The sequence below is a fragment of the Loxodonta africana genome, chromosome 14 (assembly GCF_030014295.1).
Source record: "Loxodonta africana isolate mLoxAfr1 chromosome 14, mLoxAfr1.hap2, whole genome shotgun sequence".
Classification (NCBI taxonomy): Eukaryota; Metazoa; Chordata; class Mammalia; order Proboscidea; family Elephantidae; genus Loxodonta; species Loxodonta africana.
Genome location: NC_087355.1, coordinates 72630781 through 72871708, shown reverse-complemented (window position 1 = coordinate 72871708; position 240928 = coordinate 72630781). Strand labels below are relative to the sequence as shown.

The following is a 240928-nucleotide window of genomic DNA, read 5'->3' as shown; positions in this document are numbered from 1 at the left end:
AGTGTTGGAGAATATCTGTCAGATTAATTCCTGGGTTTTACTTTTAAGGAAAAAGGATGATTCAGAATTGTGGATTAGCAGGGAAGCATATCTGACTGTACTCTACTTTATGGCGTTGCCAAAGCCTCCACTCGTGGGTCTCAGTCCTGGGGCGCTTTTTATAGAATTAGTTTAACCCCCTTTCCAGGTGTGAATCCACAGAGACTTGAAAGCAAATGCCATGACTTCCTGAGCCGTGTTCTCTGGAGGGAGGGTGAGCAGTACAAGGCTGTATCTTGGCTTTGGACAGGCCCTCCTCTGAGTCATTGTAGGCTGGAAGACAGAAGGAGCAGGGCTGTGCATCTGTCTGTTCCTGGGGAAATACGGAAACAATAGGAATACTGCTGCTTGTTTTGAGGACAGCCCACTGCCAACATCATTGCGTTCTAAGCTACCTTTTGAGTAACACTGATCTAATAATAGGAGAGGTTACAGTTGCCAACTGCTTCTTTGCCAGCTCTGTCTGTGAGGTCCCTTTCCCTTTAACTTGTTGAATATTAATACTCAGAATAGTGCAAACAGCCGCTTCTCCCTGACTGGACTTTCTGCTGTTAGGATTGAAGGCTGGGCTGAGAAACAAGCGTTTATTGGCAGTTCACTTGTTTGCTTTCTGGAGCAGCTCTAGTGGTTTGAATTGGAATTGGGGGAAATATCATGTCATGTGATTCCTTATATGTGTGATTAAGCCCAGGATACTTTTCCACATGCTCCCCTTTACAACAATGCCTGGGTTGGGCAAAAATCCCATTTTCAGGGCTGTGACAGCTACTTTATGAATAATTAAGCCTCCAGCCTATGGCTTCCCAATCTGGCTATCCAGGAGAATCACTTGGGACTTAAAAAGTACAAATACCCTGCATCATTCTCATTCTGCCTATTTTTAAAGCTCCCAGTGATTATACTATTCACCTAGGTTTAGGAACCAATGTTTAGTTTGTGAAGTGGGTAGGAATACCCCGCTGGCACAGTGGTTAAGTGCTCGGCTGCTAACCTAAAGGTCGGTGGTATGAACCCACCAGCTACTCCACGGGAGGGAGCTATGGCAGCCTGCCCCCATAAAGATTACAGCCTTCGTTGGTCCTTCAAGATCAGAACCCTCCGTGCCAGACAACTAATTTTTCAACTTTTTCCTATTCTGGCAGTTTATCAAATTGTGTTGTAATTACTTGTGTTCACTTAATAACTATGGCAGTACCTACCCTGGGCCAGGCTGTCTGCCTCAGAAGAAAGAACACACCCTGAAGACAGAGACCGTGTCCTTTTTGCATCTGCCCAGGCCCCATTCACTAGGCAATTGGAGCATGGGGTGAAGGACCAATGGGAAAGTCCAGGCTGAAAGCCATTTGTTTTCAGTAGTGAAGGAGCAAGAGCAGCTGGGGCAGGGGATTCGGGGGAAGGGGAGAACTGTGGCTGGCTGTACAGGATATGTGTAGGGAAAGAAGCTGGAAAGGTAGATTGAGACTTCATCTCAAAAAAGCTTTCATGTCATGGTTTGAACCTCACCTTTGGGCCATAGGGAACCACTGAAAGGTTTTCATATTCTGTAAAAGGTCATTGGCTATATCATGGGGAGAGAGGAGAGGCTGAAGGCAGGAGGACCGAATTTTTGGTTGGTTTCTGCAGTGCAGGTAGAAGGTAAGGGCAGATCTGAATCAAGGCAGTGAGATTGGAGAGGCGTCACAGGGAGAATTGCTGATACTTGATGAGGAAGAGGACGGCTTGTGCGCAGGAGCATCCGCTGGACATCAGGGAGCAATGTACGTGTCCCATAGAAATGGCTAGTTAAAATGCTATTCAAGGGTGGTGTTGGTGTAGCACATTGTAGATAATTGGGTGCTAGTGGACCAGCCTGGAGACCTAGCCACAATTTGTAACTGTTTCTGTGGAAAAATAAATCATGAGCTACAAACCCATCAACTTGGACTTTTAGAAGGTGATCTCTTCCTGAACTGGGGGCACTTTGCAGAAGGCACCAGTGAAGGAGAAGCAATTCTCTTGATTCCTGCTGCCCACCCTCACCACCCCTCAGGCCCCAGCTTAAACGTTTCATCAAGAAGGCCTATCCAGAGCGATACGCTAGGTGAAATGTCTTCCCATATGGCCCAAGGGCGCCTGGTCTCTGCTGTGTGATACTCATCATGTCTGCAATCATTTCCTTGATGTCTCTCCGATGCCTGTAAGCATCACGAGGGCAGGACTGCATCACACTAGCGCTTTGGTTCCCGTAGGTAGCATGGTGCCTGACACATATGGTACTTACGTGTTTGTTGCACTAAACTGAAATTTCGACTGGGTAATAGGTTGGGTAGAAATTTGGTCTGCTTAGGGAGAGGGTGGAAGGAGTCCTAATGTTTCAATGACTTGTTAAGTGCTCTGCCACTAACCGAAAGGTCAGCAGTGTGAACCCCCCAGCGGCTCTGGGAGAAAAGACCGGCAGTCTTCTCCTGTAAAGACACTTGTTGTGTGCTGTCAAGTTGATTCCAACTCCTGGTGACCCCATAGGGCTTCCTAGGCTGTGATCTTTACAGGAGGAGTAGATCATCAGGTCTTTTCTCCCGTAGGGCCGCTGGTGGATTCAAACTGCTGAGCTTTTGGTTAGCAGCTGAGCTCTTAACCATTATACCACCAGGGTTCCTTCCTGTAAAAATTACAGCTCTACTCTGTCATGTAGGGTGCTATGAGTTGGAACTGACTCCACGGCACACCACCACAACAAATGAAAGGGCTGAATCCCTGGGTGGTACAATACATACTCCACTACTAGCTGAAAGGTTGGCTGTTTGAATCCACCCAGAGGTGCCTCAGAAGAGAGGCTGGATGATCTATCTACTTCCAGAAAAATCAGCCATTGAAAACCATCTGGAGCACAGTTCTTTAACAGACACGGGGCCGCCTTGAGTTGGAACTGACTTGATGGCACCCTTGATGGCAACTTGTTTGGTTCATATAATGGAATCATAGTTCCCTGAAACAGGATATTAGGAGAGATTAGGGGATATTGAGAAGAATGGACTCGAGATTAAAATATTTTTAAAAAGCAGCTAAGCAGCTTATGTCTACAAGGTGTAATTATCTGCTCATAGGTGTGAGTGCCTTGGGTGAGAAGGGCAAAACGAGACTATACGGCTGAAGGCAGGCAAGAACATTTGGAGAGATGAAGGGGTAAATTTAGTTTTCGCTCTCTGGGGGAATTCCTCTGTGGCCTATACAAATGCACACATAATGTAGAAAGAAAAAGCCCTTGCCATGCCACGTAGGGAGAGAGACCCTGGGGGGTGTGGAATTGGATGTAGGTGCAAGGCTGAGGGCACACTTAGGAAACGTTCACTAAGCTCATGGCGTTCCTTGTCATTTGAAGTCTTAACCTGACTCGGATGTGATCCCCTCCCTCTTCTCTGTCAGTGTGTTGGCCTTTTCCTGATGGCTGGTACTGATAACAGTGAGTGCACCTTGTTATTGAAGGGCAGTCACTATCAGAGACTGGATTTTGATTGCAACTGTCTTGATACAGAAGTAGTAAAACTGGCTCTTTGGATGTAAGATGCATCTATCCTGTGGCCAGGCCCTCATCACCTCGAGACCAGAGAGTCCCCGGGGATGCCCAGACCCCTTATTGGAGAGGAGGGATTGGGACTTTTCATAATCACATTCATCAGTTAGGGTTCTTTGATAGCAGGTACCCAAAAAAGACTGGCTAACAACCAAAAAGGGAATTATTGGAAGGATCTAGAATAGCTCAGAGGACCTGCTGAGAGACGTGACATGGGAAGGGTAGGAGCCTGACTAGCCTCAGAGATCTAGGTAGCAGGAACTGATCTCCTCAGATCTCTGACTGGGTTAAACGAGCTCATCTTTTTTTATTCTGGAGCCCTGGTGGCACAGTGGTTAAGAGCTACAGTGAGCTATGGCTGCGAACCAAAAGGCCAGCAGTACCAGTCCACCACTTGCTCTTTGGAAACCCTATGGGGCAGTTCTGCTGTCCTGTAGGGTCACTATGAGTCAGAATCGACTCGACGGCAATGGGTTTGGTTTTTTTTTTTTTTTTTTTAATCCTACTCTTGTATCTGTCCCTTTTGGATTCCACTTCTGAGTTACATTGGTTTAGCTTGGATCTTGTGTCTTTCCTGTGGCTAGAGAGTTAGGAAAAAAAAGCCAAAACTTTTAACTGACAGTTCCATTAAGACTACCCACAATAGGGGAGAGAGAATTTTCCAAAAGCAAATCAGGGTGCTCTTGCCAAAAGAAGGGGGAAGTGAACGTTGGAAGCCTAAAACATCTCAACTGCCATATTAGAACGAGTAACCCACCCCTGCCTGGCCTGTGAGAAGCCTCTGGCTTGGCCTTATTCCAGCCTAGGAAGAAAACCATATTTTCTCCCATCTCTGTCCTCAGGTTCACCTACAGAGTATTAGCAATCAATGTAGATTTTGCGGAAGATTTTGGGGGGAAATGGAGAGGGTTGACATTGTACATCCAGGAAAGATGAGTCCCCCGCACTTCTTGAAAGCAGGGGCCATGTTTGTTTTCCTCGCCATCACATCTCCAATGCCTAGCCCAAAGCTGGGCATGAGTAGGCCTTTTGAGACAAATATTTGTTGAAGGAACAAGTACATTTCACAACCTAAATTCTCTTTAGCTTTCAAATGGCTCCTCCCCTTTCTCCCCACTCTTCTCCCACGTGGCCTTTCTAATAATATCTTGGTCAATTTAACTCTGGCCTCAAATGTGTATGCTCAGCAGAACAAAAGCCTTGAAGTTAATGAGACCTACCCAACTTGTTAGATGCCATCAACCCCATGTGATAGAGTAGAACTGCCCCATAGGGTTTTCTTCTCTGTAATCTTCACGGGAGCAAATTGCCAGGTCTTTCTCCTGCAGAGCGGCTTAGTGGGTTTGAATTTTCAACCTTTCTATTGGCAGCTGAGTGCTTAACTATTTGCAGCACCAGGGCTCCTTAGAAAGGCTCATCAAAGTTATTCACCAGATACAAAACAAGACTGTAGGTCAGGGGAATTCTGCTGGTAAAAAAAATGTAAGGCTGTTTTATTATGCATACTCCCTAAGATTCTCATATGCCCTCTGTAGTGGGTTGATGGTGGCTCCCCAAAAGATATGTCCATGTCCTAATTCCTGGAACCTGTGAATGTGACCTTATTTGGAAAAGGGCTCTTTGCAGATAGAATTAAGTGTAGGATCTTGAGATGAAGAGAGGATCTTGGATTATCAGGGTGTGCCCTACATCCAATACAATTTCCTTTTAAGAGACACCCAGGGGAGGCTTGACAGACAGAAGAGAGGAGGGGATTTGAAAATGGAGGCAGAGAGTGGGATGATGAGGTCACAAACCAAGCAAGCCAAGGAAGGCCTGGAGCCACCAGAAGCTGGAAGAGGCAAGAACAGAACCTTTCCGGGAGCTTTCAGAGGAAGTGCGGCCCTGCTGGCAGCTTGATTTCAGTTGGTTTTCTTTTATTTAATGTTATGTCTGCAAGAGTCATCTATGTTGTTGTGTATAATTGCAGTGCTTTCGTTCTTGTTACTGTGTAGTGTTCACTGTGTGAATACATCATCATTTATCCATTCGGCTGTTGATGGGCATCTGAGTAGTTTTAGGAAATAATGGATAGTGCTGCTATGAACATTCTAGTACATATCTTCTGGTGAAAATATGCATGTATATCTGTTGGGTAGACAAACGGTTATACCAGTTTACCCTTTCCCTAGTAGCGTATGAAGGAGCCCTGGTGGTGCAGTGGTTAAGCCAGTCGAGTCCAACTCGTAGTAACCCTAGAGGACAGGGTAGAACTGCTCCACAGGGTTTCCAAGGCTGTAATCTTTACAGAAGCAGACCACCACATCTTCCTTCTGAGGAGTGGCTGGTGGGTTCGAATCTCCAGCCTTTCCTTTAGCAGTCGGGCAGTGGGTTTAGTGGTATATGAAAGTGTTAACACTTGGTTGTCTCCCCGTCTCTCCCCTCCAGACCCCCATGGTGCGTCTTAAAATCTTCATCCTGCTTTGATCCAGTTGCCATTGAGTCAGTTCCGACCCACGGCAACCCCATGCGTGTCAGGGTTTTCAGTGGCAGATTTTTTGGGAATGGATCACCAAGCATTTCTTCTAAGGTGCCTCTGGGTGGATTCCAACTGTACAGCACCCACGGTCCTGTCTCCCCAGCGACTCTTAAAACTCTCATTCTGCCTTGATCCATTTTTCTCCCTCCCACCTGAGGCTTAGAACCTGTGACTTCCCACTTCCAAGAAAACTCCTCCCCAAACCCACATTTTTGAGTGTCTCAACATTTCTCCCCCTTCTTTTCCTTTCTCACCTCTGGCTTGGTCACTTTCAGCCCATCGTCCAGATTCTGTATCCCCCAAACTTATGAACTAGCCTGGCCAGAAGAGAACTCCCCTCAGAGGGAAGTGGAGGCCAGTGGTAGAGGGAGGTGGGGGAACTAAATATGCAAAGATAACATTTCCTTTAGCGATTGATAGCGGGAAAGCAAGCTGGGAACATTCTCTCATTGATAATTTTTGTATCTGTCACACAGAGAAAAGAGAATAGAGGAAAACCCTTAAAAATCATGAAGATGAAACGCCTGGAGGAGTGGGGGTCTTATTAACATTCCACTCCCCCTGGCACGTGATCAGAGGGGAGAGTGGAGCTGAAGTGAGGAACCAAGCTCCTGGGGCTCCCCACTCCCAGCCCCTCATGAAAGGGGAGGGTGGGGTAGGAGCAGGCCTGCTGAAGAGGGTGCTGAGTAAGGCAGCTTGGAACCTAGGAGCCCTGGAGTGCTCTGGTCCAAAGGTTACAACTTCAGCCACGGCGGCCCTGATTAATGTGCACCTCGGGAGGGTACTGAGGCATGGGGCGAAGTTGAGCCTTTCCAGCTCTCTTGAGAAATGCATAATCATTAATCAACATTACTGTGCCCCTCTCAGACTAAGTGGCCTCTCGTGATTAGGGAATGGGCTCTCGAAAAAGGAAAACGCAATCTTTTAGCATTTTGAGTGTGTGCATTTGACAATGGCTTTCTTGGAAGCAGTGGGGGGTTGGGAGGGGAGCTCGCTGTGCTGGGCCCCTGATGTGTGTGGGGGGTGTGGGCCTGAGGAACAAAGACAACGCCAGAAGTTACGGGGTCCGGCCTTGCGGGCAGGCTGACTGGACTTCTGTCCACTCTCCGGGTGAATTTGGACAGGGCGCCTTTCTCTGGGCGGGAACTGGAACCTCCAGGAGTGAGAGGGCAGCTGGGGGCTGGATTGCCTTTAAAGCTTCTGAGTTACACATTCGAGACACACTCCGAGTGCCAGCGCTAGAAGGAAATCACCTGATCCTCCTTTAAAATGGGAAGGCGGGCTCCCACCTCACCAGGTTATTGTGAGTGTTAAATCAGCTTACCGCTTACCGTTGAGTTGATCCGACTCATAGCGCTCTCTTATGTTGCAAAGTAGAACTGCTCTCCACAGGGTTTTCAATGGCTGTGACCTTTCTGAAGGAGATCACCAAGCTCTTTCTTCCTAGGTACCTCTGAACCTTTTGGTTAGTAGTCAAGCACTCGTTTTCAACACCCAGGATCTCCTCTTGTGAGAGTTAAATCAGCTAATATGTGTAAATCGTTTGACTCCTCAGTAAATGTTTGTTCCCTGCCTTCCTCCCCTCCCCCCCACAATCTTGAACTCATTTATTCCTTACAACTACCCTGTGAGGTTGGGTTGATAGCCCCCCTATTACAAATGAGGACACGGGCTCAGAGGCAGCCTAATGAGTTGGTTTGCAGAACCCGAATCCATTCCTCTGTTTATGTTCATCACGGACTGGGGAGTTTGGCAGACCTAGGAGTAAATGGACTCTGCCCTGTACCAGCTGCATGACTTCAATGAGTTATTAAACCTCAGTGAGCCTCAGTTTCCTCATCTTTCTAAAGGGAAGGATGAGACCCGCTATGCGAGATGGTTGTGAAAACTCAGTGGGCTAATGTTTGTGAAGAGTTTGGTGCAGAGACTGTCCACAGCAAATGTTAGCTCCCCTGTCTCCCAACCCTTTGTAACTAATTCTTTGTAATCACCACCCTCTTCCACCTGCTTTCCTGAAGGACACAGCCTGATACATAGGACAGCCTAAGAGCCATGGGTGGCAGATATTTGTGTGTGTTTGGGGTGGTGGGAGGGTGATGGTGGGGAGGGTGGGGGTGGGGCTGGGGGGGTGGGAGTGGTGGGGGTGCGGGTGGGGGTGGTGGGGGTGGTGGTGGGGTGGTGGTGGTGGTGGTAGAGGAGGTACAGGATTGAGCCTCTCAACCCCCACTAAGGAGGTGAGCCAAGACACCTCCAAAGGGTCTCTTGTGGAGTGGTCCGAATAGCGACTGCTCACCTGGCTGTCAGGCTGGCTGGCTCAGCTGGCGATGCCAGAGGCCGGAGACATTGATGGAAGAGCGAAGGCCCTGGGGAAGCAGTGCTGGCCCCAGAGTCAGGGAGACCTGGGCTCCGGTCCTCTCTCTTTATCTCTTCATGTCCTCTTGGGGAACTCACCCAGCCACTCTGGGCCTCAGGTTCCCCACCTGTAAGAAGGACAGAATAATACCTACCTCAGAGGGCTGATGGGAAAACGAAATAGAAAGGTGCACATGAAAGCCCTTTGCAAATATAGTCCAATTGCTGTTGAGCTGAGTCCTACTCTGTTACCCCATGTGTGTCAGAGTAGAACAGTGCTCCAAAGGGTTTTCTTTTCTTCCTTCCTCCCTCTCTCTCTCAGTCGCAGTAAATACGTACACAACAAAACATTCTCCAATTCAAAAGTTTCTACATATATAATTCAATGACAACAGCTATGCTCTTTATGTTATACAATCCTATCCTTATCTTTTTCCTAATTATCCCACCACCATTAAACTCAATGCTCCTCAAGCAAAAACTCCCCGTCTCTCCCCTGCTCCCACCCCTTGTAACCACTAATAAGCTTTGGTTTCTATATTCGTTTATTTCATATAAATGAGATCATACAGTATTTGTTCTTTTGTGGCTGACTTCAGCATAATGTATTCAAGGTTCATCGACATTATAGCGTGTATCAGGACTTCATTTCTCTTTATAGCTGAGTAATGTTTCATTGTATGTATGTTCCACATTTTGTTAATCCATTCATCTGTTGATGGACATGATAGGGTTTTCAATGGCTGATTTTTTGGAAGTAGATCACCAAGCCTTCTGAGATGCCTCTCAGTGGACTCGAACTTCCAACCTTTTGGTTAGCGGCCGAGTGTGTTAACTGTTTGCACTACTCATTGCAGATATAAGGAAGTGATTTTTTTTTTTTTGCAAAGGGAACACTCTTGGCTCCCAAAGAAGGGCCCTTCTCTTGCGGAGCAACCTTGGCTTTCTCATCCTCCTGATCAGAATCAGCTCCTCATTGACTCCCACGAGAGGGCCAACGTTCTTTAATTCATTCGAGTGCCTTCCACAGGTCAGGCGCTGGCTGTGTGCTGGGGATGTTGTTGTTAGGTGCTGTCGAGTTGGCTCGGACTTATAGTGACCCTATGCATAACAGAATAAAACATTGCCTGGTCCAGCTCCATCTTCACAATAGTAGATATGTTTGAGCCCATTGCTGAAGCCACTGGGTCAGTCCATCTCTTCGAGGGTCTTCCTCTTTTTTGTTCACCCTTTACCTTACTAAGCATGATGTCCTTCTCCAGGGACTGGTCCCTCCTGATAATGTCCAAAGCAAGCGAGACTTCATCCTTGCTTCTAAGGAGCATTCTGACTGTACTTCTTCCAAGACAGATTTGTTTGCTCCTCTGGCAATTCATGGTATATTCTATATTCTATGCCAACACCACAATTCAAATGCATCAATTCTTCTTCGGTCTTCCAGCTTTTGCATGCATATGAGGTGATTGAAAATACCATGGCTTGGGTCAGGTGCACTTTAGTCCTCAAAGTGACATCTTTGCTTTCTAAGGTGTTGAGAATAGAGAGATGAAAAGACATGGTCTCTGCCCTCCAGGAGCTCTAGTGGGAGACGGGCAGAGAACCAGCAATTACAACCCAGCATGGTCTGTGCACTGACGGAGGAAGCATAGGATGCAATGGAAACTCAAAGGACAGTCAGCTCAGCTGGACATGGAGGTGGAATCGTGGAAACTTCTAGAAGCCCCTGCTTCTAAGCTGAGTCCTGAAAGAGGAGCAGGAGTTACCCAGGTAAAGGAGCAGGACTTGGAAGAATGTCTCAGGTAGTTGGAGAACATGTGCAACATCTGGAGGCAAGAGGAAAGGAGTGCTTGAGAACTGGAGGTGAGTGCAGAGAAAGGGGGAGGAGCTGGGAGAGGTGGGGTGGAGGGTAAGCAGAGGTTGGGCAAGTGGAGCGAAGGCTTTGTATTTATGCTGAACAGTAGGAAGGCACATTCCCTGCCCCAGGAGAGACTAGCTGGCCCCAGGCCCAGCTCCAGGATGATATACAAGCGCCAAGTGCCAAGAGTGGCCACGTCACCTATTCTGAAATTGGAGGCACGTTATGGTTCTGGGCAAACGCTCTCCATGCCTTTGTTAACCTGAGCCAGGTGGAGAGGCAGCCTGTGAGGCCCTGGGCTCCAACACTGAGCTGCAGAAAATGCTCAGGAATGGAAGTTGCCCCTACCAGGACATTGTCTCCCCACTCTCTGGCCTCCTGGTCCCTGTTGCTGTCTGCATCTGATGTCTTCTCTCCTCGGCTTGTCAAGCCAGAGGGAATGCCCACTGTGATTTCCACATGCCCTCCAGACAGGTGATTGTCACAAGGAGACCAGAACAGGCCTCACATTGAGGTGTCTGTGGGTTTGCTGAAGGTTGTTTTCCGTTGGAGAATAAAAACTCCATCAACCGTGCAGGGAGAAGCAGATGAAGTTAAGTAGAAGAGAAACTGAGGGGAGCGAAGAAGCTAAGCTTGTATCAGCTGGCTTCTGCTAAACCCTAGCTCCCTTCTTGTAGTTTCTTCTTCTTTGTCTCAGAACCCAGTTTAGATGCCACTTCCTCCAGGAAGCTGACCATGACCCCCCATTTTACACCAGGTGTCCCTCCTCTGTCTCCCTCCATGTTCCCAGTATATGCCCAGATGCAGTTGATTGACTTGTGCGCCTCTCTCATTAGATTGAGCTCCTTCAGTGCAACAGAAGTGCACTGAGCACCTCCTGTGTGTGGTTCTGGGTGTGCAAGGATGAATTGGCCAAGGTTCTCGAGTGGCCTACAGACTACGAAGGGCTCAGACTAGTGGGGCCTATTGATGGCTTGCTGTCGTTAGTTGTGGTCAAGTCGATTCCAACTCACTGCGACCCCATGTGTACACAGTACAACTCCTCCATGGGTTTTCAAGGCTGTGATCTTTCAGAAGCAGATCACCAGCCCTTTCTTCCAAGGTGCCTCTGGGTAGGTTTGAACCACCAACCTTCTGGCTAGTAGTCGAGTTCTTAACCACTTGTGCTACCCAGGGACTGCTTCTATTGAGGGCAGGGTGAGCATTTACTCAGTTTTGTTTCCCCAGCAATTACAGTGTTTGACATAAAGGCGCTCAATAAGTGAATATTGAATGAATGACTTTGGCACTGTGGATGCATATCAATTTTCTAAGAAAGGAAATACAAGAGCAGTTGGGAAAGTAACTCAACAGTGAAGGCTTCACCAACCGCCTTTCTTCTATTCTCCTGTGTGCCTTTCCCAATAACCTCTCTGCCTTCCTTCACAACCATGAGCTGAGATCCCAGGCATATTGGCCATAGGCATGGGTGATCCTGAACTGAATCCTGGAATGAAGAAAGATGAGCAAGTACCTTGCCATAGTCTAGGGAACTGGGAATGTTGAGACCAGAGGGTCGGGGTCTAGGGTTGCAAAGCTTGATGGGATAAACTTTATGTTCCCACCTTATGGATACTGACCAGATGAGAGCTACCCATATCATACATCATCACCACCATCCTCATAATCATTGTTGCTTTTTGTGACAAAGCACTATCACGTAGATTAGTACATTATAGTGTTTGATCACCACAGTAACCACCAGATCTGTAGGGCAGTTTGGAACTGAACAGAGTGTGGGACACAGAGGTTAAGGATTTGTCCAAATGACATACAGGCACTAAGTGATAAAGTTGGAAGTACAACACAGGCCTTTTTATCCCAATTTTTTTTCACTGTACTGTATAGTTATTATTATAGTCTCTTATTTAGTATGGCACTATTTTCAGATGTAGGCAAGGTAGATATTATCCTAAGGTCATAAGTAAGATATTTTTAAAGTCATCTATCCATCTGCCAACCAGTCATCCATCTACCCATCCAGCCGTCCGTCCGTCCGTCCGTCCGTCCATCCATCCATCCATCCATCCATCCATCCATCCATCCATCCATCCATCCATCCATCCATCCATCCATCCATCCATCCATCCATCCATCCATCCATTTTATCGTTCCATTTTAACGATCCATCCATTCACCATTCAATTAATCAATAAACATATGTTAAGCACCTGCAATGTGGCAGGCATTGACTGAGCTATGACTCTTGCCCTTGAGAGCTATGCTGATGGAGACAGGGTGATACATGTTATAGCAGAGGTCTGTATCAAGGGCCATGGGAAGTCAGAGGAAGCAGTGATCGTTTCACTGCCATCGCAGGATTAAGAGGCACAGGCTCCTCTCTGCAGGTAACAACTCTAAAAATGCCTGAGTGTGATGTGAACACACACCAGTGATCATACTCTGAGACTGAGGAATGCTTGTCATCAAAAGAAAGATGTAAGCCCTTATTGGTGTGTATGTGTTGGGAGGGGGAGAATAGTGAAATAGGCAAATGCTTTGATTACAAGAATCTTATTTATCTTGGTGTCCTCAGCATATAGTACAGTGATGGATATATAGTAGGTGCTTGATAAATGCTTATCCAGAAATCTTGCTGTGATCTCAAGTGAGAGAGAAATAAAATAGGTTATGAGTGACATCAACAAACAACCACCACCACCTTAAAGGATAATGTGCTTCATTTCTCCCCCACCAAGCTTAGGTTTGAACTTGGCTGTTAATTGGAATTTGGAGGATGTTTTGTCCTTCGTAATTCCTTGTGATGTGAAGATTGGTCATACCTCTTGCTTGATTGAGCCTATAAAGAGGAGGCTGCTCGTTTCTCATAGCGTATACTGGGCAAGGAAACCCTGGTGGTGTAGTGGTTAAGTGCTACGGCTGCTAACCAAGAGGTCAGCAGTTCAAATCCGCCAGGCGCTCCTTGGGAACTCTACGGGGCAGTTCTACTCTGTCGTATAGGGTCGCTATGAGTCGGGATCGACTCGACGGCAGTGGGGTTTGGTATACTGGGCAAAATTTACAAGGGACAGTCAACCTTTTATGGTTCAGCAACTTTAGGAATAAATGCGTTGATGGCTCTACCAAAGATACCTTGGATGCATGACTGCCATCATTATGTTTACAGCAAAACGAAACAAAAACGTGTTCTGCAGTCATGATATTTCAGTTCTGGTCCTGGATTTGCAACTAACTGGAAGATGATCTGGCCGTGAGTTGGAATCTACTTGAAGGCAATTGGTAACTGGTGGAAGATGCCTTCAGGCAAATGGGTTACTTGTGCTGGCCTCTCTTTTCTCATCTCTCAAGCAAGGAAGGCTTGGCTAGATGAATTCCAACACCTGTGCATTTTGGTGTCCTTGAATCGATGGCTTGTTTACCTGGCGTCCAGGCTAAAATCTTCTTGAGTTGGTCTGAGCTTTTGTCTTCCTCAGTGTCATGGATTGAATTGTGTCCCCCAAAATGTCTGTCAGCTGGGCCATGATTCCCAGTATTGTGTGATTGTCCACCATTTTGTCATCTGATGTGATTTTCCTGTGTGTTGTAAATCCTATCTCTATGATGTTGATGAGGTGGGATTAGCGGCAGTTATGTTAATGAGGCAGGACTCAATCTACAAGATTAGGTTGTGTCTTAGACCAATCTCTTTTGAGATATAAAAGAGAGAAGCAAGCAGACAGACAGGGGGACCTCATACCACCAAGAAAGCAGGGCCAGGAGCAGAGCGCTTCCTTTGGACCCAGGGTCTCTATGCTGAGACGCTCCTAGTACACAGGAAGACTGATGATAAGGACCTTCCTCCAGAGCCAACAGAGAGAGAAAGCCTTCCTCTGAAGATGGTGCCCTGAGTTTGGACTTCGAGCCTACTAGACTTTGAGAAAATAAACTTCTGTTTATTGAAGCCATCCACTTGTGGTATTTCTCTTATAGCAGAACTAGGTAATAAAGAAACTCAACCTGGACCTCCTCTGGTAACCTTGATACACCATGACCCTGCAGGACCATGCTCTCTGCTGGTTGTGCTGCTAAAAGGTGTGTACTTGTTGCTGTGACAGTAGAGATAGGAACGTGAATGAGAGTGGGTGTGCATCACTCAGAGCCCCTTGTCAGTTGGCGGAGCCAGTTGGAGGCAGTGCCAAGAGACTGGAGGGCAGGAGGAGAGACAGAACTGGGCACTCCCTCTTCATTCCTCTCCACTTTGGTTATGTTTCATTGGCAGTAGGTACAACCACAGGTCCAGCTAGAACCCCTTCTCCCGGGTTCTAGCTCTCACTAAGTCTTCTGGGAACAGTATTTCCTCCACTTGTTCCTTCAGCCTTGTGGATGGGAATGGCTTCCCACTGATGCTAGTCTCTGGGTGCCTCGACACTCCTTGTTTGTTCCCTTAGCCCTGCCGATACCTAAGAAGTCCCTGCCGATTGAAGTCTCTTTGATGGAACCATCTGTGGCGAGAAATGTATCCTGTCGAGATGCTGAGTGTCCAGCACTACACCAGTGCTTCGCGTTTGTTATCTAATTCACCCCTTACAAAGCTCCACCATGTAGGCTTTGTCTTCCCGTTTCACCCATGGGGAAGTCAAGGCTCAGGTTACGCGACTTACCCAAGGTGGCAAGATTTGACTCGTGTGGTTCATAGTCTGTGTTCTCCCTACCCACATGCTAATTGTCTGTGAGGTCTCTCTCTAGTTCTTCCTCCTTCCGCATCTCGAGGCAGAGCAGCTTCTAAGCTCTTGTCACGTTTTTCCTTTCAGGGACGGATTACCCACTAAATGAGGGCTTACTTGTGCTTACTTGCTAATCTGTAGTGCACAGTTTCACCTGTTTTTCACCACATCTTTGTGAAATCGTGCACTACAGATTAGTAAGTAAACACAATTAAGCCTGTGCATACCTTGCTTACTGGTTAATCCACCTCCATTCCTGGCATCTTGGGACAGGATATTAGTCAATCTAGGCTCTTTTACGCCTAGAAAATGTCATTGTGTCTACCTGGAGTCTTAAATCATCTGTGTTGGCAATAATGGGTGTGCGTCATTGGTTTAAACCTGGCTTGCACTCTCCATACACAGTCAGCTCAGGCCAGCGGGGAGGCAGCCTTTTTCCTGCTGCAGATTGAGGCTCGGGTAAGGAAAAGCAGCAGACATCCAGCCAGCCCTCTGCAGATGCTGTCTGTGACTCAGACAGGCCTTGAATCCCTCTGGTTTGGCTTTGAGCTTGGATCTTTCCCCCATGTATCCTAAGGAACTAATCAGATAAATGAGAGGAGACGTATAAACAAAGATTGTAGCAGCAAAAAAATTAGAAACAACTTGCCTGCCCATCAGTAAGGGATTGGTTAAATAAATCACGGCCTGTTCATGGGCATGACTCATTAAAAAACCCACTAAAATTCAGCTGCATTTGTTGAAATGGAAAAATGTCCAAAAAAACCAAACCAGTTGGTATCGAGTTGATTCTGACTCATGGTGACCCCATGTGGGTCAGAGTAGAACTGTGCTTAACAGGGTTTTCAGTGGTTGATTTTTTTTGCAAGTAGATTGGCAGGCCTTTCTTCTGAGGCACCTCTGGGTAGACTTAAACCTCCAACCTTTCAATTAGCAGCATGTCAACCATTTGAACCATGAATATATACAACAATTAATAAGAATTCCTTAATGTCATCTAATATCCTTCCATACTCAGATTTTCTCATTTGTCTCCAAGTGTCTCTTATAGTTGGTCTGATCAAAATGGGAGCGAATCACGACTATGCATTGCACTTGGTTGTTATGTAAGAAAAACTTTAAATTTATGTTCTACTCTCAGTGGCCTAATTTGTCCCGAGTTATACAGATTATTGTTTATTTCCTCCTAGTCAATTCATTCATTCATGCATTCAACAGTGTTTTCCCAGAGCCTATGCGTGTTAGGCATGGGGCAGGGGTTATAAAGATCAATAAGATAAGATGCTTGTTTCAGGCTCTTCCAGCTAAAAGAGGGAGGAACAACTACTTGAATAGATTATAAAGTCTGTGAGAGAGAGCCCGGCAGAAACGGATGGTATTCCACCATCTTTGCAACTTTCCACAGATGATGAGAAGATGAAAAAGAAAGAAAAATTGGCTTAGGGAAGCAGTAGGGATAGACAACCAAATAGAGCACAGTTTGATAGGTCATGATGTGGATTTCACATTCCTTTAGTCTCCTGGCCCTTCCTTCTTCTGAGTAAACGGGAGTGGGTAGTCAAAGTCACTTGACACCCAAGTTGTTTAAAATCTGCATTTTTATTTCTCTTCACAGCTCCTTGAAAGGCTCTCCCCAAGCCCCACCCCCATCCCCAGTCAGCCTTCCGTGACCAGAAACATGAAAACCAGGCACCTATTGAGGAGGACTGTCCACCCCGCTGTGGCCTGGGAGTGGATGGAAAAACCCTCGGGGTTCTCAAAATTTCAGTCCATCTTGAATATGGTATGTGTCCATGTGCTGTGGCCAGTACTGCAATCAGTCCTGAGCCATGACAACCCCTTGATGGAGAGGCTGGAGCATTGTGGTTAAAGCGTGGGCTTTGACCTCAGGGAAACGTGGGTTCAAATCCTGGCCATGACAATTACTAGTTGTGTGGCCTTGGGCAGGTTCCTGAGCCCAGCCCTGAAAAAATACTGCTGAAGTCCAAACCTTACTCCTCTGATGTGGAAAATTATGCAGTTTCTCGATGCAGAAGATCAAAATTCTAATTTTCTATGAAAGCCCTTCCTTCTTGGAGCTCTGGCCGTTCTTTCATAACATGCTATATCATTGGCCACACTGGGGAGTCAGAAGCCCCATGTGAAATTTCTCTGGAACGTTTTTTTGTTGATGTTTGTTAGCTGCCATCGATCTGGCCTCCAACTCTTAGCAACCCCATGCACAAGAGAACAAATGGTGCCGGTCCTGCGCCATCCCCATGATCACTTGGGGGTCAGACTGTTGTGACCCATAGGGTTTTCATTGGCTGATTTTTGGAAGTAGATTGCCAGGCCTTTCTTCCTAGTCTGTCTCAGTCTGGAAGCTCCACTGAGACATAACCAGCATCATAGCAATACGCAAGCCTGCACTCACAGATGGGTGATAGCCGCACACGAGATGCGTAGGCTGGGACTTGAACCCGGGTTCCCTGCATGGGAGGTGAGAATTCTACCACTGAACCACCAATGCACCCCTCCTCTGGAAGGTACATGGATTTAAAATTCCATATAGAGAAATTCAGGGAGCTCTGGTGGCTCAGTGATTAAGTGCTCGGCTGCTCACCGAAAGGCTGGTAACTTGAACTCACTCAGCAGCTCTGCAGGAGAAAAGGCTGGAGATCCACCTCTGTAAAGATTACAGCCTAGAAAACCGTATGGGGAAGTTCTACTCTGTCACATGGGATCACTGTGAGTCTAAATCAACTCGATGGCACCTAACAACAAAAACAACATAGAGAAATTCATCGTGCTAAGCCAGAAGAGTCCTCAGTCCTGTCCCAGGCTGGCTCCTGAAAGGTTTATGCACCTCTGCAGGGTGGATGGAGATGGGGGCTAGGAGACTGCGTCCAAGCTCAGGGTAAGGGCAGCTGTCTTTGCAGAGCAGATGGTTAGATGACCTCGCACAAAGGTTCCCTGTTTCTTTAACAAACACTGTTGTGAATGTAGCTTGGCTGGGGCAAGATGTGAAGTGATATGTTCTGGGCTGGGAGTATTCCGGAACAGGCTCCTTTTCTGCTCTCCATCCTGCCGTTAGCTGCTCTTTAATTAGACACTGTTGATGGGCACGTAGGCTTCTTCAAGGTTCCTCAGGGGAGCTTGCTCATGATCTTTGCTAAAAAGCTTTAGAGCTATTGCTCAGAAGCTTGCTTTGCTCACCGCTGTTCTGAAAAATTCTCCCAAAGCCTGAGGTTGAGGGTGGGGACTGGGAGCTGGAGCCTGGAGCCTCCTAAAGAGGCATTGGTTCAGACTCCTATAATCACAGAATCTCAGAGTAGGAATGACAGTTAATGGTCACGTGGCCTAAACCCTCTCATTTTCAAATGAGAGAACTGAGGCTCAAAGGGGGAAGTGCCTTCCTCGTGGTCATACAACCGGTTAGTGGTAAAGCAGGGGCCAGAATCCAGGACTCCTGAACCCTGCTCACTCCATGAGGTCAGAGAAAGTCATTGTCCTCTCCTGTCTTAACTGTGTTTCTGTCCATTCCAGTGTTCAGCATGATTCCTTCTAGATAGGGAATAGTGTGAGCAAATGTGGACATGAGTGTGGTCCACGAAAACGGGTAATAAGGCTTGTCGTGTTAATAGCAGGAGTCCCTGGGTGGTGCAAATGGTTAACAGGTTCAACTGCTAACCAAAAGGTTGGAGGTTTGAGTCCACCGAGAGGCACCTCAGAACAAAGTCCTGGAGCTCTCTATCCGAAAAGTCAGCTGTTGAAAACCCTGTGGAGCGCAGTTCTACTCCGACACACATGGGGTCGCCATGAATCGGAATCGAACCCACAGCCACTGTTTTTTTTTTTTAAATCAATGGCAGGACATGTTTTCAGTTTCATCTCGCATTTGCTGAAACAACTTCCTCATGTAACCTTTTTTTTTTAATAATTTTTTTGTTGTTGAGAATATACACAGCATAACATACACCAATTTAACAATTTCTACATGTACAGTTCAGTGACAGCTCATGTAACCTTACCGAAGCTGTAACCCACATGGTCCATTCCTAGAACCAGTTACAGAACGAAGCATAGTCCAGATAAACCAAAAAATGATTAAAAAGTATTTAAAAGAGATTCGATTGTTCCCTGATATTTCTGAAAGGACATTAAACATATATAACCCATGGTAGCATGTCTTATATGCTCTTAGGTCTCTTATCCAGTTTTCTCATATTCTACACTCTGTTGAAGCTGCTCACTGGCCAAAGCTTGGAAGAATTGGCTCCTCTTCCACCAGGTCTGGTGAGTTTTACTTCCTGAACATCCTCTTTTCTTGCTCCCTCCTTGGTCATGTAGATGGATTTGGCCTCTTTCCCCAGGTCATTCTACCTTTCCTTCCATCTCTGTACTATCCTTCTGTGCTCACCCTCAGATTCAGCATCAAAAGAGTCTAGGGATTGGCCTCTTGGGGACGTGGGAGAGAGCGGACGATTTGGCTGTCAATTAGAGGTTCTCTTGGGCTGGAGACTGATGTCAGGATCTGTGTTCCCTCCACTCCTTCCCTGCTGGGGCCACTGAAGTCCACGTAGTCTCCTGGCAGGGAGCACACTCTGCATTTGCCCTCTGCAGGTTCTAGGAACTGCCCATCCTGTGCTTCTTCAGACCAAGGGGTGGCTCACAGTGACCCTGTAGGACAGAGTAGAACTACCCCACAGGGTTTCCAAGGCTGTAATCTTTACGGAAGCAGACTGCCATGTCTTTTTCCTGCGGAGCAGCTGGTGGGTTTGAACCACGGACCTTTCGGTTAGCAGTTGAGCACTTAACCACTGTGCCACCAGGGCTCCTTCTAGAGCTGGCGAGCACATCCTATATCCTCCCTTGTTGGTTTCCCCAAGTCCTGCCCATAAAGACCAGTTGCCATCAAGGTGATTCTAACTCATAGAAACCTCATATGTGTCATAGTAGAACTGTGCTTCATAGGGTTTTCTATGGCTGATTTTTGGGAAGTAGATTGCCAGGTCTTTCTTCCAAGGCATCTCTGGGTGGACTCGCACCTCTAACCTTTAGGTTATATAGCTGAGCATGTTAATTGTTTGCATCACCCTGAACCAAAAAAACCAGTCACTATCGAGTTGCTTCTGACTCATGGAGACTCCACGTGTGTCATAGTAGAACTGTCCTCCATAGAGTTTTCGATGGCTGATTTTTTTGATTGCCAGGCCTTTCTTCCAAGGCACCTCTGGGTGGACTTGAACCCCCAAACTTTTGGTTAGCAGTTGAGCACGTTAACTATTAGTACCACCCAGGTACTCCAAAACCTTGTCCACACCTTTGTAAATGTCTTTATTAAACTTTGCCCAATGACTCAGTTTGAGCATTCCATCTCTTTCCTGTAAGGATCCAGACCGAGACAGCCCGGGACTCTTTGGGAACTTGTTCCAGATGAAAGCTTTAGAGTCGCTGATGGACAAATCTTGTCTGCCCTTTAGATCTGAAGTTCTCAGAGTCAAGGGTAGCGTGCCTCCCACACTCTACAAGCTATCCCACTTGCAACATGTCATGGTATGTACTCAAAAAATATTTTAAATTCGTTTTTATTGATCATCCCCCCAGAGGCAATGATGGGGGCCCTGCTGCAGCTTATATGTAAGTCCAGCTGTGAGGCATTGCAGAGCCAGTGCTTTCAGGAGCCAGTAGGAGGGAGCTGACGCATCTCCAGCTTGTGTTGTGGCAGGAAATGAGAGCTGTCATTTCCGAGAGCTGGTGGTTGGAAGCGGCTGTGCACCTGCTGGCGGAGGTGCCTAGAAGGATGTCTCAGCTCCTACTGAATCACCTTCCTCCATCCTGTTCTCTCCTCAGCCTCCCTGCTCTGCAAGGCCTTGGGGGTCTCTACTCTGGAAGCAGGGTGGAGACCCCCGTGATTTATTATTAGATTTTGCCACTCACTCCCCTGGTGTTCTGGAGGAGGCAGGGGAGGAGTTGTTCAATGCGTTTAGAGCAGAGTTTAAGCTTTGGAGTCCCAGGCTGGTGCAGTTAATGCACTTGGCTGCTAACCTTAAAGGTTGGGGGTTTGAGTCCACCCGGAGGCACCTCTGAAGAAAGGCCTGGTGACCTACTTCTGAAATACCAGTCATTGAAAACCCTGTGAAGCACAGTTCTACTGGGGGTCACCATGAATTGGAGTTGACTCAACGGCTACTGTTTATTTCTTAAACTTTGAATGTGCAAATCACCTGGGGGATCTTGTCAAATTGCTGATTCTGATTCAGCGGGTCTGGGGTGGGGTGGAGAGTCTGCATTTCTGATGAGCTCCAGACGGTGCTGTGCTGCCTTTCCCAGGAAACACATTTGAGTAGCAAGGTCTTAGAGCTGTGCTATTCAGCACGGCAGCCATTAGCCACATGTGGCTATTTAAATTTGCCTTGATTTTTACCTCATAACCTCACCTACCCATCAGAAGTCTGAGTTCCTGGTGGCAGAAATCCAGCCTTAAAGTATTTTAGTTTAAGCCAAAACGAGAAATATGTTGGTTTTTATGGAACTGGGGAAGACAGCTGGCTTTAGGAATGGCCAGGTCCAGGGACTCAAATCATGGCACCATCATTGTTGGTACCACAACCACCATCACCATCATCATCTCTTCCTCCTCTTGCTCCCCACCCCTTTTCTTGATCTTTTTTTCTTGCCTCGTTCTCTCTGCCCACAGACTCCTTCCTTTCCCTGGTGGGGGGTCTGACCACTGGATTCTTCAGGTTAATATCACACTCACCTGCCAAGTGGAGAAGGAAGCTCCTCTCCCAGCATCTGGTTGGTCCTGCCTGGGTGGTGCGCATCACCCTGCACCCGTTCTCTGTGGAGGGGGGCTGGTGTGCCTCGTCTCACCCAGTGGGAAGGTGTGGGTCTCCATGCTGGGCAGCCCCCCATAATCACATGTGCGGAGGGAGAGAGGAAGGTACCTCAAGAAAGAGTAAACGGGCAGATGTCCACTCCACTGTGCTCTTCCACCTCACCGAGAAGCCTGTCCACTGAGTCCCCTGGTCCTCCTGGTGTGTTTTCTTTAATCAGCCCCAGCGGAGGAGAGAGAGCTCCACCAACACAAGCCTGTTTTGCTGAGTGGTTGAAGGAGCCCAGCCATCCTCCCTTTGTGTTTCCATCCCAACAAACTATCAGGGCTTTCTCTTTAATGCAGAAATTCAAATTAAACAACAAATGTCCTGGCTAGCTTTTCCCTTTGGTTTCATCAGATACCTGGTCTCACACTGCCTTCCGTGAGGAATTTATTTAAACTGCCTCAGAGTGGCCAGTGTGACTGTAAGGGGGGTGTCTTAGGTAGTGCTGCTACAACAGAAATAACACCAGTGGCTGGTGTCTTGGTTATCTAGTGGTGCTAGAGCAGAAGTGCCTCAAGAGGGTGGCTTTAACAAACAGAAATGTGTTTTCTCACAGTTGAGGAGGTTAAGTCTGAATTCTGAGTGCTGGGTCTAGGGGAACTCTTTCTGAGAGAGTAAGAGAGAGAGAAATCCTGGTGGTGCAGTGGTTAAGAGCATGGCTGCGAACCAAAAGGTTGACAGTTTGAATCAGCCAGCTGCTCCTTGGAAACCCTATGGGACAGTTCTACTCTGTACTGTAGGGCCGCTGAGTCAGAATGAACTCGACGGCAACGGGTTTGGGTTTTTTTGGTTTTATAGAGACAGAGGCTTTCAAGGGAAAATAGCTGCAGTCAGTCCCAGGCCTACCTCTTCTTCTCTTTTCTTTATATTTTATTATGTTTTTGGTGAAAGTTTACACAACCAATTAGGTTCCCTTTTAACAATTTCTATTTTTTTGTACATATTTCAGTGATATGAATTACGTTTTTATTACCTCTGTTCTGGTTGTCCCACTTCCATTAATCTAGTTTCTCTGGCCCCCCCTTTACTGTTTTGTCTTTGCTTTAGGGTAACTGTTGATTGTTGGTCTCACACTGATTTTTTTTTTTTTAAAGGAGCACAGTATTTACAGGTGATATTAATTATTTCATGAGCTAATCTGTGATGTAGCTGAAAGGGGACTTCCGGGAATGGTTTCAGTTAAAGTTTAATGAGTATCTCAGAGCTATAGCCATAGGGGTTCCTCCAGTCTTAGCTGGTCCAGTAAGTCTCCAAGCCTACATCTTAATTTAGCCACCCAAGCAGAAAGAGTGAGCTTGTTTCTCCCAGCATCCACCTCTCAAGAGGGGACTCAGTAGGCCCAGGTGGGCTCATGAGTCCATTCCCCAGGCCCATCACTGGGGCCAGGGGCTGGGAAATGTGATTGGTCAGGCTTGGGTTGCGTGCGGAGCAGGACCACTCAGTGGCATCCTCAGAACCTAATGGTATGTGGAGGGCAGTTCCCACAATAAAGTGGCTGCTTTTACCAGAAGTGGGGAAAGGATGCAAAATAGGCAAAATCAATAGACTACCATCATGTAGTGTCTGCATGACCTTGGGCACCTTATAAAACCTCACTAAGCCTCAGTTTCCACATCAGCAAAATGGGGACACCTGTCTCACGGGGTTGTGAAGGCAAAATAAGGAAATACATGGAAGGCACTCAGCTCAAAACCTGACTCGTGTAGTAAGCCCACAATTAAAAATGATAGCCATTATTTTTATTTTTGAAAAGGTAACTGTATCCAACTTTGCTTAATAGTAGAGAATTAGGGCAATCTTAGAGGTGACTGCACGGTAGAGGATTGATGGCCCCTGGCCTCAGTTTGAAGAAACTGACAAAGCTGACCAAATACATTCTTGAGCTGTGTGGTGACATGGTGCCATGGGAACCCAGAGAGGGAGTGAGGGCTTCTGAGAGGCAGACTCGGAATCTTCTAGAGAAAGCCAGCCTGGCCTGAATCCCTGATATTTCGAAGTGTTTCCTGTATTTTGGGAAGTGAGGGATGAGAGGAAGAGTCTCTTCTCTCACCTGAAGAATAAATACGTGTTGAGTTCAGTAAACTGGCAAAAAGTTTATAAAAAACAAAAAACCAAATCTGTTGCCATTGAGTTGATTCTGACTCATGGCAACCCCATGTGTTATAGAGCAGAACTGGGCTCCACAGGGTTTTTTTGGCTTTAATTTTTACAGAAGCAAATCACCAGGCCTTCTGCTGGGTAGGTTCAAACTTCCAACCTTTTGGTTAGTAGTCGAGCACAAACTGTTGCTTCTCAGAGCTTTACCTAGGAACTTGTGAGCAATGCACACGCCCAGGCTTTGCTCCAGCTCTCCAACTCCAAACCTTAACCAGCCCTCAGGTGACCCTAGAACCGTTGGTTTAGATGTATGTTGCTCATCAGCAAGGGAGTCTTCAAGCTCGCCTGGATGGGGACGTTTGAATGTCGGCCTTTTTGGAGAAATTGCAGTGTTCTAGTCACCGGGAGGCCAGGGAGGGGAAGTGACTCAACTGCAGGTCTTCTAATTCCCACCGTGACAATGCTCTTCTCTGCGGCAGTCTGTGAATCTATCTGTGAAGACCCTGGAGAAGGGGGCGCCTATGACCTACTTCTGTGTCAGAGAGAGAGGTACTCATACCTTGCTTCTGATCTTTTTTTTCATTGTTTTTATCTGTGGAATTAAAAAAAAAAATTGTGGCACTCATTGGTTTTAAAGTCCTGCTTGCAAGACCTGACGTTACCAAGAAGGAAAACGAGACACGTGGCAGTAACAAATGGATTGGGAGGTGGCTAAATTGGAACCCCAGGGCTGTGCCCTGGGAGCAGACAGCAATGAAGACGGAGGAGCAGAGGGAAAAGTTATAAAAATGTTTAGTCTTTGCTTTATTGAGTTACAACAAATGAGTAACAAGTTAGAAAAACTGGTTTTATTCAAACTCCCTAGATTTTATTTTGTGCAGTGTACTCAAACAGGGTGGGGGGCAGGAAGGGACTGCAAACACAATTCATATTGCAACATTTACACCAGATATGTCTCTTGGCTTTTCTTTTTTAAAAGTTAGGACTAACTGGAAAAAAAAAAGTGCACTCAGGAATCTTAAATTGGCCCAAAAACAAACACACAAACAAAAAAATCAATTCATGGTGAGGCTTCAAGCTGAAATCTTGTCAACTACCACGCCAAGAAAAGGCAGTTAAGAATAGAAATAAAAGCCAATGCTGTTCATTGTTGTACCATCTAGATATGAAGATCTTTTTTTGTTTTAATTTCATAAAAGTAGTAATAATAACACTAACATAGAAGCCCTTTCTGCTGGTATTTAAGAAAGTGCTAAAAGAGGACAGCCGTTTGCTGCTACTCAGTTCTCTCAATGCTGGCTGGGCCCAAGGCCTAAGAGGCCAAAAAAATCCAAACCAGTTGCTGTTGACTCATGGTGACCCCATGTGTGCAGAGTAGAACTGTGCTCCATAAGGTTTTCAAGGCTGTGACTTCCTGGAAGCAGATCACCAGGCCTGTCTTCCGAGGCACATCTGGGTGGGTTAGAGCCGCCAACCTTGAGGTTATTAGTTGAGTGCTTAACCGTTTGCACCACCCAGGGCCTCCTCCTAAGAGGCCAAGTAGTTGAGAAATCAGACCTACCTCTTGGCAGTTCAGAAAACCTAGCGAGGGCCCCCAAAGGCGGCTGGAGGGAGAACTGAAAACGGATTTGATATGGAAGGTCAGCCATCCGTCAGCCCGCTCTCCAGGTGGAAACCGAGGCCCGAATCCCAGCCCTCCCACTGAGAAATCTCCAAATTTCAAGCTACCTCCTTTAAAAATGAATTCTCCTACCTAAAATCCAGAAGATATAATGGCACTAATGCTAACCTCCAAAAAAAAAAAAAAAAATAAGAAAAACAAAAGGAGAAAAGAGAAAAGCACATGTGATCAGCCCTCCCTCCTGGAAGAAAACCTTACAATGGTAGTGCTGGAAAAGGAAGTTGCCCTCAGTTAAAAAGGTAACAAAATTCCCATTGTACAAATCGGTTCCAGTATAGCAAGAGGCAGGGGCCAGGACAGAGGAGCAAACTATTTACAGGGACCCATTGGAAACGCAGTAGTAGGACTTTGGCACTCTGAACAGTTCCCACCCACCCTCTGGGAGGCGCATGTGAAGCAGCCGGGCTCCTGCACCCTCCAGGCACACATGGGCTAAGTAGTTCCCCTGGGAGTCACTGGTAAGGGCTCCCCACAGCGGGCAGGAGAGGGAAGTTCTCTGCTTCCTTCCAAGACAGAGCGTCCTTCAACAGCACAGCAGTTCTGAGGGATGTCCCTGGAAGGAGAACACAGAAGCAGAGGTCAGGGCTCAGGGAGAGGACCTCATCATTCCTTAGGGGGAAAGGTGTCTGTGGTTGCTTCTTCCTGGCTCTCTTCTTTCCAAAGCCATCTGGCTTGGAGGAGAGACAAATGCCCTTTAAGTTTGGGGCTTGAGCACAGTCTGTCCTTAGGGGAAGTGCCTCCAGAACCTGGCCTTTAAAAACAGGATGACCTTCTGGGCAAGTTAAGGTGGTAGCCTGTGTTTTTCTTTCCCCATCATTACAAGACTTTTTCATTATTCCCAGAGAGGCAGCCAGCCACAGTGGGTCCAGACAGGCACTGGAGTCAGATAAACCTGGACTTGGGCCCTGGCTTTCTTACTTACTGGCTGTGGGGCCTTCTGTGCATGACTTACTCTCCGTAGGCCTCAGTTTTTGCTTCTGTAAAATGGGGAAGATAGCATGGCCTTGTTGTGAAAATTAAATGAATTGATCTATGTCAGCATTTGGGATGGTGCTGTAACACGCTTTGGTTATTTTTGTTAGATGGAGCCTTTTCCAAGCATACTAGGACATACAATAGTAATAATAACAAGACATTTTAAGGAATTTTTTAGTTTAGTATTTATATCAACCCTCAGAGGTACAGAGATACTATTATCACCCCCATTTTACAGGTGAGGAAACTGAGGCACAGAGAGGCTAAATTACTTTCTCAAGAACACACAGCTAGTAAGAGGCAGAGGTAGGATTTGAACTCAGGCAGTCTAACTCCAGAGTCTGTGCTCTTAATGAACAAACAGTATTTATGAACAGCTAATGTGGAGAAATGCTTAACTCTGATCTACTTTAAAGTAATGAAAATAGTCCAGGGGCCTCCATTATTACCCGTGTGGGCTCCCAGGATCCAGAGATCCATGAAGTGCTAGAGGTTTATCAAATCTGTAGATTCCTGAGGCCACGGGCTTTTTCTCTGCCTCCCTCTGGCTGAGAAAGCCTGGAGCAGTGTTTTTTTTGCACAGGGGACCGAGAGCCAGAAGACTAGACTTCTCAGGCAAATGCATCGGCAGATCATCTACACTCTCATTGATTCCTAATGTCTGGATGTCAAACGTGCCCATATTCCCCAGAAACCCCTGGGAGTAACACCGAATACTGGAGTTAAGAAACCAACTTGTGAAAATATCTGGGGATGAAGCCAGACTTCAGGGGTTTCCTTGGGATCTGGTACCACCTGAAAACGAGCCGGCAAAAATCATAGAATCATAAGAGCTACAGGGATCCTAATAGGTGATGTTGCCAACATCACTCATTTCGTGAGGAAAAACATGGAAGCCCAGGGAGGAAAAGTGGTTTCCCCAGGTCAGCAGCACAGTCAAAAACAGCAATGGTCATGCTGGTAACAACGGTGATGATGGCTAATACTTGTTGTTGTTGGGTGCTGTCGATTTTTGAGTTGTAGTGACCCCATATGACAGAGTAGAACTGCCCCATAGGGTTTCCTAGGCTGTAATCTTTATGGGAGCAGATCACCATGCCTTTTCTCCCATGGAGCCGCTGGTTGGGTTCAAACCACCAACCTTTCGGTTTGCATCCAAGTGCCTAACACTTGTGCCATCAGGAATCCTAGCTAACACTTATTTCACACCTAACATGAGCCAGGCCTGACGCTAAGGGATAACATGGATCATCTCATTTACTCCTTATAATAACCCGGGAGGTAGGTGACTGTTATGCCCATTTTACAGTAAAAAAACTGAGGCCGAGAGCAATCAAATAACATCAAGCAACTACTAAGTGTCAGAGCCTGGATTCCACCTTGGCCAATCCAGCTCTTAGTTGGGCTCTTACTTAACTACTCACCACACAACCTGACTCTGGGCCAGGCTCCTTGCCCTACATGCTAAGTCACTTGGTGACAGTAGGGAGCATGTCAGTTTCCAATGCCCCTGAGTTGGGCCGGGGGCTGGCGGTCCTGGGCACCCAGGGCAGACCACATGCCCTATTGCTGATCCCATGTAGAGCCACATTCACCCCCTCAGTGGGCACAGCAGATCACAACCAGCCTCCTCCTGACTCCCCAAGAACCAGGGCTTGCCCCGGCAAACTGGTCTTCACCACCTTTGGAAAGGAGACCGCCTCTGGTTGAATTTCCACCTGAATAGTTCTCAAGACCCCAGGAAAGAAGGCCTGAGGAAGCTAGCCAGCAACTGTTCCTCCTCCTCCCAACCACTCTGAGGAATGCCAGGTCATGGGGCAGGATGGGTGTGGTGGGGAGAGCTGTGTCTGTGGAGCTGGAGAAATCTGCGATCCCAGGTCTACTGCTTTCTCACTGTGTGCCAGGGCCAGTGACTTAGCCTCCCTGAGCGTCACCACGATCATCCTAGTGGACAGGGCTGCGGCTGCGGGGACGGCAACAGAGGAAGTACGCAAGGACGCAGGTCTGGGCCCATGCAGGCGCTTAATAAACAGCACTTCATTTTTCCTGGAGGGGCAGAAGTGACCCGGTGTAAAGAGAGGGCCTTGGGTGTAAGTGAGTGCACCTGCTTGTGTGTGAGCTTCCTTCTGTCTCTCTCTCTCATATTGTAAACCAAGGTAAAACCATTCTCTTCAGTGACTGGCAAAAACTCACTTTTTGGATAAACCTCCAAATGGATAAATGAAGGCAGTTCTCACTCTAGCAATGTGTTTTTTATGATTCTCTCTGTAATTTCTTAGGGACACAAACATGCATAAATCCTCCAGCCCTATGAGTTAATAAAGAAAAAATGTTGCATAGGGCCTTAAAAGGAAAAAAAAGACAAAAGCCAATTATTATCATTATTTTCTGCCTTTGCAGAGATCAAAGCCCTGGTGGTACAACAGTTAAGCGCTCGGCTGTTAACTGAAAAGTTGGTGGGTCGAACCCCCCCAGTGGCTGTGCAGGAGAAAAGGCCTGGTCATCTGCTCTTGTAAAGACTACAGCCTAGGAAACCCAGTGGAGCAGTTCTACTCTGTCGCATGGGGTTGCTATGGGTCAAAATCGACTTGAGGGCACCCAACAACAACAAACAGAGGTCTGTGGTGGCTCTGGGTCCTGGAAGCGCCCTTAGCACATGTGGACTTTAACTCACTGCCTTTTCCCAGGGTATGTAGGAGTGCGGGCAGGACTGGGTGGTGGGGGCAGAGTGAGGCCAGGAGGACGCTGGAAACAGGGCGCGCGCGCTGCCAAGGCCAGCTGGGGCCTCATGGGGAGAGAGCAGGGTAGATGGAAGAAAAGGGGATGCCTCTGGCAAGTCTGCTTCTTCCCCAATGAGAGTCACGTGGGGCACTGTGTGGGCCACAGCTGGGGTGATGAGCTGGGAGGGTGTCCCTAAGGACGCCACTCTGCTCACACTGAAGGAAGCAGCTGGCCCAGAGAAGACACGCCCCAAGCCCCAGGCTCTGATCGCCATCAGCGATGCATGTTCTTGCCTGAATGAGTAAGATGGCTCAGACCCAGGCAGGATATTAAACCCCAGCTGGGGCAGAGACCCTGGTACTCCTGGTCAGAGGCCCTCCTCAGTGTTGCCGAGCTCTATCTCATGTCACTCTGCTAAAAGCCTCTCACTGCCTTCTGCCTGCGGACATGGCCCCAGTCCTTCCTTTAGCCCTAGGCCCTGTGCGGTTCAGCTGTGGCCCTGTTTTGGCCACTCTCCCAGCAAGTCTACTTCATCATGGTGGACCCACTTGCTCACACATGAAGGACCCCTGGACATCCATCACGAGTGTGGTTTCCCTGTCACAGTGTGGCCAATCACCTTCCCCTTGGGCAGCAGGTCCCAGCTTCACACCACCTTCCCCAGAAGCCTTTGCTCCCAGACTCGGTCAGACCTCCTTGTACAAGTACCCACGCCTGCTTCCCCAACACAGATGTTATCCTGCTTTCTTGAAACTGCCTAGTTAATTGTCCTTTGAGTGTGATATGCGTGAGGACAGGAACAGTGTCCAAAGCCCCACATGGCGGCTGGCCCACACAGGAGACTCAGCAATGGTTTGTTAAAGAATGGTGGTGTCAGAGAGGTGACTGGTTACACGAGGTTGGTGGCAAAGTCCACATTTCAGTGAGGTTTTTTTTTTTAAAGATCAGAGTGACTCTGACGAATGGCCTCTCACAAATTTCCTAGGGCTTCTATCCAAAGTCCCATCACCTGGTCAGAAGCATTCACCATGGTAGAGAACCAACCACCTGAAGGGTTGTCTGATCATAGAGACCAAATCTCAGGTTCAGAAGGAAACTTCCAGATCATATGGCCCATTTCCTATGGCCAGTATTGGGACGCCTCTACCAAGTGGACGTCCAGCCTCTCCCTGAACACGTCCCAGGATGGGGACCCTTCTTTCCCACAGCAGTCTCTTTCCATCATGGGGACAACTCGGAATGTCACAAAGTACCATCTAATTCTGAATCAAAACCTGCTTCTCTATTACTCTACCCTTTGGGGATGCGTGAACAATTACAATTATTTTCCCACGTGAGAGCTTCTTAGCAGGCTTTCTCTTTCTCTTTAATCTTCCCCATAGAGCTTTCCCTAAGGCCCTAGGTACTTGGGAGAGAATAACACCGTGCTCCGTGAGAAAGAAAAAGAAACACCCTAATAGTGATTTATCATCTCAATAATATTTCTGAGTCAAATTTTCATTGTTTTCAGAGGAGACAGGGTCTGATTTTAATTAGAATTGAGAAAGGGAAAATGTGGCAGTATGGAGAAGGACAAAGCAATTTCCCAGTGGATGGGGAAACTCCCCTTTGAGTGAATCCAAGAATTTGCATCATCTAAAATCATCCCCACTCTGGACCTTGGTCAGCTCTGGTACATCTAGTCAAAGCTCTTGGTACTTGGGACTGGTCTAGGGAGCTTCTGGGTTGGGACATTTCTGAGACTTGTGTCGTCATTGTTGTTGTTAGCTGCCGTTGAGTTGCCCCTGACTCATGGTGACCCCATGCACAATGGAGCAAAATGCTGCCTGGTCTTGCTCCAGCCTCATGATCAGCTGTGGTCATGATCCATCTTCATGACTGTTGTGAAACACAGGGTGTTCACTGGCTGATTTTTGGAAGTAGAGTGAGACCGTTCATCCCAGTCCATTTTAGTCTAGAAACTCTGCAGAAATCTGTTCAGCATCATAGCAACACATTAGCGTCCACTCCCAGATGAGTGGTAGCTACACCGGAGGTGTGCTGGCTGGGAACGGAACCTGGGTCTCCCACAGGGAAGGTGAGAATTCTAGCACGGAACCACCACTGCCCTCACTCGAGATTCACAGGCCAGCTAAATATCTCCAAGGCTGCTCACAGGAAAGCTTGCAGCAGCCATCTCCCAAAGAAAAAAACCCAGTCTCAGGGGGACATGAAGTCTCCCTGCCCTTTCTTGTCAATGCGTATTATCCAGAGTAGCTCAAAAGAACTTGAGCAAATGGAATCGTATTTTAAACTCATAGTTACCCTCGTGAGTTCGACTTGGAACCCCAGCTCCACCACTTTCTAGCTGAATGACCTTGGACAAGTTACCTTTCTGTGTCTCATTCTCATCAGCTATAAAATGAGGGATGTTGTGAGGTTTAAGTGAGTTCTCACATGTGAAGTGCTGGAGCAGTGCCTGGTGCAGTAAAACCAACACTAAACCCAAACCAAACCCATTGCCGCCAAGTCAATTCCAACTCATAGTGACCCTATAGGACAGAACAGAACGGCCCCAGAGAGTTGCCAAGGAGCGCCTGGTGGATTTGAACTGCTGACCTTTTGGTTAGCAGCCACAGTACTTAATTACTACACCACCAGGGTCTCCGCTGGCACAGTAAGTGCTCAGCAAATGTTGCCCTTTGCTACCACGCAGGCCTACCTCCCACCCCTGAGATGCAATAAATACCCAAGGGCATAACACCCAATCAAAAAGGCCACCTTGGGAAGGCAGGAAGCACACCAAGTCCTTCCCCATAGCTGTTCAGAGAAGTGTGTGCAGCTTTAGATTCGGCACTTACTACACAGGGGCTGATGCGAATGGCAGGCCCCTGTTCTAGGGGCTTCCACGTATAGTATCTCATTTAATCCAGACAACAACAGACAACTCTATTAGCAAACATTAAGGTTATAGAAACTTAAGAAAAGAGAATAAAGTAAAATGTGTAGGCATGAGGGCTCTCTACAATTTTCCTCACTCACCCTCCATTTAAGGTTCCTGAGTGGTGCAAGGGGTTTGTGCTTGCAGTTTGAACCCACCTAGCAGCACTATGGGAGAAAGGCCCGGCGGTCTGCTTCTTTAAGATTGAAAAAAAGCCAAGAAAACCTTATGGAGCAGTTCTACTCTATAGCACGATTTACCATGAGTCGAAACTGACGACAGCGGGTTTGGTTTTGTGGCACAGTGGTTAAGAGCTTAGCTACTAAACACCAGGTCAGCAGTTCGAATTCACCAGCCACTTCTTGCAAAGTCTATGGGGCAATTCTATCCTGCCCTATAAGGTCGCTATCAGTCAGAATCGACTCGACGGCAAGAGTATTTTTTTTTTTTTTGGTTTATCCTCCATTTACTACTAGGGCAGAGAGGTCTGGACACCCAGAATCTGCAAAATGACTTTCTCATTGCTCTTTCTTTGAAAACCTCAGTGGGTCTCAAACTTTCTCTACAGGGTTCAATATTCATAAAAACCACATAGAGACTTTATTGCTGATTGGGAGAACTTTCAGGGAAGGTTTTCATTATATGTGAGTCCACCTAATACTGTGACTTTTAACCCCTGCACTTCTGTGGAGTGTGAGTCTTGGCAGGTAGGCTCCACCATGGCCACCTTTCAGTTCTCCTAATGTGCCTTGCTCCCTCTGGCCGCAGCGCTTTTGCATATGTTGTTTCTTCTTCCTGAAACGGTCTTCCCCTCCTCTCTGCCCAACCATAAAACCAAAACCATTGCCGTGGAGTCAATTCTGACTCATAGTGACCCTATAGGACAGAATAGAACTGCCCTCTAGGGTTTCCAAGGAGCAGCTGGTGGATTCTAACTGCCAACTTTTTGGTTAGCAGCCTGACCTCTTAACTACTCTGCCACCAGGCCCCTCGCTTTGCCCAGCCAACATCTACTCACCCTGGATCTTAATTCATGCATCACCTCCTCCAGGAAGCCTCCCCCCACCATAAATCAGGGCAAATCCCCTATTCTTTGCTTTCACAGCACCATGCAGCTTTCCTCCAAAGACTTGTCAGCATGGCCACTGATTAAAGACTGTTTGATGAAAGGTGCATTCCCCATTAGACAACGAGCTCCATGAGGGCAGGGACAAGCTCACCACCACTGCCTTCCCTGAGTCAGACACAATATCTAGCACACTGCAGGTGTTCCACAAATACTTGACGGGTGAACGAAATGAGCCACTTATTATGAATGTCTCTTGGCTACTGACTTCACCTCCTTAGGGCCTGCATCCTTACTCTGAAAATGAAGGCCTTAGATTTCAGGGTTACCAAGCAGCTACTGAGGAGCCTTGGTGGTGCACTGGTTAAGCGTGTGGCTGATGACCGAAAGGTCAACTGTTTGAACCCACCAGCTGCTCTGTGGGAGAAGGATGTGGCAGTCTGCTTCTGTAAAGATTACAGCCTTGGAAACCCTATGGGGGGCAGTTCTCCTCAGTCCTATAGGGTCGCTATGAGTTGGAACCGACTTGATGGCAATGGGTTTTAAGCTGCTGTTACCGCCCATTTGCCAGTTTGTCATGCTGTGATGGTTTGTGTGTTGCCATGATGCTGGAAGCTATGTCACTAGTATTTCAAATACCAGAGTCCCTCAGGGTGGACAGGTTTCAGCAGAGCTTCCCGACGAATACAGACTAAGAAGGAAGGCCCGGTGATCTACTTCCCAAAATCAGCCAGTGAAAACTCTATGGATCACAACAGAATACTGTCTGATAAAAGTGCTGAAAGATGCACCTCCTAGGTTGCCAGGTACTCGAAATACACAGCGGCCACAACAGTGGAGTCCACCGTACCAACAATTGTGAAGACGGCGCAGGGCTGAGCAACGTTTCATTTGTTGTACATGGGTCGCCATGAGTTGGAGCCGAATGGATGGCAACTAACAGCAACAAAAAGCTGTCCAAAGGACAGTGAGAATTCCTAGGGCGGGAACTTCCAGAATTAGGTCAATGGAAGTGATAACAGGTAACTCTGCATTAAGTACCAGGGAAGCGAGGCTAACGGGTGCTCCCAGAGGAGCATCATCTGTTAAGTGACTGCTGATAGATTCTCCAACAGACCTTTCCCTCAAGCTGCTCACACATGTGAAAAGCAAACTGTACCCAAATCCTCTTCTCTGCCTGCCATCATCTAATGGGGCTAAGGAATGATAGAAAAAAATGGACTGAAATCCAGATGCCAGGTAACTGAAAACCAACTATCCTTGTTAATTCTCAGGTTGGTTCAATAAACAGCTATCGAGCATCTGCTCTGAGTTTGGCCCTTTGGATTCAGAGATTAATGGCGAGATAAAGTCCCTGCCTTCAAGGGGAGCCAGGGAAACAGATAATTACAATATAGGCACTCGCTCACTCACTCACTCACTCTCACACACTTACTCACAGAACTCACCTACCCACCCACCCACCTACCCACCCACGCACCTACCCATCCATCCACCCAACCACCCACGCACCCACCCATCCACTCACCCACCCATTCGTATATCAGCATCTGGACAGCTCATCTGAGCAGACTGTTGGAACATACATATTCTGGATCCTAAATTGTCTCCAGGATGCACCACTTAGCAGCCTTGAATATTTTAAGCAAGCTGAGCTATGGAGAGTATTTCTGAAATTTCACAAATTCTCCCTCTTCCCTGAAGCCATCCCTAATCGTTAGGAGTTGGAAATTGTTGTCAGAAATGGGGAGGCAGCGAGAGTAGTGGCTGGAGCTCTGGAGCCTAATTTAGATGCTGGTCAAGGAGCTCTGGCAAGTCACTGAGGGTTCCTGAGCTTCAGTTTTCTTTGTTTAAAATAACTGGGGTGATTTCTTGCACATGTGGGCTGGTGGGTGGGTTTTCAACAAGACAATGTACTGGAAAAGCCATGCCTCTTCCTCCAGCTCTTCCAGCATTCTTCTGGCACAGCTTTTATGGGGCAGTCCAGCTGGGCTTTCATGTGCCTTTGTGTACACGCCTCATCTTTACTAGACAGAGGTCCAGGCAGAGGCTGTGTCAGTCATTTGACAAATCTGCACAGACTAGCACAGTGCCTGGCACAGAGAGGGCATGCGAAAGTTCTCACTGACTGAACATGTCGTGTGTCGGTTTCCACTCCCAAGTAGAATTAAGAAATGACCACGTCCTGTTCATAGCTGGGGCCATAGTGGTGGTGCCACCATTGGGGATGCTGTGGGCTACAGTGGTTGGGGGCTGGCCTGGTAGATGAGAGGGGGCATCCAGGTTCCACCACCTGGTAGCTAAGGAAGCAAGTCACGTATTCTCTCTGAGCCTCAGTTTTGCCCTCTGTAAAATGGCAAAAATGACACCTCACTGGGGTGTCATGATGTTTCAGTGACTTAATAGACATGTTTAGAGCAATGTTGGGCACATGGCATGTGCCAATAAATGGAAACTCTTATTGTGGCAGTAAGGGGGTCTTCCATCTGGCCAAACATCAAGGCATATATCTGATAATGTCTTGCTCACGTACTCTGAGACATTCTTAGGAAAGGAGGAATTTATTTATCAGCTTCTTACTAGGACAGGTCTCTCAATGCATTGACTCCATAATCATTTGGACCCAGAGCCTGAATCAAGGCAACACAACCCAAAGGCCTGGAAAGATTCCTGGTCTTTGTATCTAACCTCAGGGCTGAGGTGAGCCTGGCCTCAGTCAAGGGCTGTCATGAGCCTTGCAAAGCTTGAAGCAGGGGGCCGGGCTGGGGGATGCGTCACTTCCACAGAAGTCCAACCCTGGAGTCAGCTCTCAGCTGCCTACCCAAGTCTGTCTGTCTGTCTGTCTCTCTCATATATGCATCACATAGTACCTTTTATGAAGTCAAAACCATCAATTATTTTCAGGATTATTATATGTGCAACAATTGAACTCAACTGGCAGGTTTCTAAATAAATATATGTTTAAACAAGGACATCGTTGAATATCTATGAATTTCAAGGGATCCATGTGCTTGGCTCCTAAAAGCTGTGAAAGCATCTGGAGAGAGTTTTTCCTTCTAAGCTGAACGGTTCAGTTAAGGGGTGCCCCTGTACAGGACTTGGGAGGTTTTGGCAGAAGGCAGACTTGCCCTTTCTCAGTATAGCGTGGTTGTGGTTGTTGTGTGCCAGTGAGTCAGGTCCAACTTGTAGAGACCCAGTGAGACAGAGCAGAACTGTCCCATAGGTTTTTGCAGGCTGTAATCTTTATGGGAGCAGATTGCCAGGTCTTTTCTCCTGTAGAGTTACTGGTAAGTTCTACTGCTGACCTTTTGGTTAGCAGCTGAGTGCTTAACCATTGCACCACCAGGGCTCCTTCTCAGTATAATGGCACCTCCAAAATGCCAGGGGTATATTAGGGATGATTTGAGAAGAACATCTGCTGGTCGTCAGGCATGGAGCAGATCTTAGAATCTTATTTATGGACCTTTCCGGCTCACACTTGTCATTTACCATAAATAAGCACAAAACAGGATTCCGGGGTGTTCCTAGTTTTTTGGGGAAGAGCTAGCCGCTACATCTCTGCACTGCCTCATGGTAATTCAACACCCAACTCCAGAATTTCTGTCATCCCCACTGGGGAGGGGGTATCAACCAGAAACGGTAAATTTCTGTCAGAAGTAGAGGCAGAGGCAGCAGTAAGAACAATGAGACTCTGGAGACAAACCGAGGTGCTGGCCGGGGGAACGTGGCAAGCTCCTTGGTTTCTGAGTCTCAGTTATAGAAATATCAAGATGCTTACTTTTCAGGGTCGCTGGAAGAATTAGGTAAGACCATGTATGGCCAAAGCACCTGGCTCAGTGTCTGTTAGTCAGGAGGCCCCCGACCATCCTTCCATCCTTTCTCCCCAAAGGTTGTCTTTATGGTTTTAGCATTCACTTCCTTGTTTCTGTTTCTCTTGAGCCTTGGGAGGAGGCTGACTCAGATGGGCATTTCAACTCTTGATGGTAGTATAGTTTGGGAGAGGGGGTGGGGACAGGTGGCAACCAGGGCCTCTGGGGAATTGCCACCCCAGGCAATCCCTCGCTCAGTGATGGGATCCAAAAGTGTCATCTGAGTTCACCCTGGGATACAGGGACACATAACATCCTCACACTCAAATTCAGCAAACACAACTGGCTCAGAATAGCTTTTGCTGCTGCAGAAAACTGTTAGGTTTTGTTTGAGTTTGCCTCTTATCATTTACTGAACCGCGAACACTTCTTTCTGGCTACACCAAACCTCTTTTGACGTCCTTCTTGTGTTTCTGGACTCTTGCCCATGCTGTTCCTTCCAACTGAACCACTCTTATCCTTAGCTCCCCACTTGGCAAATCCTTCCCATCAGCTAGGCCTTGAGGCAAATGTTCCTTCCTCCAGGAAGCCTCCCTGGATTCCCTGCTCTTCCTATGTGCTCCCATACTCAGCTGTGACATCTCCATCAGGGTGGTTAGTAAAGGAAAGTGCAGTTTCCTCTCTTTGGCCTGTGAGTGCCATGTGGACAGGGACTGTGTTATCTGTCTGGCTCATCACATAATCTCGAGTGCCTACCACCTCAACTGGCACATACCAGTTGCTGTCAAGTTGAGTCTGACTCATGGCGACCCCATGTGTATCAGAGTAGACCCGTACTCCACAGGGTTTTCAACAGCTGATTTTTCAGAAGTGGATTGCCAGGCTTTTCTTCCGAGGTGCCTCTGAGTGGATTTGAACCACCAACCTTTAGGTTAGCTGCCAAGCACATTAAGTAGGTGCTCAATATATATTTATTGAACCAAACTCTATGTCTACACAGGCGCCCTGGTGGTGCAGTGGTTAAAGCACTTGGCTGCTAACTGAAAGGTTGGCAGTTCAAACCTACCAGCTGCTCGTGGAAGAAAGATGTGGCAGTCTGCTTTCTGTAAAGATTACAGCATTGGAAACCCTATGGGGAGTTCCACTCTGTCCTACGGGGTTGCTATGAGTTGGAATCGATGCCACGGCAGTAGCTTTTTATTTATTTATTTATTTTGGTTTCTATGGTCTACTCTGGGGTGGGAGAAAAAGCAATCCTGTAGTTTTAGGCCATCAATCAGAAAAGCTCAAGGGTAGAAGAAAGGACAGTCTAGGAGCATTCTGATAACAGATTGGTTAAGAAAAATCACTCCATTTCAAAGAGAGAGATGTGGCTAGACTGTAGGGTCTTCTAAGAAAGCAGTTGGGAAAATGGCCAGAAAGAGGAAGAAATCGAGGTAGCCTGATGGAGGTGGGTAGTTGGCCCTATGGGTGACCTCTGTACACTCCAGCCCCCTCTGGTCTCCAGCTCGCCTCCAGGGCTGTATCCTCACTGGAGCCCATTAGCACGTCTCCCTGAGAAGTGAAAGGAGAAAGAAGACACAATGGCACTAAAACTTAGGTGTTTAGCTGCTCATTAAATTGTTCCTTTAACAGCTGACAGAACTGGCTAAAGCAAGGTTCCTAGAGAATTTTACTTCTTTTCCATGTGCCTCATTTTGTTACTGAATGAATGAGCAGCATAGCTAGCCAAAGTTGCCTGCGTTCATCAACAAAGGGGTACGATAATTTCCAGGGCTCCCTTTGGGCCCTTACATGTCATTCTGGAGGTTCTTACCTTTATTCTGTTATTTTTAAAGGGGACAGGGGAGACCTTTTAAGTGATGGCTAGAGAAGCCAGCCTGGGCAAACTGCACATCCCCCTCCTTGTTGCAAGCTGCCCTGGTAATAGTTTGGCTTTGGCAAAGATAGATCTCTCCCTCCCTCCTGCTCCCCTTCACTGCACCCCCTTCTAACATCACCCCCAAACAAGCTGTTGTGCTTTGGGCCCTTATTTGCGATCTGCACAGACCTCTCCTGAAGCACAAATGCCAGGGGCTTCAGTGGCAAGTCCCATTATGGGGATGACATGGCCATTAGTAACCATGGCAACCTCCCTTTCCCTGGCTCTCGTGGCTCCACAGGCTTCATACACACCAGTCTCTTCCAGATCGAAGGGGTCATGGGTAACCACCCCAGCGGCTTCTAGCATGGCTACTTAATGAGACACACCATGCACCCTCCACTGTGCAGATACTGGGTACTTTAAAAGCCTTTTGAGTTAGAAAAAACAATTCCAAATTATCTCTTTCCGTAAACTTGGATCTTACTCTTAAAAAAAAAAAAGATTCCAAAAGAAAAGGAAAGGATGTACCTTTTCCACGTTTACGTCTTATGGCAGCCAACACAAAACACGTGGAGGATGTGTTGTTCTTGTAAGCAAACAGACTTTAGAATGAGCAGGCCCGAGAGGGTGGTGTCCAAACATGCCAGAGGCAGTAGCGGAATCATGCTTTATCGCAGCCTTGCAAATAGGGACAGAAAATCTACCAGCCTGTATGTTTCTTCCTTTTTACAATAACCTTTAAAAAGAAGCCATCATCAGTGTCAACATCCCTGTACCCTACAACCTATATTATTTACCCTGACAATAAAAAGAAACGAAACCAGGATTTCCTGGGTGGTGTACAAGGTTAAGCACTTGACTACTAGCTGAAAAGTTGGCAGTTGTAACCCACCCAGGGGTGTCTTAGAAGATGGACCTGGCAATCTGCTTCCAAAAGTTCACAGCCTTGAAAACCCTATGGAGCAGTTCTACTCTATGCACATTGGTTGCTATGAGTTGGAATCGACTTGATGGCAACACCAAAGACTGAGATCATGGCACAAAAAGAAATGAACCAGCATTCTCCCCTTCTTGCCTGGAGTGAACATGCATTACCTGTCTAGGCCTGTCCAGCCTCGGCAGGGACACTGTCGGAGTCTGAGTCGGCTAGCTCTGCCGGGCCTTCGGGTGCAGTCTGACTCCAGCTATCCGACCGGTCTGAAATGGCATCCTCCTCTCCAACTGTGACCTCTACCCAGTCCACAACACCTGACTCCTCGTTCTCGTCGCTGCCCTGGCCGTCCCGGCTGTTGCCCTCTGACTTGTCCAAGGTGGCCTCCGAGGGTTTTGCTGGAAGACAGTCCTTCGCTTGCTCGCTGCCCACTTTCACCTTGGACCCCAACTTCTCCAAGTCCTCTTCGCAGAGCTTTTTGGGGTCCTTGTAATATTGCTGCACCCCCTTGCTCCCGTTCTTTGGGCTCTCAGTGGTGGGTTTTGTGGCTTTTCTTGAGACAGCATCGTAGCCGTGATCATCCACTATGTGCTGCTGCTGGTACTGCTCCATCCACTTCAGAGTTCCCGTTTTTAGCAGGCACCTGTTCTCCTTGAACCAACGCACAATTTCAGTTCGGACCAGGCCGGTCTTTGCCGCTAACTGGTCATACTCCTGGGGAGTGGGCCACTGGGTTCTTGCAAACGTGCTCCTCAGGAGATGAACCTGCTCCTGACTTTTTGTAATTGCTGGTGAAGGGCTGGGCAGAGAACTGGCTAGCTGGGTGCTGGAGAGCTGGTCAAGTCGAGAGAGAGCACCATTGGGGGTGACCACATCTGAGCCTTTTTTGCCAGACCCCATAGAATCCAGGACAGCTTGCTCCATGCTGTCCCGAAGTTTCCGCCTCTCCGAAAACCAAGAATCAATCTCTCTCCTGCTCAGCTTGGTCTCCACCCTGAGCCGGTCCAGTTCTGCTTGGGTTGGAAAAGAGCTTTTCAAAAAGCTGTCTTCCAGGACTTTAACCTGGCCCTGTGTCTTTTCTTTGAACTTCTGTGGGGCAAAGTCTGGGTATGCGTGGTACGTGCGACTGTGTCGGGTGGCTGCTAGGGCCATCTGGTCTTTGGCAATGGACTCGCTGGTGATGTGGACAATGCCTCTCTGACACCTATACCGGTGGTCGCTGAACCACTTCTTGATCTCACTGCGGGAGAGGCCGGTCACCTCGATGAGCCGGTAGACCTCGGCATTGTCGGGGAACTGGCTCTGGAGGAAGCTGGCCTTGAGATGTGCTATCTGCTCCTTTGTCTTCTTTCGGTCACTGGCTGGGGTCAGTGGTGGGTTGGCCACCTTGGGTGGGGGCTCTGGCACTTGAGCAACGTGTTGACGCTTGGGCTCAGGGGCAGCTTGGGGAGTCACCAAAGGTCTCTTCTGGCCGTGGTTGGTCACTCCGGCCACGGCAAGAGTAATGGGGGAACAAGAGACAGTAGTTGACCCACTGGTCACCTGAGTCAGCACCAAACTGGTCTGGCCAAGGATCTGGCACGGCAGAGCTGTCTGGAGGATGGGCTGGGACATCTTAGTGGGGGCCAGCTGGGCTGGCAGCACAGTGATGGTCGGAGGCACTGACTGGATGGTGCCGTTAAACATCTTCTTCCGGGCCTCCTCCACCTCTTCCGGGGACCAGCTGATGCCATGCTTTAAGCGCTGGGTGGCGAACCAGATCCGGATGTGTTCTTCTGGGTGTTTAGAGGCAGCTGTCAGCCAGGACAACTCAGCCTGAGTCGGGTAAGGGAACTTGTTGAAGGAGTTGATCATGGTGGCGTTGGTGTCCAGGGCAGAGTTGTATTTGGTAGTATTGAGTGGGACGGGGACCTTGGGGACAAGGTTGATATTTGGTGGGAGCTGTACAGAAGGCATGACATGCCCTAGCGAGTCCTGGAGAAGCTCCACGCCACCAAGTCTCGAGAGGATCTCAGCTGCGTCGGCCACCAGGCGGGCAGTCCCATCTACATGGTTCTCAGCAGAGGCCTCCTCTGGCTTCTTGGGCACCTTCTTGGCATCAGCTTTTGGTTTCCCGGACTTCATGATGGGGGTTTTGCTCACCGAGATCCCAGGATCACTGTCACCACATGTGGGGCCACCATGGGTGATGGAGATGACATGGTTGGTGGCTTCGATGGACTGCTCTAAGACAGTTTGATTATTGCGTTTGATTAGCTTAAGCTTGAAGTTCGTCTCACCGGGATGGAACTTGGAGTTGTGGTTGGATAAGGAGTCGTACTTTTTGGTCGTGAAGTTGCACTCGGCACACACGTAAAGGGGGTTGAGGATCACGTTGGGGTGCTGCATGTCAACGTGTTCCGTGAACTCAGTCAGGTGCTGTGTGGAGTAGGGGCAGTATTTGCACTCGTACCCACCTTGGAGCTTTTTGGACGGGGGTTCCCCCGTAGATTTCACCTCGATCACGTCATTTTCTTTGGAAGAGTTTTCAGGTTCTGCTGCCCAGCTGTCCTTGGCCACATCAGGCTGTGGCGTGGCCACTCCCTTTTCTTTGGCCCTGTCTCCCTCCTCGGGCATGTCTTGCTCCACTACTTGTGATGTCCGAACCATGCAGGGAGTTGTAGATTTCCGTTTGCTCGCCATGCCGCCTGCTTGGGTGCAATGGCTTATTTTGGGGGGTGGGGGTGGGGGTGGGGCAGTGAAATTCCTAGAACAAATAAGATGAAAGGTTTTTGGCTTTATTCACCCGCAAATGGCTTTGGCTTCCCTTGAATGCTGAAGTCTAGTGCTTTCAGTTTTCAGAATGGTTTCAGCACAGGAAATTGTAACTGCTCCAATCACTAAGCATGTCAGACAGCATCGTATCTGTGGAACATAAACAAAGACAGGTCAGCGTCTCTTCTTAAGGTCAAAGAAACAGCCTTTCTTTGGAAGTTGCTCCCACGACCCACCCCAATGAACACCCAAAGGGGCCGTGAGAGTGGGTGCAGGTAAAAATGAAAGATTTCCTTCTATGGGAAGACGGTGGAAACAGACCCAAAGCAAGCAGACAAGCATGTGGCCACCATTTCACATCCAGAGACAAAGGAATATGGGGAAGGGAACAAGGGAACTGAGATCTTCTCCTGTGGTGGGTGGGGTGCTGGTGGAGAAGGCTGCAGACAAAATGTTGCTGGTTTGCAAGCTGCTTTTGTTTAGGGTACGTCAGAAACAAGGAGCTTACCTGAGGCCAGCCAGTGCGATGGGTGTTAGAAAATGGATATGAAGGTTTTGTTTTTTAATCATAAAACAAAATTACCATAGAAAATTCAGAAAGTGCAGAAAAGTCTAAAGGATAAAAAATTCCAAATATTTTATATATTCCTTTTCAGACTTTTCTACGCGAGTATAGCTGGGTACATACACACACGCACAGAGGGCCATATTGTACTTTTGTAGTTTGTTCATTTCACTCGACCAGTTCCCCAGTTTTATCATTAATTTGCAGGAATTCTTTAACATATTAAGAATATTAATACTTTGCCAAATTCTTCCAGTGTATCATTTATCTATTAGTTTTGCATATGGTGTTTTTAAGCATATGCTGTTGTTAGCTGCTGTCCAGTTGGCCCCTGACTCCATGTTACAGAGTAGAACTAACTGCTCCACAGGACTTTCTGGGCTGTAATCTTTACAAAGCCGTTCGCTAGGCCTTTCTTCCACAGAGCTGCTGGGTGAGTTTGAACTGCCAACCTTTTAGCAGCTGACTGCACACAGCTTGCACCACCCAGGCTCCTATTTTTTAACATAGAAGTTTTAATTTTTAGGCAGCAACTTTATCACTTTTTTCTCTTGTGGCTTTATTCACTGCTTTTATAAAGTGATTCCCTGTCTTGACAGTTGAGACATATTAACCTAGGTTTTATTAGGGTATTTTATTTTTTACATTTAACCCACCTGGAGTTGAATTTATCTTGCGTGAAGCTGTAAGATACAATTCTAACCATTTTTCTTGACAGTTATCAACCATCTCAGTAGCAAGTATTGTGCTATCTTTTTTTTCATGAAATGTGTGAAACTACCTTTGACATACATACACCCACTTCTTAAATACACTAGGGTTGTTTCTGGGTTATCTAATCTGTGCCTCTGATCTATCTACTGAGACTTGTACTTAAAAAAAAAAAAGTTGCCATTGAGTCGATTCCAACTCATGGCAACCCCATGTGTGTCAGAGTAGAACTGTGCTCCATACGGTTTTCAACAGCTGATATTTTGGAAGTAGATTGCCAGGCATTTCTTCCGAGGTGCCTCCAGAGATGGGATGGTGGCATTGGCAGGGTAGTGGCATTTCCCTACAAGTGACCTTTCCTGACCTTTCCCTACAAGTGGCTTGCAGCCCTTGGGGGAAGGAAAAATAGGTCAAACAGGCAGGTCAGCCTCTGGACATTCTCCTCATGGCACTGACGTGTGGACCAGCTGTCAGGATAAGGGAAATGTCTAGGCTCTTGACCTCCCTAGTGAGCCATAAGGGGCAGTGAGGAGTCAGATTTCAGGGGCCCTGTGCTCACAGAGACCGGAGGTCAGAGCTGCCCAGCCTGGTTCCCGCAGGTTCCGACCCTGGGAGCACATGTGTCTCTCTCCAGGAATCACACCTTTGGTCTTGGGCGGGGACGCCACTTCTCATTTTGCTGGGGCTGTCAAGAGGAAATAACAGGGCTGTCTCTAGCTTTCAAAGGAAGCATCCTGTTGAGGGAGACATCAAAGCCAAAAAGGATGCTTTTAGCTTTGAGGGGTCTTCTGACAGAGCTGTTAACAGATTGCTCCGTAGTTCAACAGAGGTAGATTTTTGGGGCAGGGGGGTGGCGGAGGGGAGGGATATTTCCTTTGAGTTTTAAACATACGACATGATACCACAGAGAATAAGGAATTCTGATGGGGTGGGGTGGGGGAGGAGGCAGGGTCTTGGGTTTTGTTCTAAGCCCCCAGCTACCCAGCTCTTGTCTCATCCTTGTGTCCGTTTCTTCCATCAGTTAACTGGGAAATGATTTAGAAATCCTCAGTGGTGACTAGGAATTAATCCCTGAGTTTTCTGATTTCTCCCCATCCCACCTTGAATCTGAACTTGAATTATGGAGGTGAGCATACAGTGTGGCTCCCAAGCCAGCAGACATCAGGAGAGGTGCTTTGTCAAATATTGATTCCTGAGCCCCAGTCGGAGCCCTGGTAATGCAGCGGTTAAGGGCTCAGCTGTTAACCAAAAGGCTGGCAGTTTGAATCCACCAGCAGTTCCTTGGAAACCCTGTGAAGAAGTTGTACTTTGTCCTATAGGGTCACTTTGAGTCAGAATCGACTCTACGGCTAATGACGCTGAGCACCTTTTCGTGTGTTTGGTGGCCACCTGAATGTCCTCTTTGGTGAAACATCTATTCAAGTCCTTTGCCCATTTTATGATTGGGTCATCTTTTTGTTGTTTAAACTTTTTTTTAAAATTGTGGCTAAATATACGTGTAACAAATCGTTTGCCTTTTCAACATTCTTCACGTGTACAACTCAGTGACATTTAATGATGTTTATCATGTTATTCAACAATTACTATTATCCATTTCCAAAATTTCCCATCACTCGTAACAGAAGCTCAGTGTCCCCTAAGCAGTGAGCCCCCTTTTCCCTTCCTTCCCCGCCCACTCCTGCTAACCACTAATAAATTCTGATCTCTATATACTTGCCTAGCCTAGATATTTCACGTTAGTGGGGTCATACAGTATTCGTCCTTTTGCATAATATTTTCACTCAACGTAATGTTTTCAAGGTTCATCCATGTTGTAGCATGAAACAGGGCTTCCTTTCTCTTTCTTTATGCCTGAGAATTACTCCATTGCATGTATATATCACATTTTATTTATCCATTCATCTGAGGAATCTGTATTTCTGGTGTGCAGCCAGGCTGGGGAGCCTTTGAAATAAGACAGCACGTGGCCTCTTGTCATTCACAACTGCCTGGGCCCAGGCCAGCTCTGTCCTATGCAGTCAGGGAGCTGTCCCTAGCTGCACACCCCCAGCGGGGTCACACAGTGAAATACTGCACTCTTAAGGACAATGACAGCTCAAAGGATGATGCAGAAATGGGAAGAACCACACAAAACAATGATCACGGAAAGGAATAGAACCCAGACGCTGGGTGCTCAACAAGCTCAGCATAAAACGTCTTCAGAAATGACAGGATCTACAGAAATTACAGCGGAATTCGTGGTTTGGGGGAGTTGAGCTTCAAGAAGCTATTTCCTGTTATCTGTATCTTTGTTTAACTTTTATTGCTTGCTTGCTCAAAAAGGCAATGTTTTAAAAAGAAAGGAAAGAGTTTGGTAATCTAGTTAAGCATAGGCAGGATAATGTAGTAGTAGGATGTCATTTACAATGCCTAATCTTTACTAGTCCTACAATATCAACAGAAAGCTGGGATCACCATTTTATGGATGAGGAAACTGAGGCTCAGGGAAGCCCAGCGGCTTGCTCAAGGTCAAACAGCTGAGGAGGGTGGAGCCTGGATGATCTTGTCTTCAGGACCCTGCTCAGTCCCTGAAACCACACAGTTGTTAATTGTTGACAATTCCACTTCCTGACAGAGAGGCCAAAGTTAGATTTCTCTCAAATTCTGAGTGGCCTTCTTCCTCTGGGTAGGTTCAAAGGACTATGATTTTAACTGAACTGTGATTTTTTTTTCAACTTGCTGCTCTGAAGTGCTCTCTAGTTATGGCGAGGGAACCCTGCATGGTCCCTTCCAGCTGAAAAAGCTTCCTGAGTCACCAGTGGGTAAAATGAAGAGTTTGTGGCAGCTCCCAAGAGGTCCACCACATTAGTGTTACTCTTGCATTTTGGTGACACATGCCTCTGAGAAGAGGATGAATATCCCGCTAGCGGTGGGGTCGGGGTGGTGACCTCAGACAGGGATGTCTGTACGCAGGGGCAGAGGAAGCCAGCTACCTCATAAGGTGGACCTGTGAACCTGGAACCCGAGTATTTACTCAGTAACAGTGAATTCCAAAGCTGGGACTCTTTCAGCCTTCGATAGGTGAGGACCTGGCCTCTGCCCCACTGGGCTCATCATTCGTGCTCACTGTCGGTGGAAGGGGCTGGAACTAGGCTGCCCTGGGTTGAATTCTGATTCCTGCAAAGGAATCCACCTGGCTCTGGCCACTGCCCACCCCACAGGTCCCGAACCCACATCTGCAGCACCACAATTCACTACTGTCAGCCTCAGTGCCTGCAGCTTTAAAAGGGGGGGGGTGGTGAGTCTCCACCTTCAAGATGGGACTTTAATGCGGGCATATTCTGGTTCCCTGAAGGGGTGACTTTAATTAGTAAGCTGTGGTAGTGTTCAGATGAATGGTTCTACCCCTCCTCCTCCTTAGTCCATCTGCGAGCGTCCGAGGGTCCGACCTTTTCCTGCACAGCCCCAACCAGAGGCCAACCATGTGCTGTGTGACTACGCTCGCTCATCTCACCTGAGTCATGTTGCTTCGAGATCTCTTTACTCATCTGTTGTTTATCCCCAAAGAATTTTCTATGGCAACAGTTCCAATATTTTTAATTCTCCCAACTCTGCCATTCTGTTTTAGTAGAAGATTTTGCCTCGTATCTTTTTTTTTTAATTTTGTTATTGTTGAGCATATACACAGTAAAACAGACTAATTCAACCCTTTCTACATGTACAATTCAGTGACATTAATTACATTGTTCAGGTTGTGTAACCATTCTCACCCTTGTTTTCTAGGTGTGCCTCCCCCATTAACGTAAACTCACTGCCCCCTAAGAATCCTATTTAATCTTTTGAGTTGCTGTTGTCACTTTGATTCCATATAGACAGTTCTTCAAAGAGCATAATGCTCAAGGCAGACTAGTTAAGCTGAACTACTATTCGGTTTTAAGACTTCAGGGGATATTTTTGGTTTAAGGCTTAAAAATTATCTCAGGGCAAGAGATTCAGGGGTTTATCTAATCTCCATGGCTCCAGAAAGTCTGGAGTCCATGAGCATTTGAACTTCTGTTCTACATTCCCCCCCTTTTGATCAGGAGTCTTCTATAGAATCTTTGATCAAAATATTCAGTAGTGAAGCTGGGCACCAACCAGTTCTTCTGGTCTCCTGGCAAAGGAGGCAGTTGTTCATGGAGGCAATTAGCCACACATTCCATATCCTCCTCCTGTTCCTGACTCTCCTTCTTCTTCTGTTGCTCCAGGCAAATGGAGACCAATTGTCACGCCTTGGGTAACTGCCTGCAAGCTTGTAAAATTTGCCTTCTATCTTGCTGAGAAGATCAAGGTCACCTCTTGCTCCTCTTATGCTCATTTCTCCTCTTTTACTTTGGAGGAGGAAGTGGCCCTCCTGTTAGACGACTCATCCTTGTACTTGCCTACCTGCTGCTCAGGGCTCTAGCCCTGTCCTCATATACTGTCTCAAATCACCCCCTTTTCCACCAGGGCCCCTTCCCTTTGGGTTACAAACATCTCAGGTTGCCTTTTTCCTAAAAAAGTAAACAAAGCAAAACAAAAATGAGAAGCAAAACCAAATCCCCCCAAACTACTTGACTTGGCCATCTTCTATTACTATTATGCCAGTATTTACATTATTGTACCAATTCTTGCTCTCTATGGCAGAGGTTACAAGCTCTGGAGGGAACAGATTTGCCTTCTAGGCCAACTCCACCACTTCTTAGCATGTGATCTTGGACAAGTTACATCAATCTTTCTCAGCCTCAGCCTTCCCATTTATAAAATGGGGATGACAGTGGTACCCGTGTTACAGGGTTGCTGAGAGTAACCAGTGAGCTAATTTGAATACAATGTTTGACCTCACACCTGATACACAGCGAGCTTCCAACTCAGGGTGGGGTTGTTAAGTGCCGTTGATTCCGACTCATAGCGACCCCACGTGACAGAGTAGAACTGCCCCATAGGATTTTCTAGGCTGTAATCTTTAGGGAGGAGCCCTGTGAGTCCAACACACGCATGGACTTTTCCATGATGTCAGTTTGTTTAAGCCAGTTCGATGGGGTTTTCTGTTACTTGTAACTGGAACACCCTGACTGACACATTGCTTCAGGCCATCCTCCTCGCCGCCACTATTCTTCTCTGAAACAGCAATTCTCAGCCTTTTCCCGACATGACAGACAAGCTAGGTGGCACGCCCAATGGCAACACTCAGGGTTACCAGCCTGTCTTGGTGTGTTGGCTATAATTCCACACCGATCCCTTTCCCCTGAGGAAAGCATCTCAGAAAGCGAGTGGGAGTGACGTTCTTTTAGGGATAACAGACTCCTCTCTACTCAAGAAAAACAAGTAATTCATAAACTTCAATCCTTTATTTTTAGCAACAGATTTTTGCCACATACCTCACAACTGACGCCATGATTGAGCAGCATGTCTCTAAACATGAATCTGACCAAGTCGTCCCCGTCTTCAAAACCTCTCCAGGAGCACCGGCGGCTCACTGTGAGAGGCCACCCAATTCTACCGTAATGCCCCATCACCCTGCTCAAACATCCTGGTGATTTAGAAAGGCATACGCAACAAAAGACCTATTTTTTTAGAAACTGAAACACAGACCTCAGAAAAGAGAACACAGCTGAGACTTCCATTCACTCGTTTGTTCATGACCGAGTGCCTGTGGCTGCTAAACGAGAAGGTGGCATTTTGAGTCCATCCAGACGTGCCCCAGAAGAAAGGTCTGGTGATCTACTTTGGAAAAATCAGCCACTGGAAACCCTACACGGCACGGTTGTATTCTGAGACGCGAGGAGTCGCGAGGAGTCGCGAGGAGTCGCGGCTGACTCAGTGCCAATTGGCAGTGGTGGTGGCGCTATGTGACAGACACTGCCTCAGGTATTCGGGGAATAAGACCTGATTCCGGCTCTCAGAGGAGCCTACTATCTAGTAAGGGGAGACAGAAAGCACATAAGAACAAAGAACTAGAAACAGTGGTAAGTGCTACGCAGAGAGTTTTTAAAAATGATGGGATGGAGGCTGGAGAGCTGCTTTCAGGGATGCAATCAGAGAAAGCCTCCTGGAGGAGGGGCTATCTAAGTTGAGATCTAGGCATGAAGAAAGAGGGTTCTCGACAAGATCACGAATATCAATGAAGGCCGAGGAGGAAACTCGCTCCATGGTCACTGCAAAATAATTCAGCTACTATTAAAAAACGCTATTGTCCCCAAGGACACTTTTTTGAAAGGTCTTAGAAAGCTTCATTGAAAAAAGTACAATCTTTCACTCATCAATATGAAAATAAAACTCTTCATTTATAATGGAAAACAGTTCTTTTCCCTACTTAGGACAATTCAGGGAGAGTTGAATTCAGTGATAGGATTGAGAGCTCTAAGCAGGTCCAAAATGGAGGGGGAAAAAGGCGTCTGTGAGTCCAGATGACACATTGGTAATTTTAATCCCAAAGTACAATATTTAATGTGGATAAACACCAAGACTACAGCATACAGTGGTTCGAAGAAGTCAAAATGAAGCACTGCCTTGACAAAGCTTATAAATACTGACTTTGCACACAAATGCCTCGCTCTATCTTTGATGGGAAAAACCAGTGGAGCAAAACCAGAACCAACAAGGTCCATGGACATGGGAGTGGAAGGCTCTCAGAGGCGACCCCTGTCTATCCAGGAGGCAAGGCCCGCCATGAGATTTGGGAAGGAACAGAACGCAACCATCATGGTAAGACTTCAGTGGCCCATCTGTGTGGGGCTAGTGGGTGGGATTACTCCCAGAGGCGATGTGTGTGGGTGATGAGTTCTGCTGGGTGGCTGTCTGAATTCAGTGTCACAGTGGAGTCGGGGTGTTTTAAGCTGAACCGGTCTTTTAGAAGCCAGTTAAGGAGAATGGGTAAGTCCACAAGCTTTGGACTTAAAGACCTAGGTTTGAAGTGGGGCTTCATCCAACACTTACCAGTTGTGTGATCTTGACAAGATACTTTACCTCTCCTAGATATGGTGTCTTTAGCTATAAAACTGGGGCTAATGCCCACCTCACAGGATTATCAGGATTAAATGATATGATGAATGTAAAAACCCCATAACACCAGGCACCTGTACTAGTTGACACTGAGGACCCTACTGACGTAATGGTTCAGAGTTTGGCTGATAATCAAAAGGTTAGCAGTTTAAATCCACCAGCCACTCCTTGAAAACCCTATGGGGCAGTTCTACACTGTCCTACAGGGTCACTATGAGTCAGAATCGACTCGATGGCAAAGGGTTTTGGTTTTAGTTGCCATTGAGAGTCCTGACTAGGGTGGTTCGAACCCACTTAGAGGCTTCTCAGAAGACAGGCCCAGTGATCTGCTTCTGAAAGGTCACAGGCTTGAAAACCCTATGGAACAGTTCTGCTCTGTGCACGTGGGGTCGCCATGAGTCAGAATCAACTTGATGGCAACTAACAACAACGACAACAAATTGCCATTGAGCTGATTCTGCCTCTTAGCAATCCTGTGTGTATCAGACAACTATGCTTCATAAACCATGGCTGATTTTTCAGAAGTAGATTACCAGGCTTTTCTTCCGAGGTGCCTCTGCGTAGACTTGAACCGCCAAGCTTTTGGTTAGTGGCTGAGTGCATTAACGGTTTGCACTACCCTGGGACTCAGATGCTAAATAAATGGTAGCAATGTTGAGGACGAGGTGTCAGCAGCGCCCTAAGATGTACTATAAAGCAGAAGTGAGCGTGTCAAAAGATTATGATAAAAGTTCAGTGAACTTGATCCCATGGAGAGGAGCGAGGTAGATCATGAATGCTAGCTTCAAGCCAGGAGGATCAGGAAATTGTGTTTGTCGGCCTGGCTTTCAAACCACAAATCTATCACATTGTGCCATCTTTATTTACTCTCTGTCTTTTTCTGAGCAATAATCTTGTGGGGGGAAAAAAAAAAAGGCAAGGAGATTAAGACATATTTTGAAGAAAAGTAGCTTCATGATTTTGCATAATTCCTGATGCTATCATTTTCTCCAGGATGGTACAGTCTTTCTCTGTGTAGAAAGAATCACAACGGCCACTACCACATACAAGCACACACACCCACACATTCACAAACACGAGAAACCAGGGCCGGGAGAAGACTGATGTGTCTGCAAGAGGCAGGGTTGGGGAGAAGATCTTGCTGAGACAGAAAGAAAAAGGAATCAATTCTGGTTTTATATGTCACATACATAAATAAATAAGGCACTATCAAATGTTTAAGATGGGCCTACTCTGATTTACAGCCCATCAAATTCTGCTATCAAAACATTTAGAGAGGCTGGGAGACTAAAGGAATTTATTGTATTGACAATTCCCCGTGTAACCTTTTCATTTCCCTCCTTGTGGGTGATTCTGTCACACTCCATCTTCCTGGAGCTGGGAGAGGCTCGAGATTTCTCTGTTCCCCAGGCACCGGCCAGGGCGAGATAGGGCTTTTCAGCAATCGCTTAGAATCTGTCTGTAAAGTCCGTTTCTCCAGCCCTGCCTCCACATCTCTCCAGCCTATCCTCTGTAACCCGAAACCCACAGCTTTCTCTTGAACCCCTTTCATTTCCACCTTGAAGGGACTGCCCTTCATCTCAAAACCTTGGATTAAGCCTGAAGGTTTATCCCTCCTCTGATAGAATGCCCTCCACAAAGCCATTCACCTAAGCCAGGTAAATCCCAGACAAAAATCACGTGGATTTAAACTGCATTCAGGGCTGTGTCCTGCATCTCCTCACACAGGACTCGGGGTGTGGTTGGCTAATCATGATCCCCAAAGATACCGGATCCTAACCCCTGAAACCTGTGAATCTTACCTATATGGCAAAAGGGACTTTGGAGATGTGATTAAATTAAGGATTTTCGGAGGGGAGATTATCCCAGATTATGAGGGTGGACCCAATATAATCACAGGAGTTCTTATAAGAGGGAGGCAGGAGAGTCAGAATGAGTAGTAGGAGATGTGATGATGGAAACAAGAGGCTAGAGTGATGTGAGGAAGTGGCCATGAGCCAAGGAATGTGGGCGGCCTCTAGTGCTGGAAAAGGCAAGGAAACAGACTCTCCTGTTGAGCCTCCAGAAGGAACCAGCCCTGCTGACACGTTGGTTTTGGCCCAGTTCCAGTTGCCGTCGAGTCAGCTCTGAGTCACGGCAATCCCATGTGTGTCAGGGTAGAACTGTGCTCCATATGGCTGTAGATCACCAGGCCTTTCTCCCCAGGTGCCTCTGGGTGGATGACTGAGTACTCTGTGCCACCCAGGGACTCCTGACCTCAGCCCGGTGAGACCCATTTCAGACTTCTCAACTCCAGGACTGTAAGATAATACCTTTGCATTGTTTTCAGCCACTGAATGTGTGGTAATTTGTTACAGCAGAAACTAACACAGTGGTTAAGCTGAACTTGAAGCCTGTGAGGTTCCACTCACCGCAGGCCACCCCTTGGGGCGAGCCCTCCCACCTCCAGGCAGCAGCTGAAGGCCTGGCTTCCACCCACCCAGAAGCAGCTGAGCTACTGATGTTTCTCAGGAACGGGCCAGGAGCTGGAGCCCCAGCTCTGCTGCGTTTTGATCCAAAAGGCAAGGATCTGCTGCTTTCAGTTTCCACAAATTGCCACAGTTAGGAGGCTGATTACCTCTGCTCCACATTTTAAAATTATAGTCTTTAGAGTGACTCACACCTGTGCGCACACAAAACACCAGCAGGTCCTCTTAACTCAACCTCCAAAACTGATTCGCAATTCCTCTCCCTCATTTCCCACTGCTTCCACCCCATCTGAGTTGAGTTGTCATCTGGGCCGCTGCAGTTGCTTCCTGCCTCCTGTAAGGTCGCCCTGTTTCCCCTTTGCCTCCTCCCCTCCTCCAGTAATCCCCCAGAGAGATCTTTTAAAACGATAAATCACATCTTGATGCTCAGGGTACCCCCCAGTTCAGATAAATCAGAATCGCGGGCGGGGACCCAGGCACGCATAAGTTTTAAAGTTCCCCATGTGATGCCAGCAGGCAGCTGGGGATGGGAACCCTGCGTGAAGGCCCCTATATAACAGCAAATAATGACAGGGTGCATATTGCCTTACGTCTGCAGCCATAGCCCTGTGCTCAGAGCACCTGCTCTGTGGGGGTGAAGGACTTACCTTGACCTTGCTAGAGTTAAACCTGTCTTTAAGCTGACCTCATAAATATTTTCCTTTTCATCTCCCAGGGTTGTGGTAAGGTGGTAGGTGCAAGGGCCCTTTCTTCTTTACATCCTCCCTTCCTCCCTCCCCTCCTCCTCCCCACCCCCCTACTTCTTTGGAAGGCTATGTAAGGGATAGATGTCCTGTGGCAGGTCACCATACCTCAGCAGGTTCCTCTCTGGACCCAAAGCTAATACAGAGAAACACTGGGTCAAATGCACAAAATTCCACCCTTCCCACGCAGCCAGCAGTGCATATTTCTTGCATAAATAACCTTGGCTCCCCAAGGGTGCAGGCACAGAGCCTCCTTCACAGCCGCATCCCAATACAATTAAACAGCTTCAGCCCGGCAGGGAAAGAAGTTTCTGGAGAATTATGGGCCACAGACTGCAAACCCTCATCTGGTCTTGTCCAGCTCCACCCATTTCACAAGCGAGGATACTGAGGCCTGGAGAGGTGGCAAGGCCCACGCGAAGGCACACAGGCCCAGCAGGTTTTGGGTCTCTGGGAACCATTGGCAAGGTTTGCCCTACTCAGACTGAGAGCTGCCCTCAGGCCAGTGAGGGCTCCCAGATAACACCCCAAACCAGCTCTGGATTCTTCAAGACCCCCTGTAAGAGTGAAGGCTCTAGCTGACCTTGCTGGCATGATGTCTTGGTTAATGGGCCAGGACTGGCTATGCTGGTGAGCCAGCCACCCACACCTAGCATATGGGCCTGGCAATATTCCCAGACCCCATCTCTTAATCTAGTACTTTTTAATTCCTACAGGACATGATTATTATCATTATTTTTTAATCTTCAACTGTCTTTGTTACTGCTGGGGGCCGTGAAGTCAGTTCTGACTCATGGCGACCCCATGTGATGGAGTAGAACTGCCCCATGGGGTTTTCTTGGCTGTAATCTTTACAGAAGAAGATCACTGGGTCTTTCTCCCATGGAGTTGCCTGGAGGGCTCCAACCGCCAACATTTCATTTAGTAGCCGGGCACTTAACCGTATGCCACCAGAGCTCTTTCCCAGCCCCCCATCTTTTAGGAGGGCTCTCGGCAATATATTTGGATGCTGATGGAAAGTGGGAAAGGAAGGTCCTTTTTGCGATCACTTGTATCAGGGGAAAGGAGCCTTGGTGGTGTAATAGTTAAGCACTTGACTGCTAACTGAAAGGTCAGTGGTTCGAACCCACCCAGTGCCTCTGTGGAAGAAAGACCTGGCAATCTGCTTTTGTAAAGATTTACAGCCTTGGAAACCCTGTGGAGCAGTTCTACTCTGTCCTGTAAGTTCACTACGATAGGTTTAATAGGCACCATGGGGTCAAATTTCTTATCAAGTCCATCTAATGTGGAAAGTTCTAGAAAAGTATGATTTTTTAATTTAAGCTTGGGAAAGAACCTGTAGGGGCTGCCCACTCTTCTAGTATTCCTCTTCCACATTTTCTAAGCAATTTTGTAAACTGCTGGTCTGTTGTAGAAAATTACCAGTCTGTTTGTGCCTTTCTGCCGACAGTCCTTCCTGCCTCCTCCACGTTAATAATAATAACTGTAATGATGGTGACAGTAATAAGCCTCTCTCAGTCCTGACTGTGCATTACAGTCTACAAGCCAATTTTATGTGCATCGTGTTGAAGGGGCTGCCTAACTCTGAGGAGGGAGGAAAGGAAGTACTATAACCTCTATTTTCCCATGAGGCCACTGAGGCTGAGAAGAGGTGTCTTCAGTGATCTGCCTCAGAGCCTTCCTCACACTGGCTGGCTGCTGCTATCTTCCTGTTGATACAAACAGGAGGTACAGAACTGAGCCACCTGCTGAAACGAAGCAGGAACTGAAGCCAGATCCTTCCGGCTTGGACCTGGTTTATAGATGGTTCTGCACGATATGTAGAAACCAAAACCAAACCAGTTGCCATCGAGCTGATTCCGATTCATGGGGTTGCCATGATGATATGTAGGGTTGGCCCTAAATGCACTTTGTCATTGTTGTTAGCTGCTGTTTGGTCACCCCGACTCCTGGCCGCCCCATGCACAACAAACAAAACGCTGCCTGGTCCTGCACCATCCCTGCGATTAGCTGTGAATCAGACTATTGTTTATCCACAGGGTTTTCAGTGGCTGATTTTTGGAAGCAGATGACCAGGACTTTCTTCCCAGTCCATCTCAGTCTGGAAGCCATCACTGAAACCTGTTCAGCACCATAGCAACTTGGAAGCCTCCACTGACAGACGGGTGGTGGCTGCGTATGAAGGACACTGGCAGGGAATTGAACCTGAGTCTCCTGCATAAAACCAAACCAAACCTGTTGCCGTCAAGTCGATTCCAACTCATAGCGTCCCTGTAGGACAGAGCAGAACTGCCCCATCGAGTTTCCAGGGAGCGCCTGGTGGATGTGAGTCTCCTGCACAGAAGGCAAGAATTCTACCACTGAACCACCACTACCCTACAAATGCACCTACAGTGCCCTCATAAGAAGGAGGCAGAGGGAGATTCGAGATAGAAGAGAAGAAGGCCCCGTGTGGAAGCAGAGTCACAGAGAGAAGATGCTACGCTGCTGGCTTTGAAGGTGAGGAAGGGGCCATGAGCCAAGGAAGGCAGCTCTAGATGTTGGAAAAGGCAAGGAAATGGATTCCCCCCTACAGTGTCCGGAGGGAACATGGCCTTGACCACACCCATGGCCTCATGTTCCCTCACCCACGTTCCCTATGACCAATTGACTGAGGATGAGACAACGTGGGCCTGGTTCACAGATGGTTCAGCACGACATGCAGGCGTCAAGTGAAAGTGCAGCGATGGGCCCATTTTTCTGGAATTCACTGTTCTTACCATGCTACCCATCATCCTGAAGCAGCTGGCCTGGTGGGGCGATGGAATAGCCTTTTGAAGAGTGTTACGGCAGCCATCAGAAATGAACACAACTCCAGTTCTTATGGAGTTTACTATCTAGTGCAGGCCCCACGCTGTTAATCAAGAAACCACACAAATTAGTATCTAATGTCATACTGGCAGCAGCTGGCCAGCCTGACACTGGGAGAACAGAGGCATGTGTGCCTGGCCTCCCCATAAAGGAAAACATTTCTCCAGGCAGGGGCTCTCACCCTTGGCTCCACACTACAATCAACTGGGGAGTTTTAAAATTTTCATTGTAGCAAAAAATATGTAACAAAACATATACTGACTCAACAATTTCTATGTGTACAGTTTAGCAACATTGATTACATTCTTCAAGTTGTGCATTCATTCTTGCTATCCTTTTTCAAATCATTCCACCACTATTAACGTAAATTCAATGGTCTCTAAGCAAATGCTGAGGAACTTTTAAATACCCCAGTGCTCAGGTATTTAAATACCCCAAGCCATGGTGTTTTCCATCGTCTCATATGCATGTGAAAGATGGACAATGAATAAGAAAGGCTGAAGAAAAATCCACCCCTTTGAATTGTGGTGTTGGTGAAGAACACTGAACACACCACAGACTGCCAGAAGAACAAACAAATCTGTCTTGGAAGAAGTACAGCCAGAACGCTCCTTAGGAGCAAGGATGGCGAGAATATGTGTCTCACATACTTTGGACAAGTAGAGGGTCAGTGAAAAAGAGGAAGACCCTCAATGAGATGGACTGACACAGTGGCTGCAACAATGGCTCAAACATAGCAACGATTGTGAGGATGGCGCAGGACCGGGTAGTGATTTGTTCTGTTGTACACAGGGTCACTATGAGTTGGAAATGACTCGACAGCACCTAACGACAACAACAGTGCTTAGGCTGCACCCCATACTAATCAAGTCAGACTCTCTAGGGTGGGGTCCAAGCATTCATATCTTTTTAAAGCCCCCAGATGGTTCCAGTGCGCCACCACGGTTGAGTGGCACTAGTCTCGGACCAGCTACCCCAAAATCTGAATGGGGGAGCAGGTGCTGTTGCTATGGAGGACGCACTCAAATAGGGGGCTATTCCATTCTTTCCCTCTGTTGGGTGGTTTCATGAATCTGGGCTGCCATTGCACTTGAGCAGTTGCTACAAAGTGCTGCCCATTCTGTTTGTCCTCCCCTCCACCCCACGCCCATTGCTCCAGGTCAGGCTGTCCTGTCACCTACACTGTCACAATGGCCTCCCAATGGACCTCCCCTCTCTGCCACTGGACATTTTCCAAATTGCTGCCCCATGATCTTCCTAAAATATGATAGCAGCGCACCACTCCCTCCTCTAAACCCTTTCCTGGCTCCCTAGTGTTCCCCAAATATTGTCCAAATTCCTCAGTATAATCTTCAAAGCCCAGTAGATGCTGACATAGCCTGGGCTTCTGACCCACCCTCAAACGTACTCGTTGTTTCTGAACTTGCCCTGCCTTCACCCACCTCCAGGCCTTGCTCGAGCTCCTCTCTTTGCCTGGTATGGCCCTCCTTCCAAAATCTTCCTATCAAAGGCCAACCTATCCTGTCTCTGAAAATGAGCTCAAATTCCTTCTCCCACAAGAATCTGCTCCAGATTCCCTCTGTCAGGTTGTTTATTTCCTCCTATCTGCTCAAAGAACACAGTTTGAACCTTCCACAGAGATCTGTTGTTATATGCCATCAAGTCAATTCTGACTCATAGCAACCCTATAGGACACAGTAGAACTGCCCCATAGGGTTTTCTAGGCTGTAATCTTTAGGGAAAGAGATTGTCAGGTCTTTCTCCCTTGGAGCTTCTGGGTTAGCAGCTCAATATCATCAGTCAGAACAAGGCCAGGGGCTGACTGCAGAACAGGCCATCTTGCTCATATGCAAGTTCAAGTTGAAACTGAAGAAAATTAGAACAAGTCCACAAGAGCCAAAGTATGACCTTGAGTATATCCCACCTAAATTTAGAGACCATCTCAAGAATAGATTTGACGAGTTAAACACTAATGACCAAAGACTAGATGAGTTGTGGAATGACATCAAAGACATCATACGTGCGGAAAGCAAGAGGTCACTAAAAAGACAGAAAAGAAAGAAAAGGCCGAAACGGATGTCAGACGAGACTCTGAAACTTGCTCTTGAATGTGGAGTAGCTAAAGCAAAAGGAAGAAATGATGAAGTAAAAGAGCTGAACAGAAGATTTCGAAGGGCAGCTCGAGATGACAAAGTATTATAATGACATGTGCAAAGACCTGGAGATAGAAAACCAAAAGGGAAAAACAGACTCAGCAGTTCTCTGAAAGAACTGAAGAAAAAATTCAAGCCTCGATTTGCAATATTGAAGGATTCTACGAGAAAAATATTAAATGATGCAGGAAGCAATAAAAGAAGATGGAAGGAATATACACAGTTGCTATAACTAAAAGAATTGGTCAACGTTCAGCCCTTTCAGGAGGTAGCATGATCAGGAGCTGATAGTGCTGAAGGAAGAGCTCCAAGCTGCACTGAACGCACCGGTGACAAACAAGGCTCCAGTAAATGATGGAACACCAACTGAGGTGTTTCAACAAATGGATGCAGTGCTGGAGGTGCTCACTTATCTATGCCGAGAAAGTTGGAAGACAGCTCCCTGGCCAAGTGACTGTAAGAAATCCATATTTATGCCTACTCCCAAGAAAGGTGATCCAACCAAATGCAGAAATTATCGAACATTATCATTAATATCACACACATGTAAAATATTGCTGAAGATGACTGAAAAGCTGCTGCAGCAGTATATCGACAGAGAACTGCCAGAAATTCAAGCCAGATTCAGAAGAGGACGTGGAACCGGGGATATCATAGCTGATGTCAGATGGATCCTGGATGAAAGCAGAGGATATCAGAAAGACGTTTACCTGTGTTTTATTGACTATGCAAAGGCATTTGACTGTGTGGATCATAACAAATTATGGATAACATTGCAAAGAATGGGAATTACAGAACACTTAATTGTGCTCATGAGGAACGTGTATCTAGATTGAACAGAACGAGGACATACTGCACGGTTTAAAATCAGGAAAGGTGTGCGTCAGGGTTGTATCTTTTCACCATGCCTATTCAATCTGTATGCTGAGCAAATAATCCAACAAGCTGGACTACATGAAGAAGAACATGGCATCAGGACTGGTGGAAGACTCATTAACAACCTGCGATATGCAGATGACAAAACCTTGCTTGCTGAAAGTGAAGAGGACCTCTAGCACTTACTGATGAAGATCAAAGACCACAGCCTTCAGTATGGATTACACCTCAACATAAAACAAAAATCCTCACAACTGGACCAATAAGTAACATCATGATAAACGGAGAAAAGATTGAAGTTGTCAAGGATTTCATTTTACTTGGATCCACAATCAATAGCCATGGAAGCAGCAGTCAAGAAATCAAGACGCATTGCATTGGGTAGACCTGCTGCAAAAGACCACTTTAAAGTGTTGAAGAGCAAAGATGTCACCTTGAAGACTAAGGTGTGCCTGACCCAAGCCGTGGTGTTTTCAATTGCCTCATATGCTTGGGAAAGCTGGAAAATGAATAAGAAAGACTGAAGAAGAATTGATGCCTTTGAATTGTGGTGTTGACGAAGAATATTGAATATACCATGGGCTGCCAAAAGAACAAACAAATCTGTCTTAGAAGAAGTACAATCAGAATGCTCCTTAGAAGTAAGGATGGCAAGACTACATCTCACATACTTTGAACATGTTATTAGGAAGAATCAGTTCTTAGAGAAGGGCAACACGCTTGTTAGAGGGTCTGTGAAAAAGGGGAAGACCCTCAATGAGATGGATTGACACAGTGGCTGCAACAATGGGCTCAAGCATGACAACGATTGTGAGGATGGCGCAGGACTAGGCAGTGTTTTGTTCTGTTGTACATAGGGTCACTATGAGCTGGAACTGACTCCATGGCACCTAATAACAACAAGAAGCCGCTCCTTGGAAACCCTATGGGGCAGTTCTACTCTGTCGTATAGGATTGTTATGAGTTGGAATTGACTTGATGGCAGTGGGTTTGGTTTTCTGGTTTAATCTCTTTGGCAACGGATCACCAGGTCCTTCCCCTGCAGAGCTGCTGAGTGGGTCTGAACCACCGACCTTCTGATTAGCAGCAGAGCATTTGTCTATTGCACCATGAGGACCCCCTAGTGGCAGAAGTAAGGACAGCAGTAACAACTTAGACAGCCTTAAGTACCCCAGCTGCTTAGGATCAGGGCCACTGGATACGGGGTATGCCCTCTCTGTCTGGCAATTGGCTGTTCATTGACTGGTTAACTGATTGGTTCATTCATTCATTCAACTAAATATGTATTGAGGGACAGCACAGTTCTGGGCACTGGGAACACTTATCTTCTGGAGCTTACATTTTAGAGGGCCCCCTTGTTTTCACCCAGGCCTAGGGTATGACACCCACAGACAGAGATAGAGACTGGAAGTGAGATGGCGCGAGGCCAGTCCATCTCTGCTCACCACCCAAAGCAGGGTGTATTTCTCTCCAGGCAAACATGGCTTGGAGAACAAGCTGGAGAAGGCCAGTCTGGCTGATTCTGCCAGTTTTGAAAGGGAACAGCACAACGAAGTGATGTATGAACATTTCCATTTATACTCAGAGAAATGGAGAGGTGGTTGTGTTATCGATACGAACCTGTCACAGACAGCGTACCCATGGAGCACTTATAATTAGGGGCATTCCAAAATTCTAGATCAGGTACAGCTCTCCATCAAGCTGGTGACCCTGAAAGGTACACTATCTGAACTCCATCGTCACCTGTGGTGAGTGTTTGAGAGACCTTGTCTAGACACCTTTGTTTCCTCAGGCACTTAGCATAATGCCTAGTACCGGGGAAGGGCTCAGAGAATGCTCACTGGCTGCATGTTGACTGACTAATCAAACAGATGGCTGACCTATGACTTAGGTCGGCTTGGAGCCGCAATACTTGCTAAGAAGGTCACAGAGTCCTGGACCAGAGGGAACCAGGAGAGAGGACAGCCAGTGAAGGAGGAGGGGAAAGGTAAAATGAACCAAAGGGCTGAGATGTAGGTCCTGCTTTTTGGTTGTGATCTCAGGTTCCACCATTAGCTTCTCAGACTTTCCTTTTGGGAAGAGTGGGCAGGGCAGTATGGTGAGTTTATGGCAGATACTGTGGTAGATTAAAGGAAGATGGCCAGAAAATTTTAAATACTTTTCCCATTGAATGGTAGGGTCCATGTTCTCACCCCTACCGTCTTGAATCTAAGCTGACCTGTACCTGCTCTGACCAGTAGGGTATGGTGGAAGTGATGCTATAACACTTCTGGACTCAGGCCTTTAAAAGGACACGAAGTTTCTGTTTCCTTCCAGATGGAGCCCTGGGCTGCCATGTAAGAAATCCAACTATCCTGAGGCCACCGTGCTGTAAGGAAGCCCAAGGTATCCACGTGGAGAGAAAGATGCCCAGCCAGCCCTCATCCTATGGAGTCATCTGAGCTGAGGCCCCATACAGCACAGGGTAGAGATGAGCCATAACTGCTATGCCCTGTCTGAATTTCTCACTCACAGAATTGTGAGGTATGATAATAATATATTGATGTTTTAAGCCCCTAGGGTTTGGTGTGGTTTGTTATGCAGCAATAATTAATCAGGGCAGAAGCAGACCCAAGATTATCAACCAAGACTATGAGATGTCGTACATGTGGACTTCAAGACCAACAGGTAATTTTAAGAAGGCATGAATGATGCTGAGGTTGAAGTGGGGTCTACACCTGAAGGGCCACCTGGCTAGCTGTGTCAGCAGGATGACAGACAGGCTGAACGGGCCCCTTGTGGCCCTTGACAACCCACAGGCTGCTAGCAAAAGTGACCAATATACAATACTAATAATAGCAGAGACAATTTAAGTACCTACTCTGTGTTGGCCACTATGCTAGGTGTACCACGTGTTAGTTACTGCTAAACTTCACGAACCCTTGAAGGTAGGTGTTGAAGTTCACAGATGTTGAGTAACAGGCCCAAGGTCTGGAACTAGTAGCAGGCAGAGCTGGTTTTCAAACCCAGACTCCAAGGCTGGGCTTTCTGAAGGAATCCTAAGGGGGTCAAAATTGGGGTGACCAGACACAGGAAGGGAAACCCTGGTGGTGTAGTGGTTAAGAGCTACAGCTGCTAACCAAAAGGTCGGCAGTTCAAGTCCACCATGCCCTCCTTGGAAACCCTATGGGGAAGTTCTACTCTGTCCTTTAGGGTCGCTATGAGTTGGAATCAACAGGTTAGATGCAGGAAATGAGGCAGAGAGAGTAGGAGGAAATCCTTTAAACAAAGTACACAAAATGCAGCCCAGTTATTCAAGGGTACCCCTCAAAACAGCCACCACTTGGCAAACATGGAAGGTTCTAGTCACCAATCCAGAGATCTCAAACAGCTTGTCTGAGGTCTGTGGTAGCAATGGTCACAAAAATGTCTGCAGAGTGTTCTGCAGGACTGAAAGACTGACGCTGTGCAAGCCCTAACATCTGCTGATTTTGTAAGTGGATATATTTAGTGGTAGAACGCAGTTTTTTTTTTTCTTCCCCCAGTTTCGTAACACTTAAAAAAAAAAATCCTGCTTGTCCTATTTTTTTTTTCCCCCTTTTTTTCATGAACTTATAAGTGATGTTGCCATTCTTCCCATAGCAACACACTAGGATACTGACTCTGCTTTGCCGGGAGGCCCCAAGCCTCAGAAGGACCTGAGGAAGGGAGAAGAAAATGTCTGGGGGTGGTGTGTGGAAGGCACTTCCAAAATCTCAGCGCTCAAAATGAATGCAGACAAGGCCTTGCGCCATTTTAATGCTCAGAGCTACCAGTGTTATCCCAGCTGCCGGCTCCCATCCTAAAGCGGGGGGATGCCTTCTGCATCAGCAGGGCAGGCTCTAGAAGCCTTGTGTATTTGTTCCCCAAGGATCATGATTCCGACAGCCGTACTCATTGTCTCCAAAACACCCCTTCTTCAATCCTCTTTCAAGTCTTCTAATGACAGCAGGGAGGCAGCCTCAACTAAGTTATAATCTTGGCTTCGGCACATTAAATCTCCCCACAGCCCTTGGTAATCACTAATCAACTTTTATCTCTGTGCATTTGCCTCTTCCAGATATTTCAGAGAAGTGGGGTCATCTAATATCTGTCCTTTCGCATCTGACTTATTTCACTCAGCACCAGACTTCCGAAGTTCACCTGTGTCACAGCACGTATCAGAACTTCATTTCTCTTTACGGCCAAGTAATATTCCATCGCACGGATACACCCCATTTTGTTTATCCATTCACCTGTGGGTGGATGCAATTTCAGCGATTTCTATAATGACCGGTATTATTACTGGTCCCACCTTTTGGCCACTGGGAATAGCGCTGCAATGCTGTAACATTTTCTTTAACATCAACTCTTCTTTCATTTCGTAAGGAGGGTGGATCCAGCCATTCGGGGGAAAATGGCAAAGAAGGAAAACCAGCCCAAGTCCCCGGCCTGTGTTTGGCACTTTCACATACAACGTCTCCTTTAACCCTCACAATGGCCCTATGGGGTAAGCATTCCTATATCCATTTCCTTGAGGAAATCTGAATCTGAAGCCAAGAATCCAGAGGTACTATGTATAAGCAAGGGCTTATAAATGTATAAGGTCCCTTGGGTGCTGCAGTTAACATGCTTAACTGTTAACTGAAAGGGTGGCGGGTCGAGTCCACCCCAGTGGTGTCTCAGAAGAAAGGCCTGATGATCTTCCCAAAAATCAGCCATTGAAAAACCCTATGGAGCACAGTTCTACTGTGACACACATGTGGTTGCCATGAGTTGGAGCTGACTCGACGGCAACTGGTTTGGAGTCCCTGGGTGGTGGAAATGGCTTGGCTGCTAACCAAAAGGTTGATGGTAGTTCAAGTCCACTCAGAGGCACCTTGGAAGAAAAGCCTGGTGACCTACTGGAACATCAGCCATTGAAAACCCAATGGAGCACACTTCTACTCTGACACACATGGAGTTGCCATGAGTTAGAAGCAACTCGATGGCAGTTGGTTTGGTTTTCTTGGTTTACACATGTATAAGCAGCCTGAAGCTGGATGTGAATGTCAGGTGTCCTTATATTGTGGCTTGGGCTTGTCCAGTTGTCTACATTAACCTCAGCCACCTTGGCCTGAAGGCAGAAAAGCTCGCACCTCCTATCAAGGATGACAAGCATTAATCATATCCATTCTGTTCTCGTTCTTTCCAACATGACCTTCTACCTCTCATTGCTATTATCTGAAAAGATGCTGCAGTGAACTGGAGAGCACATGGCATGGAGAGAGTCAGGTAGTCCGTAAAAAATAATACTTCTGAAAAATAAATAATAACATGGGGATATTCTCCTATAATCTTAAGTCACGAAAGAAGCTATGACATACTCTATGATTCCATTTATATGAAATTCTGGAAAAGGCAAATAAATCATAGAGACAAAAATCAGTGGTTGCCAGGGGCTGGGGCTGGGGGCTGACTACGAGGGAAAACAGGGAATATTCTGGGTGATAGAACTGTTCTATATCTTGATTTTGGTGGCAATTCCTCAACTACATGTGTTTGTCAAAACTCATAGGAATGTAAACTAAAAAGGGTGAATTTTATTGTATGTAAATTATGCCTTTTAAGTTAAACGAGACAAAAATAAATGCAGCTGCACACAGTGTATACCACATAATTCCAATTTTTGGAAAAACACATACAAACACTGGTGAATAACATGCAGATGATGTTAACATTGGCTATCAATGGGTGTACTCATGAATTAATTTTCTGCTTTATCTATTTTCAGCAATTTCTATAATGACCTGTAGTACTACCTTTAGAATCAGAAAAGCAGCTTTGTATTACTTTTAGAGAGAAAACATGGTTGCATGATTTATGAGTCAACCTCCATTTCTTAGAAGCTTTGTGATCTTGGTCAGGCCACCAACTTCTGGGCCCAGCTGACTCACTCATCTGTGAAATGAGATCTCATTCACCTCTTGGGCTGTCACCAGGAGTAAATGAGCGAATGGAGGCAAAAGTGTTTTAAAAATTTGAAGATGCAGCTCAACTAATAATTACTAACATCCTCCCATCTTTGGGAATTTCTTTCATTTCTCAATCCAGCAATTTATAAGCATGGTGCCATCACACATTTATGTTTGTAACAGTATGAAGCTAGCAAATGGTTTATTAAAAAAAGGGAGTACCTACAAGAATATTCACAGCCACTTTGTTCCTAATAGCCAAAAACTGGATAAGCAAAGTATGGTATATTCACAGAATAGAATACTACTCAGCAATAACAAGGAGCAAACTGCTGACACAATAACATAGATGAAGTTTACAAGCATTATGCTAAGTGAAAGATGCCTTACATAGGCTCACACAGTACAAAAAAATACACTGTATGGTTCCACTTATATAAAACTATTAATCTATGATGATCACAAAAGGACAAATACTGTATGAGACCACTATTATAAAAACTCAAAAAAAGCTTTATACACAGAAAGAAACAATCTTTGATGATGGCGAGGAAGGGAAAGTAGGGGAGGCTAAGGAGGGGAAATTGTGAACTAGATAGTAGGTAAGTGTTAACTTTGGTGAAAGGAAAGATAACCAACCCCCAAAGGAAAGACAGTACATAATATTGGGGAAGTCAGCACAACTTGACCAAGGCAAAGTCACAGAAGTTTCACAGACACATCCAAACACTCTGAGGGACTGAGTTAGTGGGGCTGAGAGCTGGGGACCATGGTCACCGGGGCCATCTAGGTCAACTGGCATAACATAGTTCATGAAAAAAAGTTTCACATCCCATTTTGGTTCATAGCATCTGGGGTCTTAAAAGCTTGTGAGTGACCATCCAAGATACATCTACTGGTCCCATCCTGTCCAGAGCAAAGAAGAATGAAGACAACCAAAGACACGAGGGAAATATTAGTCCAAAGGACTAATGGACCACAAGTACGACAACCTCCCCCCAGTCTGAGCACAAAACAACTAGATGGTACCCGGCTACTACCACTGGCCATTCTAACAGGGATCATAATAGAGGGTCCTGGACAGAGTGGGAGAAAAATGTAGAACAAAGTTCAAGTTCACACACACACACACACACACACAAAGATCAGACTTACTGGTCTGACAGAAGCTGGAGGAACCCCCGAGACTATAGCCCCCTGACACTCTTTTAACTCAGATCTGAAGGTACTCCTGAAGTTCACTTTTCAGTCAAAGATTAGACAAGTCTATAAAACAAACAATAACACACTTGAGGAATGTGCTTCTTAGTTCAGTCACGTATAGGAGCTTGGGCAACATCTGCCCAAAAGCAAACATGAGAAAGCAGGAAGGGAGAGAAAAAATAGATGGATGGAAGGGACAGGAAAAATAGATGGATGGAAATGGAGAACCTAGAGTGGGGAAGGGGAGAGTGTTGACACATCATGGGGATTGCAACCAATGTCACAAAACAACTTGTGTATGAATTATTGAATGAGAAACTAATTTGTTCTGTAAGCTTCACCTAAAGCACAATAAAAAAAATGACACTAATATTCAGAAAACCAGTCTTTTATCCCTAGAGTCTGATGGCTTCAGCAAAACGTAACATAAATGTTTAAATAACTTACACTTAGTCCATTAAATAATGCCCACCCCCCAAAAAAAAATCTGTGGTGGAAAAAATCAGAATGTTGGCTGCCTGGGTGTGATAAGGCGACAGGAATTGACTGAAAAGATACACGAAGGAACACTCTGGACTGATGGTAATGGTCCATGTCTGCTTAGGGTTTTGGGACACAGGTGTAGGTATTTTTCAACAATTGATGAAAATACGCTTAAGGTTTGTGCATTTCACTACGTGTTAATTTTTCCTCAAAAGAAAAAAAAACTTCAAACAAATATTGAACTCTAGCTTATGATATGCATGCTGAAGTATTTAGAGAGAAGAGTGCTGGTATCTTAAATTTAATTTGATTTGTAACCAAGAAATAAGAAAGGTTGATGGATGAACTGAGAAATGGATAGACGGGTAAGTACGTAATAAAGTAAGAACTGTTGTTAGGTGCCGTCGAGTTGATTTCGACCCCATGTGACAAAGTAGAACTGCCCCATAGAATTTTCTAGGCCATAATCTTTACAGGAGAAGATTGCCAGGAGCTGCTGGGTGGGTTTGAACCACCAACCTCTTGGTTAGCAGTTGAGTGCTTAAGTGTTGCACCACCAGACTAGTAATAGTAAAATATTAATAGTGGCATATAACTGAGGAGTGTATGGAAGTTCACTGTAAAATTCTTTCAACTCTTCTAAGTATTTGAAAAATTTTATAATACAATGTTGGGAAAAGAAATGAGTGCCCAGTATGCAGTGAGTACTCAATAAATGCATGTGTAATGAATAAATGGATGCTATCCTCAGGTGTTAAAGCAGAAAAAATCAACTGAGAGCCACTGCCTTATTCAGACATTGCAATCAAGTAAATCTTCAAAACTGCGATCAGATACTGTGCGCTGAGTATGAACTCAATCTGCTGCTACACCTAATATCATGTTTGAGGAATTTTAAGGTGCACACATCTAAGTGGGGAGAGATGAGTAACAGACTTGACATGATAAGTGACAATCTCCACCAGTCTGAACCCAGAACAACTAGATAGTGCCCAGCTACTGCCACTGGCCGCAATGACAGGGATCATAATAAAGGGTCCTGGACAGAGCGCGAGAAAAATGTAGAACAAAATCCAAATTCACACCCACACAAAAAAGACCAGACTGACTGGTCTGACAGAGGCTGGAGGAACCCCTGAGACTAAGTGGGGAGAGATAAGTAATAGGTGTGAAACGAGAAGCGGAAGGAGAACGCAGAGGAGAGATTAGCAGTGTTGGTGGTGACTGACGGTGGGAAGGCAGCAATTTCCTGACCAGGTGGGACTACAGCCAAGCCTCGAAGGATAGGGAGGAATAGATGTTACAAAATGAGGTGGCAGGATGTTCCAGGTGGCAGAACAGTTTAGGCTGGGGATTGGTGAACTCTGGCCTGCAGACTGTTTCTGTAAATAAAGTTTTATTGGAACACAACCATGCCCATGAATGCTTTTATGCTACAACAGCAGAGTTAAGTCATTGGGTCAAAGGCCTTCTGGTCCACACAGCCTAGAATATTTACTATCTGGCTCTTCACAGGAAAGGTATGCTGAGCCCTGGTCTGGGCCAACACGGAAAAGTCTAAACCAACTATGACTTCTGTGGAGAACCAGGTGAGAACTGGCTTAGGGGTATCAGAAGAAGCGGGAATGGGGGCAAGGAAAAGAAGAAGAGACAGGGAAGGTGCTGAGGGTGGTGGTGACAGTGATGAGGAGGTAGATGCTTAGGGCCCTGGAAGCCAGGATTGAAGCTCTTGCTTCCAGGCAGGTGAAGAAGCCCTTGCTGAATTTGCCCGAGAGGCAGAGGCTCTGGGGGTCTGGGCCAGTGACAGTCAATTCTGGCTGCTGGTGGCTGCAAGAGGGAGTCTCCTGTGGTGCTGTGACATCCGGCACAGGGCTGGGAGCAGTGAAGCCCAAGGGATGCGAAGGTATGGCCCTTCTTCCCCTAGCACCCACCCACGCCCCAGGTAGCTTTGTTCTCTCACCAATCCTGATGCTATCAGCTGACAGGGGAGTGCTGGGGAGGAGCGGTGAGACTCTACAAGAACAGTGAGGGCTGCCAGGGAATAAGGAACTTTAGTCAGACTCCAGCTTCAGTTTTCCTTCTCTCATTCATTTGAAACTTTGGAATGAGCTTCTTACCCCCTCAGCCTCCAATTCATCTTGGTACAAACAGCTAAAGTGCTAGCTGCAAACTGAAAGCTTGGAGGTTCGAGTCTACCCAGAGGCGCCTCAGAAGAAAGGTCTGGGGATCTACTTCTGAAAAATAAGCCACTGAAAACCCTGTGGAGCAGAGTTCTACTCTGACACACATGGGGGTGTCGTAAGTCAGAGCCGACTCGCAGCAACTTCAACCAAAGGGTCGGCAGTTTGAATCCGCCAGGTGCTCCTTGGAAACTCTATGGGGCAGTTCTACTCTGTACTATAGGGTCGCTGTGAGTCGGAATCGATTCGATGGCACTGGGCTTTTTTTTGGGTCTCCCATCTCTCCATGAAAACTGCCCTCAAAATAAATGATTTCTTAAGGGCTACACCCAAATTTACACCCAAATACTGAGCTAGGTTCTGCTTTTGTCCTCAAGGCTTACTGCAGCCCCTGGCACACATGGATGCCTAATAAAAATGTCTGCTGAATGACTAAAATGACAAAGGTGAGTAGGACACAGTCTCTGACTTGAGAGCTCAGTTTTTGCATCTGCAAAATGGGGATGATAATGGCATGCACTTCCTATGGTTGTGAGGACTCCATGCATTTAATAAGTGTGGGTCAAGTTTGCTGTTGTTAGTACCGTCGAGTTGGTTCCGATTCATAGCAACCCTGTGTACCACAGAAGGAAACACTGCCCGATCCTGTGCCATCCTTACAATCGTTGTTATGCTTGAGCTCATTGTTGCAGCCACTGTGTCCATCCACCTCGTTGAGGGTCTTCCTCTTTTCTGCTGACCCTGTACTCTGCCAAGCATGATGTCCTTCCCCAGGGACTGAGCCCTCCTGACAACATGTCCAAAGTATGTAAGATGCAGTCTTGCCATCCTTGCCTCTAAGCAGCATTCTGGTTGTACTTCTTCTAAGACAGATTTGTTCGTTCTTTTGGCAGTCCACTGTATATTCAATATTCTTCGCCAACACCACAATTCAAAGACGTCAATTCTTCTTCGGTCTTCTTTATTCATTGTCCAGCTTTCACATGCATATGACGCAGTTGAAAATACCATGGCTTGGGTCATGTGCACCTTAGTCTTCAAGGTGACATCTTTGCTTTTCAACACTTTAAAGAGGTCCTTTGCAGCACATTTGTCCAATGCAATGCGTCTTTTGATTTCTTGACTGCTGCTTCCATGGGTGTTGATTGTGAATCCATGTAAAACGAAATCCTTGACAACTTCAATTTTTTCTCCGTTTATCATGATGTGGCTTATTGGTCTAGTTGTGAGGAGATTTTTCTTTACGTTGAGGTGTAATCCATACTGAAGGCTGTGGTCTTTGATTTTCATCAGTAAGTGCTCCAAGTCCTCATCACTTTCAGGAAGCAAGACTGTGTCATCTGCATAATGCAGGTGGTTAATGAGTCTTCCTCCAATCCTGAACCCCCGTTTTTCTACATATAGTCCAGCTTCTTGGATTATTTGCTCAGTATACAGATTGAATAGGTATGGTGAAAGGATATAACCCTGACGTACACCTTTCCTGACTTTAAGCCACTCAGTATCCCCTTGTTCTGTCTGAACAGTTGGCATAGTGGTTAAGTGATTAAGTGCTATGGCTCTAACCAAAAGATCAGGAGTTCAAATCCACCAGCTGCTCCTTGGAAACCTTTTGAGGCAGTTCTACTCTGTCCTTTAGGGTCACTATGAGTCGGAATGAACTCCATGGCAATGGGTGAGTCAAGGTAAGAGCTGAATAAACTTTAACTTGTAGTTTTATTACTACAGTCTGGAAAAGCCCAGTCAAGAGCAGCAGAGCCTAAGGGCTATGAAAGGTAAAAGGAAGGTGAGATCATTTCCAACCAAGGGAATTCAGAAAGCCTTTAGAGAAGAGGTGTGGCCTAAGGTGCCTTAAGGCGTGGTGTGTTGAGAAGGATCCTAATGCCTTTGCTAAGCAGAAACTGCTGTGATTGATTATAGATGTCTGTTCTGGGAAAGGAACCTGAACTGGTGGTGTATGTGCTATCTTTGCCTATGTTATGTTCGTTTTAGGATTCGGACATGTCAGGGCACATTTGGAATTCAGGCAGGATAGGCCTGCCAGTATTTAACTCTAAGGCCCAAGGGGAACCCTGGTGGCACAGTGGTTAAAGTGCTTGGCTGCTAACCAAAAGGTTGGCGGTTTGAACCCACCAGCTGCTCTGCAGGAGAAATATGTGGTAGTCTGCTTCCGTAAAGATTTACAGCCTTGGAAACTCTATGGGGCGGTTCTACTCTATCATGTGGGGTCGCTGTGAGTCAGAGTTAACTCAATGGCAGTAGGTTTGGCTTTTTTTGGTTTAAGGCCCAAAGAGTTGTTTGGGAATAATGTATCCTAGGAAGGCATATACCCTGACTCCAGAACACTGCCTTAGTCATCAGAAGGAAATGCAGTTCTGACTGAAGTCTGGTGCTTGATCTTCATCAGATCACCCTTTGGATCAGGTCCCAAGGATCTATGTCTGGTTCCAAGGTGGGGGCGGGGGGGCAAGTGGAGACTGACCGAGTTCTCTAAAAAAGAATCTCTGTGTGAAGGCAGCACAGCTGAGGGTCCCTGTGGGAGAATGTGGCACATGGTGGGGGAAGAGGTTCTCCCTAGGGAGGAGGATTCTCCTCACTGTAGCAGAGTCTCCTGTGGGCTTGAGGGTAGTGGGGGACACAGTGGCGGCTTGGGTGTTCTGGCAGTGTGGCTTAGACACTGTGTGACCTCAGAGAGGCAGGGGTAGGAAGCCAGCTGCGGCAGGGGCAGGAGGTGACACACAGTGGCTCCTTAGAGTGAAGAACACACACTACATTCCCTGAGGGCTCCCAGAGATAGTTAGGGTGTTGAGATAATCAGTGCCTGGAGGCCCCACAACAGGGGGCTATGCATAATGACCCAAATGTGTAGGCACATTTCTCAGGCTGGGAGCTCTGAGAAAAATAGGTTATAATTAAAATACCATGTGTTATGGATCAAGGAGCACTGGTCGTGCAGCGGTTAAGAGCTACAGCTGCTAACGAAAAGGTGGGGAGTTCAAATCCACCGGCTGCTCCTTGCCAACCCTATGGGGCAGTTCTATTCTGTCCCATAGGGTCACTATGAGTTGGAATCGACGGCAATGGGTTTGGTTATTTTTTGGTTATGGACTGAATTGTGTCCCCTAAAATATGTGCTGGAATCCTAACCCCTTTACCTGTGGATGTAATCCCATTTGGGAATAGGGTTTTCTTTGTTATGTCAATACGGCTGTATCAATGTAGGGTGTGTCTTAAACCTAAAGAGTTTTGAGATATAACAAGAACTGATTAGGCACAGGGACAAGCAGGCACAAACGGAGGAAAGATAGATGCCAGGTGGAGATCTCCAAGAAACTGAGGAATGCTGGGCTAGAGAAGCTGCAACAAGGATTTTCCCCCAGAGTGGAAGGAAAGAGAGCCTTCCCCTAGAACCGGTGCCCTGAATTTGGACTTCTAGCCTCCTAAACTGTGAGAAAATAAATTTCTGTTCCTTAAAGCCACTGGCCTCTGGTGTTTCTGTTACAGCAGCACTAGGCTACTGAGGCACCGTGAGATGAATGTTCTAAGGGCACAGAGGAGGGAGCTTCTAGTCGCCTGGGGTTGAGCCAGGTGATACTGTGGACGTGCATCTGGAAAAGGAAGGTCATCCTGGACTTGGAGGACACATGAGCAGACGTACCCAGGCATCAGTGGGAATACTGGGTAGGGGAACGGCGCAGATTTGAGAGTAGACGGAGTTTAGGAGACAAATGGTGGGAGATACGCTGGCTGAGGAGGGGCTGGGGAGGGCAGACAGGGCAGGAGCACGGATGCTGGGGCAAGGACTTTGTTTTGTTGTTACCACCTCCCCCCTCTGCCCACTTCCCTCCTCAGTTCCTAAGATGGTACTTGGACAGAGAGAATGCTCTAGAGGAAATGGTTCCCAGATAGGATGGAGACATGGAAGGAAGGAGTTAGCACGTAGGCAAGGGTCGAAGCTCCCTTGTCTTTCACTGAACGTGATCAGGGAAGGAAACCCTGCTTGGGTTTTTAAAGGAAAGGAAACCTGAAAAGCAAGATTACGAGCAAATACAGCCGACAAAGAATGAAGGGTGTGCATGTCCATACACACAGAAAGCAAGAATGCAAGAGGCGCGTTATGTTCTCAGCCCCAGACTCAAAAAAGTACTTCTCTGTTAAAAATAAGAAAAAAGAAAGAAAAGAAAGGCCACTGAAGCGCCTCTCGGCCGGATTGAAGGCACAAAGCAAAGCCATGATCAGAGCGTTCCCAGGATGCACCGCGACTTCCTCGGCGGGCCCCTTCCAACCTAGGCCTCTGTGCTCGCTTCCACCTCTACGGCTCAAAGGCCCGCGGCGGGAAGGTGCGCTGCCGGGTCGCCCTGCTCAGTGGGGACCGGCCACCAGGGCGCCTCCTCTCCTTGTTCTCGCCTCCTCACCGTCTTTGGAGCCTTGCTCAGAAGGTGGAAAATGGGGCTAAAGCTGAGATGAAAAGACCTGTAATCTCATAAAAGAGCCAGGCGGATGCTCTGAAAGGCGCAGAGGAGCCAACACCTGCCATTTGCACTTCAAGGCAGGTGTTTGAAACTCACCGAGGCAAGAGGCCTGTCTGCCCTTCCCACTGCAGCGTGGACTGGGGCCAGCCATGGTCTGGGGCCAACTCTGTTGGGGTTATGTCCCACGCGCTGAAGGAGGACCCAAGACGAGTGGAAGACCGACCCTAAAACTTCCGTCTGAAACCCTCATTTAGGAAGAGCTGGCGACATGAAAATCCATCGTCCCCTTTTCCTGCCTGGCACAGTATTGATCCTTTTGTTGGTCTGCAGACCACTTTGCCATGGGGGAAAAATACCCACCACTACAAGCCAACCCTTTTCCATCTGCCATCACGAGCTAAGACTCCATCGGAATTAAGAACCAGTTGGGTGAGACACTAATGGAGGTTTTTCTGCTTTTATTTGCTCTCCTGAGAAATTTTGCAACCCTGCTAGAACCCAAGGCCTGGACTGGTCCTATTAATCCCCCATAACTGGGAGAGGAAACATTTGCTCAAAGCATGACGCCAAGGAGGGAGAAGAAGAAAGGGATGGATGGCTTTTCAGCTGACATCGCCAAACGATCAGTACACGACTGCTAACGATTTCATGTAATTTACTTACTCTTTTCTACAAATGATCTAGGAGGAGTACTCAGGGAAATTTCCAGGTTTGAAGAGAACACACTGTCCTTTTGGGTTGTGAAGCACCAAGATGGCCAAGAGACACTGGACAGCAGGGTTAGTGGGCTGTTGAAACAGGCTAAATTAAGTGGGGCTCCCCCTCCTGGCATTACTCAGCCATGTTTCTAGGGTTCTTTATCTGCTGTAACTCTGGAAAGGCATCCCCATGGAAAGAGCCCTTGGCGGGAAGTGGGGAGACCTGCTGCTCCTGGCTGTTACTAACAGTTGCGTGGCCCGCAGGCCCTGTCCTGCTCTGGTCCAATCTGTACCGCACACGGATGGGATGAGATGGTCTCTCAGGTCTTTCCATCCCACCACTCGAGGAGTCTTGAGATGCGCACAGCTCTGCTGAGAAAGGTGGAGAGTCAGTAGGAAGGGTGGAGGACCACAAGAAGGAGGGCCAGAAGATGCTGCGTTATGGCTGTGTGGAACCATCTGGGACAGACCCAGCCCAGAGTTAGATTCTGGGAAGAGAAGGAAGGCAAGCAAGATGCTCCCCTTTGGGAGTGATATTAAAATATTAACACAGCAGGACTGGTCTTAAAGAGAGACCTGCTACCCCAAAGCAGTCTCTCGGTGAATGACTGAATCACAGATACTGACTTCAGAAAAATCCAAGACAGAGATGAAAAAGCTCAGATAACAAAGCAGCAGACAGAAAACCACCTCTCCGGGAGCTGACTGAAGTCTCTGAATTAACTGTAAGATTTATCAGTGGGTAGAGGTCCACTATTCTAAGGAAGGAAATCGTCTGCGAGTTTTAATTAGCTAGGGTTTTGATAAGTGGTCCACCTTGGAAGTGGTCACGTCAAGTGATGGGCCTGAAAGGACAGGGCTCGGGAACTGGGAACGGGGTGCGCGTTCTACCCCAGCAGCAGTGTGTAACAGGGCTGAAAGTAGGCCAGGGCCGAACCGGGGACTGGAGGCGTGGTTGACAAATAACTGAGGAGGCCCTTGTGCCTGCCAGCCCAAGGTAAATGCTATCTGCTCCAGCTACTGTCCACTTTGCCCCGCCCCTGCCTGCTTCACCATTGGTGACCCTGGCTTGTGGGACTCAAGTGCCTTTTTCTTCTCTTCCTTCTGCCTTAGTGTTTTTGTTGTGCCATTGAGTCGCTTCTGACTCATAGCGCCCCATCTGATAGAGCAGAAGTGCCCCATAGGGTTTCCTAGGCTGTAATCTTTATGGGAGCAGATTGCCAGGTCTTTTTTCCTGCAGAGCAGCTGGTGGGTTGGAATTGCCCATCTCTCAGTTAGCAGCCAGCACTTAACCATTCTGCCACTAGGGCTCGTTTCTGGCTTAGTACACGCCACTGTCCCAGCCCAGGCAATCTGGCAGAGGACAGGCTGCCAGAACCGGGCAGCAGGATGACAGCAGCAGCTCCTAAGTGCTGCTTGCTGGTTTGCCGGCTTCCTTCCACAAGCCTTCTCTGAGCAACTCCAAGGTGCCATGGACTGTGCTAAGAGGACGCATTTTCAGAACCAGTCAGCTGCACGAGGGCCGAGGTTATGACCTCTGGGAGCCAGCCTCTATCCCTATGAGCCCATCGAGCAAGTATGTGAAAGAGAACTTTTTGGGCCACCAGAAACCTAGAGGCCCTGGCCTGCCTCTTTGTCCTGTTCATTCCGGGGTCCCTGAACCTTGGCCATGGGTCCCAGGGGGTGGTTCCTCAAGTGTATCCAATCCTTCCCATGTCTCAAGTCTTCAGTGGAGTTGTTCCATTCTAGAAGGCGGCTCACTGCCACCCTCCACACCCCTGCAAAGCTTCACCTGTAGCTCGTCCCGTCTTTCAGAAATCAGCTGAACTGTAACTTCTTTAGGGCAGCCCTCCTCCACCTCTTTCAATGAGGTTACGTCCCCACCATATGGGCTCAGAGCTCCCTTCTTTTTCCTCCAGTCTGGATTGGCTTATTTATGATGGTTTGTCAAAGGTCTGTCTCCCCCACCATCCTATGGGCTCCATGAGGGCAGGGCCTGTGTCCGTCTTGTTTATTGCTGTATGCCCAGGGCTTAGTATGGGGCCTGGCACACAGGCCAGTAACCAGTTGCTGTTGAATGGACTCAGACTTATGGCGACTGCATGGGTTTCAGAGTAGAACTGTAAGCCATTGAATTTTTAATGTCTGGTTTTTGGGGAGTAGATTGCCAGGCCTTTCTTCTGGGGCACCTCTGGGTGAACGCGAACCACCAACCTTTGGATTAGCAATAGAGTGTATTCACTCTTTGCACCACCCAGGGACTCCTGGCTCATGGTAGACCTCAATCAATATTTGTTCTGTGAAACAGTCCTGCCTATATTCTCTTTTCTCTCCCCCTCTCCACTGCTTCCCTCTCTGTCTCAGTAGTGTCCTTTTCCCTTCCTGGTCTCTGTATCCCATGAAACCAGAGGGAATGGGCTGGAGAAAACACATTGGTCTCTTATACTGCTGCCCCCTGGGCCTCATGTGGGAAGAGCAGGGGAAGAAAGAAGAGGGAGGGAGCAGGTATGCCACGCGTGCCAGAGGAGATGAAGGACCACCTGGGGCAGGGCGGGGTCTAGGAGGTGGCAAGTCTGGCCTGCTGGTCCACCCAGCTCCTTCCATTCACACCTTCATCCCCCTCCGCACACCCCACTTGGCAGAGCCCCCTTCCTCCTCTGGGAACCCCTGGGGAAGGTGAACACTCCCAAAGGTGGCAGAAATCCTACCAAGCAACCCAACAGTCAAATGGTAGGTGTTGATCCACTAGGTGAGTGGTGTTCAAACGTTTTTGACTGAGACCCTTAGTAAGAAATACATTTTATGTGGCAATCGTGTGTATGTGTGTTGTCGGGTGTCATCAAGACGATTCTGACTCAGTTATCCCATGTGACAGAGTAAAACTGCCCCATAGGGCTTCCTAGGCTGTAACCTTTATGGGAGTAGATAGTTAGGTCTGTCTCCTTCGGAGCCACTGGGTGGGTTCAAACCACAAACCTCTCAGTTAGCAGCCAAGTGCCTAACGGTTGCACGTATCTAATATCTTCCGTACTGACAACTTCTCGTCATGGCGTATTCACAGGTGAGGTTCCTGGGTCAGGGACGTATGTGGTTTACAAAGTCCTGATCTCACAACGGGCCCCAAGATTGAGGTTTAATGCTCTGTACTCATCATTGTGAAATTCTTAACTCAAAATTCTGTTGGTAGAGTCTCCGGGACAATACAGCATGCACAGGGGCCTGCAGCCTTGGCCCACTCGTGGTCCTGCCCCCCCACATGGGTCCTCGGGCACCCATTCCTCTGCCCACCCAGTGACCACTGCTGCCCACAGTCCTCAGGAGAAGTGGCTTGGGGGACCCGGGTGCCTGTGAGGGTGTGCATTCACCCTCCAGTATCCCTGTGCCCTAGGGAGCATAACCTTAAATGACCACTAAAAACCACCATGATGGGCTGACAGAGACTTTGGAAGAAAGGAAAAGCTTTTCATTTTTCTTTTTTTCCGGCTTTTTGACCAAGAGGCCTTGTATTTTCGTTTTGGAATGGGACCTGCAAATTATGTAGCTAGCGTTGCCTACTGAACTGATTTCACAGCTCACTCACGAATTGTGACTGATGTTAGAAGAACACTGCCTAGACAGCAGTGTTGTAGCTGACAAAGAGGCAAGCTTCCAGCCTGAAGCTGAAATCTCAATTCTACAATGAACTGGCTGCAAGTCACTTAACCCTCAAGGTCTGTGTCCTCATCTGCAAAACCAGGATAAGGACAGAACCTATCTCTAGGTGTCTGTCAATTTGTCGTACTGTGGTGTCTTGTGTGCTGCTGAACAGTTTTCGGCGGAGCTTCCAGACCAGGATGGAGTAGAAGGAAAGGCCTGCTGTTGTACTTCTGAAAACCAACCAGTGAAAGCCCTATGGATCACAATGGCCTGACCTACAGCTGATATGGGGATGGCGAAGGACCGGGCAGCATTTTGTTCTGTTGTGCATGGGGTTGCCTTGAGTCAGGGCCTACTCCATAACAACTGACGACAACGACCTCTAGGGTGCTATGGGGACTGAATAAGATAAGGCCGTGTGCTAAGGACAATGCTCTGAATTTTAATGAGAAAATAGTAGTAGTTATTATTATTTTTTTTTATTATTAGATCTTTTCCTTGGTCCTGATTTTTCTCACTTTGATTTACTTCTCTGAGGAGGGGATTCCTGAGCTGGGTTTTGAGGTGCGTACAGAAGGTAGATAGGTAGACAAGAGAGCAAAAGAGGACATGTGGGCAGACGGACCTAAGGCAGAGGCACTGAGGTGCGGTGAGTTTAGGAAGCCGGACCAGTTTGGGGAGTGAGCAGTTCCTGGGGTGGGAGGGGAGCCTGGGAGGGCCAATCACCAGGGAGGGAGGCCCAGGGCAACCTGGACTCACACTTAGCCAGTGAAGGCAGGGAAAGGGCTTGAAGCAGGTGAGACACAAGGATCAGACCTGCATTTTCAAAGATCACCTTGGCCTTAGGGTAGAAGATGTTTTGGAGGCAGGGGGAAACCAAAGGCTTTTGGAAGGGACCAGGTGTGGGGTGAGAGGCCCCAAATCAGAGAGAGACAGTGAGGCTGGGGAGCAGGGTGGCGTCTCACTCATATCCAGCACCCCCCAGGTTTCTGCCTTGGGAACCAGGAGGAAGAACAGGTTTGGGGCGCAGGAGGAGGAGGATAACCATCCTGCCTGGCCCCTGAGGTGAGGGAGTAAGAACGGTGAGCGCTTCATCTTATTTTCGAAATCTCCAGGGATGCAAAGTCTATAAATTAAAGAGAAATGTGTATTCACAAAGCTGTCCCAGTTTTACCAAATCTAACTCCCTTTGGCTATTAAGCCCAAATCAGATTAACTTGATTCAAGCCACAACACCGGTGAGTTCTAACCACCAGCTCCACAGATTTCTGGAACCACGCAGAAGTTTTAAATTATAGAACAAGTTAGAACTAAGTTGCCTTATGGGAGGGAGGAAATCACAAAGGAAACTTGAAAAGGGGATTAATCCACTAACCCCTGGGGCCAGGCAAGTTTCCAACTGCCGTGGAGTTCAGGTGGGCCCAGAAAACCTGCAGAGCAGGAGCCAGACAGCTGAAAACAACGCCAAAAACCACCTTCCTTTGTCCAAGGCACAACTTTTCCCTCTGCTTTCACACTTCTAGTTGTTACTCCATCCACAGTTGTTCACCAGCAAATGGTTTATAAATCCTCTGAAGAATTAATTTGGGAGCCAGAGTCTCTAATGCCTGAATGCTGGGAGGGTGTGGGGTGGGAAACAGAGACCTCCTACAGTTTTATGTTGGTGTTGCCTGCTACTGAAAAATGAGTCGCCCCCAATTCATGGTGACACCCTGCACAACCGAATGAAACCCTGCCCGGTCTTGTACTTAGTCATCTAGTGCTGCTACAACAGAAATATCACAAGTGGATGGGTTTAACAAACAAATTTATTCTCTCACAGTTTAGTAGGCTCCAAAGAACGCATTGCTGTCGAATCGATTCCGACTCATAGCGACCCTATAGGACAGAGTAGAACTGCCCCCACAGGGTTTCCAAGGAGCGCCTTGTGGATTTGAACGGCGGACCTTTTGGTTAGCAGCCATAGAGTCCGAACTGGTGTTGCCAGTTCCCTGATCCCCATGATCGGTTGAAGACTGCACTGCTGTGATCCGTAGGATTTTCATTGGCTGATTTTCGGAAGTAGATGCCCAGGCCTTTCTTCCTAGTCCATCTTAGTCTGGAAGCTCCACCGAAACCTGTTCAGTATCATAGCAACATACAAGCCTCCATTGACAGATGGGTGGTGGGATGGGGCAGGACTGGGCAGTGTTTCTTTCCCTTGTATATGGGGTCACCATGAGTCGGGTCGACTTGATGGTGGCTAACAACAACAAATAATCTAGATGTATTATACATGTTTAATCTCATTTAATCCTCACAGCTCTCCTAAAAGGGAGGTGTGATTAACTGTTTTATAGGCTGGAAAACATCCTCAGATGCTCACCTGACTCGGAGACTCTGTGTATCCAAGCAAAGGGACTGGGCAGACCGACTTCATGCTGACTGGGTACCTTCTATGTACCTTTACACGTTTCATTTTTCCAGCACTCCTGAGACAGCTCCCGTTTTGAGAAAACTAAGGTTCATGGGGGTGTAGGCAAATTGACGATCGACCACTGGGATGACACTGTTTTTCGTTGTCCTCTTTATTTTGAAACTACTTTTAATTTTTAATGACGGAATCAATTTAGGATTTTTATGAAAATCTAAATGATTCAGAAGAGTTTAAAGTAAAAGTATCTCCCCCCGCCTGGCTCTGCTGCTCTATTTTTACTCCCCAGCGGTAACTGCTTTTAACAGTTTGATGTACATCCTTCTCCCATGCGCAAACACACCCACCCACGGAGTTTAATTTTTACAAAAGGGATTGCACTAGATGTATCATTCAGCGACTTGCTTTCTTCACTCAACTATGTACCACAGTTACCATTTCCCATCAGCACACATAGAGTTCTTTATCTATCAGATTTCATTGTCTGAATACCCCATAAACCCTTTTGATGGACTTAGGTTATCTCCAATTTGTTCATTAATTCTTCACCAAACATCCTTGCAAATGTAACAGATCCTTCAGACGTAAGCTCTCAATAAACTCTGGTTTTGTTTTTAATTTTAGCTTTATCATAAAAAAATAAAACAAAACAAAAAACCAGTGCCGTCGAATCAATTCCGACTCATAGCGACCCTATATCATATAGCTTTTATTTAATTGCTGGCCTCAATTCAATTCCTATAGCAAGTACTCACAAGAGGAGTTGTTGCCGTTCACTGTATGCCACTCTCTTGACTATTCGGAAAATTGGTTAGTTTTTTCATGGCCCCAGGTGTTGTATTTCGCTAAATTGGTACTGAAATGGGACCTCGATAGATACGTTTTGAACTGATACTATTTTCCAAAATTTCTGACTCATTTTCTAACTGCATCTTAGTTCTTGCAGGAAGCTGCATGGTATAAAATAATTAAAAGTTGTGTTTTAGGTTCCTAAGAGAAGCTGTGGGGGAAGTAGAACGGCCTAAAAATTTCTGTTCTGCTTCAAATCATCCTGCTGTTGACATGACAAGGAGCTGAGTGTATGGACTGCAGACTGTGTTCCTTTATTAAGTCCCCAAGGAGCCCTGGTAGCGCAGTGGTTAAAGCACTTGACTGCCAACTGAAAGGTTCAGTTCGAACAGTCTGCTTTCATAAAGATTACAGCCTTGAAAACCCTGTGGGGCAGTTATACTCTGTCCTATAGGGTCGCTATGAGTCAGAATTGACTCAACGGCAATGGGATTAGGTCCCCAGACCACTCCCTGCCCTGATGTTCCAAGATTCCTTCTTTGATTCTTCCCTTTGTGTTTAGATAATTTCCTTTAGCCATTTTTTTAGTGTACATAGGTCTGTTGGCAACAAATTCTCTTCATTTTCCTTTTTCCATGGAGCAGTGGTTAAGCGTTTGTTAACCAAAAGGTCGGCACTTCGAATGCACCAGCGGCTCTTTGGGAACACCATGGGCAGTTCTACTCTGTCCTATAGGGTCACTATGAGTTGAAATTGATGGCAGTGGGTTTGGTTTGGTTTTAATTTCCTTCATCCAAGAATGTCTTGATTTCCCCTTCATTCCTGAAGGATATATTTTATTATGAGAAACCCTGGTGGGGTAGTGGTTAAGTGCTATGGCTGCTAACCAAAGGGTTGGCAGTTCAAATCCGCCCGGTGCTCCCTGGAAACTGTATGGGGCAGTTCTACTCCGTCCTATAGGGTTGCTATGAGTCAGAATTGACTTGACGGCACTGGGTTTGGTGTTTTTGGTATAGAATTATGGGTTGACAGTTCTTTAAAAAATTTTATACCACTTCCTTCTGGCCTCCAAGGTTTCTGATGAGAAATTCGCTGTCATTGGAATGTTTTTTCCTGTATAGCTAAGGTGTCATATTTTTCTTGGAGCTTTCAAGGTATTTTCTTTGTCTTTAGTTTACAGATATTTGAGAATGATGTGTCTCAGTGTGAATTTCTTTGAGTTTATCCTGCTTAGGGTTTATTCAGCTTCTTGAATCTGTAGGTTTATGTCTTTTGCCAAATTTGGGAAGTTTTCAGCCATTATTTCTTCAAGTACTTTTTCAGTCCTGCTGTCTTTCTCCTAGTGCTTCGAACCCATGATAACTGGAATGGGAAAAATAACAAGTGGAAGCCCTGATGGAAACTTAATCTCCCTCTTAGAACAGGGCCAGCATATGCATTGTATAGCAACAATTGTCTTGCTTTTTTTTTTTTGGATTTTGAGCAGAGTCAGAAACAACAGTGCCCCACTCAAAGATGGTGGCCGACCACGATACTTAGAATGTTTCTTACTCTCCCCAGTCCTGTGAGTACTCCAGTCTCACGCATCAGGCTCCTGAAAGGGCTCACTACACCTCTTCCGAGTCTCCCAATCCAGGGCTTCAACCTGTAATTTTTCCCATTCTGGATCACCCGGTTGTAACAATTCGGGTCTGTTCTGGTTTCACTTCATTGGCCATGAATGAACCAGTTTGAAGCCCTGCTTTCTCTTCTCCATTCAGGATTCTAATGACACAAATGCTAGATCTTTTCTTATAATCCCATAGGTCCCTGAGGCTCTGTTCATTTTTTCCCCAGTCCATTCTTTGTTGTTCAGATTGGGTAATTTCTTTCCTTTTTTTTTTTTTTTTTAATTGTCCTTTAGATGAACGTTTACAGAGCAAATTAGTTTCTCATTAAACAGTTAACAGACATATTGTTTTGCGACATTGGCTGCCAACCCCACAACATGTCAACACCCTCCCTTCTAGACCTTGGGTTCCCTGTTACTAGCTTCCTGTCCCCTCCTGCTTTCTCGTCCTTGCCCCTGGGCTCGTGTGCCCATTTAGTCTCGTTTTTGTTTTATGGGCCTGTCTAATCTTTGGCTGAAGGGTGACCCTCAGGAGTGACTTCAGTACTGAGTTAAAAGGGTGTCTGGAGCCATACTCTCGGGGTTTCTCCAGTCTCTGTCAGACCAGTAAGTCTGGTTTTTTTTTTTTTCTTGAATTGTGGTTTAAATGAAAGTTTACAAATCAAGTCAGTCTCTCATACAAAAATTTATATTCACTTGCTATGTACTCCTACTTGCTCTCTCCCTAATGAGACAGCACACTCCTCCTCTCTACCCTGTATTCCCCGTGTCCATTCAGCCAGCTCCTGTCCCCCTCTTCCTTCTGATCTCCCCTCCAGACAGGAGCTGCCCACATAGTCTCATGTGTCTCCTTCAGCCAAGAAGCTCGCTCCTCAAGTCTGGTCTTTTTTTGCAGGTTAGAATTTTGTTCTACATTTTTCTCCAGCTCTGTCCAGGACCCTCTATTGTGATCCCTGTCAGAGCAGTTGGTCGTGGTAGCTGGGCACCATCTAGTTGTGTTGGACTCAGTCTGGTGGAGGCTGTCGTACTTGTGGTCCCTTAGTCCTCTGGACCAATCTTTCCCTTGTGTCTTTGGTTTTCTTCATTGTTTTTTGCTCCAGACAGGGTGGGACCAGTGGAGTGTCTTAGATGGCCACTCGCAAGCTTTTAAGACCCAGACACTACTTGCCAAAGTAGGATGTAGAACATTTTCTTTATAAACTATGTTATGCCAATTGAGCTAGATGTTCCCTGAGACTATGGTCCCCAGCCGTCAGCCCAGTAATTTGGTCCCTCGGGAGTCTGGATGTGTCTATGAAGCTTCCAGGACCTTACCGTGGTCAAGTTGTGCTGACTTCCCCAGTATTGTGTACTGTCTTACCCTTCACCAAAGTTACCACTTACCTATTGTCTAGTGTTTATCCCTCCCCACCCCTCCCCTCCCTAGTAACCATCAAAGATTGTTTCTTTCTGTGTGTAAACCTTTACATGAATTTTTTTAATAGTGGTCTCATACAGTATTTGTCCTTTTGTGATTGATTTATTTCACTCAGCATAATGCCCTCCAGATTAATCCATGTTGTGAGACGTTTGGCAGATTCATCATTGTTCTTCATTGTTGCATAGTACTCCATTGTGTGTATGTACCGTAGTTTATCCATTCATCTCTTGATGGGCACTTAGGTTGTTTCAAATTGGGTAATTTCTATTCTGTTTTCAAGTTCACTGATTCTTTCCTCTGCCCTTTCTATTCTGCTGTTGAGCTCATCCAGTGAGTTTTAAAATTTTGGTTATTGTATTTTTCAGTTCTAAAATTTCCATGAGGTTCTTTATATCTTCTCTCTGCTGCAACTTTGTTTTCTCATTTGTTTCAAGCATGTTCGTAGTTGCCTGCTGAAGCAATTAAACTGTTAAAAAAAACTTTGTCAGATAATTCTAACATCTCTGTCATCTTCGTGTTGGCATCTATTGATTATCTTCCTTCATTCAGTTTGAGATCTTCCTGGTTCTTGGAATGACAAGTAATTTTAAAAATAGAAACCTGAACATTTGGGTATTATGTTAAAAGACTCTGGATCTTCTTTAAACCTTCTGTTTTGGCTAGCTTCTTCAGACACTGCTCTGATAAGGGGTAGTGCTATCTTTTGTTACTGCCAAGTGGGGGTCCATATTCCCTTCTTGGCCTCCACTGACACTCGTGGCGGGGGGGTCCTCATTACTGCAGGGGAGGGGTGGGAGTTCCAGCTTCGCACTAGGCATCAACTGATACCTTTCTGGCTGGGAATCCTCGTTACTGCTCCCATGTCACCTCCACCAACTCCACGGGAGTGGGGGTGGCCACATCACTGCAGGGCAGTGGTAAGGGTCCTGACTCCCTACTTGGCCATCTTTTTTTTTTCAGAAATGCCAATTTTAATCAAAACTTCTATTTCCAAAATAGAAAAACTTACATGAACTATACACAGCCTCTTCATTTTATTCACTTGACTGTTTTGAGAAAGCAATCTAAATAATTCAGAGAAATGATGAAGATGTCCCAGAAATGTTAATAAACTAGTGCAAACTCTTCCAAATTATGGTCATTTTTACTCTTAAGATGGGCACAATGGCTTCACTGGCATTGCTGTTTGTTGTTGTTGTTGTGTGCCATTGAGTCTGTTCCCACTTATAGCAACCCCAGTGCTGCAGTGGTTAAGCACCTGGCTGCTCACCAAAAGGTCAGCAATTGAAATACACCTGGTTGCTCCACAGAAGAAAGACCTGGGGAAACCTCGGGAGAAAGACCTCTTGATCTGCTCCCCTAAACATTAAAAAAAAAAAAAAGAAAGAAAAACCTTTTGCCAGTCAAGTCAAATTTCAACTCTTAGTAGAGTTGCCCTGTAGGTTTCCAAGGCTGTAATCTTCACAAAAGCAGACTGCCACATCTTTCTCCCACAGAGTGGCTGGTGGGTTTAAACCACCAGCCTTTCAGTTAGCAAGCAAATGTGCCCACTGTTCCTCCAGGGTTCCTGCCTGTAAAGGCCTAGAAAACTCTACAGGGCAGCTCTGCTGTGTTGCATGGGGTCACTCTGAGTCAGAAATTGACCCGATGCCTACTCGGCCATCTTTGACACCACCCTAACAGAGTAAGTAGGGGAGGCTGGGGCTCTTTGCTACAGCTCGGAGAAGGTGGAAATCTAGGCTCTTTATTCAGCCTTTGCTGGCAGGGATGGGGGTAGGGCTGCAGTTTTTCTGTGTATGTCTAAAAGTTTTCTTAGCTGCCTCTTTCCTGGTCTTTTGGATAGAGAGAATAGGTTTTTGTTGGGGTTTTTTTTGGTCTATGCCCGTTGGTATTAATGGGCTGCCAGCTTCTTTAGCTCCAAATCTGGGATGTATGAGGCAAAAAGAAAACCCAGGGAACTCACCACAATGTTGTTCCTTGGGGCACAAGTCAATGTTTGTTTTATATCTACTGTCTAGCACTTTTAGTTGTACTTAGTGGGAGGAATAGAGAAAAGTGCATCTACTCCATCTTCCTGGAACTAGAGGTCCACCAGTGTTAGCCATTTTTATTCCCTTTGCTTCCCAGGCCTATTGAAACCTGTACCCATTCCTGTTTGGCACTCTAGCTTTCCATACACCCATCCACCCAATGTGGCAACATCAGCTTCATCTTTCTAGTGCTCTGTCTTCATGAAGATGAGGAGGAGAAGAGAGGGAAGAAAAATAACACCAGGAGACACCAGAACAACATGCCATTCTCCATTCCAAAGTCTTATCGGTCTCTGTAGGGTCACTGGAAACCTTGGTGGCGTAGTGATTAACAGGTACGGCTGCTAATCAAAAGTTTGGCTGCTAATCAAATCCACCAGGTGCTCCTTGGAAACCCTATGGGGCAGTTCTACTCTGTCCTCACAGGGTAACTATGAGTTGGAGTTGACTCGATGGCAATGGGCTTGGTTTGGTTTTGGTTATTGTCTATGGAGGGGCACTGGCAGCTCAGCGGTAGGATTCTCACCTTCTGTGAGGGAGACCCGCGTTCAATCCCTAGCCAATGCACCTCATGCGCAGGCACCACCCATCTATCGGTGGAGGCTTGTGTGTTACTATGATGCTGAACAGGTTTCAGTGGAGCTTCCAGACTAAGGTGGACTAGCAAGAAAGGCCTGGCAATCGGCTAATGAAAACCCTATGGATCTAAGTCTGACTGGCATTCATGGGGATAGTGCAGGAACAGGCAGCATTTGTTCCATTATGCAGAGGCTGACTCGATGGCAGCTAACAACAACAACAATATTGTCTACACACCGAAGCCCAAACTCCTTAGCCTGGCAATGGACGCTTACTTTTCAAGTCTTGTAGGCCCCTCTGTGTACAGAAGGTCATCTTCTGCCCCTCTCACTCCGTCCCTGTACAGGACCCATTTCTCATTGCCATTTTCCCCCATAATACCTTCCAGCTGACACCAATGTCCTTCTTAGGATTACTGACAATTACTGAAGGTTGAGTGTTTTACTTCATCAACTGGATTTTAAATTCGTTAAAGAGCTGGTCACACTTTGTAGTTCTCCGTCTCATGTCACAAAATAAGCATATGGTAAATACTTTTTTGGAAAGGGTGATTCAAGGCCTTTGTCTGTCAATGTGAATCTGTTGCTGGAACTCAGAGTTGCCAGCAAGGCACTCTTCAAACTGAGAATTAAATAGAAATCCAGTGTCAAGTAGATCAGATTAGGTATAAAGTCACCTTAGAGGCAGATAAGAAAGAAGACAGTAAGGAGAGCCTGGAGAGAGTCTAACCAAAGTTAACACAGGCAATAATGAATAAGTTTAGAAGACGGCTAGGAAGGTAGCCAAAATAGCTCAGTTGGGAGAGCTTGGAGAGAAGAACAGAGCTAGGAGAAGCACCAGAGTGTGTTGGTGTGGGAGAGGCCTTGGGGCCTGGAGGCTGGGACAGGCCATGGGGTGATGGATGCCTATGTGAATCCCAGAACCATCTCCCCTTGGTGGGTTCTGTGGGTTCTTAGCAGGCCTTGGGAATCCAGCTTCCCGTTTTCACTTCTGTCAGAATATGGACTGAAACATGCAATTGTGTGGCCCTCAAACTGGCCTTTGGTCTCTTATGAGCTTGGCTGATAAAAATCCATTTATAATAGCAATTGTTGTTAGGTGCCACTGAGTCAGTTCCAACTTGTAGCGATCCTATGTACAACAAAACGAAATACTGCCTGATCCTGCGCCATCCTCACAATTGTTGTTAGGCTCGATAGCTTGATAGCATAACAGCAATAGTTATTATAATATTAAAAGTAAAAACTAATGCACAATATGAAGAATGTAATCAATGCCACTGAATTGGTGAATGTTTTCGTGTGTATATTTTCACCACATATATACACACAAAACTATTAAACAGAACAAAAAAAGAACAAAATGTATTCAGTGCTTACTATGTGCCAAACTGGGCTGGGCACTTCCATGGATCACCTCATTTCATCTTTACCACCGTCCTGTTGGGTAAGTTCTATGATCGTCCCCATCTTTTGGATGAGGGATTTGAGGCCGAAAGAGATTACATTGCTTGCCCAAGCTCGGAAGAGTCAGAGCTTGGATTCAAACCTAAGTCTTCCTGAGTTCAAGGCCTATTCTTAATCCCTGGGCTTTCTTATATCGGTCTTTCTATGTGTTGGGCACTGTTCTAAGCTCCTTAATATATGAATTTGTTTAATCCTCCACACAACTCTTTGAGGTAAGGTACTATTCCTATCCCCAGTTTATAGCTGAGGAAGTAGAGGCTCAGAGAGGTTAGGAAACTTCCCCAAAGTCACACAGCTGGCATGGATGGAGCAGGATTTGAACCCAGGCAATGTGCCTAAAGTTAATTATGTCATGGTGCCTCTTTTGGGGCACTTACTTGGTTCCTTCTAATAGACCCAAGTTCCTTGAGGGAAAGAACTTGTTCTTACTCATTTTGGGCTCCTCATCAGCCTCTACAGTGCCCAGCACAGAGTAAGCACGTAACACAGGGTGGTTGAGTTGAATTCCCTTTGAAGGGCAACCCACTAGCCACTGACCTTTCCCAACTACACTCTGGTTCCTTGAATTTGCAACTGGTCTCTTAAGTAGGTTTACCCCAAGCTGCGGGCCATTGCTTCTGCTTTACTGACTCCATAAAATACTTTTTCCACCTAGCATGGGCCTGGGGGGCTCCTGAAAAATGGCAGAATAAAAATCCAAGGGCTGTGGAGCTATGAATAATTTCTACCAGAGCATGTATATCACACGTGAGACCTGAGGCTTCAAGTAACTCAGTCCCAGCAGTGGGAGTAAATCCCTCTTCCCACCGTCTTCTGAGTCCAGGTGAGACTCGAAAAGGTTTATCAAAATGGAAGAAAGTTATAACTTAGTTCCAGTAGTTCTCCACTATGGGTGATTTTGCTCCCTCTGGGGGAAATTTGGCAATATTTGGAGACACTGGTTGTCACAACATGGGAGTGGGTTGTGCTACCGGCACAGGCCAGGGACACTGCTAAACATCCTACAATGCACAGGACAGCTCCTTACAACAATGAATTATCCAGCCCAAAATGCCGACAGGGCCAGGGTTGAGAAATTCTGATTAGCCAAGCAGCCCCCAAATCTGCATGGACAAAGTGGTTTTAAAGAGGAAGCACTGCTCAACAACTAGATTAGGTTTTATGAGATTTTATTCCCAGAGAGCAGACTTAGGTCACTGGGGGAAAATGAACATGTTTGGAAGGCAGGGTCTTAGGACCTCCTACCACCAACCTGGGGGTCCCTAGGTGGTGCAAATGGTCAGCGCATTCAGTAGCTAACTGAAAGGCTAGACGTTCAAGTCCACCCAGAGGTGCCTTGGAAGAAAGGCCTGGTGATCTAGTTCTGAAAAATCAGACACTGAAAGCCCTGTGGAGTACAGTTCTACTCTGATACACAAAGAACTGACTCCACAGCAACTTTCCTTTTTTTTTTTAACCACGCTCCCAACTGAAAAGCTTGTTAAAATGCAGATTCCCAGGTCTCAGCGCAGGCCTGCTGAAGCAGATTCTCTTGGGGAGGGCATCAGGCATCTACATTTGTCAGCTGCCCCAAGGTGTTCTGGGTGCATGCTAACTTCTTCTTCCATTCTTCCTGACATAGGAGAGGTAATTTGGGGGAGGGGTATTGGACAGAGAGGGACAGATTACCTGACAAGCAAGGTGAGCATGTGCTTAGGATCAACAAAACAGGGGCACCAAGTGTCCAAAGCAAAGATCCATAGATGCCAAGCAGACAGGACACAAGAAAAAGTGAGTACCACAGTGGAAGGGAACAGGCAGGGCACTAAATGAAACCGATAGCAGCTCCAGTGTGTGAGAATGTGCCAGTCGAAATAAAGTTCATGCAGAGTCACAAGGGGCCCCACACGCAAGGTTGTTTAAGCTATGAGGCCCCTACCACTTCAACACCTTCATTGACATCTGTCTCCTCTGGTCCCCTCCTGTGTAATTGAAACTCCTTATCTCGGTGGGTCTCTTGGGAGTATACTATTTCTTTCTAATAAACAAGAGGTAGGGGTGGGCTGTCAAGTCTAACTCTTGTTACATTCACCCACTATGCAACTGGATCCAACACGAGCTGTTACTGGGCAAGGATGGATTATATTAATAGATAACAGGTCTCTGCTCCATTTTGAGAGAGCAGTCTTGTACATCCAGCAACTCCTGCCAGAAGGGCCAGCAATGCTCTCTGCCGTGATACAAACACAAGGGTATGCTCCTGTGCACATCTTGGTAAACAACCAATGGGAATGCCAGTCCCAGGTGACAGGCAAGAGCGAGGGAACTCAAATACACTGACAATTGCAATGAATCCAATCAAGTTACCTTTTAACTGTATAGCATTTACTTACAGAGTTACATCCTACGTTTTATAAACGATAATATTTATAACTTTAAAATATGTTTGGCATGCTTGCAGATGCAATCTAGCATATATTTAATATAATACCAACATGGGTAATAATTTAATACTAACATAGCAAACATCCAAAAATACCGGAAATATTAATATTTATCTAACTCAGAAAGTTTTCATTGCCCTTTCTAATGTGTAAGGAAGCAGAGGAGGGGACACCACAGATGATCAATGCTTAGGGCCCTCACATGCCTTAATCCGGCCCTGTGGACAGACCATATGCATGGGGGTTTTAAAGCAGTTAACTAAAAATTCTCACATTCTAAAATGGTTTCTCCACCGTCAGTCATTTGTACCACGCTATCGTGAGCTGGGCCCTAGACAAACACCACTTGCACTACTCTTAATAATCTGTACAAAATCAAATTATTTTGTAATATCTAGTGTGGTACATGGTTAAGCACTCGGCTACTGAGAGGTTGGTGGTTCAAACCCACCCTGCAGCTCTGAGGGAGAAAAGACCTGGCGATTTCCTCCCATAAAGATGACAGCCTAGGAAACCCTATGGGACAGTTCTACTATCTCACATAGGGTCGCTATGAGTCGGAGTCAACTCGACGGTACACAACAACGGCGTTATTCTCAGCAATAACCTATGAAATCACAGGTTGGATCAGCTAGTTTTATTTTTTCCTAATACTCCTGAGAATAAATACATAACTATTAACATTAAGAGTATTTGCCCATGCCCCTTAAACTCCACATGCAGCACATATAGGAAGCAGTGTGTATGGCAAAGCAATCATTGTTGGCCAGGCGAATGCTGATAATAGTAACTGCATGCTTTATAGGGTGGAGATAGTATGGCTTTCCTTTCAGAATCTCAGCGCTTCGTTTTCAGGGATGTAATCCCTGCTGCTTCCTGGAGGAGGAAGACTAATCAGCAAATGCTCACAGATCTGCCCATGCTCAGTGGTACCTCCTGGCCTCATTGACAGCCGCCAAGTCTCATCATGAGCTTTTTTAAACAACCATGTAAACCGAGGAGTCCCTGGGTGGCACAAATAGTTAGCATGACACCTTGAAGAGAGGCCTGGCGATCTGCTTTTGAAAGATCGCAGCCACAAAAACCCTATGTACTCTGACATGCATAGGGCCACCATGAGTCAGAATCAATTCAATGGCAACTGGTAAACCCAGTACTGGGACAAAATGAAGGACCAAAGCATTTTGAATGTAACCGAGCTTCGGAAATCAGAACCCACATGTGTGAAGGACAGAAGCCATCCCGACTAAACTTGCTACCAGTATGAGCCTCCTATCTCCAAAACCAAAAAACCCATTGCCATCAAGTAGATTCTCACTCATAGTGACTCCACAGGACAGGTGTGAACTGCTGCATAGGGTTTCCAAGGCTGTAAAACTTTGTGGAAGCAGACTGCCAGATCTTTCTCCAGTGGAGTGGCTGCTGGGTTCGAACCGCAGACATTTTGGTTGGTGGCCTAGTACTTTAACCACTGCACCACCAGGACTCCTTCCCCTGCCTCCCAGAGCCCCCTTTTTACATGGCAGGGGGTGGGCAGAGGGAGAAGCATGATACACTCAAGGTACAAAATATTCAACGTCTCTAACGAAAATCAGAAAAGCGAGCAGTTTGTTCTTCATTTATCTCCCTTTCCAAAAGGCTAAAGTTGTTTGTTTTAACCAGCCCACCTTGCAGCAAACTTGTGAATAAAGAAACCGCATGCGATTATGAGTTTGCATGTATTAGCTCACACCATTTTATTTTTGTCTTTTCCTCCAATTTGCATGAAGCTGCCTGCATAATTTCCACCTCAGGTGAAACCTCTCTGTCTTAGCCGCTTCCTACTTGAAATACACTGATTTTCCATGTAAGTCAGGGGACTGGGAAGTGGGGTGGGAGGTGAGACTGTGGAATTAGGTTGAGAGGAGGTTCAGACACAACACTCTCAGACTTAGGTAGACAAACAGCAGTGGCGGCCTTTCTCTTTGGGGTAAAGACCTGGGACTCCCAAGCGGTATTTCTGAACGAGCCCGTAAATGGACAGACCTCTTTCTATAGCTTCGAAGCCTTCTTATTTAGAAGTTTTCCTCTTTGTGCAACTGTGAACCATCCCTACTGAGCCCTAATTGAAAAGACAATCCAGAGTATGAGCTTCAACCATGAATAAGCATTTATTGAGCACCTACTGTGAGCTGAGCAGGTTCTATGTATTGAGGACAAAGTCTCTGCTCTCCTCAGCCAGGGTGGCCAAGAAAGGCAGTTAATCTACGTCAGGGAGTGGTAATACTCCCAGTGCTATGAGGAAAAATTCGGCGGGGAGAGGGTGGTGAGGGAATGCTAGTTCTCGGGAGGGAGATAAAGAAAAATGCAAGATGTGCTCTTGCCCTCAGGAAACAGAATTCCATGAATACACAGCTGAATACATGGAATCACAGTGTCCGACTCAACAGTCTGGACCCAGCAGGGAGTTTATATGAGGCATTGGTGAGTCAGTGGTAGAATTCTCACCTTCCACGTGGGAGACCCAGGTTCAGCTCCTGGCCAAGGCACCTCACGCGTGACCACCACCCATCTGTCAGGGGAGGCCTGTCTGTGGCTGCGATGCTGAGCAGCTGTTAGCAGAGCGTCCCGACCAGACAGAGTAGGAAGAAAGGCCTGGTGCTCTTCTACTGAAAATCAGCCAATGAAAACCCTACGGATCACAACAGTCGGATACACACTGATCATGGGGATGGTGCAGGACGGAACAGTGTTCCATTCTGTTGTGCGTGGGGTCACCATGAGTCGGGGGGGTAGACTCGACAGCAGCTGACAACAACGACATGGATTTAATGCTTGTTTGCTGAAAGGTTATTCTGGGAATGTTGAACTGAGCCCCTAGCCCTGAGTACTCATGATTGTTGTAAAGCTGTGGGAAGATCCAGTGAGAGAGGATTGGACAAATTGGTGCAAAACGACTGCAGCAACTGGAAGAACAAGGCTGGGAGTGAGCTCTGCTGAGCTGGGGCAGGAGCCCAGGGGGTGAAGTCGGAAAGAGCGGGGCGGGGGGCCAGCTGCCTGGGCGCACGCCGTGCCACTGCTGCCACTTGCCAGCTGAGCGACCTAGCCTCTCTGGGCCTCAGTTTCCCTAGCTGTAAAACGACGATAATGGTATTTTTATCTCACAGGATAATTACGACGCTTTAAGGAGATAATACAGGTAAATGCTTAGGATAATGCCTGGCATGCAGAGAGCACTAAATAAGTACTAGCTCTGATTCTTTTTTGGTGGGCAGGGTCTATGCGGGCTAGAAGCAAATTCCACCTTGAGAAGCTTGTGACTGACTGGCGGGGAGAGGGAAAAAATCAGAAGCAGGAAGACTGGGCTTAGTTCTGCCTCTGACATGAGGCAGGAATTCATGCTCGCAAGCTTCTTTTGGCTTTTTCTTTTAAATACAGAATTGAATACGTATCTGTAGTTTTTCGACCCTTTCCTGAACGTGAATCCTACATAACATCATCACTATCGTGTTGAATGGCCGCAATTTGAACTGATGCTTCATATCACCACCACCGCCATCACAATCACCAACTTCTCCTGAGGCTTTTTCTACTGTGCCCCCCGCCCCGGCCCTGGGATTTATCAGAACAGTAAGAGCTTTGGAATAAAAAGTCCCTGCTTACTAGCTGTACTGTTGTTAATGGCTGTCAAGGTGACCCGGACTCATGGCGACCGCATGTGTGCAGAGTAGAAGTGCTTCCACAGGGTTTTCAAGGCTGTGATCTTTCCGAAGCAGGTTGCCAAGTCTGTCTTCCAAGGTGCCTCTGGATGGGGTCAAACTGCCAACTTTTTGGCTAGTAGCCGTCTGCTTACCCGTTTACACCAACCTGGGATTCTATCAACAGCTGTGTAACTTTGGGCAAGTCACTTCACCTCTATGAGTTTTTGTTTTCTCATCTGTAAGACGGGTTTCCTGGTAAAAACTAGCAATGACATTTATGAAGCAACTAAGAAAAGTCTGTCTCACACGTGGAAATGCTGAATCAATGCTAGTTTATTTTCACAGTGTGGACAATCAGCCAGTACCACCTTGCTGGCTTCCCTTTTCGGGTCTGGAAATGTTTCATTCGCTTGAGGAGGACGGACAGCCAGGATTTCGCCTCATGAATTTGGGTTTCCAGATTGGGCAATACTGCTTGAGGCCTCGACTAAGCCAAAATGTGACCTTCCAGTGATCCTGGCCACCACATCTGACAAGAAGAACAAAGCCGTCCTCGACACACTGGACAGGAATTTGTCCCTTCATTTCGACTGCTCACTATCTTGGCCTTCACCTCAGGCCGTTTAGTTCCACAGAGAGTCGACCCGGGTGTGAGGGCAGAGGCCTCACCACTGACCAGCTTAAAGGAAATACAAACCTTCAGTTTTTTGCTAGGGAAAAAAAAGAAAATGACTTCATGTGTGAGGCAATATCCTGGGACGCTAACCTAGAATTGAGTTTTCCTGTTCCTTTAACAATGTATTTCAGTAAATGGAAACTAAATTGGTCCGTTAAATTTCTAAACAACACATTAAAAAAAAAAAAAAAAAAAACCAGACAAAACAAGAAACTTCCCGTCCAAAGGGGATAAATCCAAAACCAAATAGTGGGACACGATGTTTTTTGGAAACAATTAGACTTGATTTTCAGGCCAAGAAATGTAATCAGCTGCGACGTCTGAGAATCTCAGGGTCTTGTTGAGCTCTTTAAGGAAAGCACAAAGCTATGGTGCTTGAAAGCGTTGGGTAATGGTGCTTACAGAACAAGAGTGTCTCAGATACCCGGGTAAGAGCTAACGACGCAAGAGAAGCAACCCAACAAAACAATACTTCCTACTAACATCCTTACTCCCAATCAAAGGAGGGGGTTTGCCTGCAAACTGTAGGCACAATGACATGAATGTCACATTTGTGATACTACCCAGATGCTGTGAGGATACCCATTAACCAGTGGGAATGCAGCCCTTCAGGAGTGAGGCTGGGACTTTTCAGAAAGGTCAGTTACCGCTGTCTTATCAGTGCCATTCAAGGACCATCTCCTATACGTTCCTAATCTATAAGATACTTAACAACAACGAGAACGATGGCGATATCTATAATGTATTGAGGATAACTATGGACCAGGCATTGTTGTAGACTCTTTACATGGATTCTTTCATGCTCAATCTATGAAATAGGTTTCATTATTCCCATTTTATAGATGTAGTCATTGAAGAACAGAGAGGTTAGATAAACTACTTAAGGTCACACAGCTAATATGCAGAGAAAAAAGTATTCAAATCTGGGCAGCCAGACTCCAAGGGCTGTACTCCTGACATGGTGATCCCATGCCTAATTCATCATTGAGTCCACCAGTGCCTGGCTCACCAAAGAGGCTAAACGAATGTGTGTTGAATGAAGAAAAGAAGAGACCATGCTCGTTAACTTTAAAATTCTCAGCAGAGTAGAAATTTCAGCTTCTGGCTTTCCAATCTCGGCTGAGACGAGGTCTACCTGATAGCATTCATTTTCAAAGAGTCTTTATTTTTCCTTCTTAGCTCTCAACTGCCTACAACCTGCTGCATAAAATTGGCAGGTAGTAGATGCTCACTGGACTACAACATGGAAGAATCTTGAAACGGCCTTTAAACAGCCTCTTTAAAGTATTAAGAAGCAAAGATGTCACTTTGAGGACTAAGGCATGCCTGACCCAAGCTGTGGTATTTTCAATTGCCTTCTATGCATGGGAGAGCTGGACAGTAAATAAGGAAGACTGAAGAAGAATTGATGCCTTTGAATTACGGTGTTGGTGAAGAATACTGAATATACTATGAACTGCCAGAAGTAACAAATCTGTTTTCGAAGAAGTACAGCCAGAGTGCTCCTTGGAGGTGAGGATGGCAAGACTTTGTCTCACGTACTTTGGACATGTTATCAGGAGGGACCAGTCCCTGGAGAAGGAGATCGTGCTTAGTAAGGTAGAGAGTCAGTGAAAAAGAGGACGACCACCCTTAACAAGATGAATTGACATAGTGGCTGCAACAGTGGGCTCAAACATAGCAACGACTGTGAGGATGGCACAGGACCAGACAGTGCTTCATTCTGTTGTACACAGGGTCGTTACGAGTTGGAACCAACTCGACAGCACCTAACAACAACAGATGCTGAATAAATATTTTTTTAGAATAAATAAGTGATTGATTTATTTATCCTATCGTGTTTCTATGGGATGAAATGAGATACCGTATGCCTAGTGCATAACAGAACTGGTGTTCAAAAAATGGCAATTGCCTCCATCATTGTGTCGGAAGGCTTTATATTCATGATCTTGTTGCATCTTCACAAGAATCTCATGAAGCAGGTTTTGCTATGCCCATTTCATGCAAGAGGAAACTGGAGAAGAGGGCAGGAAGTAAAGTAACTATTAGAGGAGAACGTATCCCTTTTAATAGAAAACTATGCTGATACGTGCTACAGCATGGATGAATCTACAAAACATTACGTTGAGTGAATAAGTCAGTTACACGGGGACAAATATTGTATGATCCCACTTAGATGAAATAAGCAAATACATAGAGACCAAAGTTTATTAGTGGTTACCAGGGGCGGGGGGTGGGGGGAGGAGGAAAGGGGAGCCACTGCTTAGTGGGCACTGAGTTTCGGTTAATTGTGGTGGCATAATTTAAAACAGGATAGTGGTAAGGCTGTACAACATATGGAACATACCAATGTCACTGAATTGTACACGTAAAAACTTAAATTAGCAAAAGTTTTCTCATATATATACATATGCGTATGCATAAACACCACAATTAAGAAACCACAACAACAACTCTTTATAAAAGTTAAGTCACAGCAAGGGGCTGTGGGAAGTTCTAGAATCAGTCCAGGGAGAAGAGTAGGGCTGTGGGGCTTTGCTGGGCACTTCTTCCTCCCTCCTAAGTCTTCTACCCCCCAAGCGGCATCATGGGACGTGGCAGGATTGACTCTGCTGTTGTTGTGTGCCATTGAGTTGATGCCGACTCATAGAGACCCCACGTGATAGGGTAGAACTGCCCCATAGGGTTTCCTAGGCTGTGATCTTTACAGGAGCAGATCTCCAGGTTTTTCTCCTGTGGAGCTGCTGGTGGGTTCAAACTGCCAACCTTTTGGTTAGTAGCCGAGTGCTTAGCTATTGCGCCACCAGGGCTCCCTGGATTGACCACGAGCCTCTGCATTTGCCACTGGCAACTCCTGACTGAGGAGAGCACCCGGCCGAGACACTGAGTGCCCAGCTGTGCTGTTACCAACACTCACGGTAATCCTAATGAACTGCAGGCCGATGAGCCACTGATTGTAGGACAGGAAAAAAATAAAAAATGAGCTGCTTGAAGCTCTTAATAAAGCTTATTCTTTGGGAAGGGTATGGCTTAGTTGGTGAGAGGATGGGGGATCTTCTCAGGATCCAAATTGAAGTCCCTGGGTAGTGCAAACAGTTAAAGCGCTCAGCTGCTAACCAAAAGGTTGGAAGTTCAAGTCTACACAGAGGCACCTCAAAACAAAGTCCTAGTGATCTACTTCTGAAAAACCAGCCACTGAAAACCTTACGGAGCCCAGCTGTACTCTGACAGACGGGGGTCGCTATGAGTCGGAACTATAACCATCCAATTGGTCGGATGATCAAATTCCAAATACTTCTCTTTTGGAGCCCTGGTGGCACAGTGGTTAAGAGCTCAGCTGCTAACCAAAAGGTCAGCAGTTCAAATCCACCAGCTCCTCCTTGGAAACCCTGTGGGGCAGCTCTACTCTGTCCTATAGGGTTGCTATGAGTCGGAATTGATTAGACGGCATTGGGCGTGGTTTTTTTTTTCCTTGGCCAGAGTGTTTTTTTCACCCAATATCAAAATTGCCTGGATCCTAGTCTATGGCTGCCTGAACGGCAGGTACAAGATCCGCCTCATTCCCTTGCTTTTAAAGACAACACCCAGAACATAGCAGGTGTGAAAATACCTGGTCCATGTCAATGACATTAAAAACGGAGAAAATATTGAAGTTGTCAAGAACATCATTTTACTTGGATCCACAATCAACACCCATGGAAGCAGCAGTCAAGAAACCAAACGACGTATTGCACTGGGCAAATCTGCCGCAAAGGACCTCTTTACAGTGTTAAAAAGCAAAGATATCACTTTGAAGATTAAAGTGCACCTGACTCAAGCCCTGGTATTTTCAATAGCCTCATATGCACGGGAGAGCTGAACAATGAATCAGGAAGACCAAAGAAGGACTGATGCCTTTGAATTACGGTGCTGGCAAAGAATACTGAATATACTACGGACTGCCAGAAGGACAAACAAATCTGTTTTGGAAGAAGTACAACCAGAATGCTCCTTAGAAGGGAGACTTTGTCTTAATTACTTTGGACGTTATCAGAACGGACCAGTCCCTGGCAAAGGACATCATGCTTGGTAAAGCACAGACGGTCAGAGAACAAGAGGAAAACCCTCAATGAGATGGATTGACACAGTGGCTGCAACAATGAACTGAAACATAGCAACGATTGTGAGGATGAGGCAGGACTGGGCAGTGTTTTCCTTCTGTTCTCTGTGAGGTTGCTATGAGGAGGAACCGACTTTACAGCACCTAACAACAATAACATCAACATCAATGACATAAGGATCCTAGATTCTAGCAAGAACAACAAAAAGAGCAGAATGAAAGCTGCAGGGTGAGAGTGCACTGGTTTGTTTGTGAATTTCAATTGTAAAAGGGCTTACAGACGTTGCTGCTAAAACTTGAGCTATGCAAATCCAATTATGCTGGAGAGAATGCCAGCGGTCACACCCTCTTCCTGTGTTCTGCAGCAGCTTCTCCGGAAGCTTGTTTGAAGTGAAGCCAGCTCTCCTCAAGCAGGCATCACCCCCTTGGTGTCCCCTTAGAAAGTGCAATTCTCCAGGCAAAAGTGTCACCTAATTTAATTGCAAAGGTTCTTGCCAACGCTCACAACGCCCTGTGATGTGATTACTATCTGCTCCTCAATTTGCTACCACCAGTGTGCCTCCTTCAAAGAAAGGCAGAGAGCAGGAGGGAAACAAACGTCAATATTAATTGCAACTTAATGTAGTTCACCCAAGCCTTACCCAAGCCATGGTATTTTCAATCGCATCATATGCATGGGAAAGCTGGACAATGAATAAGGACGACTGAAGAAGAATTCACCCCTTTGAATTGTGATGTTGGAGAAGAATATTGAATACACCATGGACTGCCAAAAGAACAAACAAATCTGTCTCAGAAGAAGTACAACCAGAATGCTCCTTAGAAGCAAGGATGGCGAGACTGCATCCTACATGCTTTGGACGTGTTGTCAGGAGGGATCAGTCCTGGACATCATGCTTAGCAAAGTACAGGGTCAGGGGAAAAGAGCAAGACCCTCAATGAGGTGGATTGACACAGTGGCTGCAACAATGGGCTCAAGCATAACAACGATTGTAAGGATGGCGCTGGACCGGACAGTGTTTCGTTCTGTTGTGCATAGGGTTGCTGTTAGTTGGAATCGACTTGAGGGCACCTAACAACAACAACAACAATACAGTTCACTGGGGCTGACCCTGGGAAAGGGGCAGGGGAAATCAATTCTGGTGATTGAAAAGTAATATGAGAAGGAAAAGGCCATTCCGAAGCCTGGAATGGGACAGAACAAGGCCTCTCTGATTTTTCTTTCTGTGGCTCAAGGCTGTCACCGATTCAACACAGTCCGGCTCAAACATTCCTTGAGAAGATATTCTGTGTCAGGCACTGTACTAGGCACAAAGGGGGAAAAAGGTGACCAAGACAAAATCCATGTCCTCACGTGGGTTTCTCTGTGAGTATGTGGAGGATGGGGGCTCAGACAGTAAGATGGATAAAAAATGACAAGATGGAATCAGGACAGTGACTAAAAAGAGATGAATAACTTCACCTGATACCCCAAAAATGGTTGCCTTCGAGTCGATTCTGACTCACGGTGATTCTATGGAAAAGAGTAGGACTGCCCCATAGGGTTTCCAAGGAGCAGCTGGTGATTTTGAAGGGCTGACCTTTTGGTTAGCAGCTGAGCTCTTAACCACTGTGCCACCAGGGCTCCCTTCACATGACAGAGGGTGTGAAAATGCCAGGCAAGGCAGCTGGATCTTCATTTCTTGGGCAGGCAAGAGGACCCATCAGAGGGTTTAGTTCAAATGATCTGATCAGAAGTTCTCAGGGAAACAAGTGGTGCAGGGCAATTTGTTCTAGAGCTTTCAGAGGGAGAAAAATGGCTGTTTGTGTGTCTCTGGACTCTGAATGAGGCAGGCTGTCTGTGAGACTAGAGGCAACCCTGGGATTATGGGTGGGTTGTCCTCATTTAAAGAGCCCTGGTAGCGCAGTGGTTAAGTTCTTGGCTGCTAGCCGAAAGGTCAGTGGTCTGAACCCACCAGCTGCTGCGCAGGAGAAAGATGTGGCAGTTTGCTTCCGTACAGATTACAGCCTTGGAAATCCTATGGGGCAGTCCTACTCTGTCCTATAGGGTGGCTATGAGTCAGACTCAACTTGACGGCAATAGATTTTGGTCCTCATTTAAGAGGATCCTGCGTAATGCAAACGGTTAAGCACTCAGCTGCTAACTGAAAAGGTTGGTGGTTCGAACCTACCCAGAGGTATATTGAAAGAAAGGCCTGGCAATCTGCTTCTGAAAGGTCATAGCCATGAAAACCCTATGGAGCACAGTTCTACTGGGACACACATAGGATTGCCATGAGTTGGAATGGACTCCACGGCCACTTGTTTGATTTTTTTGACCCCCATTTAAGGATGGGATGACTGCTGCCTGGTCCTCATGTTCCCTTTTTAAAAGAGAACGCTCCTGGAGAAGTGTTTGTGGGGGGTCCTGCTGTGCTGGCTTGGAACCCTCCATACAACCTTGACTTTGTCCAAGACCACCCAGGGTTGTGGGCCGGCTTCAAACGCAGCTCTCAGGCTGGCTAGGGTCCAAGGGAAACACTGGTCAGCCGGGGTCACCACCCCACACTCTCCCGAGATGATCCCTGGCAGACAAGCAGGGCAGAGGATGGCAACGTCCACAGGAAGAGGCCCAGCCAGACACAGGGCAGGGAAGCGGGGAGAGGGTGTGCCTGGAGAAACCCCCTCAGACCAAGGCCCAGGCCACCAGTTCCAGGCAGCTCTAGGGGACATGGCTCCTTGCCTTTGGTCCCCTCCCACCATGTCCTTTTTTTCCGCCCATTTTCTTCTTTTCTCTCTCTTTCCTCCTTTATTTGCATTTTTTCCTGGCTTTCTTTCTCCTTCTACCCACTTACCAGTCTCTCTCTCTCTCTCTCACACACACACACATGCTCGCGGCAGCAGAACAGTGTTCCAGCGCAGGGGCCCGATAGCTGAGTAGGTTCAGTTCAAACTCTGCCCCTGACGCTCACTGTATCTAGTAGCTCTGTGGCTTTGGACACATGTCTTGAACTCTCTTCGTCTCTCCATTTCTCTAACCTACAAAATGAAAATAATAATAGGACCTACTTTCTAGGGTGGGGGTGAGAATTAAATATATAAAGTGCAAAAACTTACTTGCTTAGACCTGAGTAACACTCTTTAAACGAGAGCTACTCCCTCCTCTCAGCTCCCCCGTTAGTTCCTCTTCCAGCAATGAAAGCAGTAATGACTTCTTTTGTGTGTGTTTGCCTCTTTGGAAACAATAAATGTTAACTATTATGATGACTATAATAATTTTGCTAATACTGTTGTATCATATTGCTTAACTTTTTATGGCATTTTCATGCATTTTTTCTTGAATTGGCAGCCTTTGGGAAACTCTGATCCAAATGTAAGTGTAACCAACTCTTTCTCGATGCCTCCCAAACAAACAGAGCAAGAAACTCCTGTATCAAGTGTAGACTTAACGCTTTTGCAATAGGCCTGAAGAGGATTAAGTGTTCCCCCAGTGTTGGATATTTTTGTTATTTTAAGCAGGACTTGAAACTGGTTTGAAATGGTTCAGTCATGGCCGTTGGAAACAAGGGCAGCGTATGCATTGCATAGCAACCTAATCTGTTGCCCATCGGATTTTGACCTGAGTAGGAAAAAAGCAGCAGTGCCCCGCTCAAAGATGGTGGCCGACTGCACCACTCTGAACACTTCAGGAGCCTAAGGTGGGAGGCTGGATTATTGGCAGGGCTGTGAAGAGTAACCATCTTCGAGCGAGGCAGTACTGTTTGTTTCCAGCACAGGTCCAAATCCAATGGGCAACAGATCTGGTTGCTATGCAACACATACACTGCCCTTGTTTACAACAGCCATGACTAAACCATTTTGAATCAGTCTGAAGCCCTGAATTTAAGTCAGGGGTTCTCAACCTCGATACAATTGACATTGGGGGATGAAAAGCTCTTTGTTGTAGGGGGCTGTCTCCTGTGCATTATAGGATGTTTAATACCATCCTTGGCCTCTACCCACCAGATGCCAGTAATGTTGTTGCTGTTGTTGGCTGAGTCAATTCCCCACGTGTGTGCTGAGTTGAACTGCTCCATAGGGTTTTCAAGGGCGTGGCCTTTTGGAAGCAGAACGCCAGAACTATCTTCTGAGGTGCCTTTGGGTGGATTTGAATCACCAACCTTTCGGCTAGTAGTTGAGCGTTTAACCGTTTTCCAGTAGTACCCTCTCCCCCAAGTTGTGACAACCAAAAATGTTCCAGGTATTGCCAAGTGTCCTGGCGGTGGGGGGGTGGGAATCATCCTTCTTCCCATTGAGAACCAGTATTTTAAATGCTTTGTTATTGTTGCTACTGTTACGATGAGAACTTTCAATGCCACCCTAAACCTCCAACAAAAAACACCCAGGCTAGGACTAGGAGAGGGCTTTTTTCCATATAGGCAGTAAGGGGGTGCCCGCAGTCTCCCTGCGTCTCCCGCGTTACAGTCTCATTGGGTGTGTGTGCTTAGATCACAGCCAAATGCTATTACTATGCAGACTGGCCTCTGGAGGGTTCCTCTAGAGGTGACAAATTCAACATTTCGATAATTTTAAGCTTTCACTGACTTGCTAACTCACGTCAGGCCTATCTTCAGATCGCCAATCCTTCAGTTTTTCCATGAGCCACACACGTCTCATGAGTGGAGTCATCAGAGGCAATAAATCTGCTTTCCCCTCACTGCTCCGCCCAGTTTATCCATTAGCAACTCCTGTTGGGTTTTCTTCCTAAATACAGGCCAAATCTGACTGCTTTCTACCAGCTTCATTTTTCTAACCCTGGTCCAAACCACCATCGTCTGGGCAATGGAAACCCAAAAAACCAAACTCATTGCTGTTGAGTCGATTCCAACTCATGGTGACTCCATGTGTTACAGAGTAGAAGTGCGTTCCATAGGGTTTTACTGGCTGTAATTCTCACAGAAGCAGCTTGCCAGGTCTTTCTTCTGTGGCACCAACCTTTTGGTTAGCAGCTGAGAGCAACCCTTTGCACCACCCAGGGAACCTGCTGGATGATGGAATGGAACAGCCTCCTTACTGGTCCCCTGCTTTGACATTTGTCCTTCAACAACTTCCATTTTCTACACAGCCTTGGGGCAATATTTTAAAAAATCAAAATCAAGCCATGTCACTCTCCTGTTCTAATAACTTCCCCTTTTTATTTAATTCCAGAGCCAGCAGCTAAGCTTTGTGATGTTGTTACTGCTTTGGCTACGGTCCTTGCCTCCATCCTTGGAAGATGTGGCTTTGAGCTGAAATCTGAAGAACTAGAGGCTGACCTTTAAGGGTCAGGGCAAGAGCAGGTGCTGGGCCCAGTATGTGCGCCTTCCTCTGTTAGCTGTATTCACCTGGTCCCACCTGCCCCCTGGGCTTCTGTCCCTTGCTCCGGATCTGTCAGTTTTCTCAGTCCTCCCCCCCACCCCAATCCCATGAAGACCATGGTTCAGCAAGGCCAGCCTCACACCTGCCATATGAGAGTTGCAACACATCCTGGGCTCAGGGCCCACCTGACCAGACTCAAGGGCTCCAGCTTCTCCAGTGGCTTCCCAGAAAGGCCAGGTCACCCAGTGTGTAAACAGAGGAGAGTTAATACCTGCAGTAGGCTAAATCATGACCCCCAAAGAGATGTCCAAGTCCTAACCCTTGACACCTGTGAAAGTGACTGGATGTGAAAATAGGGTCTTTGCAGATGTCATTAATTGAAGGATCTTGAGACGGCTCCTAAATCCAGTGAGACATAGAACCATCAATTCTGCTGTAACACTTGTTTTGGAAATGCAAATTAGTTGCAACGTGATTAATATAAAAGGAACAAGTTGGGTGGACTGTGAATTTTGCATTTGCTTATATCCGATTTCATCCCCAGGAAACGCTACCTAACAGAAACCTGTATCCAGATGAACGGAGTCCCAGAGGTACCCACGAAACACACACGCAGACACCTTCAGCATCCGCTGGGTATTCCAGTCTACCTTGTGTTAGGAGCCACACACATCCACATCTGGTGCGACAACTTTCTCTCTGACTTTACCCTCCTTCTACTACTTCGAATATTGTCTGGCTAAACTCACAACATGCCCAAAATCTTGAAGATGGTGCCAAGGCTGGCAACATCTCCTTGCATTATATACGCGGTTGTCATGAGTCTGAGCTGAATTGACGGCAAGTGACTCTAAGTACCACCCCCACAACCACTTTCCAATAATTCACAAGCTGCAACCCTCCTGACACCCGCTTCCACTAGCAAACTCAGGTCTTTTTGCAAGGTGAAAGTGCCACGTTTATTGTAGTATTTCTGTATTTCTAAACCATTTAAGGTGTGTAAAACTGTGCTACTGTTTTGATTAGGTTCTTATCTTTTTTTAACGTGTCACTGACAATGTTTTTGAGTGTTGTGTCTCAACCCCATTCTTCCATAAGCCCTGTGGCTTTTACTGGGCAATTTTGCACAGGGTGATGGTTTTTAGGAAAGCATACATTGTGTTATATTGCATACGTGTGGTCATATATTTCACTGTATTCCACATGGCCTCTCCAAAGAGATCCCATGTGTCTGAGCAACTAGTTAGAGTCTCGCGTGGGGTGACTGTCAGCTGAAAAATGCATTATGTAGCATTGGTTTTCCCTCCTCACTTCCCTTCCCTCTGCCTTGTTGCCGCCTGGGCTTGCACACCTCCCCCCACCCCACCCCATAAAGGCTTATCAGCTTTGCCTCAGCCTCTGTTTTTTAGGGAACCCAGACTAAGAGAGTAGATTCTACATGGAGGGAATGGCTAACGAAAAGCTGTAAGGTGGAACCAAGCTTGGTGTATTCGAGGAGGACAACTAGGGTGGCTGAAGCATGGTAACGAGACGGAGAGTGGTAAGAACTGAGGTCGACAGTGAGGCTGGAGAGGCGGGCAAGGGTGAGATCAGTCAGGGTTTGGACAGCCAGGGAGAGGCAAGGGAGGTCAGTCCAAGTGCAATGAGAAGCTATCAGATGGCTTTAATCCCTGGCAATGATGCAATCTGGCTTATATTCCACAAAGATAACTCTAGTGAACAGGCAAAGAATGGCCTGCAGGAAAGACTGTAACTGGGAGATGACTCACGTCTAGGTGGAAGCTGGTGGGATCTGTATCTGGTGGCAGAAGTGGTGATCAGGAAGTGGCGGACCTCACAGCTGACCTCGTGTGCTTGGGAGGAAAAGGAGAAGTCCCGGGGGACCCAAGGTCCAATTTTGTGTATTTCATTATTGTGCAATTTTGAGTTGAGTCTTTAGAGGAAGAAAGAACTTTAAAAAATTAATGAAGATTCTTTAGGGTGGAGGCAAAGGACCATAGTCACAGCGGCTACAAAAAGTGCAAACCTCATCAGCTGGCTTTAGAATTTTAAATAAAAAGGATGTGTGTGTGTGTGTGTGTGTGTGTAGAGAATTATGCAAGTAAAGGCTATTGTTTCCATTCACTCCTTCCAGGAAACAAGAACCACAACAAGATAACTGCAGTGCAATGCTTGTCCGTGTCTGAAAAGTGGCCAAAGAAAGGAGAGATTAATCACAGAGGGAAGGCGCATATCTCAGGGGCAGATTATGACAACGAGCTAGCAATTTTGAGGCTGATGAGGGCCTGCTCAAATCAGAACTTCCAGTTAGGAGCTACTCTTTAAACAGCCCTCTTGCTCTAGGGGGACAGGCATGGGATCAAGGAGGAAGACTGATTTATTAGACCCAGTGCTTAATTAAGTGTCCTCGGATAAAAACTGGATCTTTGCATCAGGTTCATACCAAAACCAAAAACCAAACCCACTGCCGTCGAGTGGATTCCGACTCATAGCGACTCTATAGGACAGAGTAGAACTGCCCCGTAGAGTTTCCAAGGAGTGCCTGGCAGATTCGAACTGCTGGCCTTTTGGTTAGCAGCCATAGCACCTAACCACTATGCCACCAGGGTTTCCATCAGGTTCATAGCTTTGTTAAATTTGCTGACGGCTGGCAGTTTTAAAGGGATGGGGGGCTTCTGTTAGGTATGGGGATGCAGGCCCTTTTCTAATAGTGAGAGATGTGGAGTGGTAGAAGGGGCCTTTGGCGTGTAACAGAGCCCCTTCGCAGGAGACCCAGGCAGCCTGCAAAGGCAGAAAGGGATCTTGGGGTCAGGGAATCTGGCTTCTAGTTCCATGTGGCCTCACCCCAGCAGCGTGACCTTGGGCAAGTCCCCATGCCAGTGACTCCTATGTTTTCATCACACAAGGTCTCTTTTGTGATTCCATGCCCGTGGCACAGTAACAGAATCCAGGTTTTAAAGGATTTTGTCCACAAACTACATTTGTCAAGCTTTCCTTTGTTTTGATTTATGATTAATCAAAATGCACCCAATAATACCAATGCTGTTGCTGGGAGCCGTCAAAGTGATTCCAACTCACAGCGTTCCCATGTGACAGAGCAGAACTGCCCCATACAGTTTCCTAGGTGCAGTCTTTATCGGAGCAGGTCACCAGCTCTTTCTCCCTTGGAGCCACTGGGTGGGTTCGAACCACCAACCTTTCAGTTAGCGGTGGAGGGCTTAACTGTTGCGCCACCAGGGTTTCTTTAATAATACCGGTAGGTAATATTTAGCAAGTGTTTCCTGTGTTTGTTCCAGGCATTGTTCTGAGTATATGCCATGAATCTGCTCATTTAATTCTCATAACAATTCTAAGAGTAAACACTATTATCCCCATTTTATAGAGGAGAAAAATGGAAACACAGAGAAGTAAAGTAATTTGTCCAAAGTCACACGGTGGAACAGAAATTTGGACTCAGGATTCCGATCAAATGCAAAGAAACAGAGTTTTAGGTAGTGCCCACCTTTTCCTCCTTTGCAGACCCTAGGGGCTGGCAGACGTAATTGAACTGCTTCAGGCGTCAGTTTTCTTATCTGTAAAATACAGACACTCGTTGCTGCCATAACCTTCCAGCAGTAGTGAGAAGGCTCTGCTGTCAAGGTGCTTTGGAAAAGCTTTGTAGTGACAGGATGCATCAAGGGGGGCGGGGGCCTGAGCACTCAGGCTTGGATCCTTCCAGCAACGCTCCTGTGCCCAGCAAATGAACCGCTGGCGATATCGCCGCCAAGTCTGAGAAATTTGGTCGCATAGGTCATTTGGTATTAATCAAGTGTTAGGACTTTGAGAGATGATGCAACCACCTTCTGAGTCATTTGGGTTTGGTGCACTCAGGCTTTGGATGTGGGAGATTACTCCTGTTTCTCAGGGAATGAAGTGCAGGGTTTTCAAACGTTATTGTCCTATTGTCTGAGGGGTCAGATAATTGGGCAACATCTGTTTTAGATGCTTTCCAAGGTGGCGGTAGGGTTTTATCTTTGCTTCTGCTATGGTATGTTCTCCCCTTGCAGCTTCTGAATCTCAGGGTTCCAAAGGGTCAACAGTAGCTCATATTTACAGGATCCTGGCTGACCCGTTCCGTGGGCGGCAGGAGTGGGGCTAAGTGCATAGACTCTGGAGTCAGACAGCCTGTGTCTGAGTCCCAGCCCACCACGGAGGGACCTTGGCTGAGTCAGTGTCACTAAGCCTCGGTTTCCTATCTGCAAAAAGGGAACTAATAATACCTCTCCCACAGTGGTGTTGTGAGGATGAAATGAGAGGGCTAGGTACGTATGCTTCTACCCACAGCACAGCACTCAAGAAATCTCAGTCAACCCTATGAGGGAGGTAAAATTCTCTTCACTGTATGGGTATGGAAACAGCGGCTCAGAGAGGGCAAGAGCCATGTCCAAGACCACATGTCTGGGAGAGGCTGAATCGGGATTTGAAGGCAGCTGAGGGCAAAAAGAAAAAAAAAAAAAATTTTTTTTTTTTTTTAACGGCTGCGGTGGGAATTGGTGATGGTGCAGAGAGAGAGATAAGGCTGCCTGACATACCTGGCTTTGTACTCTGAGGAAGTCATGTAAGCTGTCTGGGCCTCAGTTTCATCACCTATGAAATGGGAATATTATCAGTCCTTACTATTACTGTTACGGACCAGGAGCCCTGGTGGCACAATGGTTAAGCGCTCAGCTGCTAACCATAACATCAGTGGTTTGAACCCACCAGTTGCTCTGCAGGAGAAAGGACCTGGCAATCTGTTCCCATAAAGATCTCAGCCTAGGAAACCCTACTCTGTCCTATAGAGTTGCTATGAGTCAAAATGAACTAGACAGTACACCACGACAACACTGTTATGGTCACCCAGAGGTGCCTCAGAAGAAGGGCCTGGTGATCTGCTTCTGCAAATCAGGCCACTGAAAAGCCTACGAAGCACAGTTCTACTCTGACACACATCAGGCTACCAAGAGTCAGAACTGACTTGATGGCCACTGGGTTTTTTATTGTTTTAAAAAGTATCAGGTACAAAATAAACTCAAGGTATTGGGATACTACGGAAAAAAATTTTAAAAAATGCAGAATTAAAAAAAATTCTTAAACAGGCCTTTCTTTCATTTGACCTACATTTCCAGGCAGACTGCCCTGAAGGCAAGCCTTGAGTTCCCAGGGCCGCGCTGTCCCTGCTCTGCAGGAAGCTGCTTAGGACGAGCAGTGCACTCCTAGAGCTACTGAGGTCCTCGGCTGTCTAGCCATGGGTTTGACTTGTCACTGCACGCCTTGTGTGATGTGGAAGACGCAGATGCTGACTTCTAATGCCACACATATTGAGGATCCGCTCTGAGACTGACTCCACTGTATGGCTCCTGAAGCAGAAGACGTCATATGAATATGCCAAGTTGTCTTTGAGGACTCCTTCTCCCCCACGGCTGGATGCTTTCATCAGGTAGATGCTGGGAAGCACATTACTGACTACAATTACAGTCCCAGTTCTTTCTCACTCTCTGTACTCATGCTCTTTGACATGGCACCCGGTGGAGCCTTCCCACTGTGACTTGCACCGCGTGTTTGTCTTGACCAGTGGATGTTAGCAGATGTGATAAGTTGAGGCTTGAAAAAGCACGTGCACCTTTCTGTGTGCACCCTCACTCCTGTACCACGGCAGGCAGAACACGTCCAGGTTAGATGCTGGAGGATGGAAGACGTCTGCTACTTAGTTAAGTCACCCTTGTCATCCCAGGTTAGGGCATTCCGGATCAGCCAGCATCCAGCCAGTCCTATATGTGTGAGCCCAGCAGAGCTGCTTAACTGACCCTTAGCTGATCTCAGGTGCCTGAGCAATCCCAACCCAGAGCAGCTGAAGCCTGTAGATTTGTGAGCTAAATAAATGATTATCATTGTCCACCACTGGGTTTGTTTGTTAGAAGCTCTACTGTGGCAATAAATAATGGATACACACATATATATTAAAAAAATGTTGTACACTATGGCGCTGACTCTATTTTGTTACACGATTCAAACCTTCTTCTCTGCCTTTTTCTTTGCTTTTGGAGGCAGTGGCAAGAAATGTTTTTATTTTTCATACAAATACACAGTCAATACAGACATTCTTATATTGTTTGTTGTTGTTAGTTGTTCAGTCCATTCTGACTCACAGTGACTCTATCTGACAGAATAGAACTGCCCCCAAAGAGTTTTCCAGGCTGTAATCTTTATAGGGGAGCCCTGGTGGCACAGTGGTTAAGAGCCTGGCTGCTGACCAAAAAGGTCGGCAGTTCCTATCCACCAGCTGCTCCTTGGAAACCCTATTGGGGCAGTTCTACTGTGTCCTACAGGGTCACTGTAAATCAGAATCGACTCAATGGCAACGGGTTTGGCTTTTTTTTTTTTTTTTTAAATCTTCACAGGAGCAGATTGTCAGGTCTTTTCTCCGGCAGAGCCACTCGGTAGGTTCGAACTGCCAGTCTTTCAGTTAGCAGCCGAGCGCTTAACAGCTGTATCACCAGGGCTCCATTCTCTTATTACTCCACCCAATTAAATCCTGACATGAATAAATGTAAAACTAAACTTTGATCTCCCTTAGGTCTCACTCTTCCTCTTCTAATCCACTTATTTTAAATAAAAATCCAATGTATATTTTATATAGAAATGTCATATTTGCTTAAGGTAAGCTTCCACCACTGCCGATGGCCTGCCTTTTGAATACAGGTAGTCCCCGATTTAGGAAGTATTCGACTTCCAACAGATGGTCTTTTTTTTTTTTGTTGTTGTTGTTTGTACATCTTATCATAATTAGTATGTACTACATACAATGTTGCAGTGAGTAATTTGCTAATGTTATCATTCTCATACCAGCCCTCAAAGACAAGGATTGGATTTATAAAGATACTAATAGTAAAAGACAATAATAATTAAAACTAAAGAAAAAAAAATGAAGTGTTCGGCTTCCATCAGAAGCGATTTAAGACAAAGTTGTCAGAACGGAACCCCAACGTAAATCGGGGCTACTTGTAATCACACCAAACTGGGCTTCCTTCTCCAAAGGCAGCTGACGCTTTCCTCGCTCTAGGCTTAGCTTCTAGTGGAGTCCCGCTCCTTAGAATTGCTCCTCTCTTTTCAAATGCCGTTCTCTGTCCAGGAAAACCACGGCCTTCAAGGTATCTACAGCCACTTTCCCCAGGCAGCCCTCCCCAGAGCCGGCCAACACTGCAAGCCTGTGCTCCCATAGCAACGCATGCGTGCCCCCGGAGGGGCCGTACCACGTGTTCGCATAGCCTCAGGTGTGCGCCCAGAGGGGCCTTACCACGTGTTTGCATAGCATCACATGTGTGTGCCCGGAAGAGCCATACCACGTGTTCGCACAGCATCACATGTATGCGCGCAGACGGGCCACACCACGTGTTCGCATAGCATCACATCCGTGCGACCGGAGGGGCCGTACCACGTGTTCCCATAGCATCACGTGTGTGCGCCCGGAGGGGCCTTACCACGTGTTTGCACGGCCTCATGTGTGCGCCCAAAGGGGCCGTACCACGTGTTCCCATAGCATCATGTGTGCGCCCGGAGAGGCCTTACCACGTGGAACGCATAGCATCACGTGTGCGCCTCAAGGGGCAGTACCGCGCGCTCGCATAGCACCACACATACGTGCCCTGAAGGGCCATGCCACGTGCTCATACAGTACCACACGTGTGCCCCGAGGGGACGTACCAAGTGCTCACATAGTACCACACGTATGTGCCCCGAGGGGCCATGCCGCCTGCTTGCATAGCAGCACACGTGTGTGTCCTCAGGGGCCGGGCCGCGTGCTCGCATTGCACCGCACATGTGTGCCCCGAGGGCCTGTACCACGTGCTTGCAGAGCACCACATGTGTGTGCCGGGAAGGGCCTTGCAGAGTGCTTACATAGTGCACGTGTGCGCCCCGCGGAGCCCCACCAAATGCTCACATAGCACCCCAAGTGTCCACCCCGCGGGGCTGTACTGCGTGTTCCCATAGCACCACGTGTGCCCCCGAGGGGCCCTGCCACGTGCTCGTATAGGACACATGTGCATCCTGCCAGGCTTACCACCTGCTCCCATACTACCATACGTGTACCCCACTCAGGGCCATACTCCATTCTCACATAGCACACGTGTGTGCCCTGTGTACTGTGTCTTGTGATGACACAAAAGACTCAAAATGCTCCTCCTGGCCTCCTGACCTTGGGCAAGTTTTCCAACCTTTCTGAGCTTCCATTTCCTCCCCTGCAAGGTGAGAATAACATCTACTTCAAAAACAGCCCTAGTGGTGCAATGTTTAAGTGCTTAGCTGCTAACCAAAGGTTAACGGTTGGAACCCACCAGCGGTTCCTCGGAAGAAAGACCTGGCAATCTGCTTCTGTAAAGATTACTGTCAAGAAAATCCTATGGGGCAGTTCTGCTTTGTCACATGGGGTTGGCTAGGAGTTCAAATCGACTCGAGGGCACCCAAGAACATCATCTATCTCACAGGGTTGCTGTGAAGATAAATGAGATCATCTGATTCCAACACAGAGCACAGTGCCTGGAGTACAGTAAGCACTTACCAGATGTTAGCTATTATTTTAATTGTATGCACAGTACCTTGGGAATATGATAGCCTGGCTAGCATTTATTTATAATAAATAAATTATAAATTATTTATACTTACTATGGTGTCCCACAGTGCTTAAGAGCTCAGTTGCTAACCAAAAGGTCGGCAGTTTGAAGCCACTCGTCAAGCCTTGGAAACCCTATGGGGCAGTTCTACTCGTCCTAGGGTTGCTATGGGACAAAATCGACTCAATGGCAACAGATGTGTGTGGTGTGTGTAATGGGGTCCCTAGGTGATGCAAATGAGTTAATGTAATTGGGTGCTAACTCAAAGGTTGGAGGTTTGAGTTCACCCAGAGGCACGCTGGAAGAAAGGCCTGGCAATCCACTTCAAAAAAATCAGCCATTGAAAGCCCTATGCCCCTGAAGTCTTCTTAAAACCAAACTTAACTAGTAAAGAATGTCTGCCTTGAGCATTATGCTCTTTTAACATCTATCCATATGGAATCAAACTGACAATAGCAACTTCGGGGACACTGAGTTTATGTTAATGCAGGAGGAATAACTCAGAAAAGGACGGTGAGAATGGTCACACAACTTGAATGTAATCAATGTCACTGAATTGAAAATGGAGAAACTTGAGTTGGTGTGTATTTTTCTTGTGCATATTCTCCCTAACAACAAAATAAAATAATTAAAAAAAAGAAAATCCTATGGAACACAGTTCTACTCTGACACACTTGGGGTTGCCATGGGTCTGAACTGACTCAACAGCAACTTTCTTTCTTTTTTTTTTTTTAATATGCCCATTGTTTTAAGCATTTTAAGCACTGTTTTAGTATGGGTTTATCTCACTTTGAATGTCAGGATAACTGATAATGTAGTGCTATTATCCCCAGTTTATGGATGAGGAATCTGAGGCACACAGAGAGGTTAAGTAACTTAACCCATGTCACACAGTTAATTGGCTACCATTATAACACTCTCCCTGCTTTATTATATTTGCTCATCTTTCTCATTCAGGATCTAGAACGAATAACTGATCTTTGCACAGGCCTGGTACACATTTGATCATCACAGTGGTGGAGGCTGCCACAGAGTGGTCTGTGTGCCTGGGGTCTTTTCCCTCTTGGCATTCACCCCCTGGAAGGCAGAGGACTGGGTCCCCCAAACCCTGCACCTGCTTGTTAGTGAATAAGCTGGGCAGGACCAGATGGTGCCTTAAAGGATATGTGGCTCCTTCCCACGCTAGCACACACATGCTCTGGGCTCTCCACTCGCTGTCTTACAATCCTGCTTGATTCAAGACACAGGAAGCAAATAAGGCTTTCAGCAGTCTCAAGCAAGTAGGGGTGAAATTAGTGGATCACTGTACAAAGGAGTGTTTAATAATGCTATCACGCTACCCTGTCCTCACAGAGCCGTTGTGACATTCTGCATTAAAAAAGTGACAACCCTCAATTGCTGTGTGTAACTGAGGCCTCACGTAGGCTCCCAGCTTCAGAACACTGGCATTTTCTGGCCACTAATGGCACATGGGGCTAAGGGAAACTGCTGGCTCCATGCACACATGTCCTCATAGGCTCCTCCAAGCCCTTTGTAGGGCTGCTGCTCTTCTACTCGCTTGTCAGGAACATAATTTTCATTAAATATTAAGGAGCTGTTTGTTAAAGTAATGTCGTCATGGTAACCGGGTGTAGGGGGGCAATGAAATAGTCTGGTGCTGTTGAATGGCAGCATATTAATCAAGTGCTCGCTACTATTTAATGAGCTTCCCTGTGAACCTCCTGGTAACAATGCATTTGGAGGATCCAGGGGCGTGGGGGCTGCCCTAGGTGTCAGTGTCAAAGATGTGGGCTCGTCCACGCTCCCGGTGCTGTGCTGTGCTTGCCGGACAGATGGCTATGGATGAAGGCCGGAACCAAATTACAGATGTTTGCCTCAGAGCTGTTCCTGACAGCTCTTCTTTTTTTTTTTTTGCCAGAACTGAGAAAAAGAGAGGCCAGGGAAGTTAAAGAGGGAAGGCCTGGCCAAAGATCTCTTGCCTGGAGAGAGCTAATGGCAACTGTAGGGAGGAAGTGTAGAAGAGTTTAGTCAGATTGCCTGGGTTCCAATCCCGGCTCCATCCCATCTCACTGTACCACTGTGGACGAGTGACCCTCAAGCAGTCTCTATTTCTCCACATGTAAAAGGGGGTTCATAACTGGGCTCACCTCAGAGGGTTGTTGAGAGGATTGAAGGGGATGAAGCTCTTACCACCGTGCTTGCCCAGAGTAAATACTCAGTCGATGGTGACACCACTACTACCGGCCCTGCTGCTGCTACAACTGTCAGTAAAGCCACTGCTGAGGGAACGCCCCACGGTGCTTTCACAGTCTCACAGGCTAACTGGTCCCCACCACCCAACGCAGGACCCAAACCCACGTCTGGGTGACTCTACCTCTGTGTTCTTTCTGGGGTCCACAGACTTTTTTTTGTAAACGGCCAGATGGTAAATATTTTTGGCTTTGTGAGCCACATGTGGTCTCTGTCATATATTCTTCTTTGTTTTTCTCTTTACAATCCTTTAAAAATTTAAAACCATTCTGAGTCATGGGCTGCACAGAAACAGACAGAGTTGGCTGGCTCCTGCCTTGCTGCCTCAGAGGGAAAGGAGGGAAAACAAAGTAAAAGGAGAGACAGCTAATGGGTTTTTCTCTCACTAAAAGAAGGGCAGGGGTTGAACACATACATTAAAAAACCAGGGTCTTGGGATTTGTGTTACTTTAAATATCAAAAAAGCTAGCCATGGTGGCGTAGTGGTTAAGAGCTTGGCTGCTAACCAAAAGGTCCAACAGACACTCCTTGGAAACCCTATGGGGCAGCTCTACTCTGTCCTATACGGTTGCTATGAGTCGAAATTGACTCGACGGCAACAGGTTTTTTTTATGGTGATCAATTAGAGCCTTGTCGTGCCCTTTTTACACTTGAGGAAAGAGACACAGAGAGGTGGGGTGGCCTGCAAAGGTCACACAACTAGTAAGGGACAGAGCTGGGACATATACACAGGCAGTCTGGCACTTGAGAACTCTCCTCTTATGCCATTCAACTCTACCACTGCAGAAAAGACTTTCCATCATTCTGAAGCTCTAGACACCCTCCAGGAGCTGACTCTGAGCATGGACTTCGGATGGGGTCTTAGAGATCTGTGATGCAGCCCTAACTTCACCGCTTCCTGGGTCTGTGACCTTGGAAATGTTTAACTTTTTGGTGTTCCGGGTTCCTCAACGGTAAAATGGTGATATTCACTGTCCCCCCACCCCCTTGGGTGGTTCTGATGATTAAGTGAGTTAATGCATGTAGAGGACTTAGCAGACTGCTCTCCACATGGCAAGTGCTGGATACACGTTAGAATGGATGATTATTACAACAGTGATTGGCAAAAGAATGGTCTCCCAAAGATGCCCAGGTCCGAATCTCCAGAACCTGTGAATATTACCGTTCATGGCAAAGGGATTAAAGACTGCAGATGAACTAAGGTTGTTAATCAGTTGACCTTTAAATAAGGAGAGGACCATGGATTATCCAGGTGGACCCAATGTAATCACCAGGCAAGAATCAGGGTCAGAAAGACTCCACAGGCCATTGCTAGCTTTGAAGTGGAAGGGGGCCGTGAGCCAGGGAATTCGGATGGCCTCTAAAAGTTGGAAAAGGCAAGAAAACAGATTCTCCCCTAAAGACCCTAGAAAGGAACATAGCCCTGTTGACACTTTGCTTTTAGCCTGGTAAGACCCACGACTTCCAGAAGGTAAGATAATAAATTCATGTTAACCAGAGCTGGGAGTGCCGCCTGAATTAAAAGTAGCATCCTTTCTCTGCACATCCATGCTGCTGCTGCTCGGTCATCAACCGTTTATGGAGTACTGGGCAGGTGCCAGGTAGGGGCAAGGGTGGATTAGCCAACAGGCAAGGTAAGGACAGTGCTTACCCTGCTTACCGGATCATCTGTAGTGAACAGTTTCACGATTTTCCACCACATCAAAGATTTTGCCTCTAGGTATGGCTGGCATCTGTCTCTCTCCCAAACCCACAGCACCTTTCTACAGAATCAAAGCCTCTTTTTCAAATTTACCTCCTGACAGGGACAGATTACCCAGTGAGCAAGTAAGCACCGGCTTACTTGTGCTTACTTCCTAATCTGCAGTGACAAATTTCACACAGGCTTCACGTGGTAATCCAACCCTGGGTAGGGGCTGCACTGGCTATCTGCAGGGGTGGGAGGAAGAGAAAGCACTCAAGGGGACATCGTCCAGCTCCCCTGGCAGAGATGACACACCTGCAGGTAATTACAAAAGGTGTGCTAAGTAAGCTAGAGAAGGTGGGCCCACGTGTGGAATATCACTTCTGTGAAAATATTCACTACCTAGACGTCACTTTCACATTGTCCTTGAACGTAAGGGCCTGCCTCAGGTTCCATGCTCCTTGCTGGGTGTCTTCTGAGAATTACAGTCACTCCTTTATCTTAACTACTAAGTACTTAAGGGTGATTAGTGGTAGAATTCTTGCCTCCCATGCAGGAGACGCAGGTTCGATTTCTGGCCAATGCACTTCATGCACACCTACCACCCCTCGGGGGCCTACATATTGCTATGATGGTTGAGCAGGTTTCATTACGGCTTCCAGACTAATTGACTAGGAAGAAAGGCGTGGCGATCTACTTCCGGAAATCAGCCAGTGAAAACCCTATGGATCACAACAGTCTGATCTGCAACTGATCATGGGGATGGTGCAGGACTGGGGAGCATTTTGCTCTGTTGTGCGTGGGGTCGCCATGAGTCGGGCAACTCGACAGCAGCAAACAACAACTAAGCAGTTACTGCTCTGCAAGACTCACATGTGGCACTTTGGTCTTGGTCGCTTTCCTTTGATCAGTTTTCCTTCATCTATCCTCAGCCCGTGTGGCCCCCCTGTCCCAGGCTTGGCCAACAGCACGGTCCACCCACTGGGCACAGCAGTTGGCTTAGGGATGGACATGTGACCCTAGTCTCTCAATTCCAGGGCATTTACTGGAACTGACGTTCATGGAAGCAAAGCCTGATTTCTGCCGGGGTGCTGAGAGGAGAATGTACTGGCTATCGTGGCCACCCTGCCCCCACGCAGGGGCCGGGGGAGAGGATCTGTCTGGATGGAGCGCACACAGAAGAAAGCTGAGCTGAGAGATGGAGAGAGATGACGCCTGCTGACATTGTTGAGATCCCGCTGGGCTCAGAGCCAACCCTGCTCAGACTTTTCAATTACAAGAACTGCCTTTTTGTTTTACACTTCTGTCAATTTGAATTGGATATCAATCTTGTAACCAAGAGTCTGACTAGCATAATCACATATTGACTTAAGTGTTGCTATCTAATAGTTGCAGGTGTTATAATTTCCTTGGCCAATAAACTCTGGGCTTGCAAATAACATGGGATGGGCGTAGGGTCAAGTTCTAGATGGCCAGCAGGGAAATAGTGGGATACACTTCTTGCTTCTCTCTTCATTTCTGTTTTAACTTAGATACATGGAGTCCGTTCCTGCTACTGGAGGAAGGAGCAAAGAACCCCTCCCATACTACTGAATGGTGGGCCTGGCTTAAACTTGTACCCGAATCTGTGGAAGATCCAAATCCCTTATCATGGAATTATAACCATTAGGGTTGAGTGAATTTCATACTAGCAGCATTGGGTAGCATCTGGGGCGGCTGTAGCTGGTGTCCAGACTGAACTTCTTCTGCTCTTGCCTCTTCCATGTTGATGCTGTCCCAAGGTTCTGTCTTCAGCCTAGCTGGCTGGCTGGAAGCTGTCCCTGACAGAGCCCAGTCATCCCCCTGGCCTCACCTGCCTTCTCCAACAGCTGTCTATCTTCATTCTTTCCCAACAGGCCTGAGGGATGTGGCACGTGCCCTTTGGAAATGGTATTGCCCACCCACACTGATTTTCCATAGCACGAGGGTGTGTGGGGGGCTGTATCACAGGCAGGGAGGAAGATGCAATTAAAAAGAACCCAGGTGATGCTCATGTCTTCCGCCCCCAGGAGCATGCCCACCAGGCTGATAATCACTGGCCGATATAATGATGACTCCCAACTCATCTAGCCTGTCCTGAGCTTGCTTCTGTGTTCCAGGCTCATGTTGGACATCTCCACCGGGATGATGATGATGCAAATAATAATATTAAAATCAATACTAATACAATGTAATCAGTGTAATAAACTCATATCTTTGAGAACGCACTCTGTGCCAGACATCATTCTTAACACATTTCATGTATTGATGCTAACAGTCCTATCGGTGAGGAAATAATAACAACTGCACAATCCCCATCTTGCAGATGAAGAAACAGAGGCTCAGAGAGTTAAACGACACCTCCAAGGCCACACAGCTAGAAGGTGGCTGAGTCAGGATTTGAATTCAGGCCATTTGGACTCCCAAGCTACCTGCTTAATCCTGGTCTACACTGCCTCCCATGCCCCGGGTATTCTACAGGTGTGTCAAACTCAACATTTCTGGAGTGGAATGGACCATCTTCTGTATCATCCATGGCTTTTTCTGTATCTGTTCACTTCGGTGCTTAGCAGGATCCCTCTCTTTTCCGATTCCCAAGGCAGGAGCCTGGGACACACGCCTGACTTTTCTTTCCTCACTTCCCATGGTCAAGTATAGCCAATTCTTTCTTTATTGGTGATTCCTCCCACGCTGCTGTGACTGTCTCGGTTCAGATGGTCACTCCCTTTCTCCAGGCCATCCTAATGGCAGCCTCCTGATGGCTGTCCTGTCTTTAATCTCTCCTACCTGCAGCCCACCCTCTGCAGCATCGCCATCTTGCCTTTCTAAACCCAACATCGCCCCACATCACTCCCATAGTTTTGAACCTCTGAAAGCCGCTTACTGTGTCCTGCAAATAGTGCTTCCTGAGCAGGGTATTCGAGGACCTCTGCAGCTTCACTCGCTAAACCTGCCCATCTCCACCGTCTCACTGGAGTGTTAATGTACTGATTCACGTAACAAAAGCATCTGCCCATGGGCATGTCAGGACCCTCGGAGCATCTGCTGCTGCCCGCACACGACGGAGAACAGAGAAACTCAAGCTGAAGAGTTAAATGGGCATTGGAGAAAGTGTCACTGACACTGTCAGGTATAAAATGGAAGAACTCTGAAAAACTTAACAGGGGTCATTTGCAAGGTATCCTATTTTAAAAAATCTATCTGTAGCATCATTTTCTAGAACATATTGCAAGAAGAAAGCTAGGCTTTCAGTACTAATATGGATGGGAGGTGACACAAGGTGACAAGAAATAGCATTTATTGACCATCTTTTGTGAACAAGATGGCAGGCTGGGATGAAACTTCCGCATTTCATCCCTCAAATAACTCTGTGAGGTGTATTTTCTTCTCCATTTTACAGCTCGGGCAACTCAGGAGAAACCCAGTTCTGAACTATTTGTCTCATCTTCTGCACAGATCTCTGGGAAACAGCTCATTCCCAGCTAGTTCAGTGACGTCCCTCTAATTCAAATTCCCTGGAAATGTGAAATATAAAAAAACTACCCATTAAATCACTTTTTACTTTAAACAACACCCTGCTTTCATTACAGCATTGGCAGTGTCCATTTCTAAGTAAGTGCTCTAGAAGTACAGGCCAGGCGTGCTGCGTCATGCGATCAAGCCTTTTAAACCAGGGCTTCGAACCGGTTCAAACGGTTCAGTCATGCCCAGAAAGTGAAACCAGAAGAGACCCGAATTTTTAAAATTTGGGTGATCTGGAACCATAACCGGAAAAGGGAAAGTTACTGGCTAAAGCCCTGGAATGCGAGACTCAGAAGAGGCATAGTGAGCATTTCAGGAGCCTGGTGTGTGAGACCGGAGTATCGGCAGGACTGTGGAAAGCGACATGCATTCAAAGTGGCGCAGTCGGCCGCCATCTTTGAGCAGGGCACCGCTGTTTCCGACTCTGTGCAAAATCTGATAGGCGTGAGAGGATGCCCCTTGTTTTCTGACAGGGAGATTAAGTTTCCAGAAAGGATTCGACAGCAACTTTCCCTATTTCGGCTATGGTTCCTGTTCACCCAAATTTTAAAAATTTGGGTCTGTTCCGGTATCGCTTCCTTGGCCATGACTGCACCAGGAAGAGCTGGTTCGGAGAAAAAAAAAGAAGCCCTGTCTTAAACACACAACCCTGCGGCTCCTACATCAGCACCAGTCAACTAGTTGGGCTCGGCTCACTCTGGGTACTAAATGCTAAGAAAGCTTCCTGTGTGTACAGCAAACACCTAAAATTAAGATTTCTTTTACTCACTCAGGTTGGTCCTAAAGGAAGTCTAGATTAATGAGGCCTTCCTGTGCTTTGCTTCTCTGCTGTAAAACAAGGCTGCTGATAGAAAACCACGAAGTGTGAGAACAGGCAGGGGCCTCAGATAGTGCTTCGTCTAGGGAGGGCAGAAAAAATTGCCCCATTTACTATAGTCTTCCTTCTTGCTCCCTTGGCAGATGTCACTAATTGTATGTAGCGTACCTTTTCCTGGATATGCCTCAGAATCCTTCTCAACACAATGTCCCCGGCAGCTAGGACCAATTGATCGGAGTAGGCAGATGAAATCTATTTGATACTCCTGATTTAGCCCAATCATCTCATTTTAACAGAGGTGGAACAGAGCTGAGTAGGCCCACATGACTGGTCCATTTAGCAGCAGAGCCAGGAATTTGAACCTCTTTCCTCTGACTGCTTTGCCTTTCAAGCTGCCCCAGGACATACCCCTCATCCCAGCCTCCTTCCCACCAAAGGTGAAAGTGAGGTTGTAGGCACTTGGTGGGTATATGTATAACTTAGATATCATGGGGGTGTACAGGGAAAAGAGGGTGGGTATGAAGGGCACTTGTCAGACCCCCAGACCCAGGGGCCATGCTTGTGTCATACATGATTTACAACACGTTTAAATGGCTTACGCTATAACCCTGCTACCCAGCTAAGGTCAAGGTGGTGGGGCAGGGAGCCAAAAAGTGGGCCCCTGAGCAAGCTCATTCAATAGTCCCAGGTATAGTACTAATGTGAGGAATATGACCCTGACAAATATTTCAGCCAAATACAATTTTTATTTGACATATGCTACAAATCCTGGGATAGTGGGTGGTGGTGCCTTTTGCAAAGTGCAGTATCGTTCTAAGAATCCAGTGCCAAGTTTTTCATGTTTCAGCCGAGGAGACTGCTAGAACCCACTGGGGAAAGGATGGGGAACTGACATTGACTGTAAGGATGCCAGACTCAAGATCAGGCTACCCAAGCTCGAGTCTTAAATTATTTTCCATCTATATTAACAGAATCTTTTCCTTGGGCCAGAGATCCTGGGTGGTGTAAATGGTTAATGTGCTTGGGTACTAACTAAAAGGTTGGAGGTTTGAGTCTACCCAGAGGCACCTAGGAAGAAAGGCCTGGTGACCTACTTCTGAAAATCAGCCATTGTAAACCCTATGGAGCACAGTTTTACTCTGACACACATGGGGTCATCATGAGCTGGAATCAACTTGACAGCAACTGTTCTTTTTGTTGGGGCAGTGCTTCTCAGGTCACCAGACCACCTCCAGGAGGAAAGGTGGCAAACTTGGGTGTTCCCATTCACTGGGTGAAAAGGAGGTTATGAGAAATCAAACCATTCTCCATGACCCCCTACCCCAACTAGTAATGAATGGTGGAGCTGGCTTAGAGGTCCTGTCTTCAGACCATAAACCAGGATCAACAATCAGAGGGAGAAAACAAACCAAAAAAAAATGGTGCTACCCTTGACCGCTTTGTCAAGTATCTCAGTTGTAGAGAATGTGCTCAGGAGAGAGATTGCTTCCTTGGTTGCCTCCTTGTGGGTAGGCCTCAGCTTGTCTCCCAGCCCAGGGTTCTATGCTCTGACCCATGCTATTTCCTGTCCCAGCCCTGACCCTTAGCCCAGAGTCATGTCCCACAACTAAAATCAGAATAAGGGCTAATCTTTACTGAGCACTTACTGTGTACTGGCACAAGGGCGAAACTGCTTTAGCTGAATTAATTCCCTGAATCCACACAGCCATCCTATGAGGCAGTTACTACTGCTATGCCCATTTTACGGATGAGACTGAAGCAAAGAGAGGTTGACAATTTCCCCAAGACCCCACAGCTACTGAAAGAGCCAGGCTTTGAGGCCAGGCAATGGGATTCTGGAATCCCTGAGTGGTGCAAATGGTTAACACACTCAGCTGCTGACTGAAAGGATAGAGATTTGAGTGTGCCCAGAGGTGCCTTGGAAGAAAGGCCTGGCAATCTACATCCCCAAAATCAGCCATTGAAAGCCCTATGGAGCACAATTCTACTCTAACACACATGGGGCCGCTCTGCTCTTAGCCAGAGACATCTCCTTGTACGGCCTCCCCATTGCTTTCCCTTTCGGTCATTCAACAGTCATCTGCTCTGCACCTACTATGTGCCGGGATTTATGGGTGTAAAGTCACAGCCTCTGTCCTCAGAGCCCAACTCCTGCTTGAGGACTTGGAAAGAAAGCGCCAAGTAATGGCTCAAATTCCCTGTGCAGCTCCCCCCGTCCCCTCCCCCTCGCCGCTGCACACCCTCCCCCACTGTGCCCCGCCCCAGTGTTCAGGGCTCCTGAAGAGATGCCTATATGCGCTTTGGCTGTCAAACCTGATGCTCACCCAGCTGTCAGTTTCCCAGAGAGCACTGCCCTCAGGGGCCGTTAGTGAACATTTACTGACCTAGACCCAGGAAGAAGGCCCCTTATAAAGCACAAAGAAAACTGTGCTCATTAGCCAGACCCTCCCAAGTGAAATGAGTGTCCCTCCTGGGTAATTTTCCCATTTGTGTCGGGTCGGGTGGGGTCGGGGTGCAATTCTCATGGTCAGTGGGCCAGGTTTTGGTCACTCGTGTGTGGTACCACCAGCCCCGCTCCTGCCAAAGGGCCCCAGTTTCTTTGGGGAAGCCATGATTCTCCTGCAGACTGTCTGCCCAGGTCACACCCACTTCTGTCTTCTGCAGGTCCTGGGGGGTCTCCTGCCATAGCATCTGTGCCTCTTCTTCTGGATCTTGGGCCAAATCCTTTGATGGGCTGACTAGCTGATGGACTAGCTAGCTGGTGGCTCTTTAGGTGGTCCCGGTATGGAAGAGAGCTCCTAGACCCCCTGATCAAAACTCCGGGCATGCTTTGTGAACCTATCACATGCATTCAGGTATTTGGGGTCACACCTATGATGTGTGCTTCTGTCTGGGGTTAGCTCTGCTACAGCTGGCCAATGGGTGACATGTCATGGGAGAGACTGAGGGTCATCTCATCCACTGGCTTCCCAATGGCTTTATAGAGGAAGAAAAAGTATTAGAGTGTATAGCTGTGACAGTGTGTCAGTGCATGGGCCAGAAAGTTCCATTTACTCACGCTGTCCCTGGCCTTGTCCCTCCTCCTATGGCCCCTTGGGGGTTCTAGATCACCACTGCAGTCTTCAAAACACTGCTTTAGTCAAAACTGCTCCCTTTTCAACCTTATTCACAAATGCTTAAATTCTACCAGCGATGAGCAACTCACTACTCAGTGACACCTATCTCACCTTCGCATAGATCTTTGGCTAGAATTTTTCCTCAGGTTGTGTCATGGATTGAATTATGTCCCCCTCAAAATATGTGTATCAACTTGGTTAGGCCATACTTCCCAGTATTTGGCTGTCCTCCATTTTGTGATTGTAATTTTATGTTGAAAGGATTAGGGTGGGATAATAATACCACCCTTACTCAGGTCTCCTCCCTGATCCAAGGTAAAGGGAGTTTCCCTGGGGTGTGGCCTGCACTACCTTTATCTCTCAGGAGATAAAAGGAAAGGGAAGCAAGCTGAGAGTTGGGGACCTCACGCCACCAAGAAAGCAGCACCAGGAGCAGAGCGCGTCCTTTGGACACAAGGTCTCTGCGCCTGAGAAGCTCCTCGACCAGGGAAGATTGAGGACAAGGACCTTCCTCCAGAGCCGACAGAAAGAGAAAGCCTTCCCCTGGCGCCGATGCCCTGAATTTGGACTTGTAACCTACTAGATTGTGAGAAAATAAATTTCTCTTTGTTAAAGCCATCCATCCACTTGTGGTATTTCTGTTATGGCAGCACTAGATGACTAAGACAGGCTGAGACAATAGCTGCCTACCTTCCTCTTGCCAGTGACAGTTTATCACATGTCCACAGAAAGCTTTCTCACTTTCTTTCAGTCATCTCTCCTCCTCAGGGCTATGGCTGACAGATTGGTGTGAGCCCCGTCCCCCTCCCCAACTCTGTTCCAAGAGTGAGTCCTCAGTGCTAGCCAGAAAAAAAAAAAAAAAAAAAATAGAAGTTCCCTGAAAATCACTCCATGCATGCCCTGTGGTTGGTGAGGCTGAGCAAAGGAAGGACAGCCCAGCCGCCTGCAGGCTCGTTGGCTCCTAGGGAGGGACAGGCAGGAATCTAGCTCATCCTGTGGAATTCACACCTGGATTCTCTGCATCGTGCTGTTCCAGGTGGGTCTGGCTGGAGACAATCTCAGAGTCGCAAAGGCCCAGCGGCCCTCCTGGACAGGACTCGGGCCCAGCTGCCCCTGCCCCTCCCATTCACCTCCTTTCCCTCTTGAAATCCAACCCAGGCCCCCAACCGCCAAACAACATCACTCACCAGTCCCGTATTGCTTACATCCTGGGAATCTTTTTACTATCTGGCTCCGAGAGCAGTCACTGCATCAAGACCTACAAAGAAGAGAAACTCGATATTAAAAGCCGGGCCGAGCCACTGGGTGTCCAACTCCATTTTCTAGCAGGACCGAGCCACTGGGAGACTGGGATGCAGGTGGGAAGGAGAAAGGAAGCGGAAATAGTGGGACCTGAGCTGCTCATTACACCGACCTCGGAATCTGTGGGCCTTGTGGAGATTCTGAGGGACAGAAAAAGAAAAAAAAAAAAAAAAGACCCTAACCCTGGATGATTCAGCAGCGTGGTGAGAAGTAGGCTTTCAGAAGAGCGAAACTAAAGGCCACATCTGAGGAGGAGGTGGAGGGGCTTCTTTTTTTTTTTTTTAACCTCACTCTCATTCTCCTTGAGCCTTTGGCGTCTATCCGAGCAGTGTGCCCCTCATGATTCCATCTTGGTAAGGGCAAAGGGAGGAAGCTTGGTGTACAGGCTTCATGCAGGGAAGATACTGCAATCCTTAAAACAAAAGCCCCAAACTGTATTTATATCCTGGGAGACTCCTGCCAAGTGAACCCGGTGTCTTTGAAAATTCCTTGGGCGAGCTGTAGCCAGAACGACCCTGCGTGTGCCCGGCTCAGGGGATGCGTTTGCGGCGTGGCAAGTCGAGACCTGAGCCCCAAGGTTTGCAGCCCACCTGCGCACACGTGCATGCGTGGAGCTGCGAGCCCAGCAGCTGCTCAGAGGACACTTGGCCCCCTCCCCACACCCGGCCTGTCACTGCAAACTCGAAACCTGTTTTTTCTTGTTTCCCTAAGAATTCTGAAGTAAGCTGAGGTCTCCCTATTCATCCCTCCTGTTCTCAAAGGAGAACCCACTGGCTGGGGAAAAAAATAATCTTAATGGGAATAGCTTCCTTTTACCGAGTACTTACCTTGCGCCAAGTACTTTACACACCTGATCTATAATCTTGCTATTCAAAGGCGATACCGCATCACCTGGGAGCTTGCTGAAAAGGCAGATTCCCAGGCCCCAGCCAGCCCTACGGAATCAGAATCTGCATTTTAACAAGACCCTCAGGTGATTCCTGTGTTAAAGTTTGCAAAGCCCTGATTTATAATCCTCTTAATTACGGGAAGAATCCTGGGTGGTGCCAATGGTCAATGCACTCAGCTGCTATGCTAAGTGAAAGGCTGGAGGTGCGAATCCACCCAGAGACGCCTCAGAAGAAAGGCCTGGGAATCTTCTGAAAAATTCCGCCATTAAAAATGCTATGGAGCGCAGTCCTACTCTGATACACATGGCATCCCCATGAGTTGGGATGGGATGGACAGCAGCTGGCTTTTTTTTTTTTTTAATCATGGAAGGTAGGACATAGTAGCCCACCCTCCAGGTGAGGAAGTGGGCTTCCAAAGTGAGCAGTTACAGAGCTGGTAGTGGCAGAGCTGATTCTAACCCATGTTCTTGTGATTGATTCGAAAAGTCTGTGCTCCTTCCCACGACACTCTTTTGGGGAAGCAAAATGAAAGGGCAAGGGGGCGGAGAGGCGGCTGTATGGAAAGGGCAAGCACGGGGTGGCCTCAGGCTCTGTAGAGGGGGCTCGCCTTGTACTGGACAGCCTCAGAGAGGGAGGTGTTGAATACTGGAGGTAGGTTTCCCGCCTCCTTGGGTTTGTCAAGAGCCAGCAAAATTCCCCAGTCAAAAGTTCTTGGCCTCCTTCCTACAGGGGAATTCAAGCTTCTGCATTTAATCCCAGTGACTAATTTATTTTGATTCCAGAGAGTTTACCTCTCTTGCCCACTGCCCTTAGAACTAACCATGCAGTGGGCCAGGAGGCCAGCTACCCTGAGTATCAGGCACTGACTTGTAGGAAGAACAATGATCTATAATGATAAGCCCTTTATAATTTAGAGAGAGCTTTTCACTCATGAGCTAATCTGCTCCTTAAAAGAACTTGGACAGTGTTACTAGCCCTATTTTACAGCTGAGACTGAGGTACAGAGAGGTTAAGTGATTTTCCTAGAGTCACACAGCTCTTGGACAGGCTGGGATTGAGGTCCTCTGACTCCAAACCCAGGGGTATGACCAGGGGAGAGCAGCTGCCCCCATGGGGAGGGGATGACATCACAGGTTTACGATGCTCTCGCTTAGTGTCACCCAACTCCATAAGGTTTTGCTCCACACTCATTAAGTACCCTCTGCTCCTAAGATGAAGGAAACCTGGTGGCTCCAATAGTTAAACTCCTGGCTGCTAACAAAAGGTTGGCAGTTCAAACCCACCCAGCAACTCTGAGGGAGAAAAGACCTGCAGTTTTACACTGTCATGGGGTCACTATGAATCTAAATCAACTTGACGGCGTCCAACAACAATAACAGCTGGTAAGGTGGGTTTATTGAATAGACTCATGGACCAAGAGGAAAATAGTCTACAACCCACATAAAATGCACAACGGATGTCTTTCTCAATATAAACTAGCCAACTGGCTTTCTTGGTTTATTTATCAAGTAGTCTTATATTAAAGCTGGTTCTACTGAACTTGCTTCCATAGGCAGATTAGCTCACAGGAAGTATACAGGGGAATAATGTCAATAAACTGTGGACGTTGCACTGGTTCATAGGCACATGTTCCCAGCACATTGATGTTTTACACCATGAGGTAACGGCGGCTGAACACACAGTACCCTAGCATGGCTGAGTGTAGTAAGCCAGGGAGGACGCCACACTGTCCATGGTACCTTCTTCCTCTTAGCTCAGTGCGGCCATGGGTTCTGTCTTGAAGTGCTTGTTGCTCAGTTCTCCCTGATCTTTGTGCAAGGGCCATAAGCTAGACCATCCATCTCTGACAATGCTACATTTTGGCAAAGCCTGCAACTGCCTTTCCACCTGTAACTTCTGATAAAGATAACTATCTGCTCCTGCCTCTATAACTCAGCAGTCTCAACCCTTCTTTATGCCTCCTTCTAAGGAGTTCCCCTTTTGTGTTTTAACATACAGCTCTGTAGTGACTGAGATCCTAAAGGTGCCTTTTTTTGTTTTTAAATTTAGCATGCCATTGTAATGTGCCAGTGTTATCACTAGGGTTGTGCTTTGTCACAGAGTTGACTGGGTTCTAAGTGGTCTGCTGCAACCCTACTGGTCCCCCAAACCCTATTATTTTTTAATTTTGCAGAAAGTGGGGTTTTATAGAAATGCATATATCATTTTACGGGGAAATGCCTATATAACGGAAGTTATAGCTACTAATCCGTACATAACTTAAATATATGTTTGTGAAATATATAATAAAAACCCATTGCTGTCAAGTCAATTCTGCCTCATAGCGACCCTATAGGACAGAGTAGAACTGCCCCATAGGGTTTCCAAGGAGCAGCTTGTGGATTCGAACTGCTGACCTACTGAATGGCAGCTGAGTTCATAACCACTGCACCACCAGGCTTCTAATATATATATATATATATATATATATATATATATATATATATATATATATAAAATATCTATCATTAAACATTAGATATATTATTAAATATATATTCGACGGCACTTGGGTGGTATATTATTAAATATTGAATATACTGAACACTCAATTTAACGATCATTGAAATCATTTGGAAACCCTGGTGGCTTAGTGGTTGAGAGCTAAGGCTGCTAACCAAAAGGCTGGCAGTTCAAATCTACCAGGTGCTCCTTGGAAACCCTATGTGGCAGTTCTACTCTGTCCTATAGGGTCGTTATGAGTCAGGATCGACTCAATGGCAGTGGGTTTTCTTTTTTTGGTTTTAAATGATGTATTGAGCCCTTGCACATAACTGAAAGGAGTCCTGATGATGCAGTGGTTAAAGCGCTCAGCTGATAATTGAAAGATCAGCAGTTTGAACCCACCAGCCACTCCATGGGAGAAAGATATGGCAGTCAGCTTCCATGAAGACTACAGCCTTGGAAACCCTATGGGGCAGTTATACTCCGTCCCACAGGGCCGCTATGAGTCGGAACTCAACTCGATGGTAACGGGGTTTTTTTTTTGTATATACCTGGTTCTATGATAAGCATCAGAAATACATACGTATATAAATAAGACCTAGTCCCTACCTTCTAGGAGTTTGGAGACCTGAGTCTGGTCCTGGTTCTCTCAGAGACTCTCCTAGAGTCACTCCCTCTAAAGTAGCTACATATGAATAATCACTTCTGGGTCCGCTGGGTGTGTGTAGTGTGTGTGGGTCTAGTAAACCAGAGTTTATGTCCTGAGGTGAGAATACTATATTGAGGTGAAAGAGCGCCCCTGTGGTGTATGGGAGAGGGAGCAACAAGGTCTGGCTGGGGCCGGTCCAGACTGGAAACAAGAGAGGACGGTCGAGCTCAAACAAGTCGGAAGATTCCTTGCTATTTCTGTGGAGCCCAAGCTTGGCCATCATTCTGTAAGCTGGAAATGCAGCCTTAAGTTGCCTATCTTTACCCCAGAAAATATTTCACCTTGGTCACTAATAACAACCTTTCATTCAAAAGAGCAGGAAGAAGCATCACTAGCTAATAACTAACACAATAGCCACTTCCTGAGGGCTCACTCTGCTTCAGGCACTGGGCCGGACTCTCCCTCCACTGGCTTACCTCTCTTTCCCAAAGCAACTCTGAAGAGCAGGTATTCATATACCATTCTGCATTTGAAAACCCGAATCTGAGAGAGATTGAGTAAACTGCCTGCAGCCACAAAAGTACAAAGTCCAGAGCTGGGGTCTGAACTCAGGCCTGACTGAAAATAATCTTTTCCCTTTTTCCCCCATAGTGCCTCTTAAACTTTGATTCCATGACTAGAGTTGCCGGCAAACTGAGCCATCTCTTCACCTCTTCAAGGAAGATCCCCAAGAGCACAGAGGTCTGTGGGCATAGCTCAATGTTTTGAATGTTCACAAAAATATTGAATTCTACTTTAGAATTGCTCTGTATTTGTTTCAAAATACTTTCCCATCAAAACTATCAAGTACCATCCATACTCCAGGAAGATGCCGGAAGGTGGTGTCTGCAGGGCCTGTGGAGGGAGGCGCATGGTGGGCAGCAGAGACTGGAAGCTGCTCACAGTGGCTGGAGCCGAGAAGGCCAGAGAGAGAGAGCAAGGGCCAGATCTTACAGGGACTTGAAGGCCTTGCAAGAAGTTGGGTCTTCAACATCATTTGTCATTAAAACCAAAACCAAACCACTGCCACTGAGTCGATTCCCTAGAGAGCAGAGTAGAACTGCCCCATAGGGTTTCCAAAGAGCGGCTGGTGGGTTTGAACTGCTGACATTTTGGTTAGCAGCCTTAGCTCCCATTAGTCATTAGAGAAGTGCAAATCAAAACCACAATGAGATACCACTTTTCACTAGAATGACTATTATAAAAGAACAACAGCTAAAAAAGGGAAAATTAACCAGTGTTGGCGAGGGTGTGGAGAAATTAGAACCCTCGTGCATTGCTGGTGGGAATATAAAATGGTGCAGCTGCTGTGGAAAAGAGTTTTGCAGTTCCTCAAAAAGTTAAACAAAGAATTACCATATGATCCCCCAATTCTACTTCTAGATATATATGTACCCCAAACACTTGAAAATAGCAACTCCAACATACTTGTACACCAATGTTCACTGCAGTATTACTCACAGTAGCCAAAAGGTGGAAACAACCTCAGTGTCCACCAACTGATGGATGGATGAACAAAGTGTGGTATATCCATACAATGGAGTATTATCCACCCATAAAGAGAAATGAAATTCTGATAAATGCTACAACATGGATAAGCCTTCAAAGCAGTATGCTATGTGAACTAAATCAGACACAAAAGGATAAATATTGTATGATCCTACTTATAAGAAATATCTAGAATAGGCAAATGCATTGAGACAAAAGTAAATTCGTGGTTATCAGGGGCTGTAGGAGAGGGAAATGTAGAGTTAAAAAAAAAAAAAGGAAGTTGGGTCTTTACCTGTGAGTGATGGAAAATCACTAAAGAGTTGGATTCTCAGTGTTGGCAGTTGCAGGTACACAGTGGCTATTATGGGTTAAATTAAACGAAAATCAAACCTGTTGTCACAGAGTCAATCCTGACTCACAGCCACCCTGTAGGACAGAGCAGAACTGCCTCATAGAGTTTCCAAGGAATGCCTGGTAGATTCAGACTGCCGACCTTTTGGTTAGCAGCTGTAGTTCTTAACCACTACATCACCAGGGTTTCCCATGGGTTAAACTGCATACCCTAAAAAGATATGTTGAAGTCCTAACACCCTCAGAACCTCAGCATGTGATCTTCTTTGCAAATAGGATCTTTGCAAATGTAATTACTGTATTTTTATACAAATAACATGGCCTCTACTTTTTTTTGCCAACTGCACCCTTCCCTTCTAGGTATTTTGGTAACAGCATTATGACAATTTTTTTTTTTTTTTTTACAGCAACATGTTTAAAAAAAAAAACAGCACAGTGAGCTTACAAAAATACCTGGGGGGAAGAGGGCTCAGCTGGAAAAAATGGTGGGTGTGCACGTTATTTGCGTAAAAACACAGTGTTAAGATACTGCAGTAGAGTGGAGTAGGGTGGACCCTAATCCGATATGCCCTGGTGCCCTTATAAGAAGAGACACAGACACAGAGAGGCACAGAGGGAGAATGGCTATGTGAAAATGGAGGCAGAGACTGCAGTGGTGTATCTCAAGCCAAGGAACACCAAGGATTGTTGGGAATCACCAGAAGCTAGAAGAGGGAAGGAAAGATCTTCCGCTAGAGCCTTCAGAGAGAGCATGGCCCTGCCAACACACTGACTGTGGACTTCTAGCCTCCAGAACTGTGAAACGGTAAATTTTTGCTATTTCAAGCCACCCAGTATTGTGTGACTTTGTTATGGCAGTCACAGGGTATGAACACAGTGGCCTCGAAAGTGATTATTAGATGGACGGATATACCTGACCTACCCTTGTCCCTTCCAGGTCCTGAGAAAGTCTGAGAAGCACTTCCTGGGATGCTGCCATCTTTATAAAGGGCAATCGCAGGGCAATCTGATTTGTGTAGGGAAAAATTCTGCCCGGGCACCTGGCCTAGGCCTGAGCTTTATTCTGTCAGGCCTCAGGGAAGCCTGGCTCCAGTGTGGCTCCTGGCAGATGTGAGGGGATGAATGCACCTTTGATTATAGCTCATGTTTCTGAGGAAAAGACACAGCTCCCTGGAGACTGGGAACCTATGAAAATGAACCTTTGCAAAAGAGATGTAAGTGAGCTGGAAACACAAGCCTTCTGGGCAGGCGGTGGTTTCTTTCTTTAAAATAAATAACAACAGCAAAGAGAGGATCGACCTGGGCAAAAGCTGGGCTCTTCATAATCCCTAACGGGCAGGAATCAAAGGGAAGTGGCAAAAGGTGACTGAGGAGACTCATCTGTGAGAAAGTTATACCTGGTTATGACATGCAGATGGAGGCAGGAGGATGAGAGCTGACGTTTATCACCGAGAGCAGGTATGTCTGCTCCCCCACCAGTGTGGAAACGCAGCTCCTAAGGACAATAACTTAACCCCCACCATCTGTCAGTCTGTCATACTGCGGTGGCTTGTGTGTTGCTGTGATGCTGGAAGCTATGCCAAAGGTATTTCAAATACCAGCAGGGTCACCCATGGAGCACAGGTTTCAGTGGAGCTTCCAGACTAGGACAGATAAGGAAGAAAGGCCCGGTGAGCTATTTCCAAAAATTAGCCAATGAAAGCCTTATACATCACAACAGAATATCGTTCGATATAGACATGTCATCAGGAAAGACCAATCGCTAGAAAAGGATATCATTTTTGGTAAAATAGAGGGCCAGTGAAAATGAGGGAAACCCTCACCGAGATGGATTGACACAATAGCCACATACTAACAATCATGAAGACGGTGCGGAACCGGGCAACGTTTCCTTCTGTTACACATAAGGTCGCCAGGAGTTGGAGCCGGCTGGATGGCAGCTAACAACAACAGGTCTTTGGCACAGGGAGACAACATGTTGGTTGGAGACTGAAAGATCCAGTTTCGAATTCGATTTCTGCCATATAAGAGCTTTGTGATCACAGACAGACTGTTTCATCTTCTCTGAGCCTTAGCTCTATCATCTGTAAAACGGGATTAGATAATATTATGACAGTAAGGTGCTGGGGTTTGAACCCCCACCTGTCTGAGTAGTTCCATTTTCCCCGTACTGCCTCCTAAACTTGGGACATTTCCCCCTCATGACTACCGGGCACATAAACCAAAACCAAAGCCACTGCCGTCGAGTTGATTCCTACTCATAGTGACCCTACAGGACAGAGCAGAGCTGCCCCGTAGGGTTTCCAAGGAGTGGCTGGTGGAGTCGAACTGCAGACCTCTTGGTTAGCAGCCACAGTCTTAACCACTGCTCCACCCGGGGGCTTAATAAATGCTGGGTCTGACTCCCTTCCTTTACACATCTCTTATCTCCCCAGCGTGCTTTGCAAAATTCTGGGTGTGCAGGAGGGGCTAAGGAAACACCTGTGCATTGGATCCTCCTACGTACAGCGACCGAGAATACAGAAGGAGAATGCAACTAGCTGAGTTATCTCACAACTGCAACCTGTTTCAAGCACATGATTAAATGTCTTAAGTATTGCTTGCCTTCAGGTCAAAACAAAATTTCTAGAGGTTTCCACTTTGCTCTAATAAATGATTCTTGCTAAACTCTTTTTTTTTTTTTAATTTTTTTTTTCTGTGTGTGAGAGCATAAATGTACTGACTCATAGCTGGAAAAACTCTCTCCCTAACACATTCCAAATTTGTCGAGTCACATGAATTGAGCAAGAGCACACAATGTGGCTGCTAGCCCCAAGCTGGCAAGCAGTTAAGCCAGCAACTGGGGCTCCATCTCTCCCTTCTCCTGCCCCCTCTGAGCAAAAGTGTAGCTGGGGAGGGATCTGCACTCGGCAGGGTATATGCAATGCAGAGCCAGGGAAAGCAAAGATGGGAATGGATTTGGCAACGAGGTAAAGGCAATCTGGAATCATGCAAGGTGGTGTAATATATTTTTGAAAAATCAAATGAGAATCTGCATATGGGATCACTGAAATTTAATAACAACCTCACTTACTGAGTCAAGTTTATGCCAGGCACTCTATCAAGCACCTTACACGCACTGACTCATCTACTCCTCACAGTCACTCTGTTAGGTGGGCACTGTGATTATCCTCAACCACCCGTCTGTCAGTCTGCAGTACTGTGGTAGCTTTCATGTTGCTGTGATACTGGAAGCTACGCCACTTGTATTTCAAATACCAGTAGGGTCACCCATGGAGCACAGGTTTCAGCAGAGCTTCCAGACTAAGATAGACTAGTTAGAAAGGCCGGGTGATCTACTTCTGAAAATTAGCTAATGAAAATCCTATGGATCACAAGAGAACGTTATCCAAGTTGCTTGCTTTGGACACGTCATCAGGAGTGATCAATTGCTAGAGAAGGACATCATGTTTAGTGAAGTAGAGGGCTGGTGAGGGTGAGGGAGACCCTAGGTGAGAAGGATTGCTGCAATAGCTACGATGACAGACCGGAACACACTGGTGATCGTCAGGATGATGCAGGATCCGGCAATGTTTCATTCTATTGTACATAAAGTCACCTTGAGTTGGAGTCAACTTGACATCTATCTGTCTGTCCATCCACCTACCTACGTATGATTATCCTCATTGTACAGAAAAGGAAACTGAGGCATCAATGCGTTAAGTAACTTGTCCATGGTCCCACAGTATGCAGATAGTGAAGCTGAGATTCAGCTCAGTCTACAGCAGGTGCTCTTACACTCCTGGCTATAGTCATTCTGAAATGAAAGAATTCTTTTGCACAGAAGAAAAAAAGCTGCATCTACTTCACAAATATCTACTCAATATTTAGACTACAAACATTGTACCAGATGTTGCAAGGGAGGCAGATGGTGGGCATGAGAAAAGTGGGGGCAATTTGGTTATGGCTTTCCCTGAGTTAGAAATCGGGAGAGGAGCTATGGCATATACTCAAATATATATACACAAATAATTATACCAAATGTAAGTGAAAACGCCCAAGACAGGATTGTAAAGTGTCATAGACGGGTAATGGGGATGACTCTGGCTCGGGTGATCTGTAAGGGCTTCCTGGTGGAGGTTTCATTTAAGCTGGATTGAAGGACGTATAGGGTCAGGCAAGTGGCAGCTAGAGGAGGTCTTGCCTGCTGAAAACACGTGAGTACACTCAAGTGGTTGATGCCCCTGGGAGCTCCTCTCTTAGTTGATTTGGGACAGCCTACTCTCAGGGGTGAAGGTCATCCTTGGGGTGCCCGAGCCTCAATGTCTGGCAGGTGGAAGGAGAAAAGGAGGCATCTGGGGACTAGAAGAAGATGGGAGTAGGCAGGCAGGACCTAGGAGCAGGAGTGGTAGACCTGCCTGGGGCCTGTTTTTCCTATATATAAACAAACAAACCAAACTGCTGCTGTCCAGTTGATTCCAACTCATAGTGACCCTATAAAGAGTAGAACTGCCCCATTAGGTTTCCTAGGCTGAAATCTTTACTGGAGCAGATCATCAGGACTTCTCTCCCATGGACCAGCTGGTGGGTTTGAACTGCCGACCTTTCGGTTAGCAGCCGAGCACTTAACCACTGTGCCACCAGGGCTCCTTCTCCTATCTACAGAGAGGGAAATACAGGAAGTGGTCCAGCTAGAAGGAACCTTGGAGAGCTCCCAATTTACTCCATCACTTTATAGATGAGGATACCAAAGGCCAGAGAAGCTGTGTTAATGGAAGTCCTTGGATTTGAATCCAAGTTTCTGGGACCGGAAGTCAGATGTCCCATCTCCTGACTCAGCTGCTTTCCTGCATACCCACACATCAAGGAGCATGCGGATCTTGGCTGGACATCCAGTAAGTGCTAGGCGCGTCGATAAAGGAGGGGAGGCAGAGGCCCATCAACCAGGCCTCAGCTCCCACTCGCTGGGGGTCCCAGGAGGCTGGGCCTTGGACCCTGAAAGGTACGGGCCTTGGACCCTGAAAGGTACAGCCCGGAGACCCTGAGAGGCACAGCCCGGGGACCCTAACCTAGGCACACCCCTCCAGCCACTCTCCTCTCTCGCCCCGGCGGGCACCTGCCCTCCGACAGCCCCTCACCTTAATGCTCAGGATGTGTCTGGGAAACCGTGCCAGGTTTCCCGCGGCCGTAACTGTGAGTCAGGCAGTTGCATTTCCTCCCAGGGCCTTCCACCGTGAGTGGGGAGCACATACCCTGACCGACAACCAGTGCCCCCCCTCGGTGTGACAGTGAGGCTGCTGTTGTGCTTGCTAGCCAGTGCTGAGCTCATCCATATGGCGCCTCGGCCTCCCCTTCCCCACTGGCCCCGAAACCGGCTCTGGCCGGGGCAGTCATTGAGGGTCTCTTAGATACCAGGCTCTCCCGGAATGCTCAGTCCCTCCACACATGTCCTCCTCCTCCTCTCTCCACGACTCCTACCTGCTCCAGCAGGTGGTAAGACCACTCTAGCCTCACTGATTTCTCGGTTGAACTCCTGCTCCAATTATAGTTGGCATTCCAGTTCAGCTGAGCATTATACCTGGAGAGCAGCGGTTCTGTCCCCCCTGCCAGAGCGGCAGACTCATAGTACAAGGCCACGTGTCACAACAACCATAATGAATATTCTTAGCCAACAAGGGCCTTGGGAGCCCTGGTGGTGCAGTGGTTAAGAGTTTGGCTGCTAACCAAAAGGTCAGCAGTTCGAATCCAGCTGCTCCTTGGAAATCCTATAGGGCAGTTCTACTCTGTCCTACAGGGTCACTATGAGTCGGAATCAACTCAACGGCAACGGGTTTGGTTCAGTCTTGATTTAGGGGCTTTGTGTGTGCCTGCCTCTGGTTCTTTGCACTGGCTGTTCCTCCTGCCTGGAATACTCTGCCCCCAAGTTTTCATCTGGCTGTCCACTTCTTGTCAAAGGCATCTTCCCAGAGGGGCCTTTACCCACCTCTCAACCTAACTTCCTCCCCTGCCATCCTCTATTTCATTACCTGTTTTTTTCCTTAGGTCCCTGGGTATTGCAACCAGTTAAGCACTCAACTACTAACTTAAAGGCTGGCTGTTTGAACCCAACCAGAGGCGCCTTTGAAAAGAGGACGACCAGGATCTGCATCCTGCATCCAGCGACCGTGATCTGTATCCGAAAGATCACAGCCTTGAAAACCCTATAAAGCAGTTCTACTCTGCACACATGGAGTCACTATGAGTCAGAATCAACTTGCTGCAACTGGTGGTTTTGTTTACTTTTTCTTCTAGCACATGGCCCGTTCTCAAATTATTTACTTGTCTCCCCCAAGAATGAGATCAAGGGGTCCACTCTGTTCACCACCAGTACCCCAAAGAGCACCCAGCATACACTATGTGCTCAATCAGTGCCTGCTGAATGAAGTGATGATGCGTGTGTGCCTTATGGCAGGCTTCATGGTTGTGCATGATCTCATTAATCCTCACACAGACCCTGCGGCGCTGGTATCATCACCCCCAATTTATAGATGAGGAACCTGAGGCTCAGAGAACTCAATAGCTTATCTAAGGTCACTTGGCAAGTAAGTGGCAGCGTTGGAGCTCAAGGTTGAATTTGTGTGCTGTGAAAGTCCATGCTTTTAAACCATCGAACTCTGCTGTTTCCCTTCAAGTGTTTTTGGAATTCCCATAGTACAGACACAGGAAATATTTGAGGATCAAATGGTCTGGAATGCCATGTTTTCCAGAAGCCAAACTGCCAAGTCTGAAAAGGTAAGTTCTGCCCCCCTCTTCCATCTAAGCACTGACAATGTAAAGAAGCACAAGGTTCTTTCGAGGAGCATCCAGGGGTTTCAAACTGGTGGCCCGTGGGTTGAATAAGTACCATAAAGTTGTTTTGTTTGACTGGCCCACTGTTTTAAAAAACCACTGGAATACGGTTAGGTGGGGCTCACATGTCCTGGTCCTTCCACACCACACGGCTCCCTGCTGTCTTATGTTCCTCGTACTGTGTCATGATGTGCCCTGCTGGTGATAAAATGTGATCTGGGTGACAAACAAGAGTGGTTCAGAGTGCCCTGGACAGAGAGACAGCGGGCATGGAGATACGTGGGAGACGGTGGGTCAGAGCAGGCTGCAGGGAGAAGGTGGTGTTTGGTCTGGGCCTTGAAAGATGGGTGGGAAGTTCCCAGTCAGAAGAGGGGTTGGGGGTGTGCCTTGGAGGAGGGGAATGAGGAGGGGAATAGAGGGGCCTGAGCAGGGAGCAGCGAGTGGTTGAGCATAGCTGAGAGTGAAGGGGGTGGAAGCAGTATGTGGGGTGGAGGGGCGGGGGCCTGCCCACCACGCTGAGGAGTTGGGACATTGTCCTGTATGACCAGGAGCCCAGGACGGACATGAGACAATCCACATTAACCCACGTGAATGCTGTGTGACTCTGTGCAAGTATGGATTTGGCCTGTGTGGCCTCAGGCACCCCATCTGTAAAATGAGCATCATAACGCTATATACCTCCAAGGAATATTGTGGGGATTAGTAGGAAATCAGGCTGGAAAAGCCCCTAGCACAGTTCCTAGCACAGAGAAGGCACGCAGTACATGGCAGCTATCATTATGACGAGTGTTTATCATTCATCTAGTGTGGTAACCAGTGTGGGTGGTGGATGGGTGCAATCAGAGGCTATGTTTGCTAAGGTTATGACTGTAAAGTGAGAAAACCCCCGGGAAAGGACCCAGGAGATACTCCTAGGAGGCAAGAGAAGGGACCTTAAGATAAGCTTTCTTAACTTCTCTCTGCCTCAGTTTCCTCATCTATAAAATGGGGATACCTTTGCCTGTCCACACAGGGTCTTTGTGTGAATTAAATGAGAAAAGAGGTGTGAGCTGCTCTGAAGTTAAACACCAGGCGACTGTAAGGGTTTCATTTTCTTTTTGTCACGTGCACATGCTGTCTGGAGGAAAGTATGCACCAGCCGGCTCTTATTTCTGCAAACCATTGAGGCAAGAAAAATAGCAAATGACAAGGCAGCAAGACGCAAGCAAGAACTTGATAAAAAAAGAAAAGAACCCCGTATCTTATACTCTTCAAACCTTAAACCAAAACTATTCCCTGAAGTCACCTTTAGAGGGAAAAAACAGTTTAGCTCCAAAAGTAAAGAACGTCACCCTTAAGTATTGTGCTCTTTCAAAAAATTATCTGTACGAGACCAAGTGGACAATGGTTAACTCTAAAGCATAGATGAGAAGTTTAGGGGGCAGTGAGCCTAAATTAACGGGGGTGAAACAACTAGAGCAAAAATAAGGAGAATGTTGACACAATGTGAAGAACGGAACCAATATCACTGAAGAGTATGTGCAGAAATTGTTAAATGGGAGTGTGCTTTGATGTGCATATTTTCACCAAATATGAAACTAAAAAAAAAAAAAATCTTATTACTCAGAAAAAAAAAAAAAAAGACAAAAAAACCTTCTACCTTAGGCCTTTCCTTGTAACATCCTTGTAAAAGCCACCTAGGTCTCCTGTATCTTTTGCACTGACACCAATGTCTCAGAAAGACTGTCTGATTCTCAGCCTCCAGAGCATAGATTTTTCATAGAAAATACAATCGAGTGCCTTCCCCATACTTTACAGGCTAAAAGCTAGGTAGTCAGAATGGAGAATGGGCTAAAACTTGTCCTCAGGAGACAGACTGCTTGAGTTCACATGCCGGCTCTGATGATTATTGGCTGTGTGACTTAGACCAAGTCACTTAATGTCTCTGTGCCTCTGTGATAGTATTAAATGGGGTTAATAATAGTACTTACTCCCCAGAGTGGTTTGGGGAACTACATGAGTTAAAGGGCATAAAGTACTTGCAGTATGCCTGCAGGTGGTAACCTGTTGCCATTAAGTCAATTGCAACTCAGCGAACCTATAGGACAAAGTAGAACTCCCCCTTAAGATTTCTTAAGCTGGAATCTTTATGGGGAGCTCTGGTGGTGCAGTGGTTAGGAGCTCAGCTGCTAACCAAAAGGTCAGCAGTTCTAATCCACCAACTGCTCCTTGGAAACCCTATAGGCAGTTCTACTCTGTCCTATAGGGTTGCTATGAGTCAGAATCCACTCGATGGCAATGGGTTTGGTTTTTTAGTTTAATCCTTACGGCACCAGACCACTACGTCTTTCTTCTGCGCAGTGGCTGGTCGGTTTGAACGGACAACCTTTCAGTCAGCAGTTGAGTGCTTAACCACTGCGTGGTGTCACTAGGGCTCCTGGCACATGGTAAGATTCAGTAAATAAGAGTTATACTATTATTTAAGGTCACAGAGTATTTTAGTGGTAGAGTAGGTACCGAGTCTTTTGACTCAGTCTAAGGCTCTTTGCTCAGCTCTTTGCACACTGAAATATTTGATTCTAATCAACACGCCGTGTTTACTAAAAGCAGAGAAATGGACTGACCTGCTTTTAGAATAAAGGACATATTCATACAGCCTACGTGCCCCATTCTGGAGCATTCTGGGCCACCAAAGTCTGACAGCAACTGAATAGTGCCACAGAGCTTCACAGACACCTTTCTTACCACCTCGAGTTGCACCAACCAGGGAGGCAGCAAAAAGTTCTCAGAACTTAAAAACAACAGGAAAGAGACCCAAATCAACTCCGAGTGATTTGCTTGGATGTCATGTGCAGGCTTACTGCTGTTTGGGTACTTCCGTCCAGCACATTTCCATTTCCAAAGGTCTTTCACCTACTGTCTTTCATTCCAGCCTCATCACAGATGGTGATTGAGAAAGTGGATTCTACAATCCAGTCAACTGGCATAGTACCCTTTTTTTTTTTTTTTTTTGGTAATTTTTATTGTGCTTTAAGTGAAAGTTTACAAATCAAGTCAGTCTGTCACATATAAGCTTATATACACCTTACTCCATACTCCCACTTACTCTCCCCTTAATGAGTCAGCCTGCTCCCTCCTTTCAGTCTCTCCTTTCGTGACAGTTTTGCCAGTTTCTAACCCTCTCTACCCTCCCATCTCCCCTCCAGACAGGAGATGCCAATACAGTCTCAAGTGTCCACCTGATACAAGTAGCTCACTCTTCATCAGCATCTCTCTCCAACCCATTGTCCAGTCTCTTCCATGTCTGATGAGTTGTTTTCGGGAATGGTTCCTGTGCTGGGCCAACAGAAGGTTTGGGGACCATGACCACTGGGATTCTTCTAGTCTCAGTCAGACCATTAAGTCTGGTCTTTTTATGAGAATTTGGGGTGTGCATCCCACTGTTCTCCTGCTCCCTCAGGGGTTCTGTTGTGCTCCCTGTCAGGGCAGTCATCGGTTGTGGCAGGGCACCATCTAGTTCTTCTGGTCTCAGGATGATATAAGTCTCTAGTTCATGTGGCCCTTTCTGTCTCTTGGGCTCATAGTTATCGTGTGACCTTGGTGTTCTTCATTCTCCTTTGATCCAGGTGGGTTGAGACCAATTGATGCATCTTAGATGGCCGCTTGTTAGCATTTAAGACCCCAGACGCCACACTTCAAAGTGGGATGCAGAATGTTTTCATAATAGAATTATTTTGCCAATTGACTAAGAAGTCCCCTTAAGCCATAGTCCCCAAACCCCCGCCCTTGCTCCGCTGACCTTCGAAGCATTCATTTTATCCCGGAAACTTCTTTGCTTTTGGTCCAGTCCAGTTGAGCTGACCTTCGTGTATTGAGTATTGTCCTTCCCTTCACCTAAAGTAGTTCTTATCTACTAACTAATCAGTAAATAACCTTCTCCCACCCTCCCTCCTTCCCCGCCTCGTAACCACCAAAGTATGTGTTCTTCTCAGTTTATACTGTTTCTCAAGATCTTATAATAGTGGTCTTATACAATATTTGTCCTTTTGCCTTGACTAATTTCACTCAGCATAATGCCTTCCAGGTTCCTCCATCATAGTACCATTTTTAAAGGTTCTGCTCTACCTCCCAGTTCGGTGAGTAGTGTCTGGGGTCTTAAAAGCTTGTGAGTGGCCATCCAAAATACAACAACTGGTCTCTATTCGCCTGAGCTAGAAGGAAACCCAAGAATCAGAGAAGCAACTGAACCACAGGACTACTGGCTTCCATGAACTACTGCTTCTAACATGAGCCTAGAAGAATTGGATGGTGCCCGCTACGTTATTGAGTTTCGATCAGGGACACAATAGATAGATCCTGACAGAATGGGAAAAAATGTGGAACAGAATTTCAAATTCCAAAAGAATCCAGACTGACTGGATCCTCTGAGGCTGGAGGAATCCCCAAGACTATTGCCCTGGGGTACTCTTCAAACCTTAAACCAAAACTATCCCCTGAAGGCATCTTTAAAGGAAAAAACAGTTTAGCTCAAAAAGTGAAAAATGTTACCCTTAAGTATTGCGGTCTCTTAAAAAATTATAGGAGATGAAAATGACCATAGTAACTCTAAATCACAGATGAGAAGTTTAGGGGGCAGTGAGCCTAAATTAATGGACGTGAAATAACTAGAGCAGAAATAACGAGGATGTTGACACAATGTGAAGAATGGAACCAATGTCACTGAAGAGTATGTGCAGAAATTGTTAAATGGGCGTGTGTTTTACATGTATTGATATGTATATTTTCATATGAAAAAAAGAAAGTGGGGTTCTGGATTAAGACTAGTTGGTTCAGATCTTGCTGCCTCCACTCAGTAGCTGGGTAATTGGGGGACATTTATTCTCTCTGAGTCCCTAAGCCTCTGACAAATGAGGATATAAAAGTACTGACCTTGTAAGGTTATTGGATGAGATAATGCCTACAAAGCCAGACCCTGCCCATAGTAAGAGTTTAGTACGTTCTGTCACCCAGGTACTAGTTATTACGTCCTAATATGTGCCAGGTGCTGAGGGTCTGGCAGTGATTAAAACAAAGCCTTTCCCTTCATGGAGCCTGAGTCTCACAGGGGAAAGCAGACAATTAAATAACACCAATAAACACAAAATACATAGCAATAGTGTTTTGAAGAAAAAACTACAGTAAGGCGATTGCTATGTGTCAAGGTAAGCAGCCCTGGTGCCACAGTGGTTAAGCATTGGGCTCTAACCAAAAGGTTGGCAGTTTGAATCCGCCAGCCACTCTTTGGAAAGCAGCTCTACTCTGTCCTATAGGGTCGCTATGAGTCAGAATTGACTTGATGGCAATGCGTTTGGTTTTTTGGTTTTTATCTTACCTATGGAATCCCTGAGTGATGCAAATAGTTAATGCACTCTGCTGCTAACTGAAAGGTTGGAGGTTTGAGTCTACCAAGAGGTACCTTGGAAGAAGGTCCTGGCAATTTGCTTCTGAAAAATCAGCCATTGAAAACCCTGTGGAGCACAGTTCTACTCTGACATACATGGGGTCACCGTGAATCTGAATCGATTCCATGGAAACTGGTTTTTTTATTTTAGCTATGACCCTACAGGAGCCCTGGTGGCACAACGGTTAAGTGCTCGGCTGCTAACCGAAAGCTGGCGGTTCAAACCCACCCAGTGGCTCCATGGGAGAAAGGTCTGGTGATCTGCTCCTGTAAAGATCACAGCATAGAAAACCCTACGGGGCAGTTCTACTGTCACACGGGGGCACTAGGAATCGGAAGCAACCTGACAGCACCCAAAAGCAACAACATGACCCTACGGTGTCAGCGAAGGTCTCGGACTTTTCAGCAGAGCCTGCACGAAGCGAGGGAGAAAACCACAAAGAGAGCTGGGGAAACAGTGTTCTAGGTTGAGAAATCAGCAAGTGCAAGTGCACGCGTGTTGTTGTGCTCAAGGTCGAGCAAAAAGGCCAGGTGGCTGCAGCAGAGAGGGACAGGGAAGGTGACCACGAGGGGCCATGTGGGGTATCACAAGGACATTGCCTTTTGCTTGCAGTGAGATGGGGGAACCAGGGGAGGATCTGCAGGGGAGTGACAGAATCTGATCTAGGTTTTTAAAAACCAGCTCTGAGGACAGCAGACTGTCCTGGTGAGAGGGGTGTGGAAAGGGGAAGACATGAAGCTGAGGGGACAGTTATTGGCTACTGCAATGATCCATGTGAGTGGCGGTGGCTTGAATTGGGGGACAGCAGTAGAACTGGCAAGAAGCAGAGCCCCTGAATTTGGTCACTCAAGCTACATACTGCACAACTCCAGGGGGCGCCACTTTCACCCCCCAATCTGAAGGGCGCCCCCCTGGTGGGATGCAACATGGTGGTCCTGGAAGGCAGGGGTCAGCTCAGGGATATATATTTTGAAGGCAGAACGGCCAGAATTTATAGATGGAACGAAGTACGGGAGCAAAAGAGGAAATAAGATTATTTGAAGGATATTGGCCTCACACTGGAACAAATGGGGTAGTATTTACTGAGATGTTGGAGATTGAGAGAGAGTCAAATTAATGAATTTTAGACGTTAAGTTTGGGATGTCTCTGAATAAAAGTCAGCTACGATAAGCGTGGTGACAGTCCTAACATCATGGCTCAGTGAGGCAGGCAATCGGGGTTATGATGGGAGAAAACACCAAGTCTTTGCTGAGTGCGGGGACTGGCCAAAGCACTTTAGACACATTTAGCCTCATTTAACCTCCATAAACAAGCACCGTTATCATCCTTATTTGAAGGTGAGGGGTAGCGGGTTGAATTGTGGCTCCCCCAAAAGATATGCCTACGTCCTAACCCCCGGAACTGGAAAACGTGACCTTATTTGGAAAAAGTGTCTTTGTAGACGTAATGATGCCAGGGATTTAAAAAAAAAAAAAAAAAACCTCAAAACCAAACCCATTGCAATTGAGTCAATTCCGACCCTATAACACAGAGTAGAATTGCCCCACAGGGTTTCCAAGGAGCGGCTGGCAGATTCTGACTTGTAGGTTAGGAGCCGAGTTCTTAATCATTACCCCACCAGGACCTCAAGACAAAATCATTCTGGATTATCCAAACCAAAAACCAAACCCGCTGCTGTTGAGTTGATTCCAACTCTTAGTGACCCTATAGGACAGTGTAGAACTGTCCCACAGAGTTTCCAAGGAGCGCAGGGTGGATTTGAACTGTTACGCCACCAGGGTTTCCGTGGACTATCCAAGTGGGCCCTAAATCCAGTGATCAGAGTCCTTGTGAGAGACAGAGAGGAGACCATGTGAAGATGGAGGCAGACATTGGGGTGATGCAGCCACAAGAAATGCCAACAGCCACCAGACGCTGGAAGAGGCAAGGAAAGTTTCTCCCCTCAAGCCTCCAGAGGGAGTGCCTCCTGCCAACGCCTCGATTTCAGAATCTGGCTTCCAGAACTGTGAGAGAACACATTTCTGTTTTAAGCCACCCAGTTTGTGGTAATTTGTCACGGCAGACCTAGGAGAATAATACGAGAAAAACTAGGCACAGAGAGGTGAAGCAACTTGCCCAAAGTCACACAGCAACCCTGTCACAGAGCCTGGACTATCTGGCTTCAGAGATGCTCACCCCTTAAGGGGGTATCATTAACCCCGTGTCTCCAGTAAGGAAACGGAGACTCAGAGCCTCACAGCTGCACCAAGAAACAGGACTGGTGAATCTGGCCTCTAGCAGGAAAGCTGAGCACCCTTCCCACGGTCCAGCCCCACCTCTCCACCTTGAAAAAGCCCCTGTCCAGCCATTTGAAAGCTCGTTGGCAGCCACTGCACTGATCCAGGGCTTTGCTGGGAATTCCATCCAATCTGGTGATTTTAGTTACAGCTGTCGAGTCCACCCACAAGTAGCCATGAAGAGGCCCTGGTGAGGCAGCAGCTTCAGTAAATGGATTTTAGCGGCGCCTCAAGACTTGTAACAATCACTCAGGAACTGTGTATGATCTGGATTTCCACACCACCTCCTCCGTCCATGATACCCACACTGAAGCTCTCTTGGCTCCCACCCCCTGGCCTTGGGGGCTGGGGGCCGGGCGTGCTGGCCACCTACTGAACCTCTGCCACTGCCTAGAAATCAGTCTCTGAAGAAACAATTGTCCATTTCCTCTTCCTCTGATGCCCAGGAAAATATTTTACCAAACAAAAAACAAATATTGGGAATCCAGGGGAAACATCTCCCCCGCCAACCCTCCCCCTGTCAAATCTTCATCATTTTAACAGGAATCAACAGTGGGACCTGAGAACAAACAGGGCCTGTAAATGTGAACCCAAACCTCTTCCCACAGAAAACCACGTCCTTAGAACCCTTAGTGAGGAGGAGCCAGTTAACCCTGAGGGCGGGGGTAGGGCTGGGATGTGGGGACAGAAGGGGGGGGTTTATTGATAGACAATATAATAATTAAATTCAGGTCATTAAAGGAATCCACTGGGCTGAAACAAATTTGGAGGCCGGTGGGGGAAGAGGAGAGAGCCCTGGTGGCACGGTGATTAAAGCATTTGGCTGCTAACCAAAAGGTCAGTGGTTTGAAGCCACCAGCCACTCTGTGAGAGAAAGATGTGGCAGTCTGCTTCCTCAAAGATTTATAGCCTTGGAAACCCTACGCAGCAGCTCTACTCTGTCCTACAGAATCGATTTGACGGCAGTGGGTTTGGTTTTGGTCTTTGGGGGAAGGGGAAAAAGGCAGGAGTGACATGGCCTATCCCTGTGTCCCGCCCCTCTCCAATGACAATCTAAAAAGGCCCTACTTGCGTCAAATGGCTGCGTTTGGGGCCAGCAGTCCTCTCTCACTTTACCAGTTGCCGTGGAGTTGACTCCAACTCATGGCGACCCCATGTGTGTCAGAGAGCTGTGCTTCACAGGGTTTGCAAAGACTAATTTTTCAGAAGTAGATCACCAGGCCTGTCTTCCGATTTGCGTCTGGGTGGACTCTAACTGCCAGCCTTTTGGTTAGCAGCCGAGTGCATTAACCATTTATACCACCCAGGGCTCCCTCTCTCTCACAGGCACATACATTCACAAATACACACAACTATACTTTTTTTTTTTTTTATACACACTTAGTCTCTCAAATACACACTTTGGCTAAGAGGTAATGCCGTTCACTTATAGGCACTCATTCGTTCCTCAAAATATATTTTGAGGGAAAATTTTGAATACACTTACCAGAACTGGTCCAGCCAAGAAGAACTAGCCTTTCAAAGAGGTCCCTGTAACAGAGCCTTTACATTTATTTCAGTGATGGGGCCCTTGCCCAAGACATATTTGAAGCTGTCTTTATCTGTAGCTGTCTTTCTATAATTATTCTATATTCTAACTGCCCAAGTCCAACTATATTTCTCAAGGGAAAGTCACACTCCTGACTCCACAGATTTGATTGCTGAATCGCCTTCAAAGGGCGAGATCTGCCAAGACCTGGGATGATGCATAGAATGTGGCATGGCTGGGGTGGCCATGGCTCCACCTTTGGGATTAGGGAAGAGCTCCTGAGGACACTTGGAAGTGCACACCACCTGTTTGCCAAGATAGTTCTGGTGATTATTAAGTTTATTATTTTTTAATAAGTCAGTTGTATAACATCATGCCACGGCCCCTGCTCTGGGCCAGACACATGGATGATGGAGAGTGACAATGACCTCTGACTCCAGCTACCCAACGGGGGCGCCAAGACCCACACATGAGGAGTAAACTGGGATTGATGAATCCACGTGCTGGACTCTGGGGCTTGGAGTTGGCTCCACTCTACAGAAATACACTGAAGAAGGGGTTAGGAAAGGAGGTGGTGGAGGCAGTGGGCCTGATTCCTGCCCCAAAGAATGGAGGCTGATGGGCAGAGAGGGGGGCACCTGGAACAGGAAAGCAACAGAGGCAGAGAGGACAGGCTCAGAGCCTTCCTGGATGATGCGCTCAACCCACCCCAGGTGGAAGATAGATTTGCAAGGGAGAAGGTAGGGATGACTGGCTGGAGGAGGGTGGGGAAGCTCCTACAGGGGAAAGGAGCAGCCTTCCTGTCCAACCGAGTATCACGTTGTAACACAGATTCCTCCTGAGAGTGGCGTGAGGGTGTACACAACTTGTAGCTGATTCCATGGCTGACCAGCTGGGTGAGTGTGTGTACATCACAGCCTCACTGCTCCTCAGTTTTTCTCTCTGTAAACTAATCCTAATCACAACAGCAGCTGACATTCATGTGCCAGGCCCTGTTCCAAGTACCTCACCTAGCTCAACTCTTTTAATCCTCCCAACAACCCTGTGAACTTGTTGTTGTTGTTGTTGTTAGGTGCCGTCGAGTCAGTTCCAACTCATGGTGACCCTATGCACAACAGAACGAAACACTGCCCGGTCCTGAGCCATCCTTACAATCGTTGTTATGCTTGAGCTCATTGTTGCAGCTACCGCGTCAATCCACCTCGTTGAGGGTCTTCCTCTTTTCCACTGACCCTGTACTTTGCCAAGAATGATGTCCTTCTCCAGGGAATGATCCCTCCGGACAACATGTCCAAAGTATGTAAGACGCAGTCTCGCCATCCTTGCTTCTAAGGAGCATTCTGGCTGTACTTCTTCTAAGACAGATTTTTTTCGTTCTTTTGGCAGTCCACGGTATATTCAATATTCTTTACCAGCACCACAATTCAAAGGCGTCACTTCGTCTTCCTTATTCATTGTCCAGCTTTCACATGCATATGATGTGATTGAAAATACCATGGCTTGTGTCAGGCACACCTTAGTCTTCAAGGTGACATCTTTGCTCTTCAACACTTTAAAGAGGTCCTTTGCAGCAGATTTACCCAATGCAATGCGTCTTTTGATTTCTTGACTGCTGCTTCCATGGCTTCCATGGCTGTTGATTGTGGATCCAAGTAAAATGAAATCCTTGTGAGGTAGGTGGGGTTATTATCATAGTGTTACATGGTCTTGGCCACTACCTTCCTCTCAAAAAAGTAGAGCTAAATACTTACCTCAGAAATTTTTGTGAGGCTAAAATAAAATAAACATACATAAAAGAGGCCTTTTAATGGAACAGCACTCTACAAGTGTTTATAATTGTCACTGCAGTTATTATTATTTTACGAGGTTTTATCTATTCAAAACCTACCACAGGGCAAAGGTCATTTAAGGCCTAATTACAATATTAAAAGAAAAAAATGAACCACTTTCAACATCAGCAGAGGAAAGATCCCATGGAGACTGGCAGAAGAAAAAGTTGCCTGAAACGTTAGAAGGCAGGGCATTGGGGTTTTTTGTTCGCTTCTTGTACCAGGCCCAGTATTCTGAGAAGGGGTCACTGATTGCTCCCCGGTTCCCTGGCGGCAGAAAGACTACAGCGTGTCGTGAAGCCAACAGCAGCATTCTTTACAGATGGGCTGACTGGAGATGGGGCCCAACCTCACCAGCTCACAGAAAGCGTTTATTAAATGCCCAGAAAGAAGTGCATATGACCTGCTCTCTGCTATCAGAAGGCTGAGTGTTTGGGGGACATATATCCTCTTACTAAAAAAAATGTAAGTGCTAAAAACCCACCCACTGCCATTGAGTCAATTCTGACTCGTAGTGACTCTATAGGGCCGCGCAGAGCTGCCTCATAAGGTTTCCAAGGCTGTAATCTTTACGGAAGCAGACTGCCACATCTTTCTCCTGAAGACTGGCTGGTGGGTTTGAACCGCCGACCTTTCGGTTAGTAGCCAAGTGTTTAACCACTGCGCCACCAGGGCTCCTCATAAAGTAAGTGCTAGGTCGCTGTCACCTAACACGTTCAGATGGATCTCTAGATTCCATCCCACCTCACACCCCATCTTGGAATCCTGTCTCTCCTACAGATCTCCCCACCATCAACCACCCACAGACCCACTTGGAAGCTGAGTCATCCTTAGTTCTCCCCTGTCTGTCAACATCCATATCCAATCCACCAGGAAGGCTATCTTTTGACCTCCATATTTCTGAATCTAGCTAATTCTCTTTATCCCCACTGTCACTCCCTTGGCTCAAGCCACCGTCATCTCCTGCCGGAACTTCCTTAACAGCCTCCCTGGTTCCACTTTTGCTCTTCTCACTCCAACCTGTGATCTCCTTGAAAGGCACATAGGATCTCAACACCCTTCTGCTTAAACGTTCTAGGAGCTTCCCACTGAGCTAAGAACAACACCCAAAGTTCTTTACCAAGTCCTACAAGGCCCTGTGTGATGTGGCTCCTGCCTGTCTTTCCAGCTTAGCATCGACCACTCTCCTTACACTGAGCAATGGAAGACCTGGGTTGGACTCCTGGCTATGGCACTTAGTTGAGCCTCTATTTCCTCACCTGTGGAATGGGCAGAATAATATCTACCTTCCAGGCTTGTTCTGAGGATAACAGAAGTCAGGTGTATGAAAGCACTTTGTAAACTGGAAAGCGCAACACAAGTGCATCCTTGACCCCATTTATAATTGGGTTTTTGTGGTTTTACTCATTTTAATGGTTTCCAGTTTTACTGTACCTGTACTTTTCATTGTTTGCAATTTTATGTCCTTTTCAGATGTCCCAGTTGCCATCAAGTTGACTCTGACTCATGGCGACCCCAAGTATGTCACAGTAGAACTGTGTTCTACAGGGTTTTCGATGGCTGATTTTTTTTGAAGTAGATTGCTAAGACTTTCTTCCAAGGTGCCTCTGGGTTGACTTCAACCTCCAATCTTTTGGCTAGCAGTCAAGCACACTGACTGTTTGCACCCCCCAGGGACTCCTTTCAGATATTTATAAACACAAGGAGAAGCACTGGTGGCACAGTGGTTAAAAGGCTTGGCTGTTAACCAGAAGAAGGTTGGCAGTTTGAGCCCACCAGCTGTTCCATGGGAGAGAGATGTGGCAGTCTGCTTCTGTAAAGACTACGGCCTTGGAAACCCTATGCGGCAGTTCTTCTCTGTCCTAAAGGGTTGCTATGAGTCAAAATCAACTCAATGACAGTGGCTTTAGGTTTGGATAAACACAAGGTATGACTGAAAATCACTATGATGGTATCTCAGTATTCCAAAGGCAACAGTTCAGTTATGGTGTGCTTAAAAGTTGGACAGTATTTTTTCTTCTCTGGGTAGAAAACCAGCTTTAATTATGCAATGAAGTTGCTGGAGGCCTAGTGAGATCTCATTTAAATTACAGACCTGTTAGTTCCCTTATGAAAATGATGACAAGGTGATCTTCAACGTCATCTCCAGTGTTTTCAGTAGTGGTAGATAAGATTTATAGAGCACCTACTATGTGCCACACTGTACTAAGCACGTTTTATGATTTACCTTGGTTAATCCTCACAACATTAAGAGGTATTTTTATTGCCCAGATGAGGAAGCTAAAGCTCAGAGGGGCTAAGCAACCTGCCTGAGGTCACACTGCTAGTGAGAAATAAGAGTTTCAATCTTACGTCCATCTGTCTTTACAACCTATGTTATTTGTTTCCACCCTATACGTATTTTGAGGCAGGGGAGTCAGGATTGTGTGTAGCTGTAGGAAGGAGACGGGGTAATGGGGAGCGATGCCTTAGGCAAGTGCAAAGCCAAACTCAATACATGCAAGGTAGTGTGAGCAGTAGCGTCTCAGCTGTAAGCGTCACTCCTTCATGTGTTCCATTCCGACACTTATAGTTGGATAAAAGGTCCAGCAGGTTTCCCCACGATCAGGAGGAAAAGTGTGATTCTCTTCTGCAAAGAAGAGACATTTCTTTTCAGCTATTTCAACCAAGAGGGCTATTATAGAAATGTGCGTGTGTGTGCACGCACACGAAAGAGAGAGACAGACTATTCAGCAATAAAAAGTTCTGTTTTAGAAGCTGATGAAGGACCTCTGGCCAGAGAGATTCCTGGAGAAGCTTTCCTCCCACCGTGACCTTCCCCCACGTCCCTAGTCACCTCACTCACCATCTGCAAAACGACCACATGGAAGGAAACAGCAAGGATGTCAGCCATGACGATACACCAGTTACAGTTCTTTTCTTCTGCCCTCAACTTGCTGTGTGACCTCATGCAAGTTACCACATCTCTCAGGGCCCCAGTTTTCCCCTTAGCGAAACAAAACATCTGGATTCCTAGAGTCCCTTCCAGTTCTCATCCATGATCTCTTTTTCCTTCATGACACCCTTGGGAGGTAGGCAGGTCAGGTTCGCCATGTGAAGCTCAGAGAAGGTAGTATGGACAAGTGGCAGATCCTGGACTAGAACTGTTGACTTTCAATGCCAACCGATGCCACCAAGCTGTCTTCAAGTGTGTGCACAAAGTCTGATCTAAGCATGTGTGTCCTCTTAAAACAGAAAGATAACACTCTGAAGGTATTAGTAAGGATTCATGTCTGACTACAGTTCTTTCTTTCCCTCCTCCCTTTCCTTCCTTCCTTTTTTTTGCAGAGCGAAGAACACAGGTAGGAGAGCAGGAGACACACTAGCAAAGGTAGAGGTGGCTTGGATGGCTTCTGAGGTCCCTGCCAGATATAAAATTAAATGAAGGAAAATGCTAGCATCAATCATGATCTGTGTGTGTGTGTGTGTGTGTGTGTGTGTGTGTGTATTGGTGAATGGTGAGAATATAAAAAGCTAAGCGCAGAAAAAGCCCTCACTGCCCCTACACTTTATACTTCTTTACCAATCAATGAGCATCCTATTAAACAAGGGGCAGATCTTCCCAGGTTGGGGGAGGAAAGTTCCAGAGGAAGCCACCGGCTAGAAGAGTTAACACAAGCTCCTCCACTTCCACGTGGTTAACGTCCCTTGGAATCCAGTGCCAAGAGTTCTTTCCCAGGGCCCTGACAGGCAACCAGAACACCAGCCAGGCCAGAATGGGCTCCTCCACGCTGCTTCGGCAGCAGCCCATCATTTTCATTCAAGTTGCTGAGTGTTATAAACGCAACAACCCTCCGTTTACAAGCAAAAAACCAAACCCGTTGCTGTCGAGTCGATTGTGACTCATAGCGACCCTACACTACAGGACAGAGTAGAACCGTCCCATACCGTTTCCAAGGAGCGCCTGGTGTATTCGAACTGCTGACCTTTTGGTTTGCAGCCGTAGCTCTTAACTGCTATGCTACCAGGGTTTCCCCATTTACAAGAAGGGTCCCTTAAAAGCAGGCAAAACAGCAGCTCTGTCCCGAGGGTGTGGACCAAAGGCCGCTACCAGCAGGGTACAATTTGTGGGGAAGTAATGAAAGGCTCCAGCAACCCTAAATACCACCCCCAACCCGCGCAGTGACCCCTCTCTGAACCTGATTTGAAATTTCCACAATTAAGAGTCACTCATGGTACATAGGTAAAGCATTCGCCTCCTAACCTAAAGGTCGATGGTTCGAACCCACCATCGGCCCTGTGGGAGGAAGACCTGGCCATCTGCTCCCTTAAAGATCACAGCCTAGGAAACCCTGTGGGGCCGTTCTACTTCATCACAGGGGGCTGCTATGAGTCGGAATCAACTTGAGGGCACCTAACAACAACAACAACACAACAACGTGGCAGATAGCAAAGGGAGGCCTACTGGGATAAGGGAAATAGCCCACACTTTGTTCTAAGAAAGTCCTGCTCTCACTTGGAGTAAGTGTATTTGAGGCAGTTACTTAACCTCACTGATCCTCAGCTTTTAAATCTGCAAACCCTGGGTAATTGCTAGAAATATGGGTTCTAAGACATACGGCACAGGGCCTGGCATGTGGTATGTGTTGGAGTACGCAGTAACCGTTACTGTAATGATCTCAATAATATCGATGGCAGTAGCACTGCCTTCAGATGGTTCCTGTGAAAATATTCATGTACCTACCGATGGGCTGCTCCACCCAGCCACCCCCTCTCAACAAAGACTCCCTAGCTGGGTTGCTTTTTGGGCTCTCAGGGAATGAGCTGGGCTGCGGTTCTGAACATGTGGTCCCTACATCATCTGGGAACTTGTTAGAAACGCGAATTCGGGGACTTCACCCCTGACCAACTGAATCAGAAATTCTTGGGGTAGGGTCCAGCCATCTTACAAGCCCCCCAAGTGATTCTGATGCCTGTTAAAGTTTGGGAACCGCTCAGCTTAGGCAGTGAATGCCAGAAGTAGGCTGATCGTCAGAATTTCCTGAGAGTGTTCAGGGGAGAAATGCAGGTTCCCAGGACCCCATCTCCCAGGGATTGAGATTCCTTAGGTTCCGGGAGGGGGCCTAGGATTCAGCATTTTAACAAGCTCCCAGGTGATTCCACTTAGCTGGAGACTGGGTCAGCTGGGGAGAGGTAAGTAAAGGGGCTAGAAAAGACCTGCATGATGGAGGTGGTGGGGAGGGGTCTGGGGAACACCGGCCTGCTGGGGCTGGGGGTACTGAGAGAGAAGAAAGTGCTGAAGGGTAATGTTCTCAACTCCAGTTTTGCAGATTTACGACATGGAACCTCCCACCACCTCCTCAATTTCCAACCAGGGAAACTGAGTCCCAAAGACAAGTGACTATCCTAAGGCCATGCAGCTCATGCCTGGCAGAGCTGGAACTTGAGCCGGGGTCTTACTTCCAAAGCCAGCCCCCTTTGCACTGTGCCCACGAGCTCATGCTCCCGTGTCCCCTTCCTCTCAGTGTCTTTAAGAAGAGGGCTCTGCAGTTTAGCACCGAATCCACACACACGTCCCCGGTGTCGACCACAGGGTGAGAGCCAGGGTGGTGTTGGAGCCAGACCTCAGATCTGAGCGCATGTTTTAGCTCGGAAAAAAAAAAAAAAACCTGAGGGCCAAAGTTTTCTCATCTATAAAATGGGGATAAAGACCAACCTTACAAAGCCACTGAGTGGGCCAAATAAAACCACGCATGTGAAGGTGCTTTCTATGGAGCTTCCAGACTAAGACAGACTAGGAAGAAAGGCCCGGTGATCTACTTCTGAAAATCAGCCGGTAAAAACCCATCGTGGGGATGACGGAAGACAAGGCAGCATTCCTTTCCGTTGTGCATGGGGTCACTGTGCATGGGGGGCTGCACTGATGGCAGCTACCAACAACAAGAGGGGAAGAAAGAGGACTCATGATTCCTTGTCTGGAAGCCACTTAGAGTCTAGCTGGGGAGAAGAAACACACCCAGAGAAATCAGAGAACAATGAAGCTAAGTATGAGTTCACACCTCTGAGCCTTTGCTTGGGTCCCCCCTTTGTCAGGAATACCACCCCCCAACACTCTGCACATGTGAGCATCCCCCCCTGTTTTGGCTCACAGTGTGTGCCTGACTCTCCCGGGCTGAGCTCCTCGAAGGCAGGAGTGGGGTCTTGTTCAGCACTGTAGCCCCAGAAAGCCTGACACCTCATAGGTGTGCTCAGCAAGTGGTGGCTTCACGAAGGGAGAGTTCTGGGCAGAGGAGGCCTTTGAGACCTGGAAGGGACTTTTCAGGTGCCACATGCTTCAGGGAATTCCTGTGCCACCGGATGTATAAGGAGTATAGGGAGGACAAGGCTTCAAACCAGGAGATGTCACCAATTGGCTCCCCATTATTCTGCAGTCCCATGGTGTCTCCCGTCATCCCCCACCACTGGGAGTTGTGACAGCACAGTCAGGGGAAGTGGGGGTGGGGGAGATGGAACAGGGACCATCAGTACTACACCAAGCAGTAGCACCCAAAGCTACTAAGGAAAGGAAGAGCCTAGCCAAGGGGCAGGCCCAAGGTCAATGCTCAGTGATCAATACAGGGGTTACCACGAATCTGGCTATTTCTGTCCCTCGGTTCTCCTTATTTTCGTGGGTGGAGAATCAAAGGAGGCATCCAGAGGGAACTACAGAGAGGACAGCTCTGGAATAAAGGACAGTGGACTCAGGCTCTTCCTCCTACACTGCCCCTGCTAAGTTGTGGGACCGAGCAAGACCTGTGGGTTCTCAGGGCCTTGCTTTCCTCCCCTTTAAAGTGGGCACGGGCTGAGCGTGACGGCTAATTTATGTGTCTGCTTGGCTAGGCTGTCACTCTCAGTAGTCTGGCAGATACTGAACTGGTTGCTGTCCCATAGTGTAATATAATGTAATCACTTTCCATGATGTGACCTGGCTGTCAGTTGAAAGCGGAATGTCCTTGGGAGTGTGGAGTCTGCCTCCACTGTATAAATGAATCTTCTGGTAAAGCTTGTTCTCTCTGTGGACTCTGCACTCTTCTCGTCACCTGACCTCTGGTTCTAGCTGCTGCCTGACTCAAAGATTTGGGAGTTGCCAGCTCCCACAATTACATGAGCCATTTCTCTGAAGTAAATCTCTCAGTCTCTCTCTATTGTGTGTGCGTTTATTTATATATATACTTTTTATTATATGTACATGTGTGTATACACACACACGCACACACGTTTCACTGGTTTTGCTCCTCTAGATAACCCAGACTAAGACAGTGAGTGAAGAGCTCTTTGATGGTTTTCCCCTAAAGGATAAAGCAAACAACACAGCCAATGAGGAAATGAGGTTCAAAGCTGACACTGTCCTGGCCATGGTCCTTCCATGGAAAACCACCAGGAACAACAGTGACGACGACTCATATTTATCGTCCTGGGCACAAAGCACTGGACCAGCACTTTTCCTTCATTATGTTGTTTAATTCCCTCAATAGCCCTTTAAGGCAGCTATTATTAGTATTACGCCCATTTTACAGCAGGGAAAACTGATGCTCAGAGAAGTTAAACCACTCATTCAGGATCATGGACTGGTGACTGGGGAATCAGCATTTAGACCCAGGCTGTCAGATTCCAGAGCCCACCCTGCTGCCTACCACATCCTGCTGAACCTGGAGGTCTGCGTGTCCACAGGTGTGGGAAGATTAAAGGATCTCGAAAGGCAACTAAAACAATCAAGGGCCATTAAAGGAATTGTTTCCTAAACCAAAGACTCAGTCTGGAAACAAAGACCTCAGTTGGAGGATGTACAAATCCTAAGTCTACTAAATAATTCCAAGGTCAGGAAATATATCTCAGGCTTTGGTTTAAACAGGGAGGCAGGTTAGGTGCCCTGGAAAGAGCCCAGGCCTTAGAGTTGGGCAGCCTGGATTCTCTCCAATGCTCCCATGCTCTCAGAGTCCATTTTCTCATGTGTCAGGTGGGGTGGACTATTCCTTCCCTCTCCCCTCACAGGCCTGGCCCGGATTAGCAAAGTCCCATCAATGCCTCCTTCTACAGACCCCAAAGTTTAAAAGATTCTGCCTCTCATACATTAATTTCTCCACTGACCAAATAACCAAACGTATGTATCACTGCTAGAATTTCTGATGGAAACAAGGTGTAACCATTGTTACCCAATTCCAGCAAAAGAAAACCTCCCAGAACCCCAGTGCCTCCCTATCCTGGGTACTGTATGATTTCTGGAAAACTGACTCCCATTGTGTGGAATGCTGTATTGTGGACTCTTAGGAAAACACTAGCATCCTCCAACACAGACGTTCTACAAGTCTACACAATCCACGATGTCGCTCTGCTAAGGGGAATGTGCAACTGGTGTTGTTTGGTGCCCCCGATGCTAGAAGGGCACAAACTGGGAGGACCCTGGGAGTCGGCAGGCAGTCATCTGAGGACAGGAGTCAGGCAGGCCTCTGCCACTTCCCACAGAGGGTGGAAAACACACAGAACTCGAAGGCCTGAGAGGCTGTACCAGCTAAACACATGAACAAGTGCAAGAAGGGTTTAGATGAACTCATGGATCCGTGAAGGGACGAGTTAGAGGAACTGGAAACGTTTAAGTTTAGTCGTATCCTTCCGTGGTGTGCTATCACCTCTGAGCAATCGAATGCTTTGCCTGGTGGAACGTGGATGGTTCCGGAAAGAGCAGCGTTCATGTTCCCAGACAGAGAGAGAAAAAAGAGGAGAGAAGGAGTGGGGGGAAGAAAAGAAATGAGAGTATATGATCGTTTCCCACTTTGATATATAATCCTTTTTGACTCAGAAAAAAATATGTATCTATTGTAGGAAATTTAAAGATAAAAGAAGGAAAATTATCATCTGATTTGATGTCTAGGGATTAACTGTGTTAACATTTTAGTCTGTTTCCACCTGTGCACACGTATTGTGTGTGCATTTTTCTTTTTAACTAAAAACTCTATGTATAGTATGTAGTCTTCCTTATTCATTTAACACTTTTTTTTTCCTTATCACGTTCCTAAACAGACTTACTGCATGACTTAAGGTTTCTACCACTTATTTACCTAACCATTCATTTATTTAATCATTGATTTATTTAACCATTTGCCTCTGTTTGGACATTGTTTTTCTTTCCCCAATTTTCCGCTGTATAAACAATGCCGGGAAGGACACGCCTGGATAATCTCTTCTCAGAGAAACAGCAATAAATCTCAAAATATCAGACTGTAACACTGAGTAAGTTTTTCTCACAGAGACAAAGGCGTCTCTGGGTGGTACAACTGGTTACTAACCACAAGGTTGCAGGTTTGAGTCCACTCAGAGGCGCCTCGACAGAAAGGCCTGGGGAAGCCACTTCTGAAAAAGCGGCCACTTAAAACCCTATGCAGTGCAGTGCTACTCTGCCGCGCACGGGACGGGGTTGCCGTGAGTCGGAAGTGACCGGACAGCAACTGGTTTTACAGAGACAAAGGGCAAGTGAGGGCTGAGGAGGGTTAGCGGAGCGCTCACAACCGGCTACACCACCACTCTAAAGGCTCCCACCAGGAAGCACCCCTAACCCCCGCTATCCTGTGCCTTTCCTTCTCTTCCCACAGCTATTTGTTTATGCTGAAGACATCCCGTTGTTCCCTGAAACTGAGCCGTTGGAGAATTGAGAGACGCGGGGCCACTGGGCTGAAGCACACCCTGCGTGGCCTTCATTAGAAATGCAAATCTCCTCTCTGCTGAAAAATCCCAAACACAAAGCTTGACATTAGTCTCTTCCACCGGGCCCTGAGTCCGGTGGCCTCTGTCTTGCACTTTACCTGAACAGGCTGAAAGGGAGTTGGCTGGGCTGCCGGTAATCTGAGAGGGAAGAGGTCTGTCTGGAATGGAATTGTCTCCACTGTGTTTCAATTTCACCAGTATAAGGAGGTCAGTTCCCTTCTTCCCAGCCTTAATTCCACTAAAAGCCATTAAGCACCGGCAGAGACAGGAGACATTTATCTGTTGGCAAGTGTGGAAGCTGCATTCAGTGCCTCCAGCAGGGATGGAAACGAAGCTGTTTACTTGGTGGCCAACCCAAGGGACTGAAATGAAGCCCTAATGTGGTATCATTTCTGAAATGCGTTTTTAAATCCCAAATTCTCAACCTCATTCCCCACATGTATAAAAAACAAAACAAACTAAACCATTGCCATGGAGTCAGTTCCTACTCACAGCGATCCTATAGGACGAGTAGAACTGCCCCATAGGGTTTCCAAGGCTGTCAGTCTTTATGGAAGCAGATTATGACATCTCTTCCCCAAGGAGCAGCTGGCGGGTTCCAACCGCAGACCCTAGGGTTGGCAGCTGAGCGCTTTAACCACTGCGCCACCAGAGCTCCTCCCACATGTACACCCGCTAGAAATTTGCAAAATTAATTTAGCTGAATTGTACCCTGGTCAGCTCTGACCACCAAATGCAAACTGGGCGACCAGCAGGTGACCGTACTAAACTGGTTCTTGTTTTGGAAAATAGGGTAGGTGTTTGGAAGCTGTTGGGGTTGCAGCGGGATTAGCTTATTAAAGAACTGTCCACGCCTCAGATGACTTCCAGGATGGGGCTAAAGATCAGAGCAGAGTCTGGTACCAGCTGCTCAGGTGGGCCTTCCTTTGGACGTTCAGTCATCCCCAAAGCTCAACACGCTAAAGTCCCCCATGTGCAGATCCTCCCTGTCTAGAGTGACACATTCGCTGTCTTAGCATCAAAATTGCAAAGATCACCTTTCCTGATTTGCTCCTGCCATTCCTTTGGCCAGCCTAGGGCCACTAACCAAAACCGTGACCATGAAGATGGCACAGGACCCAGCACATGGGGTCGCCACCAGCTGGAACCAACTTGATATCAATTAACAACCTGTAACATAGTCTAAAAAAAGGAACGTAAGTATATTTTTTTAAGTACATTAGAGAAATTTTGAAATGTAAAGGAAAAAAAAACTATCCATAGTTCCACCACTCAACTCTAAGCACTGTTGTAATTTTTAAAGCTCTTTAATAGAGTAAAAGGCCTTGTTTAAATGCAAGTGGGTAAAAACTTTGCAGATTTGGAGACGGCACTGGGTTTGTTTTTTTTTATGTATCATAAAATGCCCTCGGCAGAAGAGCGTGGCTGTGGTTAAGAGGACACACTCTGGAATCAATCTGCCTGGTTTCAGTCCTGGCTCACCCACTTACCAGTTGTATGACTTTGGGCCACTTACTTAACCTCTCTGTCTTGTAGCACATCTGGATTCCTTAAAAAACTGTTACTCTACTCAGCATCTGCTTGTTTTACGCAATGTCCCATAGGAAACACCTCTCTTTATGACACAGTCCTCATAACCACTATTTAGATAGAGAAAAAAAAAAACCCAAATGCGTTGCCGTCGACTCAGACTCATAGCAACTCTATAGGACGGAGTAGAACTGTTCCAGAGGGTTTCCAAGGAGCGCGTGATGGAGTCAAACTGCCGACCTTTTGGTTAGCAGCCATAGCTCTTAACTACTGTGCCACCAGGGTTTCCAATTATTTAGGTAGTTGTATAATATTCTGTTCAGTGTCTGACTTAGTTAAGTAAATATTTTCTAACTTTTTGTTGAAATGCAGTGTTTTGATGACTGTTAAAAAAAAAGATAACTCTCAATTTGTCGTGGGTAAATAAATTATTTCCTGTCATCTCCTGTGTACTCTGTGTAAAATAAAAAACCAGCCCATAAGACCCTGTTAGAGCCAAACCCATCGCCCTCTGTTTATCTTCCCAAAGAGAACACCCTGGAATTAGCCTTCCAGGGGCCCAAAAATTTCCATACACCATTCAGCAAACTTATCAAGGGCTGGGGAAAATATCGGAGATCAAACGGATCCCCCCTGCCACGTCCAGGGCAGCCTACTCTGTCATCCTGTGGAACCTCACTTAACCCCATGTCCACGAGGGCTGTCTCTACATGGCCTACAGTCCATGTCCCCACGCAGTTATGTCACCATGGCATGAGGGACTCTCCAGCTAAATATGGTGTGGTATAGGGACAGCATCTCCAGCTATTCGTTTAGCTGGGACCCTGGTGGAAATGCCCATGGGTCTCTTGGTTTTCCGTTCTTCACAGGTTTTGGTTTCTCTTCTAATCAGACCTCTCAACCTTATTCCACATAATGACTCAGGCCAAGCTGGCTTGAGGATATTCTCTTTCCCAGTCTCTCCTGGTGTCTCTCTCTCACATACACACAAACACACACACAACCCTCCCTTCTCTTCTCTCTCACACAGACACACACCTCTCTTTCTCACACACACCTTCTCTCTCTCTCTCACACACACACACACACACACACACTCTCCAGTTCCTGAAGAAACAGAAAATTTTTGTTTTATTCTCTCCCAGCCCTGGGTCTGTGCTTTTGACCCTGAGGTCAAAGCTGCTCTCCCCACGGACACCAGAACCCAGTTAAGAGAGGCCCCTTTGTTCCTGCACTTAGCACCTCACTCTACTCTATTGAGTGGAATCTTCTGGCTCCAGCAGCCACACTGCCAGGAGCCCCAGCTCTTCCCTCTTTCATCTTGTCTCTGTTCTTAACACTTTCCAGGGGGCTGGGGCCTTCATGCTTCCATCTCTTGACCATCACGCTCTCATTTGTTCCCTAAAGATTCTGATTGTGAATTCGACAGATCGGGGTGACGTCAGGTCAATTAACTAACCTCTTCAGCCTCAGTTTTCTCACCTGTAAAACAGGGATATATCAGTGTTAACTTGCTTCACAGAGTTGTTGTGAGGATTAAATGAGGTAATTCATGTACATCACTTGCTCTGAGAAAGCCCGCAAGTGTTAGTAATTATTACCATTATTTTTATTATCAATAACGTTAATGACCTTCTGCTATTCTAAAAAATCTTAGATTTTCTCACAGCTTTGCATTTTCTAAGCTACTAGATCTCAGACTTCCTAATCTCCCGTTAGGAACCCTGTCTAGCCCCAAACCCTTAGCTCCTGATCGATTTTTGTTTTTCATGACCAGTTGCTGTCAAGTTGACTCTGATCCCAGGTGTTTCAGAGTAGAACTGTGCTCCATAAGATTTTCAGTGGTTGATTTTCTGGAAGTAGATTGCCAGACCTTTCTTCCGAGGTGCCTCTGGGTGGACTTGAACCTCCAACCTTTTGGTTAGCAGCTAATCATGTTAACCATTTGCACCACCTAGGGATGCCTTGTTTTCTGTAGACTTGTAAAAATAACCAATATGGATTAAGAGTTAGGTGATTTGACTTCTACTCAACGGAAAAGTTAAAATGGTTTGTAACCCTGGGTAAAACTCTTTCTGGGCTCCATCTTACTTGCCTGTGAAATGAAGAGGTTGGACCAGATAGGCATTTCCTAAATCACGTTTTGCGAGATTCTACCTTTCCCCTAGCACAGGCCTTTTGGCAGAGCAGTGCCATGTGCTGTGGACAAGTGACAAACCTGGCACCGTCCTCAAGTTTCACCTCTGTTAGCTGTGTCCAGTCAGGATCCAGATCCTGCCTGGACTGCCTGGTGCCTCCACCAACTGTTTGAGGGCTGACCCAGGCCCTCTCATAAAAAGAGGTTTGAATTGGTGTAAATCTCAGCTCCGCCAGGAAAGAAAATGAACTGCAAGCTCTGCTGAAAAACTAGGACAAGGTTCTCTTAGCAAGTCTCCAGGTACCGCTCAGGCAATCACTGGGTATCATGAGCCTTAAAATATGCCCCCGCCTGGTACAAAGTCTCCTGATTAAGCAGGCTGCCAGGACGCAGGCACCACAGGCAATAAGGGTGCATTTAAAGCCACATAATTACCAGCAGTTTGGAAAAAACCTTTTGAAACACCCTGCCAATCATTTAATTCATTTTCCAAGCCCTTTTTTAATGCAAAATATGCTAATATGTTGTTGGAGGGTCAAGCAGAGAAACCTGCTAAAAACTGGGGCCTCTCTCGGTTGGAGGTTAAACCAAGGGCTGGTGGGAATCTGGCCTGGCAAGAATAATGGCCCATTTTCCCTCCAGTGAAGAAAACGGGACCATGCCACTGGGCTCAAGTGTCTCTTTGTACTGCCTTCAGCTGTAGAAGGTGCGATCGCCCTTACAGTCACAGATTTGGGGAATAACGGCCTTCTTTTTTGCCCAGAGCCCAAGTCCTGCCCCTGGTACGCAAGATGTGTCCTTGAGTTGTCTGTTAACTCCTCCATTAGGGGACGAGCAAGGAGGGAATGTAAGGACGGGGGAGAAATTTGTAGCTGGAAGGACTAAATGAATTAAAGCTCAAGGGGGCTGGTGCAGCTTGGCCTTAACAAAGGGCACAGTCTTGTTCTTTGCAGGACTCCACTTCTCTTGGGAGGATAAATTATGGGCCAGGAGTTTCTCTAAGCTGTTTAGGTGACTCAGCCTCTTTACCAAATATTACACCCATTTTGCCAAAAACCATGGGCTCCTTGTACCCACTTCATACCTCATTTCATCATATCATTAAAATTTGCCGTTCCCATTGACTTAACAAGCACGCGCTATTGCCTCTTACTTTGTATACCCAGCACTGTGCGAGTCCTGGGGGTATGCACAGGAGTATAAGACGTGGACCTAGCCCTTGGGGAAAAAAAAAAAAAAGTAGCTACCATTTATTGAGCACCTACTATCTGCAGTGGTTAAGAACTTGGCTGCTAACCTGAAGGTCGGTGGATCTAACCCACCAGCTGCTCCGCTGGAGAAAGATGTGGCAGTTGGCTTCCATAAAAACTGCAGCCTTGGAAACCCTAAGGGGCAGTTCTACTCTGTCCTGCAGGGTTGCTATGAGTTGGAATCAACTCGATGGCAATGAGTTGTTGTTGTTTTTTGATACTATCTTCCAGGGACAACTAAATGCTTAATATAAATACACGCCTTGACTTCAGTGATAAAGACTCAACGCCCATGCACAAAGTGAGACACGTGCAGGCACACTCAACTGGCAGAGTAGAAAGCTGGGATGCAATCTCACAGTCTCTGGCCCAGGGTTTGCAACCTGGCGGCTGGGGGCTGGATTTGGCCTGAGGACTTATTTTCTTTGACTTATACAATGTTTTTAAACATTTGAGAAACTTCTCATAAAAATCAAGATTTCCAACTTTTCTTGAACAACAATAAAAAAGAGGGCTATCTGGCAACACTCAGTCCACATGCCCTCAGTTGGAGCTGAGTGGCAGTTGTCCCTTTTAGAATGGCCATAGACTCTAATTTGCCACACTCACCACCACTTCCTATTATTCAGCTCTAGCCGGCCTCCCTCATTCCTGTTATCTGACTGGCCCCTGTAGTCATCTGAGTTTGCCAGCCTGGCCTAGGACAGGCCTTTCACTTCACAAATGAGGAATCTGAGACCCAGAGAAGACAGAGAGTGACCAAGTACAGACTTGAACCCAGGTCTCTGCTGTACACCTGAGTCTGTGCCCTTTTTACTGTGTTACAGTGCATGTCACCAAGGGCAACCTGGGAGTACACAGTGCATGAATACCGGAGGGGTGTCATGACTACCTGCTGAACACAGGAGTGCATGTATGAATGGATGGACCAGTTCAGGATGCAGAAGAGGTGTGGTGGGCAAGTTGATTCCAACTCATAGCAACCCCATTTGACAAAGTACAACTGTCCCATAGGGTTTTCTTGGCTATAATCTTTATGGGAGCAGATCATCAGGTCTTTCTCCTCCAGAGCTGCTGGCTGGGTTTGAACCAACCGCCAACCTTTCGGTTAGCAGCTGAGCGCTTAACCATTGTACTACCAGGGCTCCTTATATAGGAATATAAGGCTAAGAATATAAGGAGAGCAAAGGAGATCTGTTAGGACATCCATGAAAGGAAGGTCTGTGATGCAATCACTTACTAGCTCAGGCCAGAAGCAAAACCGCCGTCGAGGCTATGTTAGGGTTAATCTGCCAGGAACCCGGTGGTAGAATCTACCACAGACCCCTCCAGGTAACAGAATGTTTGTGAAAAGGGAACTCAGAGGTTACATACTCTGAGCCCCTCGGTGACAGGTGAGTACGTGGGCGTTTGGATAAGGGAGGTGACTTGCCCATGGTCTAGAGTGTTAAACCACATCCTAGAAGCTTCTCCTGCAGCCTTTATTCCCACCAAGGCATCTCACAGGGGCTGGAGGTGTGGGGGGTGTATACAGGAAGGCTTCTTAGACCAGGCCTCTCAGTCATGAAAGGGCATTAAATTTAAACTTGTGATATCATCTGTGCAAAACACAACTGTTGGTGGCAGTCCCGAGTTTGGAGCAATAACACCTTATAACATATTTTAAATGAAAATCATATAATAAACTAGTGCAAGCATGCTTCGACTGTCTAGTATTTTGGGTGTCAAAAGAGTTAACTTGTTGATTTAATAATTTTCTAAATCTACCATTTTTGTAATCCAGTTTTGTTATTTTCACATTTGCGTATTTAATGTTTTTCATATTTTAATACGTCAGTAGACTAAAAGTATGGAAGTGGCTGGGGCCCCTCCTGACCTCTGGAGGGCTGATGCCACAGCATAGCTCGAGCACCATGACTTGGTGGGAGGACCCCTTCAGGTCACTGAACGGGGTGGGGTACAGTAAAATGAAGATAGAGCATTGGAATCTCAGCCAAGCCCACCCCCATTTGCTGTGTTCTTCCTAAGAGCCGGGGTGTCCTAACGGGGCTGGGCACCAAGATGACCGCCCCTGCCATGAGGATGTCACAGCCTCGCCAGGCAGCCAACCACTGAAGGAGCTATACAGCAATGTGACAAGTACTGTGACAGAGTCGGGGCAGAAAGTGCTGGGGGACATGGAGCATAGAATGTGCCTTTGCCTCAGGATGTACCAAGGGGCAGATGGTGTGATGGGAGGTGTGGTCAGCAGAATAATATGGTCCCCCGGGCCCCTGCACCAAAATGCCTATGCCCTAATCCCTGGAACCTGTAGATATGTTATTTTACATGGCAAAAGGGACTTTGCAAATGTCATGAAGTTAAGGATCTTGTGATGGGGAGATTATCCTGGATTATCTGATGGGCCCAGTGTAATCACCAGGGACTTTATAAGTGAAAGAAGGCAGTAGAAGAATCAGTATCAGAGTGAAGCTATATGAGAACGGCTCAATCGGCCACTGCTGGCTTTTAAGATGGAAAGGAGTTATAAAGCCAGGAATACAGGCAGCTCTAGAAGCTGGAAAACACAAGAAAACGGATTGTTTCCTAAAGCCTCCAGAAAGAACAGCCTTGCTGCCTTTGTTATCTAGTGCCACTATAACAAAAATACCCCAAGTGGACGGCTTTAACAAACAGAAATTTATTCGCTCACTGTCTAGAAGGCTAGAAGTCTGAATTCAGGGTGTCAGCTCCAGGGGAAGGCTTTTTCTCTTTGTCAGCCCGGGGGGAAGGTCCTTGTCATCAATTTTCCCCCGGGTCTATGAGGTTCTCAGCGCAGGGACCCCAGGTTCAAAAGATACGCTCTGCTTCCAGCTCTTCTATCTCGGTGGTAGGAGGGCCCTCTCCTCTGTGCTTGATTCTCTCTTCTATACCTCATAAGAGACTAACACATGATACAGCCTAATCCTGTAGATTGTGTCCTGCCTCATTAACAAAACTGGCTCTAATTCTGCCTCGTTAACATCATAAAGGTTAGGATTTACAACACATAGGAAAATTACATCAGATCACAAAATGGAGAACAACCACATAACACTGGGACTCACAGCCTAGCCAAGTTGACACACATTTTTGGGGGATACAATTCAATTCATAACACCTACCAAAACCTTAATTTAAGCCCAGTGAGATCCATTTCAGACTTCTGTTGTTCAGAACTGTGAGATGATAAATTTGTGTTGCTGTAAGCCAAGTTGGCAGTAACTTGTTACAGCAGCAACAGGAAGCTAATACAGGAAGAGAACCAGAGTAACAGACAGGAGACCTGAGAGACCGGTACTGAACTGATATGAACTGCTCACTCTGAGCCTCTATTTCTTCCTCCAAAAAACAAGGACATTGGCCTAGATGGTCTCTAATGTCCTTCCAGCTCCGACACTGTATGTTTTTACGGAAGGGGGAAGCAGCCACTGTGCTATAATTGCTAGTAACCTGTTGCAAGGCTTGACAGAAGCCAGCTTTTTCCAGACCATGTTCTGTGGAATTTAAGCTCTATGGGCAATTAATGAGGGTTAGCCAGAAAAGACGGTTATTCATTCAGCAAATTAATGAGCACTAACCAGGCACTGTTGCAGGCGCCGGAAGTCAGTGGTGAACGGGACAGACAAGGTCCCTGCCTTCACGTCACGGATCGCTGGTCAGGGCAGTGAGCCAACACACAAGTAAACTAATACAGGAGCTCATTTCCATTGGTGATTAGTGCTATGGAGGAAATGAAACACAGTGATGAACGAGAGGAGGACAGGGTAGGCAAGGAGCAGGCTACTCCATAGGGTGGTCAGGGCCAACCTTCCAGGGTCAAATTTGACCTGAGACTGAGTGATGAGATGAACCAGACATGTATAGTAAAGGAGAGAGAATTTTCACAAAGTACTGAGCCAAACAACGTTAAACAGAGTTATTTACAGAGGAGTCCTGTGGTTTTGAATATACTCATTGGTTCACTTGACACGCATTTGATTGAACCAGGCAGGTTAGTGGGCACTAGGGATACAGTACTGAACAGACAGACAAAGGACCTGCTGTGTGGAGCATTGCTATCGTGGGTGAGACACACCATACAAAAAATAAACAGGTAAACATAAAATCAGGATGAGACAGGACTCTGAAGAAGAACAGAGCAGAGTGCAGGGATAGAAGCTGCCGATGGTGGCAGTTATGGTGGCTGCTTTAGACAGAGTGGTCTGGGAATTGTTGATACCTGACCAGAAACCTAACAGGCAGGATGAACCTGTGCGCAGCATTTCTCAAACTGGTCTGACAATGGAACCCCTTTGACACAGAGCATCTCACAGGACTTGTGTTCTTCCGAATACACTTTGAGAAACGCTGACATATAGAAGGTTGAAGCGTGAAAATGACATCTCCACATTTCTAACAGGATGAAGCTATGGAATCTCATGAATGCAGAGAAGACATTTCATGTAGGACCATCTCTTCCCCACAGAAGCATATGTTTTGAGTTGAACTGTGTCTCCCCAAAAGATACAGGGATGTCCTAACTCTTCTACCTGTGAATTGTGTCCTTATTTGAAAACAGGTTCTTTGTTTTTTTTCATTTTATTATTTATTTTTACTGTGCTTTAGATGAAGGTTTACAGAGCAAAGTAATTTCTCATTAAAAAATTAATACACATATTGTTTTGTGGCACTGGTTGCCAACCCCATGGCCTGTCAACACTCTCCCCTTCTCCACCCTGGGTTCCCCGTTTCCATTCATCCAGCTTTTCTGTCCCCTCCTGCCTTCTCGTCCTTGCCCCTGGGCTGGTGTACCCATTCAGTCTCATATACATGGTTGTATCATTGTTTGTTTTATGGGCCTGTCTAATCTGTGGCTGAAGGGTGAACCTTAGGAGTGACTTCAGTACTGAATTAAAAGGGTGTCCAGGGGTCATACTCTCGGGGTTTCTCCAGTCTCTGTCAGACCAGTAAGTCTGGTCTTTTTTTGTGAGTTTGGATTTTGTTCTACATTTTTCTCCAGCTCTGCCAGGACCCTCTACTGTGATTCTCGCTGGAGCAGTTGGAGATGGTAGCCAGGCGCCATCTAGTTGTGTTGGACTCAGTCTAGGGCAGGCTGTGGTAGTTGTGACCCATTAGTCCTTTGGACTAATCTTTCCCTTGTGTCTTCGGTTTTCTTCATTTTCCCCTGCTCCAGATGGGGTGGGACCAGTATAGAATCTTAGATGGCCGCTCACAAACTTTTAAGACCCCAGAATAGGTTCTTTCTTTGAAGATGTTATCAGTCAACAAGGTCATATCAGAGTAGGGTGGATTCTGGCCCCTTCTGAGTGGTATCTCATAAAACAGAGAGCAGACATGAAGACAGAGTCACACAAGTGGAAGACAGACGCCATGTGAAGATATATCAGCCAAAGAGTCCCTGGGTGGTACAGATGGTTAACGTGCTCGGCTGCTGACTGAAATGTTGGAAGCTTGAGTCCACCCAGAGGTGCCTCAGCAGAAAGGCCGGGGGATCTACTTCCAAAAGATCAGCCACTGAAAACCCTATGGAGCACAGTTCTCCTCTGACACACACGGGGTCGCCGTGAATCGCAGCTGACTGCACCGCAGCTGGGTAAAAGCCAAGCAACACAGGAGACGCCGGGAGCTACCAGAGGCCGGAAGAGACAAGGAAGGACCTTCCCCTGGAGCGGAGGGAGAGAATACGGCCCTGCTGAGGCACTGAGTTTGGACTTTTGGCCTCCAGAACTGCGAGACAAGAAATTGCTGTTCTTTAAAGCCACTTGCTTTGTGGCATTTTGTTATGGCAGTCCTAGGAGACCAAGACAGACTATCGGGAAAGGGAGATGACCGAAATGTTGGAAGTTTGAGTCCACCCAAAGTCCATCTTTCACTGGCCCGCTTCAGGTCTGATGTAGACTGCACGCTCTCCTCCACTGCCCTGGGCCCACCCTCAACCCTGCTGGCCTCATGAATGAAGCTGGGGAACTTGTGTCGCCCATGATAAGATGAGATGGCATCTGCAGGCGTGAGCAGACGCTAGTGTTTCACTTGTTCAAGAAAACTGAGTGTAAGAACAGGAATCCTCCTAGGATGTCATACCGTTGTTGGGTATCGTTGAGTTGATTCCGACTCATAGTGACCCTATATGACAAGCAGAACTGCCCGATGGGGTTTCCTAGCCTGTAATCTTTAGGGAGCAGGTTGCCAGGTCTTTTCTCCTGCAGAGCAGCTGGAGGGCTCGAACTGCCGACCTTTCAGTTAGTAGCCGAGTCCTTAACCATTGTGCCACTAGGGCTCCTTGTTATGTTGTTAAGAGCATTTATTTAATTTTTTAAAGTGTATCCGAGTGACAATTATCCATGTCCACATTTCCACAGATTTTCACCTAAGTCCTCCTTCAGTCGCTATAAGGAATAAACTCTACATTCAAGGACCAGAAACAAGACCTGGGGCCAAACCAGAATATTCACAGGAAGCACATGCCCTGGGAGGGTTGCTAATGTTTGCCCCCAGAAGCCTACAGGGAGCTTAACAGAAAATGAACCACATCACCCTGCAGATGTCCTTTCTGTCTAGAGGAGGCGGCCTGGACTTTCTCCCGGCTCACGTCAGCTGAGGCACATTATGTATTCAGGTCCTGCTGCTGCGTACTTTCCAGTTTGCTGCCTGGGCCGCTGCTGCCCAGGCTCCAGCACCGAGGTCTCTCTCGGGAGCAGCTCTGCACGTGACAATCAGGGTTTCACGTCTGCCCGGGGCTTCTCTGAGCCTGTGGAGTGGGACCTTCCCCTGACAGGTGGGAACATCGTCACACACTTGCCCCTGGTCAGAAGTCAGTGCAGATCCAGAACCGTCTACCCACCAGAGCTGTCGTCTGTCCTAGCTGCTGCTTCCTGGGTGCATGCCATGAGCACTGGACGGAGATGCAGGGTCCTCCACTGGGAATGCTCTCCCTGCCCCTTGTCACTTTGCTGTCATCAGTCATCTATCTCAGCTCGGTGTCACTTCCTCTGGGAAGCTCTCTCGATCGAGTCAAATCCTGCCATTTCTTAGGGTACACTGTGCCTCTTTTTATGAGCACTGACTGGCCCTTGAGCAAATCTCATCACCTCCCTGGGCCTCAGTTACTGAAGGAAGAGGGCTGATAAGATGTTCTCTAAGGTCCCTCTCAGTTCTAACACTATGAAATTTCCCTTCCCAAAACAAGAGCCGCGATCACAGCAGCAACACAGAGGTCCCAAGTTTGGGGCATGGCCTGGGGAAAATCACCTCCCTTTTACATTACTTACCCTTAAAATAACTGATGAATGCCTGGGGGTGCAAATGTTTAATGCACTTAGCTGCTAACTACAAGGGTGGTGGTTCAAGTCCACCCAGAGGTGCCTTGGAAGAAAGGCCTGGTGATCTGCTTCTGAAAAATCAGCCATTGAAAACCTTATGGAGCACAGCTCTACTCTGACACACATGGGGTTGTCATGAGTCAGAATCTACTCAACGGCAACTGGTTTTTAAAATAACTGGGCTGGCTACCATGCTGGCTTCTATACTTCTTAAAGGCACGAAATCTATTTGTTAAGAAATACTATCTAATACCTGATACAGGTAAGAGAAGAGCTGCCTTGTTTGCAATAGGGGTGAGGGTCTGACAGGTCCCTGTCTGTTCTGGTCTCAGGGGCACCAATGAGACATGTGCTCAGCACACCCCTCCCACAATAGGGTTCCTGGAAACAGTTTTTAAAACCACTCCCTTAGATGGCCATTTGAAATTGGGCACTCTGAGTCAAGTTCCAACGTCTACCCACTCACACCTCACCTCTATCCCTTGCCTGCATTCTGTGGGGTCTTGAGATCTTTTGAAGAGTGTCCAAAAGACACAAATGTTTGTCTGCTCCCCCTTAATTTTTTTTAACAGGCTTGATTTCAGTGTTGCTCCAAAGGAAAATAAGAAATGGGAATTATAAAGGTGGGAGAGGAGAAGCCAATAAATTAACCTATTTCTAAGTCACTGCCGTGGAAGCAAAAGCCACAGTTGCCCCAACAAAGGACAAACGCAGCCACCACCAACTCTGCCTGCTCACAGAGGACGCACAGACGCCCATGGACGGTGTCCCAGGCCTCCACACGCTCCCGGGCACCCCTGTCTACCTCAGTGCCAGGCAGAGTTCCTCCACTTCCTTCACATGGAAGGTTGGGCAGCAAATCAGGAGCCCTGGCACTGCTACCCAGGAGCGCCCAGCAGAGCTGAGGATACAAGCAAGGGCTTCTGGTCCTGAAGAACCAGCCAGCCCCTCTTCCAGACTTCAGAATTCACTGGAACATTTCCCAGCCATTACTGTTACCCAGGTGTGGATGGCTGGGTGGCTTTCTACAAGCAGAGCTTCACATTCCTTTAATTTCTAATGCCCTCTAAATCCTTCACTCTCCATGTGGCGAGCAGAAGGCACAGTGGTTTGCAGAGGAGAGCACATCTCTGCTTCATCCGCATCAAGGAGACACAAAACCGCACCGAGAAACCCTCTGGGAAGGAGTTCTAGCCATGGTCCTGTGGGCACCTGGCCGCAAGTTCTGATTTGGAAGCTGGAGCCTCTGAGAGCAGAGAGAAAGCCTTTTATAATGAATAACGGAGGTGATTTTTCTTTTCCCCAAGGCTCTACAGCTCCTTTAAAACCACGTCGTGGAGTTAGAGCTTCCTTTAGTTTTCCATCAATGATTATTCGGCTTATTAAAATGCCTTCAATCAGTAGTAATTCTGCTCTCCCAAACGCGTCCCGCTCTCAGCCCTATCGTCTGGTGACAATTCTCATTAATCCTGAGACAGCAGCTGAACCCACTGCACAATCCCCACACCCCCTCCCTGCTACGTCCTGTTCAGTCCTCTTGAATCTAAACTGCCAACCCTCCAGTGACAGACACAGCAAGTCGGGAGGGGAGGGAGGGGGTGCTATTTATATGTCGGCGGCGTTGGCCCTCAGCACACGGCCATTTTTTCCAGGCCGCCTGCCAGAGGCCCACATTCCCCAGGCGCTAAATATGGGCCTCTCCACAGGGCCGCGTGGCCACGTCCTCGCAGGCCTCCGAGGGGCCCCAGGAAGCCTGGCAGATCGGGAAGTTAAGGCCCAATCTGCTCCTGCAGGGCCTCGAGGAGGCCAGAGCCAGCTCCACAGCCTCGGCTCCCTCGGGGGGCTCTGAGCCTGCGGGAGAAAGAGCAAGAAGGAGCCGGGGTACTGGCCTGACAGAGCTCCAGAACAGCCGGCTTGCTCCCCAGGATTTGAATAAAAATGGCGAGGAAAAATGCATTCTTGCTATAAAACATTAGATCACCCTTCTTTTTGCCAAGTGGTTTTCAATTGTTTCCATTGTCATGTGCCTGAGGTCCATGGCTGCCTCGCCAGTCCCCAAGGGCTCTGAAAGCTGGATTTATGGCTGCCCTCCGACTGGCAGATGGAAGGAGAAGCTGGGGCTGGTGGGCAAGCCAAGGCTGGGAACCAGGCTTTTGCCAGCAGATACATCCTGCCGGCTCTCAGCTTTGATTAGCATATATTAAGGACATGGACAGAGAAAGTTGTCTGGGCCTTTTGTGGGGATGTAACCACCCCACTGCTCTCTGAAAACCATGCCTGGAGGTGAGAGAAAGGGCCTACTGTGGAGTCCCCACTCTAGGTCCTTCTCATCTCTGTACTTCCCTAGGGCCAGGCCGGGGCCACAGAAAGGTGGGATTTCATCCTTCCCTTTCTTCAATGATGTCTTAAAAGACCCCTTCAGAATCGTCTGCACTGGAGACAGGCGTGTTGGGGTCTGGAAGCTGGCACACTAACACTCTCTGTAACAGGTCTCTTTCTTACTACTTTTCAAGTCAAGTCTAAGCCCGTCCTTCACCAAAAAAGAAGCTTGGGGTCATCCGGATATCTCTTCCTTAGGATAGAGAGCATATAATACTATTAAGAATTATGATTAATAATAACCATTTGGATTTATTGAGTGCTCACTCTATGCCAAGGTCCCTGGATGGTGCAAAGAGTTTGTGCTCACCTACTAACTGAAAGGTTGGCAGTTTGTGATTCAAACCCACCCAGTAGTGCTGAGGAGGAAAGGCCTGGTGATCTCCTTAGTTAAGACTATTAAAAAAAAAAAAAATATATAGCCTCTGAAAACCCAATGGAGTGCCGTTCTACTCTGAAACACATGGGGCTGCCATGAGTCAGAATCATCTTGATGGCAAAGGGTTTTTTTTTTTTTTCCATCTGTGCTAACCATTTAACACACAGCATCTCATTTAATCCTCATAGCAACCCTGTGAAATGGGTGTTATTTTGCAGGTGATGAAACTGAGGTACAGAGACGTTAAGTTACGTGCCCAAGGTTATCCAGCTGGTAAGTAGCAGACCCCAAGTCCCAATAACTCCTCATTCCAGACTCTTCTGCCAGAGGGGCCTGTTCCTATCTGTCTGGGGTCTTTTCTGTTACTTTTTATCTGGTCATTGTACTCTCTCTTATGCTGGTGCTGGGTCTGACCAGATAGCCTGTAAGTTCCCTGCAGGTGGAGGTCACCTCTTAGACGTCTTGCGTCTTCCTTCTCTTCTCCCCCAAGCACCTAAAACAAAACTAGACCCATAGGAAAGCCTCACTCAACACACCCTGTGCTCATTCAATGTCCACCTGTGAGCTCCCTTTGACCGGAGACTGATTCGACCTTTGTGGCCCTTCCTGAGCGGCCACGATTCTGTATCTGTGGAGGTCCCTGTCATCTCTGCCATTACTCCTTTGTCTGTGACAAATACGGGACTGGCACTTGAGCGGGAGAAAAGCACCAGCAGGAGTTGATCAATTCCTAAGCAACGAAGATCCTGTTTTCATGCAAAAGTCCTCAGCATTAAAACAAAAACAAATTCCTCACAGGGCGTGTCCTGGATGCCAAGTCTCCTCAAAGACACACTTTTTTTAAGCAAGGTTTTGCGCTTGCATGAGACACTAACAGGGCAGGGGAGGAGAACTGTGCCAAGTGCTGTCTCAATACGTTCTCACTTAAATTTCACTGCCACCCTGCTAACTAGTCATGATCGGATCCTGATTGAACAGATAAGGAAACTGACAAACGGCAGCGCTGAAACTTGGGTTAGGTCTGATTGAAGCTGCTTTGTTCCTGATACAAACACAAGTATTGAATGTGAAGGCATTCAGAGACTGGAGAAAGGACTGAGAACACTGCAGGTGCTTGTAGGTAAAACTTTTTTTTTCATCCTTAGGCAGTTCTACTCTGTCCTATAGGGTCGCTATGAGTGGGAATCAGCTCAACGGCAGTGGGTTTGGTTTTTGGTTTAGTGTGCTCTATCCATCTCCACATAGAAAGAAGGATGGTGCCTGGGTACCAATTCTCTCCTTACTGTAAACCCAGTCTTGGGCCTCAATCTCAATGAAATGTTAGAATTGATCACCTGCTGTTGAGCACAGGAGGTCTACAGAGTACTCAGGTGTGTCCATGACTCACCTGGCTCTAGACATAGTCCCTACTTCCTTGCCTCCTAGGCCAACAACAGAAAAGAGAGGCTGATGAAGAGAGCTGTTATGAGGTGGTGCAGGACCTTTGATCAAATGCATGGAAATGGCAGCAACTGTTCTAAGTTCTGAGGAGGTAGGGACCTGTGAATCACAAGTGATCTAGGAAGGTTTCTGGAGGAGAGAGGCATTCTGATTCAACTCAGAGGTCTTATAACAGGCTGCCTTGGCCTGATCCTATAGGAGTTGAGTGTCCACCAACATAAGCACCACCAGGACATTGCCAGGGTCACTGGATAGGAAACCCTAATACTCAGTACCTTATGCATGGTGCCTTATGCCAGGTGTAGTGCTGGATGCTTGTCTGACTCTTATCACTTTTAATTTTCACAACCCTATGATGAGGTCCCTCACCCATTCGTAAGTTTGTCATTCTGTGGTGGCTTGTGTGTTGCTGTTATGTTGGACACTATGGTACCAGTATTTCATATACCAGCAGCGTCACCCATGGTGGAAAGGCTTCAGCAGAGTTTCCAGACTAACACAGAGGAGGAAGAAAGGCCTGGTGAGTTACTTTTGGAAAATTAACCAATGAAAACCCTATGGATCACAACAGAATATTGTCCATGATAGTGCTGGAAGATGGCACTATACAATGGACTCAAGCATACCAACAATCGTGAACATGGTGTAGGACCAGGCAACATTTTGTACTGTTGTACATGGGGTCACCATGAGTTGGAGCTGACTCAATGGCAACTAACAATAATGATGAGGTAGGCATTCTTTTTGATCTCCTTTTTGTTGTTGTTGTGTGCTGCTGAGTCAATTCCAACTTATAGCGACCAGTAGAGCTGCCCCACAGGGTTTCCTAGGCTGTAATCTTTACAGGAGCAGATCACCAGGTCTTTTCTCCCATGGAGCTACTGGGTGGGTTCAAATCACCAACCTTTTGTTAGCAGCCAAGTACTTAATCATTGCACCACCAGGGCTCCTTATCCCCACTTCAGGATTAAAAAGATAACTTGATGCTGAGGACAAGTGGTTGAGCTGAGAACTGAAACCAGTTCTCCTGGTGCCAAATCCAATTGGCCCCTCTACTGCCTCGCCTTTCCATCTATCAATAGCCATGTCAGGAGAAGTGATAAAAGGCAGTGTCTATGGAGGGTGTCAGACACCCCAACACTTCCTTTCACAGAGCAGAGAAGAACCTGCTCAGGCTGAAATACAAATACATCATGCCAGATTAAACTTGGGCTTTCTCATTCTCCACCCAAATGTACTCCTTAGAAGGTCTAATTATAGTGACTTCTGTTTTCTTGTAAATAATCACATCTGTCATAACTGATTTAACTGATCCAAGGCTCCAAGATGGCAATTTTGGTGGCCTGAGCCAATGTGTCAATTATGCCAAGCAGGCTGTGAGCAAAAGTTGCATGAAATGGAAGAGCAGGGAAAAAAAAAAAAAAAAAAAAAAATCACAGTCCTATAGATGGTGGGGACCAATATGTGATTTTTCGCAACAGTAATATCAACATAAACTCCTAAATGTGGCCCATGGGTGTCAATGCCTCTGCAATCCAACTTAGTCAAACAGACACATCGACCCAGTTCCCAGAGAATAAAAACAATCTTTTCAGTGGAAAGCCAGTCTCAGAAACTGGCTTCTTTAACATCTTCCAAGTCTAAGTAGATATCGTCAGGAATTTACCATGGTTCTTGATACTGGTTTTTGGAAAGAAACATGGGATGAAGGACTCCCATGATTCATGGGCTATATTCTGAAGGTGGTTGTTCAGCTAGCATCAAGTAGTAGCTAGCATCAACTTTGGATTTGGATTTGGACTTGGGTTCAAATCTTTTCTCCCCACCAAACCATGACTAAGCAAATCATTTAACCTTCCTGGCTCTCAGCTTCCTCGTCTACAAAATAGTGACAAAAATGCCTACCTACTAGAATCCTTGTGAGCACTGAATGATATAGTTACTGTATGTGGCAGCCTGTTGCGAAGTGTAAGACTACGTGTTACATACACGCCAATCATCATCATCACTGTGAAGGTATTAGATGTACTGAGTCCTGTTTTCAATTCATGGGAAAGGCTTCTCTCCCTATTCAAATAATTCCTCACAGAAATGGTCAGTCTTTAAGTCACAGAGGGGATGAGATGGGATCTACTTGGAGACTTCTTTTCTGTGGGAGGTTTGAATGTCTTCTTGCCAATCAAGCACTGAATGTCCTTGTGTCTGATGAGAAGCTGCCACAGAGGAGTGTCTCACAGGTAAGAACATGAGAAAATGAAAGGTGGCTTGTCCATTCCCCAGCCATCCCCAGGAAGTGGACACATGTTCTTGGTGACCAAAATCCTGCAACTAGTGTAACCTTCTTTGGGTCTGGCCAAACTGTGTGAACAGAGGGGTTAAGAGCACAGACTCAGGCTGCTTGTGTGCAACCAAACACCTCGTGGGATTTGGTTTCTTGGTTTGGAGGTTTAGGGTCATGGTTTCATGGGGCATCCAGGTAATTGACCTATTATCATTTTTTAGTGCTTCTGCTCTACCTCCTGGTTTGTTGCATGGTACCTGTAGTCTCAAAAACTTAGAAGCAGCTATCCAAGGTACAATTGGTCTCTATTCACCTTAAGCAGCAGGGGAAGAAAGAGAGTCAGGAATGGGAGGAAGAAATGGAACATGGGTCTAATTGTTTCCATGAATAAATGCCTCCTTTGCCATGAGACCAGAAGAACTGGATGGTGCCTGGCCACCATTACTTGACATTTTGATCAAAGATTCAGTAGAAGAATCCTGATCAAAAGGGGAAAGATGGAGAACAGAATTCTAAATTCTCATGTAATCCAGACTTTCTGGAGCCATTGAGGCTGGCTGGATGAGCCCCTGAAGCTGTTGCCCTGAGACCATCCTTAAACCTAAAACCTTAAGCCAAAAATATCCTCTAAAGTCTTCTTTAAATCAAACAATAGGTTGGCTTACTTAGTAAAGAACGTTTAGACTTTAATATTGCTCTCTTTTGAAGAACTATATGGGATCAAACTGACAACAGCAACTCGAAAGGTTAGATAGGAAGCCTAGGGGGCAGCGAGTTCACGCTAATGGGGGAGGAACAATTTGGAAAAAGGCAGTGCGAATGGTTGCACACCTTGAAGAATGCAATCACCGTCACTGCATTGTACAGGTAGAAATTGTTGAACTGGTGTATGTTTTGCTATGTATACTTCCAACAACAACAAGATATAGATATAATAACTCAGTAAACACCATAAAAAGCAAACAAAAAAAGAGCACAGACTCAGAAAGCACACTGCTTGCTCTTTAAAACCAGCTCAGCTATTTACTCACTATGTGGCCTTGGGCAAGTTACCTCACTTTCTGTGCTTCAGGTTTTTCATCTATAAAATGAGGGTAATAGCAGTAAGGCCAGGAGATCTATTTCTGAAAAAACTAGTCCTTGAAAACCCTATGGAGCACAGTTCTATTCTGACACATGTGGGGTTGCCAAGAGTCAGAGTCAGCTTGATGGAGATGGGTTTTCCAGTCTGGTTCTATCAGTAATCAAGTGGATATTTTGATCTCCACTTGTCTGACTCCTGTGTCTGTCTCAATGGGGTTTCAAACTTGATCAGGTATCAGGGCTGTGTCGATTCCAACTCAAGTGGCCCCATGTGCTACAGAGTAGAAATGCTCCATAGGGTTTTCTTGGCTGTAATCTTCACTGAAGTAGATCTCCAGGCCTTTCTTCCACGGCACTGATGAATGGGTTTGAACTGTCAACCTTTAGGTTAGTAGTCAAGTGCAAGTTGTTTGTGCCACCCAGGGATCTTAATGGACCCTGATATTCTAACACCAACTATTTCCAATGTTAAAAAGTGAAAATTTCAGGTCCTTGGTTCCTAATTGTCTATAATTCTGGCCATTCTCCTTTGATAAAACAGTGTGAGGATGCTTCATTTCACATGCAACACTTACAATTGAATCCAATTCTGCAACAAGGACGGATATCCTAGAGGAAAGGGGGTCACTCACTTTGGACACCACTCTGCTCCTTATGCTGTTAAAAGATATCCATACACTCCTTCCTCCCACTCTCCCACTGCTGGTCCCTCCTGGGCTGCATTCACACAGCCTTTCTGGCCCATGATTTGTGATGCCCTAGGCCCACATCTCCTGGTTGCATGGAACGGAACACTGCCCTCCAAGTCGTTCAGCTTGGTCCATTCTTCTCATCTGCTGAGACCTTTTAGGAGGCTGTCTCTGCTGTCCAACATGTTTTCTATCTCTCCCAGCTTGATGTTATCACTGATCACTGTGAAATGATAACAACCGATTCTCGAATGCCCGTAAGGTCTCTGGCACGGGGCCTGGGATTCTCCATACATTGTCACACTTAATCTGCAAAACAAGCCAATGAGGTGTTACCATCCCCCCATGTTACAGAAAAGGAAACTGAGGCTTTTAGAGGTGAAGGGTCTTCACACGTCATTGTAGCTCGTAAGTGGCAGTATGAATTCCAAAGCCTATGCACTGTGTGGTCTCTAGGGCTGGCATTTAGGTCTTCGTTTAAGCCACAAATAAAAATGCAGACAGAAGGGAGGTGAGCCCAGGTACCCTAGGGTCGCGACCAAGAACCTCAGACTAGACAATTTTACTTAGATCCATCTGTACCCTTTGATGTGTCCATTTAACCTGCGAATTTTATCCAACATTTCTTCATCACACTCCCAAGAAGCTCATGAGTGGCTTTCTCAAACACCTTGATAAAGACCAAGATGCTTGATTTATGGCTTTCTCCTCCTGTGCCAGCTCAAGAGCCATTTTTAAGAAACGAAGGTAGTCTGACTTGACCTGATTTTGGTGGGCCTGTGCCAGATTCTAATGACCACCTTCTTCTCTCTATACCTGACACACAGCCTTAGAAACAGCCCAGGAACCAAGAGACCAAAGGCAGCTAAGGCAGGCACTAGCTGGGTCCAGGTACCTTCTCCAGTGAGTCTGCAGGGACGTGAGAATGGTGTGGGCTGAAACGGAAGCAAAATGACCATTTGGCAAAAGGAGCTCTGTTTCAGGCCTACCCATTTCCCTCTGCCCCTTTGTAATTCTGGAGAATCAGACTGCACTCAGCTGGAAGAGCAATCCTTGACTCCTTCCTGAAGCATTAAGGAAATAGTGACAGCAAGTTATCGGGGCTCACGCAAATGAACAGCCTTCACTTATTAAGCTCCTAATGTCTGCCAAATGTTGCACACGTGCTGGATTTACATGACGCAAATGGTTAAGGGCTCGACCACTAGCTGAAAGGTTGGTGGTTCGAACCCACCCAGAGGCTCCTTGCAAGATAGGCCTGGTGATCTACTTCTGAAAGGTCACAGCCTTGAAAATCCTATGCAGCAAGCAGCTCTGCTCTGTACACAAGGCGTGGCCATGAATCTAAATTGACTCGACAACGACTAACAACAACATGGTCAAGAAATCAAATCCTACAGAGGCCTATAATAAATTGGTCCTCTGCTCGACCCCTCCCCTCAAACTCATTCCCCAAAGGCAAGCCTTACTCACCCCTTCTGTTTCTAGGTCTTTTGGTGGTGACCACCAGTATTTCCTTTAACCTTCACAAAGATTGGGTGAGGTGGGTACAATTACTACCCCTCTTTACAGATGATGAAATGACAGCACAGAGTAGTCAGGCAATGAGCCCAAGGTCACACACCTGGCAAGAGGTGGAGCCAGGATCCAAGCCCAGGTCAACCTCGATCCAGGTCCTGCTCTTAAGCTTTGGGCTGCACATCTAGCATGTCTACATAGACTAACCAGGTTCAAATCTTGCCAAGGCCACTCACTCACTAGTTTTAGCAGCCTGGCAAATTGCTTCCCCTTTCTGTAACTGTCTCCTTAGACATAAGCGTGGAAGGGTTGTGACGATGATTATGTGGTTAGTGCTTAGTGCTCTCCTGGCCCACAGCAGTGCTTAATACATGCTAGCCATTATTATTATTAGTACTGTTGTTGTTGTCTAGCATCCTGTAGTTTATCAGAGGCGTCCACATATATTGTATGTGCTCCTCATGTCTAACAAGAGTCAGGGCAGAAATGAGCATTAGTCTCTTAAAATATTTAAAGGTATAATTACTAGCCCCATTTTACAGATGAGTAAGTAAACTGGAAAAAAAAAAAAAAGGTAGGTGACCTGCCTGGAGCAACAGGATAGTTCAGAGTCAGAAGCAGGCACAAAGACTCATTTCAACACTCCTGCTGGGTGACCTTGGGCAGGTCACTGTACCTCTCTGAACCTCATCTGTAAAATAATAGGGCTGAGCCGAGGTCTCAGCTCTGTTGTTTAAGTCACTCACAGTGGACACAGGTTAGTAACATCATGGGAGAGGCAACAGGCGCAGCAGTTAAGTAAACAGTGTCTGGAGCCAGACTACCAGGACTTGAATTAGGGGGCTTCCACTTACTGCCAGAGTGACCTTGGACAACTTATTTAATCTCCCTGTGCCTCAGTTTCCTCAGCTGCAAAACGGGGCTGATAACAGCACCCAGCATAAAAGGTGGTTATGGGGATGGAATAAATTAACACATATCATCTCAGGACAAGGCCTGCACATGAAAAACACAATTATTATGACCCTTTGTTGCCAGCCTGGCTTCCCACACTCTTGTGGAGCCTTAAGTCTTAGGCATTAGCACCACGATCTCTCTCCTCATTGCCTGGTACCCACCTGACATGGATTGAATTACGTCCCCCCAAAAATGGGTATATCAATTTGGCTGGGCCATGATTCCCAGTATTGTGTGGTTGTCCTCCATTCTGTGACTGTACTTTTATGATAAAGAGGGTAGGAGTGGGATTCTAACACCCTTACTAAGGTCACATTCCTGATCCAATGTAAAGGGAGTTTCCCTGGGGTGTGACCTGCACCACCTTTTATCCTACAAGAGATAAAAGGAAAGGGAAGCAAGCAGAGAATTGGGGACCTCAATCAAGAAAGAAGCAGTGCCAGTAGCAGAGCACATCCTTTGGCCGGAGAAGCTACTAGTCCAGGGGGACATCGATGAGAAGGCTGACAGAGGGAGAAAGCCTTCCCCTGGAGCTGATGCCCTGAATTTGGACTTTTAGTCTATTTTACTGTGAGGAAATAAAATTCTCTTTGTTAAAGCCATCCACTTGTGGTATTTCTGTTACAGCAGCACTAGATGACTAAGACACCATCGATCAGGGCATCACGCCTGGTTTCCAGAAATCCCTGGTGGATTGGACTTGGGTCAGAGCATTAAAATGTCCACCTAAAGGAAAAGGCTACTTCCAAGTGCCTAACATTTCAATTTGAAGGAACAATTCTGTTTTTCTATTTCCACCCATAACACAGACTATTGTGTTTTTGCTTTTCTTCCCATGCAGGCTGGTAATCCTGAATAATCATCAAAAAGAATTCACTGAGTCAACAAATAGGTAAGATTATTAAAACCCTTAGGACTAAGCCATTGCCTACATTACCAGATGCTTAAAGGGATAATACTTTCAATTACATTATTCGGTAACTATGCTATTTAGGGCCCAAGTGACTTAGCTATCATTTGTGGTGAATAGGTCAGTGGTTCTTCATTCAACTGAAAATGATCTGAGCTCGTCTGCTAGGTGTTAGGCATTGTCCCAGGCTCTGAAGATCCCATCACAACAGCAACAGCAGCAGTTAATATTGCTGAGTAAATTCCAACTCATAGGAACCCTATGTGACAGAGTAATACTGCCTTAAGGGTTTTCTTGGCTGTAATCTTTACAGGAGCAGATCACCAGGTCTTTTCTCCTGCGGAGCCGATGGGTGGGTTTGAACCACTGACTTTTCCATTAGCAGCCAAACACTTAACCAATATGCCACCAGGGCCCCTAGCAGCAGCAATAAACCCAAAACCCACTGCTGTCGAGTTGATTCTGACTCATAACAACCCTATAGGACAGAGTAGAACTGCCCCATAGAGTTTCTACGGAGTGCCTGGTGGATTTGAACTGCCAACCTCTTGGTTAGCAGCTGTAGCTCTTAACCACTACGCCACCAGGGTTTCCAGCAGCAGCAATAGCAACTCCCATATTTCGATTGCCTATTGTGTTGGATATCTTTCCTTTGCTTTCGGGTCACCCTCTCCACCTTTCCCACCCTGCTCTGCGACCCCAGTGGACTGCATCAATGGGCACCCTCACCCCCTGGCCTCCAGGTGAGCTCTACCAGTGGGAAAAACTGGCCTGAGGTCAGAAGGTCAAAGGAGAATGAGGTCAAGGTATTATCCCCCACTCCCTCCTTGCCCATGAGACCCAGAGAAAATTACTTAAATCTTTTCTGTGCTCAGCTTTTCCATCTGCCAAATGGGGTAGGCTGCAACACTTACCCTGTAAATGTAGCTTAAATGAGGCACCGTGTTTACAACAATGCCTGGCCTGAGCAGGCCCACACTAAATGTTAACACTTATTCCTTAGCATAAGCAGCCCTGGTGGCACAATGGTTAAGTGCTCGGCTGCTAACCAAAAGGATGGCTGTTCAAATGCGCCCAGCAGCTCTGTGGAGAAAGGCCTGGAGATTTGCTCCCATAAAGATTACAGCCTAGAAAACACCATGGGGCAATTCTGCTGTGTTACATGGGGTCACTATGAGTTGAAATCAGCTCCATGGCATCGAACAACAAAAGCGTTCCTTATTGTCACGTGGGGCAGCCACCCTCCTAGAGCTACGCCTCCCTTGAGTTCTAGTGACCACTCCTCTTCTTGCCCCTCTGGGACTAGGGAGGTAGAACTTCCAGCTGTTGTGAGCCCAGGCGCGTCCCCACCCCTGCTCATACCTCTCTCAATAGTCCCTTCATTAACTGTCCTCATTATCCATTTGCACCTGCCATGTATTTCCTGCTGGGGTCCTAACTCAGGCACCTGCACATACTGTGTCCTCGGCAGTTTTCCCAAATGCTTATAACACCCCTGTGCGCAGTGGTTAAGAGCTTGGCTGTTAACCAAAAGCTTGGCAGTTTGAACCCACCGGCTGCTCCTTGGAAACCCTATGGGGTTTGTTTTCTTGTTTTTAAGGTAAGCATTACTATACTCATTTTCACAGACAGGAAAACTGGGGCTTCAAAATCCAGCTCCAGCCTCACAATTAGAAGTAGTTAAGGTGAGTTTCCAACTCAGGTCTAGCTTTTACACCCAGGCCTGGCTTTAATGCCCAATGAAAAAGACACAAAAGCCTGCCTTCCCCAAAGCTTACAGGTGGGTAAAGAAGTGATTACAAACTTGTGTGATGATGACTCTGATAAGAATAAGAACGGGGCGGGGGGGGCTTCACAGAGGCCAAGAGCACCAAGGGAGTAGGGGTGGGGATGGTGGCCAGGGATGGCTTCCTGGAGGAGGTGATTACTGACTCATGAATAAACCAAAATCAAACCTGTTGCCCTAGAGTTGATTTCAACTCACAGCGACCCTATAAGGCAGAGTAGAACTGCCCCATAGGGTTTCCAAGGACAGCCTGGTGGATTTGAACTGCCGACTGACCTTTTGGTTAGCAGCCCAGCACTTAACCACTATGCCACCAAGTAGGGAGTTATCCTGGCAACAAGGAAGAGGGACTAGAATGTGCTAAGGTCCAGAATGGGGAGAGAAAGAGAAAAGGAGTTATTTTAGGAGCTAGAAGCCATTCAGAAATCTCGGAGCAGAGATCTGACGGGGGTGGTGTACGACAAGCCATGAGGCTGTGTCATAGATTGAAACGTGTACCCTCAAAATATGTGTCAACTTGGTTAGGCCAGGATTCCCAGTATTATGTGTTGTCCTTCATTTTGTGATTGTAATTTTATGTTACAGAGGACTAAGGTGGGACATAACACCCTTGCTCAGGTCACATCCCTGATCCAATGTAAAGAGAGTTTCCCTGGGGATTGGCCTGTACCACCTTTTATCTTACAAGAGATAAAAGGAAAGGGAAGTGAGCAGAGAGGGGGGACCTCATGCCGCCAAGAAAGCAGTGCTGGGAGCAGAGCATGTCCTTTGGACCTGGGTTTCCTGTGCAGAGAAACTCCTAGTCTAGGGGAAGACTGATAACAAGGACCTTCCTCCAGAGCTGACAGAGAGAGAAAGCCTTCCCCTGGAGCTGACACTCTGAATTTAGACTTCTAGCCTACTAGACTGTGAGAGAATAAACTTCTGTTTGTTAAAGCCATCTACCTGTTGTATTTCTGTTACAGCAGCAGTAGATGACTAAGACAGGCTGGGTCCCGATCTTGGAGAGCCGTGAATCCTGTACCAAGGAGTTGGGACTTAGACGTTCTGATGCGGATGTCTGACGAGGGATGATGCTTATACAGGGTGATCCATTCATGACCTCAGCTCCTTAAAGACAGAGAGTCTTACTTTCTATTTCAAACCTTCAAACTAGCATACAGCATTATATACAATAGGTGCTCAATAAATGGGACTGAAAATTAAAGAATTATAGTTGAGAGGGGTTCCTTTGTGTTGGGCATAGATGCTGTTGGCACCCGCTCATGCCTCCCTGCCCTTCCCGCTACACAGCACGTCACTGCTAACCACAGGCACCTGTGTGTCCTTGCCTGGGGGCTCTCTCTGGTTTCCGATGCCCACTGTACTCCCTGGTGGTAGGCCTGAAGTGCAGGGGAATTATGCCTCCTCTGGCAGCAGCCCACAGCCAGTGATTGATGGGAGCTGGTGAGTAAGTACCACGTCTCTCTCAACACGCAAACGGGATAACTCTGAGAGGCATGCACTCTGCACTGCTGCCCAGAGCCCCCAGTGCGATTATACTCCTGCTGCCCACAGTGGGAACTTGCTTGATACGGGTAATGCACCATTTACTGGTGCCTTCTCTTCCTTGAGGAACCCTGGTGGCACAATGGTTAAGAGTTTGGCTGCTAATCAAAACAGTCAGCAGTTTGAATCCACCAGCCGCTCCTTGGAAACCCTATGGGGGCGGTTCTACTCCATCCTACAGGGTTGCTATGAGTCGGAATTGCTCAACAGCTGCTAACCGAAAGGTTGACTGTTTGAACCCACCAGCTGTTACACAGGAGAAAGATGTGGCAGTCTGCTTTTGTAAGGTTTACAGCCTTGGAAACTCTATGGGGCAGCTCTGCTCTGTCCTGTAGGGTAGCTATTAGTTGGAATTGACTCGACGGCAAGAGGTTTGGTCAGGCTGCGTCTGTTCCCTGAAGAAGCCTTGGTGACACAGTGGTTAAGAGCTCGGTTGCTAACTGAAAGGTCAGCTGTTTGAACACACCAGCCTTGGAGACCCTATGGGGCAGCTCCATTCTGTCCTATAGGGTCGCTATGAGCTAGAATCTACTTGATGGCAACAGATTTGGTTTTGGTTTCTCCTCCCTGTTGCATTCCCTGGCTCCCCTACCAGTGCTTCTTTCATGCCCCAAATAACCTATTCACGTTGGAATCTTTGTCTTGGGTCTGCTTCTGGGAAACCCAAACTAAGACAATCCGATTTCTGGTTTTATAGGATGAAAGAGAGAGAAGGGCCTTCATCGGAAACCTTCAAGGGGCAGGAAACCCATGGAGGGTAATCGTCTACATTTGGTTAATGGCAGCAGGGGTATTCAGGACCCACTTCTCTGGCCCTCGGTCCTCCGTGTGCGTAAGGCAGGCCGGGCTGCGTGTGCACAAGGAAATCCGGAGCCCTCTGTTCTAGGACAGAGCGTCATGAGGTAGAAAGATACCGGGCTTTCCAGAGAGACCTGGGTTTGAATCCAGCCTGTGCTACATATTGGTGGGTGACTTCAGGGGAGTTCTTTAACCTCCCAGAGCCTCAGTTTCCTTAGTGGAAAACCCAAGCCTCACCTACTCCACAGGGTAGTGAGGAGAGTCAAGTATGAAAATGTAAATAAAATGCTTTACACAGAGAAGCTGGAGGGTCTTTTTAAGAACTACTTAATCTATCTTCCAGCTGCTTTCTAGACACCAGCCAGTCTAGCAATTATCGCATTATAAGGACAGCCCTGTGTATTTGCATATTTGCCTCCCAGGAGACAGAGGCTGCTAGAAAACAAGGGTCAAGTTTTACTCATCTACATCTCCAGAATTTCTCACCCCATCTGACATGTCTGAAAAATAAACTGTTGCCCTCGAGTTGATTCCGATTCATAATGACCCTACAGGATGGGGTAGAACTGCTCCATAGGGTTTCCAAGGCTGTAATGTTTATGGAAGCAGATTGCCACATCTTCCTCCTGCAGAGCAGCTGGTGGGTTCGAACCAGCAGCCAAGGGCTCCTTATCTTGACACAAGGCAAGCACTTAATGAATGGTTTGTTGAATTAAAGAATCCCTACCAAAAACATCTACCTGTGATGATGGGTTTCCTGGGGCATTTGTTCACTCAGTAAATCTTCACTGTGTTCCTACTATACGCCGGGCACTATTCTGTTTACTGACGAACACAACTGTGTACAAGGCCTCAGTTGGCTTACCCTTCAGGGGGTAGAGAGCAGGAGTCCTCAACCCAGGCTGTCTAGAACAACCTGGGAAGCTTTTAAAAAGTTCAGGTACTCAGACCCCATCTCAGAAATGCTGATTTAATTACTGAGGTGGGGCCAGGCATTGGGACTTCTTAAAATAATTTTTATCGTGCTTTAAATGAAAGTTTACAAATCAAGTCAGTCTCTCACACAAAAACTTATATGCACCTTACTACATACTCCCAGTTACACTCCCCGCAGTGAGACAGCCCGCTCCCTCCCTCCACTCTCTCTTTTTGTGTCCATTTTGCCAGCTTCTAACCCCCTCTACCCTCCCATCTGCCCTCCAGGCAGGAGATGCCAACATAGTCTCAAGTGTCCACCAGATCCAAGAAGCTCACTCCTCACCAGTATCCCTTACCAACCCATCGTCCAGTCCAATCCCTGTCTGAAGAGTTGGCTTCGGAAATGGTTCCTGTCCTGGGCCAACAGAAGGTTTGGGGGCCGGGACCACTGGGGTCCTTCTAGTCTCAGTCAGACCATTAAGTCTGGTCTTTTTATGAGAATTTGGGGTCTGCAGCCCACTGCTCTCCTGCTCCCTCAGGGGTTCTCTGTTGTGTTCTAGGCACTGGGACTTTAAAAGCTTCTCAAGTGACTGTGCTGCCAGGGCTGAGAAGCACTGACCAAGGGAAAAAACAAGATCATTTTGAGAGTGAAGAGAGCTGTGAAGAAAACAAAATAGGGGAAGTGATTTAGCCCAGAGGTTCTCAACGGGACGGGGAGGGGGGAGGATAAGATGATTTTCCGCCCTACAGGACACCTGGCAACGTCTGGAGACATTGGGGAGTCCCTGAGTGGTGCCAACAGTTAATGCACTTGGCTGCTAACCGAAAGGTTGGTGGTTTGAGTCCACCCAGAGGCACCTCAGAAGAAGGGCCTGGTGATCTACTTCTGAAAAATCAGCCATTGAAAATCCTGTGGGGCACAGTTCTACTCTGATACACATGGGGCTGCTATAAGTTGTTTTTTCTTTTGACAAGGGGTTCGGGGGAGCACTGGACACAACAAAGACTGCTCTGGCTGCTGCTGAGAAACCCTGGTCTTGAGATGAGCAAGAGCCCTGAACCTGAGGAGGGACTGGGGCCGCCATCACTGTCTCTAACAAAAAGACACCAGATGCTTAAACCGAAAAGTCGGGTTCAGACCACCTACCGACCTAAGTGACGCTTGCATCGCATCTTTGCTCCTGGTGTCATTTTCGGGTTGTTTGTTAGGGGTAGGATGGGGGCCGGGAGGGGAAATCTGGTTCACTTTGCTTGGCGGCTTTCACTTTCCAGTCCCCACGTCCCAGAGTCTCCGCCCCCTTCCCAGGCTCAGAACAGGGAAGGGGGAAGGACAGGGTGTTCCAGTCCTGACTGAGCTCTCTGAAGTTCCCAGCACCACTTCCAGGCTCACTTCCATCTCTTTTCCAAAAGCATCTCCTGCTGCCACCTCTGGTCCCAAGATCTCTAACTGGGGTAGGGGAGAAGGAGGGAACAACCTGCCAGCCTCCTCCAGCCCTGGAAAAAGTGATTTTCCAAGAGAAACAGCGATCCACAGAGCAGTGAATAAACACTGCATTCCAGAGGAGAAGGGGTGGAGGGCAACCCTAGAGTTCTGTCCCCTCGCCGAGGTGACCCATTAGCTTCTCCAGCCAGGCCCACGGAGCAGAACCTGCCAGCTCTCCCTGGCCTGCCATCCTTTCTCTTTCCCCTTCTCGCTTCCTTGTAAATGAGCCGCAGGCCCACTGTGCTGGGATCCGCTCCCTTGGACAGGCAGCCCTTTGACCCTGCTGGAGCGGTGCACAGCGACCTGTTTGCTCAACAAGGTCACAACTGTTCTGTGCGGCGATTTCGGTGGAAAGTCAAGTCCTTTTGCACAAGACTTCCAGAATGTTCTGAATCAACAGGGCGCTCCGAGGGAGCCAGGGCGCTGGCAGGCCTCTGGCAGATAGTCCTTACCTGCAGAAGTCCTGCCATCCTGGGGTGAGCACAGCGAACCCCATGACAGACAGAGAGGAACTAAGTGGCCGGGGGACACAGACCACCTCCACTTTTTAAGCAAGGAAACAGAGGCCCAGAGAGAGCACCAATATCCCACTCAAAGTCAGCAGGAAGTGGTGGCTGAACTGGGTGACCCCAGGCCTTCTGACCCCTGCCTGTGTATGAAATATCTTTCAGGCCACATACTTATACCAGAAGAGCAGAAAGTTCTACATTGGCTTATCCAAACAGAAAGAGAGAGATGGCGTAGAATGTAGCCCTCTTCTCCCAATGCGCATTCGGGGTAGGTGGCAGGGAGAACTACTAAACATCTCTGCTTCCTTCCTGTCTCCACTTCTCTTCTAAAACAAAAACATTCCTTTTGTGTTCCCAGCAACCCTGTGTCAAATTCTGTTCATATGGAATGTTTTCAAGTCCTGACGTATGAAACCCCATTTGGCAAAAAAGGTCATTACGAGAAATTGGCAAGAAAATGTTTACTTTAGTAATCACCTTATTAAAAACGACAATCTGCCCAAAATGCCCCAAGAATTTTACTACAGGTACTCAATAATTAATAAAGTCGGTAAAACCAGTTGCCAATGAGTTGATTCCAACTCATGGGGACCCCATGTATGTCAGAATGGAACTGTGGTCCATAGGGTTTTCAATGGCTGCTTTTCCAGAAGTGGGTTTCCAGGCTTTTCTTTTGAGGCGACTCTGGGTAGACTGGAACCTCCAACCTTTCAGATGGTGGCAGAGGCGTTAACCATTTGCACCACGCAGGGACGCCAATAAAGTAGGTAATTAGCAATAAATAGCCTCTTTCTGCAAACCGAGAATTAAGACTTCTTTCATGGGTTGTTATTTTAAACTAACCACCAAACACTATAAAAACATGTAGCCTTTTCATTTACTAAAAGCCTTGACTACAGAGTTTAATATCTGTAACTTGGAACTTAACAAAACAAAGCATCAGCTTCAGTGTGCTATGGTTAAAGTTGTATACAAACACCTAATCACCATCAAACAAAAGACTCAGAAATACTAAACTTTTCAGCTGGGCCGTGTGTGTGCGCACCTGTGTTCACATACCGTAACTTCCAGTTGTAGGTGTTTGTTTTGTTTTTATAACTCTTTCAAGCAAGTCCCCCACGTTTTTGAAAGATGAAAAAAAAAGTTCTTTATTTTTTAGCTCCTGCAATTTAATAAATTCTCATCCTTCCCCCATCCCTCCATCCCTCCCTGTCTTTCTCTCTCCCTCCCCTTCCCCTCTTGGGAAAAGATTTGGTTCTCAGGTAACCACTAGCTAGTCTCATGATTAACTCAAGCACTCACTGTTAACCTGCACTTAGGGTTACAGATAGCACACGGTGTCAAATTACCAAGGTGTCAAGTCTCCGACAGCTTTCATCCCGAATAAGGGTCATTGTGGATCCATTGGTGCTGCCTGCCTCAGAAATTCCATGGGCAGGTATTGCGCACCTACTATGCACACGGGTAGTTTCTACAGCATGCGGTCTCTGCTATGTTGTTCAGCACAGACACAGAGCTTTGAGGGAAGCCAGAGTCCCTGACAGCTTTTTACAGATGCCAACGGTTTTAGGCACCAACTTCCTTGGGGGCCTAGCAGAGCAGAAAGGCCGGGGGCTGCCAAGATGCTGGCGACACCTACCCTGGGAACCAGGGCAGGGGAAGAGGGCGAGATGGGATGGGAGGCTGGGATAAAAGGGTCATGATGGTGAGTAGTGTCTGCTGTCCTCGAGGCCACCTGAATTGCAGGTGTATCAGATGAGCTGGGAGGAACCAACAGCATTTTTTTTTTTCTCAAAAGTACATGCAAGTACCTGTTACTCCTGCAAATTAAAGGTGGAGGGTTGGGGACAAATGGGTAACAGGCTCGGCTGTGAACTGAAAGGTTGGAGAGGTTGGAGTCCACCTGGAAATGCCTCAGAAGAAAGGCCTAGTGACCTACCTCTGAAAAATCAGCCACTGAGAACCCGAGGGATCACGGTTCTACCATGACCCACATGAGGTTACCATGAGTTGGAGTCAACTCACTGGCATCTGGTTGAAGGACTACAACCAAGTCCTCTACTCCACTGAGACAATCAAGTCACAATATTATTTTCTAGGGACCAAATGCCGAAATTTAAGTCATGAGCTATAAAGGGTGAAGTTCACCAAAACAGTAGTTAATAGACTTACTTCCTCAGATTTATATCCCCCCAAAATGCCTGAAATGATTAGCTCTGTCAAAATTCCAATACTAAGAAACAAGCAAAATAACGACAAAGCCACCAGAGTCAAATGAAAAGACATACTGTCAAAGGTGTAAAGGATTATGAGTGGTAAAATATTATATCCTCGATTCTTTAATGCAGCTCTGGTGGCTCAGTGGTTAAGAGCCTGGGTGCTAACCGAAAGGTCAGCAGTTCAAATTCACCAGCCACTCCCTGGAAACCCTATGGGGTAGTTCTACTCTATCCTATAGGGTGGCTATGAGTTGGAACGACTTGATGGCAATGAGTTTGTTTTGTTTTTTTGTCTCTTTATTGTAAGTCTAGGGGAGGGAATAGTACTGTTTCTATCATTGATATCACTTATTCTGGATTTAGCATTAAAATGGGAACATCTTAAAGTAGCAGAGGGAACCTCAGTTTCCTCTCCTGTAAAGCCCAAGGGGTTGGACTAGATGATCTCAGACATTGGCTTTAACATTCATTGACTGACCATTCACCACAGGAAAGAGCAAAGTTGGTAACCAACAAACGCTCGGCTGGGGAATCACAGGATCTGTCGGTTAAGGAGGGTCTTTACTTTCTGAGCAGAGTCCATCTGCCACACGCAGTGTTTCCAGAGCCAAACTCAAACACATGACATCCCTGGGCTAGGTGTTGGGATTGAGGTTCTTCTTAAGTTACCTTTCAAGGATATTTTAAAAATATCTAGAAACGTCCATGAAGAAATAAACAAGTCCAGACTGAGGGTAGTATCTCACTCACCACTGTAGTATCCCTGGTTTTTAACACAGTGTCTGACACACAGTAGGTATTCGAGTATTTCTTGTACGAATAAATAAAATGTCCAGCATCCGTAACACTTCTAAAGCACACGGAATGTACAGGCCGAGTTGAATACACAAAAAGCTTTCAACTAGAACTGGCAGGTAACCCCTGACCATTTCTGCATCCCTCCACATACTGCCAACCTCGCAGAGAGCACTGGTTTAAGAATCAGCTGGACCTGATGGAGTCCTTGGGTAGTGCAAATGGTTAATGCGCTTGGCTGCTAACTGAAATGTTGGGGGTTCGAATTCACCCAGAGGTGCCACAGAAGAAAGGCCTCGCAATCAACTTCCAAAAATCAGCCATTGAAAACCCTATGGAGCACAGTTCTACTCTAACACACATACGGTTCCCATGAGTCAGAATCTACTTGACGGTAACTGTTTTTTGTTTTTTTTTTTCTGGAAAGTAATGGTAACAACCTGGTAGGCAGCAGGCAAAGGAAGTTAATGCCTGTGTGGTGCTGAGAATCGGCTGCTCGCTCTGTTAGCCATTAGCGTTACTATTGTTGTGCTCACACATCATTAGCGCCTGGCAATAACTAGGGGCTTGTTAAATGCTAATTTTCTTTATGCCAGACTGGATGCTCAATGCAAAACCAAACTGTAATGGTATTCTACAAGATGTAAGAAAGGTAAATACGCTGTGGATTGTTTTTAAGTGTTGGGTGGACTTTCAGATCATCAGGACCGCCCCTCTGCATAACATTAGGAGGGACAATTGAGGGCTGTACTTAGAGCCAAAAAATTTAACTACAGACCTGTGTGCTAAGATGCCTTTTTCCTGCCAAGCGTTCAAAGCCCCCTTTCCCTCCTATTCATTTCATCTCTGCAAATGAGGTAAAGGCTCGCATGGGTGGTCCCACCATGTGCAGATGGGAGAAGCCACAGCCTTGGGTCTCCCGACTCAATCCAGATAGAAGATTCGGCCCATTGCATTGACCGTTGCTGGTCAATGCACTCAGCCTTTCTTCTTGAATGTTCAGCATTTGTTTCTAAATTTCCTACAGCTCTTACATGTTTCTAGCCCACTTCATAATTGGGGGAACAATGAGGCCATCAAAGATCACTGGTCATTTCAGAGCCAAAGGGAGTGTTCTGGGTTCCCTGAAACCCAGATTAAAGACCCCAGCTTCCAGGGTTGAGTTGCTGATCAACTTTTCCAGGATGTTGCCGAGTGCGTGGGTTAAGGAAAGCGAGCATGGCTGGTTGGCTAATTTCCACCCAAAAGCAGCTTATAGGTCTCTAGAGAAAATAATTGTCAGCTCTTTTTCAAAATCTTCCGAATCTTGACTGAGGACATTTCAGAGGGTAAGACAGTGTATGTTTGCTGGTGGGAGGTCTGGATACAGCTGAATTACTCTGAATCTGAAGGGGAGGTCCTTCCCAGGCCAGCTGGGTGGCATTTCTGTTGGGTCTGCTCTCTTAATTGTTGTCTGTTATTAGCTGACATCGAGTTGACTCTGACTCATAGAGACACCATGTACAACACAACGAAATGCTGTCGGGTTCCGCACCACCCCCATAGTCTCTGGCATGTTTGAGTCCATTGTTGTAGCTGTTGTGTATTTTGGGTATCTGCCAACCTAGGGGGCTGGCCTTCCAGCACTTTCTCGGACAGTGTTCTGTTTTGATCCATAAGGTCTCCACTGGCTGATTTTGGGAAGTATATCACCAGGCCTTTCTTCCTAGTCTCTGTCTGGAAAGCTCCACTGAAACCAATCCACCATGGATGACCCTGCTGGTATTTGAATTACCCATGACATAGCTTCCAGCATCACAGCAACATGCAAGCAGCCACAGTACAACAAACTGATGGACAGGTGGTGGCCTCTCTCCAATACCATCTTCTTTTTACTTTAAAAATAAACATTTTACCATAAACTCAATTAAAACCTTAAATGTGGAGCCCAGTTTGGCTCTTGTTATTTCTTTTACATTTGTAAAGGGCTTTGTGTTTTAAAAGCTGTTTTTATGTGCCATTCTACTTAATCTTCAAAATGTTCCTTTCATATGAGTAAAAGGGGTCCCATTTTACAAGCGAGGGCACTGAGGTTCAGGGCAGATGCATAACTTTGTGAGATCACATGGCAGGTAGGAAATGATACCAAATTGTAGGATCTGGGAACTTGAAGGGATGTAACAGTCAAACAGTCCAGAATTAAAAACCCAAATACCAATAGAGTCAGGGCAGGCAGTAGAAGGAGGGAATGGGGCAGACTGAGGAAGCACAGAAAGTGGCTGGGACTGTGGGAACAGGGACTTGCAGACCTGTGGCTGCTGCCAACCCAGCTAACAGCTGCCACACACAAACGCGTTAAAAAGCCTGCCGGATCTTAAATTTTCTAGACGCTCTTGAGATCCATATTTTATATGAAATCTTCCGATTTTTAAGTGTAGTCTTGATTAAAAACAGCAACAATACTGTGTAAGCCTAGACCAAAAAAAAAAAAAAAAAAAAAATCCACATCCTTGGATCTCCTTCTTGTCCTAGGCCACACGTTTTCCACCTCTGATTTGATACAAAGCTTTTAAAACTGAGTCAATCACTTCCCTCCCCACCCCACCCCTGCTTCCTCTGTCTATTCTTGGTGTTTCCCCACCAGATATGAAGATTTTGTTGTTTTATTTTCTGTAGTTAGTTTTCTAGGAAAACATATTCAATATCCTTTCTTACATTACACATGTCGACGGCTTCCCCTCTCCCTGGGATAAGATGGTTTAGTCCAGAGTTTGGCAAATGATGGCCTATGGGCTAAATCTGATCTGCTACCTGCTTTTGTAAATAAAGTTTTATTGGAACACAGCCATGCACATTCACTTACATATTGTCTACAGCTGCTCTTGTGCTACAATGGCAGAGTAATTCTTAGTTGTGACAGAGGCTGTATGGCCTGCAGAGCCTAAAATATCTACTATCTAGCCCTCTACAACAGTTAACCACTCAGCTACTAACCAAAAGGTTCAAACCCAGTGGCTCCACAGAAGAAAAGATCAAGCAACCTGCTCGCGTAAAGATTACAGCCTAGAAAACCCTGCCGGACATTCTATTATGTCCCATGAGGTCACTATGAGTTGAAAGTCAACTTGACGGCACCTAACAACAACAACCCTTTACAGAGAAAGTCTGTTAATCCCTAGTCTAGTCTAACGTTCTTCAAACTTTTTAAAAAATATAACTTCCGGTGAGAAATACATTGTATATCACAATCTAATATGCACACATACACAAACACAACTGAAAGTTTCCTGAAGAACAGTCTTATCCTGACTGCTTCATCTGCGCTCTGATATGTTCTGTTATGTTCCATTCTATTCTGTACATTAAACAACACTGGTTTGACACACTAAAATGATTTTACAACCTACAATGGTTCGAGATCTGCAGTTTTGTGGGGGTGGGGGAGGGAACTGGCTTAGTCAGTCCAACCATCTCATTGTATAGATAAAGAAACTAAAGCTCACAGAGGTTAAGTGACTTCCCCAAGGTCGTGCAGCTGATGGAACACATGGTTGGAATTAGAATTCAAGCCTCTACCCTTTCTGCCTCTCAGGTCCCATAAGAACTGAGTAAGAGGCTTGGTGGCCCACAAACCAGGAGCAGAAGATCTGACCAGAGTAACACGTGATTAAGATCTGGTCTCAAACCCTGCTGCCTTCTCCTGTGCCTCAGAAAGGAGCACAGGGTGGAGGTGAGTTGGGGCACCAGCACAGGGAAAGAGTTGTAGCTCAGGGGAAGGGTGAACAGCTTGGTGACATTGGATCTGGTTTGCTCAGCTGACAAGGCCATGGCAGTAATGGGACCAAAGGCCTGGAGTCCCTCTCTTAGCAGATCAGCAGGGCGGCTCCCTAACCCAGCAAGTTATCTTGCAAAAACCTCCTCCGTCCACAAAAAGACCAATGCGGGAAGCTGAATAGATGCACACCAACCCCACCGCTCCAAACCAACTCAAAGCATAGGGACACCCCTGAGGACAGGTAGGGTTTGTATGAGCCATCACCACAGGTACCACGGCCAGTCAGTGGTCAGCCCAACAGATATGAGTGGTGAACTCTGGAATGACATATTTAATTCGTCCTCATATCTCTCATGGGGTCTAGGGTGGGACATCCAGACAAGGAGCTCAGTAAGTGTGTACTGACCAGCTCTAGGTTAAGTGTCAAGAAGCTTCCATTCAGGTCTGGCCACTGATACTTTTTCTGGCTCTTATTCCTGCTTCAAGGGCCATGTCCTCATTCTGGAAGAGCAAGAGCATGTTGGAGCTGGTTACTTCACTGAACAGAGAAGAAAAGCAAAGCCAAGAGAAGTAGGGATGAGTCCAGGGCTCAGCTGGGCAGAAACATGTACTATCCACCAAACTCTCATGTGCTCCCCCATGTTTCCCAGGCCCCTTGCAGTGAGGCAGAGCCATATGGCTGGTTCTGACCAACGGGCTGGGAGATGAAGCGACACATTTAAAGTGTGTGTATGTGTCCCTTTAATTTCCTTTCCTCTGCCCCAGCAACCTGAAAGCCAATGGTTTCAGATCATATAGCTACAAAATTCAGGCAGCCTGGATCCCTTAGTCACAGCTTGGAGTAAAGCTATCTTGGAGAGCTGTTACCCTTCAGTGGACTCTTATGAGAGTAAGAAATAAACCTTGCTTTGTTTATGTTAGGATATTGGGGTTTACTTGTCACTGCATCATATCCTAGCCTAACCTGAGGTTAAGGTTGTGTGTCAATTTGGCAGGACCATGATTCTCAGTGGTTTGGCAGTTATGTACTGATGTAGTTTGGCAGTTATGTAATAATGTAGTTATCCTCCATTTTGTGATATAATGTAATCATCTCCATGATGTGATCTGATGTGATCAGCCAATCAGTTGTAAGGGAAGTTTTCTTGGAGGTGTAGCCTTCATCCATTATATACGGACATTGTGGCAAACTCACTGGTTTTTGCTCGCTCTGGATCCTGCATCTCTCTCATCATCACCTGACCTTTGGCTCTTGGGACTTGAGCAGCTGCCTGCCAAGTTACCTGCTGACTGTGGATTTGTCAGCCTCTGCAGCCCATGAGCCAGTAGCCTGCTGTCTTATCTGTCGATCTTGGGTTTATCAGCCCTTGGAGCTCCGTGAGTCAGAAGAAACCTCCAGCCTGACGCCTGACCCATGGACCCGGGACTTCCAACCTCTACAATCGCATAAGCCATTTCCTTGATAAAAATCTCTCTCTTTCTCCCTGTATATATATGTACACTTCACTGGTTTTGCTTTTCTAAAGAACCCATCCTGAGACACCTGACTACTCATATATCATCATCCAGTACCTGTCCTAGAGATTTCACGCACCTTTGTCATAGAATGGTCATTTATTCTCTATTACTTAAACACACACGCACTCTACTATATTGAAATCCCAATAAGGCCATTTTTCCTGTTACACAAAAGAGCCCAGTAAAGTTATTTAAATTTAGTGAACCTGGCCGCCTCCCTGTTGACAGGTTGGTTTTTATTTTTTTCCTTCCCCAGAGGAAAAAATTGGTGATAAAACTGCAAGAAGACAAGTATCTTGAGGATGAGAAGTGCATTTGTGCCAAGAAGCACCTTCTAATGGAATGGAAAAAGATGCCCCTGTTACTAATTCTACTCGTGTGGTCTTTCACAAACAAAATCTGAAACTCTGGAAGGGTAGACAGGGCCAGTGTATCTGTATCTAAGTTGCTAAGCCACTTAACACAAAATCTTCATTAAAAAAAAAAAAAGCCACTTAACACAAAATCTTCATACTCTTTACCTAATGGTCTAGCAACATGGTATGGCAAACACATGGGCTGAGACCAGGCTTTAAATCCCAGTTTTGCAATATACCGTGTAACTCGGGCAAATTAACTTCCTGGGACCTCGATTTGCTCATGTGTCAAATGGGCATAAAAGTTTCTATTAAGTGGGGTTGTTGGGAGAAATAAAGAAGACAAGGTACCATATATAACATAAACTTGGTTCAATGGATGGCATATACAAGGCATTCAATAAGTTTGTTTCTTCCTCCATGCCACCTTAAAGTAGAATTTGTTCTTATGTTCAAACTCTGACAAAGAAAGCTTAATACTGGAAGCAGTAGAAAGATTCCCTGGGATATTGCTCTACGGGCCACAAGGCCACTGGCACAGGAAGATGGAGAAGGTTTTCCAGAGAAGACACAAGAAGTAAAACCAAGACAATAGCATGAAGTGGATCCAGGTTGCACACAGAGGCCTGATCTCCAGACCAGGCATTGGGGCTGAGCCAGGGAGGCGGACAGGTTGTCAGAAGTTGGCCAAGAGGCCCTGAACCTGTGACACTGCCTGCCTGGGACAGAAGCTGACTTAACTGCTTCCTGTTATGAAATTGTCCAGAGACCAGTTCTTTCCAGCGGTGGCAAGGACCTGCCACCAGGGGCAGTAGTGAGCAGCAACTCATTCCATTTTGGAAGTACTAACCTGGGAGAGAAGCCCTAGTGGTGTAGTGGTTAAGAGCTCCCGCTGCTAACCAAAGGGTTGGCAGTTCGAATTTACCAGGTGCTCCTAGGAACCCTGTGGGGCAATTCCACTCTGTCCTGCCCATATTGCCCCATTGCCATTGAGTCAATTCTGACTCATTGCGACTCTATAGGACAGACTGGAACTGCCCCATAGGGTTTCCAAGAAGTGCCTGGTGGATTCAAACTGCACATGAATGAGAGAGAAGAGAGGATGGATGGTACATGTGGGGTTCAGGGGACAGTCCTGTTCAACTGGTGTGGCGTACATGGCAGAGGCGGAAGTGATTCCAGCAAAATATGCCTGGTAGGTAGAGGCCAGCCCTCAAGGAACTGCCACACCAGGCTAGGAATTTGGACTTAATCCTGTAGGTCAGAAGTCTGCAGAGTGGACTGGAAGTCCAACCAAAATAGTTTGTTTTTTGTTTGAATGCCTTTAGACTGGACCTATGCCTTTTACTCTGACCCAGTGCCTGCCTTTTTGTGCTGACCTCTACCTGGCCCACTTCACTCTTCTGTGCTACCTGCAAGGTCCCTGAAAGCATTTGGGTTCATGACCCTGGGCCGCCCGTGATCACAAAAGGTCTTCAGGAGGTGAGTGAAACACGATCAGGTTTGGTGTTCTAGAACCACATGTCAGTGGATTCCAGGCAGGGAGAGAATGGCGACCGACCACACAACATGGCTTCCTTCCACTCAGACTTCCTCCTTCCCTCTTATTGAAAAAGTAGATGGAAGAGATCAGATCCACTCCGGAAGAGTTCTGTTCACTTTTGGGCAGTTAGGCCCTGCATGACTTTCCCCTCCTATTTCAACACACACGGCACATGCACAGCTTCTCTTTGATTCAGTTCTGTTTGTCACCTCAACAACTATGTATTGAGCAACCCTTAGCCAAGGCTGGTGCTCAGGTGGCAGGGGGTGGGGAAGTGAGAATCAAAGTGTAAAGCCCCAGCGCTCAACAAGCTCAGGGTCCAGTCACGGCTCCAGCACATACACATGAAGCTATGGGTAGACAGTCCAAGACGCAGGCTTCTGAGACCCATGGTGGCCTTGCAGCAGAGACAGCTGCTGCTCCCGGCATGCCAGCAGGTGAGTGCCAGGCACTCTGTGTACAGGGGGCGGGGGGGAGGGGATTGGCAGCAGCTAGGGGGGTATGAGCACCTTTGGTCCTATGATGCTGCCAGCAAGCTGCCTTCCGCCGAGGCAGGGCCCCCTGGGCTAGGCTTATTAAGAGAAGTGGGTAAGTTCAACCCACGCGCAGAATCCACGTGGCCTTTGACCAAACCAGTCTAGAAGGCTCCTGTCATTTCTGTAAGTGATTACATCTGTTCTTCATCCAGAAATCTCAGAGCTGATTCCCTAATTCTCCTACCAGGAATCAGGTAGTGCCCCACACCCCTGAGCACTGCATAACCAGCAAGCTGGTTATGCTCAAGGTCACTGACAGTGTCCTTTCTCCTGGCTGGGGAAAACCAGGAGATTGTCCACGCAGCAGAAAGGACCCCAGGTCACCCTTCCCTGGCTGGCCTTTGACCCCAAGCATATCATGCATCAGGGATTTTCTCACAGCTGGGAGCACAGAAACTCACGCTGGCTTTGGAGATAACAGAGCAGCCATGGACCGTCCACAGCCTGGCAGTGGAAATCTGTGAGCTACAGCGGGTTTGGAAGTCTTTGGAAGAAGTATAGCCAGGGTGCTTCTTGGAAGCAAGGATAGGCAAGATCTTGTCTCACTTACTCAGGACATGTCATCAGGAGGGACCAGTCCCTGGAGAGGGACATCATGCTTGGTATAGGGTCAGTGAAAAAGAGGAAGACCCCCGATGAGATGGACTGACACAGTGGCTGCAACAGTAGGCTCAAACAGAGCAATGATTGTGAGGATGGTGCAGGATCACGTGGCATTTCACTCTGTTGTACACAGGGTTGCTGTGGGTCAGAACTGACTCTACGGCACCTGACGACAACAGCAGAGCCCGTACTGGGCTCTGCGGATGGGATCCATGACTCCCGGGACATGGTCAGCAGGCCTGAGGGGGCCTGCATGTCCAGCTTCCCTTCATCCCAGACCTTTTCCTTCTGCGCAGTGGGAGTGGGAGTTCCCAGTCACACAGCCAAGGCATAAGGATGTCCCCCAAACTGCTGTGAGGCCCTCTGCAGCCTCACAGCATGTGAGGTCAGAGGTATGTTAGTGACAGCAACTACCACACCAGCTAGCATTCTAGGGCACTGACCAGACGCCAAGCACTTGCTAAGTACTTTACAGGCATTACCCCTGTGATGCTGTAATTTTTCCCATCAACCTTTGGAGCAGCGATTCAGCCTCTGCAGGCCCATCAAGGTGGCTGTGTGGGGTGTCAACGCACGGTTCTGCAGTGGAACCGAGAGCTCCGGGAGGGACGGGGCAGTGGCATGGTCATCTTTGTGTCCCTCCCAACACTGAGCGCAGTACTTTCAACACAGGAGCTGGGTGGTGCCAAGACGAGGAAAAGGCAAGTGGGGCACCCAGGGCAAACATTTAAGAAGGCTTTCCTGCTCAGGCGGCGGCCCTCAAGCTTGAGGGTGAGCGCCTCCTTAACTTTTACTTACTGGGTGCCTCCCTTACCTCACCCTAGTCCTGGTTCTGGGTAGTGAATTGGTCAGACAGATCTGGGTGTGAATTCTGCTCCTCTGTTCTCCTGGGGTCTAATCATGGTGCCAGCACACATACTTTGGGGATCATCTGGTCCAGCTTGGGGAAACAGGCCCAGGGAGGTAAGGGGGTTTGCCTGAGGTTACACAGCTAATCAGTAGCATGTTATTTTTCCTCTTGTCTATGAAGTGCCTGGTATCATGCCCTTCCTGTGCCTCAATTTCCTTATCTGTAAAATAGGGCTAATGACAATAGCAAGCAGGGGTGGATTACCCAATAAACGAGGTAAGAAAGGTTTACTTGTGCTTACTTACTAATCTGTAGTGCACAATTTCACTTGTTTTTCACTAAAGATGTGATGAAACCCACGTGAAATTGTGCACTATAGATTGGTTAGTAAATACGATTAAGTCCACGCATACCTGGCTTACTGGTCGATCCACCATGATACCAAGTGTTAACGAGGCTGTGAAGAAACTGCAAACCTGATACCTTGCCAGTGGGAATGTAAAATGGTGTAGCCACTTAGGAAACCAGTTTGGCAGTTTCTTAAAAAGTTAAACACAGAGTTACCATAAAGACAAAACCCACTGTTGTCGAGTCAATTCTTACTCATAGCAACCCTATAGGGCAGAGTAGAACTGCCCCAGAGGGTTTCCAAGGAGCGCCTGGTGGATTCAAACTGCCGACCTTTTGGTTAGCAGCCGAACTCTTAACCACTGTGCCACCAGGACTCCATACCATAAGACCCAGCAATTTTACTCCTAGGTATCTACCCGAGAGAATGAAAACCCACGGTTACAGAAAGACTTGTGCACAGATGTTCACGGCATCATTATTCATAACACCCAAAAAAGTGGGAACAACCCAAGGGCATCAGTTGGTGAGTGGATAAACAAAACGTGGCATTAGCCATACAGTGGAATACTACTTGGCAACAAACAGGAATGAAGCACTGATGCACGCTACAATGCGGATGACATGAAAAACATTATGCTAAGTGAAGAAGCCAGACACAAAAAGACCACATATTGTATGATTCCATCTATTTGAAATGTTCAGAAAAGGCAAATCCATAGAGACAGAAAGTAGATTAGTGGCTGACTACGGCTGGAGGAGGGGGCAGAGGCTGAAAGGATGGACACTGACTGCTAATGGGTACAGGGTTTCTTTTGGGGTGATGGAAATGTTCTAAAATTAGATTGTGGTGATGGTTGCCCAACTCTGTAAACATACTAAAATCAAAGAATTACACACTACAAATGGGTGAGTTTCAGGGTATGTAAATTATATCTGAATAAAGCTATTTCAAACAATGGGCAGCGACAGTATGTATGTCACGGAGTTGCACGGTGCCTGACACAAAGTAAGTGACCTATACATCATAAACGAAAACCCATTGCCATTGAGTCGATTCCGACTCACAGTGACCCTATTGGGTGGGGGAGAACTGCCCCATAGGGTTTCCAAGGAGCAGCTGGGGGATTTGAACTGCCGACCTTTTGGTTAGCAGCCGTAGCTCCTAACCACTGTGTCTCCTCTATACGTCACAGTTGATAATTATTATTACGCCCAAGTATGTATCTGTTGCTCAATTAAAAACTGCCTGAACTGCCTCAAAGGTCTTTTACTTTTAGGAGAACTTTGGGGAATCTAAACTGGGCAGTCACCTGTAATTCTGCATCCCTAAGTAACCTGCCCATCCTACACAAGACACCCAATCAGCTACTTCTGGCTGCAGCGGCCACGGCAGACACCATAACTGATGTGGGTAAAAGTGTTCGAGTCTTGGATTCCAAATACCTGTGTTCAAGGTGTGGCTCTGCTCTTCACCCTATCTACTCAGTGGGGCTCTATGTCTTCCTTTGCTGTGATTCTCAGTGCTGGCAGGAGGCTCAGCCACCAGCTTGGAGTATCAGTGGAAGGAGCCACAGTCCTCCTCCTGGAGCCCCAGGTACATGCAGGGTAGGTATCCAAGCCTTACGTGTACCAGGTGTGGCATAAGACTGCCTGGCTTCCAGAAACCTTGACCAGGGGACCTCCCTGCTGTATGCTCCCTTGTCCATTAAATGGGGATAACATAGTCCCTACACCTCTCAGGACTGTCATAACACTATAAAGCACTGAGAATGGTGCCCATGTCAGCTAGGGCTACCTATGCCAATGGTTGCAGTTGTTAAGTGGCAAATACATACGAACTCCCTGAGAGCAGGGACCATGTTTTCTTCCTCTGGCAGGCAGGGGCTCAGTGAGGGGTAGGGAGGGTAATGGGGGCCGGCTGGTCAGGGAAGGCCTACAGAAAAAGAAGGGTTTTCACCTAGACTACAGCCAAACCAGCTGCTGCTGAGTGGATTCCTACTCATGGTGAACCCACGTGTTTCAGAGTAGAACTGTGCTCCACAGGGTTTTCAATGGCTGTGACCTTTTGGAAGATCGCCAGGCCTTTCTTCTGAGGTGCCTCTGGGTAGATCTGAACCACCAACCTTTCAGGTAGCAGCCACCCAGGGACCCCATATACAATAGGAAAAATAACACACTTCTGAATGGCCACATAACCTTAGGCAAATCCTCTTAGCTTCCTAGGCCTCAGATGCCCCAAGGTGGACCAGATAACGTTTCTCTCAGCTTAAACGTTTCTTTTTTTCCAGAGTTACATTTTTTTAAATTATAGTTTAGGTGAAGGTTTACTGAACAAACTAGCTTCTCATTAAACAGTTAGTACACATATTGTTTTATGACATTGGTTAACAACCCCACGACATGTCAACACTCTCCCTTTTCAACCTTGGGTTCCCTATTACCAGCTTTCCTGTCCCTTCCCACTTTGCAGTCCTTGCCGTTGCGCTGGTGTGCCCATTTAGTCTTGTTTTGTTTTATGGGCCCGTCTAATCTTTGGTTGAAGGGTGAACGTCAGGAGTGACTTCATTACTGAGCTAAAAGGGCGTCCGGGGGACCATTCTCTCAGGGTTTCTCCAGTCTCTGTCAGGCCAGTAAGTCCGGCCCTTTTTTGTGGGTTAGAATTTTGTTCTACATTTTTCTCCAGCTCTGTCCAGGACCCTCCATTGTGATTCCTGTCAGAGCAGTCAGTGGTGGTAGCCGGGCACAGTCTGGACTCAGACTGGTAGAGGCCATGGTAGTTGTGGTTCATTAGTCCTTTGGCCTAATCTTTCCCTTGTATCTTTAGTTTTCCTCATTCTCCCTTGCTCCTGAAGGTATGAGACCAGTGGAGTATCTTAGATGGTCGCTCACAGGCTTTTAAGATCCCAGATGCTACTCACCAAAGTAGAATGTAGAATATTTTCTTTAAAAGCTATGTATATTATGCCAGTTGAGCTAGATGTTCCTCCAGACCATGGTCCCCAAAGCCCTCAGCCCAGCAATTTCGTCCCTCAGGGGGTTTGGATGTGTCTGTGGAGCTTCCACAACCTTGCCTTGGACAAATTGTGCTGGCTTCCCCGGTATTGTGTACTGTCTTACCCTTCACCAAAGTTACCACTTAACTATTGTCTATTAGTGTTTTTCCATCCCCGCCCTCCCCCTCCCTCATAACTATCAAACATTGTTTCTTTTTGTGTGTACACCTTTTCACGAGTTTTTATAGTAGGGGTCTCAAATAATATTTGTCCTTTTATGATTGACTTGTTTCACTCACCATAATGCCCTCCAGATTCATCCATGTTGCGAGATGCTTTGCAGATTCATCACCGTTCTTTATCATTGCGTAGTACTCCATTGTGTGTATGTACCATAGTTTGTTTATCCATTCATCAGTTGATGGGCATCTAGGTTGTTTCCATCTGTTTGCTACTATGAACGATGCTGCAATGAACATGGGTATGCACACGTCTATTCACGTGAGGACTCTTATTTCTCTAGGATATATTCCTAGGAGTGGGATTGCTGGATCATATGGTATTTCTATTTCTAGCTTTCTAAGGAAGCACCATATCATTTTCCAGAATGGGTGTATCATTTTGCATTCCCACCAGCAGTGCATAAGAGTTCCAATCTCCCAGCAGCCTCTCCAACATTTGCTATTTCCTGTTTTTTTATTCTTGCCAGTAATGCTGGGGTGGGATGGTAGCTCATTGTGGTTTTGATTTGCATTTCTCTAATGGCTATTGATCGTGAACATTTTCTCATGTATCTGTTAGCCACTTGAATGTCTTTTTTGGTGCAGTGTCTGTTCATTTCCTTTGCCCATTTTTTAACTGGATTATTTGTCTTTTTGTTGTAGAGGTGTTGAATTTTCCTGTGGATTTCAGAGATTAGACCTTTGTCTGATTTGTAATAGCCAAAAACTTTTTCCCAGTCTGTACGTTCTCTTTTTACTCTTCTGGTGAAGCCTTTTGATGAGCATAAGTGCTTAATTTTTAGAAGATCCCAGTTATCAAGTTTATGTTCTTAAGTTTGTGTGTTGTTAGTTACGGCTTGTATCCTGTTAACGTCATGTATTAGGGCCTATAGCGTTGATCCTATTTTTTCTTTTATGATCTTTATAGTTTTTTGCTTTATATTTAGGTCTCTGACACATTTTGAATTAGTTTTTGTGTATGGTGTGAAGTATAGGTCCTGTTTCATTTTTTTGCAGATGGACATTCAGTTTTGCCAACATCATTTGTTAAAAAGGCTGTCTTTTCCTCATTTGATGGACTTTGGGGCCTTGTTGAAGATCAGGTGACCGTAGGTGGATGGATTTACATCTGGGTTCTCAATTCTTTTTTTTTTTTTTTTAGGTCAGCAAAGTACTTTTTGATTGAGTTGAAATTCACATAACATACAGTCAGGGATGGATTAACCAGTAAGCACAGCGCACGCTGGTTTATATTAATAAGCAAGGTAGGCATAGGCTTACTTGTGTTTACACACCAATCTGTAGTGAACAGTTTCACATGGGTTTTTACCACATATTTATGTGGTGAAAAACGGCTGAAATTGTTCACTACAGACCAGCAAATATGCACAAGCAAGCTCGTGCATGGAGCTCTAGTGGCGTAGATGTCAAGAGCACGACTGCATGGGTTCTCAATTCTGTTCCATTGGTCAATGTATCTGTCGTTGCACCAGTAACAGGTTGTTTTGACTATTGTAGCTGTATAGTGGGTTCTGAGGTCAGGTAGTGTGAGTCCTCCTACTTTACTCTTCTTCATTAGTGCTTTACTTATCCGGGGCCTCTTCCCTTTCCATATAAAGTTAATGATGAGTTTTTCCCTCTCTTTAAAGAATTCGAACATTTCTTGATCCTACCAACGTACCATGTCGCTATTAGATGCACCCCCGTCACACACACCAGTTCCTTCTCCAGCGTTTCCAGATGACCTTATACTTTCTACTAGGAAATGCATGAACCCCGTTTCTAAAAGTGCTGTACCAGGCAATGTCCAATCGTGTGGCTGCCGTGACAGACGCAGCCCTCGGTCCTTCAAATGTCTTCCATTAGCCCACAGAGTGATCCATTCTGTGCCTCCATGCACCTCAGAGCCCTTGCTCTTGGAAACAATGTGACGCCTTCGGCCTCTCCTGAGCTCCTGTCTCTGGCAGAAGTTCACTGCATGGTCAGAACCAATTCTGTAGCACAAAGTTCCCGGAACAAAGTTAACAGGCAATTCTGCAGGATAATGAAACCTCAGAGCTCTCTGTGAGGAGAGGTTACGTGTGGGCCTGTGCTTCTCTCCACCCCTGCCTGGAGCCACCATTCTTCCCCTCCATGTCTTGGCCAGAAGACAATCTGTTTCTCCAGCTTCTAGCTGTCAGTCTGTATCCCTCCATTACCCCCTGGCCCCCCAAGAAAGCAAAGACGCACCCGTCCCTACTAGCACAGGCATTCTGGCCTCTCCTACCCTCTCCGGGTCAGCACTCACCCAGGGGTGGATTATTCAATTGTCAAGGTAAGCACAGCACTTACTGTGCTTACCACATCATCTGTAGTGAACAATTTCACATTTTTTCCCCACACCAAAAATTCTGCTCCTAGGTAAGGCTGGCATCTGTCTCTCTCCCAGCCCCACAGCACAGAATCAAAGTCTCTTTTTAAATTTACAGTCCTTGACAGGGGCGGGTGACCCAGTAAGCAAGGTAAGCACAGGCTTACTTAATCTGTAGTAAACAATTTCACATGGGTTTCACCACATCAGAGATGTGGAACTGCTCATTACAGATGATCCGGTAAGCAAGGTAAGCACTGTGCTTACCTTTCTTATTGGACAATCTGCCCCTGCACCCACCATAATCAACTCGGCCATGACATCCAGCTCTGGCCAGGCTGTATGCAAATATCTTAAAGAAGCTGTTTCCTCTACAGAAGAATCCCCATCAAAAGGGGGAAAATGCAGAACAGAATCTAAAATTCTCATAGACTCCAGGCTTGCTGGAGCCACTGAGGCTAGGTGAACCAGAAACTACTGCCGCGAGATAAACTTTAAACCAAAAAATATCCTTGGAAGTCTTCTTAAAACCAAACAATAGTTTAGCTTAACTAGTACAGAACGTTTGCCTGGAGTATTGCGCTCTTTTAAGATCTATTTCTATGGGATCAAACTGACAACACCAAGTCTAAAGATGAGACAGGAAACTGAGGGGGTAGTGACTTTTATGTTAATGGGGGAGGAACAATTCAGAAAAGGAGGGTGGAAATGGTTGCACAACTTGAAGACTGTAATCAGTGTCTCTGAACTGTACATGTAGAAATCGTTGGACTGGTTATGTTCTGCTGTGTATATGCTCAACAACAATGAAAAATAAAATAAACTAAAAGTGAAAAAAATAAAAAGACATTGTTTTCGCACAGACAGGGGTGTGGTGCAGACGAAAACAATCTCTGAACGTCTTTCTCTGTAGGCCAAGGAGATCCCACAGGGATTCTGGTACACCCAGGGCTTGGGGGAGCCTGAGGTGGCTTTGTTGTTAGAGCAATCCAGCCTTGTCTCATATTTTAAGAACAGCGGGAAGGTAATATCAGCTGAAAGGAGTTTTCTGTGCGCTATTTAACTAAATGGCTCTGCAGCTGGGGAGCGCCATGGGCAGGGTGTTATGATTCACGGGCCCACAATTACAATGATCCTCTTTTATTGTATAAAAACAGCAACACGGCCATTCTCCACCCTCCCAGCGCCTGCTCTCTCCACTGCCTCCCCCATTGGCTGGCCAGGTTGTGCAGCATCCAGAAAATAGCACCCAGATTCTCTGTGGTCCCTGATTTTGCAGCTTCCAGCCCACTGGGATTTTTTCTCTCCAGGCCCAAGGAAGTGAGCAGGAGAGGGCAAGGTGGACAGGGGGCGTTTCCTCCTGGAGAATATTCCGTTACAGACACTGATAGAGGCTTAGAATTGTCTTTTTATTTTTGCAGGTTTTTTTTTTTTTTTTTTTTTTTAGGGGTGTGCTGTGGAAAACAGGCACAGATTTGGAATTCTCTCCTGTTTTGATGAATCTCATTCACACACACACACACACACACACAAACACACAACTGCACCATGCCTGACTGTGCCCCGAAGCACCTTCTAAAACAGTCCCTTCCCCCTGCACCTTCTTCTAGGCTGGTGTGGAGCTGGCCTCCAGGAGACTCTCAGAACTTCAGAAAGACCCAGTGATGGCCGAGGGCATAAGCTTTGGAATCAGATTGACCTGCATTTGAATCCTACCTCTGTGACTTTCTCTGTGTGATCTTGAGCAAGTACCTAACCTCTGTGAGCTTTGGTTCCTCCATCTTTGAAATGGGCCCAGACCACCGCTGTCTATTTAGTCCTTATGGTCAGAATAAACGGTATCATGTAGAGGGCGTGTTTCACCGAGTGCCTGCCACGGTTGCTGTTAGCTGCCGCCGACTCATGGCAACTCCACGCACAACGGAACAAAACACAACCCCGTACTGCGCCATCCCCACGACAGGGTGCAGATCGGACACTTTGTAACTCACTCAGTTTTCACTGGCGATTTTCAGGAGTAATCGCCAGACCTTTCTTCCTAGTCTCTTAGTCTGGAAGCTCTACTGAAAACTGCTTAGCGTCGTAGCAACACTCAAGCCTCCACTGATAGATCGGTGGTGGCTGCGCATGAGGTGCACAGGCCCCGAACTGACGCTAGGTCTCCCGCGTGGAAGGCAAGAATTCTAGCCCTGAACACCAATGTCTCGTGTCTGGCACACAGTGCATAGCAGTTGCTCAATTTTCAAGAGCTGCCACTCTTCTTAAGGCTGGGAACATCGTGTGTTTGTGGTGAGTCTGCATGTAAGGGAGCTTTTGTATGTTCGTTCTCATGGGTCAGAGTGGCCAAGGCTGGTGTCAGAGGAGACAAGAACGCAGTGCGGGGCTTGAACGTCAGCCCCCTGTGGAATGTTTAAGTCTTTCTGCAACGCTGGTTTAAACCGCCACTGTTTCACAGCCCATGCATGTATGCTGCCTCCTCCTTAATTCAGACTTCTGGTCCCTCCTCACTTTCTGTGGATGTTTTGGAGCCTCGCAGCTGCAGGCACCCAAGCAAGCCCAGAAATCCTGTAGCCTAGGAACTCTCCTCAGCCATCCCCTGCCCTTCTCAACAGTCGGAGCCCTCCCCATTCCCATCAAGTCCGCCCGAGTCTCCAACAGGGAGAACGCCCTTGCAAAGAATGAGCTACCTCAGTCTGGCTGCCCTCTGAGGCCTCAGGGAGACCGGATTCCACTCCTCGTCCTGAACTTGGCAGCAAAGGGTTCCCAGGGCTCTGCTGGTTTCCCCTGAAAGATAAGTCCAGCGTGGGCGTCCCACTCTTCCACCCCCAAACAAGCCTGTGCACCTGTGCAAAAGGGACCACAAACCCCTCACCCCAAGTGTATACCTGGGTCACACTCCTTAATATCGATCCCTCATGCATGAAGGAACCCTGGTGGTGCAGTGGTTAAAAGCTCAGGCTGCTAACCAAAGGTCGGCAGTTCGAATCCACCAGCCGCTCCCTGGAAGCCCCATGGAGCAGTTCTACTCTGTCCTACAGGGCCGCTACGAGTTGAATCGACTCAACGGCAATGAGTTTCAACAGGTAACAGGTACCCAACATCCATCTGTTGGTTTGTCCTACTGCGGTGGTTTGAGTATTACTACGATGCTGGAAGCTATGCCACCAGTGTCTCAAATACCAGCAGGGTCATTCATGGTGGATAGGTTTCAGAAGAGCTTCCAGACTAGGGCAGACTGGGAAGAAAGACCTGATGATCTACTTCTGAAAATCAGCCAATGAAAAAAAAAAAAATTTTTTTTTCAGGGATCAATATTGAAACCATTTTATTCACTCCAGATTCTGTTACGTGTTAAATATGATTGCAGTGGAACAACGTATAATGAGATTTAATCTTCTAGGTGTTTCCAATACTGGCGGGGAAGAGGAAGAAGGTGTGTGAACCATGACTTTCAACGGGTAAACACTGTCCACAGTGGGGAAAGGCAGGAGTCAGCAAGAGAGCTGTTCTGGCTCTGGTCTTATCTCATTTTGAAGTTTGAGTGGAGACTTGGGGTCTGTTAGACACATACACAGACACACACGCACAGACACAGATACACACACACAGATACATACACACACACACACACGCAGACACACACCACTGCCAGTCAACATCTCTTAAATGCATGACTACAGGCACAAGAACAGGAAGCAGATTGTGGGTGGATGTTCTTAAAATCACAACCTGTTCAGTCTAGGGTGGGGCCTTAGAGGGGAGTGGAGGAGGGGAATGAGGAGCGATTTTTTTTTTTCAGTTAAAAATGAAACTGCCTTGTCAATACTAAAAACAGCATCCACGTTATTGCCTACCCAAGTGGCACACACGCAGCCCAGCATCCTTTCTGCAGGGCACTGCCTGGACTTGACCATGACGCAGCACATTTCAGCACCTGAAAACACTGCACCGGGGTCTCCTGTGATCTAGGCCGGCACAGCTTTCCATTTCAATAGGTGCTCAGACTTGGCATGAGGGTGAGGAGCACGTGTGCCTATGCGAGATGTGGAGAATGGCAATGAGGTGGGGGCAGTCAGGGTCCCAGCATCAACGATAAAAATCCCCTCATGGTAATTACTTGGTACCTCAAGGATACAATAGAGTCACATCCTAAAGGTGGTGGCAGTGGTGAGGACAATGGTGGTGGCAGTGATGGTGATTAACAGGTAATGTTTACTGAGCACAAATCATGCGTTAGGCACTGTGCTAGGCCCTATTATAAATTTCTTTCTTAAGCCTCACCACAATGCATAAGACTGCTAGTATATCTCCTGGGAGCCCGTGGGTGGTGCAAACAGTTAACATAACATGTTCAGCTGCTAACCAAAAGGTTGGCGGTTCCAATTCACCCAGAGGTGCCTCAGAAGAAAGGCTTGGCCATCTACTGTGGAAAAATTAGACACTGAAAACCCTATGGAGCCACAGCTCTACTTTGATACACGAATCAGAATCCCCTTGAGAGCAACTGATTAGAATGATCTCTGTTTTAGAGATGAGGAAACTGAGGCTCAGTGAGGTAATAGCCCAAAGTCACCAAGCTAATAGATGAAGCAAAGAGAATCAGGGATGGTGGTCTTTGCTGGAGGAATCCAGTGTGAGGGATTCGACAGAAGGACCTCCAAGGTCCTCTGATGTCATCCCATCGATTTAAAGCAAAGGTGAGAGGCCCTGTCTCAAGTTAGTCTGCTAGTGAACGGCAACACTGCAGCTGGGACCTGAGGGTCAAAAGAAAGGCAAGTGGAAAGTCAGGAAGTCAGCAGCACCCCTTTCCAGGTTTTTCAATTCCACTAACTCAGTTATGGCAAAAGGAAAGACAGCCACCTCCTAGGAACAGCTGACAAAAGCCTAGATAATGTTGGATTCTTGCTGGCAAAACCTAAGAGAAAATCTCCCCAGCATCCCTCACTTCCTCACTGGCCGCATCTTCTTTTTGCCCTGAGGCAAACCTGGTCCCCTGGTCTGAAATGTTCCAGAACTCATTTTATTTCAAATTATAACCAAGCTGGTTTGTCTCCCCAAGGCACCCTGCTGTCAGTCTTCATCCTCCTAAAACACAGGACATTCCCCTCTCAACAACCTGCTGTGGTGGCTCCCCAATACCTATGGATTAAAAGCCAACCTCTGCCACGTTGCATCATCTCTTTGTTCTGTCTCCCATGCATCCCCTCTCCACCTTCCCAGGATACTTATGGCTCCTGGGACACGGTTTTAGTTTCATCAGGGATACCTTTGCATCTTAGGTGGCAAACACTCTACCTGCCAACTTAACAACCATACCTCCATTCATTCCTTCTACCTTATAAACTGAGCCCCAACTTGTTTATGGTGCCTAGCTAAAATATTTGATTGCCCCTCCCTGGCACGTCTGAGTGGTCACGTGACACCGTTCTGGTGGGTAAGTTAAGGACTGAAGTCCCTGGGAGGAGTATCCTTTCCCAAACACAACTGCAAAGCCATACTAAGTAAAAGCATTTTGTCCCTGACTTGTCCTACTTTCTTCTTCCTGGAATGCAGATGTGAGGCCTGGGGACACAGCAGCCACCTTCCTACCACAAGATGATAAACCCTGGGCTAAAGGTGGAAGAACTGAAAGATAAAACTTGGGTTCCTAATGATAGGGCTAAGACAACATCCCACCTACCCTTCTTGTTTTCTGATGCAAATGAGCCCGCATCTGGTGAAGTCACTGGTGGTCAGGATTTCTGTTGCCAGCAGCTGAATGCAATGATATGCGACACCTCTCCAGATATTGTTCGTAGTCATTCATAGGTCAGTTCAGATGGTACCCCCTCCAGGGAATTCTCCATGTTCGCTCAGAGCAGAATAATCACACCCTTCACCGTGCTTCACAGCAGCACTTGTCTCAATTATAGCACTTACTTAACCCTGCTTGATTTGGCCCATGAGTGTTTCCCTGCCAGTCAGCTCAAGTTCTTGAGGGGGGGCACCTCTATCTCATCACATCTCTGTAATGCCTTGCTTTGAATTGGAGCAGCGGTGGGCACTGGCTGACAGCACACATTCTGGGGTGTGGCACTGTGGTTTACTAGTGTTTAGCTAACCTCTCTATGCCTCTGTTTCTTCATCTCTAAAAGGAGAAGCTGGGAGTACTTCTCATACTGTGGTGGTTTGCGCGTTGTTATGACGCTGGAAGGCATGCCACCAATATTTCAAATACCAGCAGGGTCACCTATGGTATACAGCTTTCAGCAGAGCTTCCAGTCTAAGATGGGCTAGAAGGAAAGGCCTGGTGATCTCCTTCTGAAAATGAGCCAATGAAAACCCCATGGATCACAACAGAACACTGTCTGACATAGTACCCTCTAGGCTGAAGGCACTCATAATGCACGGTGGGTACAACATGGATCTGAGTATACCAACAATCACGAAGATGACGAAGGACCGGGGCTGCCATGAGTCGGAGCCAACTCTACGGCAATTAACAAGACTACTTACCTCACAGGGTCGTTGTGAAGGCAAAACAGTTTAATCACAAACGCTTAGAACAGTCCCTGGAATACAAACGTGCTTAATGACTGTGGGCTCTTACTATGATGATGAACATTACAGTCGCTGAATGACTAAATAAATCAAAGCATGGCTGCTAAATGAATGAATAAAAGAGTGAAAAGCAGGAATATTCCTATGAGTTCAGACCACCAGGCAGCACTGTGGTTACGGCTCCCTCTTCACCCGCCTGCACCCAGCCTCTTAATTTTTCATTCTAACAACAGCTGACCATGTCTTGGAAGCTTCTGTAACAGAGCAGTTAAGGCTCTGAAGTCAGACCTGGCTTCCAACAGTGACTTTGATTTTTACTGTGTGGCTTTGGGCAAGTTTCTTCACCTCTCTGAGTCTCCATTTCCTCAACCGGGAACTGGAGATAAGAACAGTACTTGTAAGTTTACGATGAGAATTAAACGATAAAGCACATAAATCATACCGTAAGATGCCTGGCCTACTGTTATAGTTAGTAACCATTATCAACCCTGACCGTTATTCTTTTTGTCAACTGACAGTATCCCACCCAATCACACGGCCCTGACAGGAATGAGACACTTGGGGTGGGGTTACCTTTCAGCTAGGTCAAGACACCCTGTGTTTACATCATGGGAATACCTTTCTTTCTTGCTAACAAACAGGTGCATCATTTTGATTTTTTCCTTTAAACGGGGGTTAGTTAATGTATCTGACCTATCCTGAAATTGGTCTCCTGAATTTTCCCATTAAAAGCCAGGTAGCTCCTTAGCTGGCATCAAACCTGGTCAGAAGGAAAGGTACAGGTGCACACCAGAGCGTCTAGACAACAACAATACTTCCACAGACCACAGGTCCAATTATTGTCAGGGACACATTTCAATCTCACTTTCAGATTTTTCCCCTCTGGCTTAAAAGGCACGTACATGGGTTTATATAACTTGGCTTTCAAACTTAAATCAAACCTTTATGTTAGTCCCATTCAACCACTTGAAGGCTCCATTAATCTATTTTTACTATTAAACATCCCCTTTTACAAGATATTTATCCCACTTGGTTGTTATCCAAATGCTTTTTGACATTACTGCCCTGGGACTGAACTGCTCCAACTCGCTGCCCTGAGAGATAGAAAATCACCTCCTGACTGAAATCTTGAAGGGCTCACAGAACCCCAGCCCTTCACTTCTAAGGGCATTAATTTCTACTGTACACAGAAGAGTGAGGGGGTGTGTGTGTGTGTGTGTGACTGAATGAGTGTGTGTGAGCATGTGTGTGAATGAATGTGTGTGTGAGGAGGAGGAAATTTTCCTTACCAGATCTGTAGTGAACAATTTCACATTTTTTCACCACTTCAAAGATTCTGCTTCTAGATATGGCTGGCACCTGTCTCCCTCTCAACCCCACAGCATCCTTCTACAGAATCAAAGCATCTCTTCAAAGTTACAATCCCTGACGGGCAGAAGTTCCCAGTGAGCAAGGTAAATACGGGTTTAGTTGTGCTTATTTACTAATCCGTAGTGAACAACTTCACACGTTTTGTTCACTACAGATTAGTAAGTAAGCACAAGTAAGCCCATGCTTACATTGCTTATTGGGTAATTCGTCCCTGTGAGTGAGTGTGTTTGTGTGTGCGTGTATGTGTGCACGCGCGCGCACACCCGCTAAGAGGGCAATTCTGGGAGGTCGGGCGACCCAAAAAGTGAAGGGGACAGATCCCTACCCCCCAAATCCTGCTCGACAAGACCTGCCTCAGACCTCGATGCTGCTAACTTGGGAAGAGAAAGTGCTCACCAGCGATCAGGTGGGGTAAGAAGTCTAGGGCCTGAAAGACTTAGTGATCCCCGGGGCTGGTGCCCAAGTTGGGCGGCGGCTCTTTACAAGGAGAAGGGTCCGTGAAAGTCATTATTCCTCACTCTCCCGCCCCCAAACAAAAGACCATCGGAAATAGGTGAAGGCAGAGACCCCAAAGGCTTTGAAGCCCATCAATCAGGTGGAAGCCTGAGCAAATCATAACTTGACTTCCTCGTCAAGTTTTCGCCCCAGCCTGACAAACCCCCCTCCTCCGCCCGAGCCCCGCACGGCACCGAGGCCAAGGGGACCGTCCTGTGATGCTCGCCGCCTTCCAACTTTCCGCTCATCTTCGTCTCCGCAGTCTCCGGCAAAGCGGCTGGGAAAAGGGCAAGTTTGCAAAGCCAAGGATACCAAGTCCTGGGGAAGCCACAAAGAAGCTGCAACACCAACAAGGATTAACCTCTTGTGGGGCAGACGAGGAGCGCCAGCTGCCGTGCAGGGGGCGAGCGTGGGCTTGGGTGGCAGAGGCAGGCTGGGGCGTGGACCAGCCGGCCGCGGGCAGCAGGGCCCGGGGACCCCCGGACCCTCGTCGCCCCCTCCCCACGCGGTCCCCCGGCACCTGAGCAGGGCGTGGGGACTGTGCCGCGCGCCGGCCCTCCCCCCGCCAGGTAGCTCCGGCGTCGCCCGCGCTGCGCGCCCGCCGCCTGCAGCCACCAGGAGCGACGAGAGGCGAGGCAGCCTCAACCCACGGCGTCATGCTTCCTGCCACCACATTACGGCGAATCGTCACCGGGAGCGGGGAGACGAGGGGGGGAGGGAGGAGAGCTGCCACACGCAGCCCCCTGACCGCCGAACCTCGCCGAGACGGAGCCCGGTCCCGGTGGAGTCCCCGCGGGACCTGCTCTGCTGGCACAAAGCGCCGCAGTTTGGCTGAGAAGGGAGGGAACCCGTCACGAAATAAATAAATAAAAACCGAGTCGGGTCTACGTAACGCCCTGTCGAAAGCGGACGCCATATTTTTTTGTGGCTTATGTCGACATAGGGAAACGTAGACATGTTTTTCCACCTCCTCCTCCTCGGTCTGGCTTCCATGGACCCAAACTTGTCATCGAAACTCTTTTAAAAAATCTCGCCCCCTCCCCTTGGGAGCCTCGGATGGCCTCCCACCCGCGAAAAGAGCCGGCGCCCCCCCAGCCACCCTGCCCCCTCCAATCCCAAAGCCGGCCAAGTCCCAGGAACAACACAATTTCGGGGCCGCGGCGCCGGCGGTGGGAAAGTTGGGCTGAGCGGCCGGCGCGGCGCGCGGGGCCAGGGCCGGCGGCGGCGCGCGGGGGCGCGGGGCGCGGGGCGCGGGGCGAAGTTTCTTACCTGCGCCGGGGCTGGGAGCGCGGGGACCGGCCGGGAGCGCAGAGACGCGGCGCGGGCGTTCCAAAATGGAACTCTGCTGGCTCCCCCCACCCACTCCCCACTCCCCACCGGGCGCCCGGCTCGGGCTCCGTGGGAACACCCGGCAGAGCCAGCCTGCCGGACAGACAGACAGGAAAAGCCCCGCACGGAGGACGGTGGTCCAAATTTTTAAAAAGAAAAAAAAAGAAAAAGAAAAAAAAAGAAGGGGAAAAAATGCCTCGATCAGTGGGGAATCTACGCCAAAACCCACATGACCTGTAACGTCAGCATGCGTATTTGCATACGATACCACCACCGAGCTGCCACCCGGGCTCGGGCTCCGCAGAAAGTTACAAAGTGAAATTCGGCCCCCTCCGGAGTCGCCAGCGAAATGTCATTTTCAGGCAGGAGCGGGGGGAGGACAGCCGTAAAAAACGCTGGGGACTAGCCAAGGTGGGGGGCGGTCAATGAACTTAAAAGTCCGAAGAGCCCAGTAACGGACTCGGTGGCATTTCTGCGGGAAGAGGAGGGGAGGCGCAGCGAGATCATTGAATATTAAGCACGACCCGGAGCGGCGACCGCGGCCCAGCCTGCCCGGTGCAATACCCATTTTCTTTATGAAAAGTTCAAGGTGTCACTGATGAGCTCAACAAACTGTTGCTCCCGACCACGTGGAGTGGCGGGCGGAGGGACCGCGGGGCGCCGCTGCTCAGACCTAGCGAAGCTACGGCGGAGCCGGGGTCTGCGCGCAGGTTGGGGTGCCACGCGCTCCGAGCGCGGCGTGCGCCCTCTCACGCTTTCGGGCTCAGGAAAATAATAATCTTTTTTTTTGTTTTAAGTGTCACATTTTATTCCTGGAACGGTAATGAGAGAGCTGGAGTGGGGAGGATAAGAAGCCCCTGCTTATATAACGACTGGAAAGCAATCGCTTTCGCGGGAGAGAGTCTGGGATTTCTGCTTGCGCCAGGTCTGAGCTGGTTGAAGATCGTCAAACTTTTTCTATTAAGAGCCAATAAACAAACAGAGATCCCGCGAGCCGACTCCAACTCTCCCCGGGCAGCGATCGCTGGGATTCGCAGACTCCGTGCAAAGCACACCCCTGCGGCGCTTGCAGGGAAGTCCCTCGGAAGTGAGGCGAAGTACTTTCGGGATTGGGTTTGGCGTTCTGTGCGGGAGGGACTCTACCCGCTGCCGCCCCCGAGATCCCCTCGGGTGCCTTAGAGCAAAGGCGGGCGGAGATTTTGCTGCCCTTTGCCTGGGGCCTTCGGGAGCCATGAATTTGCGTCCTGGGCGCGGCGCTCCCGCAACAGTGTTTGGCCGACAGCTCCATGGATTCGGGATTCTGGGGAGGCTTCGGGACCCCACACGACCACCTGTCTGCGCAGCGCAGTCCTGACCGGTGGATGGAGCCCGACTCCCCTCCGTGAGCATCTCAACGCCCCAGCATCTCCGGTTTGTGAGCTGGGTGCGAGCTCACTGGAGCCAAGTAGGGACTAGGGGATGCTGTCTGGGTCTAATTTGACACTGAGAGCCAAGAGAAAACAAAGGGAGCCTGGGGCTGGGAGGCTCTGCGGAGTCCCGGCCGTCACCGCAGATCGCAGGAGCGGCGCATCGGGGGCTTCCCCGCCAGGCTTGGCTCCGGGGAATTAGACGAACTCTAGCGGCGGTTTCCGACTCGGCTCTGGGCGCGATGGTAACAACAGGTGGCTCTGTGCAGCTCAGTGGCCAGCAGCGAAGAGTGGGGTGAGGACCGCCGGCCTTGGGGGCCTGCTGCGTGGCCAAAGCACTGGTGACCCACTGGCGTTTTCGTTTCCTAAACTAGGGAGAAGATCGCTAAACGGATTTTCTAAGGTTCCTACCTGTTGTGTGCCATTGAGTGGATTCAACTTATGTTGTTGTTTGGTACCTTCCAGTCTATTCAGACTCATAGGGATCCTATAGGGCAGAATAAAAGTGCCCCATAGGGTCCCTAGGCTGTACTCTTTATGTGTTTCTTCTCATTTTGAGTCGTGCTGCATCAGCAATTGAAGGTCCTCAAAGCTTTACTCCATTCCCGGTCATATTCTGAGTGACTTCCCACCTGAGTGGCTCCCCTTCAAGCACTGCATTCGGCATTTTTAGCACTATATCAGGCTGTTTCTTCTCAGGGAAAGCCATGAGGTGTTCCCTGAGAAGAAACAGCGGCAAGCATCCATGAATAATCGGAACATGGGAAGTAGGAAGTATGAATCAAGAAAAATTGGAAGTTGTCAAAAATGAGATGGAAAGCTTGAAGATTGACATCCTAGACATTAGTGAGCTGAAATGGACTGGTATTGGCCACTTTGATTCAGACAATCATATGGTCTACTATGCTGGGAATGACAAATTGTAAGAGGAATAGAGTCACATTCATCATCAAAAAGAACTTTTCAAGATCTATCCTGAAATACAGGGCTGTCAGGGATATAGGAATGCCCGTATGCCTACAAGGAAGACCAGTTAATACGACTACTGTTCAAATTTATGCACCAATCACTAATGCCAAAGATAAGGAAATTGGAGATTCTTACCAACTTCTGCAGCCTGAATTGATCAAACATGTAATCAGGATGCGTTGATAATTACTGGTGATCGGAACACAAAGTTGAAAACAAAAAGGATCGGTAGTTGGAAAACATGGCCTTGGTGATAAAAATGATGCCACAGATCATATGATAAAATTTTGCAATACCAATGACTTATTCCTTGGAAATACATTTTTTTCAACAACACAGACGGCCACTATACATGTAGTTCTCGCTGGATGGAATACACAGGAATCAAACTGACTACATCTATGGAAAGAGGTGATGAAGAAACTCAATATCATCAGTCAGAATAAGGCAAGGGGCGGACAGCAGAACAGATCATTAATTGCTTATATGCAAGTTCCAGTTGAAGCTGAAGAAAATTAGAACAAGTCCACAAGAACCAGATTACGACCTTGAGTATATCCCACCTGAATTTAGAGACCATCTCAAGAATAGATTTGACACATTGAACACTAATGACCCCAAAGACCAGACAAGTTGTGGGATGACATCAAAGATAGCATACATGAAGAAAGAAAAAGGTAATTAAGAAGACAGGAATTAAAAAAGAAGATCAAAATGGATGTCAGAAGGGACTCTGAAACTTGCTCTTGAATATAAGAGCATAATAATAATAGTAATAATGATAAAATCTAACCTTTTGCCATGGAGTCAATCCCTACTCATAGGACAAAGTAAAACTGCCCCCTAGGGTTTCCAAGGAGCTACTGGTGGATTTGAACACACAGCCTTTTGGTCTTAACAACTATACCACCAGTGCTCCTCATAAGACCATAAGAGTAGGTAAAGTGAATGAAAGAAATGATGAAGTAAAAGAGCTGAACAGAAAATTTCAAAGGGCAGCCGGAGAAGACAAAGTAAAGTGTTATAATGAAATGTGCAAAGACCTGGAGTTGAGAACTAAAAGGGAAGAACACACTCAGCATTTCTCAAACTGAAAGAATTGAAGAAAAAATTCAAGCCTCAAGTTGCAATACTGAAGGATTCCATGGGCAAAAAATTGAATGATGAAGGAAGCTTCAAAAGAAGATGGAAGGAATACACAAAGCCACTGTACCAAAAAGAATTGGTTAACCTTCAACCATTTCAGGAGGTAGCATATGATCATGAACCAATGGTACTGAAGGAAGAAGTCCAAGCTGCACTGAAAGCATTGGCAAAAAAAAAAAAAAAAGACTCCAAGGATTGACAGAACACCAATTGAGATATTTCAACAAACAGACCCAACACTGGAAACATTCACTCATCTATGCCAAGAAATTTGGAATACAGCTACCTGGTCAACCGACTGAAAGAGATCCACATTTGTGCCCATTCCAAAGGTGATTCCACAGAATGTGGAAATTATCAAACAATATCATTGATATCTCACACTACTGAAGACAATCCAAAAACAGCTGCAGCAGTACATCGAAACTGCCAGAAATTCAAGCCAGATTCAGAAGACATTGAACAGGGATATCATTACTGATGTCAGATGGATCTTGGCCGAAAGCAGAGAATACCAGGAGGATGTTTACCTGTATTTTATTGACTATGCAGAAGCATTCAGCTGTGTGGATCATAACAAGTTATAGATAACATTGTAAAGAACGGGCATTCCAGAACACTTAATTGTGTTCATGAAGAACCTGTACATAGACTAAGAGGCAGTTGTTCATACAGAACAAAGGGATACTGCGTGGTTTAAAATCAAGAAAGGTGTGCAAGCACCGTACCTATTCAATGTCTATGCTGAGCAAATAATCCTAGATGCTGGACTATATGAAGAAGAATGCAGCATCAAGATTGGGAGCAGACTTATTAACAACCTGCAATATGCAGATGATCCAACTTTGCTTGCTGAAAGCCAAGAGGACTTGAATCACCTGCTGATGAAGATCAAAGACCACAGCCTTCAGTATGGACTACACCTTAACCTGAAGAAAACAAAAGTCCTCACAGCTGGACCAATAAGAAGCATCCTGATAAGTAGAGAAAAGATTAAAGTTGTTAAAAATTTCATTACCATGGAAGTAGCAGTCCAGAAATCAAATGAAGTATTGCATTGGCAAATCTGCTGCAAAAGACTTCTTTAAAGTGTTGTAAAGCAAAGACATCACTTTGAGGAGTAAGGTGCATCTGACCCAAGCCATGTTTTCAATCGCCTCATGTGCATGTGAAAGCTGGACAATGAATAAGGAAGACCAAAGAAGAATTGATGCCTTTAAAATAGGGCGTTGGTGAAGAATATTGACTGTACCATGGACTGCTAGAAGAACGAAGAAATCTGTCTTGGAAGAAGTACAGCCAGAATGCTCCTTAGAAGCTAGGATGGTGAGACTTCATCTCAAGTACTTTGGACATGTTATCAGGAGGGACCAGTCAGTCCCTGAGAAGGACATCATGCTTGGTAAAGTAGGGGGTCAGCAAAAAAAGAGGAAGATCCTCAACGAGATGGATTGACATAGTGGCTGCAACAGCGGCTCAAACAGCAATGATTTTGAGGATGGTGCGGGCCCGGGCAGCGTTTCATTCTGTTGCACACGGAGTTGCTATGAGGCCACCTGACAACAACGATCTTTGCGGGAACAAATTGCCAGTTCTTTTCTCTAGAGGCCTGTGGGTGAGTTGGAACTGCCAACCTTTTAGTTAGCAGTGAGTGCTTAACCATTGCACCACCAGGGCTCCTTCAAGGTCTCCCCTAGGACTCTCATTTCTCTGTCATAATCCCTTGGCTCCCCAGATATTTTTAAAATAAAAATAGCACTATGCAAAACTTCCTTACCGGCCTGCACCTGTTTGTTCCGTTATCGCTGATGTGGGGTCTGTTTGTTTGCTTGTTGTTTTAACAAGGCATTAAACATGGCCCTGGCCCAGGAGGGGATCTCTTGAGTGATGCTCGCATCCTGGGAGGCGGACTGTCCTGGATCTTCCAGGATTCTGTTAGGAACATTCTTGGTGACTATAAGCTGGGTGGTGCTGCATCTTTCTCCAACTCGTTTGATACCTACTGTCTAAGATCCTAATCTATTTGCCATCAATATCAGAATTTAGGGATGCTTTTTATTTTTTTCCTCAGGGGTGTGCCAGAATAGTAAAAGAAAAAAAGAAAGGAAAATTCGAAAACTCACAGCTTTATCCTTTTTATGTTGCTTACTCTGTTAGGCCCTTTCAAATCATCTCCCTCCTCCCACCCCGCCTTTTTTATAAGTATAATCCTCAGTCTGTTTCCATGGAAATTACCTAGACCTTAAGGAAGCTATTCCCCTTGGTGGTTGATGACTTCGGAGGATTTTCTGTAAGGAAGGAAGGCCCACTTCCACTTCATCACCACCTGCTTCTGGCTGGGCGAGAGATGAGTAGAACGGAAAGGATGAGGAGCCAGGCCCCTGATCAGTCTCTGGAATTTCTCCTGAGTTCCCATGTCTTCAGGGCACTTGGATCTCCCTGATATAGTGGAGTTTCTGATGGGCTGTTCTGTCTTTAAATTGTTCAAAGTTAACCATGGACTGAACTTTCATGGTATAAATAAACTGCAGGGAATCAAACAAGTGACTTTTGCATAAATTACTATGATCCCATCTTGCTGTATGTGTGGGTGAAGGGGGCAGGCCCTCATCTGATGATTTCAGGAGCTCTGGAATCAGTGTTTATAAGGGTGGTTCTTACTGCTTGCTTTTTATGTACATACCAGTTGCTATTTAATCTTTTCAACACTATAAAGCAATGGTTCTCAATTTTCTTTTGTCTCAGGTTCCTTTTAAACTCTAAAAATCATTGCATATCCCAAATAGCTTTTGTTTATGTGGGTTATATGTATTAGTATTTATCATATTAGGAAATAAAACGGAAAAGAAGTTACGGCACTAGCACAGCTTTGATGAACCATCAGAGCAATAATATCACTGCATGTCTTGTGTTGCTGTTTGGTGATGTTGAGTTGATTCCTACTCGTCGTAGCCCAATATGTGCAGAGTAGAACTGCCCCATGAGATTTTCAAGGCTGTGACTGTTCAGAAGTAGATTGTCAGGCCTGTTTTCCAAGGAGCCTTTGGGTGGGTTTGAGCCACCAATCTGTTGGCTGGTGGTTGAATGCTTCACTGTTTGTGCCACTTAAGAACTATATATATATATATATATATATATATATATATGTGTATTTAGTGGTTAAGAGCTTGGCTGCTAACTGAAAAATCAATGGTTCAAACCCACCAGCTGCTCCGAAGGAGGACTTACTTCCAAAGTGCCGCTAGGTGGGTTGGAATCTCCCATCTTTCAATTAGTAGTTCAGCGCTTAACCATTTGCACCACCCAGGGGCTCCACTACATGTCATGAGACTCTACACTTGTGAGAGAATGAGGGTGAAAAGGGAGAGTACCATCTCAGTATTGTTATGAAAAGAGTTTTGACCTCAAGGACTCCCTGAAAGGATCTTACAGACAGACCTCCCAGGGTCTCTGGACCACATTTTGAGAACCACTGCCAAGGTAAGTTTTATTAGTATGTCCATTTTACAGCTGGGGAAGTCAAGTCTCAGAGAGACTTAATAACTTGCTTGAGGCAAATGGAGGAAACTAGGTGTCATGGACTGAATTATGTCCCCGCAAAAATATGTGTATCAATTGGGCTAGGCCATGGTTCCGGGTATTGTGTCATTTTCTTACATGTTGTAAATCCTGCCTCTATGATGTTAACGAGGTAGGATGGGCGGCAGTTGTGTTATGGAGGCAGGACTGGATTGTGTCTTGAGGCAAACTCTTGAGATATGAAAGAGAGAAGCAAGCAGAGAGACAGGGGGACCTCATACCACCAAGAAAGCAGTGGCAGGAGAAGAGCAGATGCTTTGAACCCTGGTTTCCTGTGCAAAGAAGCTCCTAGTCTGGGGGAAGATTGAAGAAAAAGCCAACAGAGAGAGAAAGCCTTCCCCTGGAGCCAATGCCCTGAATTTGGACTTTTAGCCTACGTTACTGCGAAGAAATAAATTTCTCTTTGTTAAAGCCATCCATTTGTGGTATTTCTGTTATAGCAGCACTAGATGACTAAGACACCAGGATTCAAACCAGGTTCATTACAGGCCAGAGCCAGAGTTCCTTTTTTTTTTTTCTTCAAATTTTGGTGTAAATATACGCAGCAGAACATACACCCATTCTCAACTTCTACATGTACAATTCAATAACATTGGTTACAATTCTTCACACTGTGTCACCATTCTCGCTATCTCTACCTGTATTGTTTCACCACCACTGACCTAGGCTCACTACTTGCTAAACTTCTCATCTATACTTTAGAGTTACTGTTGACATTTTGATCTCATAGATAATGCTTTAAAAGAGCACAATGCTCATGGTGAACAGTTTTTACTAGTTTAGCTAAACAGCTGTTAATTTAAAGATGGCTTCAGGGGATAATTTTGGTTCATGGTTTGAAGATTTTCTCAGAAAGATAGATTTAGGGGTTCCTCTTTTTCTAGTCACAATAGATCCATTAAGTCTGGATTCTATAAGAACTTTAAATTCTGTTCCAAAATTATACCCCTTTTGATCAGGATTCAGCCATTGATTCCTTGATCGAAATGCTCAGTGACAGTAGCTGGGCACCATCCAATACTCCTGATCTCATGGCTAAGGAGGCAGTAGTTCATGGAGGCAGTTAGACCTGTAGTCCAGTTCCTCTTCCGATTTCTGGGTCTCCTTCTTCCTCTGTTGCTCCAGGGAGATGGAGACCAATTATCGTATGTTGGATGGCTGCTCAAAAGTAGAGCCAGAGTTCTTAACCATTGTATTGTTCCAATTTTCTGTTAACAACCTGAGCTCCATCCAGCCTAGAGCAGGCTCAGTACTTCTCAAGATGACTTTTTTTAAAGCAGCAATCATGTTTTGAGCCCCTACTAGGTGCCTAGCACTGTGCCAGCAGTTCATATGCATTGGCTTGTCAAATCCTTACAAGCATCCTACCCTGTGGGTATTGTTTCCCCCATTTTACAGACAACAAAATTATAGTTCAGAAAGGTCAAAGATTCTGTTAAGGGTGATGGAAAAGTTTGGGAACAGGTAGTGGCAATGGCTGAACAACGTGATGAATGTAATTTAATGTCACTGAGTTGTACACATAAAGTGAAACAAAAATTAAATGAGGAAAAAAAAAATAGCTTCTCCAAAGTAACGGAACCAGGAAGTAGTAGAACCTGGATTCCAAGTTTTGTCTGGTGACTTCAAAACCAAGGAAGGCCAAGAGTTCATTATGGTGTTTTCTAGTGGTCTGGAGGTGTTGGTGGGTATAGCTTCTGCTTCGTGATTTGGTGAGAACGAGGTTAGTGGCTTGAGCCCACCCAGTGGCTCCTTGGAACAAAGTCCTGGTGAACTGCTTCCATAAAAAATTACAGCCAAGAAAACCCTATGGAGCAGCTCTGCCCTGTAACTCATGGGGTTGCCAGGAGTCAGAGGCCAACTCAATGGCAGCTAATGACCGTAACAGGCCTGACTGGGAAGACTTAAAAATTTAGAAATGGCAGGAGGAGAAATGAAAAAACACAGTATTATCCTTGAGGAGCCCCAAATCTAAAGGCGTGACAAGACAACAAATCCACACTGGCTTATGAACCCAAAGCAGACGTGGTGAGGGCAGTAAGGATTTGGAATTGAGATGTGAACTGCAGAGTCACTCCTGCCAGCTATCTGGTCTGTGTGTGTGCACACTAGATAAATATTCTGTTAATGAGCAAGAAAAGAAAATAGAAAATACAGAGAAGCAAGCAAAAAACAAACAAACAAAAAACAATTACTAGTTCCACCAGGCATTGGTGATAATTTCGGGATATATCCTTATGTATGATAAACTTATTTAATTTTTCTGTTATAAAATGCTTAAAAGAAATGAAAAACTATTAAATATCAATTTACTGACTGTGACATGGAACAGTTGCTAATGACATAACCTCCCATGATCCAATGGGACAGAGGTGACCTTTTTGAACATTCGTAATGCTTTATGGAATAGCTGGACGTGTCAGGTTAAAAAGGAAATGTGCTAGATGGGTGCTGTTTCCTTCCTTGTCTGCATCTCCTTGCCTCATGGTTTGATATAAAATGGCCTATGCCTTGAGAAGAAAACCCACAAGACTGGTAGGTCAGATCTGGGGCTTGATGTTTTTAAATTCCTAGCAGGAGCTTGAAGTTTACAAAATGGGGAAAACTCAGGGTTTATTACGTATTTGATTCCACTGTCTGATTTGATACTTACACATCCCTGTAAGGTAGGCAGAGCTGGTACTATTAGCCCCATTTTCCAATTGCAAATGATGAAGAAGGGACATAGAATTAGCCCTGGTCTTGCGGTTACAAGACTTGGATTTAAATCATGGTTTTGAATTTAGTCTGTGAACTTGAACTAACTACTGTAAACTTTATAAGCTTCAGTGACTTCATTTCACAGGTGGCACATAGCGACTCAATGGGACCTAACAACAATAAAGCCTGCTAGTTTCCTTCACAGGATTTTTATGAGCCCCAAATGAGACAACATGTGCAAATGTGCTGGTTTATTCTTTATGATGAATGTATGTATTTATTGTGATGTATACATTTACCTATTAGTTGGTGGCTATAGCACAGAGGTTCTGGGGCCCTCGCTTCTCTGAACTTTGGACTCCTTATCCATGGATGCTAAAGGGGATTAATGATAATACCTACTTCCCAGGGATGTTGGCATAGTTCATGTGAAGTATGGAGTGGTGGTGCTTGACCCAAAGTGAGTGCTGAGTACGTGTTACCTATTATCATGTCTTATCTAAAATCATACGTATTTATTGCTGAAAATTTAGCAAATCCACATAAATGAAGTATATCTGTTGAAGGAATGTATAAGCATAACTAAAAAAAAAAATTACGTAGATATCACCCAATTTTAGCTCCCAAAAGAAAGCACAGTGAACATTTTTGTACATATGTATGGCTACATTATATACACATACATACATACAGTTACAGATATATATACACATACACATACGTGTACATGTTGTTAAGTGACATCAAGTTGATTCTGAATCATGGTGACCCCATGTGTTGCAGAGTAGAACTGTTCTGCAAGATTTTCAAGGGTGCGACCTTTCAGAAGCAGGTTGCCAGGCCTGTCTTCTGAGAAGCCTCTGGGTGGGTTTGGACCACCAACCTATTGGCTAGTAGGTGAGTGCTTAATATATATTTCTTAAGTGGCGCAAATGATTAAGCACTCAATATATATATGGAGCCCCGGTGGCGCAGTGGTTAAGAGCTTGGCTGGTAGCCAAAAGGTCAGCAGTTCAAACCCACCAGCAGCTCCTCCGAGGGAGAAAAGACTTGGCCATCTGCTCCAGTCAAGATTACATCCCTGGAAACCTTATGGGTCAGTTCTACTCTGTTCAATAGGGTTGCCATAGGTTAAATCGACTTGAAGGCATACAACAACAACAACATTCTCCAGTCAACTTTGGGGTTCCCTTCTCAACAACTATCAAGTTTTCCCGACTGGGGCTAGGTGTGGCGCTCAGATATGGACACAGCACTTGCCTGGGGCCCACCATGAAGGGAGGATGACCTCAGCCCCAGGAATGCTTCCTGATGACTGCTGACTTCTATTTATACCCCAGCACTGGGCTTGCTCGGAGGACACCAGCATGACACATCTGTAACGCCATCAGCTCGCCAGTCACTGGAGTCTAAAATCACTCCCTACTGTTATCATCAAGGCTCCCAGAATTGCAGAATGTTAGAGCTTTCGGCAGAACCACAAAAGCCTCTAAAGTCTTGCAGAGAGAAATTGTCACGACCATGTCCAATATAGGAAACATTGGCAAGGCCCAGCATTTGGAAGCTCTTCCTCATTTTCAAAACACTCCCAGGATCTCTCTACTTCTTTCCCTTTTCACTGTTCTCTCTTGCTCAGACTATACAAGAACCTCCCAATGGATCTCCCTACTTGTATCTTTGGGCCCCTTTAATCCTTTCACTAAGGAGCCTAGGAGGACCAATGCTTAAACGTTCGTTTGGGTGCTAAATGAAAGGTCGGTGGTTCAAACCCACCCAGCAGCTCCACTGGGGAAATACCTGGCGATTTGGTTCCATAAAGATTACAGCCAAGAAAGCCCAACGGGGGCAGTTCTACTCTGTTACATGGGGTCATTAGGAGTTGGAATCAACTGGACGGCCCCCAACAACCACAATCCTTTTACTAGAGCAGAGGTTTGCAAACTTTTTCTGTAAGGGGCCAGATGGTAAACATTTTAGGCTTTCTGGGCCATAAGGTCTCTGTTTCAACTACTGAACTCCACAAACCAAAACCAAAACCAAACCCAGTGCCGTCGAGTCGATTCCGACTCATAACGACCCTCTAGGACAGAGTAGAACTGCCCCACAGAGTTTCCAAGGAGCGCCTGGTGATTCAAACTGCCGACCTTTTGGTTAGCAGCTGTAGAACTTAACCACTACGCCACCAGGGTTTCCGCTCAACTCCACAGTTACGGTAAAATAGCAACCATAGACAATGTATCGATGAATGGCAGTGGCAGTGTCTTAATAAAACTTTATTTATGGGCACCAAAATTTGAATTTTTAAAAATGTTCATGTGTCATGAAATATTCTCTCTCTTCAGATTTTTTTCCAACCATTTCAAAGTGAAAGCTATGCTTAGCTTGTGGGTAGTACAAAACAGGCGGTGGGCTAAACCCAGGGGTCATAGTTTGCAGACTCCTGCTCTACAGTGTTGTTTTTTTTTTTTTTTTTCCAGAAATGCACCAGTATTAGGGCTGCTGCTGCCATTGCTAAGTCATCTGCAGCACATGTGAGGCGCCAGGCACCATTTGCATTGTGGGATTGCACTTAAACCCCATACCAAACTTACTGCAGGTACCTTCTCACCAAGGCCTTCCCGGACTCTGATAAAAATTAGGTCCCTGCAGTACTCTCTCTCCCAGAGCCGGGTCTCTCCTGCTGCAGTGTTTATCGCAACACAGGACTGTATGCCTGTGTATTGTTTGTTAAATGCCCTCCCCACTAGTCCGTAAGCCTGTGATGCATGATGGGGGCATATCTACTGGGCCCACTTTGTTAACACACAATGCCGAGCCTAGTGCCTGGCCCAGAGTGCCAAAAAACCAAACCAAACCAGTCGTCAAGTTGATTCCGTCTCATAGAGACTCTGTAGCAGAGAGTAGAACTGTCCCATAGGGTTTCCAAGGAGCGGCTGGTGGATTTGAGCTGCCGACCTTTTGGTTAGCAACCGTAGCTCACCGTCGGTCTTAACCACAGTGCCACCAGTGTTCCTGCCCAGAGTAAGTGCTCAACAAATATCTGACAATGAAGAAACAAACATATTTTGTCTTTTCATCTTCGCAACATCCCTGAGGAGTAGTTATCACTATCTCTACTGGGTCAAATAGTGTCCCCCAGAAATTCATGTCTACCTGGAACCTCAGGATGTGACCTTATTTAGAAATAGAGTTTTTGTAGATGTAATTAGTTAAGATGAGGTCATACTAGATTAGGGTTGGCCCTAAAGCCAATGGCTGGTGTCTCTTATAAGACGGCCCTGTGAACACAGACAGACCCATAGAGGGAATGTGGCCTTGAGAAGACAAAGGCAGGAATCACAGTGATGCAGCTACAAGCCAAAGAATGCCAAGGATTGTTGGCTACCTCCAGAAGCTAGAAACCCTGGTGGCGTAGTGATTAAGAGCTACAGCTGCTAACCAAAATATCGGCAGTTCAAATCCACCTAGGTGCTCCTTGGAAACTCTGCGGGGCAGTTCTACTCTGTCCTACAGGGTTGCTATGGGTTGGAATCGACTTGATGGCAACAGGGTGACCAGAAGATGGAAGAGGCAAGGAAGGATTATCTCCTAGAGCCTTCGGAGGGAGCGTGACCCTGCTGACACCTCGATTTCAGACTTCTTGCCTCCAGAACTGTGAGAAAATAATTTTCTGTTGCATTAGGTCCCCCATTTTGTGATAAATTGTTACAGCAGCTCTAGGAAACTAATACACCCCCTCCCCCTCAACCCTGTTAATTGAGCAAACCTGATTCAGAAACATCAAGTAGCTTTTCCAAGGTGTCGGAAACAGTAATCAAGTTTAAAGCTTCTGAGGCCATGTCCAGCGTCTTCATTAATATATAATTAAAATTCCTTTATTGTTATTCATATGTACATATATGTATATATGTATATGTGTGTTCTTTTTGTTAGGTGCTGTTGATTCAGTTCCCACTCATAGAGATCCTATGTACAAGAGAATGAAACACTGCCCGGTCCTGCGCCATTCTGACAATCATTGCCATGCTTGAGCCCATCATTGCAGCCACAGTGTCAACCCATCTCATTGAGGATCTTCCTCGTTTTCACTGACCCTCTACTTTAAGAAGAATTATGTCCTTCTCCAGGGACGGGTCCTTCCTGATAATATGTCCAAAGTATATGAGATGAAGTCTCACCATCTTCCTTTCTAAGGAGCATTCTGGTTGTACTTCTTCCAAGACAGATTTCTTCGTTCTTCTGGCAGTCCATGGTATATTCAATATTCTTCACGAACACCATAATTCAAATGCATCAATTCTTTGGTCTTTCTTATTCATTGTCTAGATTTGTGTGCATATGAGGGTGTTGAAAATATCATAGCTTGGATCAGGCACACTTTAGTCCCCAATGTGACATCTTTGCTTTTTAAAGAGGTCTTCTGCAGCAGATTTGCCCAATGCAATGAGCCATTTGATTTCTTGACTGCTGCTTCCATGAGCATTGATCGTGGAGCCAAGTAGAATGAAATCCTTGATAACTTTGAGCTCTTTTCCATTTATCATGATGTTGTTTATCGGTCCAGTTGTGAGGATTTTTGTTTTCTTTATGTTGAGGTGTAATCTGTACTGAAGGCTGTGATCTTTGATCTTCATCAGCAAGTGTTTTAAGTCCTCTTAACTTTGAGCAAGAGAGGTTGTGTCATCTGCATAACGCAGGTTGTTAATGAGTCTTCCTCCAATCCTGATGCCACATTCTTCTTCATATAGTCCAGTTTATCAGATTATTTGCTCAGCATACAGATCGAATTGGTATGGTGAAAGAATACAACCCTAATGCACATCTTTCTTGATTTAAACCACAGAGTACCCCCTCATTCTGTTCAAACATCTGCCTTGTGGACTATGAACAGATTCCACACGATCACAATTAAGTGTTCTAGAATTCCCATTCTTCACAATGTTATCCGTAATTTGTTATGATCCACCCAGTTGAATGCCTTTGTATAGTCAATAAAACAGAGGTAAACAGCTTTCTCATATTCTCTGCTGTCAGCCAAGATCCACCTGACATCAGCAATGATACCCCTGGCTCCGCATCATCCTCTGAATTCAGCTTGAATTTCTGGCAGTTCCCTGTTGGTGTACTGCACAACTGTTTTTTAATGACCTCTAACACAATTTTTTTTTTTTTTTACTTGTGTGTGATATTAATGATATTGTTTGATAATTTCTGCGTTCTGTTGGATCACCTTTCTTTAGATTGGGCACAAATATGGATCTTTTTTAATGGATTTTACATGTGTATATATAATTTTTTTTTTGTTTTTATATATATGTACTTAGGGACCCTGGTGGCACAGTGAAGAGCTTGGCTGCTAACCAGCAGTATGAATCCACCAACTACTCCTTGGAAACCCTATGGGGCAGTTCTACTCTGTCCTATAGGGTCACTATGAGTTGGAATCGACTTGATGGCAATGCGTTCAATGTGTATGTATGTATGTGTATATATATACATATATGTGTATACACACACACACATAATATGTTTTGGGATAAATGCCCAAATTTATGAGGGACATAATGGAATGGAGCAAAAAGTTCCTGTCGCACTCTGGTCTCCCAGCCACCTAGATCCCTTGGCACCAGTTTCTTGCATATCCTTCCAGAGGCAGTCTACGCATACAGAGGAAAACACACGTATTTATTCTCCTCGCTCCCCATATGTAACACAAGTGGAGGCAGAGCATACATGCTGTTCTTGTTTCGTTCACTTAGTAATATGTTGTAGAAATCATTCCATATCCCTACCAGTGGAGATTCCTTATCCTTTTTTATTTTTTTAAAATTGCTGCAGAGTACTTCATCACATGTATAGTCCACAATTTATTTAACCAGTCCTCTAATGATAGACATTTGGATTGTTTAAAAAAAAAAAATTTTTTTTTTTTTGCCATTACAAACAGTGAGTAGCTTTGTACATATGTCAGTTCACACATGTGCAAATATATCTGAAGGATAAGATTCCAGAAGTGGAGCTGCTGAGATAAAACCATGACATTTCCTTTTTTAAAACTTGTCTTTTCAGAAAGCATTTTTTCGAACCTGGAGTTGACACACTATTTCTAAGATCTATGACAGTCAGTCCATGGTAATGTCAGGCTAGTATCTCGAGAGAACCTGGTGGTAGAGAGCTCCTTTACTAGGGAGATCTGATAAGCAGCCAGACGCATTCTTCACCTAACAGCTCTATCCTGTTTCTTCAATCCCCTTACTCTCGTGGATTAAGTCTTTGACAGGCAGGCAGCATCATATGGTGGGATGAGCCTAGAATCCAGAATCAAACATACCTGCAATCAGGTACCAGCTCTGCAATTTACAAGCTGCATGACCTAGGAAAAATTACTTCACCCTCCTGAGCTTCGCTATCTTCACTTGTAAAATGGGGCTAATAATTCCGTCCAACTCACAGCGTGGTTATGAGGATTAAATAAACTGATCCATAGAACATAGTAAGCACTTACTACGTGTTCGCTGTTGTTGTTGCTGTTATAATTATTATCAGCTTTGAGGCTGTAGAAGACCAAGTGGTAAATCGGGCACAGAACAGTGAAAGAAACGGTCTGGGAGGCGGAAGGAGGTAGCGCAAATTGGGGTCCCCGCTGACTAGGGGAGCTTGAGGACGCAGGGTGCAGGGATAGGGAGAAACGTGGTGCAATATCTCCAGAAGTAACCTTTGTCTGTTGCCCAGGTTAGCTCGGGCCAGGCTGGTTAATGGTTAAGTGAGTGGCGCCTGGAATGTGGTAAGCACGGAAGGTCTTCCTTTCTGCCGTTAGGTCTCCGTGAGTTGATTTTGACTCGGTGAACCCATGTGACAGAGTAGACCTGCCCTGTATGGTTTTCTAGGCTGTAATCTTTACAAAAGATCACCAGGTATTTCTTCGGCAGAGCAGCTGTTGGGTTCAAACCGCCAATCTTTCAGTTAGCAGCTGAGTTCTTAATTATTCAGCCACCAGGGCTCCTTGGGACCAAATGTAGACAGTTGAAAATATTTCCTCAAAGAGAAGGCTCCTAAGGTTGTCTCTGCTTGAAGAGTTGTGTAGAGTGTGATCAGGAGCTGTCTCACCTTCTGCTGTGGAGCTCTTTTGGCACCTCCTGGGAACCCCATCTCTGCCATTATTGCTGCTGCTATTGCCACCCCACCACCCTCTTCCTCTATAGTAGCCACCATGTATCTAGTGCTAGGTACTGTGCTAAGAAATTGACTTGCATTTTCTCCTCCCAACAACATCACAAGGTAGGTATTATTATTCCCATTTTATAGATAAGGAAACCAAAGCTCAGAGAAGCTGATTGACTAAGGTCACACAATGAGTAAGTGGTGGAGTTGGGATTTGAACTCAGACCTGTGTGTAACTCCAAATCTATGTCTTTACCCACCGGACTAATGCATATTACCATCACCACCACCATCATAATCATCTCCACCATTATCATTTCTGTTGCTATCATCACCTCCATTGCCACCGCCACTGCCATCACTGCCACCATCTTCACCACCCTCACCTCTGTTACTGTCATCATCTCTATTGGTACCATTACCACCCCCATCCCCACCACCACCATGAGTACCATCACCACCACCCTCATCACTTCTACCACCATCTCCATCACCACCATTGTTATCACCATCATCATCATCATCATCAGTTTCACAAAAACCAATGTCACATATATCATCTCATTTAATATTCACATCTGTGTGATATATGTCATAATCACATTATCTCTATTTTGTAGATGGATTAAGAGAGTTACTTCATGCAAATGCTTAGAGCAGTAACTGGCATATGCTAAGCTCTCAATGAGTCTTTAATATTATAAACTCAACACTCCCAGCTCAGACCCACCTGTGAAGTCACTGGGGCCCTAATCTTTGTCAAAATTCCTCCACTAACGGACTGTGATCCTGTGACCCCTGCATATCTCACTGACTGTCCTGTAATGTGATCCATCTCTGCCTCCCAGGCTTCAGAAGAGGTGCTCAGGAGTTGGCCCCAATGACATTGTACCTTGGAACTGCTGCTTGAAGTGAGCAACCTCCATATCTGCTTAAGAAGATTTCGCACAGGGCCCTGTGGTAAGGCTATGAGGATGGCACTCCGTGAAGTCCAGCTCCTAGCTGCCATCTCGGGCTGGTTTCATGTTAAGAGCTAGTTCCCTTTTGTGTTGCTGTTTATTGCCCTTGGGGGGCCCCAGTCTTCCTTACTGAAGTGCATGGTTTCACCCACCTGGGACGGCTCTCCTCTCACCAGTTCCTTTCTCCAAGACCAACCCCCTCCCCTTTGGGTCATCTGTACTTTACCCATCCCTGCCCCCTCCCTCTTCTTGAAGTTCTGTTTTTCACAAATGAGACCTGAGGCTTGCATTTCAGTGAAGCTTTTGCCTCACTTGCTCAAAACCCAGGTCTTTCAGGACCTGCTAAGTACCTGACTGGAAAATCTGGCAAATTTTTGGTCTTAAGCGTTATCATAATTACTCAGTGCTGGTGTAACACAAATACATATCACATGTGGGTGGCTTTAAAGAACAGAAATTTACTTTCTCACATTTCTGGAGGCTAACAGTCCAAATTGGGGTCTCAGCTGTCTCGATTCCTTCCTTGTAGCCCTGGGGGTTCCTTGGTTCCTTGGCTTGTAGGTGATCCTCACGTGGTGACTCTTCCCTTGTGTGTGTCTCTGTGTCCAGGGGCGGATTATCCAATAGGCAAGGTAAGCTTGGTGTTTACCTTGCTTACCAGATCATCTGTCATGAATAATTTTACATTTTTTCACCACATCAAAGACTCTGCTTCTAGGTATGGCTGGCATCTCCCTCTCTCCCAACCCCACAGCACCTCCCTACAGAATCAAAACCACTTTTCAAATCTACAATCCCTGACAGGGGCAGATGACCCAGTAAGTGAGGTAAGCACGGGCTTACTTGTGCTTACTTTCTAATCTGTAGTGAACAATTACACATGTTTTAATGTGGTGAAAACCATGTGAAATTGTTCACTGCAATTAGTAAATAAGTACGAGTAAGCCCATGCTTACCTTGCTTATTGGGTAATCTGCCCAGTGTCTAATCCGCTCTTTTTGTATTTCAAAGCTAATTAGGTTTAGGACATACCTTACATTGATATGGTTTCATTAACATAATGAAGAAAACCCTATTTCCAAACAGGATCACATCCACAGGTATAGGATTTCGGATTCCAGCACATATTTTGGGGGGACACAATTCAATCCATAACAAGTACTGTAGCTATAACTTTCCTGGTATTACACAGCTGCAGAGGAGGTGGGGATGGGGCCATCCAGAACGAGGCCAGGTCTGGCTGGGACTTAGGTCTCTCCAAGAACATTGTACCTTTTTCCAGAAATTCATGGGTTGCTGCCTGGTTGCTCAGAGAGGCTGTGTGCCTCACCTGTCAAAGCCAGCATTCCGCTGGGGCCAAGACTCTTCTGGTGTAGACCACATGGGGGCAGCACTGAGACCCCCAACTCTGGCTATCTCAGCCCCTGGGCCTGCAGTCCCTAAAGAACGCTGTAAACACACCTGCACGAAAGGTAGGCATTGAAGCAAGGTGTATGTATGGCTGGGTGGGTGGAGGGGCACACGTCCATTGCCTGGCCATATGGTATTGCCAAGTGGCCACATGGATGGGCTCTTCTGAGTATACCAGAGCTTTACAGCTAGGCAGGCCCAGGGTCTAGTTCTGCTCCCCAACCCCACTCCCCCTGCTACCACTAGCTCTGTGGGAGACACAATGCTAGTTGCCATTGAGTCCTTTCCAACTCATGGTTGTGTGTCAGAGTAGAACTGTGCTCCATGGAGTTTTCAGTGGTTGATTTTTCAGAAGTAGATATCCAAGCCTTTCTTGTGAGATACCAGTGGGTGGGCTTGAACCTCCGACCTTTTGGTTAGCAGTTAAGCCAGTTAACCATTGCACCACCCAGGCACTGCACATGTGGGCTCAGGGGTTAGTTTGCTTGGGTTCAAATTCTATCTGTACTGCTTGTTAGCAATGGAATCTTGGGCAAATTGTTTGTCATCTCTGAGCCTCAGTTTCTCATTTGTAAAATGAGAATAATTATATCAATTTATGCTGCTGTTGTGAGCCTCCAGTGAGATAAATGCATATCAAGTCCTTATCCCAGGGCCTGCACAGAGTAAACATGAGTAAATCCTAGCTGCTAGTTTCTAAGCATGTCTTATTAGACCACTAACTGTTCTTAGTCCCCCTCTTTTTTCAGTACACGTGCCCAAGGAAGGGAGGCTGAGAAACCTATGACCCACTTACCTTCGCCTTGCCACTCTACTGGTGTGACCCTGAGATATCTCGATTTGCCTGTCACAGTCGAGTGAACAAACACAAAATTCTTGGTGCTGTTTGCTGAGCCCAGCAGTCAAGATGTCAGCCACGTTTCAGCTGCTATTCCCCCTTGCTTGGCTTCAGAATTTCATATCTAATGATTTGGCCCAGTGACCTCATATTTTGCTTGGAGAGTGGATTTCGCAGGGTTTCCCCAGTGCAGCCCTTGCTGGAGATGTTACCAGGCCAGGAAAATTCTTTCTTCTCTTCTCTGACGTGAGGCTGCTACCATTTACCTAAGGATGTGGCGAAGGAGCCATCATAGCTGGTTTTGCCAGGTTCTACTCTCTATTCAGTAGTTGCTGAGGACACGTGGCCATTTCAGGAGGGTATCTGTTTATTGCATAGCACCTGATGTATCTGCAGCACTCAGGTGATGTTATGGATTTAATTGTGTCCCCCCAAAATATACGTGAGATCAGATAAGATTGGGGACATTCCCTTAAACCAAAAATATCCCTTCGAGTTTTTTTTTTTTTTAAACCAAACAACAGTTTAGCTTAATTAGTAAAGAATGTCTGCCTTGAGCATTGTGCTCTTTTAAGAATTAGCTATATGGGATCAAACTGACAACAGCGACTCAAAAGATTAGATAGGAACCTTAGGGGGCAGTGCGTTTATGTTGATGGGGGAGGAATAACTCAGAAAAGGAGGGTGAGAATGGTTGTACAACTAGAAGAACGTAATCAATGTCACTGAATTATAGATGTAGAAATTTGTTGAACTGGTGTATATTCTGCTGTGTATATTCTCAACAACAAAAGTAAAATGAATTAAAAAATACATCTGATGAATTGAACACATTTTATGAAAGGGTAAAATTAAAGAAATAATAAAAAATGAATCAGTCCTAACCTCCGTACCTGTAAATATAACCCTGTTTGGATTTGCTTTTTGCATTTTTAGTGAACGCTATGGAGCCATGGAAACCCTGGTGGAAAAGTGGTTAAGAGCTATGGCTGCGGTTTGAATCCACCAGCTGCTCCTTGGAAACCCCACGGGGCAGTCTGACTCTGTCATACAGGGTTGTCGTAAGTCAGAATCGACTCGCTGGCAAAGGGTTTTTTTTTAATTATGATTTTTGCTCAAGCAGAACCGTTGTGTGTGTTTTTTTTTTTTTTTGCTTATGTTTTTTTCTAGAGAAGATGTCCCTTATCACCCTCGAGGCGACTGCTTTCTACTTGTCCTTTCCCAGCCTGTGTATCTTCTCAGTTTCCCTTCTAATATATTTTTTAATTGGCTGGTATTTTGATGTGATTTCCCAAGAGGGTTGCCTGAGAGAGTGGGTGGTATAATAAATACACCAGTGTGGGCATGATGTGACCCAGATCCTTCTATTCTCTGATGCCCATCTCTGATATCAACTTTCTGGTAAAATCCTTTCTACTTTCTAAACACAAACTCCTCTCGATTCTGTCAGCATTCTCCAGCACTTCTCTTTAGCCCTGATTTCACTTTGTCTTGTGTTATCAGACACTTACGTGCCTCTATTAGACTGTGAACTCATAGGGCATGGAGATCATGCATGCTTTATTCATTTTGGAACCGCATCAAGCAATAGAATAGTGCCTTACATATAGTAGATGCTTAGGGAAGGTTTGTAAAATTAATAGCTGTGTGACCTTAGGCAAGTCACTTTCCCTCTCTGATCATCCTTGATTTTCTTATCTTTAAAATGAGGAAGAACCCAGGTTTGGATAAACGATCTCTAAGATTCCTTCCAACTCAAGAGTAATTTAAAGAAAATTGATCTCTCTTGCTAGCTCTGTCACTTCTGGAATAGTTATCTGGAACCAGTCCATGTTTCCTCTACCCAACCTCCAGCGAGAGCTATGATGCAGCCTTCTGCAGGCCTCATAGACTTTAATATGATATACATGTACTGCTTTATCAAAAATAGAATTAAATACTCCAACCCAAACAAACAGGCAAACAAACATAAACCCCAGAAAGACTGGAAG

General features: G+C 46.7%; 1 protein-coding gene and 1 long non-coding RNA gene across 15 annotated transcripts; one reads left to right on the top strand and one right to left on the bottom strand.

Annotated features, from left to right (window-relative positions):
- Nucleotides 1-22933: 22933 nt before the first annotated feature.
- ZHX2 (zinc fingers and homeoboxes 2) lies at nt 22934-219321 on the bottom strand. Of its 14 annotated transcripts, XR_010317826.1 has the most exons (6): nt 186635-217939; nt 134289-163022; nt 126414-126484; nt 42730-42848; nt 39542-39749; nt 22934-26211 (listed from the first exon to the last, which is right to left on the bottom strand). XR_010317826.1 is itself a non-coding variant. In XM_064268032.1 (5 exons), the coding sequence occupies exon 4, from the start codon at nt 42624-42626 to the stop codon at nt 40113-40115; it is 2514 nt and encodes an 837-aa protein (XP_064124102.1). In that variant the 5' UTR covers nt 42627-42848; nt 126414-126484; nt 198120-198214; nt 218710-219321; the 3' UTR covers nt 22934-26211; nt 40109-40112. The 14 variants fall into 14 exon arrangements, 12 of the variants coding, with proteins under 12 accessions (XP_064124102.1, XP_064124103.1, XP_064124104.1 ...); XR_010317825.1 differs by lacking the exon at nt 39542-39749; XM_064268032.1 differs by lacking the exons at nt 39542-39749; nt 134289-163022 and adding an exon at nt 218710-219321 and having other exon boundaries at nt 40109-42848; nt 198120-198214.
- On the top strand, nt 48658-65506 carry LOC135227635 (uncharacterized). The gene is made up of 3 exons (XR_010317827.1): nt 48658-50679; nt 62383-62733; nt 64145-65506. It is a non-coding gene; the product is annotated as an uncharacterized LOC135227635 (long non-coding RNA).
- Nucleotides 219322-240928: the final 21607 nt, after the last annotated feature.

What these genes read in the sequence shown, in the direction of transcription:
- ZHX2 (XM_064268032.1), bottom strand. Translation starts at nt 42,626, where the DNA reads ATGGCGAGCAAACGGAAATCTACAACTCCCTGCATGGTTCGGACATCA.